General features: G+C 42.0%; 1 protein-coding gene across 10 annotated transcripts; it reads left to right on the top strand.

Annotated features, from left to right (window-relative positions):
• The first annotated feature begins 94,339 nt into the window (after positions 1 to 94,339).
• On the top strand, positions 94,340 to 212,023 carry LOC128930325 (uncharacterized). Of its 10 annotated transcripts, none has more exons than XM_078358211.1 (6): positions 94,340 to 97,570; positions 103,835 to 103,902; positions 112,327 to 112,418; positions 118,790 to 118,905; positions 136,164 to 136,294; positions 144,420 to 144,638. In XM_078358211.1, exons 1-4 carry the CDS (start codon positions 97,378 to 97,380, stop codon positions 118,803 to 118,805), a joined length of 369 nt encoding a protein of 122 aa, XP_078214337.1. In that variant the 5' UTR covers positions 94,340 to 97,377; the 3' UTR covers positions 118,806 to 118,905; positions 136,164 to 136,294; positions 144,420 to 144,638. The 10 variants fall into 10 exon arrangements, 1 of the variants encoding a protein (XP_078214337.1); XR_008478253.2 differs by lacking the exon at positions 144,420 to 144,638 and adding an exon at positions 210,585 to 212,023 and having other exon boundaries at positions 97,541 to 97,570; positions 112,250 to 112,418; XR_013530474.1 differs by lacking the exons at positions 136,164 to 136,294; positions 144,420 to 144,638 and adding exons at positions 184,112 to 190,207; positions 192,278 to 202,526 and having other exon boundaries at positions 97,541 to 97,570; positions 112,250 to 112,418.
• Positions 212,024 to 288,358: the final 76,335 nt, after the last annotated feature.

The following is a 288,358-nucleotide window of genomic DNA, read 5'->3' as shown; positions in this document are numbered from 1 at the left end:
ATATTTTTTATTTTAAGTATTTTAAAATAAATCTTTTATTTATACACATGTACACACACATATATCTGTATGTAGAAAAGTAGATATATATATATGTGTCTGCTTTTAAAAATCTTCCTAATAGTTCTGCAAGGCAGTTTTTATTACCTTGAGGAAACAGGTGCAAATATTTTACTAAATCACATATCTGGCAAAAGTTATCATAAGCCTTCAAATGAACCTTGGCCCTCTGGCCCCCAAATCTTTGCTTTTTAAAATTATCCACAAATTATTTTCCTACATGTGTACATTTGATGTTGATTTCTCTTAAGAACTCATTTCCAATTACACCTTATTTTATATTGCAATGAAGATACATGAATACATCAAAATATTTATTTATACTACATACATTTTATAATTAAAATGTGCTAGATCATTACACTGTTGGCTCCTATCAACTACCTCCCAGTATTCACAGTTTTGTTTAGACCCATTTCACATATGCACTAGATTTGGCTATGTGATGTGATGTGATGTGATGTGATGTGATGTAATGTGTTGTGTTTTGGCCAATGAGTCATTGGCAAGCTTGAAGAAGAACTTCATAAGTACTTGTGAGTTAAGGCTTGTCCAGTTAGAACCTAGTCACCATGATATCAGGACACCCAAGCTAGCTGCATGGAGATGATGCAGGAGTTTTCTTGGTTGCTTTTCCAGTTGGGGACCTCTGACTGGTGATGCCCCCACCTGAGCCTCACTTGAGCATGCTGTTGCAGAAGGTGGCCTGACCACTCAGCTGACCTGGGCCACACCTGGATTGTGAATTAGCTCAGCCTACAGCTTGTCTGGGCATGTCCTAGCTCACCTATGTTATACCTGGTACCTGCATTCAGCAGTTCCTAAGTTCTTGTCCCTCATCCAAGAAGAATGAGAATATGCTGACAGGTGAAGGGTGAGGAGGGCAGAGAAGAAGAATTTCATTGGGTGACAGAACAGCTCTCAGCAGAGAGGGGATGTGGGGGTAGTTCCCACTTGAAGTTGGGTGGTTTCTCTTCTAGTGTAGTGGAATCTGGGGCTTTTATGGGCTCAGAATAGGGGAGTGTGTGCTGATGGGTTTGTGAGTATGCAAAAAAAAAAAATTAAAACAAAGACACCACTCAAATGTGGGTGTGACAGTGTGAAAAACCAATTAGGGAAGGGCAGGTATATGTAAAATAGTTGAAGGGTAGGGATCAATCAGAGGAAATTGCAGCCAACGGGAAGACAGATTCTCAGTCTGGTTTGTGGATTCGACTTGTAGCATGGCTTTTAGGCTTTAAAATGTCTTTGGCTTGGAGATGGGGTTTCACCAGGGACCTGCCCCTAACTACCTAAGCATTTGTCTGCCTTCTGTCACTATTAGAGAGGCCACAAAGAAAAGATCTGAGGCTTTTCAGAAAGAGCCCTGATGATGTCCCAGCTCACAGTATGAAGAGAGCATTTAGGATTATCCATCACCTGTGACATCTCCAGAAAATCACAGCTCTGTAAGTAATCTTTGTTGACTCCATGCAAATAAAAGAATCATCTAATAAGCCCAGTCAACCTATAGAATCATTAGAAATAATAAATCTTTGTAGTTTCAAAGCACTAAGTTTTGGGACGATTTGTCAACCAGCAAGAGATGACCAATAGACCAGAACTGAAAACTTTAAAATATAAGGACAATTTTAAAGTACCAGGAAAATTTTAAATTACTATTTCATTACATAGTAGATGCTTAATAAAAATGTCTATGAAGGGGTCAATTCTGTCGCTTGGCATTCAGATTCTCTTTTTGTTCACTACAGCCTTCTACTTTAACAAGACAACCAACATCTCTGTTGAACTGAATTCATCCGCAAACGAGGCCAGCAAATCCTGGCTCAGGGAGGCCTTCCAGGAGGGCAAACTGTACAATTCTATAGCAAAGGGGGCATTGTCCTTTCTGAAATGCCAGATCCTTTATAAGCTGGAGAGTTACAGTCACTGTTTGGTAATTGCCCTGCCTCCTGCTAGTGCTTCCATTCTTGGCTCTTATAATAAAGTTCAGTCTCATGCTCATTTTTTACCTTCCTAAATGGAGCCTGCCACAGAGCAGCCATTTGTATTGAGATCTTAGGCAACCATGACTGTTCCCAGCCACAGCATCCCCAGTGCCACTGCCTTAGTTCAGACCTATCTCATTTCTCCCCTGGATAATTACAACAGCCCCTAACAAGTCTCCTGGCATCTTGGCGTATGCTCGTCTATTCCATTCTCTGTAGCAGGCAGTAGGCCATTTGGAAAGTACAAACTAAATCATTTCACCATGCTTTTAAAAATCCTCCAATAGGCTCCCCATTGCCTCAGAGCAAAATTTCTCAGATTGGATTAATGAGTGAGTGTTCCATAGGGTGTGGGCTAGGATTGAGAACCATAGTTTAACACATTTGAGAGACCCTGGGTTAAACATAGTTAGCCAGGTATTTTTATGTATTTGTTACAGGACTTATCACAGCCTTTAATATGCTGATGCCAATTGTGAATCTCATCACAAGAGTGATATAAAATCGACATTTACTAAACTTGTTTTCTTGGCAGACTGTCTTTGGTTCCATTGAGTTGAGGTTTAGAATTTTTGGAGTATTTCCAAGCCCTCTAGTCTGGTACACAAGTTTCTTTATAATCTGATCCCTGATTACCTTTTCAGCACAAATCTCTACATTTCTTCCAGGTCCTTGCTTCCTGACAATTTGGTTCCTATATACCTGCTTTCCTTTATCTAAAGTCAGCCATCTGTTCTTTCATAGCCTGGTTAATTCTTATTCATCATTCAAATCTCAGATCAGTCTTCTTTGCTCTGAGAAATCTTATCCTATCCCCACCAGACCTCATCCCATCCCACCCTCCCTTGGGGTGAGTTATACCTTCATCCTATGACATCCCATGTTTTTTCCTATTATATTGACTTTCACACAGCCTTGTAGTTCTCTGCTCATCTCTCCTTGTAGATTGCATGTTACTTTGGGCAGGGCTGGCTGCATGGCACTTTACCTGCATGCAGTAAGTGTTTCTTGAGTAAATTACTAAGAAAGAGAATGCATTTTGTGAAAAAAGCTGTTGACTAAGAATTTTCCTGATAGTAGATACCTTTTTAGGTGCTAATCTAACTGTAGTGTAAACTTGTCTCTTTTACTGACCATACCATACAGGTGTTCTCTGTGATACTATCTCCTGGGACCACTTAAATTCACATGAACAAAAGTGGGCTGACCTGAGTCATTTTCTGAAGATTTGAACTTTGTAGTTGTAGAGGTTTATTCAAACTACAGAAACATGAACTGCAGAGCTCTGGTGGCCATTTTGTGTGAGAGAAAATGGGAGCAATGGAAGCAGTTCTGCAGAAAGAGAGGGAGAGAAGTGAAGGGCATTGAGTTACAGATATTCCTCTATGTCCCAATAAACCCATAATAAAGTTGCATAGAGTTATAAGTATTCTAAGTCAAAAATACAGTTAATACACCTAACCTACTGAACATCATAGCAGAGCTAAGCCTACCTTCAATGTGCTCAGAACACTTCGATTAGCTTACATTTGGGTAAAATCATCGATCTAACACAAAGCCTAAATAAAATGTTGAATAGCTCATATAATACACTGAATACTGTACTAAAAGTGAAAAACTCTATGGGTACTTGAAATATGGTTTCTACCAAATGTATTGCTTTTGCAACCATCTTAAGTCAAACCATCCTAAGTTGGGAACTGTCTGTATTTAGAAAAAAAGCAGAGATGGAGAGATATTCCTAATTTCTTGTGTTCCTAACTTCTCCTAAATTTCTCATTTCAGCACTAGCTGAGGTCTGGCTTAGCCTGTCATAGAGTTAGGAGTATGTCATCCTGGTGATTTTTCTTTCTCCTCCTCCAGCCCATTGGAAGGAGGCTCTGTTATGTGTTACCAATAGGGTCTTTACTAAGCAATGTCTAGTTTTTTTCTTGAAAAACTTGAAATGCGGATGGCCCTCTCAACATGCTTCTCTTTGTCACAGCCACACTGTGAATATTAATGGTAGTACTTAAGCAGGTCGATTGTGCACTGAGAATATGAAATATGCATGTCACTTAAAAACAAATGATTGTCCATACACTGCTTGGGCTGAATTATTCTCCCTCAGGTTGTCACACCTGATGCAGAGGGAAGCTAAGGCAATGCATCTGTGCCAGACTTTATAGATCCCAAGGTCAGGATGAAAATCTGGAGATTCAGGAATATGCCTTCTCACTAATGATTTGTTACTATTAACTTGATGCGCGGGTGGATTTATATAGAGAAAAATGTTAATAAAAGGTTCTTCGAACTACATTTCTGCTTTGCTGAGTTGTCATTCCATTAAGCAAATTTGAGGCATTGTAATTGCTATAAGATTCTACACATTTGCAAATGAATTTTTGAGTTTATTTGGGAAATGAATGGGTTTTTAACTTGGCTTGTTGGACTAATTTTATTTTGCTGTTTTCAGGAGATGTCCTGGAGAGGGGTTTCTAAGAGCTAACAGGTGTGTGGAAGCAATTTACTATTGACAAGGTCACTGACAGATGGGCCTGGCTTTAAATCTTGGCTCTGTCCTTTAGTAATGATGTGGTTATGGTCAAATCACTTTTCTAAGTCTCAATTTCCTCATCTGTTAAATGGGCATAATGATAATGTTGAGTTCATAGGGTTGTATCAAATTTGATCATGTGCATTTAGAAAGCTGGCATTCAGTAATTTGTAGTAATTATTTCATTTTAAACTGTCCTTTGATTGTTGTTATTAAAGAAAAAAAAGAAATTTGTTATTCACACACATATTTACAAATTTAAATGTGTGGCTACAAAAGTGGGGTTGGGGTTAGAATTAGTTGAGAGGGAGGGTGGGTGATGCAGTTGCCCACTCCCATATCTGCTGCAGGCAGCATCCTGGATGGACAGTGGTATGGGCATACACATGGCACTCAAAGCAAAGCCCTCATCTTCATGATTGCAAAGTGCATGTGTGGAATATGCAAGACCCAGGCAATGACTTTGGCCTCCAAATGGATACCACAGTCATTTATTGGGTGGTTGATCTGATGTTTGAACATTTACATTTTTCAGGAGTGCTGTAGGATTCTAATCTCTCCCTGAAAGTATATGACGAGCTGCCATTTTTGAAGGCAGTATGCATGATGGGAACTACATGGAATTCGGAGTAAAACCTTCTGCCACTAGTCATAGCGATTGTTTCATTTATTTTCCTTTGGGCTCATCTTTGCACTGCCTGGATCCTGCTTCTATATGTGTAAGATGGAAATAATAATGGAACCGTGTGGCATCAATGTCTGTCCATTCAACAAATGAAGTGCTGAGGGCCGGGGACCCAGCAGCGAACACAAAGGACCTCATAGAGTTTACATTTTATTGGATGAGGAGGTGACTAGTAAAAATATCGGAAGAGTAAAATACAGAGATTGTTAGTTAGTGATTGTGTTTGTTAATACTGAGTGTCAACTTGATTGGATTGAAGGATACAAAGTATTGATCCTGGGCATGTCTGTGAGGGTGTTGCCAAAAGAGATTAACATTTGAGTCAGTGGGCTGGGGAGGGCAGATCTACCCTTAATCTGGGGGGCACAATCTAATCAGCTGCCAGTGAATATAAAACAGGCAGAAAAATGTGAAAAGGAGAGATCCTGGCCTAGCCTTTCAGCCTCTGTCTTTCTCCCATGCTGGATCCTTCCTGCCCTCAAACATCAGATGCCAAGTTCTTCTGTTTTGGGACTCAGATGGATACTCCTTGCTCCTCAGCTTGCAGACAGACTATTGAGGGACCTCGTGGCTGTGTAAGTTAATACTTACTAAAGATAAGTAATTTTAGTTAATTCAAGTTAAGATTGTATAAGTTAATACTTAATAATACATATATGTATACATAACATATGTATATATATTAAGCATTAACTTATATGCATATACATATATACATATAATATATGTATATATATTAAGGTAATAAAGTTAATAATATATATACACATATGCACACATATATGGGGAGTTTATTAAATATTAACTTATACAATCAACTTGAATTAACTAAAATTAACTTTATTAAATATTAACTTAATACATATATACATTATACATATATACATAAATATATATATGTTTGTGTGTATATACACATATATATGTATACACACATATATACATATATATATATACGTGTGTGTGTGTGTATTATTGGTTCTGTGTCTCTAGAGAACCCTGACTAATAGAGTGTTACCTGATTGCCAAGGAGTAAGATAAAAAAGGAGATTTCAACTTCAGTACAAGGTGGGGATCACCTATTTAAAGTAGAGTGACCAGGAAGGACCGACCAAGAAGGTGGCATTGGAATGAAGATCTGGAGAAAATCATGAAGCGACTTATGGTGATGTTGGGGTGGGTAGAGGGAGCATGCAGGTAGGGGAAGAGCAGGGGAAAGGACTCAAGGTGCCAGTGGGCCTGAGGAGTCTGAGAAACCAGGATGGGGCCACAGGGGCTGGAGAGGAGTCACTGATGGGGAGAGAGGCAGGAAATGAAAAGAGAAGGGTGGGTGGGGCAGATGTGAGAGGTGCTCTGGGCGAGGGGAGGGATTTTGGCTTTTACCTTAAATGTAATGGGGAGTCAGTGGAGAATTAGGAGCACAGCACCCAAACAATCTAACTTAGGCTGAACAGCTCATCTAGACCTACGCTACCCCATGAGAGAGCTATGGCTCCCTGGGAATGTGGCTAGTGAGACTGAGAGGCCAAATTTGCCACTTTGTTTAATTGGAATTAACTTACATGTAAAAATTATTACTTGATTCATGATAATAGTAATAATTACTACTATTACTAGAAAACTTCTGTATTTGGAACAACTTGGATATGTGGATCTGCCTTTTCAACTATAAATTTATGAGGTCTTAATAATGATGAGGTATTTACAATAAGAATTTGTCATCCAAACTGAGATGTTGTAATTCTAAAACATTCTCCAGATTTCAAAAATTTAGGATGAAAACTTAAGGTTAGAAAAAAACTCAATCATATTTTTATATTTATCACATGTTGAAATAATATTTTGAATATATTGAGTTCAATAAAATATAGTAACATTAATTGTACCTGTTTCTTTTTACCCTTTTAAAAGTGTAACTAGTAGAAAATTCAACATAATAGACATGGCCCACATTCTACTCACATTGGAGGGCAGTGATACAGAAAAAGTCTTGGCTGTGTGTGGTGACTCACATCTGTAATCCTAGTACTTTAAGAAGACAAGGTGGGACGATTGCTTTAGCCCAGGAGTTTGAGACCAGCCTGGGCAACACAGACTCCATTTCTAAAAAAAATAAAAACAATTCAAAAGTCAGCCAGGCATGATGGCGTGCATCTGTGGTTCCAGCTACTGAGGAGGCTGAGGCAGGAGGATTGTTTGAGCCTGAAAGGTATAGGTCGCAGTGAGCCACGATCATGCCACTGAACTCCATCCTGAGCAATAGCATGAGATCATGCCTCTAAAAAATAAAAATAAAAAATAAATAGAAAAGGCCTTGCACCGAGCTTGGCACATATTAATGAACTAATTTGTTCATTCATCATAAATATACTGGGTGCTGTCTATGGATGTGAAAGTGTTCACAGAGAAAAAACAGGCATGCCCTGACCACATAAGATTCCAGTGGGAGAAACAGACAACACAAGGACACAGAAAAGATAATGCAAAAGCACGGTACCCATTGTGGGAGAGAAAAGTAAGGGTCTGAGGAAGAACATACCGGAGAGGAGATGTCAGGCAGGTGGGGCTTCCTCGAGAAAGGCTCTCTGGGGAGGTGAGGAGTTGCTATTGCCAGGGAGATTGTTATCAACACTGACACACGGAAGTGCTTTTTAAACCCTCAAGTGCTGTAAAAATGAGTTATGATTGGCCGGGCACGGTGGCTCACGCCTGTAATCCCAGCACTTTGGGAGGCCGAGGCGGGTGGATCACGAGGTCAAGAGATCGAGACCATCCTGGTCAACATGGTGAAACCCTGTCTCTACTAAAAAATACAAAAAATTAGTTGGGCATGGTGGCGTGTGCCTGTAATCCCAGCTACTCAGGAGGCTGAGGCAGGAGAATTGCCTGAACCCAGGAGGCGGAGGTTGCGGTGAGCCGAGATCGCGCCATTGCATTCCAGCCTGGGTAACAAGGGCGAAACTCCGTCTCAAAAAAAAAAAAAAAAAAAAAATGAGTTGTGATTAATATCCGTGTTCTCATGAGCAAGACACTTGGGTAGGATTCAGTCCCCTGGAGATCAGAGACTGAGTCTCAGTCATTTCCCACTGGGTCTCTGCTCTATGTCAGGCATGTCAGAGGCCTTGGTGAGAATCTGAGGTGTTGTAGGCCCCTGGGGAGATGGAAGCACTCAACAGGACCCAGTTTTCAATGCATTTAGTTGGAAAGGGAAAATTCAGTGATGTGGATAAGAGATGAATCGTTGGCAGGGCTGAATAAATGATCCATGCGGGACAGCAGTGGCTGAAGACCGAGTGAGTGAGGAAGATGACTTAGAGGAAGAAACTGTAGTGCTTAGAGGTCAAGGACTTGTGAGCTTTGGGTAGGTGGCAGTGGCAGGAGGGTGCTCCTGGGAGGAGGCACAGGACAAGCAAAGGTTCGGAGGTGGGACCTGGTGGCCAAGACTTAACAATGCTCCCCAGAAGGAGGGAGGACAGTCATTATTCCACTCCGTCCTTTGCATCCTCAACAGTGGGGCTGGGCTCCTGAGTTCTGAGAAGTCACTACATAAATGGGCTCAGAAAGAAATGAAATCTAAAGATAGATCAGATATTACCAATAAAAATGTACTACCTGAATTGAGATATTCTGTAATTGTAAAAGCACTCTGGGTTATGAAAACTTAGAGTGAAAAAAAGGGAAAAAATCTCAATTACATTTTTGATATTAATTTTGTCTTGAAATCATAATATTTTTGATACATTGGGTTAACTAGGATATGTTAACATTAATTGCAATTAATTGCACTCATTCTTTTTTTACTTAAAAAAAACTTAACTACTAAAACATTTCTTTCTTTTATTTTTATTTTTGAGAGAGTCTCACTCTTTCATCCAGGCTGGAGTGCAGTGGCACGATCTCAGCTCTCTGCAAGTTCCACCTCCTGGGTTCAAGCAATTCTACTGCCTTCGTCTCCCGAGTAGCTGTGATTTTAGGCACACACAACTCCATGCCTGGCTAAGTTTTAGTAGAGACAAGTTTTCACCATGTTGGTCAGGCTGGTGTCGAACTCTTGAGCTCAAGTGATCCATCTGCCTTGGACTCCCAAAGTGCTGGGATTCCAGGTGTCAACCAACTACTAGAACATTTAAAATTACAAAGATGGCTTACGTTCTGTTTCTACTGGAGAGTGCTTCTCTAGGCCCTGCTGTGGCCAGCCTGGCCACAGTCCAGCCCAGTTCCCTATGTGAAATTCTGCAGATGAGTCTGGAGGTCAAGACTTCCAGAAACTTCTATAACTTATTACTATTGGACATAGATGTTGGACCCCTGTTAGGTGCACAGCCTAGGTGTATGACGGGAAGAGCTCAATCCCTCTCCTGGGAAGAGAGAAAATGGTTTCATGTTCAGGTGTGCCCACTTTTCTCTCCACCCAGAGCCCTAATTCAGTATCACCATGTCACTCTGGTCATCCTGTCCTAATTTTGTAAGTCACATGTATGGAAAGTCAGGTCTCTGGCCTCAAGTCACATGGGGTATTCAGGATTCAAACCTAGATCATGGGCAAGTACTCATTCCTTATGCAATGTTGAACCCTTGGTAAATGCTAAAAGAGACCTAGTTCACCAGTACAACACTCTCTCCTTATTTCTTGGATGAGACCCGAAGAGAGACAGAGGCTTGCTGAAGGTCCTGTGGTCAACTGTCTTTATTACCAGCAGTTTCCTTGTAAATGGAATTTCATGGAGGGAAAGATAGTCTGAGTCCTCTGGGGCCAGGGGAGAATGGGCTACTCTTCTCTCTGCCATTAGTAAAAACATAAAAACCAAGATTTATTGAGCACTGACCTTGAACCAGGAAAAGGGCCACTGGCAGGATCGTGGTCAAGTTGGGACTGAGTTTCTCATTCTCAAATCCATCACCTGCCCCCATTGCTCTCCCTCCCAATCAGCAGTGAGTTCTCTGAGGCAAGAGCTGCACATTTGGCTTTCCTCCTGCCATGGAGCTTGGCAGCTGCAAGTAAGAGTGAAGGCTGACAGGGACTGTGTTGGCTCTGATCCTGCCCAGCATGCAGGGCTGGAGCCTGGTGGGAGGAGATGAGGTCCACCCTAGTGACAGGGCCCTTATACTGTTTATAACCACACCTCCTGCCGCCTGGCCCTGCTCCACACCTGACCTCCTTACAAGAGAATAAACCGTGCTAAACAAATTCTTCATGTTGATGCTCGGAGCCAGGGTGTTTAGGCAGAAATGTGAGATGGAATAGAGGCTTAGCATGTTGTAGGGCCTGAGAACTCAGAGAGCCCCAGGGAGGGACTTGCATCCTCCACAGCTGCAAAGTTCGCCTAGGGGACTAGTCCTGGGAGTTATAGAAAGCTGTATCTGGGACTTGTTGGGGAGTTCTGGATACCCCAGCTCCATAGCCACATTCCAGGGAATGGAAGATCTTCAGGGTGAGCGCAGCTAGGGAGCAGGATAGGCTGCCCCTGTGCCCCAATAACACCTGTGGTCACAGCTCTCTGTTGACTGACAGCATTTCACAACCCCTCCCCAAAAGTTACTTTCTTTCTTTCTTTCTTTTTTTCTTCTGAGAGCGAGAGAGAGGGTCTGTGCAGTGGTGTGATCGTAGCTCACTGCAGCCTCAAACTCCTAGGCTTAAGCAATCCTCTTGCCTCAGCCTCCTGAATGGCCAGGAGCACAGGCATGTACAACCATGTCCAGCTAATTTTGTTTTTGTTTCTTTGTAGAGATGAGGTCTCACTTTGTTGCCCACCTGGTCTTGAACTCCTGGGCTCAAGCAATCCTGCCTCCTCCACCTCCTAAAGTGCTTGGTTTACAGAAATGAGCCACCATGCCTGGCAAAGTTACATTCTTTATCTGAAAAGAGACACCCTGAAATGTGTGACAGTTAATGTCTTTGGGTGCTGAGTCTGTAGATGATTTTTCTATTTCTAATTTCCTTTTCTTTACACTGAACATTTTCTTCAAGAAGTCTATGTTACTTTATAACAATAATATTTGAACCAAAAGGTTATTTTTCTGCCCAAATGCAATATATGACTTCCCTGGAGGAGATGGCCATTTCTGATTCTGCCTCAGTTCATCCTCCTTTTTTGTTCTATCCTTATTTCTTCTTTCTCAGTAGAAAAAAGAAATGCTATTATCGTGAACCCAGGGTCTTTACATAATTTACTTCATTTAGTTACCAAAAATAAAGCAAGATATAAGAGGGAAATAAAAGGGAGGACGATAGCCTTTGATTCGTGGTCTTTGGACCAGCAGTACCAAGGCCCTTGCCCAGTTTCTGTTCTACAGCCCTGTCTTCTTCTTCCCATGCCACATCCCATCCCCACCACTCCTCCACTTCCACCATGACCTCAGGGCCTCCATCAGACATTTCCATAACTGCTCTCTGTCCTCACAGCTCACAGACTATGCTAGTCAGGGCTCTCATCTATGTGGCTCCTGAGCTGAGAAGTCCAATCCCTGAGGTCAGCCTTTTCTCCCCTCTCTTTGTCCAGTGACATTAGAAGCAACCAGCCAATCTCAAGATGTTCATTAGTTTTCCAAAAATGTTATAGTGTCCTATATGTAGTCACCCAGCTCCTTGACTTTCAAATGGTTCTGGTGATATTTTATGTATCTCTAGTGTCGTGTCATGCTGTGGACTATCAGTCCTCTCTTTACTAGTGGAAATAGAGCCATTAGCATCTTTAAATCTAATCAGATTGAAGAACCAATTCCAGAAACCCAAGAACCAATTCAGAAAACTCACATGCTTAACTTCTGTTCCTTTAGAACCACTCTTGGTACCAATATCTGTATTAGTCAGGGTTCTGCAAGCCTGAGACCTGAGAGCCAGTGGCTTAGCTCCAGTCTGAGTGTGATGGCCTGAGAACTGGGAGAGCCAATGGTGTAAGTTCTAGTCTGAGGGCAGGAGAAGACAAGTGCCCAGTTCAAGCAGTCAGGCAGGCGAAGTTCCCCATTACTCAGCCTTTGGTTGTATTCAGGTCTTCAATGGATTGAATGGGGCCCGCCCACATTAAGAAAGGCAACCTGCTTTACTCAGTGGACCCATGTACATGTTAATCTCATCCAGAAACACTCCCACCACACACAGCTCAGAAGAATGTTTGGCCAAATACCTGTCACTCCATGGCCCAGACAAAGTAAAGCAGCCATCTGTATTAGTCTGTTCTCATGCCACTAATTAAGATATATCTGAGACTGGGTAATTTATGAAGAAAAAAGGTTTAATAGACTTACAGTTCCACAGGGCTGGAGAGGCCTCCCATTCATGGCAGGAGGCAAAGGAAATGCAAAGGCACATCTTACAAGGTGATAGTTAAGGGAGTTTTTCAGGGGAATTCCCATTTATAAAACCATCAGATCTTGTGAGACTTATTCCCCACTACAAGAACAGTATGGGGGAAACTGCCCCATGATTTCATTTTTTCCACCTGCCCTCCCATTGGCATATGGGGATTATTACAATTCAAGGTGAGATTTGGGTGGGGACACAGCCAATATATCACTGCTCTCATACCTAAGACTGGGTAATTTATAAAGTGATAAAGATGGTGATAAACATATTACCATCACACATACCTGACATAACAGAGAAGCATGCTGAGCCCTCCAGAGTTCTTAATTGTAAACAATAGATACCATTACCTGATTATTTAATCAGGGAAGATTGTTTTTGAAAAGATATTGGGCATGTTGAGGGCTTGGGAGGTAAAAGCAAAACTTACATAATCAAAGTTAAAAGACATTCTATAGTGTCTTAAATGCAACAGACAAAATGCTTATATCCAGTATATATTTAAAATTTCTACAGATCAATAAGAAAAAAAGCTACAGAGTGAGCCCCTGTCTGAAAAAATGAACCCCCACATTGAGGTGGATTAACACAACCCGAGTTTTATTTCTTGTCTTGTGAAGTCTACTGTGAAATCTGCTTTTCACGACAATGAGTCTTTCTCAGAAACTTAGAGATAGAGATTGCTTCCATGGGGCAGCAAGGAATGATTAAGCTGGAGGTTCTTACACTGGCAGTTAGATGCTTCACTTCTACCTACAACCTATTAGCCAAAACTAGTCCCAGAATCTTTGATTAACCATGCAATGGACTTGGAGCAGTGTAATCCTCACCTGTACCCTGGAGGAGAGGAGAACTAGGTATGGGAGAGCACAAGGAATCTCCACCATGGTAGGCAAAGGACATATGCAGGCAGTTCATGAAAAGAAAATTCTAGGATGGTTGATATGGTTTGGCTCTGTGTCCCCACACAAATCTCATGCTGAACTGTAATTCCCAATATTGTAGGTGGGACCTGGTAGAAGGTGATTGGGTCATGATATGGTTTCTAATAGTTTAGCACACATTGAGGTGGATTACCAGCATTACCAGCATTACCACCAGCTGCTATCTCGTGATAGAGTTCTTATGAGATCTGGTTGTTTGAAAGTGGGTAGCACCTCCCTCTTCACTTTCTCTCTCTCTCTCTCTCCTGCTACCATGTGAAGATATGCTGGCTTCCCCTTTGCCTTCCACCACAATTGTAAGTTTCCTGAGGCCTCCCCAGCCATGCCTCCTGCACAGGCTGTGGAACTGTGAGTCAGTTAAAACCTCTTTTCTTTATAAATTACCCAGTCTTTGGTATGGGAGCAGTGCAATAAGAGACTAATAAACACACAAAAAGATACTCAACAGATATTGCGCACACATCAAATTGACAAAATAAAGACAATTATTGATGTTAATATCAAACATTGAGAAGGATGAGCACCTGCAGTGGAAAATCTCTTGCACTGTTAAAGCATAAATTGGTACAATCACATCTGAGAGTAATTTGGCCAAATTTAGAGGTTATACCTCAACCTTGCAATTCCACTTCTAGGTATATGCACCATTTGAACAAGAATGGACATCACAGCACTGTTTATAGCAGCAAAAATTGGTGACTACCTGAACAATAGTTATCAAAAGGCAGAAGGATAAGTAGCTTTTGTTCTACACACACAGTGGAAGCCTGGTATATAAGCAACATCATGGATAAGTTGTAACAAATACCATTTCATAACAACCATAAAGCAAGTCACAGCAGCTGTCTACAGTATGATATGATTTATATGATAATTAAAATGTAGAAAATAGTGCTGTAAATTGTTCTTATGTTTATATCCTATTATCTTTATTGTCTTCAGGTGTATAAATACTGCTATTTACTTTCAATCCTTGAGTTTTAAATTTCAGTGATTATATTTTTATTCCTAGAATTCCTATTTAGTTCACTTAAATATCTGGCTGGTCATTTTTTATGGTCTTCGGTTATTTTTCAAGGTATTTTCAACTTCCCCTTTTCTCTTCCTTTAAATGTTAGGTAAGTATGCATGTATGAATATATGTATATATAATATACATTCTATATTTGATCATCTTAATAGCTAAGGACTTTGGGGTAGAGAAGAGTTGTCTATTTCTGCTATTTCTTTCAGTTTCTGCTGACTCTCTTTCATGGTATATTACTTCCTCACATTGCTGTTAGTTTTTATGGCTTTCTCTTGTTTGGCTGATCTTAATTTTAGGACTAAGGGACCTCATTGGAATACATTTCTTTGGAAAGGTTTTGCATTTTCTTCTGCTAGGTACTCAAAGGCAGTGTCACATTAGAAACTCTAATTCCTCAGTCTCAAATTGTATATACCACTTAAGTAGAATACACTCAAACTCTACTCTTGCATTTAGAATAAGGGGGTAGTTACGACTTCTTGGAGAAGATATATTTGAGGGACAGCGTTTGTTTTGGGTGCCCCTCCCCCTGCGCCTGCAAGTCTAAATGGAGGAAAATACGTTATCACTTTTCTTTGCCAGAACAGGGATAAGGCTTTACTATGCAGAGGTCTCAGTTTCCTATCTGCTCAAGGTTCTGGCTCCCTGTCTTGACCTTTTTCTCCTCTCTCCCTCCTCTTCTCTCTTTGTCCTCCGTTTTCTGTTTCTTTTTCTTTGTAGCAGGTGCCTCCCCAAGGCAGCCTGGAGTTTAGTTCCCCTCACCACTTTTGTTTGCTGTTTTCATTTTGCTCTTAATCCTGGTGGATTTCCCTTGTTCATGAGGACACCTATTTAGTGAAAACCTTCTTTGTTCTAAGTGTTTTGTAAAAGTGGGGAGCAGTTTTAGAATATCTGCCTTCCAAATTATCTGGGGCAGAAGTTGCCTGTGTTTTATATGTGTGCGTGTGAATGTATATACATACATATATAAAGCATTAGATTTTATACACTAAAAACATGTCTGTGCAAAATTAATACAATATTCAGGACAGAAGTTACTTCTAGAAAGCAGAAAAGAAAATGGAATTAAGGAGGGATACATAGTGGCTTCAAAATTATCTGTAATATTTTATTTCTTATGACAAATCTTAAGCAAATACAGAAAAACACTAAGATTTTTATCAACAGAGACTGTATGTTATATAAACCAGGTATAGATTTTATTGTCTCAGTACCTTATGGTATCTTGAAAGTATTTTATAAGTGGGAGAAGGAAAGGAGGATGCGGATGGGAGGGAAGGGAGAAAGGGATGGGTTGAAGGGACAGGAACAGGGGAGCCTGGGCAGCTCCTGGAGTCATGCCCAGAGTGATCCTCTGAAGTCAGCCGATGAGCTTGGGAGAACCCCCCTGCCACCACCAGGCCCTGGTCCCTAGATACCCCTTGACCACCACTGACCCCAGAAGCTCGATGCTGGCCCTGATACAACTGCCACCCACTACCAGAGTAGAGCCTCCTCAGTTCCTGAGTTTTTGCATCCTCACATCCCTACTCCATTCAGGTTCACCCATTGGCAGAGCCCCAGTTCCACCCATTGCTCTACACACTAGAGAGGCTGTGGAAGGAGGCACCTTGCATTATTTTATCATCTATATTGACAGGCTGTTTCTGCCCAATAAAGGTAGAGAATTTCTCAAGCAGGAGATCCTCAAGTGGAGGATTTCCAAAAACAGCCAGCCAACAATTAAGAGCCAAATGCCAATCACGCCTGTAAAGACTGAATCCTTTCTGCAAGATCCTGAATGTTGCTTAGACCCGGCAGTGACCCCTTTGCATACAGCATCTGTTTTATTCTGTCTCTTCTTTCCAGCCCAACCCCTTGCCCCTGGAGCTGTCAATGTTCTCACTCTGACTGATTAGTGACAAAGAGCTAGACTTGCTCCCTGCCACAAGATAAGCCAGAAGCCTTGCAAGGATTGGAATTCAGATCTCCTTTGCTCCAAGTTGTTATTTCTGAAAATTTTCCAGACAAAATCAAAGAGGGCCATGTGCCGTAGATGTGTCCATCTCTTCTATTGGTTCATCACTATCAACAGGCATGTCTGTTTCTAGTGCATGCTTCATCTTTGCCACGAGGAAAAGGCAAAGAGAAGGTGATCTTTTCCTTTGTTGTGTTGCAGCAAAATCATCTGATAGAATATTGGTTTTAATAAAGCCAATGAGGTAACAGACAGTCCCGAATATAGTATGGCAGAGGGACCTACATAGGAGTAGGCATTTTCTCAAAGCCAGCTTTCATGTGGGGGGTGGCTTCAGACACTGTGATGGTAAGGAAACATGTCTTATTTGAGGCTTTGGGGGGCTCATCAGATCATTCTGAGTAAACATTTGCTGCAACAGCACACAAGTGAGATAGTCTAAAGATCTGCTGTTCATGAGTATAAATATGGAAAAGGGCAGGGCCAGGGGTGCGGATGCACCTACACAGAGCATGTGTTTTGATGCCGTAGACATGTAGTGCATGCTGAGCACTGAGCCTTCCTCAGACCATCTGGCTGACTGTGTCTGCAAGGCCCAGAAATTGGTCCCATTTTCTCAAAATTAAAATTCAATAACAGGCATCTTTCATTTCAATCTCCTGCCTTTGTGTAGCAGATACAATACTCTGGTGACAAATGCAGGTGAATTGAATTTTGTTTTTCCCATAATAGTTGCGTCGAGCAGCAAACTAATGTATTAGTTATCAGAGATGAAAGCAAGCATAATGCCTGATCCTGAACTTGAAATTGCATAACTGCAGCAAAATGCCTTTCGATTGAATTGCACATTTATTTTCCTTTTCTTTCTTTCCTTCCTTCTTCTTTCTGTTAAACCTTCATTTATCTGTTATGATCATAGCTTATTAAGGGCTGCTTAGAAGCACACAAAAATGAGAGAACTCTCATTTCATGCATCATGACTCTCACCCTTAGGCTCTTAAACACTCATCCTGAAGCCTTTGGTATTTGTCTCCTCCAAACCTAGACTCTAGCACGTCTTCACCCAGGTCATTGTTTAATGCACATATTCAGAGCCTATGTATCTAATCAGGAAAATGGGGGCTTTTGTCTGGTGAGCAGGGCACAATAATGAAAATCGTTACCATTGGAGCATTTACTATGTGCCTGGAATTTTATATGTATTATCTCTCATGCTTACCTCATCTCAGGAATGGAGAGTATCCTGATTTAACTTATTATGAAACAGGGTCTTAAGGAGGATGACAGAGTGGATAGAATGGACAGAGAAAGAGTGATTAACATTAAATCCTGAAATTGGGCCCAAGAACATGGTGGGCGGTATTGTCATTTAGAACTGGGAGACCTGGAATGTAAGTGGGGTTAAGTGGGTTTAATGTGGGATCAAAGGGTTGGGTTGAAAATCACTGGATTTGAGAGGCCAAGTGGAAGAGTTGCTTATAGACTTTGTAAATTTGAGGGTGGAGCAGTTCCGAGAGAGATGCGCACTTGGGCTAGCCTTGGAATCAGCATACTTCAGTAACTCCTTCAATATCAGCTTGCTGGCAGGTAGCTGGGCTGAGATTCTCCATTCTTTATATGCCACCTCTCCAGACGTGGCTACAAAGCCCTGTTCTCTTCTTTATATCCTACTGCTGAGTCCAGAGAGTGCTAGTGATGTTCCATCACCCATGCCTGAACCTTCAGGATGGAAAATACTCTGGATTCTCTAACTAAGTAAGAATTTGCTACATTCATCAATGCAGCACATACACTTCTGCATCTCATTTTGTCCCCACCTAAATGCAATAGAAGATTGAAGTAAGAAGTCCCATATGAGAAAGTCACTTTTCTTTACCTTAAATCAGAATTGCCTTAAAAATCACCATAGCATCATATAACCCAGAGCTCTGATTCTTCTCCCAGTTTCTAAGAGCATTCTTGGAGTCTAAAATTTGGTGCTCAGAAGGCTGTTTAATCTCCTTTCCTTTGATTTCTGTCCAAATCAGCTCAATTTGGAAAACATTTATTGAAAATGTTTATATGTGCAGCCTGATGGGGAGAAACAGGAATGTATGATTATTATCCATAACCAAGATCAAGGCGCACAATCTATCCAAGATCCTAATTTTGGGGTGATTTTAATGACATGACAATGCAAAGAGGGCTACATGAAATCACTTGTACATGAAGTCCTTGCCTACTCCTATGTCCTGGATAGTTTTGCCTAGATTTCCTTCTAGGGTTTTTATGGTGCCAGGTCTTATGTGCTGGATTGGAAAAATGTGGCACATATACACCATGGAATATTATGCAGCAATCAGAAATGATGAGTTCGTGTCGTTTGTAGGGACATGGATGAATCTGGAGAACATCATCCTCAGCAAACTGACACAAGAACAGAAAATGAAACACCGCATATTCTCACTCATAGGTGGGTGATGAAAAATGAGAACACATGGACACAGAAAGGGGAGTACTAAACACTGGGGTCTACTGGGGGGAAAAGGGGAGGGCCAGTGGGAAGGGGAGGTGGGGAGGGATAGCCTGGGGAGAAATGCCAAATGTGGGTGAAGGGGAGAAGAAAAGCAAAGCACACTGCCATGTGTGTACCTACGCAACTGTCTTGCATGCTCTGCTCATGTACCCCAAAACCTATAATCCAATAAAAAATTTAAAAAAAAAAAAAAAAAAAAAGAAATCACTTGTAGATACACATTAAATATACTGCCTTCAGGGAAACTGCATGAGCCTGTAATTATCGGTAACTGTGGATTTTGGTCATATCTGTGGTTTCCAGTTGCCATGGGTGTATTTCATGGCCTGTAACAGTCAAGGCGACTTACTCTTAGGGGAGAAGCAAGATGTCTAACTGTGAGCCATTGTAGGAGAATAGAATTAAGAGTAGAAGTGAAGTCAAAGCCTGAGAATGCAGCATTCAAAGAAGACCGTTTATTAAAAATCTGTTATGCAAAAGGCTGTATTAATGAAGCAGGGATGATAAGGATGGCTTATTGTCCTCTAGCTATTCACAGACTAATAGTGGACTGATAACCTGTTCACCAGCAATTTTAACATAATTCAGTAATTTTAATGCACAATGACATGGTGGGGGTGTCCAATTCCACTGCTGACTGGGGAAACTGGGACAGACTTTGTGATGGGGTGTCATTTGAACAAGGCCTAGGGTGGTGGAATTTGGATATGAGAAAGCGAGTTTAGAGAGCCTTGCAGGTAGAGAGAACAGCGGTAGAACTGGCTTGGAGATGAGAAACCAGGGCCAGGTCACAGGACGAATAAGGAACATAATGTGACCCTACAGGACAAACGATAATCACCACTAAGATTGAAAAGGAAGCATGAAAAACAGCCAAGGGGATTTATAAATGCTAGTGGTGGAGGCTGCAACTTATCCTTTGGCAATAGAGAGCTATTAGAGGTTCCTTGAGCAGAGAGAGAAACCATGTGACAGTTGTGTGTGGCACACACTGCAGGGTGGGGCATTTGGGGCCACCATCTAGTCCAGAGAATACTTTTTCTTACAAAGGTGACAGGGTATCATAAACATTTGGGTCCATATAAACATGTGGGGAAAAAAAAGTTAGACACATAAACTTTGTAAAAAATACTTGTCCCCTCAACACATTCTCTGGAATTCTCTCCCTGTCTCCAGGCCAAATGACTCATCAAATTGTCAAAAAAAAAAAATCCAGTCATGTCATCCTTGGCTCTATTATCCTTCAGTGGCTATTATCTGCCTTTAGAACAAAAGCTAAATTTAGTGTAAAATTTAAGGTCCATACCAATTTGGCCTCATCTTCCCCAACTCAGGGCTCCCACCAGACCATCCCTAGCAGCTCTCGAGTCTGCGTGTCCCCAGCACTCCGGCCTCCGCTTATTCCATTGCAGGCTTTCTTGCTTCTGTGTCTGACTCAGAGCTCCTTCATCCCTCCAATGCACATGGCCTTCTATTGCATTTGCTCAGCAGACCTCTTTCTAGCCCACAACAACTTGGGTTCTTATTTTTGCACTCTCATCAACACCTTGAAGAGATGATGTTCTCACATCCAATGCTGGTTTCCCTAGCAGGTGCATATTGCAGGAGTCACAGCCACCACAAGAGTATCCTAGACCTCTGGCTTCTCAGCACTCCTATTCAACTGGGCAGGAGCTGGGGCTGAACTCTAAGGCTTTTCAGCTGAGTGTCTAATAACAGGAAATCTAAAGGAAACTGACTTTCAGCTGTTGAGATGACAAACAATTCTGGGTTACTTCTGATTGAGATTGGACTCTCTCAGATCTTCCAGGGAAAAGGATTCATCAGCTTACACAATTTGGGTGCTGGTCTCCTGTAACTTCATAGATAGAGGGAGCTTGTCAAGAGATGCCAAGTGCATCCAACAAAATGCGAATCAGCCTCCAACCTGGGTTCCAGATCTGTCACTAAAAAGGCTTTGTAAATGGAGACAGAACAGCCCAGCCCATCTCCTGAAAAATACAGCCTCATGCCAATCTTCCATTTATTTTCATTTTCACCCCATTCGTATCATCTACCTGCTCCGTGCCAGGCACCCCATAGGCGCTGTACCTCTGTTATCTCTTTGAATTCACTGAACATACCAGTGAGTCCTGAATCTTCCCTGGGCATAACGATTCCTGTCTGAAGACTCGAAATCTGACTCCATTCCTTCCCTGTAGAGAAAAGGCATGGAGATCCATCGAGCATTGGCAATGCACAGAAAGGGATAGAGGTTCAAATAACAGATGTGTAAAAATTATGGGTCAAATGCCCACTCTTCTTGTGGAATATTGAGTTTGTTTACAAAATCCTTAGATCGGCCAGGCCAGAACCAAGTTTGCATCCTTTCCCTATAACACTTCCTTCTTTTGTCCCCAGCCATCCCTACCACCTTGCATCCTGCAGTCACTCTGAAAGGTTGATGCCATCATGACCACTTTTAGAGCAAGAGGGATGGAAGGTCACAGAAATTTGCCACAATTCTAAGTGCCAGAGCTGTGCAGTCAGATGCCAAGTCCAGATGTAATAAGAGGGAGATTTTGCAGGCTGGTAAAACATGGGTTTCCTTATCCTGTACCCTACTAAGTACCTTGGACAAGCTTCTTCACCCATCTGAGCCCCAAGTCTCAAATTCCAAATGCAGTGGCCTGCACATAGGTTTGCTGAGGGGCTGAAAGGGACTAACACTTGGCTGGTGCATTGCATACCTCTAGGAGGCTTACCTGCTGATGTTACTGCTTTTATAATTTGATAATTTATTTTGACTTATTTACTTTAGAGCCAAGGCCTCACTCTGTCACTCAGGCTGGAGTGTGCTGGCACCATTGCAGCTCACTGTAGCCTCTAACTCCTAGGCTTAAGCAATCTTCCTGCCTAGCCCTCCAGAGTAGCTGGGACCACAGGTACATGATGCCACGCCTGGCTATTGCTTTTAACAGGACCGTTTAACTCTTCCTTTGGACCATGCTGAGATTCTAGTGTGCAGGAGGCACAGGAACCACTTTTTGCTCCCATCATAAGAAGATGGCTGTGATATTAATTTGCTTTTTCACTTCATCATAAGTGTGGATGCCAAGAATGCAACTTCTTACCCACCATGCGCTGCTGCACAGCCAGCTGCTAGTGAGTCCCAGGCCTCCCAGCTGGCTTCGAGCAGGCTGGCAATCACAAAAGCAGGGTCTATGGAGTCTCCTGGGCTTGTGCTTCCAGAAAGACTCCCAGCCCAGAGGCACCCACTGGGGCTTCTGCCTAACTTCCCATTGGTTGTTGAGTTGGGAGAAAGTTTCCATGTATTGGAAGGCAATGCTAATGTTCCTCTTTGGGCTTACTCTGTCTCCAATTGCTAATGCATGCTGTTCTCTGTGCACAATCGTCTTGCTTCATCAACACTTAATATTTGGGAAAATGAATATCTTCTTTTTTTTGCTAAGTATGAACTGACAAAACTCATATTGGATTTTTATCAATAACCAAGATCCCAATAACTTTTTCCTCAGTCTTCCTTTCTTTGAGGCTGGTAAGTTGACACCGACCCAGAGCCTTCCCTGGGAAGTGGGTCGGGCAGTGACATGATCCACAGATGTCGGCAACATGGACCCTTGTAAGTTTGGAGTCAGAAAGGGAAGGATTCAATCCCAGGCTCAATAGAGGTGTGGCTTTGGCAAATCACATACTCATGTGTCTCAGCTTCCACATCTGGAAATGGAAACAATGCTTCCATCAAGGGCGTCGTTCACCCATGCATAAACGCTAGCTACAGAGTGGCTGGGCTGTAGTTATCCCAGAGACACGCCTCGCTTCATGTCTTCTTTTTTAATGTTATAAAATACACAAACACAAAGCTTACCATTTCAGCCATTTTCAAGTGACCTTTTAAAATTCAGTGGTTTTAAGCACATTCACAATGCTGTGTAGCTATCACCACCTCCATCTCCAGGACGTTTTCATCTTCCCAAACTGAAACTCTAACCCATTAAACATTAACTCTCCACTGTCCCTGGGAACTCATATTGGATTTTGATCAGTAGCACAGGATCCCATCAGTTTTCTCATCAGTTTCCTTTCCTTTGAGGCTGGTAAGTTGACACTGTCCCAGAGACTTCCCTATGCCTAGGGACTGCTGCTATTGAGACACCCCCCCCAAGCTGGTAACCCTTGTTCTCCTTTCTGTAGATATAAATTTTACTCTTCTAGGTACCTTCCATGAGTGGACTCACAACACTTGTTTCACTTAGCTTATTTCATTTAGCATAATGTCTTCAAGGTCCAAGCGTGTGGTTGCATGTATCAGTGTTTCATTACTTTTTAACTTTTACAGTATTCCATTGTACAGATGTTTTGAATATATGAATTGGATAAACATTTCTTTATTCATTCATCCATCAGGGGATATTGGATTGTTTCCACCTTTCGGTTATTTGAATTATGCTGGTATGAACATGGGTGTAAAAATATCTGCTTGAGTCCCTGCTCTCAATTCTTTTTGATATGTATCCAGAATTGGGATTGCTGTATCATATGGCAATTCTATGTTTAACTTTTTGAGGGATTGTCATACTGTTTTCCACATTGGTTGCAAAATTTTACATTCTCACCAGCTGTGTATAAAAGTTCCAATTTCTCCACATCCTTGCAGACATTATTTTTTTTAAATAATAATCATCCTAATGGGTGTGAAATGGTATCTCATTGTGACTTTGATTTGCATTTCTCTGACGATTAGTGATGTTGAACATCTTTTCATGAGCTTATTGACCATTTGTATACAGTCGCACATTGCTTAAGATGGGGATGCTTTCTGGGAAATGTGTTGTCAGGCAATTTTGTTGCTGTGCGAATATCACAGAATGTACTTATCCAAACCTAGATGGTGTTGCCTACTACACAGGCAGGCTGTGTGGTATATAGCCTATTGCTCCTTGTCTAGTAACCTTTAGAGTTTGTTATTGTACCAAATACTGAAGGCAATTACAAAATAATGGTAAATATTTGTGTATCTAAACATATGTAAACAAATATACAATAAAAATGTGGTACAAAACATTAAAAATGGTGCACCCGAATATAGAGCTCTTACCCTGAATGTAGTTTGCAGGACTGGAAGTCGCTCTGGCTAAGTCAGTGTGTGAGCAGTGAGTGAATGTGAATCCCTAGGACGTTACTGTACACTACTGTAGACTTTATAAGTACTTTATACTTAATTAATTAGTTAATTTATTTATTGAGACAGAGTCTCACTCTGTCTCCAGGCTACAGTGCAGTGGTGCAGTCCCAGCTCATTGCAACCTCCACCTCCTGGTTCAAGCAATTCTCTAGCCTCAGCCTCCTGAATAGCTGGGACTACAGGTGCCTGCCACCATGCCCAACTAATTTTTGTATTTTTAGTAGAGTTGGGGTTTCACCATGTTGGCCAAGATGGTCTTGATCTCTTGACCTTATGATCTGCCCACCTCAGCCTCCCAAAGTGCTGGGATTACAGGCATGAGCTACTGTGCCTGCCTAAATTTATTTTTAAAATGAAGTGATTGCACCATGATATTACAAAAGATATGACATCACTAGCTGACAGGGGTTTTCAGTTCCATTATAATCTTATGGGATGAGTGTTGCATACATGACCATGATTATCCAAAACATTATTGTAAAGTGCATGGCTGTATCTTCTTTGGAGAAAGGTCTATTCAACTTGTTTCATTCATCTCCCGAAAGGAGAATAAGTGCACCTCCCACAGCCATCATGGACTTCTAGATATCAGTGTTTTCCTGTTCCCAACATGGCATTGGTCCTTTGATGTATGAAGCAAGCCCCTTCTGAGTGTTTGCTCTGCTGTGTACCCTGAGTATTGTGATGGAGAGAATGTGGTGCTTGCCCTTAGGATGGCAGGGAATGCAGGCAGAGAGAATTTCGATGAGCAAGATGTATGTGATTCTAAGGGGCACAGAAGAAGGATCATCTGATTGTATTGAGTGTTTAGAAAAAGCACCCAGTGAGGAGAAACTAAGAATGAGAAATAGAAAATGAGAAGAAAGGGAGAGCAGCCATCTGGGACAGGGGGACAGCACTGCAGAAGCGTGGGGGCAAGGGAAACACCTTTACTGTGGGAACCCAAGCCCAGAGATGTAGTTACTTCCCACATGGATGAATGGCATTGTTTGACCTTGAAACCATGATTCCTGTACCCTGCAAATCCACAGAGTGAATTTCTATGCCACTAAATACTGATTAAGGGAGTTATGTTTTTTGCCTAGCTATTCCCCGTTCAGCGGGACTGCTGCTATTGAGAGACCCCCAAGCAAAGGACTCCCATCCCTTCTGGGCTGGAGGTTTATTCTGGAGACAAGAGGGCGAGGTGCTATGTGCTCAGGCGCGCCCTACTACTGCAAGTCATGTGATGGGGCCACAGAGGTGCCTGCAGCTGCTACCTCACGCATTTCTTTGCTCTGCACAGCAGCATGGCTGTGACATGGATTCAGCACAGAGGTGTAGCTGCAGATGCTTCTCACTGTGGAAACCTGACTCTGGGGGAAGAAAGCTCAGATCGCATTCAGATTACCTCATCCGTCTATCTCCCCCATCAACTCCTGGGATTCTAATACTTTGGGAAATCAAACAGATAAGTAGAGGTTCTGGAAGCTCCCATGCATCTGATGTAAAATAGGACTCTAGCTCCTTTGGCTAAACTAATCAGGCTTCCGCTCTGAGCACAGGGTCAAGAGAGAATGGACAATGGAGGACTCCATCAAAGGCACCTGGTACAGCACCAGGGGAGCAGGGTAAGCAGCAGATTGGGATTGGCAGCTTCCTGGTGAGCCTAGACACTCCTTGACATAATTAAGGGGCAGGTTCTTGAAAAACCTGCACAACCTAAATTCTGCACATCCGTTGTGGGCCCTGATTCACCACCCAGACCTCTTCCTGCTGCAGGAATTTCCTTGGCTGAAGAGAGCTCCTCCATCAAGTCTCACTCTTTCTAGGGTAGCCACATTGGCTGATCACTGTGGGGGACTAAAGGTCTGTCCCTGTCACTCCAACTCAGACAGCTCTGATGCAACATTCCATCTCACGAATTCCCCGTGGAGTTGGCTGAGGCTTCCATGGAGGCCACACTGCACCTCAGCTTCTCCCTCTGCCTTCTCCTCCCTCCTTCCTTTCCCTTCTATGGGTGTCGATCCCAAGAAAACACCCTCATGAGCTTATTAATCTCTGTCTCACATTCTGATTCCCAGAGGTCCAACCTGTAACAACACCCAAATCAACTTTGCCATAAAAAAGTCTTGGTAGGCCACCATCCTAAGTGAAATAATTCAGAAATAGGAGGTCAAATACTACATGTTTTCACTTATAAGTGGGAGCTAAACAAAGGGTACATGTAGACATACAGAGTTGAATAACAGACACTAGACACAGCAGAAGGTGGGAGGGGCAAAGGGGATAAGGGCTGAAAGATTATCTGTTAGGTATGGTGTTCACTACGTGGGCAGTGGCTGCACTGAAAGCCCAGACTCCACCACTGTGCAGTATATGCATGTGAGAAATCTGCACTTGCACTCCCTAAATCTATTTTTTTTCTTTTTTGAGACAGAGTGTCACTCTGTCACTTGGCTAGAGTGCAGTGGTACAATCTTGGCTCACTGCAACCTCTGCCTCCTGAGTTCAAGTGATTCTCCTGCCTTATCCTCCAGAGTAACTGGGATTATGGTCACCTGCCACCACATCCTGCTAATTTTTATATTTTCAGAGATAGTGTTTTGCCACGTTGCCCAGACTGGTCTCGAATTCCAGACCTCAGGAGATCTGCCCACCTCAGCCTCCCAAAGTGCTGGGATTAAAGGTGTGAGCCACCATGCCCAGCCCCTAAATCGATTTTTTTTTTAAGTTATGGTAAATGAGAGGATCAGGAGAATCATTCTTAAGTGGTCTATGACTGCAACTCTTCTGGTCACATTTAAACACAGTTACCACTGAGGGGAAACAGGAAAGGAGTAACAGAGACGCATCGTAAATTTGTGAATAACTGCGGGTATGAGTTGGTGAAGTGACCTGGTGGTTCCCACCAGCCTGTGTGTTCCCTGGGGGCTGAACTCACCCCAGGTCATGATGGGGGAGTTTATGCCAGGCCTTCCCGGAACCACCAATCACGGGGCAGAGGCTCCTTTATTTGGCAAAGAGGGATTTCATCTGTTTATCTGTTCCTCCTCTGCCGCTGTCTCCATCCAGTTCTGAGGCTCTTCCAAGGTCCCCTCGTCGGAGGAGCTCCTCATTTTGAAGCTGTTGTCCTTCTACCAAGGACAACAGCTTTCCCTCTCCCCCTTTCCCTCGTATTAGCTTGCTGGAGCTGCCATAAGGGAGCCCCATAGACTCAGTGGCTTAAACAATGGAAAGTTATGGTCCCACGGACCTGGAAGCTGGGAATCCAGATCAATTTGTCTACAGACTTCGTCCCTTCTGAGGGCTGTGTGGGAAGGATCTGTTCTAAACTTGGCTTGGAGGTGGCCATTGTCTTAGTCCATTCCAGCTGCTGTAACAAAATGCTATAAACGTGGTGGCTTGTAATGACAGAAGTTTATTCCTCAGGGTTCTGGAATCTGGGAAGTCCAACATCAAGGCACCGTCAGGCTTGGTGTCTGTTGAGAGCCTGTTTCCTTGGTTCATAGATGGTGCCTTCTTGGTTCAAGTTCAAGCCGTGCCATTTGCTGTCTGTGCGACTCTGGGCTAGGCGTTTAGACTGTCTTTCTTTTATTCTTCAGATGTAACATGAGAATAGAAATAATTAGATGTCTGTTTAGGATATGAATGCAATAATGAAATAATGCTTGCAAAATTGCCTAAGAAAACACTGGACCCTACGTAGGTGCTCAGCAAATATTTGCTTTAAAAATATTGTTTTGATTAATGCTCATCCAGTTTACTGTGACCCTAGACCCAGACCAGCAGATGGGCCACCATCTAGTGGCTGTGTTCTCTGTCATGCCTCTGTCATAATTTCTTGATGGAAGATGTTACTACTGGCAGAGAGTCCTGGAAGCACAGCTCTTCCAACATAGATGTCATTCCAATAACTGGAGAAGATCATTGGATTTTTTCTAACTGGAGGGAACCTGAGAGGTGATAAACTCCACTCACTCCATATCCAGGTGTGTTAGTTTTCGACCACTGCTGAAACAACATACCATAAAACCAGTGGCTTAAAACAACACAGGTTTATGATACAGTTCTATAGGAGAGAAGTGTGACGTGGGTCTCATTGGGCTAACATCAAGGTGTCACTAGGGCTGGTTGCTTCCAGAGCTTCTATGGAATAATCGGTTTCCTTGCCTCTTCCAACTTCTAGAAGCCACCCCCATTCCTTGGCTTATGGCCCCTTCCTCCACCCTCAAAGCCAGCAATTTAGGGCTGAGAACTCATGTGTGGCCATCTATGTGGGTTTCTTCTCCCCTCCTTTGTGATCACATGGTGCCCACCCAGATAATCTCCTGATCTCTAAATACTTAATCACATTCCAGAGTCCCTTCTAACATGGAAAGTGACATATTCAATTTTTGAGGTTTAGGATGTGGACATCTTTGGGAAATCTTATGCTGCCTCCAGTGCCAGGTGAGGGTTTTGAGGATCTAAGAGATCAGGGACTTGACCCACACCAAGAAGCAACTGGTAGAGGCATCAGGACTTAATGCTTGGCTCAGGTCAAGAGATACAAGGTGGTGGAGACACAGGGAGGGAGGAATCAGAGATGGTGACAGTGCCGAACAGCTCAGTATCCCATCCCCACTGCCTCTGTCTCAGTCATTTCCAGGATAAAGGTTTCCAGAATTTGGTCCAAAAGTCAGAAACAAAGGAGGGAACAGGAGATAAAATAATGACATCAAGGAAAAATAAACCAAATACTTTCTGGTGTTCTGTCAATGAGTCTGTGAATGATTGAATTTTCTTTGTTTTAAATTTGTGGAAACAATTAATATCTGATCACTCAAATTAAGCCAGGAACCTACTGTAGATCACCTGCAGGCCTCAGATCCAGTGGATCAGTTGCATGCACCAAGGACGCAGCTATAGGATGTAGAGCCCACTGGCTCTGCAGACTCACCCTGCCCCAAGTCTGCCTGATCTGTTTGCATCCTGTCAACAGGTGAGCAGACAGACAGTGGCCCCGTGGGTGACGTTCTGGCTTTTCTGTTACAAAGCCCCACTTTTTGCACCCATGTTTTCTGATCTCCTTAACTGCATGGAAACCATGAGCCTTTATACCTAGATCTCTCTCTGTCATGGGGCTGAAATGCCCTCCGTAAGGTGGGAAGATGTGATTCAGATCCCAGTTCTTCCTTTCACAGCTGCAGGTCCTTTGAGCAGGAGTCTCAGTTTCCCTGTGCTGCCTTAGCTTCCTCTTAGTAAAATGGTACTGACAGTGATTACCTCCTACAACTGACATGGGAATGAGCACTAAATTAAATAAGGAAGCACAGTGCTAGGCATGTGGGAGACTGTGGTGAATACTGGTTCTCCGGAAGCATCCAACCAGCCAAGAACAGACTGATTAGAGAGAGAGACTGGAAGCTCATTCTATCACCTGAGCATGGTTGTGCGTACCTGCTCAGGATGGCTCTTATAATGCAATCACCATCCCATCCTAAAGTGCTCCATGGATTGCCAGTAGCAGCTATTCAGAGGGCCTACTAGGGAAAAAGGCTCTGTGGGGTGTGTGTGTGTGTGTTGGGAAGGCAAGTATTAGGTATGGTGACATGAGCCGGGGTAGCACTTCATACTATTTTCTCCTCTGTGGATTCTTAATGCATGTCAGCATCTCAACCTCTCTCAAGTCCCACAGCCACAAACAAAGTTTAACAGGTAGGGCACAGTGGCTCACACCTGTAATCTCAGCACTTTGGGAGGCCAAGGTGGGCAGATCACCTGAGGTCAGGAGTTCAAGACCAGCCTGGCCAACATGGTGAAACCCCCATCTCTACTAAAAATATGAAAATTAGCTGGGCATGGTGGTGTGAGCCTTTAATCCCAGCTATTGGGAGGCTGAGGCAGGAGAATCACCTGAACCCAGGAGGTGGAGTTTGCAGTGAGCTGAGATCATGCCTCTGCACTCCAGCCTGGGTGACAGAGCAAGACTCTGTCTCAAAAAAACAAAAACAAAACAACAACAACATCCTGAAAGTTTTGCTCAGCCTTTTCAAAGCATTTTGACCTCAGAGACTTGTAACTGGACCATGCGGCAGGACATTGGTGTTCTCAAGATCTTCTGGCCACAGTTTTGAATACTGGGCTAAGGGTATTGCTGGTCACAGCCTCCTTGCTGGGCTGTGAATGGCTGGTGCCATTTCTTGCAAAGGAACAGACAGCATTTTCATGCAAAGACCGAGGCAACTCAGAAAATTTTCCACAACCCCAAACTCTATAAAAACCCATTCTCCACACCCCTAGAGTTTCCCTTTCTAGAAGTAGATAAAAATAGCATGTATTGCATAAAAATAGAGGGCCTTATGCGTCAGACTGATCGGCTGGCTTGGGTTTTCTCTACTTGTTGGGTGTTTTCTGGCCAGGTGTTGGTGAAACTCCCATTTGCCTGGGCTGCGCTCATTGTTCCCTGGCTCTCCGAGGCTTCTCATCCTGGCCCTCTTTGCCTCATAAGAGAAGCCCACAGCTACTTTGGGCTTTGGAGTGCCCCTCCCCACGGCTGGTTGCAGAGAAGGCATAAATAACTTAGTTCTTCAATTCCCAGCTGGCCTTGGAGATAAAGCCCTTTCCTGCTCGGGTAGGATGCTGCTGTTTATCATGGCTGGAAAATAAATGCACCCTGAGTTGCTTGCTCTATCAACAGAGAGTCTCCTCATTTACTGCTGTTCAGGGCTTGTGCAGTTGACCAGTCTGTGCAACTTTGCCACATTCTTCAACTAGGCGTGCCTTGACGCTCTTAAACGTCGCAATCCTACTATATTCACCCTCCAAGACCAAGATTGCATACACCCTTCTTCCTGAACTCTTCCTCTTATCCCTATTTTCTTCTGTTGACCTTCCTATCTACCCCCATTTTACTCCCTTTCATCATAATTTCTGCATGTGAATTTTCCCTCCTCTCGGGCTGCAAACTTCTCAACAGAAAAAATAATCTTGTTCCAAGAAAGTGTTTATTGAGTACCATCCATGTTCCAAGCAACTTACTTAAGTTGGGAATTTTGTTCTCCCATCACTATGGAGTGGGGAAGAGGGAGTATCATTATCCTCACTTGATTAAAGAAGATACTGGGATTAGGGACATTACAGGATTTGCCCAAGGTAGTGATATTTAGAAGATCTCAGGACCTGAATTTTTACCTGGATCAAACTTGTATCATCATTCAAGTTTTATTTTATATTTCCCTCTTTTATTTTTTTGATAGAAATTTGCTGTACATTCTATCACCAAGTTTCCAAACCCTATTTCTTTGCAATAAGGAAAATCCAACTTCATCTCCCATTTAAATATTATTATCAGTTTTATTGCAATTGTGGTTGATATAGGAGGTAAATAATGACAATTTGAACAGACTGAGAATATTCCGTCAAACCTCCTGGAGTGTGAGGTTATCCTTTTAAATGTCAGGCTTTTGTGGTGTTAATGAATACCTGTGCAACCACCCTGCTCAGTTGTGATTTTTGACTGGAGGAAATTTCTAATCACAAGCCTTCATGGCCCTGGGGATATGACATGCATTTGACTTTTGTAAGGAAGATACTGACAACACGGCGCAGACCCTCTAGGTAAACCAGGGTTTGCAAAGCATATCAAGAACTTAGCTGAGACATATGGGACCAGACAGAGCACCAGTCCTCAGGCCCATTGGTCCTTGTGGGACTTTAACAGATCTCGAGTGCCACGTCAGATCTGGTGCATCATACTCTTTGGGGTGGGCTGGGGCATCTGTATTTGCAGACAACTCAGCAAGTTGGGTTTCTTGTTTCTGTTTTTTTGAGACAGGCTCTTACTCTGTTGCCCAGGCTGAGTGCAGTGGTGCAACCAGGGCTCACTGCAGCCTCAAACTCTCAGGCTCAAACAATCCTCCTGCCTCAGCCTCCTGAGTAGCTGAGAGTATAGGCACACACCACCACACCCGGCTAATTAAAAAATAAATTGTTTGTAGAGATGAGGGTGTCACTATGTTGCTCAGGCTGATCTGGAATTCCTATACTCAAGCAATCCTCCTGCCTCAGCCTCCCAATGTGATGGGATTACAGGCATGAGCCACTGTGCCTGGCCTCGTCAAGCTATGAAAGGCAGCCAGAATGGGAAATCCCTGGACCCAAAGAGGGAGGACCTAGAGTGTGGCCACCTTATCCTATGAGGAACCCGGCAAGCAGTCAGGGATGCTTAGCCTGGGGTCCAAGAGAACCAGGCAGGAGGATGGTCCTGGGAGGATGAGGATCCCAGAGAAAGGTTGACTTCTCAGCTCCTAACGCACTTTTGAAATTATGAAGTTCTAGGACTATGACAGATTTTTTTCCCATTTGTTCTCCATTCAATGTGGAAAAGAGACTTAAAAAAAGTGAGGGTGACCTTTGTAAATAAGTTGAAGTATCTGCTGTGCACCGTGCACTGGCATAAGACCTGCAACATTCATGATGTGAGGTAGCAAATTGTTCTGTTTGATGCTGAGTCATATTAATAATCCAGCAGGTGCGAACTCCTCAGCATTCACAGAGATGGGGAAAGGAAGAGGCACGACTCCTTTCCAGATTCAGAGTGATACCTGTGACATTCTTGTCCTTCCCAGGGCCCTGGGGCTTTGGTTAAGTTATCTCAATTGATCATTGGCCCCCAATCTCTTAGCATTCTTGTGGGTCAGGGCTTCTGAGGCCTTAGCAAGTTTATGACAATATGTTGGTCATTTCTGATTCACTTTCAAAATAAGTTGTGGATAGAACCTAGGATTCCCAGACTTGAACTCTGAAGCCCAGGGTTTCGGTCCCCAGCTCTACCACTTATAAACTGTGTCTCCTTGGGACAAGTATTTAATCTTTCTGAATCCCAGTTTATTTGTTTGTTTATCTATTTATTTATTTATTTTGGAGATGGAGTCTTGCTCTGGTGCCCAGGCTGGAGAGTGCAATGGCACAATCTCAGCTCACTGCAACCTCCGCCTCCTGGGTTCAAGCAATTCTCCTGCCTCAGCTTCCCGAGTAGCTGGGATAACAGACGTGCGTCACCATGCACAGCTAATTTTGTATTTTTAGTAGAGATGGGGTTTCACCATGTTGGCCAGGGTGGTCTCCAACTCCTGACTTCAGATAATCTGCCCACCTCAGCCTCCCAAAGTACTGGGATTACAGGCATGGGTCACCGGGCCCGGCCCCCAGTTTATTTTTATGTAAAATGATCACAATGATCCCCAGGTCATTCTTACTCATGCTTGGGTAAAAATAAGATAATTTTAATTTACAGGTTGGCAAAACTTTTTTCAAAAAGGCTGGAGGGGAAATATTTTAGGTTTTGTGGCCTATATGTGCTCAGTCTTAATTATTCAACTCTGCCATTGTAGTACGAAAGCAGCTATAGGCAATACACGAATGAATGTGGCTGTACCAGTAACACTTTATACAGCTGGTGGCCTTCATTTGCCAACCCCTGAATTAATGCATGTAAAGCACTTAGCACAGGGACAGGCACAAGGTAAGCCATGAATAAACAGTGCCACCACTGTCATTAAGTTTTTGTTTTGTTTTGTTTTTGAGACAGAGTCTCGCTCTCTCACACAGGCTGGAGTGCAGTGGTGCCATCTTGGCTCACTGCAACCTCCATCTCCCAGTTGCAAGCAATTCTCCTTTGTCAGCCTCTGAGTAGCGGGGATTACAGGTACCCACCACCATGCTTGGCTAATTTTTGTATTTTTTTGTAGAGACAGGGTTTCACCATGTTGGCCAAGCTGATCTCGAACTCCTGACCTGAAATGATCTGCCTGGCTTGGCCTCCCAAAGTATTGGGATTGCAGGTGTGACCCACTGTGCCTGGCTTGTCATCAGTATTATTAGTAGTTTAGTAGTTTTACTACTAATTATCTTTGGGCATAACCAAGTTCAGCATATAGGTCCCAGCTGTAAAGATGTATGTGAGGGGTGGAATTCTAGGAGACCCTGGTGGGTCACGCAAATGCCATCCCACAGCCATCCAGTGACCTTATAGAGAGCTCTCATCCTCTGGAATTACTGGGAAGATAAAAAGGGTGTCAGCAGAATAATATAAACCATTTGTCACCTAAATTCTCTGCCTGTATCTGGCAGGGAAAACCCATCACCATTAGAAGGGCCTTAATTAGAAGCAATGCCCTAATATAATGACCGTTTCCTTGGTTTGAGCAGGACTGGAATCCTCCCTTTGACCTCTCAAAGTCACACTGTGGCAGTTGGAGGGAAGTGTGGGACTGCCTCTGTCACCGACCCATGCTGTAGCTCTTGCCCTCTGGCTCCCTCTTCTTCAACTTCCAGAACATTGCCTGGGACCTTTTCTCCTTGGCATTCAGAATCCCTGTCTGCCTGTTTATGGCAGAACAGGGACTGGAAGCTTTAATGGAGAGGGGCTTAAAAAAAATCCCACAAGATGCCAGCATTATGGTATTATTAGGGGAGAATTAAGATGCTGCTGCCCCAGGTAAAAGTGAGGGGCCTTCCTTGGGGGCCACAGTCAGGTTCTAAACAGAAGACCTTACAAGAAAAATAGCTAACCTTCTATGATGGCCCCACAGATGCTGATCTATATAGATAAAGCCTTGGGAAAGCATGTTATCATCCAACAAGGACGCTGGAAAACTGCCCAGACAGCAATTCCTGGATGAGTAACCACAGATTCTGCAATAATGATGGACCCATTTTCTCAAAGATTCCAGAGCTCTTGGCTTGTTTACATTTTCCTTGCTTCCTTCCTTCCTTCCTTCCTTCCTCCCTCCCTCCCTCCCTCCCTTCCTCCCTCCCTCCCTCCCTCCCTTCCTCCCTCCCTCCCTCCCTTCCTCCCTCCCTCCCTCCCTCCCTCCCTCCCTTCCTTCCTCCCTCCCTCCCTCCCTCCCTCCCTCCCTTCCTTCCTTCCTTCCTTCCACCTCCCCTCCCGGTCTTTTTCTCTCTCTTTCTCTTTTCCTTTGTTTTCTTTCTCTTTTGACAGAGTGTCACTCTGTCTCCAGGCTGGAGGGCAGTGGTGCAATCACAACTCACTCAGGAGGCTTGACCTCCTGGCCCAAGTGACCCTCCCACCTCAGCCTCCTTAGTAGCTGGGACTAGAGGTGCAGACCAACATGTCTTATTAAATTTTTTATTTTTATAGACAGGGGGTCTCCCTAGGTTGCCCAGGCTGGTCTTGAACTCTTAAGCTCAAGCCATCCTCCTGCCTCAGACTCCTAAAATGCTGGGATTATAGGCATGAGCCACTGTGTCTGGCCCCAGAACCACCCTCTCGCAACCTGAGAAAGACCGGGGCCCAGTCCTACTAGTGTGTCTGAAAAAGTGCCCTTGGGCTCCGGCAAAAAAAAAAAAAAAGAAAAAATCCAAACAATTGCTAATGGTATTCTCCTCCTCTTCCTTTTAATAAGTTAGGTAACTGAGGCTCAAAGCAGTTAAGGGAGTTACTGATAAGTGGCAAAGCTGGGATGGATTTTTGCTGATAAGCAGCAAAGCTGGGCTTCGAGTTCAGTTTTGTCTAATTGCAGAGCCCTGCTCTTTCTGCGACACCTGCTGCATTCCTACCACCGTCTCTGAGCAGAGGATGGGGCAGTCATAGCTGCCTTTGCAGCAGTATACTCTCTGCCTTTTTAAAGCATATTACTAGACTGGTGTATTTCCTTATAATACTCATCCTTCTGCTGCTGTTCAGAGCAGTTAACTTTGCCTCATTATTATTTCATTGGGCTGAGCTTTAGTGAAACACAGCCTTTAATTTGTTTATTTAACATTCCTGGTCTGCACTTGCTGATAGAGTATAACTGATTAATTAATTAATTGTAGCCTGTCACTGTTCATGCTGGATCATGACAATATTTCAGACACTAATGGAAGCTCAGGCAGAGGCGGGCAGTAATGGACATGTGTCACCAAGCCCAGGCCTGAGCATAAGGCAGGGGTGGGGGCAGGCTGACCACCCCCAGAGCTGTCCAACAGAGGGCCTGAGGCCACCGAGGCCTGGTGAAGGAGGTGGGCTAGCAGCCTCAGCTACAAAGAATCCAGAATGAGTGTTACTGCCCAGGCAAGGCAACTGCTGAGCTTGGTAGAGGCTGTCAGTGGGGAAGCCATTTTGCCCTGGCCTCTTCTACCTGTGTTTGTACCATCTGTGTGAGCCATGATGATTGATGAAATCATTGGATATTGGTGATCAACTCAATCTTTAGCTCCTTCTCTCTCCTCCCAGGGGGTTGAACAGGAGGGGTTGGAGCTGAAAGTTCTAACCCTGTAATGACTTGATTGGTTCCCCTGACAACCAGTCCTGAATCCTGAGACCATCCAGGAGCCCCCAGTCACTGTCATCTCATTAGCATATAAAAAGACACCTATCACTTTGGCGAGCCAAGGGACTTAGGAGCTGTGTGCCAGGAAACAGGAGCAAGGACTAAATATATCTATTTCTTACGGCATCATGAGCTATGGGGATGAAACGCAAAGGCTTTGGAACTACCGGGACTTTATTTTGTGGCTTGGTTGTCTGAGCTCTGGGACCAGATAAAATTACAAACACTTGACTTCAGTTTCCACATCTAGAAAAGTGGGAATGATCACACCTGACTCTCAAAAGTTGTTTTGCCAAACAAAGAGCTAAGGTAGGTATTTGTGGCACAGGTGGCAGGTGACAAGGGCTGAAAACACAGCAACAATTCTTATTACCAAAGTCAAGGGCATGCTTAGGAAGCAGGTGGTGAGCACACCGTCCCCAGAGGGACTTGGCTAAGTGGATGCCCCTCCCTGCCCCTGCTTACCCAGGGGTTTTGGAGGCAGTGGAGGAGGGGGATGAGATGACCCGTAAGGTCCCACCTTGTTTGAATGTTCTTGGGGTTGAGGGCCAAAACCGATGCCATCCTGAGTTAGTGGTCCTCCAAAATGGTCATGGTCATGTTGTTATTCTATCTATCTATCATCTATCATTATTTAGAGACAGAATCTCACTCCATCACCCAGGCTGGAGTGCAGTGGCATAATCATAGCTCACTGTAACCTCAAACTTCTGTTCTCAAGGAATTCTTCTGCTTCAGCCTCTTGAATAGCTGAGCATGACTGGCTGTGTTTATTTATTTATTTATTTTGATAATTCTGATCCTTAGGACTATTTTTGGAAAAGAATTGGACCTTGATGAAAAAAACAAGTAAGAATAAGAGCTTAATTTTTGGTCCACTCTGCACCAGAGTGACAAGCGAGAATGCTGAGCTAGAAGTCAGGAGCTCTGAGCTCGCCCCTGGGTTCGCCTCCCATGCCGGAGCATTCTTGTCCAACAGATTCATTTAAACAGAAAGTACCTACTATGTGTCTGTTACTGAGCTGGGCCCTATCACATAGAACTAAGGATTACCATCCATGCCCTAAAAGAACTTGCCTCTTGTGAGTTTGTGAGTGTCCTTATAGACATGAACCTGCAGCTACAGGAGCACAGGGAAGGGAAACGTGGACTTTGCCTGGAGAGACAGAGGAGGCTGCATGGGCAAGCGGCACAACGTGATTTTAAAGGATCAGTAGAAATTTTCTAGAAAATAAAAAAAGGTGAAGGACATTTCTGAATGAAGGAATAACAAAAGCAAAGGCTCAAAGGAGTGAGCAAAGAGGAAGAGGTGGGGCTAAGGGCAGAGACCTCATAGACAATCCTGCTCTCTGCTGCTGTGTAAGTTCTTTGGGCTATTGTTAGCAAGACAGCATTTTTAACTGTGTGTTCCAGGCCTGGTTTCTCCCTATGTCTAAAATCATGTGTGGGTGGTTCTAATGCTTGCTGCATCCCATGGGGACAAAACACAATATGGAGAAAGGAGGAGAATCTTGTTTAGAGTTGGGCAAGCTCAGTCCTCACTGGGGATTCCTCCTCCTTTCTCTCCCAAAGGGTACTGGTCTTCAAACTCCAGGACATCTCAAAGAATGTCCCATGCATCAGTGACCATCATTCTTTCCTAGGCTGATCCATGACTTGCCCACCATCTATCTCTGTGTGACACTTTTAGTTGTATCTGGGGCTTTGGGTATCATTGTCTTTCTTCAATACTGATCCAAAAATTCCAGAAAAAGATTTCTAAATATGAGCATGTTTAAAATGGTCCTAGCCTGAGTGGGCTTGCCTAGGATAGGCAGGAGCTTTCAGGAGCTCCATCCACTCATCCTAGCAAATGATATAAACAAAGTGACCCACAGCTAGAAGCCAGGTGCTTGCCTCCTTGTTGAGGTCAAGGCTCTGCCTTCCTCCAGGAATGAGATCTGAAGGGATAATGGCCTTTCTGTCAGTCTATCCATGTGTTGACCTTTGGTCACAGGATTCAGGTTTTGCCCACCATGTTCTCTACCACTGGCCCCTCTTGAATCAGGACAGCAACCAATATTCATTTATTCCTGAATTCAATAAATGTTTATTAAATTCCTATTATGTTGCAGACTGTCTTCTAGGAATTGGGGACACGGTTGTTGCCCCTGTCTTCCTGAGGCTTATTCATGTTCCAGTCTCTCTTGGTTTCTCTCCCAAGTGCACATATTGCTTTCTTTGGTCTCTCTGCAAACTTCCCACAGGGTCTGGCCAGCCTGGTGGATATTTTTCTCTTTCGTCTTAAAAAGTATCTGCTATGCACTAGATATGTCATTTCCTTTAGTTTTCACCCTAAGCATGCAAGGAAGGAATTACTATTTGACTCTATGGGAAATAAACTGTTTGAGAGGTGACATAACCTCTGTAAAGCCAGAGAGTGTCAGAGTTACTACTTGAACCCTAGAATCGTACTCTAAGTCCAGGGTCTAGGCTACCCAACTTGGTCAACTGACTTCTGGCCATCCCTGTTCTTGTCTGTCCTGCTGCCAAAGAAATGACTGTGAGCTGGTGTGCCCTGCTGGGACATTTCTCCCAGGCTTGGGAGAAATGAAGGGTCTTGTTGCAAAATTGTATTTAGTGATCCTGTAATTACCTTCACTCTTGAAAAGAGAATAATGCCAAAACAAGACAGATTTTTCCAGGACATGGGTTTCTCCTTGGACCCGGCCCCAGCTACACAGTATGTCGTGTCTGGTTAGGACACACCAGGCCAGCTCCAGATCGAAGCCCAGCCCTGTGGGAACTCTGGCTTATCCTAGTAGCCTGCTTTGTTTATGGGCACAGTGCCTGGCACCAGGTCATTCTATAATAAATATCTGTTGAAGAGGGAATCAAAATGAACGAATAAACCATTTAAATTTTGGTTTATTCACCTTTTACATGGAGAGGCCTTGGACAAGTAACTTTATTTTATTGAGTCTGAGATTTGTCAGCTATAAAGTGACACAAACTCTCAGCCGTTGTGAAGATTAAATGAAATGTGGAAGTACCCAGCTTGGTTCCTAGTATAATGTAGGTACCAAGTGTAGCTTCCCAAAGTCCAGTTCTTGTAAGTGTGGACAAAATCCTTTCGATGAGTTCTGTGCTCCTCGGTTCACAGGTATATGATCCTCTTTGTTTAGCTGTGCTGAACATGGAGAAATGCAGATGCAGTCAAGCGTTCCTGCCACCCCAGCAACTCTGGAAACATGTGCCTTGTCTGTTCTCAGTCTTTCCATCCGCAAAAGGGAGACATGGGCCTTTTATTGAAAGAGCTCCGCAGGAAGCATGGTAGCCCATGGCACCACTCAAGACCCAGGAAAGAATGAGCAAAGTTTATTTTCAGTGTGCTGGGCAGGAGGAAGATGGAAGTGAGAAGGGATTAATTGTATCACCTGTTTGTCTCTAAGATTTGACCTATGAATGTTTCTTTTCAAACAATGGTGTTTAGCAATGCTCAGCTAGGCATAAAAGCTCCATCTGCTCCTTGGGTTTTCAGTGGGCAGAGCCTGGTGGGGAGGGGGAATCACCTTTCAGCCTCACAAATGTGCTTGGCTTTTTTGCTACCTTGAGTGGTTCACCTTGAAGAAACACCAGTGTTGGCTCAAGGACCAACTAATTTGTCTTCTGTTTTTTAATGGAAGAGTAGTGAGGCATTTCTTGAAAAGCATTCCTGGATAGAAATTTGAGTCAGGACAGAGTGGGTCCTAAAGAGGATAATAACTTTTAAAAATCATCTCTGTTGGAGGGAAGCTAGCTGATTTGCTTTGGGGCTGCTGCACTAAGGTGAAATAAGAAAAGGAACACATTTTTAAAGTAGGATCAACTCAAAGCATCTAGGTAGCAAAGATTTAGAGTTGGTCTACAGTGGGAAAGATACTCTGGAAGAAGCAGAAGTGGTGATGGGAAAGTAAAGGACAAATGAGATGGAATTGTTCTTCAGGAGCTCAAGGTCAAGTGAGAGAGACCCATCAAGGACAAAATAGGAATACCAGTTGACATAAAATCGCCGAGACTGACCTGCGCAAGAAGGACAAGAGGTCAAATGGGCTCCTCAGGGAGGTGGGAGGGGTTCTTCCTAGGGGCAGCATGGGTTTTGATAGAGAGTAAGGGCATGAAGAGGTGGTTTTGGCATGGAAGGCGCTGATGCAGAGAGGGGTCTGCTCATGGGGACTCGTGGGCTCAGTCACACTTGCTCAGGGGTCGGTGGGGTAGAAAATCCCAGGCTCCAATTTTCTGCTTCATCAGTTAGTAGCTGGGTGACCCGGGGCTAGTTGCTCTCCCTCTCAGGACATCAGCGTCCTACTTAAAACCTGAATCTCGTGTCTAATTAAAGATGTGCAGTGGTAAAGTGAAGGTGAAGACTGGCCCTGGCTCAACAAATGCTCCGTCCCTCTTTCTTCTGAAATGTCTGAAAATCAATTCCACATGGTCAATGGCCAATGGGTATAAGTAAGGAAAGTCCCAGAGCCTGCAGATAACCACTGGGTGTGACTGGTCAGTGTTACCTGTGTCCTTCCCCCCGAGGACTGCCTGGGAGTCTTCAAGAGAGGATGACAGCATGAGATGCTGTGGCCACAGCATCCTGTGCGTGAAGCATCCCACCATATTGGAAAATGAGCTAATGGGTCTTGTCTTCCTGTAATCTTTGAACTGAGATCTGACACCCTGCCATGGAGTGAGGGACATGCTGCAGCTGCTCCTATTGTAAAAATCCTTTTATAAATGACAGAGAAGCTTCTGCAGAAACATACAATGGTAGGCAGAATAATGGCCCAAAAAGATGTCCACGTCTTAATCTCTGGAACTTGCAAGTCCCTCACCTCTTATGACAAAAGGAAGATTGAAATTGTGGATGGAACTGTGGCTGCTAATCAGCTGTTCTTAAGAAAGGGAAGTTATCCTGGATTATTTAGGTGGGCCTAATGTAATCCCAGGGTCTTTCAGAGGAGGAGAGACCACAGACACTCTGTAGTAAAGCAGCATGAGAAAGACTTGGCCCAATCTTGCTTCTGTGAAGACAGAGGAAGGGGCCATGAGCAGAGGAATGCAATGTGGGTGGCCTCTAGAAGCTGGAAAAGACAAGGAAGCAGATTCTTACTTATAGACTCCAGAAAGAAACAAGCTCTTCTGACACCTTGATTTTAGCCCAGTGAGACCCATGTTGAGCTTGTAACCTATTGAACTGTAAAGTGATACATTTGTGATATCTGAAGCTACCACGCTTAGGGTAATTTGGTATAGGACCAATAGAAAACCAATATCCCTACCCTTTACCCTAATTCTTCTTCTTGAATTCCAATAGGCCCTGTGTTTCATGCACTGACTCATTCACTTATGCTTACATATATTTATTCATGTATTTTCTACCATAGTCAAAATTTTTTAAATAGAAACTCATTTTTAAATAGAAATTAACAACAGTAGCTGGGCACGGTGGCTCTCACCTATAATCCCAGCACTTTGGGAGGTTGAGGTGGGTGGATTACAAGGTCAGGAGTTCGAGATCAGCCTGGCCAATGTGGTGAAACCCTATCTCTACTAAAAATACAAAAATTAGCCAGGCATGGTGGCACATGCCTGTAGTCCCAGCTACTCAGGAGGCTGAGGCAGGGGAATCACTTGAACCCAGGAGGTGTAGGTTTCAGTGAGCTGATATCACGCCACTGTACTCCAGCCTGGTCAAAAGAGCAAGATTTCATTTAAAAAAAAAAAAGAAATTAATAACAGTAAAACAAAATTTCATAGGATTGAATTAAATAAAAAAAGGCCTTGGTGTATTGACAAGCAATTTGCAAGCCTGTAAGTGTTCATTGTTTCCATCTTTAGTTTTCGGGTAGTTTAGGCAGCTAAGGGCTTGTGCCAGCTCCATCTGAGGTCAGGCATGGTTCTTGGATAGGAGAAGGGGAGGCAAGAGATGGAAGATGCTTCCTCTCAAACCCCACTCAGTGTCTTCTGCTTGTGTCTCACTGGCCACCCCTCTCTGCAAGGCAGGCTGGTAGACCTAATTGTTTGGCTGGTCTCATGGCAGCCTCCAAATAAAATCACGGTTCTGTTTCTAGAGAGAAAGGAGGCTGGTATTTTAGTGTGGAGTCACCGCAGTTGGACAAGGCTTTGGAACCAAAAGAAGGAAGTTAGAGAGAAAGGGAAAGAATAATGTAGGAAGTACCGTTATGTACTCTATTTGTATATTGTTCATTTACCTTCAGAGCCACCATACAAGGTCAGTCATCTTGCTTCCATTTCACCTTGATAAAACAAGATCACACAATGGATAGGAGGCAAAGTGAAATGGAACCACTGGACACTGGATAATGAGTCCACGCTCCGTCTGTCCACCCCTGCCTCATTTTGAATGTGTGGGGGCTGCAGACCAACTTAGCAGATAGAAAAATCCCACTTGTCCCTGTTTTTCTTCTCTCCAGCTTGACTGCAAGAAGTTGTGTTTAACCCGGCAGGACCTAGACTGTTTTCCTCTCGCCTCTCCACCTCTTCCCTTTCAGTGCTGTGGGAACAGTGTGGCCCTCAGCCTTCATACTATCCTGGTACCTGGGCAAGTACACCCAACAGGAAGCATCTCATGCAGAGCAAGTGAAAACACAGCAGGCTCTGCTGAAACAAGTCTTTCAAAAGAAAAGACCTCTCCATTTTTGGCTCCTACGAAACCACACGTCTTGCTAACCTTGACTTTGCAGCTTCTCTGGGATATGGGGAAGCTGCTCTCCGTGCTGTCTGGCATGACCCTATTTTCTTTTGCCAGAGCTTTCTTGCATCACTGATGCCCATTGAGTTTTTCCATTCACACTTCAAGATAACCTTTTGCTTCCTGAGTGCTCCCTGGACAGCTGACCCCATCTTGCTTGAGCAAATTGTCATGGAAAAACCCTTCAGGTGGCTGAGACACAGGCACGAGGATCGCCACTGGTGAGTCCACCTGTCTGAGCCAAGACCTGTCATCAGTTGACCTAATTGAAATTGAGGCACATTAATAATTAGACAAACAATGGGCCAGCAAGTAAAACGGGGCCTTTAGCTATCACTGAGAAATAATTACCCAAATAAAAACTGGTTCAGTGATTAGGCTCCGTATTCGAGGCAAAATCTCTTACAGACAGTTGATGCCCAAGGGTGACTGATGACAGAAAAAAGCCACCGTTTTTATCTCTGGGACCACATAAGCAGGCACAAGCAACAGCTTCATAATGCCTTTTTCTAACTCACTGCAGGAAAGCAATTTGGGGCTGAACTGCAAGAACTTTAACCAAAGCACTGGCGATGCACCTCTGACTTTGCAACTATAAGGAACTTTCATCCAAACAGCTGTTTTACTAAACATGGGCATAAAAAAAATTTATTCACCAGTTAAGACTGGGATCCTGAACTGTCTTCTCCAATCAGCCTATGTTCACAACCACAGGCTGGCTGTGATGATACAGTGGCTGCATGTAGGATGCACTGCGGGAAGGCAACATTTCTTATGCCCTAATGTCCTTGCCCTGTCAACATCTCCTATATGAGAAGAGTTAGGTGGTCAGCAGTGTTTCCTGGCACTTTCTCTGTGTGCGTATTTTCCATGTAGCTGGAGTAGAACCTAAAAGAAGAGAACAGACAAAACAAAGTTGACTTGATTTAGTACTTATGATGAGCCAGGCATTGTGCAAAGGGTCTTATAATCATGATCTGATTACTTCCTTAAAGCAATGCCATTATATCAAATTCACAAATTAAAAAACTAAGGCTTGTGGGGATGAACAGCCAGCAGCTCATACGTTCAGAAATAGGACTCAACCCAGATCTGCTTAATTTTCAGTATATCAGTGAGAAACCTCTAATAATCCACATGTTTACCTGTATAAGTCTTGGAAAGGAATGTTTCTAGTTATGCCTTGGAGGAAATACAAAATCCTACCATGCCTTACGAACTCTCTGATAAATATTAAGTCATGTTTGATTAAAATTTTGTTTAAAAAAACCTGTTGCCATGTTTCAACATTGAAAACTATGCAATACCGGATGCCTTCCAGTTAAATAGAATATTCAGTTTATCAGGACATCAAGTTCCTGAGCATTCCAGATTAAAAAAGTTTTCTTTACAAATATGTAATAAATACAGTGTAGAGAATAATAACTCACAGACTGTGCTTTGAGAAATGCTTTGGAGGTAGTGGGACTATACCAGATAATGGATGACAATTGACTTCTTCACTCTGATCTGCTCTTTTTTGTCCAATTTCTATCACCTGTCTGGGAGATTGAGAGTGCAATGAAGGAGAAACACTGTCTCTGCTTCATTTTTGCCCTTTATGTGTCTGGTGCCTTGATGTGTGGGTGGGGAGGTGGCCCAGATCCACAAATCATGGTGGTCACAGAATGTGCTCCAGTCCTCTGGTAGCCTTCACTCTTTCACTGGTTGTCCTGCTTGGCAAAGAGAAGACTTAAGTTAATCTGCCCATGACCTTCTCTTGGTTGTATCTCTTATCTACTGCAGATCCCTTCTTTCTCAAGAGGGAACAGTGACGGAACCAAATGCACATGGATTATTTTATTTCTTCAACACGAATCTCAGGGAGGAGGAGTTATTTCTCCCAAGTTATAGATAAAGACACTGAGGCTCTAGGAATTTAAGTGATGCACCAATAGCAATATAGCCAGTGAGCAACAGAGAGGAGCTTTAAATCCAGGCATTTCATGCTCCCACAGAAATTGGAGTTGTATAAGAGCCCACAAGAGGCTATAATAGGTAGCACTGGTGTGGACCTTCCAGAAAAGAATGGCCCTGATGGGCAGGGCAGGGATGTCTCGGCTCTACCTATAATCTATGACCCCTGCGTATCTAATAGAAGGAGGGTGTTACTTCTATCTTTCAGAACGGAACTTTATGCATTTTTTAAAAAAAGTGTTCTTTCCCTCAATTTTTATAAATAAGGCAAAGAGGATTGAATGTTAACAAAATAAACCCCTCAGAAATAAATGAACATTTCATATTGCGCTTCATTTCGGTTTCATGAGCTCCAAAACAGCACTCCAAGTGATTAATGTTTTCTTTATTAACCGTAACTAAGCCTGAGCAAAGCCTCTCTCCTTTCTCTAACATATTTTTGCTGGAGATTGAGGCTAATTCATTTCTAAAAGTAACCCTTTGGAACCTGCTGTAGGGAGCTTAAGGTAGCAGAGGCAGTATAGACTTTGCTGTTGGGCAAATTTTGGCTAGAACCTTGGTCCTGTGACTTTCTGCATGGCCTTGAGAGAACGGGTCTTAGTTCTTCATTAGAATATGGGGATATAAATATTAACCTCGTAGAACTAGGGTAGTCTGTGACATTGGTGGCCCCAGTGAATTGTGCGTCCTGGTATTCATGTGCTTTGAAACCGGGCTGTGTCTATGGCTTGCTTTAGTTAATAGGATGTTGTGGAACTTCTGAGACAGCTAAAGTGCAAGTCTCTCTAAAGCTGTAATTCTCAATGGGGGATGACTTTCCCCCCGCAAGGAAACATTTGGCAGTGTTGAGAAACACATTTAAAAAACACAACTGGGGAAGTGCTACTGGTCTCCAGTGAGTGAAGGCCAGGAATATTGCTGAATATTCTACAATACGCAGCCTGGATATCTACCACTTCCTCCCTCCCAACAAATAAGTATCCAGCCCAAAATATCAATATCTTAGCAGTAAGAAACCCTGTTCTAAGTATTAGGGTGGGTCCTGGTCCTAATTCTCCACATAGGAAAACAGTTAGTTTGCAGGTGAGATGATGTGAAGGGGCTGCCTGTAGGTGATGAGGTCATGTTGAGTGGAAGAGGCCCTGGGACTCCTTGGAAAGAACAGGAGAAGCCCAGCCATCCCCACTGTCCCAGCTAAGTCCAGCCCACAGCTGTCTTACCAGTTGAATGCAGCCAGTAAGTGATCAGCAGCAAGACCTGCAGAAGGACTGTTTAGCTGATCCCAGCCCAGTTTTCAGAAACACGAACAGAATTTAAATGTTTGTTGTTGTTGTTGTTGTCTTAAACCAACTTGGGAGTAGTTTGTTACACTTCAGTAGATAAAGAGCATACATTAAAGAAACTGTGGGGTCTCAATAAACATTAGATCACTTCTGCAGGGAATGCTGTGGTGTATCACTGGGATCTACTCTTCAGGACTGAGGCTCTCATCCCACCAGCAGCCTGTTATATTGGCAGCTGACAGTTGATAGCTTAGTGCCTCACCAAGGTCTGCTTTTAGCTGAAGAGAGTTGCCTCACCTAAACTCACAGTCCTTTCCCTGGGGCAGCTGCCTCCAATGTCTCGTTCATGCAGTTTAGAAGAAAGGCCCTTGACTCAAAACAGGACAACAATAAAGAGCCGTCCCATTTCTAGAGTTTCCCAGAGCCATTGGTGAGATGGCATCTGTTAAACATCTTTCTTCCAGCTCCAGAGTTCTTCACCGCCTTCAGGTCTTGATCTTGAGGAAACTGCCCCAAGAATCTCCTGTATGCAAATCTTATCTCCCAGAGAACTCGACTTGGAATGCTTTCTTCTTCCATCTAGAAGTTTTTGCTTAATCAAGACCCTAAAGATGCCAGGTAGTTTGGCCAAGAGCTCTGTCCTTGGATGCTCAATCAAGCCATGGTCTCCCCTCCATCTCTGGCTTTCAGGCTTTGTCAGGTTCCAGTTGCTTGGACAATAAACAAAGAAGCAGTAAGTCTTGTCCTAAGCTCAAAGAGAGATTCAGAAGTTTAACTGTATCTCTGGGAAACTTACAAATAGAAAAGAAACACAAGGAAACATTAATCTTTACTAGAAATGCAAGAAGTGTGAATTAAATCCACCTTGAGATACCATTTTGCACTGACTAAATTAGCAGAACAAAGTAAAAATATATTCAAATACACATTGCTGGTGACATTATGGTGAATATTGGGCCCTCTTAATCTCCTGATTTGAATATAAATTTCTTAACACTAGGAGAAAGCAATATGGCAACATTGTGGAAGCCACAAATGTGTTCTTGCCCTTTGGCTCATTAATGGTGTTATGAGAATCTATCTGAATAAATTTGTTTAAGAAAAGATTCAGGATTTAAATTATGATCTCTTAAATCCTGCCAGGCTGAAATCCATATATGTAGTGTCCATAAATATGTAGTGGAAAACAAAAAGCTGGAGCATGGAACTGAAAGATTGGGAGCTACGTATTGCATTAGAAAAGCAGCTGGAATTGAACATTCTGCAGTAGCCCCCCCACCCCTTGTCTTCAGTTTCACTTTCTCTAGTTTCAGTTACCTATGGTCAACCTGGGTCTAGAAATATTAGGAAAATTCCAGAAATTAATAATTCATAAGGTTTAAATCGCACACCATTCTGAGTCGTGTGATGAGTTCTCGTGCTGTCCTGCTCTGTCCTGCCTGGAATGTGCATCAGTCCTTCGTGTAGCATCCACACTATGGACGCCACAGTCCAGCACTTCCATGCTATAGATGCCACCCACCCATGAGTCATGTAGGAGCCATCTAGGTAATCAGGCCAACTGCTACCATATCACAGTGCTTGTGTTCAAGTAATCCTATTTTACTTAATATTGGACCCAAGGTGCAAGAATTGTGATGTGGGCGTATTCCTGTACATATTCTATTTTATCACAAGTTAGTGTTCATCTCTTACGGTGCCTAATTTTTAAATTACACTTTTTCCTAGGCCATGTGTATATAGGAAAAAAACATAGTTTATATATGGTTTGGTACTACCCATGGTTTCAAGCATCTACTGGGGGGTCTTAGAATGTATACCTTGCTGATAAGGGGGACCACTCTATCTCGATGTTTCTCAAAGCTTGGTCTTCTGACAACATCCAGACAGCCTGGGGATTAACAGGAGTAATCCTGACCCTGACCTCAAATCTCAAAAAATAGTTTATGTGAGTTGGGCCTGGGAACCTGCATGTTAAATACATTCTCCAGGTGTCCTTGTGCTCCCAAGTATGATTGCCCTGTATTGAAACTGTTGCTTTACAGTTTTTTTGAGGGGCATAGAATTAGGAGGATTATTATCTTTGAAATTTGCTCTAGTTATTTTGTTATTATGTTTTCACAATTGTTAGGAGGGAAAAAAAGTATAATTTTCCTTGTAAACTCCAGAGAAGAGTCATTTTAATTATAGATGTCTTCCTAGTCCCCTATTAAGGTGTATAGCTTAACCTCATCTCCATGGGTAGGTTAAATATCAAAAGAGAAAAGTCTTACACTAAGTAAAGGACACTCATTATTATTAATCTTCCTGGTAATAGGTATTTATGATATATTTAAGGATCTTTTGTTATTAACCATTCCAATGCCCCCTTGGATCTCTTTCAAGCACACTTCTAGTTCCTGCCTGGAGGAGGCTGGGATGCCTAATATGTGGTTGGAGCTTTGTCATTGGTTTTAGGGAGATTTTTTCTGAAGGCTAAAGCAAAGACATTAAACCCCAAAGCTTAAAAATATTGTCCCCTTAATCTGGAGAGAGGAATATGCATGTGAGACAAATGCCCACTTCAGGGTGGAACTGGGAAGACAGATGGAAACGTTAGATTTTGAGAAGCCCCACAGCACCCACTCCTTGCCCAGTGGAGCCATTAGCACAACTAAAATAGCCGTAATAAAAGTAATGCATATCTCTGTCTTAAGAATTTATTCCGATGACTATTTAACCATGTGCTAGCCTAGTAGACTTTCTGGTCTTTTAAGAGAAAAAGTTCTGGCTTTAGCAAAAGCATCTTTAACTCCAAATTCTGTACCACAGGAATATTGTAAAGGGAGGCTTTTCAAAGGTGAGCTCTTGATGCCAATTTGTGTTTGCCTGATACCCAGCCCTATTACTGATTGAAAGAAGCAAGAGAGAAGATTAGAATGCAGGTATGTGTGCATGTTTGTGCATGTATGCATGCATACACACACACACACACACACACACACACGCCTCGAATAGGCAAATAATTCATACAGTGAAGAAATGTTACAGGATTGTAGAGGGCACATATTGATGCTGATGAAGCCAAATGACAGAGGTAGAAATTCCTCTTTTATTCCTTGTCATGTTTGAAGAAGATGAAACAAAAATCTGTTCGTGGTTTCATGTGAGCTGGGACCAGGCCATGGGGAGACTGAATGGCTGAACTGGCTTTGACTTAATATGAAGTTGTACAAACCTCGGAGTCCAGAGACGTCTTAAAGACGTTTCTTTTCCTAATGAGAGAAATATGTAAAGATTATAGGACATTCCAATTAAGACTGATTCTTAAAACTGAGGTTTCGCCAAGTGGTTTGAGGTTCAAAAGGAAGGAAAAAGGTACTTAACTCAATCTCGGGTTTTTTTTCTTTAAATCGCACGCTGTTTTATTAGTGTTTAAGTAGTACCTCTAGTACTGCCAGTTAAGATAATTATGGCTAAATTTCATAACTGAAAATTACACTTTTACTTTTAAATTAAACCACGTATTTGATTTTAAAACTCCTGCTTATTTCTGAATATCTGGTAAATGTGTGTTTTGCAGTTTAGCCTGTGCATTTCATGAGTAACACCTTGCTACTCCTCTGAAAAATCAGACACGGGAACACCAAAATCAAGTGAGGATGCTCAAGCTACAGTAGTGTTGAGCTTTTCAGGTCATTTACATATACGCCTATGCATGCATGCATGTCTGTCTTTTCTTCCTTATTCTAAGAGAAAGCAAGATTCTTTACAAAAATGAATTCCTATGGTATATTGTTTTGCAAACATACAATCTGACTGAATATTAATATCTGTTAAACCTAGAGGATATAAATATCATTCATTGAATTTTGTTTTGCATTTAGCTATATATTCTAAATATTTTCCTACTAAAAGAAAATATACAAGCAAAAAAATTACATGGCCCAGGAAATAGATAAATACATGGTAGGAGTGTGTGTGTGTGTGTGTGTGTGTGTATATCTCAGAGGTAGTAGACAGATAGAGTGTTCTTTTATAGAGATAAGCAAACATTTCTGTAAGGAGCCAGATAGTGGATATGTTCAGCTTGGTGGACCATAAGGTGATCTCTACTGCATCTACTCAGCTCTGCCATTATAGCGTGAAAGCAGCCCTAGACAATACATTGAAGACTGGGTGTGGCTGTGTTCTAATAAAAGTTCATTTACAAACACAGGTAGTGGGCCAGATTTTGTTCTTAGTTTGTCAATCCCTGATTTAGACAGTAGATCAGGCAATGTATCATTAGAATTGTTTTTTCCACTTGCTTATGAAGACATGAGACTCAGAAAGGTAAAGTGATTTGCCCCAAGACACACAGCAAAGTCAGAGTCAGAGTCCAGATTTCCATGATGTCCCTTGATCCCCTTAACACAGAGTAAAAGCCAAAGTTGTGGCTTACTCCACAGGCAGAGGGAAGGGGGCCACAGGAGGGAGTGAAGAAAGCTCCTTCCTGACAGTAATTGGGGCCAGCCTGTGTTTTGCCCATGGTTTCTTGTTTGGCTGGTTTTTCATGCGGGCGGTACCACCAGGTAGGGATCCGCCACTCCACTTAGCTCTGTACCCTTGAAGCAAATCATTTCCCCACCTTGGGCTTCATATTCATTAATCTGTAAAATGAAAACTTTGACTTGATGATCTTGAATTTCATTTTGTTCTCAAGTTTTATGATTCTTCAAGTGTGTTTCTTCCAGTTCAGAGTTTTTCCCATCAATCCACATTGATTCACCAGTGGGCTAAAACTTACACAGGCCTTGAGTTCAGAGAAGCCTGAAGTTTGTGGCCTTGGGTGCAGAAAGGCCTGAAGTTGGTGGCCTTGGGTGCAGAGAGACCTGAAGTTGGTAGTTCCACCTGGGTGCTTCACATCCGGTAACAGATTTCTGTGTTTACCAGGACACCCACTTCCACCACCTTTCTGGAGCATCCCAGGAACTCTGATGACCTCATTGTTTCTTGGAGCCAGAGTTGATTACCATAATAAAGGTACCTACCTGCTCACAAAGCCTTTCTGTTTTTGGCTCTGAACTGCTGAGCTGGGTGTTTTACCAAGTCATTGGTCTTGCTCATAGATTTATCTATCCCCTTAGAATCTCCACCTCTCACTGAACTTCTGCACAGTAAGCATTTTTATAGGAAACCGTGCTCTGGTTTCAACATATGCAAGGCAAGGCAGGATGAGGCCCTCCTGTGGAGTTATTCTGGGGTGAATGTATTACTGCCACCCAATGGCACATTTCTTCCAAGGGGACTTAACATTGTCCTTTCTCTACTCCAGGACCTCCTCTATTATAGTTAAATTTTCTCCCTAGAAAAATTCAGTGTAGGAAACAGAGCACTGGACTGAGCCGAAAGACCTGGATTCAAATCCCAATGGCAGTCCTTTACCCTTTCTCCCACGTCCCCAACTGAACACTACAGAAGACAGCCTCTCCCTCATCTTCCACAGCCCATTGCAACGGATCTGAGCTCCAGTTCTACATGAGAATAACCAGGGATGTAAAAAAAATTCAGACTCCTGAGCTTCTCCCCAGATCCAGTGAATCAGAGCCTCTAGGGGAGGTACCCAGGCACTGACTGTTACTAAATTCTCCCCAGGTAATTTTAGTGAGCCACGAGGCTCAAGAGTCACAAGATGCAATAGACTAAATTATATCATCAATGTGAATACACCTTTAAAAAGGGCCATATCAATGTGTTGTCCTATTATTTTTGTTGGTATTTCTATTTAAAAGAAAAATACTGAAATTCTATACAAATAAATTCCAAGTAATATAAAATAAGTGAACAAAATGAAGCAGCCAATTCTCTAAAACATTTTGGTTTTTTGAGGTTTCCCTTGAGATGTACAACTTTCCTAGATTGAAATTAGGGCCCAGGCTGGACGCAGTGGCTCATTCCTATAATCCCAGTACGTTGGGAGGTTGAGATGAGAGGATTGCTCGAGTCCAGGAGTTCAAAGCCAGCCTGCGCAACATAGTGAGACACTGTCTTTATAAAAAATAAAAAATAAATAAATAAACAAAATTAGCTGACCATGGTGGTGCATACCTGTAGCCCAGCTACTTGTGAGGCTGAGAAGGGAAGATCACTTGAGCCCAGGGAAGTTGAGGCTGCAGTGAGCTAAGATCACAGCACTGCACTCTAGCCTGAGTGACAGACAGTGTCAAAAAAAAGAGAGAGAGAGAGAGAGAAAGAAAGAGAGAGAGGAAGAAAGAGGGAAAGGAAGGAAGGAAGGAAGGAAGAAAGAGAAAGAAAAGAAAAGAAATAAAATAAAATAAAAAAAAAGGATCTGGTAACACCTACCCACCAGCCCAAGGGACTAGATTGAATGTGCTGCCATTATTTAATCCTGTGGAAACCCTGAGAAATTGTGTCAGTGGTCCCATTTTGTAAGGGAAGCATCTAATGCTTGGGGAGGCAAATCACTTTGCAGAAATTCCCATAACTGGGAAATGAGAGTGATGGGAATGAACATCAGGGTCAAGAGCTCCTTGGATTAGATTGTAGCTGCTCCCTGATCCTACCAGACAGAGCTGAAATCACCCTCACTGTTAAGTTGCAGATGACAAAAGAATAACCCTAATGATGACAGTAATATCACATTATCATCTTTCATGTTGTCAACTCTCCAAGATACTTCCTCATGTTTTGTATTTTAGAGGATCATCTTATTGAAATCACAACCTGAGGTAGTGACTAAAAAGCTGTCCTCCATGTAAAATGGGTGGAATTCCAAAATTTTAATAGGAAATATCCTAAGGAACACATAATATAGACCTGTAGCAGGTGAGTTCTTGCCAACCCATTTTAACCCTGTCCAATGCTGAGGAGGAGGCTGGCTCTGTGGCCGGTCAAGATCCTACCTGTGGAAACAAATTTACCAAGTGATCCAGCAATTCCACTCCTAGGTGTCTACCCAAGATAAATAAAAACATTTGTTCATACGCCTTTGAGTTCTTATAGCTTAGTTCTCACTTATGAGTGAGAACATACAATATTTAGTTTTCCATTCCTGACTGACTTCACATAGAATAATAGTCTTCTGTCCATTCAGGTTGCTACAAATGCCATTAATTCATTCATTTTTATGGCTGAGTAGTATTCCATTGTACGTATATATACCACAATTTCTTTATCCACTTGTTGATTGATGGGCATTTGGGCTAATACAATGGACTTTGGGGACTTTGGGGAAAGGGTGGTGGGGGTGAGGGGTAAAAGACTACAAATTGGGTGTCCTGTATACTGCTCAGGTGATGGGAGCACCAAAATCTCACAAATCACCTCTAAAGAACTTACTCATGTAACCAAATACGACCTGTCTCCAAAAAACTATGGAAATAAAAAATTAAAAAAGAAAACAACCAAAATATGTGTTCCAAAGGCTTATACATGAAAGTTCATAGCCAGAAAGTGTAAACAACACAAATATCCTTCAACAAGTGAATGGGCAAACAAAATGTGGTATATGTGTACAATGGAATACTATTTGACCATATAAAGAAATGAAGTACTGATAACTGTCACAACGTGGATGAATATCAAAAACCATCATGCTAACTGGGAAAAGCCAGATGCAGAAGACTACACAATATGTCGTTCCATTTATACAAAATGCTCAGAAAAGGCAAATCTATAGAGACAGATCAGTGATTCTCTAGAACTTCCAGGAGATGGGAACAGAGCTTAATTACAAACAACCACAATATCTTAAACTGAGAAATGTTCTAAGATGGAATTGTGGTTATTTTTATTATTTTGTAAGTTTTGAGGATTTGACTTTAGGTGTATGACAGCAAGGTCACTATGATTCAGAATTCGACTTCTCCTTGGGCAGGCGCAGTGGCTCACGCCTGTAATCCCAGCACTTTGGAAGGCCAAGGCAGGTGGGTCACTTGATGTTGGGAGTTAGAGACCATGCTGACCAACATGGAGAAATCCCATCCCTACTAAAAATACAAAATTAGCCGGGTGTGGTGGTGCATGTCTGTAATCCCATCTACTCTGGAGACTGAGGCAGGAGAATCACTTGAACCCAGGAGGCTGAGGCTGTGGTAAGCCGAGATTACACCGTGGCACTCCAGCCTGGGCAATAAGAGCAAAACACCATCTCAAAAAAAAAAAAAAAAAAAAAGAATTCTGCTTCTCCTTTTCTCATCATATTTTGGCAGAACATCCAGAGAAGATCTATCCTGTGGGGGACTGCACCAGGAAGCAGATTCTAGAGACTGAAATGCAAACCTAATTCCATTTCATAAATTGATATAAAGACACCTGCCTTCCCAGGAATAAGAATGCTCATGCCATCCTACCAGGGCCCCTGCTTTCTGCACTGAGTATTTGGGAGATGGTTGTTCATCTGTGGCTCACTCTCTGAGTAGGCAGAAAGACCACAGAGTAAGGGATGTTTCATACCAGTCACCCAAGAGGCCTGTGAACAAACCAGCCTTTTACTGAAGATGGTCCTTTATGGACCACTTTGCTGCTTCTCAGATTCAGTGAGTCTTGATGAGGACACTGCAGGTGAATGGCCGCCAAGTCGATTCCCTTCCTTTCCCTTCACCATGCTGCATCGAGACAACCTGCCTTCTGTTTGAGCAGTCTTTCTCAGCCAGGATACTATGCAATGTCTTACATTTCTTTATTCTTATGTACGGTGATATTACAGATCTGTCTTGACATTTTGGTGTGGTTATGCTGACCTACCTTCTGAGAGCAAGATGTGACCAGACAGCTGACACCATCATTATTGGTTCAAAGACCCCGTTCTCTTAGATTCTGAGGATGCCCACCACACCTGTGGACTGACTGATGCAGGGTAGAGGCATTAGCTCGACCCTCATAAACTTCCTATTCTCTCTCTCTTTTTTTTTTTTCCTTTGAGACGGAGTTTTACTCTTGTTACCCAGGCTGGAGAGCAATGGTGCGATCTCGGCTCACTGCAACCTTTGCCTCCTGGGTTCAAGCAATTCTCCTGCCTCAGCCTCTTGAGTAGCTGGGATTACAGACACACGCCACCATGCCCGCTAATTTTTGTATTTTTAGTAGAGATAGGGTCTCACCACCTATTCTCTTAAATGCAAAGTGAACAAACAGCTGTCTTTTCTCAAAGTTTGTTTAGTATTAGAATGCATGGCATTCTCCCTTCGCTTAAAACGCAAATCATTCCAGTTTACTTCTGCCTCTGCCTCCTGGAAAGGGATACAAACACGGGATGGACCTTGGTCATCGATGTGCTCCAGATGTCTCAGTCATAACACCTGGGTAATGGGCAATTGTAGAGAGGGCCTTCCTCACCTGTAAATGTCACATCAGTTCTGTCCCCACCTTGAACTGCAGGAACTCGGACTAGATGGTGGCTGAGCTGTTTGCATCTGTCCAAAATAATTACTGGGCTTTGCTGGCTCTTTGGAAAGAATCTACTGACAGGGTTTTCTCACGGCTCTACTCTTAATCCCCACCTTAGCCTGAACCATAGATCTATCATGAATCTTAATCTTGGACTTGAATGAACACCAATCTAAAGTGCTATAAGAATGCACAGCACTCAGCATGACAACTGGCACAATTTCACTTCTAGGATTATTATTTCACCTTTAGCAACATCCTTTATTTTATCCCAATCCTTGTGGTATTAATCCTGTCTTTAAGTTTAATTTTAAAATCACTTCCATTTGTTGAATGCCTAGTGTGTCACATGTAAGAATTGTTTCTCATCTACCTAGCAATCAACTAATGTCCATCATGTATGTATGTATATATATATATATGTGTGTGTGTGTGTGTGTGTGTGTGTGTGTGTGTGTATGTATATATATATGTATATATATATGATAGAGATATATGACATAAATTATCAATTTCTCCATTAGCTGTGTATCTATCTTGTATCATCTACTTACCTATATCTAATCTAGAGCTTTTCAGTATCAGTGTCAGGTATCAGTACTACTGGCATTTTGAACTGAATAATTCTGGGGGGTGGGGGACACTGTCCTGTGTATTTTAGTGTATATAGCAGCATCCTGGGCCTCTACTAGATTTCGGTAGCAACATCCCCCCACTCCAAGTTGTGACAATCACAAATACTTCCAAACAATGCCAAATGTCCCTGTGAGGTGAAGCCCTGATCTAATTTTCATCTGTCCATTTATTTTTCCTGGATAAATGTAAAAATGTTCAGAAAGCACAGAGTAGACATTATTATTCCCATCTTGCAGATGAAGAAACTGAGACTGAGAGTTTTGGTGACTGGTACACAATTATGTAAGTATTAAGAGATGGTACAGAATTGCAAAAGTAGATTTGCCTTATTAAAAAAATCCATGTCCTTTCTGTGATACTAGGCTATTTCAAATTAAACATAATGCTACACATTTTATCCTCAGTGCCATAATTCTCCTTTATCTCAATTTAAAATTATCCTCACACTTAATTCTGACTCTCAAGAAACATATGTCTTCCAGCCAAAACAGATGTAAATGTATTTAAACCCCAAACCTTCTTTTTAAAAGAAATTTATTTTAGATTCAGAAGCACACATGCAGGTTACATGCATATATTGCATAATGGTGGAGTTTGGGCTTTAAGTACACATCGCCCAAATACTGATTATCTGATAAAATCCTATCGTCCACTCAAGACTTAACCCTATTTCTATTCCCAATTCTTAGTGACACAATCGCGTTCTCAATTTTGTTTCCTGTGATACCAGACAATGGGGATGTTAGTTGAGAAGAGGGAGTCCTGCAATGCCAGCCCAGCAGAAGTTTATCATGGTTTCTCGGGCATACAGTTCCATTATAAAGGAGGCAATAGGTTTCTTCTCCTCTGCCGATCCACTGAGTATGCATATAGACGCTGGCCTGCCACAAACCCCCTGAAGTTGGGTTATCTGGAAATTCTAATAATAGAATGTATCTATTTGCGCTTTTCCATGATGGGCTGGAACTTATAAATTTAACTCCTGAGAAACCCAGTGCTATGGTCTGAATGTGTCCCCCAAATTTTATATGTTGAAACTCAAAGGCCAGTGTGATAGTATTAAGAGGGTGGCCTTTAGGAGGTAGTGAAATCATGAGAGAAGAGCCTCTGGAACAGGATAAAGGAGACCAAAGGAGTGGGTGCATCCTCTTCTATTTCTTTTGCCACATGAGGACATGGTACTCAAGGCCCTGTCTTGGAAGCAGAGTCCTGGCCCTCACCAGACACAGAACCTGCCAGCACCTTGATATTCAACTTAGTCTAGAAATAAGTAAGACATTTCGATTGTTCTATTACTTTTATTGTTGTATTAGAAATAAATCCATTTAAATTAGTATAAATTACCCAGGCTTGGGTATTTTGCTTCAGCAGCACAGACAGATTAAGACACTCAACAAATGAAAAAAGGGACTTTGAACTGATCCACTGGCTTCTCAGAGTCTGACATTTTGGTTCAGATTTAACACAGTGATTCTGATTTCTGCTTCAGTACCCTGATGTCCATTAGACGGCTGATGGCTTCAGGTCTTCATGTCCAGAATTCAAACAGGAGGAGACATTGTTTTATAGCAATTAACAGTGATGTTTTGAAGGGACGGCAACAAACTGAAAAAAAATTAATTGAAAATTTAACCTTTAAATAAAAATACTCAGACCTTAGGTTTCCATTTGTAAGCAGCTTATGCTGTCTATGCACATTCTGTCCTATTATTTAAGTATCTTCTACACCATTTCTGATTAATACAGTAGTGCTATTTTCCAGTCCAGCATCCTTAATAAATACATGTGTCAAATATCTGCTTCCTCCCCTCAATGCAAAGACTTTTAATTCCCCTCGTTTGCATGTGCTAACTGGTTGCATAACGAGATTAACAGCTCTGTCTTTTTTTCCTGCTGCAGATTTTATAAGAAAAGCCAGTGGGCTCCCAGACAAAGTTAAAAAGGTACCTTCTTTAATTTTGCATATTGTTAGCTGCAATCCGGTTGCTAATGTTTGTTTTATTTCCATCTGTCAAAAGCAATGCCAAAATACGTTGTGTTTGCCTTGAGTTGGCTCAATTAATCCTCCGCTGGAAACAGTTCTGTCATTTCGTGTTTGGTTAAGGACCTGATTCAGTAGCTCCCAAACTGAGAGCTCATCTCTGCCAACGGCAGCCAGTATATATTTTACTACAAATTTATGGAAAATATCCACTTGACAAAGACAAAAGAGAAAGGTGGAGTGAAGCCCTTAGAAGAATGTCGATTTGGGGTAAACCTCATGTCCACCTTGGGAACAGATAACAACATCCTGGGCTTAGCCCTGTTGACCCGCTCTTGTGGCACTAAAACAACAGCTAGGCCAGGCACGGTGGCTCACTCCTGTAATCCCAGCACTTTGGGAGGCCAACGCGGGTGTATCACCTGAGCTCAGGAGTTTGAGACCAGCCTCATCAACATGGTGAAACCCTGTCTCTACTAAAAACACAAAACTTAGCCAGGCATGGTGGTGCATGCCTGTAATCCCAGCTACTCGGGAGTCTGAGGCAGGAGAATTGCTTGAACCTGGGAGATGGAGGTTGCAGTGAGCTGAGATAGCGCCATTGCACTCCAGCCTGGGCAACAGGAGCAAAACTCTGTCTCAAAAAAAAAAAAGAACAGCTAATGGGTTACCCTGGGTGAGTGGCTTTAAAGGGTCTCAGTGTGGGGCAGACCTCAAGAAATGGTGTATTAGTTTGTTAGGGTTGCCATGAAAAAATACCACAGACCAAGTGGCTTAAATGACAAATTTATTTTCTCAAAGTACTGGAGGCAGAAGTTTGAGACCAAGGTGTCGACAGCGCTGGTTTCTTCTGAGGCCTCTCCCCTTGGTGTGTAGATGGCTTCCTTCTCCCTATGTCCTCACATGGTCTTCCTTCTGCACTGTCTGTGTCCAAATCTCCTCTTCTTATAGAAACATCAGTCATATTGGATTAGGGCCCAGCCATATGGCCTCATTTTACCTTAATTACCTCTTTAAAGGCCTTATCTCTAAATTCAGTTATACTCTGAGGTACTGGGGGTTAGGGCTTCAGCATATGAATTTTGGGAGGACACAACTCTGCCCATAACAGATGGTAGCCAAAATAACATAATATAAAATAAATGCATAATGAGATAAGAAGGGAAAGATCTCAGAACAAAAAATGTAAAAGCAGCCGCTCTGTAGTTTTCTCTCTATATATAACCTCTGATTCTTCTTGCTTCTTCTCTTTCTCTCTTTGAATAAAGCTCTATTGCCATGTCTATGGAGCCATTATATTCTGCAGAATGTAGGCTTTTGAATTAGTATGTTTTGAGTTCAAATCCTGACTTGACCTCTCATTAGCTGTATGGCCAAAGGCAAGTCATTTAAATTCTGTCTCAAGTTCCTCGTTCTTACAGTGGGGTTAGTAACAACTACCCCAGCTGATTTTGTTTTGTAGGGGTTGGGTACTACACGTGGAAGCCAGTGGCATATCAGAGTTGGATAAATGGAAGTGGTCTGTCCTGAATGAAGGCCACAGTGGGTATGTGATCTACAGAGAAGGTAAAAGTAATAACACAACTAACTTTGACAACGATGTCAGTGGTGAAACACTCCACGTCAGAGCAGGTGGGTCTCACTGATGATCCCTCCTCCCTTGTATAGAAGTAGAGAACACGCAATATCGTGTTCTTTCTCTTTCTCTCTTTCTTTCTGTTTCTCTCTCTTTCTGTCATCTCATTCTCTCTCTCTCTCTCTCCTCCTCTCCTCCAATCTCTTTCTCTTCCTCTCTCCCTCTTTGTTTCCCTCCAGCTCTCTGTTGCACACACAGTCACGCATTCTCACACCTGTATCTCTAATTTAGTCATCCTCAAAAAAGCCTAACCAGCGGTATTTCATATGGCTGCACATCTTATTTTTTATTCATTTTTTCCAAGAATTTTCCAAGCTTCACATAAATTATATATGATTTAGGATAATCATCATTTATTGTTGTTTTGGAAAGAGGAGGCCTAGTGGTCTCTGGCTAGAGCCTCCCTCTTCTATCCCAAATGTCATCAATCTTTCCAGTTGGCTCCTAGGTCCAAAAAACATCCTTACCATGAGTTAGGAATCAAAATGTGCAACAACTAGTACCAGGAAAAGTATGCTTGCCTGGGCTCATAGTTTTTATTATTCCCCACTCCTTTCTAAAGTGGTACCCAACCCCTGGCGTCTTTATATAAAGTAGCTGCTTATGTAACTAAGTAGCTATACTTTATAAATAACTGCTTTATATAAACAGAAGAACAGAAAGTTGGTTAGTTGTGCTAAAAACAAAAACAAGATCAGCAACAAGAAACAGAACTCTGAATAATACATTTCCTTTCTCAATGGGAAACATCTGTCTTCACGCATTATCAAAAAGCCTAAACCCTGGGCATGAATCATTAAACTTTTCTAGAGAGACATTTTACCTTGGGATTTTGCGAAGTAACTTTCTCATTCTAGATCCCCAGTGATAGAAGAAATAGATGATGGTGTATGCATTGTGTGAGGTATCATACAGCTATTTAAATGACGGGTGATGACGGCCATGTAATATGGAGATATCTGCAAGTTATATCATGTTAAGTGAGAAAAAGATGCAAAATGTTATATATTATAAACCTCATATTAATATGTTTAAGAAATAAAAAAATGTTAAAAAATAATAAAGAAATCCTAATTATGTCTAATAATGTTTAAAATTAGCACTCTTACCCCAGGATGCATATGGAAAGAGGTGGTTGGTAGGTCTTTTATCTACTCTGTTCTTGTCGCATCTCAGAATCCCATTGGTATAGGCCCGATTAGGGTATCTGTAATTAACAGAACAGGTGGCATGTGAGCTGTGAGTGAAAGGTGGGATCTAATTTAGGATTTAATGAAGGTAATCAAAAGATGGGGTTAGTATGGTTGAACCTAATCTGAAATGACAACTTTACAGAGATTTTTTTAAACATTTGGCTCACCCATAATTTATATAACTTTTGAACATTACAAAGCAGAGTTTTAATGAGAACCTCTGAGTTTTTCTAACTCGGACACAGTAAAATGTTTAGCTTATAGAGGATTGTTTTTACTTAGGTGGCTTTTTTCTTTTTTTTTGCCAGCCAACTTCTTTCTATACGATTCTGGATGCATGTAGATTTGCCCAATGTAACAATTCCATGGGTCAGTCCCCATGATTGTGAGTTGCAGGATTTTTAGGTTTCTGTTTATAGAAATTGTTTAATTTTAAATATGTGAATGATAGAGTTATTATAAAGTCATGTTTAAAGGGCATTCTGCTTTCCCCAACATGTTCCACCACATGTAGCCACCTCTGGTGTGCTATGCGCCGCTTACTCTTATTTCTGTCCCCTTGCATGGTTAGAATGTTTCTATGATTGCCTTTGGGTGTGGTGCTGTGAAGGTTTTTAGGAAGCAGTAATTATTTGTCAAAATGGGAAGTTAACAAATAATAAAAGTAATGTCTTAGCAGCAGGACTATACATTCCACTCCTTTTCCAAAGAAGAGGAAGAAGAGTAAGAGGAGGAGAAGGAATAAGATCAAGAAGAGGAGGAGGAAGAGGAGGAGGAGGAGGCGGCAGCTGTGGCAGTAGCTGGGCGAGGTGGCTTATGCCTGTAATCCTGGCACTTTGGGAGGCCGAGGCAGGAGGAAGAGCACAGGAGTTCTAGACCAGCCTGGACAACATGGTGAGAACCCCATCTCTAGAAAAATAATTTTAAAAAACAGCAGGGTGTGATGGTGTACACCTGTAGTACCAGCCACTTGGGAAGAGGCTTGAACCTAGGAGATTGAGTGTGCAGTGAGCTGTGATTGTGCCACTCCACTCCAGTCTAAGCTAGAGTGAAATCCCATCTCAAAAAAAAAAAAAAAGGAAAAGAAAAAGAAAAAGAAAAAAAAAAAACAATAGATGACAGAACAATATTTTTCACTCATGAGAGAATATAGGATGAAAATGTGTTCCCCGCTTCATCTCATACCCATACATGCACACACATATACTGTCACACTCTCTCCATCTGTCTCAGAGACTCAAGTTTTATACCAATCATAAAACTAGTCATGTATTTAAAGCATCTCTTGCTCTTGAAAGGGGCAGTTGACTCCCTGTATCTCGTTGCATCTCACTGACATTCTCTCATAGGAAATAAAAGTGTGCAGTGGGCAGGACCCCTTATATCTCTAGGGCCATAACCCAAAACAGGGAGAGGGCTGTGTTGGGTCTGGAAGAGGAAGGTCCCTGGAAACAGTGCATGCAACGAAGACTATTTCTGTTACATTGAGTCATTGGTTTAAAGCCTCAGAGAACCAAACAGATAAATTAGGAGATGATTCCCACCTTACTACTCAAGCAGTGCCTGAGCAGAGGCACACTTGTTACAAACTAGCAATTTCATGTGTTATCACTTGGGAGTGTCTGTCAACAAACAGAAGTCAATGGGGGTGACTGGGAAGTACTCCAGAACAAAAATAAAAAGGACATTACACTGAAAATGATTTAGTATAAGCTGGGTGTAGGGAGAGCATATAGAATGCTTGGTAAAATACCAGAAGTTGAGGCCCTGAAACACTATTTTAAAACCATTTTGAAAACAACAACCACAACATAGGCGGATATAGAAAAAATGGAGCTGCCTGGTGCAAGAAAAGGTTGCAAGGAACTTACTATTCGGCCATAGGAGGAAAAATGCCAACTACCCACAGTTAAGACAGAAATTATCAGAAAGTTATATCAAAGCTGAGTAGGATACACTTCAAAACATGTCCCAAGATTCCTGCCTTCCTTCCTTTCTTCTTTCTTTTCTTCAGTCTTTTCTGTGGTCCTAAAAGAAATATTTATTGAGCATCCAACATGAGTTGGAGGAATACAAAGGAAAAGATGATAAAAGGGATAGGGAGACAGAGGACTGATACAATATACATAAATTGTAGATGTGTCTAAAGTTTAAAAGAGAGCAAGTGAAAGAAAACAATCATCAAGGGTATAATTAGACACAATTTTCTGAAGCTGAAAAGCTCTAAATATGGAGATCAAAAATTCCTACTGTATTTTCAGAAAAGATAAAGAAAAAGGATTCACACCTAGAAGAAAGTAGTAAATGCTAGAAAATGGGTAACTTGTACAGTATTTTCAGGGAGAAATGTGTAATCCAAGAATGTTGTCACCAGCCAAATGGCTAATCATGGATAAAGGTGAAAATAAATGAATAAATAAATATCAAAAAATAAAACAAAAACATACATTTAAAAAACTTCCAAAATATGCTATCTATAAGCTCTTATTTGAGGGAAAAAGAATTTGAATGTGATCTACATACTACTAGGACTGACTGGGATGAATGACCCAAGAATGGGGGAAATCATGGTATTAAAAGTGATTTTGAGAAATCAATTGATATGAAGTCAAAAACTGTAAATATCCTTCCAATCTGAATGCAAATGTCAATATCATTCTCAAGAGATAGTTCTCAATTATGCAGTGCTAATAGAATAGAAAATAGGTTTAGAAAGAGGCGTGAAAAACATAAACACACTAAATTGCTCATCTTACAAAGGCGATGAGAATTGACATGAAATCTTCAAGATTTTTTCCGGAGGAAAAAGCAATTCAAAGATATAAAATGAAGACAAAGTAAAATTTTGAAAAGATTTCTTCTAAACTACTGGGAAAAAAATGAGCAAAAGCAAAATGCCAACCAAAATAATAAAAATAATAAATAAACAAATATTTAAGAGAAGAAGCAGCAAATCATTATGTGAAGCAGATGTGAAATAAGATGACCAAATTAGTAATAATGTTAGCTAATCGCTGCCTGTCAGTTACTGCATGCCAAGAAATTGCTCTAAGTACTTTATATGCACTCTATAGCTTCATGTAATCTTATTTTACAGACAAGGAAACTGAGGTACGGAGAGTTTAAATGCACGCAAAGAGCTTAGAGCAGATTTCTTCACATACAGCATTGATGCCTGACATCTCTCATGGCACTGTAGACAAGGTCCCTGAGTAAGCCTGCCTTGGCAGAGAGGATGCCACCTAAAAATCTATGAGTTTCTCCAGGTTTTTTGTAATTTTATTCCCCCTACAACACAACTCTGATATCACCCTACTGTTATGTTGAGAGTACAGGAGAAATGTGGCAGTGGATATCTATCAGGTACACATGGAAAAGTACCTGATGATATCATTACTGTAAACATCTAGACTTTACCTAGTAGTTACATCTTATTTACCTGTCTTGTTTTACTTGTATTCTGAGTACCAAAACTGACTTTCTAGCCTAGAGACATGCTGGTTTAGCCAAGGCACGTAGCCAAGAGTGAGATGGGGCCAGGGGCTGACAATTCGCAGCTCTGCCTCCCCGAGGAAACCACACAGAGAGAGTGCAGTGTCTGCCAACAAAGGTTTCCACTGGGCACTTTTCAGACAATTTTTAAAGATTCTGTATAATTAATGATATTTCCCAACAATTGAAAAGGCCAAGCTTTTCTTACTGTGTTCAACACTACATCTCTACCTGGTGCTACATACAAGGAAAGGATAAAGAAAGTTGAAAAACATGGTTAAAAAATATTAACGGGGAAACAGAGAAATAAAAAGCAGGACTGGTGACATTAGATCAGACAAATTTTATTCCAGACCAAATACTATTAAAGGAGACAAAGAGTGTCACTTTACAATCCACAGTGAAGATAAAATGTCTTGAAAATTAATTTGCTGAATAACATAACATCAAAATATATAAAACTAAAAATGTTAGAAAGAAAGTGGGAAATTTACAGAAACACATTTGCTTTGGGAGAGAGTAATACCCCTCTCTTACCCTTGGCAGCTAAAATAGACTAAAATACAAAAATATGTAGTACATAGATACATTTAAATAAAATAATTAACAAGAATATGGATATATTAAAATATGTTCTTTAAGCTTTTATGGAAGATATAAACATTTTTACCTTATTATAGACTACAAAAATAAGCCAAATAAAGTTTTTTTCTTCTTTTAAGTATGTACTTTATTTTTAATTTTTTTTAATTTCAAAAAGCTTTTGTGGGACAGGTAATTTTTGGTTACATGGATAAGTTCTTTAGTGGTGATTCCTGAGATTTTGGCCCACAGGTCACCTGAGCAATGTACACTGTACACAGTGTGTAGTCTTCTATCCCTCACCCCCTCCCACCCTTGCCCCTGAGTCCCCAGAGTCCATTACTTAATTTTTAAGTGTATGCATTCTCATAGCTTAGCTTCTATTTATAATTGAGAACACACAATAATTGGTATTCCATTCCTGAGTTGCTTCACTTAGAATAATGGTCTCCATTTAAAAAATAATAATAATAATGGTCTCCAACTCCAGCTAAGTTGCTGAAAATGCCATTATTTCATTCCTGTTTATGGCTGAGAAGTATTCCGTGATGTAGATATACCACATTTTCTTTATCCATTCATCAATGGATGGGCATTTAGGTTGGTTTCATATTTTTGCAATTGTGAATTAGCACAATAAAGTTTTAAATCTTTTAAAATAAAGATTATAAGATCTCTTCAAATTTAATGTCAAATTAAAAATATAAGTAAAAACAAATAATGAAAATTAAAATTTCTTAATAATTAGAATAATAGGCTTCAAAATACTGATTATTTAGAAATAAACCTAAGAAAATTTTATCATAAACATATGTTATACTGACAAAGCTGTACTCCTAGGCAAGCTCACATCAGTAAGTCAATTATTTATTAAACAAGAAATAATAATAACATTAAATTATTCAGTCCATTTAAGATATTAGACTGAGACTCCAAAACCAACCTAGGGGAACTAGGTAGATGCAAATTATGAAGATAAAAACAGAAATAAATTGAAATATAAAATAATTAGAAAATGGAATAGATAATTTATTCCAGGAAGTTATCTCCAAACTAACACCCTCCCCATGTCTCAAAAGTAGATAAAGTAGATCTCCTAGATCAACTGCTAGTAATCCAATGAAAGAAAAAAAATATAGAGACTCACCATTTACCCTTAAAGGGAAAATTAGAAATAAGAGAGACCAAATAATTCCAGATATACAGATAATTTATAAAGAAGACAGTATAGGTGTAATGACCAATTCTATGTTAATACATTGAAAAAAATCATCGATAAAGTTAATTATTTAAGGGAGAAATAGAAATAATTGAAATTGACTCAAAACAAGACAAAGCAAAACAACTAATTAATTCAATAGACCAGTAACCACACAAGAAAATTAAAATGTACTGTCTTATATGGCAGGCAATTTCATTGAAAGATTCTCTTAAACTTTTGAAAATCAGATAATTTCTATAATTAATATATTCTTCCAGGTAGGTGAAATATGAGTAAGTTAGTAATTCCACAGACTGTTTATGTCTGGTATGCCTTTGAAGATGCAAAAAGACAAACTAGGAAAACAGCATCAAGTTAAAAGAAGAGTATAGGATCTTATGCTGCCAGGTTTATGAAATGGATTGAGAAACACATTCTCAAAACCAGACAGGCCATGTAGCTTAGCAAACCTAGAGGAAAAACAGTTCTGAATGCAACAAGCACCCTCTTTGTCCCTCTCTCTCTGTCTTCCCCACATAGGGCTTCATATGCTCATGCATATGTATGTCTGCATGCAAATGTATATTTGCATATTCTCTTTCTCTCTCCCTCTTTCTCTCATGTGCATATGCACACACAGATACACATGCACACACAGATTTGATACTGACTTTCACTGTCTAACCTTAACTTGAAGTCCCTGTAGTTTCAGCTGATGAGAATAATAGGTAACCATCTGCAAGTACTGTGAGAAATTCATTAGAAACCCAACAGTTCCAGAGCCCTACTCATTGCTTGGGCTTCAATTAACTTCCTTATTACTACCTACTTCCAAAGGCAAGCAAATAATAACCCAAAGAGATACAGAAATAAAAGTAACGGCAAAAGGTGTTTTATTCCAGATTATTTTCTTGCAGGAAAAGAAATGTCGGAGAATCCAATCATTAGAGCAGGAAAAACTTAAAGCCAAGCCTATCAGGTGAAGAACTGTGACCAGTATTCCTGGGAAACTGGATGATGACTAGAGACACTGTTTATCCTGGACCCTTGAAATCACAGGGTCTAGTTTTATTCCTTGTAATTTTGAATGAGTTAAATACATAAATCAATAGCACCAAAATGGGAATCTGTGCCTAATAGAAAAACAAAACAAAACAAAACATTGCTCTTGAGATTTAAAAAAAAAAAGCTCTGGAAATTATATTTTCCAAATATAAGACTTTCCACTTGCATGTCAGAAACAGCCATTTTGAAACAAAATCAGAGTGGTACAGGAGTGGCAAGACATTAAGGTGAATACAGAGATACAAAGAGAGCCTGTTGGGATAAGAACAGATGATAAGAGATTTCAAACATTTATGGCGAAATTTTAGATTTGCTTTAGAGGTAACAAAGAATAGAACAAATATAACAAACTGGAATTGATATGGGAGGAAATATGACAAAAACACATTGTAATCTTCTATACTTTCTTACTAGAGGATCTAGCACATGCTGATTTTATTCTTTTGTTTTGGTAATTTGTGATTCTCTTTTTAATTTCCAATTTTTCACTCTTCTCCAATGTATAGGAAAGGGATATATTTCTTTAGAAATTTGTGACATATTTATTTTCTTTTTTTGATATTTTAGGATTCTTGTTTTAAATTTCCAGTTTTTTACCCTGCTCCAATATATAGGAAAGGAATATATTTCTTTAGAAACTTCCGAATATACGTAGCCTTTTGCTTCTTTGCATAAGTGCTCCAGACTGCTGCACAGTTTTTGAGTCATTCTTAAAACTTCTCTTTTTCAACATCCAGTCAGCTACTCTCCTAACCTCCATAATTTCTTTCTGAGCTAGGTCTGCCCCTCTTTTTTCCCTTCAAGCTTTACCCACTAAATATACATCCTCTTGTCTGCTATGCACTGGAAAAGCAACCAACTAATTTTATTTGATGTATGTGAAAAATAATTGCCAACGGATGCTAAAGCTTTAAAATGAGGCTGCATAAGGCCATGAAGAATTTTTCTTTGAGAGTCAGTTAAGAGACATTATGATCCTTATTTTAATTCCTCCCCTGATTTTTCTTTTTTTGGTTTCTCTATCATGATGCCCTCTCTTTCTACATAGTAGATTGATTTAGTTATTTAGGTATTCCTGTGTGGATAATCATCTTAATGAGTATTGATTGAGGCACATGTTTGCATGAGAGCTTTGCAGGTGTTCTGTAGAATACCAATATGGGAAGTCCATTGGGTTTCTTTTGGAATGCTTCACAAAGATGGAGGTGACCATTATTGTTGCAGCCCGAGTAATTAATGTCTCAGTTTGTAGGAATAGTTGAAAGTACTAGATATTAAAGTAGTGATGTGGGAGGAATTTTCCCTTATCCCCCTCACAGAGCATGTGACAGGGGTGTGGCTCGCTTCTTCGGTGCCCTGCTGCTCAAACTCCTAGGAGGAGCATGCAGATGGGCAGGTCATGGGGAATGTGGGCTCCAACCCCACAGCAGTGTCTAGGGTTAAGTGCTTACAACTCCCAAAGCCCCTCTGAGCATGTGCTACAGTGTGCTCTTTCAGTTTTGCCATCTGCAGGTGGCTTGTGCTAATCAGCTGAATTAGACCCGCTGCCTTATCACAAGGACAGAGGGTTTTCTGTATTCCAGGTGCTTGTCCTAGTGTACTGGAAAAACCAGATCACATGTGGGCTTGGAGAATGAGTGCAAGGTTTTATTGAGTGGTGGTGGAAGTAGCTCTCAGCAGATGGATGGGGAGCCAGAAAGGGGATGGAATGGGAAGGTGGTCACCCCCTGGAGTCAGGCTGCTCAGCAGCCAGACTCTCCTCTGACTGCATCCACGTTGTTCCACCATCGATGGCCTGCTGGCATCTGTTGGTGTGTTCCTCTCCTGGTGTGTTCCTCTCGATGCCCAGCTGCTTATGTGTCCGCTTAAGGTCTCAGGGTTATATGGACATGGGATGGCGGTGTGGTGGGTCAAAAGGTAACTTTTGAGTGTGAAAACAGAAATACTTGTCCTCACTTAGGTCTGTGGACACAAGCCTGAGGGTGAAGTCCTTGCCAGGGACCCTTCCTTTCTCTACCCAGCATTTCCCTGTTCCACCTACTCCCGTATCAGTAGGACATTTTAGAAAACATTCCTGGAAGCTGAGATGACCCCTCCAACCCAAGTCCTAATTGTTCTTGAACCTGGGGGAAAACCGGGGCTTATACCATCTTCCAAGTTTCGTTTCCTTCAGCTAAAAGTAGTTTCAGGGATGCTGGTGGCATGTCACTCTTCAGTTGTTACCATGCCTTGGAATGTAGTTTATATAGAATAGCCACAGTGGGAGGAGGAGTAGGAGGACTTCTGCAGAGGACATGTTGGTTACTGCAGTGGAACAGCCTCCTGAAGCCAGACCGCTTGATTCTCTTTATATGGGGGACTTCCCAACTGTGTTTCAATCAGCTTGTTCTCTAAAACTGCACAGTGTGGGCTGAAGATCTGCTTGTGGGATGATCACTTGCTCTCTGACAACCCAAGAATTAGCAGGTCCCTTTATAGACAGTTTTTTGTAGCTCAAATTGAGATGCATGAAAGTTATACATTTTAAATAAAATAGCCTGATCTGTTGAATAGCAGGAGAGATTGAAGTTGCTCTTGGACTCATGCATTTTATTGCTTTGGTTTAGTGGCTTATTGGGTGGGAGGGTATCACTGGGGTCATATCATTGACTTTCTTTGCACAATGAAGAAAAAGAAAGAGGAGAAAGAGGAGGAAAGAGAGGGGAAAAGGAAGATGAGAAAGAGGGGAAAGAGTGCAAGAGGAGGAGCAAAGGGAAGGGGTGGAGGAGTGGGAGGAGGAATAGGAGAGGGAGGAGGAGGAGGAGGAGAAGGAGGAGGAAGAGAGGGAGGGAGATGGATTTAAAAAAGAATAAAAATGCATGCATTATGTCTTTCTTGAGAGAAATTTGGATATAAGGATCCACCATGATTCAGCATCTGCTCCTAAGTAAAAGAGAAAAAGCTTTTGTTTTCATGCCTCAGCCAAAGACTGAAGAGAAAATAAAACAAAACAGACAGACACATAAACATAACTAGTTAGTTTATCTCTCTGGGGACTGAGAGACGGAGTCAACTTCACTCTGAGCCATGAATCCTGGCTCAAGGGATATGGCACTCAGAGTTAGGATTTTAAATTAGGGGGTAGTTTTGAAGAATTTGGCATTCAACTCCCAACTCTGTGAGAAAACACACTGAAGAAACCCTTTGACAAATAACTCACTCTTTGTGCAAATTTGTCTCAATCTGACCCAGAGCGGGAGTCAAAATTCACTGCCTCACTTAGGTCTACTTTGTTTTTCTCCACTCTCTCACCTGCCAAATGAACAACATGGGTTATGTTCTAGCTTCTCTTTCCCCTGGTTTCTAGTTCTCTTTCCCACTGCAGAGAGAAGGCTGGGACATGACTTTAGATAATGCATCAGTCCGGAGTGCAATCTGGAAGTGGAAAGGCTTATGAAGCCAAATTGCTTGCAAGGTGCTCCAACACTAAGGCCAAGCGAACCTGCTTGATAACATCAAGTTGAGAGACACATGGGAAAACCAGTCTGGCCCAGCAGGAAGTGGATGGCACACTCCAGTTGCACACCTGGAGGAAAGTTTATAGAAGAGTGAGTACGGTATAGGGCACTCACAAGGGCCAGTGCCATGCCCAAGGCTAGGAACAGTGGAGGAGGCATTATTATGCCTAGGCCAATAACAGCAAAGAGAAGCAGGTCACCAGTACCTGGAAGGAGAGAATGGCAAGGTGAGTGACGCCATGGCAGGAGTCCGGTCAGGAGATAGCCAGTTCACAGAAACCTTCAGGGAAGAAGTTGAGGGCTGAGTATCCTTATCTCATTCTTCTTCCTGTCTAGAGTCTCCAGCTGAGGCTCCACATTGGCCACATGCAAAGAGGTATGATAAGCCAAGGCAGTCCTTTGACGCAGTCCATGCAGGTCAAACTTCCAGAATAGAGGCAGGAGAGAGGAGAGCGAGGTGTGAATTTGGGCGGGGTGATGAGGGGATGCACAGCTCTAAGGAAGAGGACTGTGGAAGTCTGGAGAAGCCCTGACTTTGACCCAGCTGCTATCTCTTTTGCATCACTGTGCCTACAAGTTACAGGTATGGTAAGGGGAAAGAGGAGGGAACAGAGAATCCCTTTCCTACTTTACCCATTAGCCAAAGAGGTAAAACAAAGTTTGGCTCCAGTACCATACAGCCTCCCCTGGGACAAGGCACCAATCCCCAAGAGGAAGTACTCTCCGGGTACACATCAATCCATTGACTAACAGATGTGTCAGACTCAGTAAAGTACTGATGCACTTTTTTCAGGACCATTGATAGCATGTTCCCCTCACTGGGCCAAAGAGACAACTCCTGAAACCCCATCTGGTTATGGGGTACATACCAGACAGCACGGTGATCTTGTCCATCATTTGGTTTTAGTGGAGACTGTTTTCAAATGGAAGCAATCTGTCTTTCTCACATCTGGAAACAGTGGCTATTAACTATGGGGAAAGCATCTCCAACAGTAGGTCAATTAATTACTACATTTTAAAGCAGCTTATTGAAAAACAATTTCCCTGCATTCCGGGGTATTTCTTCTCCATACCTTACCTATTTAAAATCACTGTTATTCTTGGCAGATAGGGAGACTTTATTATTTCTGAGAGCTTTACAGGAGATCATATTCTGTTTTTTTTATGTATGCAGGGATATAGTTGGGTTTTAATTATCGCTGGTACCTTTTCACTATTAGACATAGACTTGAAAAGACAGAAAATGGGAACAATTTATGCTGAGAGTTGATAAATTCTCAGAACGATGACTTAGCCAAACACATCTTCAAGTCAAATGTGATCTGATCAGAAAAAAACAGATAGGATCCAAATGTGAAAATGGCTATTTCCATTTACTTATTACTATTCTTCATACTTTCCTGGTGTAATGGCCTGGGACTTCCATAATCTTTTCCCTGGATGAGAAAAATCAAAGAGGCTGTTTTCACCTTTTCCTTAACATTCACTTGGCATCAGCTGCATTATCTTTGGACTTGGTTGGACTCTGCTAATTGGGCTCTCCTATATGGTTTCCCAAGAAGCTACAGAAAAAGCTTGAGTGACTTTTGTCCAAAGGGCAGTGAGCAATAATTTTTCATTGCCATGTGTTATCTGGTTGTGGGAGCTAGTCAAATCTGGGTTCAGAGACAAAACAGAAGTTGAGCATTTCACACTGACCTTGTCAGCCCATCTTGAAAGTGTCTAATTTTAAGCAATTCTGATAGGTATTGACCAGGGCTCCTCAACCTTGGCACTTTTAACATTTGAGGCTGAATAATTCTTTGTTGTGAGGAACTGTGTGGTGCATTGTAGAATGTTTAACAGCATCCCTGGACTCTACCCACTAGATGCCAGTAGTACCCCTCTCTCTTCAGTTGTGATGATTAAAAATGTCTCCAGATTTTGCTAAATGTCCCTTGGGGGCAAAATCACCATTAATCAGGAACCAGTGGTATAAACACAACTATTTTGTGATTATAAAATTAGATAGATGGATAGATGATAAATACGTAGGTAGGTCGGTAGGGTAAGTAGGTAGATAAGTTATAGATGAATATACATGGGCACCTATGCATAGATCAACAATATGAGGGTTGTGATTTTGGAAAGACTGAATGATGTGTCTTCAAGCACGTCTGGATTTCAGACTGAGCTCTGTTTAAAACAGCTCTGGGATACTTCCTCATCTACATAGCCGAGCAATGTTGATCTCATAAGGTTTTGGTGAAGACTAGATGAGCACATGCTTGCAAAGTGCTCTCTGCTAACCTTGGTGCATAGCAGGTACTCTAGGAAAGCCATTTTCTTCCCACATGCAGAAGCTGTTAGTGCCAAATAGCTAGATTGATAGTGGCACTAGAAACAAAAGTCACTCCATTCAGCTGCATGAGGTGGCTCGTGGCTCACGCCTGTAATCCCAGCACTTTGGGAGGCCAAGGTGGGCGGATCACTTGAGGTCAGGAGTTTGAGACCAGCCTGGCCAACATGGTGAAACCCATCTCTACCAAAAATATAAAAAATTAGCTGGGCGTGGTGGTGGGTACCAGTAATCCCAGCTACTCAAGAGGCCGAGGCAGAAGAATTGCTTGAATCCAGAAGGTGGAGGTTGCAGTGAGCCGAGATCATGCCGCTGCATTCCAGTCTGGGTGACAGAGCAAGATTCCATCTCAAAAATAAAAAGTTATTATTTTATTCATTGACAGATATTTCTACCCTCTTAGTTCTGTGTCAGCTGAAAGAGATGTCTGTCTTTGTTTCATATCATGTACTAGTATATTGTTTCAAATAAAATTGCTTTTATTTAAAAATTTAGTATTTAAGAAACATGTAAATACAGTGACATTGTAAAACTTCAAACACTACAGATAAATCTTGGACTTGCCTTGACTGACATGATTTGGCTCTGTGTCCCTACCCAAATCTCATCTCAAATTGTCATCCCCATAATCCCCATGTGTCAAGGTAGGGACCTGGTGGGAGGTGATTGGATCATGGGGACAGTTTCCCCCATGCTGTTCTCATGATAGTGAGCAAGACCTGATGATTTTATAAGTGGCGGTTCCCCCTGCTTGCTCTGTCTTTCCTGTCGTTTGTGGCTTGTGAAGAAGGTACTTGCTTCTCCTTTACCTTCTGCCATGATTGTAAGTTTCCTGAGTCCTCCCCAGTCAGGCAGAACTGTGAGTCAATTAAACCTCCTGCCTTCATAAATTGCCCAGTCTCGGTATTTCTTTATAGCAGTGTGAAAATGGACTAATACATTGACCTCCTATGCCAAGGCTGTCCCTATCCCTAGAGGCACCTGCTGACATCAGTTTGAGATATTTCCTCTCAGATCTTTCCTCTGGTTTTTATGAAATTATCATATTCTGTGTATAAACATATGTTTTGATTTTATGCATGATGACGTGTTACTTTTTTATGGCATATATTGTTAGTTCATACAGACCTAGATCAATGTTTTTAATGGCTACTGCATTCCACAGTATGAGGACTTTGGTTATTTCAAAGTTAGGGTTATTGCAAACAATATTGCAGTGAACAGCCTTACACCTCACTGTGTATTTCTCTGCAGTATACATTAAGAAATGAAATTGTTGGAAAAGAGGGCACGCATATTCTAAATTTTCATGGAAAATATCAGGTTGCTCTCCAATGTGGCCACACCATTTTATATTACTACAAAATTCAGTAACATCAAATTTAAAATTTCTTGCAATTTGATGAAAAGCAAAAAGAAAAAAAAAGTTATCTTGCTTTAATTTGCCTTCTACTGACACTGCCAAGATGAGTGTATTTTCTCATATTTATTGACATTCTTTCTTTTTCTTTTGAGATTTGATAGTTCCTTTCTTAAGCCTGCTCCTGTATTAGGCTGTTTGTCTTTTCCTTATTGATCTGTATGATTTTTAAATATGTTCTGCATATTAATTCTGTTTCAGTTTTACACATTGCGTAAGAAAAGACTTGAAGATGCCACACAGTAAGCATTTCAAAGGGCATCAGGTTAAAAAGCTGCTGTCTGAGATAATTAGTGAGTTTCCCTGGCTGTGCTGTGCTCCCGTCTCCTCATCTCTGCTTTCCCCATTAGGGAACTGGGCATCTACTCCCAATTATACTTTTGACACTGTCCCTTTTTAGCTGAAGTTGTCTCCCTGTGAATTCCTGGGTGTCCAGCGTTTCAGACAGGCCTCCTCCTCCTCCCTCCTCGAGGCTCAGAGGCCATGGCCTATTCCTGCTCAAGAGAAGTATAACAGTGCCCTATTCCTTCCTCACCCCATAAAAGCCCCTCACACCTCACAGTAGCATCCCTAAGTGCTCAGTACAAAACACTGTGTCCATGGAATATTAATAAATTTTGAGTGCAAACCAGACTCATGACATCAGTTAGCCCGACACTTGGTTGAGTCAAATCTTTCTCATGACAGGCCATTTCTTTTTATTTCAGAGATTTTGCTATGCCACCGTGCATGGTGACCTTCCAAGAGAGGATTGAGTTAGCAGCATTTTTCCAAACACATTTGATGAGACAAGACCTTTCCCCTTGAGCATCCACACCATGGAAGATGGTACATGCAACAGAGATGCAGTTAGACAGCTCTCCCAGGCTCTCCCTGGAATGGGTTTTTTTGGGGGCAACTCTGTGTCTTATTTTCCTTATGCTCTGTCATATCCTCCACATACAGGGCATTAGGACACTGCAAGTGGTAGAAGCTCCATGATAACTGCTAAATGGCAAATACTATCAAAAGAAATGTGGGAAAGAGGTGCAGCCTCCCAGGAGAGAGCCGTTTGTAAGTTTTCATGCCTGGGTCTAATGGGTTTGGATGTAACTCTGGATAACTAACCTACTCATCCTCCCTAGGTGGTGGACTGCCCACTCTATAGTGGAAATAATAATACTTGATTTTCAGGAACTGAGGAAAACTGGATGAGATAATGGATGCACTAGCACAGATAAGATGCCCACATGTGTTAAAACAATATTTACGGTTTGAGTCTTGGCACAGTGTAAAGTATCTGAGAAAAGCAAAACTTCCAGTGTTCTCTGATGCTCAAGTTCATTTGTTAAAGAGATAGGTAAGACTTGATATGGGAATAGTTTTTGGAGGAGGAAATACAGTGACTCCATTCCATTTAGCTAGCATGGTGGCTCATAGCTGTAGTCCCAGCTACTCTAGAGGCTGAGGTAGGAGGATCACATGAGCCCTGGAGTTTGAGGCTGTATTGAATAATGATTGCACCTGCAAACAGCCACTGTGCTTCAACCCCAGTGATAGTGAAACTCTGTTTTTCCTAGAAAAAAACAAAACAAATGACTGACTGAATGAATGAATAAATACATGCACACATAGTGGCAGCCTTCTTCCTTCATGATTGGTTTCTCCAGGCTTCCTGTCAGTTCCCAGTGCTGTGGGTAGCACCCTGGCTTTGCTTCTTCCCCCTCGCAGGAGCAGCTCCTCATGCACAACTGATCGCACTTTGCAGTTTCGGCAACACCTGCGGAACCAGCCTCATCGCACCCCCTCCAGATGCCTGCTTGGGCTGGTGGGCATTACCTCCTCAGAGGACTGAATCTTAGTTCCATCGAGCCACTCCCTGGGAGTGTCATAATTCCAACCTCTTCTCTTTGTTTTCCTAACCCTAGGAGTGGTAGTTGTTTCCCAGTTGGTTGAACCACGATACCTCAGAATTCTCTTTTTACCCTTTTCCAACTATCTAGTTATCAACTTTATTCCTAGTGAATAATTCTTTATATTAAGTTCTCTCTGTTCATGTAACTGGGTTGGTTTCTGTCTTCTGAGTGAACCCTGACTAAGGTATGAAAGAAGAATATATGTAAGAGAGGAAGGAGTGAATTAGGAGGAAGGACTGACATGGTTTGCCTTCTAAATCCACGTCTGATGTTCATTTCTGAAACTCTCAGCTTCCTGCCAGTTAAGGGATCGGCTGACTTGCACCAGGCCTTTTGATAGAAATCTGAACATTCAGTGTGCGAGGTCTTCCCTCAAGCACAATAACCCATTTACCACGTTTACCATAGATTAGTTTGTTAATCATTATGTGTCTATTTGTTTTCTCATGGGATTAGCTGCTCAAATGTGCTTTTCTTTAAGGTGATGGAAAGTCATCAGTAATTCATTAAAGTGTTCTGGTGATGTTGATTGCTGTTATAATGATTATTACATTGTTGTATTAGGTTATAGGTATTAACATTGTCTCTATATGGGAAACTGTTAATGAGCTACACATACTTCTGGAAGACACTAAGACCAAGAGCTTGGTATTTGGGGCCTGCTTGTTTTGTGAGCTTAGATGGAGGCAAAGGACTTTCCTAGTCTAGGTGCTCTGAAATCAGACAGCTACACTCCTGACCTTTTGGCTATTGTTCTACATGATCCTTATCCAAGTGCCTGCCAGTAGGTTTATCAAAGTCTTCATCCCAAACTTGAAGCATCATGAATGCAGGAATATTTGGACATTGCATTCACTAGAGTATCTATAACACCTGTGACATAGCAGACATGCAGCCATGTCTTCTCTCATTGGAAGAGAATGAATTCTGCTGGAAACGAAGGCACTGATAATACTTGCAACCTGCCAAAGCTCGCATAGCCTGAGAATGGCAGAGCAGGAGCCCAGCTCCAGCTTACCTTGTTCTGCAGCCCTGATTTGTACACACTTACACATGTGGGTGGTCAAGCTCTCCCATCAGGGGCAGGTGTGTCACTGGATGACCTGAATGCACAGGGACCTGGGTGCTGAGGGACCACCCCTCTCTTCCTTTGCTCTTCTGCTCTCCTTCCTCTCCTCTCTCTCTCAGACTTTACGATTGCCTCATTAAAATGCAATTGCATGATTCATCAACACTATTGGAGAAAGCTGTTAGATAAAATAAAGGGGGAGAAATTAGTATTTGCAAAGACAAGTAGTATTGAGCTTTCTACCTCATCAAAGGGCTAAACGCATACGTGTTAGCTGTATCACTCTGACTGCCAGAAATCTCCTGAGCGTGGGTTTGGTTTTTCTTTTTCTTTAATGTTTCCCTCTTTCTCTCCTCAGTCTCTTACATGATCCGTGATCTTTACATTTTGCCCACAGTCGTGAAAGCTAATGGCATCATTTTCATGCATGGACATGGGCCTACCAGCTGACAGTGGTTAGCAATTCTTATTACAAATATATCTTCTACTCTCGAGCTGGAATTGTAAAGCTTTTCTATAGTGACACTGAACCAAAATATCGAGACTGCTGAAGCCTTTAAAGAAAGCAGCGGCAAAAGGTTGCGGAATGCCTTTTAAGTAATGCTGCAGTGAGGCCCTCTGGAATACAGATGGGATGCCTGCCTGAGTCTTCCTGTCACCTCAGATCACCCAGGAACACAGACTCCAAACTCCCAATGGCTTTAGCAGAAATTGAGCAGAGGTAAAGAGAGAGGGGGGAGTAAAACGGAGGGAGAGAGAGGTCTCTTTTAAGAAGTAACTTCTGCATGGTTTTGATGACTACCACTATCTGAACATGGAGAAGCCTCTTTGCTTTGGAAATGGAAATGATAAACCAGAATGTGTATGTCAGACACAGCCTGTAGGGCTCTCTCGAAAGCATTCTCCCTCTGTTCCCTAGCCCCATTCATTTTGCTCATTCTTGAAGATACAGTTGAAGAAGAGCTCACTGTCTATATTCCTAATGAGGGCAAACTTTCCCCTCTTCCCTCCAGCTCTGGGCCAGTGAAAGTTACCTTCTTTGGGTTCCCACTGCCACCCACCCCGTACTTCCCTCTATGACAGAAAAGTAGGCCACATCTTGGCTTTGAAGTTGATCTGGGTATTCATCGCGAGTACATGACTTATGATTTAGGACAAGACATTTCATTTCTCAAAGGCTTCATTATTTCACCTGTCAGTGGACTTAACCATATTCACATTATAGAATTGTTTTGTGGGCTACATGAAATAATGTCAGCATCAGAGTGAAAGAGAGGTGCTGTTTTTCTTTTGGTGGCTTTACCACATGCAACTTTTGATAGTTTTTTTTTCCTAGGAGATGGAGCTCCTTGAGGAGCCAGCTGGATCTGCAGCTCCAATGTTGCTGCCAGGACTCTGCCTTGCTTCTGGACTCCTGGCTCTGCTGGCCCCTGTGTGCCGGCTTTCTGCCGCAGGAAGGCTCTCTCTCAGTGATTAGAAAGATGGAAGGTGGCAATTCCAAAAGCAAAATCATATCCTCACAGCTTAGCATTCCACTGGGGGCAGCTGGAATGAAACTGAGGATTCTTGCCTGCTAAGGCTTCCTTGAGTTAAGTCTCCAGGAAGGCTGACTGGCATTCCTGGGTCACATTACTACCCATGGAGAATGTAAGAAAGATGGTATAGTATTAATACAAGCCAGAGCATCAACTTCCCTTGCCTCTCATCCTAGCTTTCTGGAGTGAAGGTGGACAGTAGAGGTGCTTATTCTCCTAGGACATGAGATGCGGCAGGGACTGTTGGCACCAGGAGTAAGGGGAGGATCCATGAGAAGTCAAAATCAAGAGATGTGTATTGCAGGGCCAGACACTCATTAACAAATGAATTAATCAGAAAACAAATGAAAGATACTGATTTTATGCAAAGAGTCCTGGCTTGGGAATTAGGAGAACTAAGGTCAAGTCTCAATGTCACTATTCAGTTGGGTGACTTTGTACCTTGTCACTTTGCCTCTCTGGGCCTGGTGTCCTAGGCTATAGAATTTTCTGGTTGGATTAGAAGATCTCCAAGGTCTCATTCCAACTTTACATGTCTATTATCTCATGCTGCTGCTCATTAAGAAAGAATTTTAAGTTAATTGAAAAAGGGCTCTTTCGGCAGGCTCTGGAGAAACCATATAGGTATCTATAGGTTAAACAGAAGGGAAGGTGGCAGGAGGCTTTCCCTGGCCGAGGGAGAATGGGAAATAAGTAAGACTGGCTGCGCTACTTGGGTCAGTGCTGTGCTTTCTTCAGGGAAGACTACAGACAGGAATGAGCATTCTGCAAGCTACACACCAAAGGGCAAGAAGGACAAGCTGGGGCCGTGTGGATGGAGATAGGCAGAGAAACCATCCCCACAGGGTTGACAAGAATCACATGCTGGGTTCTGGACAGATATATGGTTATAATTAAGCATTCATCAGGCTGCACTCTGGCCTGCTTCCTTGCTACTAAAAGTCAGGAAGCACCAGATACCATCCTCGTTCCTAGAGATAGGATTTCTGATATTGAAATCGTAAGAGGTTTCTGTTTAAGAATCACTTGAGATGTTTACAGACCCTGAATTCCAGCAACCAGTTTGAAGACCCCGCACAGAGGAACAGGATGAGTATAAGAATACAGCTTCTTCCTCCCCATCTTAGACTTCACACTTCACCCTGCACTCTTCAACCAATCGACAATCTCTGCACTTTGGCCCACTCCAAAACCCTTAAAATCCCTCCCCAAACACCTTGGGGAGATATATTTGAGGTTCCCTTGCATTTCCTTGTTCAGTGACTCTATGTTTAAACCTCTGACTCTGGTACATCCCTCTGTCTTGGGATATTGACTCGTTGTGCACACTGGGCAGCAGACTTACTACATTTACACGTTCATGACCACTTTTACCGTTAAACCCCATTTGTTGGGTGATTACTTAGTATTGCATTGTGTAGTTGAGGAAGCAGAGGTTCAGAATAATGAAGGAGCTTGGCCCTGACACCCAGCCAGGGCTGGGGTTAGAGAGCCCTTAGGATCCCTTCCTCAGGCCCCGTGGAAAGGTCTCAGTGGTACCTGCCACCTGCTCACCTTGGGCCAATCATGAGACATTCCAGCTGCTGGATATTCAGCTGTCAGAGGGGAGCAAGCTGAGGAGCTGGCAGCCCATCCTCATGGCACCTGAGATTGAGCTGCTGTCTGGAGCACACAGCCCTGCAGTCTCACCCCTCCTTCCTACATCTCACCTTCTTTCCATTGTCCTATCTTCCAGCATGCCCCACATAGAACCTGGGATGTCACAGGGGAGCTAGATGTCTCAGGATTCGAATAGAATTGAGTTCAATACTAGACAGGCAGCTATTGATAGCTTGGATGAGAGCAGAAGGGCTGAGGAGCCCCAAGACCCCAGGGGAGGGCTGGGCCATATACCCATAGGGCCTGGAGGCACTGCCTGGCTTTCCCAGCCTGCCCTTCATGACCACAGGTCATTTTCTCCTGTCTTTGTCTCTGTTTCTCTCCTAGTCTATGCTGGCCCCTCTGAGATTTTTTCCTTCGGTTCATTTGTCCCTTGTGATTTCATTTGCTTTTGAGTTTCTTGTTCTCTCCCTTCCTCTCTACACATTGCCCATCCCACCTGCCTCCCCTCCCTCATTCCCCTCTCTGGCCATGCCTTCCTCCATCCTCACTGTCTCTCCCTGATTCTCCCAGTTGCCCTCATTGGCCCCTGTCCACTCTGCTACGGCCTTTACAGGCTTGGCTGGCTGTCAGAAGCCACCACCCTCCCTAACTCAGGTCTGTCTTGCCCTGGGTGTCTAAATGCCTGGGTGCTGCTGCCTGATGGCTCAGGCCCTGGCCCCAGTGAGGGCCTCCACCTCCCTCTCTGAGCCTGGCCATTTGCCCTCAACCCCTCTAGGAGGGCCTCTCAGCTTGGACATGTTGATGAAGTCCCCTTACCCCATAAGATGGGGACCTGGCGCTCTGAGATTGGAGAGTCAAGGAGCAAGAAGCCAAGCTGTGTGAGCTTGACCCTGCCTCTGCCCTCAGCTGTCTGCAGGTTTTGCTTCCAGAGGACTCCATCTGAATGTGCCTACCTCCTTTATAGTGTGTGTGAGGAGCCCTGGAGAACCTGCCATCCACACAATGGGCCCTCTACAAATGTCATTCTACTGTGTTCTCATCTTCTGTCCTGGGGGAAGCCCTTTATGGTCTCATCTGTTCACTCACTCTGCATTCAGTGAGCATCCATGGAGCACCCATGAAGTGCCTGGCATCATGCCAGGTGCTATCCAACTCCTATACAGTGGGGAACAAGCTAGGCATGGCTCTTCTTATCACAAGGCTCCTGTCCTATGGGCAAAATCAGATGATAGCGATGATTTCAGGGTGCAGTCTCTGTGGTCATGGCATCTCCCTGCCAGGAAAGCGTAAAGGGTACAGGCTCTGGAGAGACTGCATGAGACCTCTGAGGGCCTGGGTCAGTGGGAGGTACAGGCCTGTCAGCACAGCTTGGGAAAGCCTGCCCTGGGCATGTGCTCTCTCAAGCTGCAATGCTTAATGTTAGATTTTTCTACTAAAGGGATAGTATATGTGTCGTGGAGGCTAGGAGAGAGGGAGGAGATTTGGAAATTGTCCAAGGAAAAGGAACAGTTGCTGTGAAAGCTGAGTGGTCAAGGAGAACGTTTCTCTTCATTCCCTAGGAGAATATACCTTCATCCTTCCAGACTCAGCCCAGCCTTGAACCTCAGTCCTTCAAGTCCCTATAGCTCCTTCTCTTAGTCCTCCAGAAAGAGCCTCCATCACTATATCTCAGTGGGTCTAATTCCTTCAATGGACAGGAGCCATCTCACCTCTGACATCCCAGAACCTGACACCAAACCGGGAACATAATCAGCTCTCAGTCAGTAAGTTCTGATAGAGAGATGCATGGGCAGATGGATAAGCAGATGAATAAAAATCAATAGATACATAACTAAAATAAAGGAGCACCAGGCATAATGTGAACTCTGAGGGCACCAAAGCTTATTCCATCTTTCCCAGGTTCCTTCAAGACACACCAGTTATTTCCAGTGTCCTGGGATTCTGGAAAATGCTGATCCATCATTAGGCTGCAAAGAACTCCTTTTTCTCCAAGAAATCAAATGCACCCTCACAGGTTGGGTGCGTTCGTGTGTTTTTCCTGCAAGCTGAGACATGGATTTCGAGAAGTAATCAATTCCAATTGATTGGCAAAATCTGATTTACGTTGTCTCAGCCAACTTTGGATGGGAAAGTTCATTAAAAGCAGGCCTCTGGCAAGCCCGACACCCCTCAGTGCTGCGGTAATCAGGGCTTCGTTATGCCAAGCAGCAGGAGCTGCCCTAAAGAGTCCCTGGCACAGTTTTGTGGGGACTTGCCCATCTGCGGCAGCATTTTTTGTAAATGAGTAATTTGACCATGATAAAAATCCACAAGGAGCTTTTCTCAGCTTGGCCAGTGAAGCGCTTGGAGAGAGCTCAAGGGAAAGGAGAGTGAGCTCTTTGCTGGTGGCGCAGAACCCCATCCCCTTCCTTCTCCCTGCTCCACCACACACTGCCCTGGACAGAGAGAGATTTCTCTTGGCATCACCATCGGGAAGTGTATGTGCTCCTGGCAGGGAAGGGGCCTCCTGTGGAGCCCTGTGGCCCTTCTGAGGGGCAGGACTGGCCTCTTCCCAGTTGTTTGCTTTTAGAGGCTCCAGAGGCTATAGCCAGAAAGGTGTAAATTTCTTTCTGAATTTGAACAGGGAAGCAAATTCTGGAAGTCATCAACTCTGGAAGCAACTGGCACAGGCCTCCCTGAATGAGTGCTCCAATCCCAGAGCAGGAGTCTGCTTCTAACTCAAATTTATAGGTGCCTGTCGTGTGCCAAGCTCTGCACTGGGCTTGTCAATAAACATAGCGTCTCCTTCTTTACAGCCACCACCAGAGCCAGAGGTCATTGAAACTATGATTTTAAAACAAAACTTAGTTATTCCAAAAATACTGAAAGTGCTTATGTGGAAGTACTAAACATTTATGCAAATCAAATGTTACAGTTTTCTTAAGACATGGAACTTGGGACTTGGGAGGAGGCTTTAAAGTTTTACTCTGCACCCTAAACAGATCATTCATAAATTTAAGGAGTGGTTATTAAAAATGCTTATTATAGAAATTTTGGAAAATAAAGACCAAAAAAAAAAAAAAAGACACCACTAGTTAGAGATGATAAGCATTTTCATTTTCATCCAGCAAACCAAGCCTGAAATGTGCCCATGTTAACATAGATAGATGGTGACCTAGGATTTGGTTCAGATTTTATAGTGATTTCTCCCCTCCCAGGATTTCTATGTAATCATTGGTCCTAGGAAAATTTCTGTTAGAGGGAATTAAAAAATGCATGCTCAGATAAGACTGGAATATGGTGAGATCCATGTCTTATAATTGACAATTCACAGTTTGCTTGTGGTATTTATTTGCTTATTAAAGGCTATGAGAAGTCCTGCAAAGTTACATGAACAAAGAACCCTCACTACCTCCAATTCCTATTAACCTATCTATATACCACCAAACTCATTTTGGAAAATGCATGGTAGTTCTTGCCCACGACCATCCAATCTCATCCTTCCACTTGAGTCTCAGAAGCCTTTGTGGGGAGGTGGGGATTCCATGGTTGGGGACAAGGAAGAAATGCCCTCCAGAAAGTCACTGCTAGGAGGAACTGTGGGAATCTCATTGGCTGTTTCTTTTCTTTTCTTTTTCTTTTCATAGATAAGGAAACTAAGGAAGAGAAATGAGAGTGACCCACCCAGTGTAACAGAAGAAGGAAAAGACAAGACTGGAATTTGAACCCAAGCCTCATGAGCAGGACCTAGGGTTCCTACCAGAGGTGGCTTCCTGGGAAGGACAAAGACTCAGGTAACATTGTGTTAGGAGGCAGGTCTGGCTGGCCTGGCTAGGATCTCTCACTGGCTCTGGCATGTGTGGGTCTTCAGCAGAACCAGATAATGGACTCTGATGTTCAGCACCAGACATACACCAAGCTGGACGGCTGGTTTTGCTTTTTGCCACATGGGAGAAGTTATATCCAGACCTGGAGGATGGACGGGGCTGCTTCTGTTCAATTTCCATTAGCCCCCACTTTTCCTCATGGTACATCAAGTTGGGCCACAGCAGAGACTGGCTTGTCCTGGGGCATCCTCTGTGCTGTGCTCAGGGTGAGGGGCTCCTGCACTCATTCTGCTTGATGATTCCAGGGGTGGGTAATCCTATCTTTTTAACACTCTGGAGAGGGGCTGCATTTTTGAGAGGCCCAGGCCCCGAATTCATCCCCATTTTCTATGAAATACCATCTACAAACCATCACTGACAAATGTCTTTGAATTCCCAACTCTTTTAGCTGCTTGCAGGGATTAGAGATCCCAAACCATCTATTCACTAATTTATTTTCCCCTCTTCTGCTGAGCATGATCTAGAAGCCAGGAAGCTCTAGACACAGGGATCCAAAAACAATATAATATCTAGTTGGGGACAGGTGTATAAACAGCTCACTAAGGTAGAGACACTTATAGTGCAAAATTGGAGGTACTGTGAGACCTTCCAGAAAAGTAACAATGGGATTGATTTTGAAGGGTGAAGCAGGCAAATCTGAGGAAGACAAGAGGCTGGGGTTTCAGTGGGAATAGTTTAGCTAAAGGGTTGGAAGAGTCAAACAGCACACCTGGAGCCCAGCAGTAGCTTGGATCTGGGGCAATGGGCTGGCTTTGGAGCAGAGGCAGTAGATGCATCCTGAGTGGGGGGCAGGGGTTAAATACTGAAAGAATGATGTGAATAAAGGGACTGGAAGAAAATCCTCTGCCTTTGCAGTGTGGGAGGAAGGATTAGAGGGCCCCCTTAGGGAATGAGGGAGAACCAGACAGGAGATCCCTGCCCCAGTCCAGGGCATGCCTGGGACAGTGACAGAGCAGAATTGAGACTGTGGAAAGGGCCATGCACCTGAGGGGTAGAAGTGAGAGATGGTGTGGTCAGATATGGGGAGGAGAGTAGAGAAGACAGAGGTCAGCTTTAGTGTCTCCAGCCTGTGTGGCTGCAGAATGCAACCACGGTCTGAATTTCACATATTTTTCTTCTTTCCACCAAGAATGAGCTACCAAATGTATAACAGGAAATGATTTGATAGCTTCATCTTTGAAAGTCTTTTTCCATACATTAAATAAGCAGTCAGGGCAGGCACAGTGGCTCACACCTATAATCCCAGCACTTTGGGAGGCTGAGCGGGACGAATCACCTGAGGTCGGAAGATCGAGACCATCCTGGCCAACATGGTGAAACCCCATCTCTACTAAATATATAAAAATTAGCAGGGCATGATGGTGGGCACCTGTAATCCCAGCTACTTGGGAGGTTGAGGCAGGAGAATCGCTTGAACCCTGGAGGTGGAGTTTGCAGTGAGCTGAGATGACGCCACTGTACTCCAGCCTGGGCAACAAGAGCAAAACTCCGTTTCAAAAATAAAATGAAATAATATAGGCAGTCATCTTTTTTAATACCAGCTCTCAAACAGCAGCATACTACAGGCAGGCTGGTGAGGACAGTGTATGCTGCGTGTAGTCTGCAGAGCATTTAAACCCAATAACACAACGGAACACTCTCTCTGCCAACATGTCCTTGTTTTTGAGGTTTGAACATCCAGCTGCCAACTTTACTGACTAATTTAAGTTAATGCCATTTAGAAGGTCTTATGCTTTACTAGTTGAAGCCCTGGAAATGGCCCTGTTTAGCAGGCTACAAAGTCTGGATTTGAGATCTTCTATGCTATTTCCTCAAGAATATTTTTCAGGTCCTCACTCCTCATTTGTACAGCCCTTTCCCACCACACACCTGCCCCAGATCTTTAGATTCCAGAACAAACTGCCTTGCCAAGCACATTTTCAGGCATATTACTGACCTGGCCTCTGGCCAGGAGGAGGCCCAGCCTCTCTCCATCTCAAGGAAGGCATTCCTAGGCCCTAAATAAACCTCATAAGTCATGCAAATGCTCCCAGAAGGAGCCTGAAATGCTTGGCCTTTCTCTAGGGCAGCCACAGTGTTTCATGAGGAACACAGTAAATATGACCCCTGATGGATGCTGGGCCAGGGCCTCTCAGTATTAAGGCTCTAAATAAAACTTCATAGAGAAGGGAGGGAATCTAGGGGAGCAACTGAGGATGGTTTTTTTAGAAAGCAGTTTTGGGGTATTTCTTGAGAGGGCAGAACCGGACAGCAAGCCCTGCGAAAGGTAGGGATAAAGCTTTTCTCTGACGGGGCTCTAAGACGTGGTTGTAAATTGCAGAAGTGGTGGTGAGTGTGAGGGAGCAGCTAGCAGCATCCTCAGCCATCTTTGCTGCTGAGGGTCTCCTGCCTTTCTTCGTAAACCCTCATAAGATTTTAGCGGTTTGATTTTGGAGTAGAGATAGTAGTGGGGTGAGGATGGGCCAGGGGCACCTGGATGCAGTGACTCAGCACCCACCAGGAGCATTTTCTATGTTTCTCCTTAATTAAAGGCTAAGTTCCTACCTGGACTCTAGGTCCTGGTACTCTGGTTTGAGTCTGCAGAGACATCTGGGCCATGCTCATCTCTTAGGTACCATTTAGGCCCAGGTTAGAGGCTGAAAATGCAGCAGTTGTTATCTGCATATGTGGGATTTGTCTTTGATGGTTCAGGACAAATCACCCTCAGGTCAGCTTGCTCCTCGTGGCAGTTCTTCCAACAGCTCAACTCATTCCAGTCATCCAAGTCTGGAGAACTCTCCCCCTCCCCCTCCCCCAAACTCCACATTTACACACATTTATTTAACCAGTGGCAAGCCTGTGGGTGAAAATGACATCTTGTCGTTGCTTCAATTTTTGTTTCCTGATTACTGTGAGGGCAAATATTCTTTAATATGCATGGGCTGTGTGTACTTCTGTTTCTGTGAATAAAAATCCTTAGGTCATTATTCTGTTGGTTTATTTAGTCTTTTACTTATTGATTTGTAGACATTTTTATGTGTTCTCATCATTAATCTTTTGTCTGCTGTATATTTTGAAAATATTTGTCACCCAATTTTGTAATCCAATGTTTTGCTCTTTCTTTTCACAGCATTTGTGTTTTAAAAGCCTTGATTTACCACAATATTGTAAATATATTTATCTGGGTTTTCTTTTAATAAGTTGGTACTTGTACTTGTTCAATATTTGACACTTTAATAATTCTGAGACTTATTTTTAGAAATATTAGGTCTGGAGTAGACAGGTGTCATTATTTACTTATGTCAAATGAATAGCCAGTTGTTCTCACACCATTTATTGACTTGCCCAACATTTCCCAATTGATTTGAAGTGGTAACTTAGTCATGGAGAATGTGCCTATATGTGTTTTTAAAATGCACGTGTGTAGGTATGCATTACACACACAGTTATGTGTATTATCTGTGTACACAGATTATTTGTACATAATTTTAATGGAAATATGGGGAGATGAAAAAGGCTGTGGCTTCGGTGCCATTTTTGAGGTCTTTGTGTTGATCAACAGCAACATAACAAACCTTTGCTAAGTCTATATTGCTTGTGCACATTTAGTAAATGCATGTCTTGTGGTCATTACCTGGAGTTTTTGCCTTTTGGGAACTCTCATTGCCTAGTGAATAGGCACACACAGGTTGGTTTTAAAGTTAAGAAACTTAGAAATAATCAAATTAGCAGCTAAAATCCTGGATTGGATCCTGGAAGAGAAAAAAATATTAGTAACAAAACTGTCCCAGTACTTTGGGAGGCCAAGGTGGGTGGATCACCTGAGGTCAGGAGTTTGAGACCAGCCTGACTGACACAGTGAAACCCCATCTCTACTAAAAGTACCAAAATATTAGTCAAGTGTGGTGGCATGCGCCTATAATCCCAGTACTTGGGAGGCTGAGATGGAGAATTGCTTAAACACAGGAGGCAGAAGTTGCAGTGAGCCAAGATCATGCCACTGCACTCCAGCCTGGGTGACAGAGCAGGATTCTGTCTCAAATAACAACAACAACAACAACAACAACAGCAACAACAAAACCAGATGATATTCAATACTGTCTCAGTTTTGACAAATCTACCATGGCTATTATAGAACCAATAAGTTTTTATGCCCACTGTGTAGTAACATACCAATTATACTGAGACAGCAGAGTTTGCAGCAGAGAAAGATTTTAATGATTCCAAGGTGCTCAGTGGGGAGACAGGAGGAGATCCTCAAATATGTCTCCCTGAGGAGTTCTGGGATGGAATTTTTAAGGGTATAGTGGAGGATGAGGGACTGGAAAACTGGGGTTGTTGATTTTTTGGGGTAAGGGGGATGAAAACATCAGAATGCAGAAATGGAGTTATTTGGTGAGTGACTGCCTGTGGATTCTTCAGACGAGCTGACATCAGTAGCTTCACTGGTACACGGGACCTGAAAGAGTATCTAAAAGGGAAAACAATGTTTTATAATGTTTAAGTTGTTATCCATAGAGCAGTTAAGGAGGACAATAACCTTGTAACAGGGTCTATATCATTCTAGGACAATAGGCACCAAACAACTATTAGGAAGCAGGTCAGGGAGCAGGCTTAGGATTAATGCTGAGTGAGCTGCCAGCTTGGCTTATTTTCATTTTTTTCTCTCCCTTCCTCCTGATTAATTTGTTAATTTTATAGTTTATAGAGACAGTTTCATGACAATGGATGATATTAACATTAGGGGAAGCTGAATGAAGAGCCTATGGGAACTCATCATACTATTTTTGGAAATTTCAGTAATGTAACATTATTTAGGGATAAAAAGTTTATTTAACTTAAAAAAGTAGCATGCGGAGTTAATGTGACAATGAATATGCAATTATAAGTTCCTCTAGACAGCAATAAATATGTCCCAGAGGAGAGGGACCATTTGAAGGATGTGGTTTCACCGTCTCCTCACCAATTTGGTTCTTGCACCACCAAGCAGAGGAATGAGTACAGGATGATCTCTGAAGCTCCTTCCACATTTTGGAGATAGGGTTATTTGCTGTATTATAAAGTCCCCTGACTCAAAATTCCTCATGCATCTGTGAATTTCACACTCAATAGATGTTTAATGAGTTTTGGCTCCAAGCAAGCATAAATCATCAAGTTATAATGCTCAAAGAACCAGGAGTTTGGATCAGAAGAAAATAGTTTAATTGCAGGTCAGCAGACTGACCAGCTGCTGCCCTTTGACAGGACACTTAGCCTCAGTTTGCTCATCTGTAAAATGGGGATTGAAAACTTTTTGCCTCCAGGGCTGCTGTGACACTTGAACGTGGTAATGTGTATGAAAAACCTTCCTCTCAGTACCTGGCATGTTGTCGGTGCTCAAGAGACACAGTTCCTTTCTTTTATTCCCTCACCCTTGCTGCATTTTAACTTCAATTCTGATTAATACAACTGTGCAGTAACCCTGGTTAACAGCCAAAATCTCATTTAGAGTTTCTCATCATCCTCTTCCAAACTGTCATATCACTCAGCGCTTACGTTTCTTTCTGGTTGCTGGGGACAATAAAGCAGGCAAGACATTTTCACAGTAATTCAAAATGTGATTTTTCCAGAGTGATATTGCATGGGGAGGCCATCTGAGTTGAAAGAATTTTGAGTTGGTTCACTGTCACAAATAACATAACAGGAAATAAAACAAGTGAGACTCAGGCAGTACACCAGCAGTGTCAGATTTCTTAAAAAGCATCTAGGCTGTCCTGGCAGAGGTTTAAATATCAGCCCCACCCTGGATGCAAAGTGAAGAGATAAAAGCAGGAGTTTTGGCAGGACCCCAACATCACATAGCCCCCAAAGGAAGGCACCAGTCCCATATACTGCCTGCAAAAAGGGCCTCCTGGAGTTATGCAATGTACTGCATCTAGGGGGCATTAGTTCCAGGGACACATCTTGGCTCCATGGGGCACCAGTTGAGGGACTCAGTTACTCAATCCCTCTACATTTGACATAGCTATTTGTAAAATGGGGACAGGATTAAATGAACCGATAGGATCTATAGCACCCACTGCAAGATAATTTTTGTCATGAGCTCTTGTTAAAATTAGTTGCATAGAATATATTGCTAGGGGCCAGATTCTGAGAGATAAGCCTTGGAGGGCCTTAGCACTGCAGTGACATTCTACTGCTCAGGCCAAGGGTTCTGCACACGGGTCTGAGTTTTATGATTTTGCTTTATAACTTGTATATACCTAATGTATACTTCATTTTATATAAAATATTACATAATTTAAAGAAACCCAAGGAAACCACTCTGAAAGGAAGTTTATGTTAAGAGGTTTATTGAATGGTTAAAAAAAAAATCCAAGATATTGATGGTCAGATGTAGAGACAGTAAAAAGACACCGCAACTCCATACAATAGCCATTCCATTCACACTCAGCAGGTATGGCTTTCTTCCCTTCCTCCCCTGGTGTGGCAGGCCGTGGGACAGGACTTCTTTTTCCACCTCTCCCACCCGTGCACAGCCCGTAGCACTCAGCTTGTTGCTCCCAGTAGTGCTGGCCCTGGGGCAGGACAGGTACGGGAATGGGGAGTGTTTTACTTCGGCAGGAAGGTAATCATCTGTTTTTCCTTCCTCTTGCTGTTTTCATCTAATGAGGAGGGACAGCAAATCTCTAAGGGTCTTTTAGCTCATGGAATCCCCAGACCACCCCTCTCTCTGCTACCTGTTTCTATCTCATGTGGTCTTTATATCTGTGTAACACCCCCAGGACAAGGCACTCAACAAGGACTCATTTTCTTTTTCCCTTTTTTGACAGGCTCACTCTCAGTTTCTCCAGCCCTGAAATGGGAGCCCCACCACCCACTTCAGAAGAACACTGCGACAATCCCAGAAAGCTAATGTGGTCACCCCCAGTATGGGAACTGCTACAGAGGAGATAGTGCAGAGACAGATTCTTTTCCCAGGCTACACTAGCTCTCCTGCATGAGCAGGCCATTTTGTTCTTTACAGGCTCATCTGTCATGTGGGCATATCCATTTCTGCCTATTTATAGGCCTCAGAGGCAGAGACGTTAGGCGAAGTGCTGGGACAGGTGGAAAGCATCCTTCTGAAGTTCCAGTGGTGAGGTGTCACTGTCCCCCGAGTTTTGAGGCATCTGTCCATGCAGTGTTCTGGTAGCCCATGTGTCCCTCCTAGGTCATAGAGTCATTGGTCATGACAGCAGCAGCTTCACAAGCCTCCCTCTCCATCATCGAAGTCATCCTTTTTTGTTTGTTTTTTGAGATGGAGTCTCACTCTGTCACCCAGGCTGGAGTGCAGTGTTGTGATCTCGACTTACTGCAACCTCTGCCTCCTGGGTTCAAGCGATTCTCCTGCCTCTGTCTCCTGAATAGCTGGGATCACAGGCACCTGCCACCACACCTGGCTAATTTTTTTGTGTTTTAATAGTGACAGGGTTTCACCTTCTTGGGGATCTGCCTGCCTTGGCATCCCAAAGAGCTAGGATTACTGGAATGAGCCACCACGCCTGGCCCTAGTCATTCTTTTACCTTCCCTTTTGCTCAGCTGCTTGGCTTCCAGGTGAAGGCTGAGCTCACAGGCGTAGAATCTGACAAGATGAAAGCACTCTGGGGGAATCTGTCATTCGTGGGCCAAGGGTCACAAGGAGGTCGTGGCCTCGTTCTCCTGCTTCGTCTCTGAGCCAAAGGCAGCTCCTCCGACTCCCATCGCCTGTCCCTGGTCCCACAGCCGGGAGTTCTTGCATCTTGGCTGTGACACTTGACATGATTTGCAACATATGGAAATCAGCCTCTGTCTGGCTGCAGAGTGCTTTTCAGTTTTCAGTCCCCAGAAGGTGTTGGAATGCAGACGGGTCTCTCTACTGCCCTAGAGAGCAGGCGGTGTTCACAACACAGGTCTCAAATAACTTGTCAAAATTGAGAAATGGGTATAGCAAGGACCCACCTGGGATTTGTGGCCTTGGGAAAGGGAAGATCCACAAGGTGCCTTCAGGGTGAGACAGAGGCAGGCACCTTTTCAACCCTCCTTTTACTGCCTGCGGGACACCTGGCTAATTAAGCTGCCTTCCCTGTGGCTGGTAGTATTCCTTTGATCTGTTGATCCCACCTGGGCCAAGTTTTAGCTGGATGACCTTGGCCAAGTGACCTAACTGCCCTGAACCATAATGTCATCGTCTGTATAAAAGAAAACAGTGCCCTGCTGAGTTATTTTGAAGATGAGAGTTAACGCATGCGGTAGGAGAGGAAAAGTAATTTTCTTCTCTGCCCTTCATGAGTTCTTAGCTGGGACTCCTTGTAACAAAAGACATATTAGCAAGAGAAAACAAAACATAAGTTTAATAATAACATGTATACATCCTGTATACATGGGAGTTAACAAAGTGAAATGAATGCAACTCTACAGTAGATCTCCAAGAGTTGTCTTAGACTTCAGGCTTAAATACTTTCTGAAACAAAGAAAGAAACGTATGGGAAGGGTAGAGGGAAGGCCTGATTAAGACAAGATGGCTAGGAATTCACCAAATCACCGTAAAACAAAGGTAAGCTTTGTTATGCAGATTTAAGTAAGTGAGTGCTTTCTCCATTTCACATTCTTAATGTGTTTATTGATTCAGCTTTCCTTCTCTCCCTGGTAAGGAGGAGACACTCTTACAAATGGAGATTTCCTTTCTAAATGTAAATTTCTCTGATTTAAAAGAGTTAACTTTCTCATGACTTCTCTTGTGTCTGCAGTTTGTTAAAGTAACAGGTCAAAATTATCCTTATGCCAAAGAGGCATATTTTGAGGTGGCATGTGCTGGTCTCCTACAGTCACATTTTGGGGTGGTGTGTCCTGAGCTCCATCAGTGTGAAATTCCTGGCAGCCTGCCAAAGACACAAAATGTTGGAGTTACTGCCATTGGTGCTTTGGAGCGCTGCTGTATCTCCAGCACATAAAGCTTGCATTTTTGGGGATAATGTGGGTATTTGATGACTGATTATTGCCTGTATAAATTCTGAAATCTGAAAATGGGAAGCTGGAAAAAATTTCGAGCTGAACTCTCTTTGCTCTTTTTCAATTTGAGATACATCTTCTGATTTTTAAGTTTCATGGTATTAAAGAAATTAATTCCCTACTCCTCTTATCATTGAAGTAATAACACATTTGTTTGCAGAGCAGCCTCTTGAAGGCTGCTGCTCCTTTCTTTGCTCATTTCCTCGTTGGTGATTCACTGCAAACTCACCCACCTGCTCCGTAGACCTGGTTCTTTGGACAGTTGCGATGCAGATAGCCTAATAACCACACATCATCAAAGGTGTGATCTTGCCTCTCATAGATGAGGTCAGGCCATACTTTGCATATTTAAAGCATGTTTTTCCTAACTTGCTACCTCATAACAAAGGAAGAGCCAAATCACACTCTCATTAGCTTCAAAGAGAAATACTAATTTTTTTTCTTTTTCTTGCATTGGCAAGAGATTTTGTTTTGCTTAAAGGAAACACAGATGACACTAATGAGACCACAGTGTCTTAATTTGCATATTAGATGAGATAAATATTGAGCTAATTAACACCTCAGATGAATTTCATTGCTTGGTACAATTGTTCTATGGTGATAGTAGTTCTCTGCTTCTTACCCAGGAGCAGAACAATTTGAAGGGAGAATCACTTCCCTACAAATAATTCAGGCCAACCGAAAATTCTCCCAGGAAATGCTCTCCAAGATTCTTATTTTAATTTATAGTCAATCTTGGATCTTCTTTCAAATTAACCCTGATCCTATGGGCAAGCTGTTACAGTCTCGTCAGTGCACCACAATATAGCAGTCTCTCGTTGCTGGACGTAGTACCGAGTCCTTTGTCTGATGGACCAAGAAAGTAGAGGCATGTGGACACCAAGGGTAAAGTTTAAGCCAAAGTTTAATCAGCACAAGGAGATTAACTTTTTGCTGATTAAAATTTTCCATTTAATCAGTGGGGACCCAGCTGTGCAGTGGGGACCCAGAGGAGGGTTGCCATTTTTACAGTTGAATGAAACTGATGAGGGCTGGGTGTCTCATTTGCAAAAGACAAAATTTCTAGTAGCTCCTCCTTGTCCTCCTACTGCATATGTGGGCTTAGCTTGAGTTACTCCATATTCCTTTGTTCTCCTTACTGCACATATGTCAGGGGACATAATTTTCCATTGCCAGCATGTCTGAGCAACTCACTTTTGCCACCTTTCTTATCTGTGCAGCCATGGGCCTGTCTTAGCAAGTTCCCTTATCTGTGCCTTCAGGCTATTCTTCTGTTTGAAATAATTCAACTGAGGACCTACCATAACTGCCTGCCTGACTGGTTTCTTCCTTCCTCCTCTCTCAAAGTGATACCAACAGATCTGCTGAACAGACCAGAGGACAGAACAGACAATGCAGGGCTGAGAGGGAGCTGTGGGGAAGGAAAGTTGCCCTCTCCAGGGTTCTGGAATAGGGTTTGGAAGGGATTAAACCTGGGTTGGACAATAATTTATTCTAAAAGCAGGAGTGGCTACATAAGGTTAAAAAAAAACAGCAAAGGTACTTGTTAACTTGGTAAGGCAGACTTTACTCAGGATCATGCCAATAGGCATATGGACCACTGTAATGGGGTTTTGCAGTCAGGGAGAGAGATTGGACTCAAGTTAAAACATGTATGGACAAGTCAAATCTAATAGCCAAGGTGCAGGGTTGGGGCCAGTGGCTGGAAAATTACTAAGAGGAAACATCAGAGATAAGGGGAGGAATTTCTGGCTAAACTGACCTAACAAGATTCTTGCTGAAGACAGGCCAGGCGATCAGACACCAGATGGGGAATGGCAGACGGTGAGGAACCTGATTAGAAACAGAGGGTGATCAGATATCAAGAGTGGGGATTCTGGCTAACCTCATTTTTCTGGGCCCCTTGCAAAATCTGCCAAGGGCACAGATGAGCCTAGGAGAAGGTCCAGGAGCCTGACCAAAGTTTGGCCAAACAAAGAAACTTTGCCAACAATTTGTTGGGCCCAGCACAAGATGGAAATGTAGAGTTCCTTGTTCAAAAATTAATTTCAAGTGTAAACTCAAGAATGACGAGGTTCCTAAATTTGGAAAGGAGAGCTTTATTTCTTGTAAAGTATTGCACCTGCAGGGTGGCTGTTCTCACCGTCTGGGAAGCCTAGTTATCAGTCAGAAGCCAGAAACAGGCCCTACGAGGGTGAAAAGAATTAGACTGGAATTCATGCTGAATGGGGTGGTCAAACACACATATTCAACAGGTTATAGGAAGATCTATGAATATTAATGAAAGGACAGATATGCATCTGGGAAATTGAGCTTTATTCTTCACGGGTTCCATGTTCAAAAAAATAGTGGCACTAATATGATAGAAGAATGGAGTTTTTGACCTTCTGGTGTCAAAAAGAGAATCAGAGGAAATGAAAACACTCACTGCTCAGTCTCCATTGATTGGCCAGAACCACTCTGTTGGTCTCTTATCAGGAAGGAATACCAGGTGGTTGCTGTGTTGAAACTGAGAGGGGAGGAGGGAAGAAACCTGTCAGGCTGGCAGGGTGGGTCCTCAGTTGAGTTCTTTCAGACAAAAGAATAGTGTGCAGGCACAGCTAAGGAAACTTGCACAGAAGGGCTTACCAAGGACATGCCTACAGCTGCATAGATAAGAAAGGCTACACAGGAGACTTGCCCAGACATGCTGTGATGGAAAATTCTGTCCCCTGACACACAGTAAGGGGAACAAAGCAGTATGAACTAACTCAAGCTTAGGCCCCACATGCGCACTAGGAGGATAGGGGTGGAGCTACCAGAAATCCACACCTTATGCAAATGAGATGCCCAGCCCTCATCTATTTCTTATAAAAGCCTCTGTATTCAACTGTGAAACGCAGCTCTTCTTCTGGACCCCTCTCTGCAGCAGAGAGTGTTCTCTCTTTCGCTTATTAAACTTTTGCTCCAACCTCACCCTTGGTGTCTACACTCCTTACGTTCATCCATCGTGAGACAAAGGACTTCCGGTGATACTTTAGCCTATGACAGACTGCTATATTGTGGGGCATTGGTGAGACTGTAACAAAACCACAAAAGGGAGGGGCAGTCACAAGACTGGTTGAAATCAAAACTGGAACAAGTCTTTCCATACGGGCGGTTTCTGGTTAACCCTTAGGAAACAAAGCCTAATGGTGGTTAGCCAGGGAGAGGGCCTAATGAGGCCTGTCCGACCTCCTAGCCCATATGGCCAGGAATTCAGTTTTTAAGGTTTTTCTGGGGTCGCATTGGCTGAAAGGGAGTCCATGAAGTTGGTTGGGGAAGCTTAGGATTTTATTTGTATTTCTCACAAGACAGCAATAGAACATTAAACCCCACGTGGGGCCCTTCTAAGTGTGGCCTCTGTTTGCCTGCACACATACGCACGAAGCTGGCTCTGTCAAGTGGAATGTTAGCTTTATAAAGAAAAAAGAACGGAGGAAAATTTAGAAAAAAATACAGCTTTCTGTCTAGCTCATTTCAATGAGCACAATGAATATAATTGGAATTAAAATTAAATGGAAACACTGAATGCTTAGCACCAGGCCTGCTATGGCCGTGCTGCCCACTCTCCTTCTCCTCCAGGGCCAGGAAGGCTGTGCCTATTGCACTTGCGGTTTTACTGACTTCACTGACTACAGAGCTCAATCCTCTCTCCTCCCAGCTGCTCCAGAGCTCCTCCCCCGCCTTCCACAACGCTTGCTCAACTTTCAACTTCGGAGTGGTAAGCTTTGCTCTGCCTTTCGTATTTTAATTGCTTTCTCTCCTGCTTTTAATGAGCAATCAGGGCTATTTCTTTATTGGGGACCTGCTGGCAAATTTCAAGCAGTGTGTGTGCATGTGAAAGGAATAGGTGAAATTCCATCCTCTGGCATTATCAGCTACAGGGAGGGGTTAAATAGACATCCATCTAAGGGAAAATGTCCACTTAACGTCCAGCCTTAATTCAAAGGAAATGTCAAGTACTCAACTAGATGCTTTGTGGCAATTGAAGAAAAGGAGGGGTGGTGGAGATACCTGAGACTGCAGCCACTGTGGGGAAATTAGCTTAGGTAGGTGTGTGCCTGTGTGTGCTGGTGCACTTGTGTGTTTCGCGTCCCACATGCTCCGTCAGAATTAACTACTTAGCAACAAAGAGGCAGGAAATAAAGGCCAGAGTATTGTGGGCTAAGTTAGGAGAAAACATGAACCCATCATTACAGAGTAAGCTGCTGTGTTAGTGCAGGGAATATTACATTTTAGGATTGCCTGGAAGGAATGGTCACTTTTGCCCCACCCAGATCTTGTTATTTTGGGGAAGTGATTTGTAATAATGTTGCCAGTGGGGTATTTGTTTCTTCAAGTTTCCGTATTTTCTGCAACCACCCTGGTGCCCCACACTCAGTTGGCTGACAGTACATGCAAGTTGAAGAAAGCCATGAAATGAGTTTCCTCCCTGAAGGAATGGAAACCTTGGGCCTTCAATTAGTCCCTTTCCTCCCGGCTGGAACTCTTCAGTATGACAAAGGAATCAGGTTACAGAGGGATGTGGGGAATTGTCCTAGCAGGACCACAGATGTCACACATGTCCTGAACTCTCAGACAGCTGAGCTCAGTGATAGCAAACGTGGCTCTGTGTCTGTGCTGTTTCTATGGGACTCCCCTGTGCCCTGAAGGACAAAGTTCCTGGTTGACAGCTACAACAGCCGTTGCCTCAAATGGGCAATTTGACCACTTAGCTCAAAGTGAGCAAATATTTTCTATGTTTAAAAAAAAATTTTTTTTAACTAACTCATCAGAATGGCAAATGACATTTTAAAAAGGAAAGTTCTGCGATCCCACCATCCAAAGCTATTGAAAAAGGATTTCCTTTTTTCAAAACAGAGGACTGGACATTTGGAAGTCTCAAATAGTCCATTATGTCAACCACCAGTGGGGTGAGTGAACATGTCATGTGTGTTTGTGTGTGTACGTGTGCGGGCTTGCTCCTTTCCAGGTTGGCACACTGCTTGTCAGTCTGAGTGTGCCATGTTTCAAGCTGTTTATGTCAGATGTAACTGTAGACTGTCTTACTCAGCTCAGGCTGCCATCTCAAAGGACTGTAGAGTGAGTGGCTTAAACAACAGACGTATTTTCTCATAGTCCTGTTACTGGAAAGGGGTTGTTGGATCGCATAGAAGAAATAATTTGGGGCACGTCCATAAAGTGAAATTAAATTAAGAAATAAGCTGGGCGCGGTAGATCACGCCTATAATCCCAGCACTTTGGGAGGCTAAGGGAGGTGGATCACCTGAGGTCAGAAATTTGAGACCACCCTGACAAATATAATGAAACCCCATCTCTACTAAAAATACAAAAATTAGCCAGGTGTGGTGGCAGGTGCTTGTAGTCCCAGCTACTTGGGAGGCTGAGGGATGAGAATCGCTTGAACCCATGAGACGGAGGTATCAGTGAGCTGAGATAGCACCACTGCACACTCCAGCCTTGGCAACAGAGTGAGACTCTTGTCTCAAAGAAAAAAAGCAAAGGAATAAAAGAATGGCTATCTCTTAGGCAGAGAAGCAGCGAGGGTTGTTGGTTGGCTATTTTTATGGTTATTTCTTGACGGTATGCTAAACGAGGGGTGGGTTATTCATGAGTTTTCCAGGAAAAGGGTGGGCAATTCCCAGACCTGAGGGTTCCTCTCCCTTTTTAGACCATAGAGGGTAACTTCCTGACATTACCAAGGCATTTGTAAACTGTCATGACTCGGGTGGGAGTGTCTTTTAGCATGCTAATGCATTATAATTAGCATATAATGAGCAATGAGGACGACAGAAGTCACTTTCATTGCCATCTTGGTTTTGGTGAGATTTTGCCGGCTTCTTCACCACGTGCTATTTTATCAGCAAGGTTTTCCTGACCTGTATCTTAAGCTGACTTCCTAGCTCATCCAGTGACTAAGAATGCCTAACCTCCTAGGAATGCAGCCCAGTAGGTTTCAGCCTCATTTTACCCAGGTCCTATTCAAATGCCTCTGACAGTCTTGGAGGCTGGAAGTGTGAGATCAAGGTGTCAGCAGGGTGGGTTTCTTTTGAGGCCTCTCTTCTTGGTGGCAGGTGGCTGGTTTCTCCCTGTGTCCTTACATGGTAGACCCTTGATCTGTGAGTATCTATGTCCTAGTCTCCTTATAAGGACACCAGTCAGATTGGATTTGGTCCTACACAAATAACTTTTGTTTGACTTAATCACCTCTTTGAAGCCCCCATCTCCAAGGGCCTTCAAGATCCACCTTCTGACGTCCTGGGGATTACAGCTTCAATCTATTAATTTTGAGGACACAATTCAGCCCATAACAATGATCAAGTGATTTCCCTTCATGTGACCAAGTGCGGGTTGCCCAAAGTTGGAGAGTAATTGAAGGCATTTGAAGAATTGGCGCAAAGATGCTCCAGGAGGAGAGGGATGGACATCTGGTTTTTCCTTTTCTGCAGGTCTCAGGTCCTTTTAACCCACTCCGTGTACCCCTTTGGTGAATGTCATTCCCATAGGGCCAGACATTAGAGGACATTCCCCGTACCAGCCCAGCCTCCTTCCGTTTCTCCTGCCAGCACAGAGGCTCACAAGACTGTCAGCTGCTGAATTTCACTCTATTGTTGATAATGTGTGCATCAAGATTTTATTAGTGACACCTGACAGAAACAATGAGGACAGAGGTGAAAAATATAAGGACTCTGGAGGAGGTTAGGGCTATTCAATGTTCTGTCTTGCAATTTTGATCCTCGATCTATCGCTCCTTCTGCCTGGCTCTTGTGAATGGAAAGGACTTTGTCCAGTAGAGACAGACAGAAAACAGCTGAACTTGATTGAGCCTAGGCCCAGGGTGCTCACTTGCTTAGCTCAGCGCCAACTGTTGGTGGTGATCAGGCAGCTTGTAATTCATAGACTCAGACAAGGAGAGCCAGGAACCACCAACACCTCTGCCTCCCACCAGCTCTAGGGCCACACAGGGCCTCCCACAGCTTCTCTTTGTTGGGGAAGTTTGGGGTCTGCCCTCTTGTGTAACCCCCTCCCCCAGTGACCACAGACCAGGTTGTCGGGCGTCTGTTTTCTGTCCAGTGTGAAGTGATATCCTGCTCTGAAGGCCGCTGAGATGCCCTTTGAAGTCAAAAGTAATTGTTCTCAGTGGTGATTTTTCTCTTTGGCTCTATTCTTCCATAGAGGGTGATAGTTCATGTTTGAAGAAGTCATGCCTAAGAGAAAAATGCCAGAAGAGGAAATGCAGGAAATGTGGCCCGCATTTGAGGGCGTGTCTCCTCTTACTTTGCTTCAATGCTGCTCTCTCTTTAGGATTCACGTGCTCCTCTTCCAAGGGGCCCTCCCTGACTACTTCAGGGTACACCAATCTCTGAGCACCACAGAGCCCCTCACCAGCTCCTCTGGAAAAGATCTGCTCCAGGGCAGAGCCTTAAATTTGACCTTTGGAAGCCAGCATGGGATTGGACACACACAGCCATTCAATAAGTGTGTATCAGATGAGTAGGGTATAGCTGAATGTCTAATAATGACACTTCCCTGCCCTACTACCCCAGACTGCTTAGATGTGACCTCTTCAGGGAGGCCACTTCTAACCTGAACATTCACTCTTTCTCTGTATAGCCTTGTACATTGGTCTACGTTTCATGTGCCTATTCCATGGTTTTTATATTTATTTGTTTACATCTCACTTTCCTCCCATTCCAGCAGAATCTGACCTATTCCTTGCGGTATTCCCCAAACCAGTAGGTTTGACTCTGTGAAGACACATGCCATGACAATTGAACTGAATTACACCTCATTAGGAGGAGAAAATAATCATGTTGCTTAAAGTATGCTGCATCTGGCTTTGGCTAATTTAGAAGCAATTACTTAATTTATTTTCTCATTATTTATGGAGCAAGTATTATGTGAAAACATAGTTCTGGGCATTACAAATGAAATAAGTGTTTATTTGTTGAGACTACCAACTTTCAGAGAGGCTACCTCTCTGCACCTCACCAGAATAGGATCAGGAATAGTGTCTGTTCTGCTCATGGCAGAACTCCCAGTGCCTAGATCAGTGTCTGGAAAATAAGGTGCTCCATAAATATCTGTAGAATGAATGAATAGCTTATGAGATACATTTTATTATCCCATTTTATGGAGAAGTTAAATCACTTGCTGAAGGCCAGACAGCTCTTACCTGGCAGAGTCATGGTTCCAGTCTGGTTTGTTTGACTCCAGTGGACGTGGTATCTCCATGTACTCCCATCCTCTCCCAGCACTGGAAGGTGGCAGTGTCTCCATCATCAACAGCTGAGGATACAGATGCTGTCAGATGGAATGGGTGTGATCCAGAAAAAGCTCTAGGTGGGACTGGAGGTAATATAGGTTATTATTGTTATCATTATAATTATTAGCAATGATATAGGAGTTAAAAAGAAAATCCTTAGGCCGATAGTGAAGGTACGGAAGTCCTTGGTAAGGTTTTCCTTTTATTGAAAAGCAGCCCCTAGATCATTTTCTTTTCTAACAAAGAGCAGCCTGTAAAATTGGGCTGCAGACCTAAACAAGTGAGCTGGATGCTTGCACAGGTGAATGTCAACAGTTGTGCCCATAGGAATAGACTACCTGGGACTAGGCATGTTCAAAATGGTGGCTCCATCTTCTCTTTTTGCCAGCCACATGTACAGTAAGGAGTCAATAAGAAGGTGCTGACCAAGCGGAAAACTCAGTTTCGTAGTAAGATTAGTGTGGGGTGACCAATCTTCCTCACGTGCTATGTAAATGTCACCCTTGGTCAAACCAATCCGTGAGCCCTAGATAAATCAGACACTGCCTTTCCAAGCTTTCCTATAAAATCTGCAGCCATCTACCGCCTTTCCCTTTTTTAGACACCTCTCTCTAGCCAGGAGCTGCTATTCTTTCTCCTTTCTTCTACCTACTAAACTTACGGCTCCTTAGCCCATCCACATATGTCTGTGTTCTCAATTTTCATGGCTTGAGATGATGAACCCCAGGTATTTACCCCAGAGAGAGATGCTGCTTCAGCAAGTTATTCTGTCGGATATTAGGGGAGGCCTCAAAGAGAAAGTGGTAATTAGCAGGGCCTGGTAGACTTAGAGATTTGTAACCTTCACATGATGGTCAGCAAAGGAACATTAATGGTGGATCCCAGGCCTGCAGGAGAGGCAGACATTGGTTTACTCACCACTTTTTTGTCCTAGAAAATTCATTAAGCAAACTTTTACCTGATACCTAGGCTGGGGCTGGATCCTGGAAGACACAAGTCCTATAATTTCAAATAATGATCTCGTCAGAGAAACCAGAGTCAGTCACACAACACAGCAATGTGGTGGGATGATGGTCACCGTACAATTCTGTTGTGTGTGGGTCATTTGGTCATGTTATGGTGCTGTTCATTATCTGGATATGTCTCTAGGAGTGTCTCAGGTTTTAACGTATTTGTTGGCCAAGGTCTGATGAATGGATCGTTTGTTTTTCAGCAAAGTAATCATCTCTAAAAGAATGGGAACTTGGTGCCTGCTGTCAACCCAAAGCTAAGGAGAAATTAAAGCTCTTGATCTGCAATTGATCAACTATTAAAGTCACAGCATGGGGTGTTTCTGTGCTTTGTCTGTTTTTGTTTTGTTTAATATTTACTTTATTGGTTGGAATGGCGTTCCTTCATTTAAGACACCTGGGAAGTGCATCTTGATGATTTATGCCACAGAGCATCCAATTTGTGGCATAGATAACAGGTGCTCTTTTGGGAGCATTAAAATGACATTGTGGTGGAATATTTATAATGAATAGCTCAAGTGATCACTCCTGTGCTGACGGCTCAGGAGTCGCTGTCTCTGCTTGAGGAGCAGACTGTGATGTCGCCTCCTCTGTGTTGATAGTCCCTGACCCTTTTGGAAAAGAAAACAGAGATGACAGACTCTTACTTATTTATTTCCAGGAGTGAATCTTGTTTTTGATGTTTTAACACATTTATTTAATCCCACAGCCTGCTCTGCATGGAGCCATGACTATCCCCATTCTAAAGATGAGAAAACAGGAGCTCAGAAAGCTCAGGTGAGTTGCCTGAGGTCACACAGCTTGTCAGAGTCGGAGCTCAGTTTGCCAATGCCTCAAAAATCAGTGTCTTTTTTCTTTATAATACATTTTTCCTTCTAGGCTTTCAAATTCCACTCACTGGTTTTTAAGATGTCTTGTGTTTGTGTGTTTCTGTGACAGTTGGAGAGATAAAAGGTTGGGTCTAATCTCACATATGAGGTGATGTGTGCTCCCAGAATCCTCTCATCTCTGCTCTAGGCTGGCCTGATTTGTAGACTCCTCAGGAACCCCAAAGTAATTGATACAGGTCCCAGTCAATGTAGAAAGTTTATTTTGGTAACATTAAGGACACACCCCTAACACAGCCTCAGGAGGTCTGACAGCATGTGCCCAAGGTGGTTGGGGTACAGCTCACTTTTGTACACTTTAGGGAGACATAATACATCAATCATTACATGTAAGATTTACATTGGTTGGATGGAGGGGGGACTTTCAGGACATAGGTGAATTAAAAAATTTTCTGATTGACAATTGATTGAAAGAGTTCTTATTAGTAAAAAGGACTGTCTAGGTTTCTGTAAAGGGTTGTGGAGACCAAGGTTTTATCATGCAGATGAAGCCTCCAGATAGGAGGCTTCAGAGAAAACAGATCAGAAAGGTTTCTTGTAGGACTTAAGGTCTGTTTCTTATAGGACTTAACATCTGTGGTGTTGTTAATACTGGAGGGGTGTAAGGAGTCATGTTCGATCCCCTCTTCCGTCATGGTCTAACTATATTTTCGGGTTAACTCCAGAATGCTCTTGGCTAACAGGAGGGATCCAGTCCATTCAGATATCTGGGCGGGGGGCTTAGAATTTTATTTTTGGTTTGTGATGGCATGGCGAATAGAGTGGGAAAAGTTACCGGGTATTAACCATTGTCCTGTGTATCTTTGTTTTGTTTTGCTTTATGCAAATACTCTGGAATGGACATCCTACCTGCTTTGTTTTTGAGACAAATTTCCTCTCTGTGTCCTAGGCTGGAGTGCAGAGGAGTCACGATCTTTGTTCATTGCAACCTCTGCCTTCCAGCTTCAAGTAATTCTTGTGCCTTAGCCTTCTGAGTAGCTGGGACTACAGGCACCCGCTACCATGACTGGCTAACTTTTACATTTTTAGCAGAGTCAAGGTTACGCTCTGTTGGCCAGGCTGGTCCCCAACTCTTGACCTCAGGTGATCTGCCCGCCTCGGCCTCCCAAAGTGCTGGGATGACAGGTGTGAGCCACTGTACCCAGCCTGTCCTGTGTATCTTACATGAGCTAACGTTTTAAACCTGAAGAACAACTCAATGTGGTATATCCTATTATTTCCATTCTGCACAAGATGAACTGGAGTTATAACAATTTTCAATGAGTTACTGAAAGTCGTTAGACAATCAGGAGTCAGAGCTGGGATTTTAAATCACTGCTATCTTACACCAAAGTCCACACTTTTTCTATTGGGTTATCATGCCTCCTAGTTGGGGACAAATGGGAAAGTAGAGACACCTTTAGATGGAATGTGACATGAGGGTGATGGTGAATGAGTGCTTATCCCTGGGAGGGGACAGTATGTGAAGGTGACTAGCCTGTGTGAGGGGTGTCAGGGATACAGGAAGTGGGCCTTCAGGGGGTCAGGCTGGCCAGTACAGGGGGTGGCTGAACTCCAGACTGGACAGAAGATTAGGTAAAGGGGCCTCTCATCCAGTAGGTAGGGCAGTAGAGAAGGCTGAGCTGAAGGTAATGACTGTCCTGTTTTCGAGATTCCCACGCACCCTGCGCATTAAATAAAGAAGGTGAAACCACCGTTAAAGTTGCCCTGAATGTTTGTCACTTTTCCCATTCCCAGCCTCCCTTTCGATATTGTTTTTGTTTTGTTTTATGATTGGCTGCAGTAAAGCTAAGTCGGGCTAAAAAGAGACATATCCACTCTACTTTGAAAAGTGTAACTGAGGAAGCAAGAAAGTCTATTTTATATTCTGTTTTCACTGATATTTGAGACAAAGCAGTCACTGTCAAGATTGGAGTTAGCTGGCTGGAGGAAGTTCAATAGTGTTACACAGGCTGGGTCACGGCTCTGTCCGGGGGAAATTTGAAAAATGCTAAACAGATTGTGTCCTGGCTCTGCATTTTGAGCTTCTGATAGCAAACCGGAAGTGATTCTTGCTAGTAATGGCGGTTTTACAATGCACAGGGCAAAGGCAAAAGCAGAGGTTTGCCCCCAATTTCATATCCAGGCTATAAAATGCTGCTAATCTTGAGGTTAGCCTAAAAACATTAGCACTTAGAGGCTAGACTTAGAAGAAGCTGGCAACTAGTAAGCAAAGTTTAAGAAACAGAAACATAGTTCTCGAAGCCAGAAGTGGGCAGTCCAGGGCATACAGACCATGGAGGACAAGAGTCTCAGGAATACCCGTTTATTCACTCCAGACATATCTATTGAGGGCTTACTAGGGTGGAGATAAAGATAAAATCATTGCCTCATAGAGCCATATTCTAGGGGCTGAAATGTGTGCCAGAAGTGACCTGTAGCCTCCCCTACCTGGGTTACAGATGATCAGCAAGGCTTTCTGAATGAAGGTCTTGATAAAAATGCAGATTCTGATTCAGTAAGTTTGGGGTCGATCCCAAGAGTGCAGTGCTGCAGAATCCCAGGTGAAGCTGAAGTTGAGGTTGCCGGCTTCACTGTTAGGAGCGAGGCTTAGACTCAGAGCCCACTGCTATTCTCTATTTTACTTACTTATTTCAGTTTGTGGCGTAACATGAATCAAATTCGCCTTCCAGAGCATGAACTTCAGCATACTCCATAAATGTACTCACCATCTTGAGGAAGGAGCTGGAGATAAAGTATAGATAGAGACCTCGATGAGGCATAGTCAACTGAGTGTTAGAGTCAAACTCTTTTTCCTAGAGAGGTCACAGGAATAGGCCTTCTCATAAGTTGATATTCTTCTTTGCCCGGATTTTGGGGACTGTTTCTAGTCACATGGAACCTTGACATGGGTCCAAGTTTATGATACTTTTACCACCTTGTATTTTCAGGAGCAGCCCCCAGTCTGTGATTTGTTCCTTTTGTCTCAACAAAAACTCATTTATTTTCAGGCCTCGAGTGCCTGTGTTATCACATACATGTAAACATATATATCCATCCTCGTTTCTGGGTCATCTCAGTGATATGTGGACCACTTGTGGACTCCAAACCTGCAAACTCCCAATTAGATACTAGAATTTAATTGATTTCGAACCCTCCAGCATATAGAGGCAGCAGACCTGGACTTGGCTTCACAGGAGTGCTCTGTTACTTTATTATAATAGACACGCAAAGTTGTGAGGATGTGTGCACGTGGAACTGAATAATGGCTTCTGAAAATTGGAAATCCACTTTAAGTGGGAGGCCATCTCATCTGCACCCTGGAGTATGAGAAGGAGTTAAAACCTCTGAATGAGTGTGGGGAGAGACACGATGGGGTACAACAGGCTATCAGGAAAAGAATGTTGTGTTTGGAAATCAGGGCTGGGTGCAGGATGAGGAGCAGAGAGTCCAAGCCTTGTTCATTTGGCCAGAGACCAGAAGCTTCTGCTCACCAAAGAGTTCCAGGAGAGATGAAATTTCATCACGGAGAAAGGGGATTGACACACGGCCAGCAGAGGCAGATGAGTTTCTGAGACAAAATATGCAGTCTAGGGTAAATGCTATTTAATCTAAAATATAAACTACAAAGAGAGTAATTGTTTAGTCATTGGGGGACCTTTGAACAATTCCTTTTCTGCTACTCTTTTCATTTTAGCACCATTATCTCTGTGCTGCCGACCTGTTTCCCTGCCAAATGGGTGTGTAACCAAGTTAATGATGCTATTAGCTAAAGCTCACTGTAAAAAGGGAAAATTTAACCTAGGCCAAGGAGAAAAAAAAGCCCTAATTTTATAAACTACTGTTTTGTGAACTTTTTTATTCTCACAAAGTTTGGAGAAAATGGAGTTGGCCATAAGTAGTAGCAGAGTGCAGAGCACCACCATTTACTGATTTTCCTCCAACAAATATAATCACTGTAGACCACATACTTACTAGAAACCACTGGACTCTTGATTAAAGGGCGTAGATCTTTAGATTTCCACATAATTAAGGATTAATAATTGCCACACACCGTGCCACCAACGCAAAGTGGGGTTTAACCTTCTTCAGTCACATTTATTCTAAAATTCACCCAACAGTTCCAGTTTCAGACTTTGTGGATACACATGTGGTTGCTGAAAGCCATACAGGCAAAACCAATTTTGCTCATTTTCTCTTTAAGAGAAAACCTAATAAAACCTCTAAAATGCTTCAGGATGTCTGAACGATATTTTTAAGTCATTTGCAGATAAGAAAAGATTCCATAGCCCCAAGAAGTGGAATAAATACTGGCCACCTTCATTAACCTGCTAAATTTCAGGAAGAGATAATGGTCTCTAAGAGAGGCGCACGTTTGATTTTCAAGCCTGAGGACACTTTCATGATGACACCCGCAGTGATTGGCGGGGGAGGTTTGCTGCAGTTTATTTCAAACAACGTGGTGTTTGGGCTGATTCATTTGTTCACACATTTGACAAACACAAAGGGATGAGCTGGGAGGCTTAGGTGAGAAAATAAAACAGTGATAACTATAGCAAAGAATACAGCACCTGCCTGCACAGTGTTTACAGTCTAATGTCTGAGACAAACACAGAAGGACCACGGGAATAATTCTAAGATGATAACCATGGTAAGTGTTTCAAAGAGGGACGCCTTGGTGCTGTGATGTGTGAAACAGTGGGAATTGATGAGGTCAGGAAGGATAGCAGTGGTGTCCAGAGGTAAAAATGTCTCTTCAGAGGTTAAGGGTTTATCCCCGCTCCCTTTTTTTTTTTTTTGAGACAGTCTTGTTCTCTTGCCCAGGCTGGAGTGCAGTGACACAGTCTCAGCTCACTGCAACCTCTGTCTCCTAGGTTCAAGCAATTCTCCTGCCTCAGTTCTCTCCTGAGTAGCTGGGATTACAGGCTCCCCCCACCATGCCTGGCTAATTTTTTGTATTTTTAGTAGAGATGGAGGTTTCACTATGTTGGCCAGGCTGGTCTCGAATTCCTGACCTCGTGATCTGCCTGCCTCAGCCTCTCAAAGCACTGGGATTATAGGCGTGAGCCACTGCACCTGGTCCACCTCACTTTTTGGAATTCTTCTGTTCTCTGAATGTGAGCAGTGAGCCAAGTGAAGCCTGGTCTCTGGTGCTCCCGGCCTCTTGTGATGTCCCTGGTATCAATCAGCTTTGGGATAATGTTCTGTTATTGTTTGCATGTTTCTGGATTATGTTTTACGTATTAAGTCTGATCAGGCTTTGCTGTGACTAGCCTCTCAGAAGTAGTTAAACTCTGAATCACTGAAATAAAATATTTTTCAGCTCCTATCAGCTGGCTCCTTAAGTCGCTGTTCCTGTGTCTGGAGATAAATCTTGGCTACAGCCGTCTGCTTTTTCTACTAAATTGCTAGCTCACCTCTACTTGAATGCTTCCAGAGATGGAAACCTGGCTGCCTCCCGAGGCAGTCCTCCATCTTTGGACAGCTCCACATATTAGCAAGACTTTCTTTAGAGTAAGTTCTGGCAGCATCTTCTGTTTGGTCATATGTGTTCTGGAGTAAGGCTTAATGGAGATGAGATGGAAGGAAACTTATGTTCTGAGGGTCTCCTCTCCTGAGTTTCTTGGGGGACAGGGGGACTTGAGACCTTCTGAAACCTAATGATGTAACAGAATAGGACATATGTAATCAGTTTGAAAACATGTGCTGGTAGTTGAGTTTCTTCAGCGATGGATTATCATATTCCCTGTCTTAATCAGTTTGGGCTGCCATAAGAAAAGCACCATAGACTTGGGTGGCTCAATAAATAACAAACATTTCTTCATCACAGTTCTAAAGGCAGGGAAGTCCAAGATCAAGGTGCCAGCTGGCTCAGTTCCTAGCAAATGCCTGCTTCCTTGTTTGTAGAAGGACCCTTCTTGATGAGTCCTCACATGGCAGAGAGAGAAGAGAGAGAAACAACTCTCTTTTTATAGACACTAATCCCATCACGAAGGCTCCACTCTTATGACACAGTACTACCTGAAGGTCCCACCTCCTAGTACCATCATATTGGGAATTAGGTTTTACCATGAATTTGGCCCCTCTCCACTGATATGGTTTGGCTCTGAGTCGCCACCTAAATCTTACCTTGAATTGTAATAATTCCCATCTGTCAAGGGTGGGACCAGGTGGAGATAATTAAATCATGGGGGCAGTTTCCCCCATACTGCTCTTGTGATAATGAGTGAGTTCTCACGAGATCTGGTGGTTTGATAAGAATCTGGCGTTCCACTGCCGGTGCTCACTCTCTTGTCTGCTGCCATGTGAGATGCGTCTTTGCTTCTCATGATTGTGAGGCCTCCCCAGCCACGCTGAACTGTGAGTTCATTAAACCTCTCTCCTTCATTCATTATCCAGCCTTGGGTATATCTTTATCAACCACGAGAAAACAGACTAATACATCCACTCTCCATCATCAAACTTAACACTATACATAAAGAAATCCGTGAGAGGCCACAAGTGGCTTGAATCTGTGCTCCTATCTCCGCAGGACTAGTCACAATAGCCTGGAGGTAAACCCTTTCTTGCCAACTCCTTTAAGTCACCGAGACCCTTTTTCACTCTGCTTCTAGATTCACTGGGTACTCACAATATTACAACTGGGAGTATGAAGAGCTAGCCTGCTTATTTTCTTGAGTTGGTTGTTATTATAGATTCTCCCTACCCTCATATGCACACTGTTCTCATGCAGCTATAGATAGAGTGCAGACCCAGGCAATGCCTGGCAATGCGGGTTTCCACAGGTAGCCTGGCATGCATCACAGTGGTAGGTGGTAGATCCACACTTAAGAGGTATAATCAGATCAGAAGGGCTGAGGAATTCACACTGTAAAACTACTACTACTGAAAGAAGAACTCATTTAATTTTGCATAAGAAGAGTGATGAAACAAAAAATCCCTGGAATATCATGTTCTCTTCTAAATATACACCTCGAAGGCTGATGTCTTTCTGTCCCACCTGGCAGTGTGGTTGGCTCTCAAGGAATTAACCCTACTCTGCCAAAGAGGAGTTTGAGTTTGCATTCAACTTATGAGGAGCTCTACGTGTAGATGTAGCATTTTATTGCCTACCGCATGCAACACATAACGTACAGTGCCTTACATGTTCTAGCAGATCCCGTCACATGGATTCCATTGTGCCCATTTTTCAGATGAGAAAAATCAGACAATTAGGAAGAAACTGCATAAGTAGGACTCTGGATTTGTCTGCCTGGGAAGCTCTGCTTTTCCATCAAGTTGTCTCTTTAGGAGGCAATGCTTTGTGACAAGGCATTGGGATGGCTTGAGGAAGGGGCAATGTTGAAGGAGGAAGCCTCAGCTGCAGGCAGGCTGGCATTTGTGCTGCTGTAGATGCATAGGGCAACAGGAGGAAGACCACTAATGGTGGAGAGAATGGGTGGAGGTGTCTCGGCAGATGTTGATGTGCAAAAGAACCTTAATGACTGGAAGTCAGTCAGGCTGGATGGGGCACACAGGTGGGCTGAGTCCTAGCAGAGGATAATTCAATAAGTATTCAGAAGAGGATGTCAGACTTCTCACAGTTGCTTGCAGGTGGAGCTGGTTATGGAGAAGGGAGAGCTAGAGATGCTTCCTCTACAACTGCAATTCTCTAGCTTGGTATTTCTGGACCTCACAACTGTTGACATTTTGGGCTGAGTATTATTCATTGTGGGGGGGGGGCAGTCTTGTTTATCATAGTGGGATTAACAGCATCCCTAGTCTCTTTCCAATCCTGACAACTAAAACTGGCTTCAGACATTGCCCAAAGTCCTCTGAGGAGCAAACCCGCCCCCCAGTTGAAACTCTGCTCTAACTCAATATGCATGGCAATATTAATGGCAGGTGGCTTCACTCTCCTTTATACAGATAGAGCAACTGAGGTTAATGGTTGCAAAATTTGTACCTCGGAATGTGGAGTTTGAAACAACATTTGTTCTAATTTTATACAAGACTCTGCCTTCCTGCCAAGGGGTACAAAGGACAGGGACCTCTTGGACTCGCTTGCTGGGAGCTTTGTTCTGTTTCCAATGCTTTGTTCCTTGCCTCTGGCTTGGTTTGCTTATCCAAACAGGCAGGAACGCCCTATGCAGGGTGAGAACAAATTGCATTGTTGGATTTTAATCCCTTTAGGTACGCCTTATTAATGCTCTTGCATATCACACTGTGAACGCGTTCCTTCATTCTCAAACATTTACTGAGTCCCGTCTGTGTCCTAGGCATGAAGCTTAAGGCTGGGGATGGAAGGATGAACCAGTCACACCTGACTCCTGCTATCCTGTACTTTATATCACAGCTCGAGACAGACGGCAGCAGCAAATCCAAACCTTGCAGTCTGATGGGAAATACAGGATGGGAGACCCAGCCAGAAAAATTGAGATCTGAAGGGTGAGACACTACCAGCTCTATGACCATGGAGGGAGGTGGAGCAGAAGACAGGCACAGGGAACAGCCAATGCAAAGGGCCTCAGGCGAGAAAGAGCTTGGTCTGCTTTAGAAACTAGCAGAGAAGTTTGTGGGGGCCTGATTTGTAGTGAGATTCACCACCCTGACTCTAGTGCCTGACCACTGGGAGTCCCAGCTAATCCCTCTATGCACAGATTTTCTTTCTTTCTTTCTTTTTAAGATAGAATCTCACTATCGCCTAGGCTGAAGTGCACTGGTACACTCTCGGGTCACTGCAACCTCTACCTCCCAGGTTCAAGCAATTCTCCTGCCTCAGCCTCCCAAGTAGCTAGGATTACAGGCATGAACTACCATGCCCAGCTAACGTTTTGTATTTTTAGTAGATATGGGGGTTTTACCATATTGGCCAGGTTGGTCTCAAACTCCTGACTTCAGGTGATCTACCTTCCTTGATCTCCCAAAGTACTGGGATTACAGGCGTGAGCCCACACCCAGCCCACGAAGTCTTTGGCATGGAAAAGCAGACAGAGTGACTTGAATGCATTTGGAAGATGATGAACTCCCAGCCTGACGAATTCTCTGGAGACAAAACACTGCCTCCATGTATGCCTGCTGCTTTTTCGGCCTTTCAAACCCACCTGTGCTGTTCCCATCTTAAATTAAGCAGGATCCGTGGGTCCTCAGTAGCTGCCTTGGAGACTTCATCTTCCTGAACTCCTTCAAGCCAAAGCCTGGTCTCTTCTTCCCACTGCTAGGGCTTCGAGGCTCTGCCTTGGCCGCACCTGTGTTAGGCGACCCACCTGTGCGTCTGTCTCACCTTCTGTCCTGGTTCTTCTTCTCTGCTTTGCCCTCTCTCTAGAATTCTATGCGGTGAACATGTACTGGCTTTAGAAGTCTCCTGTCTTTTTTTTTGAGATGGAGTCTTGCTCTGTCACCCAGGCTGGAGTGTAGAGGCATGATCTCTGCTCACTGCAACCTCCGCCTCCTGGGTTTAAGCGATTCTCCTGCTCAGCCTCCTGAGTAGCTGGGACTACAGGCGTGCACCGCCATGTCCAGCTAATTTTTGTATTTTTAGTAGAGATGGGGTTTCACCATGTTGGCCGGGATGGTCTCGATCTCTTGACCTTGTGATATGCCCGCCTCGGCATCCCAAAGTGCTGGGATTACAGGTGTGAGCCACTGTGCCATGTGACTCTCCTGTTTTATTCTCACCCATCCCTTTCCCCAGGGGCAAGGCCATGGGTATCATCTCCCTTTCTTTGCTCAGCTTCCCTAACTGTTCCCCCGAACAGATTACTCTCCTGCCCTGTTGTCTTGGGGTTTGCATGGAGCCTGGCCCTCTCTGTTAGGAGAAATATGCCTGCCTACTGTCTCTGTGTGGAGCCTGCACTGTGAGCTTGCCTGAAGCTATGTGAGCCTTGGGCATCCAGGGAAAATTAAGCCACAATTCCTGCCTTCCAGGATGCATAGCCTCCTGGCTGAGGAGGGGCCAGAATCTCAGGGACAAGGAGGCAGCCCCATGGCACCATGAGACAAGGCTGGAATTTGCCTTGTCTCCAGAAGCCTGAGTTAGAATGCAGTGCAGAAAGGCAGGAGCTGTGGAAGCTCAGGCAAGTCCCTTCATATACACAACAGACCGGGCAGGGGAAGCTATGGGAGTGTTCCTGGCTTGGGCATCTGTTCAGTGACACTGGCTCCCAGTTTGTCTCTGGCTGTGGGCTCCTCAGCATCTTTCTTATTTTCTGAGACCCAGTGGCAGCTTCTGTCTCTCTCCCCCTTATGTCTCACAACCATTTCTCAGATGGATTGCAAATAGTGTTTCTCCTCAGCCTCCATTCTCCTGGAAGCCTAGGGTCATAGAAGAATGTAAAGTTGGTCATATAGATGAGGATCAAAAGGAGACTTCACAATTCACTGGCTGTGTGATTTCTGACAAACGGCTCAACCTTGCTGGGTCTGTTTCCTCATATGTAAAATGGAGATAATGGCACCTTTGCAGCGGTGCTTGAGAAACAAGGATGGAAGCCCTAGACAAGGCTGGGGACTTAGGAGTTTTCACCAAGCCCCTTAGTTTCCGCCTCCCTTCTTCTCTCCCTCTCTTCTCTCCTTTGCCTCCCTCCTTTCTTTCTTCCTCTTCTCTCCCTTCCTCTCTCTCTTCCTTCCCTTCTCTCTTATTCCTCTCTCCTGAATGAATTCTGGCAAGATCACTTGAGGACGTATATCCTTTGTCTCCCTGTGAGAGCCCCCTCCCCACCTTCATGTAATTGTCAGCAACAAAGTTGGAAAATACAGACGTCTGAAGCAGCTCTCAGCACTGCAACATCTGCACCAGACAAAACTCAAAAAGCCCTCAATCCCCAGTCATGAATGCACTATAAAAACAATGTGGCAGAAATGAAAATTGTTCCATCATAATATTTCACAGTTCTTTTTGACAAAAGCCAAGCCGCCCTCATGAATACACATTTCCCAGCATCTTATGCATTATGCATCAGCCTATAGCAGGGGACCAGGGAATTGCCGGTCCCTAGTAAAGGGCCTTTGAAAGTGCCTATTTTGTAAACAAATGGAGCCCAGGCCCAGCACTCAGAATCTTTAGGTAATTTAAGACTGACTCCAGCTGCCCTGAGTGGGGACTGGCTCTTCTCAGGGCTGTAAAAGGCAAAAGAGTCTCTAATGTTCACATGGTGGAGAGGGGGTGAGTCAATGTTCTGTATTCTAATCTCCAATTTTATAACATCCGAGACAGCCATTCAGAGGATCTGGGACAATTCCTGTAAGAGCCAAATGTCACTGGAATGCCAGATGAGCCTGCTAAGGCTGGTTTTCTGGCCACGCAGTCAGTAGTCAGGACTTGACTCCTAAGTGCCACAAACTGCATAGAAGCTTGCAGTGAGGATGCTGATGAGTGTCTGTCTGTCTCAGGTGGCTTGTAGGAGACACTTTTGTTTGCCCCGTGCCAGCAAATTGGAAGTGGGAATGAAATGTGCCTTACTGTCCATAGGAGGAGAGTTGAAGTTCATTAACTAGCCCCTGTGTTTCCAAGACAGGTGTACTGAGGCCAGATTTTTTAAGTAACATGTTCAAGGTCACATTGAGAGTGAGCAGCAGGTCAGGGACTGCTGGGAGCCCGGCATCTTTCACAGTGCTTCCCACCGCCTCAATCATGGGTTGGCAGGGCCTGAAAAGACCACGGGCAAAATGGTTTCTGATTGCTACGATTTGAGTAAAGGGCAGACTGGGATCCTTAAAACAGCCCTGGAAAAGAACATCATGCAAGGCCATTTTGTATAATTTGCAATCTGTCCTCTATGGTACAGATTTAAATGGTGACCGATAGATGATAGATACTGACATCATCTCTGTTGCAATAACAAGATGGTGATTGATTCTTTGCTATGTGTATTTATTTCATAAAAGCATTCAGGTCACATTAGGATGTCAGGCAAAGGGAACTGAATTGAGAAGTGGAAATTTGGAGTTCCAGGGTTGGACATGCCCTATTCTTGCCTTCTTTGGACCTCAAATTCTCACCTGTTAAATGAGGGGTTCAGCAGGGATGATCATTGGGTTGCATCCCATCTAAAACATCCCTCCTGTCTGTGGCTGAGCACCGGCATTGTGCAGGGGGCACACCTCATGCTGAACAGCGCACCTGCACGGCTGGGCTCCCTGAGGAGGGGTGAGGGGAGGTGGGAGAGACCCTGCTTAGGGAAAGTCGAGGGAAGTTCCTTAGTACTGCTCCTCGTGCCTGGAGCTCTCCAGCTGCAGGACTCGCTTGCTGATTGATGCAGTTTGACTAATGAAAACAACTACTGAAGGCTGATTAAGATGAGGCAACTTGTTACTCCTCACAGACACCTGCAGGAATGTACTTAGGCACTTAGGCAATGGCTGCTTCCCCAGCCTCTGCTGACCTGCAGAACAGGCTGACGGTGGGTGTCAGTTGGAAGGGAGAAAAATTGGAATCATTAAGCCACCTGTAGCATGGAGAGCCTGCCCAGGACTTTTTTTTTGAGACAGTCTCACACTGTCACCCAGACTAGAGTGGTGCAGTAGCACAATCTCAGCTCACTGCAACCTCCTCCTCCTGGGTACAAGCAATTCTCCAACTTCAGCCTCCTGAGTAGCTGAGATTACAGGCATGCACCACTATGCCCAGCTAATTTGGGGCAGGTTTTCTTCTTTTTTTTTTTTTTGTAGAGACAGGGTTTTCCCATGTTGGCCAGGCTGGTCTCAAACTCCTGACCTAAAGCAGTCTGCCCACCCAGCCTCCCACAGTGCTGTGATGATAGGTGTGAGCCACTGCGTCTTGACCTGCTCAGGACTCTTGAAGCCTAGAATACATGGTTCTTAAACTCTGTGTGTGTGTGTGTGTGTGTGTGTGTGTGTGTGTGTGTGTATGTAGAGGGGAGATGTTTGTAAGTTCTAGGTGATATTGCTGGCCCAGGACCTGTACCTTAAGAAACACTGGTATAGAGGCCAGGTGCAGTGGTTCATGCCTGTAATCCCAGCACTTTGGGAGGCAGAGGTGGGTGGATCACCTGAGGTCAGGAGTTTGAGACAAGCCTGACCAACGTAGTGAAACCACATCTCTACTAAAAATACAAAAAATTAAAAATAAAACAAAAAACACTGGTTTAGGGAAAAAAAAAGACTACCTAAAGATCCTCCATTTTCATGTCTCAGCATCTTCAAACTATTCAAAAATATCCCCAAAAATCTGTGAAAAAATAACTTCAGCTTCTACAACTGGCACAGTGGCAAGTACAAAGCCTCCCTGAATACCGCAAATGGCTATTTATTTGATTTCAAACTAAGAAATAATTCTTCTGAATTAGGAAAGTAAAATATTCAGTTTGGAAGCTTTAGAAATACAGAAGAGTATTAAAATGAAAATAAAGTAACATAAAAACACATCACATAAAGGTAACAGCTATTGGCCAGGTCTGGTGGCTCATGCCTGTAATCCCAGTACTTTGGGAGGCCGAGGCGGGCAGATCACGAGGTCAGGAGATTGAGACCATCCTGGCTAACACGGTGAAACCCCATATCTACTAAAAACACAAAACAATTAGGCAGGCATGGTGGCACGCAGCTGTAATCCCAGCTACTTGGGAGGCTGAGAAACGAGAATCACTTGAACTCGGGAGGCAGAAGTTGCAGTGAGCTCAGATCGTACTATGGTACTCTAGCCTGGGTGGCAGTGCAAGACTCTGTATCAAAAAAAAAAAACAAACACAAAGGACAGCTGTTTACAAACCAACCTTCTTTTATTTTTGCCTGGTGAATGTGTAAATATGTGTATGTGAGTCTTGGCCCTGGTCTTATGCAGTTTGCCTGAACTGGGATTCTTGAGATGATTGGTAGTATTATGAACAAAATAGTAAAAACAACAAAACCAGAAAAATCCACAACAATGCCAAAGGTATGTAGTGGAGGCTGATTGGAGGCAAAAATCCTTGAAAAATGTGGAGGTAACCAAAAGGTAAAAAGCTGAAGAGTCTTTCACCAGAGCAATTAAACTCCATGAGCCCTCAATACGGTACAGGCACTTGGAGAGGTGGTGTTCTCCTAAATGAGCATCCTTATGGAATTCCTCCTCTTCCCCCATCACCCCTCATCCTCACGCCAAGCTTTGTAAGGGCTGAGGTGTATTAACAGTCCTAAAACAAATGCCAGGGGAGTTGTAAGAAATGCACTCGGGGTGTAAAATGCTGTCTAGTTTAAGCTTCATATCACATCATTCTCTTTCGTTGGTCATCTTGGGTTTTCTAAAAGAAGCTGACTTATTTTGTTGAAAATGTAGTAAATAAACAAGAAAGAGTCATTTCACCTCCATTATCTATTATCACTCCAGAAAATCAAGAGCCAGCATTTAAACAGCACATTTACACAAATCAAATGGGTTTTGTTGTTGTTTGTTTGTTTTTTGAGACCGAGTTTCACTCTGACACCCAGGCTGCTCTGCCTCCCAGGTTCAAGGGATTCTCCTGCCTCAGCCTCCTGAGTAGCTGGGACTACAGGTGCACACCACCACATCCAGCTAATTTTGTATATTTAATAGAGTTGGGGTTTCACCATGTTAGCCAGGCTTATCTCGAACTCCCAACCTCTGGTGATCCACCTGCCATGGCCTCCAAAAGTGCTGGGATTACAGGCATGAGCCACCACACCTGGCCAAGTATTCTAGGTGTGTGTCTGACTTGGTTTCAGATGGAAGCCTCTTTGAGGCTAGGGGGATTTCTCACAGATCCTCGTGGCCCAAAGCCTAGCATAGTCCCCTGCAGCAAGTGTGTACCAACACACGCCCAGAGGACATGACAATAGGCTTTCTTATTGTTCTCTTTCAGCAGAGGCAAAGAGTAAATGCTAATTACATCTGAACTTGAGAAACAACAATAAGCCAACTGCCATGGGCCCGTAGGAGTAGGAGAAGATAATTCAAGCTCTTGGGAATGACTTAGAGGTAAGTGCTAATCCACCCCAGGGATGTCTCAAGATGTTCTTTTTCACCTGCTGATGGTTTTCCTTAGGAGAGAAGCCTTGGGTATTTGCAAAGTCTCATATATTGATTGTATTATGTTTACTTTGTTTATAAATGTTACAACTTCTACCCAGAGTCTACCGGATTTACATGTTTAAAGCACTGTTTTTGTTCAAATCCGAGATGGTCTGTGGGTCCTGGGTACTCAGCACAGCATTCCTGGTTTTCTGCAATTGGCATGGCTCTATCTGTCTTGGGTTATAACCTGAATTTATCTCTGCAAAGACCACAGGCCTGCGTTTGCCGGGAGCACAGGGATATGCGGTCCAACAGCACCTCAGTTTCCAGGATCTAGTTTCAAGAGCCAGTTTCATTGATCAACTTTGGGATGTATGTGCTCTCTTTGACATTACCCTCTCTTTACATTCCAAACAGCATGTGCCTGACATTGCTTTCACTTCCCAGTGAGTCAGAACTGGAACTAGCTAATGATGGGGATCCCTTCATCATGGAAACTTGAGAACATTCACCTATTCCATTCCACTCTTTTTCAGCATACAGGATTATTAAACCACCAAAGCAAGCAGCCTTTCCAATGCTACTCTAATTCTATTAATGCAGCCTAAATTCATGTTGGCAAACATAACATGCTATTGGTTTACATTGAGCTTGTGGTCCCCTAAGAGCTTCAGCCATTTATTTTTTTAAAATTTTTAAATTTTTTGACACGGAGTCTCACTCTTGTTACCCAGGCTGGAGTGCAGTGGCCCGATCTTGATTCAATGCAACCTCTGCCTCACGGGTTCAAGTGATTCTTTTGCCTCAGCCTCCTGAGTAGCAGGGACCACAGATGTGTGTCACCATGCCCAGCTAATTTTTGTATTTTTTTTTTTTCGAGACGGAGTTTTGCTCTTGTTACCCAGGCTGGAGTGCAATGGCGCGATCTCGGCTCACTGCAACCTCCGCCTCCTGGGTTCAGGCAATTCTCCTGCCTCAGCCTCCTGAGTAGCTGGGATTACAGGCACGTGCCACCATGCCCAGCTACTTTTTGTATTTTTAGTAGAGATGGGGTTTTACCATGTTAGCCAGGATGGTCTCAATCTCTTGATCTTATGATCCACCAGCCTCAGCCTCCCAAAGTGTTGGGATTACAGGCATGAGCCATCACATGTGGCCGACCTTCAACCATTTGTAAGTCTCCATTCTATCAGCTGCTGTCATGTTGCATGTCTCACCTTCATATATTTTATTTAAAAAAATAACTAAATGTAGAATCTTAGAAACATCTCCCTGATTATTCTAAGCCTACTGTTCTGGTTTGGTCAGGCTTTTTTGAAGATTGGGCCTGAGATTCTCTGCGTTAACTTTTTCTCCATGTTTTTTGTCACTTGAAGAAAGCAAGTTCTTGTCTCCATAAACTTTTCCTTCAAGGTTTCAGCCCTGGGTTTAACACTGTGGGACTTTGCAGGTTCAGCACCCTCCCTGAGCTATTCTGTCCAAATGTAAAATGAGAGCAGTGACAGGTAGCTGGCTAGGCTATTGCCGTACTTAGACATATTGTTTATGAAGTGCCCAGTATAGCCTCTGACACATAAAAGGTACTTGGTGAATATTTTTGTCAGGTTATATATTTGTATCTAACAGTAGTTTTCAAAAAGCAAACAAAACAAACTGATGGCCACCTTTCTAGAGTCTCAGTTAGCCAAAGGGGTGGCATTTTGATTGGCCAGCAAAGAGTTACAGCACATAAAATCATCAGGGAACAGGGACTGCAGAGGCCACCAATAAATTACTGTGCAGAGTTGGGCAAGATTCTTAATCTCTGGAGCCTCAGTGTCCTCATCTCTAAGATAAGAAAACACAGGGAGAGTATCTGGCATGTAGCCATCTGGTAGCAAACAGAAGGCCCTTTCCTCCTCTTCCTCCCCATACCTCCTGCCTTGGAAGCCTCCAAATGGCTCGGCTCCAGATATCACTGGATCCAGGTCACTGAGATCTTTGTCCTTTGAGTTTGCAGGCATCGTTCTCAAAGCTTCCTGAGATAGCAACTGTCTTAGTCAGTTTGGGCTGCTGTAATAGAACGCCACAGTCCAGGTGGCTTAAGCAACAAACATTTATTACTTACAGTTCCAGAGGCTGAAAAGTCCAAGATCAAGGTGCCAGCAGATTAAGTTCTCGGTGAGGGCTGCCTCTTGGCCTGCAGACAGCCTCCTCCTTGCTATGTACTCACAGAGCCTTTCCTCGGTGCATGCTCATAATCGGTCTTCCTCTTTTTTTTTTTTTTTTTTTAATTTTTGAGATGAAGTTTTGCTCTGTTGCCCAGACTGGAGTGCAGTGGCATGACCTTGGCTCACTGCAACCTCCACCTCTTAAGTTCAGGTGATTCTCCTGCTTCAGCCTCCTGAGTACCTGGGATTATAAGTGTGTGCCACCATGTCCAGCTAATTTTTGTATTTTTAGTAGAGACCAGGTTTTGCCATGTTGGCCAAGCTGGTCTCAAACTCTGGATCTCAAGTGATCTGCCTGTCTTGGCCACCCAAAGGGCTGGGATTATAGGTGTGAGTCACCACCTTTGATCTGTCTTCCTCTTCTAATAAAGGCACTGATCTCATCATGAGGGTCCCACCCTCATGACCTTATCTCAATACCATTACATTGGGAGTTAGGGCTTCAGCATATGGATTTGGGATGTTGGGAACATAAATATTTAGCTTATAACAGCAGCTTTACGTCTGAGCAAACCAACTAACCCCGTTGAAACTGTTTGCATTTCTAAAAGAGAAATAGTGATGTCTGCATGTTCCACAGACAATCTCTTTCAGTCACTGTAATGGGCTTGGCCCACAACATGCCCTACTGTTGCCTGCTCTCTGACCCAGTGCATACTCTTTCCTCTGCTTGGAATCTGCCTGTTCTCCAAGCACTTCCCATTCACCCATTCATCTCTTCAAGATGCAATGTCTTCTCCTGCAGGCAACCCAGCCCCACCTATGCTCTTACCTTACTGTGCTGATCCCTGTCCCTCTTCCAAGGGGCTGTGAGGAGCTCATGAGCACCTAGATCATATGTCCCATCTCAGTCTTATTCTTCAGTGCCTAGCCATCTGCCTGGCATGTAGTAGGTGCCTACTAGGTGTTTGGATCCATGAATGTAATACTGTTCACTCTGCAGAAAGACAGAGATAACAGTGGATGCATTGCTTTAACCACTGGTGAAAAAGACATCAGCAGAGAATGTAAGAAAGTGATTGAAGTAGGGATAGGATTGCTCACAATATTTAAACAAAAACTCCAGGCCACATGTGGTAATTCACCCGCGTAATCCCACCGCTTTGGGAAGCTGAGGTGGGAGGATTGCTTGAGGCCAGGAGTTTGAGACCAGCCTGGTCAGCATAGCCACAACCTGTGTCTAAAAAGATAAAATAAAATAACTAAAAATGACTAGCCAGGCATGGTGGTGGCATGTACCTGTAGGCACAGCTACAAGGGAGAGTGAGATAGGAGGACCGCTTGAGCCCAGAAGTTCAAGGCTGCAGCGAACTATGATCACAGCACTGCACTCCAGCCTGGGCAACAAAGCAACACCTTGTCTCTAAAATAAAATAAATTTCCTACTTCAATGGCATAGCAGGGCCAGACAGAGAAAAAAGCACCCTATCTGGATGGTAAGTGCCACGAAGGTACTCAGAAACCGGCCAGCTTTCCGGCGAGGGGCTTTTGTCTGTTTGAACATTCCACACAGGTTGATCTCAGCAGAGCAACTGTGTCTGATAGAAGCAAAGTCTCTACTTACAAATCACGAAGCTGAGAGTGAGCATGAACAGCTAATGATCATCTTAATTAACCCACAAAACTTTATGTACGACCAGTGTTCAGCCAACCTTTTGATCCTAGGCAGAAATCTATTAAAGCCAGTTAAGAGAATGAAAAGACAAAATCTGACAAATGCTTTTACCTTGGTGGATATAAAAGTTGGCGGGCTTGATAAATCTGAGAGTGATCTATTTGCCAATAGCAATATTACATTAAGTTGGGGAAACATCATTCCCTTAAATGCAAGCTAAGTGAGTGGCCTGAATAATGGCTTACAATTACATGTGTCCAGGGCCTGTTGAGGCTGGAGAGGATAGAATTCACACCACTGCTTTGGAATGAACTCATTTTCTCCAAAGGAGTAGTTTCTAAGCTTGCCTTGAGTAGGAACTGGTTTCAGAATCTAATGGAAATTGTGGGCTGGCTCCTGGAATAATGCACATGGTATGTGCACAGAATACCGGATGATTCTCAGGGGGTTCATTCTCTGAGATGTTCATCTGTGGGCTTCAGTTCCGAATCCCTGCTCCTAGGAGGCTTGAGGGTCTGGTGTGTAGATTTTCAACTGCAAATGTGAGGTGTCTTATTAGAATCATCTTTGAAACCTTTTTTTTTTGGAGACAGAGTTTCACTCTTTTGCCCAGGCTGGAGTGAAGTGTTATGATCTTGGTTCACTGCAACCTCCCCTCCAGGTTCTAGCAATTCTCCTGCCTCAGCCTCCTGTGTAGCTGGGATTATACGCACCTGCCACCACACCCAGCTATTTTTTGGAATTTTAGTAGAGATGGGGTTTTGCTATGTTAGCCAGGCTGGTCTTGAACCCCTGACCTCAGGTGATCCACCCACCTTGGACTCTGAAATTTTTCAAAATACACATTTCCCCCAAGTCATATAAAAGCATATTATTGGAGCCTTCTAGGAGGAAAAAATTGCAATGATGTTGAAACTTAAGCATTTTGGAAAACACCCGAATATTTCCCTCCCTCCCTCCCTCCCTTTCTTTCTTTCTTTTCTTTGGAGATGAAGTCTCGCTTTGTCACCCAGGCTGGAGTGCAGTGGTGTGATCTCGTTCACTGTAACCTCTGCCTCCTGAGTTCAAGCGATTCTCCTGCCTCAGCCTCCTGAGTAGCTGGGATTACAGGAGTGCCCTACCATGCCCAACTAATTTTTGTATTTTTTATAGAGATGGGGTTTCACCATGTTGGCCAGGTTGGTCTCAAATTCCTGACCTCAAGTGATCCACCTGCCTTGGCCTCCCAAAGTTCTGGGATTCCAGGCATGAGCCCCAAATATTTTCTTGTTTCTAAGACTGAGATCTCTAATAATTGTTGGTCTGTATCCTTATGTGAACAAGAAAATATGTGGGTAACTTCACTTCTGTATCCCCTCTATGAGCAGGAGTCAATAGTTCAAGAGGAGAGACAGAGCAATGAGTTTGATCCAGAGACCTGGACCAAAATCCCAGGTTCTTTACTACTTAGCTTTATGGCCTTGCTCAAGGAACCTATCCTTTCTCCACCTCCATTTCCTCATCTGTGATGGACTGTTGGAAAGACTGAGGGACATAGAATTTCTGATGTCCAGCCTCAACTCTGCCCCATGCCTCCCAGCTTCTTTTTAAAGGAAAAATACAAGTATAAATGAAGAGGTTTATTATAGGGTCTTCTTAAGAAGGAAATCCCTGCACTGGATGTGTTGTGTCACATTTAATGCCTGGTAAAAGGGGTAGTTGATAATAGGAATTCTCCACTTGGTTCCTCAAGGTCTGAAGTGTCAGAAAAGTGTTGCATTTCTAGAAACCTGCTGTAAGGGTTTTTAATCACTTATAAAGGCCTCAAGGATGTTTTTCATATTGAAGGTTATAAACAAGTAAATATTGCTAGTCTAGAAGAGAATCTTTCACCATATGGTGGCTTTGCCTGGCTTGGCTTCCAGGGGCATCCTGAGTCATTGGAAAAGTGTACATGTGGATGGTGCTATGAAAATCCCCTTTTTCTTGCTTGGAGTTGGAGGACGACCTGGGGGGACAGGACTACAGGACCCCAAGGCCTGATGATAACAGAGGTTATTCTACTTGCAAATAGGTCTGTCTAGAAGTGAGTCTTTCAGGTAGTCAATTTCTAATCTCTACCATAGGAATCCATTTTGTATAGAACAGTTATAAGGGTTAGATTAGCTAAGCTGTGCAAAGCTCCCGCCCTTCATGTATTAGATGCTCAATGAATGGTAGTTACGTCGGTGTCAGTGGTAGTAGTGGAATGAGTAGATTAGCAGTAGTGGTCAAATGAGACTCAAGGGTTTTAATTGGACAAATCAAATTAACAGCATATTGTGAAAGCTCAAGGCCTAAAATAGGGGAACAGAGTCATGGAAAGAAACATGGGGAAACTAGGAACAAGCAGGAAGGAGATCAGACGTAGAGTGAAGCAAAAAGTCCAGGCTGGCCTCAGGCTTTTGAATTCTGCCTATTTCAGTCCTTCCCAGCTACAAAAGATGGTGTCTCTTGCCTACCGCAAACAATTCATCCCAGTTTAGGATTTTCCTGGACAAGCAAAAAGTTCCTGTGCCGGGAGACCAGTTTCTGGAAAACCAGAATGGTTGGTTATCCTACTCCCACCAGCATCCTTCAGCCCGGAGCATCGGGCAAGCTTGGCCAGATGGCCGTGGAGTGATTCTTACTGTCCCCTATTTGGTATCCTCAATATCAGCCATTTTTGTGCCCACCACAATCTGTGGAGGATTCCAAAAGGACTTCAGCTTTAGATTGAGCTTAGTACTTCAGCTTTAGATTGAGCTTAGTACTTCAGCTTTAGATTGAGCTTAGTACTTCAGCTTTAGATGGAGCTTAGTACTTCAGCTTTAGATGGAGCTTAGTACTTCAGCTTTAGATTGAGCTTAGTACTTCAGCTTTAGATGGAGCTTAGTACTTCAGCTTTAGATGGAGCTTAGTACTTCAGCTTTAGATTTAGCTTAGTACTTCAGCTTTAGATTTAGCTTAGTACTTCAGCTTTAGATTTAGCTTAGTACTTCAGTTGCTGCTGGAAATGTAGGGAGGATTGTTCAGTGCACTGCAGCATGTAGAAAAATCCTGGCATCCTGGCTCACAGTAGATACACAGTGGGATTTGCTGAATTGATGAATGGAGATCTTTCCTGGAGTTCCAATTTGCTTGGTTAGGGCCCTAAAGGATTGCTAATTCTAACTTGTTTTCCTCCACAAAATCAAGCCACACAGCCAGGGTCCTACTCCAATCTGAGTGGGTCATTCGGGACCGTGTAATCCTCACACTAATCTTGGCTACTTCCTTGAAACTCTTTCAGGTTGTTCAGCCTAGCACACAACATGAAACATTTTCTCTTTCTCTGCCTCTTCCCTTTGGCAAGTTCAGCAAGCCTTGAGTCAGGACCCATTTGCTGTTATGAGAGGAGCAATGGTGAATGTGCCCAGGTCACATTTTAAGTATTTTCTATAGGTGATGTAGGAAAACAGACTTGGAAGGAGAACATTCATTCTGTGTTGCACCATGCCAGTAAACCATGATTTTTTCTTTGAAATACAAGTTCATGATGGCTCTCTGAGCTTTGGAACCATTGGGAGAGGACATGATGACACCATCCACTGTGCTTTGATTTCCTATTTTCAGAAAGGGCTCTTACAGTTCATCCATGAAGGTAAGTTATGCTGAAAGTTGCAGGAAGAGGATCAAGGAAGTTGGGCATGGCTGTGGTCTACTCAGAAATGAAGGGCAGCCATGTCTCCCATGAACATTTACAGAGCCTGTCACTATGGTGTAATAGAATATTTTGACTTAGATGGACCCAGTTTAGCTCTCAGTCATAGAACTAGTAGATCTGTGAGCTTATTACTATAGTTTTGTTAGCGTCATCATTGTTATCACAGCAGGTGCAACTCAAACGGGCGATATTGCCAGTTTAGTCAGGACACCTCTTCCTTGAGCAATGAAGGGCATTTTGCATCCTTACCCTCCACTCATAGAGGCCATTTGCACTGCTTAAGCATAATTATGATTCCAAATAATCCACAGACATTTATAAATGCCCTAGGGATCAGTACCATCCTGAGTTGAAAACTCCTTGAGGTAAGTCAGAGAGGAAAAATAGTGGAAGGAAAGAACATGACAGAAACTCGAGAATTCTGAGCTCTGGAGACAGAAATAGAAGCATCCAGTCAAGAGGTGATCTTGTTCATCCTCTTTCATGTAAAAATACACTTACACTGATGTTTGGAAGAACCTCGCAGCTCGTTGGTTGGTGTCTAATCTCCTAAAGACTCCATCTGTCTTACCCAATTTCCCACTGGGCCAGACATACATTTCCCTTATTGTAAATTTTCTGCATTGGCTCAAAATATTCTGTGCCTGGAATGTCTCATCTTCCTCTCTGCTCTTCCAAATTCAACTCCTCATTTAAAGTTCAGCACGTTAAAGTCTCCTCTCCAGGGATCTCTTACTGTGTCCACTCTGTACCCATCAGGTGGTTTATCTTCTGTATATGTGTCATCTCTTTCTTGAGACTGTAAGATATTTGAGGACAGAGATGATATTATCCCCTTCTGGTCCCTCTTTAGCACCGAGCCTAGAGTGATGTTTGCTTCGGACTTCTGCTGGTTCAGTAGCCAGAAATATTCACTCCCTGGTGCGGGTGTACCTTGCCCTTGCCTTTCTACATAGTTTTGTTGAAATTTCTAATACATTTCAGATCCTAAGAAAAGGTACTTGTTTTATCACAGCTGCTGCATAGAGGTCATTGCTTTAGAGGAGGTTTCTTTTCTTTCTTTTTTAATGAACTTAATCATTTTTAATATCTTTTCCAAAGCAGAATACATTAAATGACCCTGACTTGGCAGAAAGCCCTCTCTTGAGTGCTTTGGGAGGATTAGCGGAAGTTCTTTTACAGCCTCTTAGCCTGACTGGCTGCCTTTTCCTTTCTTTGGGTTATCAGGGATTGAGATTTGATCCTAATTAACAGAGGAGGAGCCCTGAGCTGTGCAGTTTCTGCTCACTGGTAGACAGGCAAGGGCTGGATTCTTCAGAGAAGTGAAGCTGGTCTTGTCAGTTATCTTAGCTCTTGTGCCTGAACATGGAGGCTGGCACAGATATTGATAAGACAGTTCTGAGAAAGCACAGCAGGCCCCAGAGAGAGGGGGAGAGCCTAAGGGGTAGAGGAGAGCAGTATCATTGAAAGAGAGTTGACCAGCCGTGGAGACCATCTTCAGAACTGACGGAGCAGGATGTGTGCTGAAGTGTACAAATTAAAAGTCAGTGATGACATTGTTTTTTTATTGTGCAAAAATCATTAAAAAAACAAAAAATGGGATACATTAATCAGCAGTTTAATGAGAATGGAAAATAACAATGCAACATAAAATTGTTGTCTATATTGCATTTGAATTCCTGGCTTGTTACTTTCCGGCGGCTGATGTGTTTGAAGCAGGAGGAACTGGTTCACACTGGAGGGGGTCATGCAGAGAGAAGGTGCCATTTCAGGTGGCCTACACTGGGTTGTATGGAGATTTCTTTTGTCTTATATTTGCTTCCTGGTTGTTTCTGCTTTAGGCCTGTGATATGATCTCTTCCGTAAGAACAAAGCATAAGAGGGAGCATACTCTTGCTTGTCTTCTTTCTCTGCGTGGCACCTAATAAAGTGCTAGCCATTTGTTGCTGTCTTAGAACTTTAGAGGAGGAAGCCCCAGCAGAGTCACCCCGCTTAATGTCCGTATTAATTGATTGAGTGGCTGAGGGTGATGGAGATTGGCCTGGAGTTGGCAATTGATGAATTATTTTATCTATGATATATAGACTCAAAAGTTAGAAGCACAACCCCTGTTATTCTGTCTTTGGTCTCAAACTGGGAGAAGATGCCACTGAGAAGCCTCAAAGAAGAAAGCAGAAAGGGGAATTTGTCTAAATATCACAGGCAAGTCTATTCTTATGGTTTGCCAATTGCATCGCTGGTTAAAACCTGCATCTTTCTCAGAACATGGCATTAAAATATTCTGCTCAGCTTCTGTGAGCTCCAGAAATACAATAAATAGCAGCACTATTTTTAAAGGATCATTGGGCTTCATTAAGTAAAGAGAGGCTTCTCTTTAACATGGTTTTGAGGATTCGCTGTCTAAACAGCAGGCTTGGGTGTTAACATCCTGGTGGAAGTTTTCCTAGTGTATATAAATAGGCCTCGCTGTTTCTGGCACTGACATTCTCTTCTGGGTATCCTTAGGCCAGTCATTTCAACCTCTCTGTGTTCTCACTTTTGTATCTGTATAAGGGGGATTGAAAAAAAACAGTTTCCCTGTTTATTGTGAGGATGAAATGCAATCTGACAGCTACATAACCATGGCAAAGTTGGCCATCGGTTTTTTCATTCATTAATTCACTAAGTATCTACCAAAGGCCAAGCCTTTAGAAACACTGTTGTAGGGATGCTTTGAATGGGTATTGCCATTGAATCTCTCTCTTAGTTTCTTGACATCATTAGGATCTAACAAGAGGTTGAATCAGTAAACGCCAATCAGCCTGAGATTAAAGTGCTTTGGTTCAGTTTTACCCACACAGGATCAAATTTAACCAACTTTTGTCCCAGATTAGGAAGTAGACAAGATTATCTTTCTATGGGGAGCAGTAACAGGGTCTTGGTCAAAGAATAATTCTTACAACTAAACAGTAGGATTCAAATTTCAGATCTGTTGCTTACTGGCTACATTTGGCCAAGTAACTTACTCACTCAATGGCTTGATTCTAGCCTTTGTAAGCAGGGATAATAAAATCTATCTTAGAAAGTTGTGAAGATGAAATACAGTGATGCCTCAGCTATGCCTTGCAGTGATCAGCATGTTGAGTGTGTGTGTGTGTGTGTGTGTGTATAACAGGCATGCCCTCAGCAGAAGTAAATATGATTGGGGTGGTGGCTTCTGGTCTTCAATGTGTCTTTTGTTTCTTTTCTTCTTCTAGGGCTCTTCCCATCTGCACTCTCACCTCCGAGACCCAGGTCCCTGCCTTTCAGCATGTTATCATCAAAACTCTCTCCCAGGAGGGGCATGTGTAGGCGTTTTGTTCTTTCTAGGGAGTTGCACTGGGTGGGTGATACCATTTGGATATGTCTCCACCCAAATCTCATCTTGAATTATAGCTCCCACAATTCCATGTCCTGGGAGAGACCCGGTGGGAGGTAATTGGATCATATGGGTGGGTCTTTCCTGTGATGCTCTCATGATAGTGAATAAGTCTTATAAGATCTGATGGTTTTATAAAGGGGAGTTTCCCTGCACATTCTCTCTCTTGCCTGCCACCATGCAAGATGTGTCTTTGCTCCTCCTCTGTGTGAGGCCTCCTTAACCATGTGGAACTGTGAGTAAATGAGACCTCTTTTCCTTTATAAAATTATCGAGTCTCAGTTATGTCTTTATTAGCAGCACGAGAACAGATTAGTACAGTGGGCTTCCTCTTGTTAGGTGGGATATGCCTTGTACCTTCTTTGTGGGATCAGAGACTTTGTTCTTTGTAAGAGGCGTTTTAAACCCTTGGAATCCATAAGCTTTTAAAAATTGGAGTATATAGAAAGGTGAATATGTTGTCAGACTTCAGCTTGTTGTAGTCTTGCGAAATTAACAAGTGAACATTGCCCAAACTTTCTAGAACTTAGTTTTCTCATGTGTGCAATGGGCATTATAAGAGTACCCTATAGTCCATTAACTCCCACATTAACAAACAAAACACTGTCAGAGTTTTGGCAAACAGTGCGCCCTCTCCATTGTCCCTTCTTGTCCTGCCCCCTGTCAGGGGAACTTTGTGGGCTAGTTTTTCTTCACTTTGTATTTTATAGAAACAGAATCATACAACATGTCCTTTCTTTCTGGCTTCTTTCAATTGCTGCAATGTTTGAAGACCCATCAATGTGGGTAGTTGTAGATCATTTATTTGCATCGCTGTATGCTATTCCATTGGATAATTACACCACAAACCACATGTTCATTTAATGTGGATGGACATTGGGGTTGTTTCCTTGACAATCTAGTGGTATCAATTTTCTGAGTTGGTGGTGCAACTTTTGCCCTCAAAGCTTTTGTTCTAAAAGCTCACTTCCCCAGAAGCTCAGTGTAGCTGTTGGATGGAACCTGAGGGCAAGTACAGAAGTCAGATTCTTTCACATGAACTTTAATTTAGGACCTAAGTCCTCCCAGTGACAACCCTGTAAGCTATGTAAGTGTCTCCCTATGATACCTTTGATCAAACTGTGCAGAGGAAGTTTAGGCATTTGCTCTAGTCAACAGACCTAACAAACACCAAAACTGGCATTCTAGTGCAGCTTTTAGCTTCTCTAAAGACTCTTCCTCTTTCAGAAATCCACACTGTCTCTTTACAATACGTGATAAAAGTCTCACTTTAACTTGAGGTTAAAGGCAATTTTTTTTTTTTTTTTTTGAGATGGAGTTTTGTTCTGTTGCTCAGGCTGGCATGCAGTGGTGCAGTCTTGGCTCACTACAACCTCTGCCTCCTAGGTTCAAGCGATTCTCCTGCCTCAGCCTCCCAAGTAGCTGGGACTATAGGTGTGTGCTACCACACCCAGCTCAGTTTTGTATTTTTAGTAGAGATGGGGTTTCACCATATTGGCCAGGCTGGTCTCCAACACCTGACCTCTTGATCCACCCACTTCGGCCTCCCAAAGTGCTGGGGTTACAGGCGTGAGCCACCACACCCGGCCCAAATAGTTTTATTCTTAAGTGTCTGCAGGAAACTTGGCCAGGTCACTTATTCCTGAATGAGACTCTGTTTCCTCACCTTTGAGACTAGAGTGGTAGAATTCATTGCCCACAGGGAGTAGAGGACAGTGGGTTAGAGTCAAGCTAGATTGTTAGGTTGGAATCTCAATCCCTTCACTCATTAGCTGTGTGACCTTGGGCAAATTGCTTGCCCTCTGTGTGCCTCAGTTTGCTCATCCATAAAGGAGAGTAATAAAAGCTACCACTCAAAGCTACTGTGAGGATTAAATGGAGAATGTACATAAAGCACTTTGCATAGTACCTATCTATCGAGCACAGCACTGATAATTCTTGGGCACTTACTATTCTAATACAATTCTAACTGTTTGGCAGGTCTGACATCCCAAGAGCCGGGTTCTGTCATTTCAGCCAGCACTTTGAATCAAAGATCTTCACCAGCTCCTAAATAAACGTTACATGGCTGCTACCACTGCTTCTCTTTTTGGAGATGTCTGTTAAAATTATGATTCAATTGTCAGTAACAAAATATTCTTAAGATGTCTTCAGCCATACCCTCAAATTATATGACAGTGTCTGGCTTTAATACCCATCTAAATAGTTATACTGTTGACAGGTTTCGAGAGTGGTGTTTGCTCTTCCATTCCTCTCATTAACTTATGTAGCAACATCATAACTCTCTGGAAGGATTAAGAAAAAAAAGGATGCTGGCATATTCCATCTGAATTCATTTCATATAGCATCTGTGTCAGAGCGTTTGCATATGAATGAGATGCCTTGACGTTCTCTCATTAACATGGGAGCACTGCAGTGACATGTTTCAGAGCTCAGGTTCAAGAGTTTGAAGCAAGAGAGGGAAGAAGGGTTGAAGGCTCAGTCCATGTAAAATTTCACTGCAGTAAACCTGGTTTATAATCTTAATCCCAATCAGGCTGTAGTATGGATGGGCAGTTCCATCTCTTGTCTCTAGGATTATAAACCCAACTTTCCACTCAGTCTCCTCCCATATCCCCAACATTCTAGCCTCACTGATGTGTTTTTCATTAACACATTCCAGTTTGTGTATGTGTAAGGTTCTCCCTGTCTTCGATAGTGCAGTCTTCCCTCCATGTTTGGCAAGACTTAACAATTCCAGTAAACATCAATGTCTTTATGAATCTTTCCTCAATTCTTCTGGGTCAATTTAACCACTTTCTCCCTGGGCCCTAATGCCGGATCTTCATGACTGGAATGGCCTGTGCACCACGTTGCTGTTTCTTTTTTTTTTTTTTTTTCTTGAGATGGAGTCTCACTCTGTTGCCAGGCTGGAGTGCAGTGGTGTGATCTCAGCTCATTGCAACCTCCACCTCCTGGGTTCAAGCAGTTGTCCTGCCTCAGCCTCCCGAGTAGCTGGGATTACAGGAGTGCGCCACCACACTCAGCTAATTTTTGTATTTTTAGTAGAGATGGGGTTTCACCATGTTGGCCAGGATGGTCTCAATCTCTTGACCTTGTGATCTTCCCATCTCGGCCTCCCAAAATGTTGGGATTACAGGCAAGAACCACTGTGCCTGGCCACGTGTTTCTTTTATGCATAGAGTGGAGCTTCGTTGTTCCAGCCCTGGTGTTCAGAAGAGTGGTAGATGCTTAATGAATATTTATGAAACACATCAGTGCAGAGCTTCTCACTCAAAGGGACTAAATGTATTTAAACTGCTCCTGAATGTGGGTAATAGGCTGCCTCACACTTCAACCAAAAATTTCAGTGCCAGTTGACAAGGTTCAGGCTCAGCCCTGGAGTTCCATCTGAGCCTCATCTCCCTCAAATCACAAGCTTTGGAAATGGAATAAGGACTTTTTCACAGCCAGTGGGCAGCCCATGGCTTGTTAGGTGGTCTCATTATGGAACATACAGACTCGGAGGAAATTAGCATCAGCGCTGGGCTCCTGTTCAAGTCTCCTGAACTGGGAAGACACGGGTCTCAGCCGCTAAAGCCTGGTGGATGACAGGACGAGGTAAAGGCACACCAGGCAGGGGCAATGGTCAGTGCTACCTCAGGAACCACGGAACCTATAATGACTCCAGAGCTTGACTGCCTGTGTGACCTCAGTCAGCAGTGTAACCTTGCACACATTCCCTAAACTTTCTGGAACTCAGTTTTCTCATCTACACAATGGGCATAATAAGAGTACCCCATGGCATAGGGCTATTGTGTGCTCAGTCATAGAGTCACCCTTGCATGTGTCACACTCTTACATATGACATAGAAAACTGGACTCCATAGTCAACCATTGCTAGTTTTTTATAGAAAGAATTCACCTCAAATTACAAATGATGAGAACACATGGACACATAGATGGGAACAACATACACTGGGGCCGACTGGAAGGTGGAGGGTGGAAGGAGGGAGAGGATCAGGTAAAGTTATTAGACTTAATATCTGGGTGATGAAATAATCAGGTACTAGACTTAATATCTGAGTGATAAAATAATTTGTACAACAAACCCCCAAGACACAGGCTTACCTATGTAACAAACCTGAGCAAATAAACCTGAACTTAAAGTAAGTTAAGAAAAAGACAAGCATTTGTGAGTATGTGGAAAAAAAAATATATTTGATGCTCACCAAAATCTTGTAAAGTTATTGTCATCTTTTTTAGAACAAGTGAAAAATCCCTGCATTTCAAAATAGGAATGTAGAGTCAGAAAGCTCATTGAGATCTCACAGTCTGTGCCCTGAGTGATTAAACATCACAGTCAAGGGGATGTAGAGCACATATCTTTGGACACATCTTGGGTGCCTGGCATGTCTTGCACACACAGACAACCCAACACACCTCCACCGACTCTCAACTCCTGTCGAAGTGGCCTGCTGGTGATCACCTATGGGCATGATTAATGGGCGTGGAAGACCAGTGAGTTGCGGGTGACTCTCTGAGAAAGATGGTGTTAAAAGGAGGATATGGGATAAGCTTGTGGGGAACAGGGAAGAGGGCAGTTCAGTGAAGCAGAATTTTGGTAGTGCTCAGTTATGTTAGTTTCCTGTGGCTGCTGTAACAAATTCCTCCAAACGTGGTGATTGAAAACAACACATGTTTTCTCACACTTCTGGAAGTCAGAAGTCCAAAATCGGTTTCACTGGGTCAAAATCAAGGTCCAAGACTGCACACCCTCTGAATGCTCCAAGGGAGAACGTAATCTTCTGCCTTTTCTAGCTTCTAGAGCTGCGTTTCTTGCCATCTTGGGCTCCCAGCCCCTCCCATCTTCAAGGCTAGCCCTTCAGCATCTTGCTGCAGTCATCTCATTGCTGACCTGTCTCCACAGTCCAGTCTCTTTTTGCCTTTCTCTTATAAGAACACTTACGATTACATTAAGGGCCCCCCTCAATAATTCAAAATAATCTGTTTCTTAAGATCCTTCACCACTGCACGACATCCTGTGCCATGTAAGGCATTTACAGCTTCTCGGGATAAGAACGTGGATGTCTTTGGGATTGTTGCTCGGTCTTCCACGCTAGTGCAGCACCTACACCTGGGGGCTCAGGAGCTCTGATCCACAAGTGTATTGGGCCTCTTTGTTGACCTTCATCTACTGCAGATCCTCAGCTTGGCCCATGCTCTGATCTGAGACTCCTCAGGAGGCCTTTTCCCTAGTGCGTATGAAACGGGTACAGAACAGACAGACCGTGAACAGGAAAGCACTGGCTTATGTAACAATTGAATTTCTGGAAGAGGAATGAATAGATTGGTACTTTGCTTGTCTGTCTCCTAGAGTCTGAAATGTGGGAATCTGGTCCACAGAGATAAGGCTTCCCTTTCCAGGTGCAGGCAATGCTGTCTTGTCCCAACCCCCAAAGTTAAGTATCCAAAACAGTACTTTGTTGGATTCACCAAGGAAGAGCCACCTTGGTTGGTTGTAGACAGCTTGACTTGGCTGCATACATTCTCAAAAATACCATTTATTTTATTGGCACTTGAGAAAGTGATTTGAGAACTATTCGAACTATTTGCATGAATGGGCATGTTCCACGACCCTGTGTACTATTTTTTTTTTTTGGTCCAGTTTTTGCTCACAAGGTCTAGTGCATCTATTACACTTTCCAGTTTCTGTCTTGACATGGACACCTCTTGTTCGATTCCCTGAGCTGCTGGGGACCACAGTCTGCCTTTTGTACCATGTGCTTGATTATGTAGTGACTGTGAGCCCAGCTGGCAGCCTGTGGGAACTGTCTTGCCCCTCACTGTTGCTTCAGCTGTGTGACATCGAAAGTATCTGGTCATTGATTTGATTATTTTGAGACTACACAGAAAATCTTAACTTGCTTACGGAGAACTTCAGAAAATTAGCCCATGGACAGAAAGTGCTTGTAGCTAAACTCAAGCTGATGTTCTTCCCTTTCAACACTTTCCTTAGCAGAGTCCTGGGGGAGTCAGTCCTGATGCATCGACTTTCAAGGTTAACAAGATAAAGAAAAAAAATCACCATAATGTTTTTTGCTCTTATTTTTTTCTGTTTCAAATAGAAAATGTGCTATGGTTCAAAAGCGTTTCTGAAATTTCATGTGTTGAAAACTTAATCCCCAATGCAGCAGTGTTAAAAGGTAGCACATTTTAGAGGTGACCAGAGCCCTCGTGAATGGATTAGTACCGTAAGGTCAGGAGTGGGTTCCTGAAAAAAGAGTGAGTTCAGCCCCCTTTCTTCCCAAACTATAGGTTAGCAAGAGTGTGCCTGCGTGCTTCCTTGCCCTTCCACCTTCTGCCAAGGGATACTGTAACAAGAAGACCCTCACTGAATGCTGAGTAGATGTTGGTGCATGCCTTTGGACTTTTCAGCCTCCAGAACTGTGAGCCAACTATCTTTCCTTTACCCATTACCCAATCTTAGGCTAATAAGATTTGTAATAGCAACACAAAATGGACTAAGACAAAATGTTTGGGGATTTGTTCTGACAACTTGAGCTAACATCCTCTTCCTGAAGGTTGTCTTTAAAGAACTCTGGAATTCCTAAGCTTCAGCTCATATCTGCAAATGTAATGAAACCCTCTCTCCAGCTAAGGTCATTTTCCATGAAACAGGCATTGCCCTGGCAGTGTGGGCTGTAATGTAAATGTAAATATCAGAAACCTGGGCACAGCCAACTGAAACAGGAATGCCATGTGTTCTTGTTGCCAGGGGTGAGGGTGGGTAATGATGTGCATATGTGAAATCTCGGTGCCCATGTCTCTGCTCAATGAGGTATCTATCAGCTGTTGGGACTTCAGGTGAGAAGGCATTTATTTTGCTCACTGATGTTGAAATCATCCTACCTACTGCCACGGGTTGCAGGCAGAAACTGAGCCCACAAAAAGGCAGAGGCTGTAGTTTAAGTTGGTTTTTAAAATTATCGCTGTCCATAGAGCCTGATATGAGGTCATATTTGGGTTTATTGTTTAATCTTTCTAACAATCCTGTGATGGGAAGTTCATTTAGCTCACAGTTTTCAAGGAAGGAGACAGAGGCTAACAGTTTAAGCCTCTTGTCCATGGTCACCCAGTTAGTAAGTGGGCTTGCAGGATCCAGGGCATCTCTGCCTTAGAGATCTCCTCTCTCACCCACTCTGCGATGGCACAGGTTACTCTGCTTTTCACAGTATTATGCAGTGCATCTCTGTGGTTTGTATTAAGAGTTTTAGAGTGGGACATGCATGTTTCCACCTTGACCAAACCATGCCGGGATGCATGTGAAAGGACCAAAATCTGACTTGGGCAATGACTACTTACTCTGCTCATTGCTCATGGGATCTCCAGATCCTTGGGAGAGGCAGCTGGAAGCTGAGATTGGAGACTATGTAGACTCTGAATGGTTTATTGTGTATGAATCTGGAATAGAGGTTGTCAAAGAATTGCCCCTGAACCAGCAGCATCTGGTTTGTTTGAAATGCAAATTCTGGACTGGGCGCGGTGGCTCACGCCTGTAATCCCAGCACTTTGGGAGGCAGAGGCGGGTGGATCGCGAGGTCAAGAGATTGAGACCATCCTGGTCAACATGGTGAAACCCCATCTCTACTAAAAATACAAAAAATTAGCTGGGCATGGTGGCGTGTGCCTGTAATCCCAGCTACTCGGGAGGCTGAGGCAGGAGAATTGCCTGAACCTAGGAGGCAGAGGTTGCGGTGAACCGAGAATGCGCTGTTGCACTCCAGCCTGGGTAACAAGAGCGAAACTCCGTCTCAAAAAAAAGAAAAAGAAAAAAAGAAATGCAAATTCTGGAGTTCTACCTAGACCTACTGAATCAAAAACTCAGAACCTGGGGCTTAGCAATCTATATTTTAACAAACCCTCGCGGTGATGCTGATTCATGCTAAACAGGTCTTCCAGAGTTTGTGCTCTGCCTTTATTAGCAAACCCTTTTGTCATTCTCAGCACAGGCTGAGACTAAACAGCTACTTTCAAGTGCTGGACAGGGGAGGAACGAGGCCCAGTGGAGCCTGCCTGATTCTCAGAGGGCAGGGGGCCTTCAGAGGGAGGATTTTCATCCTGGGTGAGATCTACTTATGCCTGTGAGTGCTTTCTCCTCCCTTAAGCCCTCCCTCCCTGCTGGAAGCCTTCTGACTTAGGAATGCTTGTCCAGACCTCAGATGCATGTGATTCTGATCATTAGCACCTTGTAGTTGGGATCCTAGCCTTGTAAATCTCTTTGTTCTCTCAAAGTTCAGGGGAAGGGAGGGGCAGGAAGCCTGAAGGAGTTCTTTCAGCCTGTTCATCTGCTTCGAGTAGAACAAAGCTACAGAGTGGGGAAGGTGCTTTGATCCCAGACAATGAGAGCGGCTGGATTAAGTGTTTGGAGGGACCAGACAGCTCTGGCACAAAACAGATCTGTTACTTTTCTTTTTTCTTTTTTCTTTTTTGAGACCTAATTCATGTACTGGAAACAAAAAAGGCATAATGTTTTGAAAGGTGGTGTTTCCATAGCTGTAAGTCTCAGGCATAAACTGAAACGTGTGTACTGGGTGCCCTGCCCAGGCTTGGAGGTTCTACCCTTGGGACGAACACTGATGCATTGGAATGCCACAGCATTTCCAGGTGACCCCAAGGCCACTGAGTGGCAGCTGGGACTGGGAAATACTGGAGCTGGGAGAGACTTGGGAAATTTGCTTATGTGCTTAAAACCCATTTATGCCTAGTGTTCCATTATTGGAATGCTAAGCATGAGGGAGTTATTTATATCTTACTGCTCAAGGTCATAACCAAGGTCTCATTGAAAAAATTAAAAAAGTTGCAGCCTCAGGCATAAATGGGTTAACACAGTTGCTAAGCATAGAGAACTCTGAGTTTAAAAATAAACATCACAAAATAAACATTTCTGTATATGGTGCCTACGAGGTACATTACATACCACCCTCCACTAAACCCACGGGGGCCTCTGCTTTCTCTTATGATTCATGGCCATTTCAAGAATACTCATGATTTCAGTGTTACTGCTATCCCCATATTTCAGAGGAGAAATACAAAAGCACAAAGAGGTTGGTAAGTTCCCCAAGTTCACACAGCTAAAGAAGTGGCAAGGTCAGGATGCCAACCCAGGCAGTCTGGTTCCAGGTCAGCGCCCTTCACTCTAGGATAAGGTCCCTGTCCATAATGAGTTCCAGTCCTTCTGAGGAACTGATGGTGCAGGGAAAACCCAGCACATCTTGAGTGCTCAGGACATGGTGCCTGTCCTTACCATTTCTGTTGTTACGTACACAGATAAATTTAGCACATTGTGACAAGGGCTGACGAGATGGGTAGAGTGTTATGAGGAAGCAGAAGAGGGAACCCGGAGCTCAGAACTGCCAGTGGGCCAGGATGCAGGCAGCCGTCATTCACAGAAGAGGTGATATTTGAGTTGAGTCTCTAGAACCGCAGAGAAAGGTAGAGAAAGGTGTGTCAAGCAGGGGAATCATAATATACAAAGACTTCCGAATCAGACCAGAGTGACAAAAATTAGAGGGCTATAAGGATGCTTTTGCTTTCCAGAGTTTTAACTTATGCCTCTCCATACCTGTCACCTTTATCAAAACCCCAAGCTTTCTCCTGTATCAAAATGATGACGTTAGAAGTAGAAATTAACTATGGTGGAAAGGACCTCAGTATGTGCATCAGATTCAAGTTATGTACAGAAAACAGAAGCAGCTGTTTAACTCCAGGCAGCCTGAATGTCTAAGCATTCCCTTTGTTTGCACACAGCCCTGGTCTTCTATCTTCTTATGCTAATAACCCCTTGAAGCATGCTTGGAGAACGCTCCATCCCATCCTTGACACCCAGTTCTCACCTACAATCAATACTTGGTTCAGATGCCTCCTTCAGGAAGTATTCCATGCTCCTCCTAGCTGGGAATAATTCTTTCCTCCTTTTCATTGGTTCATAGCAGTGATGACGTCCTATCTTTCATTGTGCACATTTTACCTCCCTTGTTGGATGGTAAGCTTCTTGTAGGTGAGATTCCTGTTCAATATGGAGTTCTCAGCACTCACAGAGGACCCATGGTGATATGCAATAACTTTGAAAATGTACTAATGAACATATTAGGAACCATTTGTCTGGGCCCCTATTCTGGCTTTTTTGTTAATTGGGCAATTGTCTTCAGGAGAATGAAACCCTGGGAAGAAATCTCTCACAGTGCTCACAGAGGCTTTGGCTCACAGTCAGGAGAGCACCTGAGTTCTAGGGCATCAGCAATCATCCACGTCAGGTTTCTCTCCCTCTGGCATGATGGATAGAGGAAAGATTTCTGAAACTTCTCTCAATTTGACAATTCAGTATGGTTTCATGTAGTACCAATTGGGTTTAGGACATGCCACCCCAAACTTAGCATAGAAATACAATGTTTGCATTGTATTAGCATAGAAATGTTTCTTTGGGTCTTCATTTCCAAAGGTTCTCGTGTCACATAAAACTTGCGTTAAATAAATTTGTATGCTTTTCTCTTGTTAATCTGTCTTTTGTAATAGGGGTTTTAGCCATGAACCCGAGATGGAAGGAAAAGCTATTTATTCTCCCCCATAGTGTACGCCTCAGTATCTGATAGGGCAAAACTTAGAATATGGTCCTAAGACAACTAAAAAGGGCCTTGATTCAGCTGTACTCTTGAATTCCAAAGGCATGATATGCCTGTGATTTTTTTTCCTTGGTGCCAAATCAGCTCTGCTTATCGACTGCTATTTTAATGAAACCTCCTGGTACCAGCTCAGGAAGGATATTTTTATTAGATACGACTGGGCGGATTCTCATGTTGAAAGCATTTGGTGTAAAACATGAACGCATTCAGTCCTCAGATATCCTTCCAAATATTTCCTTTGAAATTGGAAAATTACCAAGGAACTTGTGATAAGAAGATGAAAAAAGGAATTAAAAAGCAAGGATGACATGCTTCTCTTCTCCCCACGATCCTGCATGGGTGGGGCTTTTGGGATTTGGAAATCAACAACATTAGAAGGTTACTTGGGGAGAGACCTGGAGTTGGGCAACCCTGGCCCTAGCTGTGCTCGGAGGGGTGGGTCAGATGGTCAGTGTTCTTGTCTTCTGCTTCTTTGTCTTCTCTAACTTCCTCTTGGGGCCTGGAGTCACACAGAGAAGATAAGAACAGGTCTGATTCACATAAAGTCAACCCTATTAATTCATCAAGCCCCTGGCATTATGGCTTGGATTCTGGATTCTGGATTATGGTGTCTAAATCTCAGTATCAAGGGGAATGTTGCCACCAATATTTATAGAAATCAACCCTTCCTCTCCCATTTAAAAATCTTGTCTGAGATCATCTACTTCCCCCAACTCAGAATGCAGTAGAGGCAGAAGCTTATAACTTGGGTTCTGGATCACCAGCCTGAGTTGAAATATTAGCTTTACCACTTTATGTTTGGGTAATCTTGGACAAGTTATTTCATCCTGTTGTGCCTCAGTTGCCTAATTGTTAAAATGAAGATAAATGGTATTACTCATCCATCTCATAAGGTAGTTATAAAGAGACAAGACATATAACATACTTAACTATCCCTGATATAAATACTTAATAAATGGTAGCTATTGTTGCCACTACCGTAAAGACCCACCTGTCTTGATAAGTAAAGGATGGAGATGATGGAGACTTACATAACTTCCCGAGCTTTTCCCGCATAATCCTACTTCCACATGCTTCCATGCAGGGGATTGTATGAGCAATCACCTGAATCCCTGGACAGTTTTTACATGCATCTGGACTTTGCTGAACTCCTGACATTGCTGATATCATCAGAGTCTTTTCCAAGTGAGGCGGTGTGCTACTGATACCCAACAAGAGTGCGTGAAGTTGGACTCCTCTCCTAGTTTGAGATGGAGGTAAAAGGTTCAAAGCAAGAGGGCATTCAGGGCATCTGGGTGGCTTTGTTTCCTAGATATAGCTCTTTTAGAATTGAATTTCAGAGGACATAAACAAGGGCCATGATACTGAGACATTTAACTCCAGGATTCTCACTGCTTAACCAGAGAGCCTAGGATGGCTTTCCTGATTCCTACTGAAATTCCCTCTTAAGCCTTGTCACCATTTCACTATTATCCTCGCCATTGATAGATGAGAAGCCTGAGGTTCAGAGAAGTCAACGGCCAGTGGGAGAACCTCAGGAGCATTTAAGAAAAGAGATGTTGGTAGTATATTTTACAGAGAAGAAAAGGAAGCATCTCTACTCATGTTGAATTCATTCAACAGGACTTAGAGGAATTTGTGATTCATTCACACAAGGAGGAGGATCAAAGTGGTCTCAATCGCCTTGACTAGCAAGAAACATTTTCTTATCCTTGGAATTTTCCTGGGTGAAGTATAGGGTCTAGGGTATTCCTCGTAGATAAAAATTATTTTGACAACGATAGCTCAGTTTTTCAGACTCCTCACCTTCCCCTGATATCCCTGCTCTGAGTCTCTTCCTCCTAACTGCCCTTCCTGGTCCAAGTCCTTTAAGATATGGGAAATGTTGGAAATTCCAAAGTTCCAGCCTGATCTGATGCCCCTGCCAGGCATTCTCTGAGCTCAGTGTCCCATTTTCCAGCTCTCCATTCAAACTCCACTGTTTCTTCTTGACTGGACCCATTACTTGGTGCTGCTGTCTCTTTGCCTTGCTTTCATCTCTTTTCTGGGTTATTGGCTCAGGTCATCCTCACCTCCCAGAATCCAGGCTAAAGCTCTGACTTCTTGGGTCTGGACAAGTCTATCTGGGGCAACCCAGGAGGTTTCTTCCAGCTCAGGGACCCCCAGCATTTTTCTTTTCTCACTGGTAGGGACATTCAGAGTCATGACCTTGAGTCAAGATACCAGAAAGTCTCCTTTTCACTGGTACATATGAATAATAGAAATTTATTTGATCTTTCATGCAACTCTGTGACAGAGCAGCAGTGTCTTTCCTGGCCACAGGGCAAGGTGTGGTGGACTGTATGTCTATATTTTATGTCCCTTTTGTATACTTTTCTTTTCCTTCAGGCTTCCAGATGCTTGTCCCAAGCCCTACCACCAGAGACAGAGTAAAAATTCTGTCTCCTTGCTGCTGGGCTGGAGGGATTTGGTGCTTCATGTATGGAGCTAGAGATCATTTTCCTAAGTGAACTAATACAGGAATAGAAAACCAAATACTGCATGTTGTCACTTAAAAGTGGGAGCTAAAGGTTGAGTGCACATGGACACCAGAAAGGAAGTAACAGACACCAGGACCTACTTGAGGGTGGAGGGAGAGTGGCAGGTGAACATCAAAAAACTACCTACCAGGTACTATGTTTAACACCTGGGTGATGAAATAATCTGTACACCAAACCCCTGTGACATGCAGTTTATCTATATGGCAAACTTGCACGTGAATCCCTGAACCTAAAATAAAAGTTTTTTAAAAAAGGAAATAGGAACCTTGGTGGTACTTCTCAAAAACAAAGACATTCTGGCACAGAAACAATGCTTCCAGACAAGATAGAGTTTCTTGAGCATCTGCTATATTCCAGACTCTGAGAGAGTTTATTTGCGGTGCAATCTAGAGCAGTGGTCCCCAAGCTTTTTGGCATCAGGGAAAGGTTTCATGGCAAGACAACTTTTCGATGGATGGGTGGGTGGGGTGGCAGGGATGTTTTGGGATGACACTATTCCACCTTACATCATCAGGCATGAGTTATATTCTCATAAGGAGTGTACAACCTAGATCCCATGCATGCGCAGTTCACAGTAGGGTTCCGGCTCCTGTGAGAATCTAATGCTGCTGCTGATCTGAGAGGAGGAGGCAGAGCTCAGGCGGTAATGCTGGCTTGCCCAATGCCCACGCCGTGCTGTTCAGCCCCGTTCCTAACAGGTCATGGACCAGTCTGCAGCCTAGGGGTTGGGGAACCCTTGATCTAGAATCTTTCTAGATTCTAGAATTCTGGATGAAACAAGCTTAATCACCTCCTCTACTGATGCCTTCTTAAAGTCCAAAGATGTCCTCAAGATTTTTGTGTTGTTCAAAAGATCTTGGTTTCATGACAAAACAAAAGGATTCTTTTTTTTTTTTTTTTTAATTAGAAGCAAACACCCATGAAAGGCATCTGGGGGTTATAATGATACATGTTTTTTTCTTAAACACAAATACATTTTGGTTCTAATTCTTATAACAAACAACAGTGACAAAACCCTGAGGTGGATATTTTTAATTCCACCTTACAGATAAAAAAATATTGAGTATGTATTAGGGATTTTTAATGATGTTTTGTTCTCTCACATAGCAAATAGCTGGCCGATTAATTATCCAGATCCAGATATGTATGACTTCAAACCCATGTCCTTTCCACGAATTTAAAAATTCAAAGACTGGTTTAATTGTATAACTGATGTAGGTTTTATAATGTCATCTTTATATTCTAATGATAGGTGCATTCCATTCTCCTGGGTGGTATTTTAATTTGTGCAAGGTAACGAGAGTTTCCACAAATTCAGTCTAGATTTTGACCCTGAAATTTTTACACTGCAGGAGTAATGGGACAAATATCTCATCCGTATATTAAGGCTTTTTGCAAACCTTGGACTGGAGTGACCAACCTAAGCAGCCACAAGAAGCTTTATCTACTGGAAATAGATGTTCTGGTACCTAGGCTGAAATTGCTAAATTCCACATCTTATTAGGAATCTGCTTGAAATTCTGTACTGTCCCAATTTTATCTTCAGAATTGAATTAATTAGCTAAAAAACATTTGCATGTGTAATTTGTTTTTTTCTTCAGATGCACCGTGATAACAAGCTATTCTTTTACATCATTAAGATGGAAACATATTATATTTTCATGCAAAGAGGAATCTGTTATTTTTGAAGTGTTTAATCCCCTTGTCTTTAAAATATTCAAAAAGTAAGTGCTTGTCAGGCAGTGGATGCCCTGGGCCTTTGGAAGTCAAACTTTCAGCTGATATGGCTGTGGATGGTTTCATCTGTAACACATGGAAGATGTTCCAGATGGAAGAATTCGCAGGAGTTACAACTTCATTAAGGTGCTCACAGAAGGCCAGTTTCCTAATTAGAAATGGTGTTGGGCATAAGAATTGAAGGAGAAAAGGCTGGAAATTATAACTGGCATTGGCCTTTATGGTGCCATTTGAAACCAAAATTTTATAGTTGATTTCTGTCTTTTGACCTTGGAGGCTCAAGAACTCATAACCATTTTTGAAAATGTATCCACCTTGATTAACCTCATTGTCTATAAAGTTATAGTCCATGAAACTGCCTCTTCTGACACTTTTTATTAGAGATTATTATGAAAATATGTTTTAAAGATGCTATTGATTTTAAAATGACAAAGAGAGGAAGTTTACCTAATTATCAAATATATATTCCCATTGTTTGGTAAATATAAGGAAATATGATTTTTATCGACTATTCCTGGGAAACTGAGTGACTTTCTCCCCTGGATTTACAGAGACACATACCACTGATTTTTATTTTAAACATCAAAAACAACCTAAGAAGGTATTTTATAGGAAGTCGTTTTTCAACTAGTCAATTGTTTTTCTTATACAGCTCTGACTCAACTCTATTTATAATTTGCTTTTTCTCCTTCATGTCAATATAATGAAAAAACAAGTAAAACAGCTCACTACTCTGTTCTGCTTTTTTTTAAGTCTAAAGTTACCATAATGGTGAGGGAGCTCAAAATCTTGGTGTCAGAAACCACAGGAGACTTAAAGAATGATCTATGTTGGGAATCTATCTCTTTTACAAGTGAACCACAGGGAACTTACTTACGTTCTCTGAGCCACAGTTTTCTCTCTTATAAAGTGCAGGTAGTAATGAAAACCTCTTTTGGATATGAGATAACATATAATGCTCCTAGTGGGCTGATCATGCACAGAAGGCATCTGTTAGTGGTGATTTTTGTGTTTAACTTGGAAAGGATGGTCCTGAGGATATAAGCTAGCTCTCTGCATATTTTAATAAATTGTATGTAGAAAAGCAGTAGTTAGGTTTGTCCTATCTACTATCCTGGGGGCAGAATTGGGATTGATTGATATAAGTCACAGGAAAATCACCTGTCTGAGTTGGAAATGCCCAGTGCTGTAGGAACTAGATTCCTTGAGTCTAAAGGTGATCAAGTGGGGTCTGTTCATCCTCAGTGTTGGCCATCATGGAGTATCAGTGAGGTAGAGGAGGCAGGATTCAACTCTGGAGATGGGGCTCAGACACTGGACCAAATTGAGGACTAGCTAAAATGGGGATGGGGCAAAAGCCCCATCATGCTCACCAGTGTACCATGGCAATGGTTGACACCCAGGAATTACTGCCCCTTCCCATGGCAATGACTCAACAACCCAAAAGTTACTACCCCTTCCCTAGAAACTTTTGCATAAACCACCAGTACCGTGTAACCTACATATAGTCAAGTATAGGCTTAAATATGACTGCAAATGTGCCCTGAACACTGCCTATGGGGTATCCCTGCTCTACAGGAACAGTCATGGAGCTGTAACACTGCTGAAGTTCTAACATTGCCCCTTCAATAAGGGTGTTTTCTTTTACCCTACTACCAGCTCACCCTTGGAGTCCTTCCTGGGTGAAGCCAGAACCCTCGCAGGCTGAGAGCCCCACTTTGGGACTTGCCTGTCCTGCACCATCAGGATTAGATGAAGATCAGACCAAATGTCCCATAAATCCCCTCTGCAACTGATGTTCTGCAGTTCTCTGATTAAACAGACCCTCTAACTGCGTAAAGATCTCATCTTGGATCAGATTCCCAAGGTCAGATATCACACTTCTGATGCCTTGTAGACTTGGCCTCCATGGATGGGCATCTCTTCCACCTTCTTATTGGCCTTTAACATCTCTTTTGCTCTTTTGTTCTCTTATGGGTCTCTTCCCAGCTCTGATGGATACCCACAGGTCTCTCAGTCTAGGGAGCCTCCACTGAAAGTTTTACTTCTTTATTTTAGTTCCCCTTCAGCTCTCCCCTCAACACCCTCATAGACCATGCCCCCTTCTCTCCCATCTTCAGACTTCCAATTCCAATAAGGACCACAAATATCTGCCTTTGGTTGGCTTCCGTTAACTCATATTTACTTTACATCTAAGAAAAGCTAACCCTGAGAAAGCTTGAATCTTGGGGCCAGTTCTTCATTCGGTTGGCTTCATTTAAGAAGTGGCATACAGAGAAAGAGTGGGCTTTGCATGCATACTGGGATTCGAGTCCTATCTGGGCTATTTACTAACTGTGGAATCTCAGGCAAGTCTCTTTACATTTCTGGGTCGGTCTCTCCTCCTCTCACAAAATTACCTACCTCTTCAAGGGCTGTGCATATTGGAGACACTTTACGTAAACTTGAACTTCATGCAAATCCCACGATGTGTTCAGCAAATGGCTGCTTCCGGCATTATCACTGTCACTTGCCTTCCTCAGCATCACCATTTGGAATGGTTTACAGTCTTCAAAAGCATTCTTTGCCCCTTCTCATTTCCTTCCGAAGCTTTTGGTGAAATTTATATGACCTGTGACATGAAGAGCTTACATCGAATTCTACCTCTTCCATGAAACCTTCCCCAATGAAGGAAGAAGCATTCCACTTAAACTAATCTCCATTTCAGATTCCTTTTTGCAAAACAGAAAATAGAACCCACTGTGACGTGAAGGGAAGGGAAGACTTATTCCTCAAATGCCTCACAGGCACACATACCCTTGCTGCTGCCTATAATTGCCTGTAAGAAGCCTTGCAGGTTTTCAAGAAGGTGACCTTTTGAGATGAAAATGCACCGAGGGCCCACCTGAGTGAATTCTTTCTGTATGTGGTGGACACAGTGAATGGGTGTAGCAGCAGCGTGGTAGGAAAGAACAGAGGTTTGGAATGAGACAGAACAGGGTCTTACAACACACAGGTTATACGCTATCTGTGACCATGACAATTTTCCTAAACCAGGAGTCAGTAAACTTTTATAAAGGACCAAATAGTAAACATTTTTGGCTTTGTGGGCCACGTGGCTTTGCCTGTGGCCACTCAGCTTTGCCATTGTGACTTGAAAGCAGCCATAGACAATATATAAATGAGTGAGTTTGCTTGTGTTCCAAGAAAACTTTATTTACAAAATCAGAAGCTGAGCTTGATTTGCACTATATAGAGTGGTTTGTCAGCCTGCATCTGCCTTTCTCTGAGCCTCGATTTATTCATCTTCAACGTGGGGATAATAGAGTTTCATAAAGATTGAACAGGTTAATACAAGTAAAACATCTGAGCACATAGCCTGACCTCCAAAAGATTTTTAAAAAGTGACTTCTTTCCTTCCCATCCTTTTTTCCCCAAGTGCTTTTGTACAGTGAGGAGTTGGGAAAAAATGTGGGCAAAGGTCCCTCTGGCCCTGTGATTTTATGAACTTGCCCTTTGAAAAAAGAGCAAGCAAGCAAGAGCATGCCAGAGAGAGACATTGTATGGGTATCCTTTTCTCTGCAAAGTCTGACCACAAGAAGCGTTAAATCAATCAGATGACAAAGCAGAATATAAAAAATTGAGTTGGTTTGGTCTCAAGTATACAGGAGGTCTGTGCTGTTGGGATCAGAAGCAGGAAAAAAAATAAGGGAAATATTTTCAACACGTTATGTGCATTGGCTATTCTACAACTCCGACATAATTCATCACAGGAAAACTTTGAGTACAATAAACACTTCCCCTAGTTTCCTGGCTGCTCTGATCAAGAACAAAGCTATTAACATAAATGCAGATAAATACAAGGCAAATAACGATATTCCCAATTGCTTCTGTGTCAACCAGCTTAGTCCATCAATCTTGCCTGACTGGTTAAGAAGGAACCGAGACAATTTATAACCGTAGAATATTTCTTTCTAATGCATTTCCACCTCACAGAGGAGAAGAAGGATGAAAAGAAGGATGAATCATTCACAAAGTCCTAGGAAACGAAATGAATGTTCTTTATCTCTAGAGCTTCCCATCTCGACTACAATTTCAGTCATTGCCCCAACACCCTACCTTTCTGTGGCCGGGGCTGTTTCAATGTGATGTTTCTTTGGGCAAAGCTTGTGGCTGTCTGTGTTATTCTCAGAGCCCTCCCTCTGCACTCCTTGCAGAAAGATGTGTCCCAGGGACCTATTGGCAAGCCCATCCTGCCAGCTGCTGTGTGGGGGAGGACTTGGCAGGATTGCTGTGTCTTTAGCCCCCATCGCAATGGGTGACCAGTTCAGCTGTAGATTCTCAGTCTCCAGCTCTGTGTTCCTCTTCATATTCACTTCATTGACTTCATATCCTTGGCCACTTGTAAACAGCACGATCCCTGGTCGTCTTACTCAACTCCCTTCTCACACTCTACTAACCGCCCCCACCCCAGTCATTTCATTTGCCCTCCTGGTAACAAATACCACCCATGTGCCAGTGACTCCCACATCTTGACCTCCCGCTCATGCTGCTTCTACAAAGTCCAGGGTCGTCTTTAACCTCTAGTTGTCATTGCCTCCTGAATACCCATCCGGCATGTCACTCTTAACATATCTGCAGTTCATAACTCTGCCTCGTTCTTGCTGAGTCTTTAGTGCTATTCCCCACTCAGTAGCTCAAATCCGAAACTGGGCAATGCTACATGCTGCCCTTTCTCTCAGCCCTAACATCAGTAGGCATGACCTATAGATAAAGACTTCCTAAAAATCTTTCCAAAACATTTCCTCCTGGTCTATGAGATTATACTCTGGTGAAGAGGCTCATTGCCTTGTACCAGAAAAATGCCTCATTTTGGTCTCTCTGCCTCTTCTTCCTTCCTCTCTCTCTTTTCACCATTAATAATGTGATTTCCTCTGTTCTATGACTGTAGACAACATAAGTTGCATTTGCAAACGATGCATATGGCCTGTGTGTGGAAGCTGCATGGGAATAGGCTTAGGACTGGGAGCTGGAATACATGATTTACTATCTGATACAGAACTCAGGCTTGCGGAGAGAGGGATCAGAACTAAAGAAAAGATATTTGTATTTTCAGTGTTTATGCATCAGCCTAAATAACTTAGCATATGTAAATGAACTCCTCTAACATCATTCAAGGAAAATATTATTTTCCCCAATATTTTAAGAAACACACTTGCAACTTGTTATTTTTGAGAATGTCTTGGTTAGGTTGTGACAAATCAAGGATTTAAATCTAAGGCTTCATATGTGTAAAAACCCTACCCTGTGTCCTCACTGTTCACTTCTTTGTTGAGGAAGGCAACAGGACTATTCTAATACAAACCTGGAGAGGAAACATGGTAATACTGGATACAAACAGGATACATGGCCCTGGAATAGGAACTGAAGGAGATCAGAGATTTTATTATCTGTTTTGTTCACTGATCTATTCCTAGAACCTACAGTAGTTCATTCTAAGGAGCTAGTCCTTTAGATGTTTATTGAATAAATGAATTAAATCACAGAATCCTATCAACATGGTCTTGAGAGTCACATCTCCCTAAAGAGAACTTCATCTTGTGACCTTGCCAATGTATTTCTTCCTTCCATGGGCGGAAGGAATCCATAGGGATGAGAGCAGTGGTCATTACTCAGTGACTGAGTCCCTTTCAAGACTGGCACAGGTATTGGAGTTTCCTGTACCCCTGTATATAACCTATTTTTACCTTCCTGGTAATCTTTGGAGTCTGCCCTGGGACCCTAGTTTTGCCAGAAACAATGATTCAAGCCTCAACCTCCATCTCATATCCAGCTTCATCCTCTCTATCATGGAATTCTGGATGAAGTACAAGCTCCACACCAGAAATGACACTGCTTCCGTCTCTTCTGGCCACCCCTGCATGCCATCTTGTTTTCCATCTGCCCCATAATAGCAACAACAGTAGTCAAGGAAACACTCAAAATTCCTCCCCCTCTGCCTCCTTGTCTTGCAAAATATCCTACCTTGCATATATCTCTGTATGTCTCAATGTCAATGTCAGGGTGGAAGGAAGAACAAGACTTCCATGGGTCAGGAAATGAAGATTTGATCCTGATTCTGTCTCATGACCTGTGTGAATGTTTAAAGACCATTTAATTCATCAGGGCCTGAGGTTTTTCATCTATAAGGCTAACAAGCCCCACTTAGTATTTTGCTGACTACTCAACAGGATAGCATTATGCTGTTATCAGGGAGCCTGGGGCAAAATAGGTGGTCTTTACACGCTAGTTTGCTTTCTCTGGGTTTCCACACCTTTTAAATCCACAGGAACACAGATGCACTTCCTAGTTAAGTGAACTGGCCACTCACAGTAGAATTCAAACCACTGCTCAGGGTGATTCCATGGAACTGGCTGTCACCCCACCTGTCTGAGTGGCCCCAGTCAGGCTACAAGGTGCTCTGGCCTTTGACCAGTGGCATTTGGACCTGTCTTCCTGAATGTCAGCCTCCTCACAGGTGCTGGCTCAGAGATGCCAATCACTGCTCCTTCAGCTGATCGGCATGCTGTAATGTGTGCCTGCAGAGTTGCTCCAGACAGAAGGGGAAGGATTGAGTTGACCCAACATCATCTGTCTGGCTGGATGCTCATTTTTCTTCTCCTGCCTGTCTTGTTCCTGCTCAATGTTTAAGACATGTCTCAGGGCGCTTTGCCTTGGCGTGCTCTTTCCACCCTCTCTGCCTCCTCCAGGCGGCTCTAAATGTCAGTCCTAGCTTAACGTCAGTCTCAGTGACGCACACACTCATTCACTCCATCGGTGCATCCATCCATTCCTTGTTTTCTGTTTTCTCCTTCCATAAAAAATTGCTGTGCGCCTACCATGTGCTTGGCTCTTGGGGATTTTTAGGCATGACTCTCTGTAATCAGGGTTGCCTTTCCACCCCAGAAAGAGAATCCTAGAGACCCAGTGTGTTCACAGGTTTTTACTCTGATCATCACTTGTGCAGCCGCTCCAGCTGTGGGAGTGGTGGAGAACCCAGGGCTGGTTGGGGTCAGAGGTTGGTTGTTGCTATGGCATCTGCCCTGAACTGTTGCCCAGTTCTGTTTTCAGGTTTAAAAATGTCCCTGCGGGCTGGGCACGGTGGCTCAAGCCTGTAATCCCAGCACTTTGGGAGGCCGAGGCGGGTGGATCACGAGGTCAAGAGATCGAGACCATTCTGGTTAACATGGTGAAACCCCGTCTCTACTAAAAATACAAAAAAATTAGCTGGGCATGGTGGCGCATGCCTGTAATCCCAGCTACTCAGGAGGCTGAGGCAGGAGAATTGCCTGAACCCAGGAGGCAGAGGTTGCAGTGAGCCAAGATCGCGCCATTGCACTCTGGCCTGGGTAACAAGAGCGAAACTCCGTCTCAAAAAAAAAAAAAAAAGGCCCTGCATCCTTTCCTCCTATGTAACAACTCAGATGCCTTTTCGCTTCTGCGGTTCTTGTGACTTCTGTAGTCACGCATCATCACCAGTGCTCTACCAGCCGTTGATCCAGACGTCTGTTCCTGTGATATTCCTAGCACAGTTGCCTGTTGGCCAAGCCTGGAGCGGCCATCCATTAAGAGTGGCTCCAGAAATTCTCCTTGGCTTTCTCTGCAGCTAGACCTTCTCCAGTCAGTTCTTTGTCACTGTGCATGGGCAGTGCCTTACCAGATAGCTTTCAACATTACATTCCAACTACAGTTTACATGTGCCTTTATGCCTTTCATGTACCTCAGAAGGACTTCCCTTACTTCCTGGATGTGCCATAAAGAAGTAGCCAGCAGTTGTCTCCTCTCTTTGCCTAGTAGTTGTGATTCCCTGTGCAGAATGTTCCAGGGAGCCTTTTCAGGATTTCTCCCTGGAAACCCTAAGGATCCTTTTGCAGAAGAGCCTCCAGGGATTTTCCTGGGTATCGCAGGATTCCAGAGATGCTTTTGCAAATGAGACTCCCTCTGTAGCCTGTTTTCTATACTACTGGGGAGCTTTCCTTCACAGTAATCAACATCTCATCTTAATTGCTTTTGTTTATGGTTCAATAAGTGCGTCCTTTTTGGCAACACCAGCTCACAGCAATATCTTCAATTACCCAAGGATGCCCACTTTCATTTATGAACTCTGCTTTGTGTCTGATGAGCACTTAGATTTTTAACCATTTATTTCCTCTGCATGACAGGGAATGAGGAACATAAAGCTGATGGGAACAGTAAAGTAGGGGGAACGTGGAGACTAGGGAACCATAAACATAGTGTGCAGTGTTCCAGGCCAATATAAAAGCAATGAGTTTTTAATATATGGTGGGTGTAATACATTCATATTCCTAATAAAGTCAATTATTGTTGAATCCACTATTTCTCAATTTTCCACCTCAGCTCAGACAAAAACAAATCTGCAGCTATTCAGAAGAAAAAAAATTATATTACAGTAATTGCAAATGCAGCAGCTGTCAAAAAAAATTGTCTAATAAGTGCCTGTTTAACACATCTACCCTCCCAGAAACTGGGGGGAACGCTGGGAACAGTGCTTGCCATCAATATAATCTGAGACAAAACTGAATCTTCGCCTTTGATTTGAGCAATTATCCTGCTTTTGGCTACTTTTCTTTTCTCTCTTTTTTTTCTAAAAAATTTCCAGTTGTCATCTGCAGGGAGCAATGAGATGGAAAATGGTAGGTCGGTGGGGATGTGTGCGCCTCAGTGAAGTTTCAGTTTTTCATCACCTGTGTGCACCTGCCCACTTGCCTAACTTCTCCATGTCTTGGTTTCCTTATTTGTTTAATGAGGACTTGCTCCCAAACTGACTGCTCATCAGAATAATTTGTCATCTTAAATTTACTTTTAATCCTGGAAAACCATTGCTAATTGAAAAAAATTCAAAGGATATTTACTACTGCTTTTTTAAATTATAGGAGAATATTAGTTAGCTATTGATACATGACAACATTAGCACAAATTTAGTGGCTTACAACAGCCTGACTTTGTTATATCAACTTCTGTGGGTCAAGGATTTGAGTCCTCTGCTTTTTGAGCATCAGACAATATGAGAATACTAAGAGGTGGGGGTCCTGGGCCCACCCTGGAGTCTGGCCCCACAAAAAGGAACACAGGAAAGTTAAGGTATAAGAGAACATTCTCTTTTTTACCCCACTAATTTGAACCGTTTCAATTTAAAGTTTTTGGTTGGTTGTTGTTTCAGTCTCTAGAGCTGGGGTAACTGATTACCCAAACTAGGTAACATGTAATAGTAGAAAATGATTTCCTCAGTTTTGGAGGCGAGGTGTCTGCAGAGCCACATGGCCTTTACAGCTCCGGAGAAGAATTCCCCCTCCCCTCTTCTGGGAGTCTGGTGGTTCCTGGCAATCCCTGACCCTTGGCCTGTAGCTGCATAGCTTTAGGCTCTGCCACGGTTGACCCCTGGGTCTTCCCCATTTGTTTCTTTGTGTCTCCTTTTCTTATAAGGACACCTGTATTAGTTCATTTTCATACTGCTACGTAGAAATATGTGAGACTGGGCAATTTTTAAAGAAAAAGAGGTTTAACAGATTCACAGTTCCGCATGGCTGGGGAGGCCTCACAATCATGGTGGAAGGCAAAGGAAGAACAATGGTACATCTGACATGTCAGCAGGCAAAGTAGCATGTGCAGGGAAACTCCCCTTTATAAAACCATCAGAACTTGTGAGACTTATTCACTATCATGACAACAGCACAGGAAAAACCCACCCCATGACTTTATTACCTCTCACTGGGTCCCTCCCACAGCACATAGGGATTATGGGAACTACAATTCAGGATGAGATTTGGGGTGGGGACACTGCCAAACCATATCAACTCGCATCATTGAGTTTTCCATAATCCAGTATGACATCATCTTAACAAATGATATCCGCTAAGATGCTATTTCCATGTAAGGTCACATTCCAAGGTATTGAGTAGACGTGAACATTTTGCAGGACACTGTTTATCCCACTACAGTTGGTTTTCCCTCTGGTACTGGCCACCCTGAGGCTAAATCCTATATGTAAACCATTCTTTGAAACTCCCCTTTCTGAGAGAGGAACTCCCTTAGAGATAGGACCTGGGGAGGGACTTAGTTTCTCTGCCTCAGATACTTTACCAATAAAATGGTTGCAATAATAATAATCATGCTTAACTTTTAGAGTTGTTAGAAGATTAAATGAAATAATATAGATAGAGCTCTTGGAACAGTGCCTGACACATAATGAGCACTCCACAGAGGTCAATACTTGTTCTTAATTTGCCTTCTTTGTCCACCACCTGCTTTCTGTTACTGATAAATACCATGTTAAGTGTTGGTTTTACATTAAAAAATTACAGTTAAATATATAGATTATTTATAAGTATTAATATACAAACTATAGAAATATTTATGAAATGTACATCAAATATATACCTTTATAACAAATAATAAAATAATTATAATTATTAATGAAATGATTTGAGATTATATAGACAAGCACAAAATCCTTTCTTGCTTAATCTCTTCACTTTTCACAGCACCCAGTTACTTCCACTTTAGATGAAGGGATAAGCAATCTGCTTCCTCACCGCAACCTCTCTGCTTCGTTAGCTATACCATTATTTATCCTTTTTTGATTTTTATATTTCTTTTGTGTTATTTAATTCTGATTGAATCTTCCATTTTTTTGGTAAGAGGGTAATTTTAATAGCCTTGCTATGGGAAATCAACTATTATTTCTATATTGTGATTTTGTAATAATAATAGTAATAACACAGAATATTTGTGTGCTTATATTCTACATGCATTCTATACATTACCTCATTTAATCACTGTGACAGTCCCGTGACTAGAGATGAGACAATAGAGGCACAGAGAAGTGAACTAATTTGCCCAAGGTCACAGAGCTAGCAAGTGGCAGAGGCAGTGTGCGTGCAGTCTGTGACCTTGGAACTCTTCTCAAAGCCCAGCAGCTCTGTGGCCTCAAGGTCCATGTTACCTATGGCAGAGTCACGTGTCTGCCTGGACTCACACAGAGGGACTGAAAAGCTGTTTCTCTCAACTCATGCCACTCAAAGGAATGTGGGTAAAACATGAAAAAAAAAACAAAACAAAACAGCAGCAACAATGACAAAAACAATCTGAAAAACAAAACCCAAACTCTTTCCTTCCTTATATCTAATTAACTCCTCAAAAATATGCTGCATTTTAATTTTTCATATTCAGCTCATGCCTTTCATGTGGATGTTTTTGTTTTCCATGGGGTTCCTTTATTTTTTCTTACTGATAGAAAAAAATCTAAGCCTTCATCTTCCCATTAAGAAGTTGCAGCTTCTTCATCATACAGATTAAATGACAAAGTCTGCTTTCTCTTGAAGATGTTATTTCTGGCACAGGTCGACTTCCTGCCCCGTTTGGACTGATTGCTTTCTGCTGCACACTCCTCATCTTGAGATTTCACTTGATTCCCCTCCTAGATTTAGTTTCCATTTTTCCTTGGATTTCCTGGACTCTTTTTCTATTTTTCTTGGATTTCTTTTTCATTTGACTGTAGTTTCAATTTTATTGTTGTTTTGCAGAAAATAGTCTTTGCAGGTGCATTAGTGTACTTATATGTATGCTGGCTAGGTGTATATAATTGAAATACATTTTTTCTCAAAGGGTGAAAACTGACACGAATCTGATTACTATCCCATTGAAGATAACACCTTTCTTCTCTCTAAGCTTTCAGGATTTGTCTCTTCATCTTTGCTATTTTGGACTCTCCCCAGGATGTTAGTGAGAGTGTTTTTGGGTTATTCATCCTCCGCAACACTCCAAGTCTATCAAGATGGGAGTTTTTCTTTTATATCCTGTGATTATGTTTTCAGGAAGTGTTATTTTTAGAATATAAACTCCTGGATCCCACCCAGGTCTAGGGTCAATGACATCTGTAGGTCACTGGACAAGATAGGCGCTGGTATCGTTTTCCTGCTGTAGCACTTTCACATGGTAGAGCGGCCAGGGCGTCTTTCTGCAATGTGGTCACACAGTGTTGCCATCATGCAGATTGTGACACTTTTGTCAGCATGATGGGCGGTAGTAAAAAGCCACCATGTTTCACTCACTGCATTCTTGTGAAGGTCATGTGTGATATAATCTTATTTGTAAAACTACTTTGAAAACTCCCCTAGAATATCTTTGTGTTGGAAATTAACCCGTCAGGGTACTACAGACTGTGCTTGGCTGGGGTTAGTGAGTTTCAGCAGAATGCATCTCCTGCAGTGACACAGAGGAGAAATGTTTGTCCTTGGGTTTTGTTTTTGCTGAATCTTTCGTTCATATTACCTGCTTCTTGGTCCCTGAAGGTAGATGTCTGCCCAAGATAGAGCCATCTGTTTTAATTTCTTGCCTTGCCTTTTCCTCTTCCTATTACATTTGCTGACTTAAGTATCAAATCAGGCCTGTGTTTCTAGTCTCTAAATAGAAGTGCCTCCTCAAACTACCCTATAAATCATTATTATTAATAACAAGGATAATAATGATAATACTAAATAGCACTCAGGTAAAATCTTCCATTATAAAATGCTTTCAGAAATAGTACCTCTGGGCTGCTGGTTTATATAGAAAATACAAAAACTGATTAAAAAAGATGACTGTTCTAGCCAAAATGTGTTTGCTTTTCTGGGTTAAATTCATTTGTTTGATTGAAAATTTTATAAAGAAGGTATGTGTTGAAGAGGTCTGGGATTGTGGAAAGAAGCAGAGTGCCAAGCCCATCGACAACTCAAATGTTTGACAGTACCTGAGTGACAGATTAAGCTTATTCTGGAAAAGTAGGGCCATTTAGACATAGCCAATGCAGTGTTTAAAGTAGAATCATCATGGCCATATTTATTGGAACACTCCCATGGAATCTTGAGTCACAATAATGTAGGAGTTCCTGGGTTTTAGTCCCATTCTGTTCCTGAAGAGTGATGGTGGCTACAGAGTATATTATTTAACATCTCAGTGCCCCCTGTCCTTATCTATAAAATGAAGGTTTAAAATCTGTCTCGCACTAGGTGTAGTGGCCCATGCCTGTAATGCCAGCACTTTGGGAGGCTGAGGCAGGAGGATTGCTGGAGCCCAGGAGTTTTAGATCAGTTTGGGCAACAAAGCAAAACCTCCATCACTAAAATAAATAACAACAGTAACAACAACAAAAAATAGCAGGGTATGGTGGCACATGCCTGTAGTCCCCAGCTATTCAGAGAACTGAAGTAGGAGGATCACTTGGGCCAGGGAGGTTGAGGCTGCAGTGAGCTATGATTGTGCTACTGCACTTCAGCTTGGGCAACAAAGTAAGATCCTGTCTTAAAAATAAATACATAAATAAAAATAAAAATATATTGCACAAGGTTGCTGTCAGCACCTACTAGTTTTTAGCACATTCCAAAATGGGAGGCATTCTTTTTATTATTATTAAAATTGCTTTAATGTTGCATAAGGGGCACTATAAATAAGGATAATTTTCTTTTAAAAACCTCAAGTATATTTTGATAGAAGTGCCCTTAAGTAATACATATATGGCTGGATGGATTTCATATAGTGGACGCACTTGAACAAGTAGACTTTGGAACTGGGTCATTAGAACTCATCCTAGAGGTGCTCCCTGCGTTCCCTGGATCATGCAACATAACTACAATGACACCATTTATATAGATATTTTGGTGGGTGCATAGAACATTCTCATTTCTTCCACTCAGCACTGTGCAATTCACCCAAGCTGATGCATTCTGCTGGATATCGTTCTTCACATAGCCATGTGGTATTCTGTTGTGTCATGGACACTGGATAATTTTCAGGTGACCATTATGAAGAGTACTGCGTGAGTGTTCCAGTACATTCCTTAGGTCAACATAAAGGGATAACATTCTTAATTCTAACAATTTAGGAGGCCAGGATGTTTCTCCAAACCCTCTTGCTCCTCATCCAGCTGATCTCCAACACCCATCCATCCACCTCCTCCGTGTTTGATGCCTGACTCCACCATTCATTGCCTGAACTTTTGCAATTGTCGTTTTTCCTCTCCTTTTCTCATTCTCCCAGTTGAGCCTCAGCACAACCTGAATTGTCTCCCAGAAACACACATCAGAAATCACTTTCCTGCTCAGAACTTCAGGATCCTCAATGTCAGTGAGAAAAAAGAAAACACACTTCTGAGTTTCTTATACAGTCGGCAGCCACCTTGAACGGTCCCTGCCAATTGCTCCCACTTCATCACTGACTTTCTCTCTATGTCCGGGTGTTATATTGGATTAGCTCCCTTGTTGCTCAGGTGCTCTCCCAGCCTGGCATGACCTGTGTTCCTTTCTGCGAATATTGAATTTCTTCTCTTGGTTGAAGACCAGTTGAGGGCCATTGTGTTCCAACACCATCTGCTCCAGTCTCCAAGAAGCTTAGCTCAATAACCTGGGACGTGTGATGCGTCCATGCCATTCGGTCCACTGTTGAATTGATGAGTGCTAGGTCTGAGAACTGGGCTTGAGCTTTCTTCTTTGCTCAGTCCCTCTGGTGTCCTTTTCTGATCATGAGGCTGCTTTCAGGGCCCTCTGATAAACTGTCCTCATCCTCATCCAGGAAGACTGCACCCTGGAGCGGTCTCTTGTCAAATGATTTTCCTCTGCTATTGGGGTAAGTGAACCTAATTTCTTGTTAATGCTAATTGTTTGAGAATTGCTGTTGTGTGATAAAAGCAACTTTTATTTATGTGATGATTCCCCCCACCCCAGGCAGTGGAATGACTAAAATTTGCTTTGCTTTTCATGAGAAGCCCTGTCATTTTTAGCATGTCCCTAGAGTATCACTTAAAGCCTGACAGGTCCCCTGGCCTGGGACTTAGTGCAGGTTGCAGGGAATTTTCTGAAAGGGCTGATGCAGTGCAAAACTGGAGGTTCCCCATCCTAGTCATTCAGATGGGACAGATACTCTCTCCTCTGTGAACTCATCTCTGCTTCTTACCTTGGGGCTCCCCTGCTCCTTATGCATTGTCTCTTCCTACCTGACTTGGAGCAGTTATCTGCACATACGGGAGTCTCCCTCATTGGTCTGCCCTATCTTACAGTCTGTCCTACTTGGTTTCCTACTACAAGAACCTAGCAATGCCTGTCCTTTAGGGGAACCTCAATACATGTTTACTGATTGAATTAATGTTTTGATTTCTAAATGGGCAACTAAAAGTCTTTTGTGCTTGGGAGATGACTTCAATGTTTATTTTTCTGCTTTGTTGTAAATTGAAAGGGACAAAATTTAGTTGACTCTTTAAAGATATAATTATTGATGTTTAAAGTCTATCTACAGTCCTAAGATATTCCAAGTAGCAGTGCATTTGATGCTGATGGGGGCTATACCCTACCCTTGCTTTGCATTAATTTCAAGGGTGATTTCTGACCACTTCCCTGGTGTCAGGAGTTATGGTGGATTCTCCACATTTCTTGCCTGCTTCCATCCTCACTCCTTTGTCTATGGCTCAAGGAAGATTCTAATCCTCAACAAACACATACTCACTCAAACAAACCAACCCTTCTCCCAAGACTGGTGGGAAAGTCAATTGCATGGACTGAAAAGAACATGAGGGGAAGTTTTATTATATGAACCAATGGCAATATTAATGAGGTTTTGATCAATAGCCTTTTATATTAAGATGACATTCAAACAAACATTCACTTATCAAACATACATTCACTTGACACCCGTGTCTGGCACTGAGCACACAATGGTGAACAAATACCTACTTCCTTACTCTCGTGGAACCTATGTGTCTCCCAAGGCAGCCAGATGAAACAGAAAAAAGGCAAGTGAGTGAGCAAATGACTTAAAACGATTCCAAAATGTGATGGCAATAAGACCATATGTCATTGATTTTTAAGACACATTTCTTTTCAACTTTTAATATTGTTGAAATTGTGATGTCTTAAAATGGGAATTTGTATTTAATATATTGTTTTCCCCCCTGAGAAGTTATTAAATTGATGCTTTGACTTCTGATCAATATTGTCTCAGAATGGAGGAAATATGGTAATAATAAAAGCTCACGTTTATTGAACGCTAACTATGAGTGAGGCTCTGAGCGCTTGGTGTTGTAGCATTGTCTCTTATTCTGGAGAACAACAGGCATCATGTGGAAGAATCCCTAGAGGTCAGGGAACTGCATCCCAGGGAGGTGAGGTCCAAGGTTTAATGTTCAGCACCTGGGGTAACCAGTATCTGAACTCTGGCAGATCTGACCCTGCCTCCCTGGGCCTTGATGCCCTCTGATGTTTAATGTTTAATTTCTATCTACAGTCCTAAGGACATTCCAAGTAGCAGTACATTTGTAATGCAAAGTAACCAATGCTATTAAGATTTTTCAGGTGCTCCTAAGGCAGCTACATGGTTTTCCAAGAACTAGGAGGTATATACCAAGAACTAATAGATTATGCATAAGCTGCACAGAAACACACAGTAAAAGCACCACCCACAGAGCCTGTACATCTTAATTTTTTAAAATTTTATTATACATGTATTTTTGAGATGGTATCTCACTCTGTTGCCCGGGCTGGAGTGCAGTGGTGCCATCTCAGCTCAATGCAACTTCTGCCTCCCAGGTTCAAGCAAGTCTCCTGTCTCAGCCTCCTGAGTACCTAGGATTACAGGTGTATGCCATCACTTCCAGCTAAGAAAGAGAGGGTTTCACCATGTTGGCCAGGCTGGTCTTGAACTCAAGTGGTCCACCCACCTCAGCCTCCCAAAGTGCTAGAATTACAGGCATAAGCCCCCATGCCTGGCATCATTTTTTATTTTTGTGCATATGTAGTGGTTGTATATATTTATGAGATACATGAGATATTTTGATACAGGCATGCAATGAGTAATAATCATATCAGGGTAAAAGGGGTATCCATCATCTCAAGCATTTATCTTTTCTTTGTGAAGAACAGTCCAATTATACTCTTTTAGGTATTTAAAAATGTATAAATGCATAATAGATTATTGTCGATGCAGTCACCCTGTGCTCCAGTGAATCTTGAAGTGAAAACTGGGAAATCCACCTTGGTCAGTATATTAGTCAGTACTCATGCTGCTAATAAAGACATACCAGAGACTAGGTAATTTATAAAGAAAAAGAGATTGAATGGACTCACAGTTCCACATGGCTGGGGAGGCCTCACAATCATGGCAGAAGGCAGAGGAGGAGAAAGGCATGTAATACATGGTGGCAGGCAAGGGGGTGTTTGTGTAGGGGAACCCCCCTTTATTAAACCATCAGATCTCGTGAGACTTACGAGAATAGCAAGAGAAAGACCTGCCTCCATGATTCAATTACCTCCCACAGGGTCCCTCCCATGATATGTGGGAATTATGGGAGCTACAATTCAAGATGAGATTTAGGTGGGGACACAGCCAAACATATCAGTCAATAATCCTGGGGCTCTGTGACCTGCTTTAGTGCGTACTTGGAAGACAGGACAAAGCGACCCTAACTTTCCCTGTGCTCCTTGGGGATCCTTTCAGAAGCAAGTTCTGGTAAACAAGGAAAGAGAACTTTGGAAAACAGAGTTTGTGAGGGACATGCCAGAGATACCCTCTAAACTAAACCAACCCCAGAGAGACTAAGTGACTTGCTCAGCTCCCCTGGGGCCAGCTAGGAAAAAAGAAGTAAATCCCTAATATTGCAGTTCCCACGAGGGTTCATCCCTCTTGACTGTGTTTTCTTCCTTTTCCTGTCTTCTCCTTCCTGCTTCCTTTCTTTCTCTTTACCTCCTCCCTCCATTTCTTCTTCCCCCTTTTCTCTCCCTTCATACCTCCCTCCAGGATTCCCTTTCTGTTGTTCTCTTTGTCTAAAGAAGAGCCTAGCAGATTGAAAGTCATTAAATAATGTTGCTCGCAAAAAACAGTGAAGAGTGGTAGCTGAAATGAAAGTTCTGGAACTTGTGAAAGTATGATGAACCACTAAGATTAGTTTAGGATTGATTTATGTGGCTAAATAGTTAATATGCTCAAAAAGGCTTTAAAATATGAGGCTTGTAATTAATATTTATAGATCCAAGTGATGAGAAATGACCAGAAAAGAAGGCTGTTGGGATGACATAAAGAGTTGAAAATCCCCTGAGATAACACAGACGAGAAGGGGGCAGGGGAGGTGTGCTTCAGCTGCTAATGCAGAAGGCATTCTAAACAGGAGCTCTCGGGAGGTCTGCCTACTGAATCAGAGGCATGAAGGACTTGGAGGCAATTTCCACGTTCATTGAATTCATCTCACACAGGCTGGGCTGATTTGGGTTACACTGAGCTGGTGAATTGATGAGAGCACCAAAATCCAGCACATGAACTAGTAACCTATTTAGAAAGTTTGTGAATGACTCAGAGATGGAAGGCCCTTGAGTCTGGCAAGCTAGGCAGCTGAAAGGAACACACAGGCAGAGACAGACTTCTGGAAAAATGGGTGCTGATCTGCTGTGCCTGGGACTCTGCCAGAGGCCACTCACTTGCTGTCACGAGATAAGAAATGTGTGTGGCTGCAAACCTGTGCTTGGTAGGTTAGTATTCTTGGAGACCTCATCTTCCTTTGGTGTGAGCAATTTATATGTATTCAGTTAAACTGATTTTTTTCTAACCAGAATACAGCACACTGTCTTGGAATTTTCTCATTGCTAAATGGATATTTAAGAGCCTGTCATTAGTCTATAAACATAGATGCAGAAGGAGAAACTCATTTTAAGAAACTCTGGCATTTTGGCCTTAAGAAAATAAATGACAGCATGACTATTCACTTGACAAAAGGATTCTTTTCATTTAAAACAAAGGTTTCGGCACGAGCATCATTATAAAAACAAACCAATGAACTAAAAATAACAAAAACTAAGGCAGAAATTTTAAACTTTACATTTAAAAAATATAGATAAGCCTGGTCAATATGGTGAAACCCTGTCTCTATTGAAAGTACAAAAATTAGCCAGGCATGGTGGCCTGTAGTTCCAGCTATTTGGGAGGCTGAGGCAACAGAATTGCTTGAACCTAATTGCAGTGAGCCAAGATTGTGCCACTGCACTCTAGCCTGGGTGACAGAGTGAGACTCCATCTCAAAAAAAAAAAAAAAAAAATATATATATATATATATATACACATATACATATATATACACACACACACACATATACACATATACATATATATACACACACACACATATACACATATACATATATATACACACACACACATATACACATATACACATATATACACACATATACATATATATACACATACATGTGTATTACATATATACACACACATATACATGTATATATACACATATATGTGTGTGTGTGTATATATATATGTATGTGTATACATATGGATAAGATGTAAACCCAGGCTGCCCTCCTTAAACCTGCACCATAAACCCCTCTGTACTCTTAGTTTGTTCATTCATTCAACAGCACAAGAGACGTTTGGGCAGATGCTATGAGAAAGAGAAAGACAAAAGAGCGCTTCAGTTTTCAAGTAGGAGAAATTCTTCCATCCTGTGTTTTGTAATCTTTATGACATTTTATGAAAATAAAGGGTTTGCTGTAGATGATTTAGAAAATACAGGAAGGAGTCACAAGGAAGGAAGCGAGTATGTCTGTAATCTCCCTAACCAGAAATACTCACTGTGGAAATATTTATCCATCCTGCCATTTTTGGAAGGGTGCACAACTGTGCCTGTGCCTTTGTCTGTAGGGCTAAGAACAGGATTTGAGAGGAAGAGGGCTGAGAGATAATGCTCTGAACATAAGCAGGGATGAGAGTTTTTTCAGACATGATCAATTTTGGATGTTTCTCTGGTGATAGCATACATGGATGAACTAATGGCAAGGATGTGGTGCACGTGAGTCCTTGGAACCCGTCTTCTTCTGTCTTATATATGAAAGAGGAGCTCTACTTAGTTGGCAAGGTACAAACAATAGTAATTGAAGACCTACTGATCATTTGGTGTTGTTAGGCACTGTGCTAAGTACTTGACATAGACTTTATTTAGTCTTCTAACAACTCTTTGAGTCAGGAATCCCATTATTCTCCTCTTGCAGATTATCTAGTTATTGATGCTTAACGAAAATAAATCAACACGCAGAAGGTCACCCAGCTAGTTAATGAAGGATGGAATTAAGATTTAAACCCAAATCATCTGGCTCTGGAGTCCTGTATGGGCATAGTGGAGAATAAAAAGCCAAAAGTGATATTCCTAGTCTCTCACTCAACAACACTTCTGTGACCTCTGGTCACCAAAACATGTGGGAACTTCTCCCACCAAGCAGTCCTCCAGCAGATTCTGTGGTGGATATCAGCGAGATGCCTTCTAGAGCAATTCAATGCTGCCACCATCTATTTACCCAGACATAGCTTCACATCCCACAGGTTGAGGGCTCAGTCCCATGAGACTGTCCCTCACTTCAGATACCTGTTGCAATGGGCTATAAATTGGGGTTTCCAAAACCCCCTTTGGGTTCCATTAATTTGCTAGAGCAGCTCACAGAAGTAAGGGAAATACTGACTTTTACTGATTACTATAAATAATATTACAAAGGATATAGATGAAGAGATGCACAGCGTGAGGTTATGTGGGAAAAGGCATGGAGTTTCCAGGCCTTCCCTGGCTGCACCACCCTCCAGGAACCTCCACGTGTTCAGCTATTCAGAAGCTCTCTGAACCCAGTCCTTTTATGATTTTATAGAAGCTTCATTACATAGCCTTGATTGACTAAGCCATTGCGCATTGGTGATGGACAGAACCCTTGGCTCTTCTTCCCTGGCAGTTGGGAGGTAGGCTGAATGTCAACCCTCTAAGCATGCCTTGGTCTTTCAGGTGATTAGGGCCCACAGCCACCGAGTCTCTCATAGCATATAAAAAAATGTTCTTATCACTCAAGAGATTCCAAGGATTTTTAGGAGCTGTACATCAGGGAATGGAAACACAAATCAAATACGGATTTCACAATATCACAGTCCCATTGCAGTTACCTGCTGTTGTGTAACAAATCACCCTGAAATTTAGCAGCTTAAAGCAACCCCCATTTGATTACTTGGCAGGATGTTGTGAACTGGGAATTCAGGTAGAGCCCAGTTGGGAATTTCTTCTGCTCCTTAGTGCATTGGCTGAGGTCAGTTGGTATTCAGCTAGTGGTTGGGATTGTCTCACAGGAGAGTGAAGGTCCAAGATGTTTTCATTAACTTCCTTAGGCCTGGGTGGGGGATGGCTGGGAGGGTGGGCTGAGCCAAACTAGTGACTGGAGTGTCTTGGTGGGGCCTCTTCAGGGTGGTGGTCATCTCAGGGTAGTCAGACTATTTCCATGGAAGCTCAGGGCTCCAGAGACACTTCCAAGAGGCCTGAGTAGAAGCTGCCAGTCTGTTAAAGTCAATGCTTGAAAGGTGGCACAGGCCACTTCTGGCATTTTTCTGTTTACCAAATGGCCACAGAATCCACCCAGAATCAAGGAGAGGGACATATACTACCCCACTCCAGCAATCTGTGGCTATCTTGAATCTATCCCATGTCTCAACACTCAGTCACTAAGGAGACAGTAGGAGACTACTTTGAACCCATTGATTGTTTCAATGATTGATTGATTGATTGATTGGTTTACCAAATAGATATTGAACAACTGCATGTGGTGAACAGAAGGGTATAATGGTTAGCAAGACAGGACCTGGGGGTTCCAGCCCCTGGCACTCACACTCTAATGGGATGGGACAATAGTGAGTGAGCAACACAGGGAGAGGGCAATCAGAGCCTGGGTGCCAGTGAGAACATGAGTGAGCCGGCAAGATATAGGGTGTCAGGGAGGCCACAACGGACAGGCTCATGAAAAAGGTGGTGATGAGGAAGTGGCCTTTCAGCCCCTTGTAGCGAGAAGAACAGAGGGGAAGACACACCTACCAGAAGGGAGAGATAACAAGTCCCTAAACTCAGAAGTGGGATAGGACTTCACAAACCCATGGAACAAAGAAAACAATGTACCAGGAACATGTTGGGGTTGGGGGGTGGGACCTCAGAAAACGGAGCTGTAGGTGGGGCCACATCACCCACGCCTTGATAGGCCAGAGAACTGTCATTTCATCGTAATGATGAGCACAAACCTTTGGGTTTTGGCCGGAAGTGTGGCATAATCTAAATTTGTTTACCCCTTCTGTGGGTTAGCCACTAAACACTGTGTGATTCTGAGCCAGGCATTAACCTCTCTGAGCCTATTTTCCACCGTGGTAATGAAAGGGTTTGAAAGATTTGCAATGTTTTTTTTTTTCAACTTTAGTATTCCCTGATTCTACATGCCTCTTTTTTACATGTAAAGAAGTGGTTGGTTTCTTTTTTATATTTAAAGAAATGGTTGACTGCTTTATTTTACCAGCAAATACAATACCCTTCCTACCCTCCTCTCCAACTCTGGCTTTCTGAATGTATTTTCATGGACCCATGTGTCAACACAAGCCCTGACCAAGACATTTTATCCCACAAAGAGCATTGTGTAGATTAAAGGGAGAAACAGAGATTAAAACAGCAGAGCTTGCACATTCCGATGGTTCTTAACTTGATTTAAACTTTTGACCTCTAATGCTTCCCAGCTGTTTTGAAGTCACACATCCCATGTTGATTAGACTCACCCCAAAAGTGATCCAAACAGAGGGGGTTGCTTCAGTGAAGCCTCACCCTGCCTGACTCTGGGGTTTGCAGTTCCTGGCTGAAAGTGGTCACTGCTCCCCCAAGCCCTTTGCTCTGTGACAGCCCAGCAGGAAGAGCTCCTGCACTCTCTCCCTCTCTCTCTGCAGACAGAGGCCACCTTTTTAACAATTTGTTTTTACAATGTGAAAAAAGAGTGGAAGCAGGGGAAGAGCCAGTGTTCCTGTCCCCCTCAAAATAACATAACCCAGGTGGTGGGAGTTAACTGGGAATGTGCTGGGTTTGGATTCCAAAGTACATATTAAAATAAATGAAAACCAACTGAAGTTGAGATGGGCAGAGGCAAAAGAAGAAAATTCAGCCCTAGGTTTTTGTGGTTTTCTTTTTTGCATAAAATCCTAATCATGGGGTTGAACTCAGAAGGCATGTTGTTTCTTTTTTGTTGTTGTTGTTTGAGACAGAGTTTTGCTCTTGTTGCCCAGGCTGGAGTGCAATGGCACAGTCTCAGCTCACCGCAACGTCTACCTCCTGGGTTCAAGCCACTCTCCTGCCTCAGCCTCCTGAGTAGCTGGGATTACAGGCACACACCACCATGCCCAGCTAATTTTGTATTTTTAGTAGAGACAGGGTTTCTCCATGTTGGTCAGGCTAGTCTGGAACTCCTGATCTCAGGTGGTCTGCCCAACTTGGCCTCCCAAAGTGCTGAGATTATAGGCATTAGCCACCTGCTTCCAGCCACATGTGGTTTCTTAAGATAAATTCTCTAACATGGAGGACAATGAACATAATCTAGGAAGCAGCCGTCCCTATTGGCTTGGGAATGGATTCTGCCATGCCGGCTATGCCTGATGACCTTTCAGTTCATCACTAGGCCTGGGGTCCAGGTGCTTGTTGTCTGCATGAGTCAAGGGGAGAACTGGGAGCCCCTGAATTCCCCACAATTGATCATGGTGGTGATGTCAGCAGGTGTAACTATTTTTTTCTGCCATCATTTGTTTCTGTCATCATGCCTTCTGGAGCTTCCTGACACGTCCGATGCTGTCTTAGTTGTTCCTTTGTAAGCCAGAGTCTATCTGAAGAGGGAAATCCAGGGGACGCAGTGGTGTTGGCATCAGGCCCTGGTCCTCCAAGGAAAATCTCCAGCAAGGAGACCTGGCAGTTGCTTGAGGCTGTGAGTCTGAGGAAAGCCAAGGATTCAGCCAACATGTGCAGGGCATTTTGGACATTCAGCATTCACTCCATGGAAGGCACCTACTGTGTTCCTAGGGTGAGTGGGGGGCTTCCCCCCTAGCGCCCACCAAGTGTGGCCCATCTTGTCAGCCAATTCTTAATGCCAGTGGATACAAATTAATTCTGTAGGTAATTTTGATAGAAAATTTGATGAGTTGGCCAGAGAAACTTTAGTAGAGAAATTAAAAGTAGTAATTCCTGGAGAGGAAAAAATAAAACGACAGCTTTGATTATTTCAGCCATTTCAAGCCCAGGGCATTGGCTAGAGATGACATTTTAGTTTTCTAACTCATTTCCTCATTTTGATTATTTTTCAAAAATTGTCATTATATCTGGATAGAGAATTCTTGGTTCATCTTGGAATGTGTGTGAGCTGGAGAAAGCTTCAGTGCCTGATCTGTTCACTAGATGGCATGGCTCAGACCCACTGAATTGCATAGATTCAGCTGGGCTAAGAAAGTCCTGAGCAACTTCAGTCAAAAGCCCAATGCTTTTGTTAATTCATTTACGACACACTGTGGGCCTCTAAGAGTAGAGAGAATCAGGGGATACGCTGATTTGAAGCAGGAGTTATTGCTGGAGGAGAAGTATCTGCAGCTGGATTAGGAAAAATTCATGGAACCAGAGGGAACCTTGTAGTTCATCTTGTGGTTTGCAAACTTGTTTGAAGCAACAGAACACCTTTGTCAGCAAAAGCCAGTTATGCAGAGCTGAATAAGTAATGCAAGTAATGGCAGAACTATTGAAGTTGCTTTCTGAAATCCTTAGGAATTGGGAAACATTGACCTACCTTCCCTTCCCTCCCTCCCTCCTTTCCTTCCTTCCTTTTCCCCTCCCCTCCCCTTCTTTGTTCCTTCCCTACTTCCTTCCCTTTTCTTCCTCTCTTCTATGTCTTTCCTTCCTTCCTTTTCTTTCTTCCTTTCTCTCTCTCTCCTTTTTTTTCTCCTTCCTCCCTTCCTTCCTTCTCTTTCTTCTTTTTTTCCTTTTATTTTCCAGCATTGGAAACTGAGGACTAGAGAGGGCAAGATGTCCATGGAAGATCTTGGCCCACAAGCAGTCCACGGAATGATCTTTCTGTGAAACCACTGCTTTATTTATTTAAAACCCACAAGTTCCCATAAAAGGGGTCTCCAGAACAAATTGTTTTAAATTCCCTGGAGTGACATTGTGGAAGGGTACATACATGTGCTAAATTCACAGAATGTTTGTTTCTTGAACTTCTGACCTTAGGAGTTTGAGAAAATGCCCAGCACACATGTAGTGTGTTGACACTGATCATAAACTCAAGCAGGGCAAGCATGATGATGAGTGTGTGAACTCTGGGGCCAGACACTGGACACACGCTTTTATGCATCATTTCATTTTTCTTCACAAGAATCCTGTGAGATTGATATTTCTATCTGTACTTTATAGATGAGGGAAAGTGAATTTAGAGTTTAAGCTTTTTGTATCAATGAATATATTAAGCTATGGGTGAAGGTCTTATAACAAAGAGTTTCTAAGATACAATGGCTTGAATACAGTAAAGGTTTGCTCCTTTGACTTCCATAGGAAGGTGATACAGGACTGTCAAGGTAGCTGGGTCTGTCACAACATATGGCTTCCATCCATCCACCTAGTGTGGCATTTCCTGGTCATGCCATCTCCCAACTAGCTGAGAAGTCAAAGAGCCAGTAGATGATGGGAACAATATTTGAACCAAGGCTTATGTAATTCTGAAGTCTGATGTTAACTACTGCCACCATTACTCATACCCCCAATCACTAAAGAGAAAATATAATAATGCCACCATTTTGGGTGTTATCATTAGTCGTGGTAACTAGCCTTCAAGATGTCTCCCAATGATTCTTACCTCCTGATACTCTACCCTTGTTCCCTCCCACATGGAATAGGGCTGACTTGTTTAGTAATTTGCATACTGTGGATATTAGGGATATGATAGAGAATGACTTTTGATGAGGCTAAGTCCCCAAAATCATTGCAGTTTCTACTTAGGTCTTTCTTGAATCCCTAGCTCCAGGGAAGCCAGCTGCCATGTTGTAAGGATACTCAAGTAGTGCTATGGACAGTTCCACATGGGGTGATACCGAGACCTCCAACCAGCAACCAGCACCAACTTGCCAGCCATACAAGTGAGCTACCTTGGAAACAGATTCTCTAATCCAGTCAAGTCCCTAGAGAATTGTAGCCATGACCCCAATCTTGATTATAACTTTGCAAGAATCCATGAACCAGAACCAATTAGAAAAGTTGTACCCAAATAAACAGTATGTGATAAAAAATGTTTATTTCTATTTTATGCCACTAAATTTCATGATACTTTATTATATAGCAATAGATAAAATATTAGCATGATTGTTGTATCAAGAGGATGCACTTTTTTTGGACTAAATGCTAGTGACTTCCTCAGGAAAGCCCTAGTGGAGTCTATCAGGGAGGGAGTTGTTCCTTTTTCTTCTATGTCCAGGCTCGTTTCTTCTACCCTATGTCACTTAAAATTGAAGTTTGTATTTTTACAAGTCAGTTTCCTTCTTCAGACTATACATTTCCCTGTAACAGGAAACAAGTCTTGTGTTTTGATTCATCTCCCCCATACCTAATAGTGCTGAATTAAAGTTATGTTTAAATGAACAACTAAAAACTACTTATCTTTCAACTCATTTGCTTTATATTATGTACATACATATTTTCTTTAGATTTAGGCTCTAAAAACATTGCGTTGCCTTTTACATGAAGTCTCTCAGTCACTTCTTTATCTCAGTAACAGGCATTCAAAAATACTCGGTATAAATAAATCTCCTAAGGGCCAGAGATCATGCTGTTTTAGGAGCTTCTACAAACAGTTGGCACCTCCTTATTCTTGAAAATCAGGCTCAGAATCTCATCAAAACAAACATCCCCTGGAGACTCCCAGAGCTGAAGAGAATGTGTTTTTTGTTGTTGTTGTTGTTGTTGTTACGTTTTCTATCCCGTTTGGAAGAGGAGAGAGGAAGGCCTGCCATGAACCCTCCAAGCCCAGTGCTGTACTCCTCTTGGCTCAGATGAGTTCACTTTCTGATGAGCACCTTCATGGTTCTCAATCTTCAGACTCCAGGAGATTTGTGGAATTTGTGCAAGTTACACAGAATCGAGTGTTGGTTCAACAAAGAAAAAGTTGAAATGTTTTCAGGCATGATTGTGGCTTTGCAAATGAGAAAATAGAGTTATTTTGTGGTTGTCTGTGTTGTTGCATTGCTGAGAGAAACATTAATACAGTTCTCATTTGTATCCATGTTCCTATCTTGACTGAGCTAGTGGTCAGAGATTCCAGTCTGAGCTCATCCGTAGCCTCTCTCCTTCAAAGAGTATAAAGGAGTATAAAGGATTTGTTGCATGTTTAGATTAAGTAACAATAAGGAGAAGGTTTCCTTTTTTGCATGGTTTTTGATGGGGACATTAATGGACTCACATAGGACAGTCAGTATATAGCAGGGATCATAGTTATGAAACAGTCATGCAGCAATGCATCATCTGAGAGGGGGGGATATGAGTTTTACCCCCATTGCCTCCTCCCTAAACACTATATAGTGCCTTCTAAATGGGAGGTATTAATATCTTGATTATAAACAATTTCCATGCTTACTCAGATTTAAGACTATATTGATCCACACCATTGATTGAACAACACCATGAGTTTTTGTTTTGTTTTGTTTTTTAGGAAAAATAATTAACTATATTTCTGCATCAATTACAAGATGCATTCAGACTTCTAAAACATCATAAAACTGGAAAACAAATGTTGTCATATGTTTAAGAACATTTGGTAAATTCTGTGGGAGGCCAGGGCTCCTTGTTCCTGGAGTGATCAGACAGACTGTGGATGGAGGTCAATGCACTAGAAAAGGACTTTGTGAGCTTGTGAATGTGTCTGCTTCCAACACAGACTGAAAGGTTCTTGAGGAAAGGGATGATGTCATGTCCATGTTCGCTTCCCAGCCACTGGCTCAATGTCGAGTATCCAGAGTCACTCAGTGATTGTTTAATTAATCAAGAATTAGAGATCAGAGGGACCTCCCTGATCCTTTCCAATTTCTACCCAGGCCTTCATTATCTCTCTATGTCAGAAGGCTGCTGAAGCACTGAATGAGATTATAGACCTGAGAGTCCTGGTGCCAGGTACATTCTCAGTAAACAAATATCAGTTCCTTCAATATATTTTATTCTCATACTCCCCTCTCCTTGTGCATTCTTTGCCTACTCAGGATCCTTAAATAGAAATTAAACTTTACAGACAAATTCCCCAGGGCATTCTAGATGACATATTTTTTCCATGAAAAAAATGAATGTATTGACTTTTCTGCTTCTGAAGAGCACCAAGTACAGTTCTGTGTGTGGGGAGTATGGACACAACTTGAGTTGGAGCTGGAAGAGAATGTGCTCTGTTGGGCTGGGTGGAGGCTATAGCCAATCCCACAGAAGACTCCTCCTTCCAACTTCCTTCCCTCCAGGTCTTGCTTCCCAGTGGGGCTGAGAAGGGGTTTCACTATCTTAAATGGTCTTGCATCACCCATCCACATGAAATCCAGGCCTTGGTTGCATATTTAGCTTTGTCCTTATACTGTCTCTGTCACATGCCTGGAGTGTACAAGTTGCTTGATACATCCACATGGGAGGTGTGAAGAGTTTCCTCTTCCTGAGACCATGTACATCCATTTTCTCATAGGGAGATTTTAGAACCAGGGTGCCTATGGTCTGGAGACCAGCTCTTGCTTTCCCTGAGCTCTCACATTGTGCACCCTCACCTCACTGCCATGATCATCTTCTTCCAGCTCTAATGGTCTCTATTCTCATCCTTCATCATCATGTGTCAAACTGGTGCAGCTCACAACACACCGTCTCCTTCCTGAAGCTGATAGATGGGTCATTTTAGAGTAAAAACATTGCTAGTAGCTTTGGTCTGTTACTGTGCTGATCTGATCACACTGTATGTGTTGAGACATTACTATGAACTCCACGAATATGCACAATTATTATATGTCAATTAAAAAGAAATAATTAAATGAATTTACCCACAGTGAAGTTAGTCTTATATGTTGTGCTGGGGTAAGGGTCATTTTCTCATAGTGGAGTAGGAGCCACAGAAGAGTTTAAAGCAGTGGATGACAGTATTGGACTTGTGTGTTAGATTACTCAAGCAGTGTTCTAGATGGTGTAAGGGGGAAACAGAGGTGATGAAACAATTTAGGAGTGAGTTGGGTTTGGATCTGTTGGTTCTCAGACCCATCCTTTGCCTTTTCTCTGCTCTTTGCTCTGTAGCTTCAGGGAGAAGCCAGGAGTATATATTTTATTTCTCTATTTTTTTCACTTCTTCTTTCCCTCCTCCTGTTCCATTCCTCTCTAAACAGATCTACCGTGGCTTCAGCTTCCACTAGATGATTCCAGATCCTAGACTCTAGTAATGCCAACTCATCCCATTCCCTTTGAAATTTAAGGAGCAGCAGCTTTCTGGTGCTATAAATCTCCATATTACCTTACTTATTTGGATTCTCAGCTCTTCCTTCACTAGTGCAACCTAAATTCCTGCATTCAATTCCTCCTGTGTAAATACTTAGAATAATTTCTATTAATTCTGCTTGGACCTTGGCTGAGAGAGAGAGCAGTCCATGGAAGTTGTACAGTTAAAGATGTGAAAGCCACAGGGTTAAAGAAGAGGAGAAGGATTGGAGATATTTTTAATAAAAATCCTCCTCAGAATGGCAATGCCTTGTCCTCTTACCCCAGAATGTATTTTTTGTCATTATAACATTGCCACCATTTGGAATAATGTCCACGACATCTCGAATATCATTAGTCTTTTAAAGCCCCATCTAGCATGTCATTCAGCCTACAGAGAATGATCCCGAGTCAGACATGAAGGCTTTCATTTATCACTGACATTCATGTTTCAATGAAATGAAACACAGGAGATAAAAGAGCAAAACAGAATTGAGAAGAGAGAAAGAATGTTAACCGGCAAGTCAATTAACCATGTATTTTCATTTATTTGTTTTGGCTCGGTTTCTAACAAGCTGCGTGATCTTGGGTGTGTTACTTTCCTTTGTGAGGCTTACTTTCTCCCACTTAAAGAGTATGATCCTAATGTACCTTTGAGCTCGGCCAAAATTCACCACTATTTTTATTGTTCCAAGAGCCTATCAGCCAGATCCATCCCACTGACTCGATGAGTTCTTTCACTCCCCGTGCCTGCATAAATGTTAGTAACCTTGTTTCCCTTTGAAAAGCTTTGAGAGTACAGATGGATTTACCAGGCTTCATCTGAGCTTTGCACCCAGCAAATCAAATATCATACATTAAATGTCCTTGGCACTCAGTGTAGAAAGAATCCTTAGCCAGACATCACAGGGAAGGTTGGTTTGTTCACCATCAAGCAGTTCAAAGTCAGCCCCTCTGTTTTTGAAATGAACGAACTTGCCTCTCACCGTCTGTTTTCTAGGACCTGAAATGATACACACTTTTATTTCCATTTGCAGCCTAATCTGTTCCCAGAAGTGTGCATTGGAAACAAATGTCATCCTTTGGCTGGTTACCCTAAGATACCACTAACAACCTTTTTTATATTTTTAAGTTTTTTTCTTTATTATAAATTACATATTCTCTTCTAAGACATAATTTCATTTAACTATATTCCTTTCTATGGGAGAATGAAAAAGTACACTTCTTTCTAGGTTGATACTAGGATCCACGTTACATATGGTTCCACTACTTTATTCAGCAAAATTTCACTGAGGCTTTCATGCAGTCCTCGTTATGTAGATTTTATTGTGGCTTTTGTTTAGATATTGATGACTTTTTAACTCCAAAAATAAATGAGCATTCTATGCAAGACAATTTGATTATTTTTAGGATTTCTGAGATAAAGGGTATGTGACCCCTTTTCTTGAGGATTCCAAATCTGACTGGAGAAACAGAATTATGAACAAGCATTTATCACAGTGATGTAATAAGTACATTCAATAACTGTTATGGAATACCTCTGTGACTGTTTTCAGTCTTACCTTCATCCTCCAAAGCCAGAGTGGCTACTGGTGGTCACTTACTGAATTGCAGCTATAAAAGCAATGAGAAGTTAGCTATAAGGATTTGGGACTAGAATTCGATCTTTCTTCCCAAATTCTTGGCGAAAGGAGTTATTCCACTTAGTTTTCCAGTGTGAGTGCTCATACGCCTGCATTCTGAAACAGAGGCTCTCGATATTTACAAAAATGGACCTTTCAACTTGAAGGCATGTCTCAAAAGTCATAAAATTGGAACATTCACTTCTGTCCCAGAAATTTCTCTTGAAAAAATTTACCTTAGTAAACTATAGATGCAAAGACATAGTGCACCAATAGTATAATACTTACTGCATCATTGTGATAAATGCTTGTTCACAATTCCGTTTCTCCTATCAGATTTGAGATCCTCAAGAAGGATGCTCATTACACTATTTAGAGTATTAATAGGAAAAAGTCATCTAATTGTATAATTGTAAGATAGGAATTATTGTAAATTGACTGCCATGGAGCAATGATATATAAAATAATGACGGGAAAAGAAACTTTGGATGCATAGTTTAATAACAGATGATGAAATTCTATTGGCAATGAGACTAAATTTAAAATATTTGTATTTGTGTATGCTATCTAGTGGTGGATATAGATGAATGAACACATACATTGAAAAATATGAAGGAATATATGCTACTGTTTAACACTGGTACTTTCTTGGGAGGATTATTTTTGTGTATATATTCTGCATTGTAAGGAAATTGCTTTTAAAATCAGAATATATATTGATTTAAAGAATGATGCCAGGCATGGTGGCTCATGCCTGTGATCTTAACACTTTGGGAGTCCGAGGTGGGTGGATCATGAGGTCAGGAGTTCGAGAACAGCTTGGCTAACATGGCGAAACGCCATCTCTACTAAAAATGCAAAAATTAGCCGGATGTGGTGGTGGGCATCTATAATCCCAGCTACACAGGAGGTTGAGGCAGGAGAACCACTTGAAACTAGGAGGTGGAGGCTGCAGTGAGTCAAGATCATGCCACTGCACTCCAGCCTGCATGGCAAGAGCAAGACTCTCTCTCAAAAACAAACAAAAAGAATGAGACTGACTTCTGTATATGCTGTGGAAATGACAATGGTTAAGACTTGTTGGCAGAACCATGTAAGAGATGTTGAGGCTACAGGCTTCAGAAAGTCTCTGCAGAAATGAGCACTGACCTTGACATCCTTTGGCGCCATTTAGAGATGGACATTTCAGGTGCATCTGTGTATGTAAAGCTGAGGCAGGTTATGATAAAAAAAAAATCCCCTTGGATGACATGAGATACTTGGTTGGATTTGATGGACTAAGGACAGTCTTAACCAAATGGAGATTATGAGACAAGAGGCCCATGTCAGTGCTTCCATTTGCTTCCTCTATTTTGCAAGATACTGCTGTCCTGACAGGTGAGTTGTTAGAATAACTTTGAGGCAAGACCATAAGGAAGTGGCTCTGACCCAGCCTTCAGTCTTCGGTACTGCTTTTCTGAATTGGAATGAATGTGAGCCAGATCTCCACTGTTCATGAGGGAGACTGTAAATTAGAGGTAGAATGATAGTGTACCTACTTCCTGAGACCAGCAAATGATGTGCCATGCACATTTAAAAAACAGTGTTCCAGGAGACACTATTGAGAGGAACAAATTAGGCAGTTCCTCTGCAAATCTTTCCAAAAATTTACACGTTGTTTGAGCTTCTTTGTGGCCGACAGTAAGCATAGGTGGAAAGTTGTCCCATCAGCCTCCTCCCTCCATGCTTACTGCTTATCCCCTCTTCCCTCCTTCCCACTCCTTTTTTTTTTTTTTCCAAAACGATTTTCCTCCATCATCCAGGCTGCAGTGCAGTGGCACGATTGTGGCTCACTGCAAACTCTGCCTCCCAAGATCCCTCCTGGGTCCAAGTGATTCTTATGCCTCAGCCTCCTGAGTAGCTGGGATTACAGGTGCCTGCCACCATGCCCAGCTAATTTTTGTATTTTTAGTAGATATGGGGTTTCACCATATTGGCTAGGCTTGCCTCAAACTCCTGACCACAAGTGATCCACCTGAGTCGGTTTCCCAAAGTCCTGGGATTGCAGACATGAGCTACTACACCAGATCCACTCCTCTCTTTATTACAAATGAGGAAGGAGCTGTAAACTGAATGAGCCTAGGAGCATCACTGAAACATGTTTTGCTAGTGGGTGTAGTGACTGATTTAAAGCTCATCACTCCCACATTCCATTCAGTCTCTTCAGTTTCTTGCTATAGACTTGAGCTGAGCCTATACTTGGGGCGAGTTTTCTTTTTTCTTTTCTGCCTTCCCTGAGCATACAGCTGGGTGGATGGAACCAGAGAACCTGATTTAGTTTACTGTGCTAACTGACGCAAGCCTCTATCCTTCTCCGGACTGAAGCTTCCTAATCTATAAATTAGGGGCATGTACTTGGTCATCCAAACTTATCTGACCATCAGAATTTCTCTATTGACATTTTGTTGGATAATTCTTTGTCGTTGGTGGCGGAAGGGTGGGCTTCCTGTATGTTGTAGGATGTTTATCAGCATCTCTTGCCACTCTGCAGACTAGATGCCAGTAGCATCCCCCTCTCTACTTGTGACAACCAAAACCGCATCCTGACATTGCCAAATGCCCCCAGAGGAGCTAAATTACCCCCTAGTTGAGACGCACTGCCTTTCACTTATGACTTTTCTAGGTGCATTTCCATCTTCTGTTTTGCATATCAGGCAGTAACATACATTTTTGACACAGGTGGGTGGATATCTCCAGAAACGCCACATCACTGAGATCTGGTTCAGTTCAGAATTCTCTTCTTAGCACACAGCCATGTTTAGAGTCCTGGATCACCTCTGGCAGACTTCAGACACCCTTCAAGGGCAAAGTTACCTCTTAAGTACCTTTAGACAGCCTTAGATAATCAAAGCTGGCAGCTAGCCACCACCAGGGGAGTCATGGCTCCAAGCTTTGTCCTGTTTCCTGGCCCCTGAGAGCCAATAGGGATTTTAGACTTGGCTCAGAGCCCACAGAGGGGAGAGGCCAATGTGGAGGGGAGAGCAGGGCAGCAACAAGAGCATGCAGGAGTGGGTCAGGAATTTCCTTAGTTTCATTGGAAACAGATGCCTGGCAGAGGAGGCGGGCTGGGGCCCTGCTTCAGGCCAGTGCGCTTGGCAGCTTCTCCTCCCCATATCTCTTAACCTCTCCCCTTCTCCTTTCTATCCCACAAACACTAAAATATTATTTAAGAGGAGTGCTCTGGATTAAGAGAAGCTAGGATTGTTGTGATATAAGAACAAAATCTTCCCTCCTGGGAACATGGAGGGATATGGCATATATACACCTGATTACAGACCAGTGAGATCAGAGAACCTCAGGGCAGGAAGGGCCTTCTGTGGTCCACGTTCAACATGTTTATCTTAAAGATGAAGAAAGTGAAGTCTGAAATGGAGAATGGAGTCCACAAGCTCTGGTTGGTTGACTCTCAGGACTTTCCTTATCAATGCTCTGCCTCCAAGTCCTCTTTTAAAATGTTTATTCATTAAGACATAATTAAACACATCTGAGATCCCCAGCCTGCAACTATGGCAGACATTAGGCCGGGCGCGGGGGCTCACGCCTGTAATCCAAGCACTTTGGAAGCCAAGGCGGGCGGATCACCTGAGGTCCGGAGTTCAAGCAGACATCACTAACTGATCACAGAACTCTTTCCTGCTGGGCCTTGATGCTGCCTTTATCCAAACAGCACTCTGGGTAGGCAAAGCCAATCAATCCAAGAGGACATGAATTTGCCACACCTGCTGGAAACTTAGTTTGTCAGTCTTTCTAGAAAGGGATGGAAGTAAGGGCCTGGGGGAATGTAGTTTCTCTTTTTTTTTTTTTTTTTTTTTTTTGAGACGGGGTCTCTGTTTCCCAGGCTGGAGTGCAGTGGTATAATCTCTACTCACAGCAGCCTCTACCTCCTAGGCTCAAGGGATCCTCCTCCCCACTCAGCCCCCCCAAGTATCTGGTACTATAGGCCTGCAGCACTATGACTGGATTTTTTTTTTTTTAATTTTAGTAGAGACTGGGTCTCACTATGTTGCCCAGGCTGGTCTCAAACTGCTGAGCTCAATTGATCTTCCCTCTTTGGCCTCCCAAAATGCTGGGATTATAGGCATGAGCCACTGCACCTGGCTAGAATATGGTTTCTTGGGTGACAGTTAAGATGAGAAGAATGTTGGTGAGTATTTTGGAGCAGAATGTGAGGCTACCAGTGGACTGTTAATTTGAAACTGTCTTTAGAGCAAGGAACAAAGAATGGATGTCAGGTATATATGCTATTTCTGGGCTTCTCAAACTTCAGTGCGTACATGATTGCCTTGGTGGGGGTAATCTTTCTAAAATGTAGGTCTGGGAGGGACCTGAGATTCTGTGGGTCTAACAAGCTTCCAGGTGATGCCGATATGGTTGGTCTATAAACCATCCACTTTGCATCAAGAAGCTCATTGACTGGCTGTTTTACCGTTTAGGAAACTGTGGTTCCAAGAGGTCAAAGGAAAGAGAGTCAGGGCTGTTTTGCCATCAGCTGTGCAAGTTGCTTAGACTGAAGATTCTATTAACCTAGCTCATCCTTCTGCATGTCTTTCTATAAACTTCTGATTTCTTTTCTTCTGTGTCAGTCTTCTATCTACCAGACTGATTAATCTTATGCATCTCAGAACTGATGTCTACTCCGAATCTGGTATGTTCAGGCTATGACCACAAGAAAGAACTATTATTTGCTTTCACATGTTCTGAGCCTTCTGTAACATCCTTAAACATCCTGCTGGAGGTCACACCCCTCTGGAAACTGAACCTTAGCCAAGGACAATAGAGTGAGTGGGTAAACACTTAAAAGGTCCATTTTTTTTGAGCCAACTTCATTTGTTCACCAAAATCCTGCCATTGTGGGTGAGGGGAGGAATCTAACAGACATTAGATGGCCCTTCATGGCTTAAGAGAGAGAGACAGAGCTGTGGCCTCATTTTTTTGTAAATGACCTCTGAGTTGAGAGAACATTTTAAAATGAGGCCAAGATAACAGAAAGGGGAAGAGTGGTGAGGAGGGGGCTTCTCCTTTATTTTTCCTGAGTAATTGAGACATTTCGCCTTACTCTGACATAATTATGTTGTCACATGGAAGATGCTTCAAGTGATTAGTAAGATAATTAGTCAAGCTTTTCTGCTCTCTGTGTCCTCAGCTAAAACACAGTCTTTATATACAATGCCCTTTGCAGTTCAGGACAAGCTATGACAAGGAACACTTTATTTTTTGTAATGGACAAAGAGACAAAAGAGAAACATGTGCAGGATCTTTCAGGGCTGCCTCAGAAAGGCTGCTGCTTTGGTATCAGTAATGAAGAGCAGATTTGAGAAAATCTTAGGAAGATGCAACGTGGTTTTGGTCAAAGCTGGGCTTGCTGCTCTCGTTGTTGTTATCAGTATCAGTAGTTACAGTAAGATTTGTTTAGACTTGGTTGTTCTTTCCACAAACTGAACTCTGTGGAAAGAACAAGTCTGAAGAAATTCACAATCTTTACAGTCTTCCTCAGACATGGGCGAGCCTTGGAAATTTCAGCTGCGTTTGCAGGGCACTTAAAAAAGTCTCTTAATGCACCAAGTTCTGCTAAGAGTAGTAGAAATGTAAATGTGGTCAAATAGACTCTGATCTCCTCCAGAGGAGGCTTCTGCCTTTTTGATTTTTTTCAGAAAACACCCCTGGCCATGATGAGCTCCCAATGCATGGTGACTCAATGAGTGGGAATGGGTCTTTCCCCAGATGCATTATTTCAGCTTGGGGATAGAATGCATCTAACAAGGTACCATTGACTGAACAGTTGGCCAGAAGTTGTACTAAGGTCTATAAAGGACACATTAGTTCTTTGAATGCTCAGAGCCTTCTGACAAATCTGGCATTATCAGAATTTATTGAGAAGAAATCCAGGCTCAATGATGGTAGGTGGCTAGTACATTTTTAATTTCAGATCTAAACTTAAATCTTGTTGGCTCCAAAGGTCAATGTCTAATAATTATGGTAGTCTAGTAGAGTGATGAACATCATTTCCCAGGGTCAGCTGTCACTTTTAGTGGTAAGGGAACTGCTATCTCCCCTCCGCTTGCCAGATTTCTCTCTACTACTCCAGGACTCAGACGATCTTGGATATCATTGTCTTGATGTGGCTGACTTCCTGACTCTTTTGGCTATGGGGTCTAGTGGTAGTGGTGGGGAAGTGGAGGGCTGTGATACAATGAAGAGACAGGAGACTTTGGAATCCAATCTATCTGGGTTGGATCTAAGTTCTACTTAACCTGAGACAAAATACCTTCTGCTCTGGATTCTCAGATTTTCAGCCTGTTAAATGGCATTAAATGTATGGATGAACAGATTGATGCATGGAAAGAGAGATGGATGAATTAATTCAAAGCAAATCATTAAAGGTGAGAGGCTAAGGTACATAGGCATTAATGTGCATCAATGGGTAAGAGCAATAGTTGCCTTCAAGAGTAAGGTGCTGTATCTTATTTAAGAGGAAAGGGCTCTGGAGTGCCAGCCAGCAGAGAAACAAGATTGAGACCCAGCTGCCCTAGCTTTATAGTAAATTTTGTCTCACATCAACATTTACCAGGTTTGTGGCAAGGATCATGAGCTAGATGCTTCATGAAAAGGGTTCCATGGTCCAAAGGTGGTTGGGAAATGTAACCAGTTCTTGGAGATTCATATTACTAGAGGATATTAAAATCTTTGAGAAGTCTTACAGACATATTAATAATATATGATAATTTTATGATCTAAAATTCAGTGATTCTGAAAAATTTTGTCCACAGAGCCTATCTGCTCCATATTGCTTAGTAACTTCAAGAACTACATTCTTGAAGTAGTGTTTGTATTCTCTGGACCATAGTTGAGATGACATAACAGTCTCGATGCTGGGTCTATTTGTATGAGGTAGTGGTTCTCAGGATTCACACACATGCTGTGGATGTATCCTTGCAAATGATCATGTGATAGGATCATCATTCTCTCTGTGACAGATGAATGCATGGGAGTCAGGCGGGTATAGTGAGGTGTCTGAGTGTGCAGCATGGGCATGTTAGACTCTGGCATAGGTCATCCAGTGTCAAGTTGGTTCTCTCAGAACCACATATGTGGCCACGGAGGTCTTTGGTTTTTGACTGGCTCTCTCATTGCCAGATCTGTTCAAATAGGTCTGGGAAGCCACATACACTTCGCTTTGTGTATTTAAAAATACTGAGTACACTTCATAGCCTGATGAGCAGCTCTCCAGCCAAGGATAATAGAGTAAGAGAGAATGATCACACTAACGAGGGCAATAATTATACCATCCAGGACTTGTAGAGCACTTTGCAGTTTTATGAACACTTTCATGCATGGTATCCCTTCTGATCATCACAGCAACCCAATTCACACACCCGGCTGGCAGTTTTTATCCTTATCCAACAAGGAAGAAAACCGAGGCTCAGGGAGGTAAGGGATAGAGCAGAAACACAGTATGCCAGTGAGCGAGCCACTCATCCAATTCTGCCTCCGTTTTTGTGACTGTTTCTAATATTTGAGTTGGTATTCTCCAGAAAAGCATGGTGGAAACAAAACTTTACTTTGCCAGGGTCTCCTCTTCTTCCTTTCTCCTTCCACCTTCTATTCTTCCCTCCTTTCATCCTTGAAAATGAAGATTTCAAAATATGGAAATATTCAAATAAAAGCGAACAATGACCCATAATCCAATCATCCAGAGATAACTATTGTGTATTTGCTTCTAGTAATTGTTTTATGCACATTTGCCTGTTACTACATTTTCTTCAAAGCATAATATTAAATGTCTGCAAAGAATTATATTTTATCTTTCTTTACATCATCCATCTCTTGTTGTTGAGCATTTAGAATGCTTCAACATTTTCTGAAATTTAAATAACATGATAAATATCATTATACAGAAATCTTTGTGCAGTTTAATATATATCTTCCTTGAGATAAGTTTGTGTGAAATTTCAGTCAGAATGTTTCTATATATTTAAGATAGGTATTCTAAACTGCCAAATAGAAAACTTTTACTAATTTCAAAGTCTCCTTATCCTCATCAGCAACTATGTTTTCACCTTTTAAAATTTCACATGAATTGTTTTAATTTCCATTTCTTTAATTATCTATATAGGTTTTCATCTTTTTTTAAAATGTTCATTTTTTGTTGGTCATTTTTGTTTCTACCTTTGTCCATTTCATGATCATGACATTTGGTTCATAATATAATTATTTTAATTAGGCTATGTTTTTGATATTAATTTCTTAGAAGTATTTATATATTAGGAAACTAATATTTGTTTCAAATAATGTTTTTCACTAGGCTGAAATTAAGAGTTGAAAACACCGTGAGTCATATATTCAGTTGATGGTGAAGCTTATAGGAAGGAAGACTTCAGCCTATTGTTAAAAAAAAATTTATAGGATGGATCCAACATGTCCAATTAGGAGCAGCTCGGGATTGCAGCTTCCAGCAAAAGTGTGGAAGGTGACTGGACACCGCATTTCTAGACAGATTTTTATTGCCCACAGACCTGGAAATTCCCAGGCAGAGGAGCCCCCATGGGTCACCGGCGTGGCAGGTCTCTACACTGTTTTAGCTAGCGAGTGGAGCTCCTGGGAGACAGAGTCACCCATTCAACTGATAAAAAAGGGGACTGAAGCAGGGAGTCAGGCCTGGAGATTCCTAGGCAAAAAAGCACCATGAATCTCAGCATGGCTGTTTGAGCTGGCACAGTGGGTCACCGCATGGGAAATACACAGATCCTGGTGCCCTTTCAACAGGTGACTAGAACACCTGGGAGACAGAGTCAGCCCGTTCAATGGAAAAAAGTCTGAAGCAGGGAGCCAGGTGATCAGACTCTGCTGGTCCCACCCCCACAAAAAAACAGCAATCTGAAACACTGTGGATTCAGAGTTTCACAGCAAGCACAGCTAAACCCAGGACAGTCCAGCTCTGTGCGGGAGGGGCGTCTGCCATTACCAATGCAGTCCACCACTATGGAGGTAGTCCACCATTACAGAGGCAGTTCTAACTATACCCGTATAAACAGGACTGCAGGGAAGGTTCACATGGCAGCTGGGCAGAGCCTGCAGCAGCATGACAGAAACTTAGAAATAAAGCCCTAACTCCCCAAGACAGAGCACCTGGCGGGGGGGGGGGGGGCAGGGGAGGCATTTCTGAGTTCTGCTGCAGCAGACTTAAATGTACCTGCCCAGCAGCTCTGAATGAACAATAGAGCTCACAGCTCAGCATTTGAGCTCCTATAAGGACAGACTGTTTCCTCAAGCAGCTCCCTGACCCTGAATATCCAAGAGTCACCCATAAAGGAGCACTCAGACTGGCAGCAAACCTTATTGTTCTGCAGCCACTGCAGATGATCCCCAGACAATTAGGGCCTAGGGTGGACCTCAGCAGTCCTATAGCAGAGGGGCCTGACTGTTAGAAAGAAATAACTTCATTATCAACAAACTGGATGTCCACTCAGGAGACACAATCTGAAAGTTAAGAACTACAAAGATGAAAGGTAGATAAAACCACAAAGATGGGAAGAAACCAGTGCAAAAAGGATGAAAATGCCTGAAACCAGAATGCCTCTCCTACAAGGGATCACAACTCCTCACCAGCAAGGGAACAAGGCTGGATGGAGAATGAGTGTGATGAATTGACAGAAACAGCCTTCAGAAGGTGGGTAAGAAAAAACTCTGAGCTAAAAGAACATGTTCTAACCCAATGCAAAGAAACTAAGAACCTTGAAAAAAGATTTGATGAAATGCTAATGGAATAAACAGCTTAGAGAGGAATATAAGTGAATTGGAGCTGAAAAACACAACAGAAGAACTCCACGAAGCATACACAAGTTTCAACAGACAAATTGACCAAGCAGAAGAAAGTATATCAGGGGTCGAAGACCAACTCAGGGAAATAAAATGAGAAGACAAGATTAGAGAAAAAAGGGTAAAAAGGAATGAACAAAGTCTCCAAGAAATATGGGACTATGTGAAAAGACCTAATCTACATTTGACAGGTGTACCCAAATGTGATGCAGAGAATGAATCCAAGCTGAAAATACTCTTCAGGATATCATCCAGGAAAACTTCCCGAACCTAGCAAGGCAAGGGAATATTCAAGTCCAGGAAATACAGAGAACATTACAAAGATATTCCTCAAGAAGGGCAACCCCAAGGCACATAATTGTCAGATTCATCAGGGTTGAAATGAAGGAGAAAATGCTAAGGGCAGCCAGAGAGAAAGGTCGGGTTACACACAAAGGGAAGCCCATCAGATTCACAGCAGATCTCTCAGCAGAAACCCTACAAGCCACAAAAGACTGGGGGACAATATTCAACATCCTTAAAGCAAAGAACTTTCAACTCAGAATTTAATATGCAGCCAAAGTAAGATTCATAAGTGAAGGAGAAATAAAATCCTTTATGAACAAGCAATTACTCAGAGATTTCATCATCACCAGGACTGCTTTATAGGAGTTCCTGAAAGAAGCACTAAACATAGAAAGGAACAACTAGTACCAGCCACTCCAAAAACATACCAAATGATAAAGAGCATTGACACAATGAGGAAACTGCATCAACTAACTGGCAAAACAGCTGGCTAGCATCAAAATGGCAGGATCAAATTCACACATAACAATATTAACCCTAAATGTAAATTGGCTAAATGCCCCAATCAAAAGACACAGACTGGCAAATTGAATAAAAAGCCAAAATCCATCAGTGTGCTGTATCCAGGAAACCCATCTCTTGTGCAAGGATACACAAAGGCTCAAAATAAAGGGATGGAGGAAGATTTAACAAGCATATGGAGAGCAAAAAAGAGCAGGAATTGCAATTCTTGTCTCTGACTGTAAACCAACAAAGATCAAAAGAGACAAAGAAGGACATTACATAATGGTGAAAGGATCAATGCAACAAGAAGAGCTAATGATCCTAAATATATACACACCCAATACAGGAGCACCCAGATACATAAAGCAAGTTCTTAATGACTTACAAAGTGACTGAGACTCCCACAAAGTGACTGAGACTCCCACACAATAACAGTGGAAGACTTTAACACCCCATGGTCAATATTAGATCAGCGAGACAGTAAATTGACATGGATATCCATAACTTGAACTCAGACCTGGACCAGGCAAACCTAATAACCATTTACAGAACTCTCCACCCCAAATCCATAGAATATACATTCTTCTCAGCACCACATCACACTTACTCTAAAATTGAACACGTAATTGGACGTAAATCATTCCTCAGCAAATGTGAAAGAATGGAAATCACACAGTCTCTCAGACCACAGTGCAATCAAGTTAGAACTCAGAATTGAGAAAGTAACTCAAAACCACACAGCATCAGGAAAACTGAACAACTGTCTCTTGAATGTTGACTGGATAAACAGTGAAATGAAGGCAGAATCAAAGATGTTCTTTGAAACCAATGAGAATGATGACACAACATACCAGAATCTCTGGGACACATTTAAAGCAGTGTCCACAGGAAAATATGTAGCAATAAATGCTCACATGAGAGGCAAGGAAAGATCTAAAATCAACAACCTGTCATCAAAATTGAAAAAGCTAGAGGAGCAAGATCAAAAAAACTCAAAAGCAAGCAGACGACAAGAAATAACTAAGATCAGAGCAGAACTGAAGGAGATAGAGACACAAAAAAGCCCTTCAAAAATCAATAAATCCAGGAGGTGGTTTTTCAAAAAGAACAAAGTAGAAAAATAGACTGCTAGCCAGATTAAAACAGAAAAGAGAATAATCAAATAGATGCAATAGAAAACGATAAAGGGGATATCACCACAGATTCTGCAGAAATACAAGCCATCATCAGAAATTGTTTCAAACAACTCTATGCACATAAGCTAATAAACCTGGTAGAAATGGATAAATCTTGGACACTTGCATCCTCCCAAGCCTAAACCAGGAAGAAGTCAAAACCCTGAATAGACCAATAACAAGGGCAGAAGTTGAGGCAGCAATTAAAGCCTACAACCAAAAAAAGCCCAGGTCCAGATGGGTTCACAGCCGAATTCTAGCAGACACAGAAAGAGAAGCTGGTACCATTCCTTCTGAAACTATTCCAAACAATCCAAAAAGAGGGAATCCTTCCCAAATCATTTTATGAGACCAACATCACCCTGATACCACAACCCGACAGAGACTCAGCAAGAAAAGAAAACTTTAGGCCAATATTCATGATGAACATAGATGCAAAAATCTTCAATAAAATGCTGGCAAACCAATCGCAACTGCACATCAAAAAGCTTATCCACCATGATCAAGTAGGCTTCATCCCGGGTATGCAAGGCTAGTTCAACATACACAGTCTATAAACGTAATTCACCACATAAACAGAACCAAAGACAAAAACCACATGATTATCTCAATTGATTCAGAGAAGGCCTTTGACAAAATTCAACAGCCCTTTATGCTAAAAACCCTCAACAAACTAGGTATTGATGGAACATATCTCAAAATAATAAAAGCGATTTCTGACAAACTCACAGCCAATATCATACTGAATGGGCAAAAACTGGAAGCATTCCCTTTGAAATCTGGCACTAGACAAGGATGCTCTCTCTCACCACTCCTATTAAATATAGTATTGGAAGTTCTAGCCAGAGCAATCAGGCAAGAAAAAGAAAGTGTATTCAAATAGGAAAAGAGGAAGTCAAATTGTCTCTATTTGCAGATGACATGATTGTATATTTACCAGACCCCATCATCTCAGCCCAAAGTCTCCTGAAACTGATTAAGCAATTTCAGCAAAGTCTCAGGATACAAAATCAATGTGCAAAAATCACAAGCATTCCTATACACCAGTAACAGACTTAAAGAGAGCCAAATCAAGAATGAACTGCCATTCACAATTGCTACAAAGAGAATAAAATACCTAGGAATACAACTAACAAGGAACATAAAGGAACTTTTCAAGGAGAACTACATACCACTGTTTAACGAAATAAGAGAGAACACAAGCAGATGGCAAACATTCCATGCTCATGGTTAGAAAGAATCAATATTGTGAAAACGCCATACTACCCAAAGCAGTTTACAGATTCAATGCTATCTCCATCAAGCTACCGAGGACCTTCTTCACAGAACTGGAGAAAGCCACCGTAAACTTCATGTGGAATCAAAAGAGAGCCCACATAGCCAAGTCAATTCTAAGCAAAAAGAACAAAGTTGGAGGCATCACACTACCAGACTTTAAACTATACTTCAAGGCTACAGTAACCAAAACAGGATGATACTGGTACCAAAACAGAGATATAGACCAATGGAACAGAACAGAGGCCTTGGAGGCAATGCCACACATTTACAACCACCTGATCTTTGACAAATCCAGCAAAAAGAAGCAATGGGGAAAGGACTCCATGTTTAATAAATGGTGTTGGGAAAACTGGCTAGCCATGTGCAGAAAGCAGAAACGGGACTCGTTCCTGACACCTTACACTAAAGTTAACTCCAAATTGATTAAAGACTTAAACATAAGACCTAACACCAAAAAAACCCTAGAAGAAAATCTAGGCAAAACCATTTAGGACATAGGCATAGGCAAGGACTTCATGACCAAAACACCAAAAGCATTGGCAACAAAAGTCAAAATAGACAAATGGGACCTAATCAAACTCCAGAGCTTCTGCACAGCAAAATAAACAGTCATTAGAGTGAACTGGCAACCAACGGAATGGGAAAAAGTTTTGCAATCTACCCATCTGACAAAGGGCTGATATTCAGAATCTACAAAGAACTAAAACAGATTTACAAGAAAAAAACGAACAAGCCCATTCAAAAGTGGGCGAAGGATATGAACACTTTACAAAAGAAGACCTACATGAGGCCAACAAACATGAAAAAATGCTCACCATCACTGGTCATTAGAGAAATACAAATTAAAACTACATTGAGATACCATCTCATGCCAGTTAGAATGGCGATGATTAAAAAATCTGGAGACAACAGATGCTGGAGAGGATGTGGAGAAATAGGAACACTTTTACACTGTTGGTGGGAGTGTAAATTACTTCAAACATTGTGGAAGCCAGTGTGGCAATTCCTCAAGGGCCTAGAAATAGAAATTCCATTTGACCCAGCAATCTCATTACTGGGTATATATCCAAAGGATTATAAATCATTCTAATGCAAGGACACATGCACACCAATGTTTATTGCAGCACTGCTTATAATAGCAAAGACCTGGAACCAACCCAAATGCCCATCAATGATAGACTGGACTGGGAAAATGTGGCACATATACACCATGGAATACTATGCAGCCATAAAAAATGAGTTCATATCCTTTGTACGGTCATGGATGAACCCGGAGACCATCATTCTCAGCAAACTGACAGAAGAACAGACAATCAAACACTGCATGTTCTCATTCATAGGTGGGTGTTGAACAATGAGAACACACGGACACAGGGAGGGGAGCATCACACACTGGGGTCTGTTGAGGGGAAATAGGGGAAGGACAGTGCGGGGTGGAGAGTTGGGGAGAGATAGCATGGGGAAATGCCAGATATAGGTGATGGGGAGGAAGGCAGCAAATCACGCTGCCATGTGTGTAGCTATGCAACAATCTTGCATGTTCTTCACATGTACCCCAAAACCTAAAATGCAATTTAAAAAAAGAATAAAAAGGAAATTTATAATACTGAGTCAAAGTTATATGAGGATGGCATTGGTGACCTTGTAAACAATCCAATTTCTTGGAAGGCTAAACCAGGACTCAGACAGGTTCAATAACTTGCCATAGGTCATACAGCAAAATGTGTCAGTGAGACTTGAACTCAGGTCCATCTAGCTCCAACTTCTGTGTTCTTTCTACTGTGTGGCATCTTTGTGTCTCAGAGAAAGGCAATGATAAGACCAGTGCTGCTGTTATAAATCAGTTGTGGGTCACAGAAGACATCAGACAAGGAAAGAGACAGGAGAATGAAGAAAACAATTAGGAGACTGGGATTTGGAGTCCTAAAATTGAAAGAAATGAATGAAGAAGTGAAAGCAAAGGCCTTCATTCCTAAATGTGCGATGGTGTTACAAGGTTGCACTTGTGGAAATATTTTGTGTACCTCTATCACTAGATTTTACCATGCACTATTTTTGTTCTCTTTACTACTGGAAAGAGAGCTATTAGCATCTTGAAATCTAATTAGATTAGGGAACCAATTCCAGAAAACCCAGAACCAATTCAGAAAACTCACATGCTTAAAATTCGCTTCCTCTAGCACCACTCCCAGTACTAAAATATGTATTAGGTTCTCTAGAGATACAGAGCCAATAGCAGATCTCTCTCTCTCTTTCTCAAAAAGATATCTCAAAAAGACAAAGAGAGAGAGAGAGAGAGAGAGAGAGAGAGAGAGAGAGAGAGAGAGAGGTGGGTGGAGAGAGAGAGAGATTTCCTAAATATAAATTTATTATAAGAAATTTGGCTCATGTGACTATGTAGACTGAGAAACCTTAGATCTACTGTCAGCAATCTAGAAACACAAGAGAGCTGATGGAAGAGTTCCAGTCTGAGTTCAAGTCCAAAGGCAGAAGGAGACAAATGTCCCAGCTTGAAGACACTTAGGCAGAGACAGCAACTTCTCCCTTACTCAGCCTTTTCTATTCAGGCCGGCCCCCATTACAGAGGATGACCTGCTCTACTCAGTCTACCAGTTCAAATGTTAATGTCATCCAGAAACACTCAGAACAATGTTTAACCAAAAAGCTGTTTTTTTTTTTTTTTTTTTCCTGAGATGGAGTTTTGCTATTATTGCCCAGGCTGTAGTGCAACGGCACTATCTTGGCTCACTGCAACCTCCACCTCCTGGGTTCAAGCGATTCTCCTGCCCCAGCCTCCCAAGATTACAGGCATGCACCAACATGCTTGGCTAATTTTCATATTTTTGGTAGAGACGGGGTTCACCATTTTGGCCAGGCTGGTTTTGAACTCCTGATCTTAGGTGATCTGCCTGCCATGGCTTCCCTAAGTGCTGGGATTACAGGCATGAGTCACCGGGCCTGGCCAAGCTGCTTCTTTATCCTTGCCTTTCCTCTCCCAGTCAGGGTCCAACTTCAGATGCTTTTAAAGCCACTTTAAAAGTGGCTTTCTCTGGGGTAAGGAAAACAGACTTGGAATAACATTTTGGGTGGTATCATTTCCAGTATTTCAGATTCCAGCTTTCACTCCCCACCCCCTTGCATTCCTATTTCTTTTTATTTATTTTTCTTAAACTGCTTAGCCTGATAAATTAGGGCTATTAAGAAACTGTTTGTTATTCTGTCCTGGGTTACTATTTTGAGGGCTAAAACACTCATAAATATATGGATGCTCCAACTGTAAATGGATACGTTTTAGCCAGTGAAAAATTCATTTTCTCTAATATATGTTTTTAAAGTGTTCTACTGAAATCCTGCACAATATCTCACCATGATCTTTCACTGTTCCTCCCATTTTTATCCGATAAAAGCAGATCCATCATCAATGTGGTTTCTTTTCTCTGCACCATAAATAACAGCCGAGGAAGCGGAGCATCTCCCACAATGCAGTGGCATCAAACTTTAACCAATTTTGGAATACAGTGTTAAGTCTTCTTGGGATGGGAGCCAAGAGTACCTGCATGCCCATCAGTTACCTCATGGCCTTCCTGGTTTTGGACAAAGACACTCCAAGCCTAAGCATAGAGAAATTTGCATCTGATTTCAACTGTACTTGTTAGATGGAAGATGGACTTCTGTAGGTTGTTATATACCCTGGTTCTTCTGGGTTGGCCCCAGTTTATGTCCCTGGTGCCAGTTAAATTATAAAAGTGACCTCTTTTACTCTCAAATGTGTCCTGGTTTGGATGATGACATGTGGTCACTTTAGATGTATACTGAGAAACACAGGGCTTCATATGTCCTCTAGTGTTTTACCCATTCCCTGTTGGATGCTCATTCTGTGTATTGGAACCCCCCTTCCCATCCATCAGCCACTCATTATCCTCAGAAGACCTACTATTAAAGGCAACATTTATAGGCTGGGAGAAAAGAAAAAGAGGAGAAAAAAACCCCACAATTCGTTTTTACCATGTGCAAGGTACTATGCTAGAGGCTTTTCAAGAAAGTCATGCTTTCATTCTAAGAAAAATTCCATAAAGTACTATTATCATTACTATCAATTTCAAGATTCACAACTTTTCACCAGTGGATAAGATCAGTGATTCTCAAATGAATCACCTCAATCTCGTTAAAATAAAGGTGGTGATTTAATAGGTTCAAGACAGAGCATGGAATTCTGCATTGCTAACAAGCTCCTAGGTTTTATCAATGCTGCTGATCCATGGATTATTCTCCCAATAGCAAAGCACTAAGGTATCCCTGGATCCCAGTCTAATCCTGAGATTCTAACAGAGGGAATATTTACTTCACAAATATGTATTATTTATACCAAACCTTGTGTTACATGCTGCGGCAGAGAAAACCAATAAGTTTCTGCCACAGAGGGGTTAACAGGTAGCCCTCATGGCTTGAGAGAAGCCCAAGGAAATATTCTATGGATACCACTTTTTTCTGAGTTGTGTTTAGAAGTCTATTTATTAGGAATTTTTATTTGTATTGTTTTTGTTTTTTTAAAAAAACATTTTTATTGAAAAGGCAACTGGCTTTCCTATGAGAATGAAAGCCTGCTCAAGTCTGAGACTCAGGCAGTTTGGCATGGAGAGAAGGGAATTGATAACACCTAGAAATTTAGGGTAATGTGAGCAAAACATGAAGTCTGTGATGAAGAGAATTTGGTCCTGGGCACAAAGGACAACACAGAACCTATAGCTGGGGAAAAAGAAAATGATATTTATAATGACAGAGAAAGAGAGAGATTATGAATGGATGATTGATTAATGAAGAGATAGATGATAGAAGCATGATATATACATGCATACATAGACAGACAATCTCCTTGTTTCCCAATGGATTCAATTATGAATGAGCAAGTTCATTCTACAAAGTCATGAACATGTTTCATGACATAGCTAAAATCTCTGCTAATAACAAATCCAAAGTTGTTCCAGTGCTTATGGTGTAAGTCTGCTTACATTTATTAGTCTATTCTATATAAGAAAACCAGGAATCCACATATATGCCTTGTTCCAAATCACAGAGTATGCATCACTTAGTAGGGGGGAGGGGAAGGCCATAATATATTGCCATACTTGCATTCATCTGAGTACCTACTACGTGCCAGGAACTGAATTTAATCAAAGTTTCCACACTGCCACTTTAGATATTATATACATTATCTTTTGAAGCCAAGTTCAAGATGTTTTTCTCTACATGGTTACATTTAATACTCACCAAAACCTGTTATATAGAAGTCAAGGTGGAAAGCCGTTTATGTTGATGTTGGTGATGGTAAGTTTAGTGGTGATGGTGGTGGTGGTACTGATGATGGTGGTATATATCTTGAGATATATCTTCTACTTAAGAAAATTTTTAAGCAGACTCCAAAACATGGAGAGACCATAGAAAGTTGCATCTTTGGTAAGTTCTTACCAAACTGGGACAAGAACTCAGATGGCCAGACGATAACTTCAGCTTCCTGTCCATTCCACCAAGGAATAACTAGAATATTAGGTAGCTTGTATAGTTTTTAGTAGGCCGTGGTAAACGCATGTGAGAAGATGAGTAAAAACCTCAGATTCTACAACATAATATGGTTTCCTGACTAAGAAGAGAAAGATGCTTTAAAATGGCAACTTCTAAAGTTTTACTGATTTTTCAATTCTAGCTTGCATTCTTTTCTCCTGGCAAGGCTGGCTGGAACAAGGATCAGTCATAAAGGAAATGTTTCACTCTGCCTCACACATGCACTTCTGTGCCAAAATTAGTTTCTACCTTTACAGTTAATACACATAAAAAGAGACCATTTAGATAAAGCACTTCACAAAACTGTGGTTAGCTTAGGAAGTTAGAGGGTTATAGCTGCCCCCAAGAAAGTATCATGCTTTTCAAACAGCTTCAATCTCATTGGCCTTGCAGCATTCCACCTGGTCATGCGCCAATCCCACTCCACACTGCAGCCAGAGTGAGTCTTTCCAAAATGTAAATATAATTGCATCTCTCTATGACCCGGTATTCTCAATGGCTCCCCATCATCCACAGAAGAATGCTCATTCTGCCTAGCCATGCAGACAATACCTTTTAGGGTCTGGTCATGGTTCACCATTCTAGCTTTAGTTTTCTTCCCACCTTTTGGTCTTCTATGATGTGCTGGGGCAAAAGAAAGTCACATGCAGCTGAAGTCCCCATTAAAGACCACTCTCCCAGCCTAGGCAACATAGTGAGACCCCCATCTCTACAAAAAAATAGAAATTTCTTTAAAAAAATAGCCAGGTGAGGGATGGATCCAAGAAGGCCAATTAAGAGCAGCTCAGGATTGCAACTCTAAGTGAAAGCACAGAGGGACAAAGATAGCAGAAGAAACTGGTAGCTACCCTTACTGTTCTGCACCTGCTGCAGGTGATCCCTAGGCAAGCAGGGCCTGGAGTGGACCTCAGCAGTCCTACAGCAGAGGGGCCTGTTAGAAGGAAAACTAAGAAACAAAGAAATAACTTCATCATCAACAAACTGGATGTCTACTCAGAGACCCAATCTGAAAGTCAACAACTACAAAGATGAAAGGTGGATGAATCCACAAAGATGGGAAGAAACCAGTGCAAAAAGGGTGAAAACACCTTTAACCAGAATGCCTCTCATCCTACAAGGGATCACAACTCCTCACCAGCAAGGGAACAAGACTGGATGGAGAATGAGTGTGATAAATTGACAGAAACAGCCTTTAAAAGGTGGGTAATAAGAAACATCTCTGAGCTAAAAGAACATGTTCTAACCCAATGCAAAGAAACTAAGAACATTGAAAAAAGATTTGATGAAATGCTAATGAGAATAAAGAACTCAGAGAGGAATATAAGTTAATTGATGGAACTGAAAAACACAACATGAGAACTTTGGAAGCATACACAAGTTTCAACAGTGGAATTGACCAAGCAGAAGAAAGTATATCAAAGGTCAAAGATCAACTCAATGAAATGAGAAGGCAAGATTAGAGAAAAAAGGGTAAAAAGGAATGAACAAAGTCTCCAAGAAATATGGGATTATGTGAAAAGACATAATCTATGTTTGATAGGTGTACTTGAATGTGATGGAGAGAATGAATCCAAGCTGGAAAATACTTTTCAGAATATTATCCAGGAAAACTTCCCTAACCTAGCAAGGCAGGCCAATATTCAAGTCCATAAATACAGAGAACACCACAAAGATATTCCTTAAGAAGGGCAACCCCAAGGCACATAATCATCAGATTCACCAGGGTAGAAATGAAGGAGAAAATGCTAAGGGCAGCCAGAGAGAAAGGTCGGGTTACACACAAAGGGAAGCCCATCAGATTCACAGCAGATCTATCAGCAGAAACCCTACAAGCCAGAAGAGAGTGGGGGCCAACAGTCAACATTCTTAAAGAACTTTTAACCCAGAATTTCATATCCAGCCAAACTAAGCTTCATAAGTGAAGGAGAAATAAAATCCTTTATGAACAAGCAATTACTCAGAGATTTCATCACCACCAGGCCTGCTTTATGAGAGCTCCTGAAAGAAACACTAAACATAGAAAGGAATAACCAGTACCAGCCATTCCAAAAACATACCAAATGGCAAAGAGCATCAACACAATGAAGAAACTGCATCAACTAATGGGCAAAACAGCCAGCTAGCATCAAAATGGCAGGATCAAATTCACACATAACAATATTAACCCTAAATGTGAAATGGCTAAACACCCCAATCAAAAGACACAGACTGGCAAATTGGATGAAAAGCCAAAATTCATCGGTATGCTGCATCCAGGAAACTCATCTCACGTGCAAAGATACACAGAGGCTCAAAATAAAGGGATGGAGGAAGATTTACCAAGCAAATGGAGAGCAAAAAAGAGCAGTAGCTGCAATTCTTGTCTCTGATAAAATACACATTAAACTAACAAAGATCAAAAGAGACAAATAAGGACATTACATAATGGTAAAAGGATCAATGCAACAAGAAGAGCTAATGATTCTAAATATATATGCACTCAATACAGGAGCACCCACATACGTAAAGCAAGTTCTTAATGACTTACAAAGAGATTTAGACTCATACACGATAATAGTAGAAGACTTTAACACCCCATTGTCAATATTAGACAGATCAATGAGACAGAAAATTAACAAGGATATCTGTAACTTGAAGTCAGACCTGGGCCAAGCAAACCTAATAGCCATTTACAGAACTCTCCACCCAAAATCCACAGAATATACATTGTTCTCATCACCACATCACACCGACTCTAAAATTGACCACATACTTGGAAGGAAATCATTCCTCAGCAAATGCAAAAGAATGGAAATCATAACAAACAATCTTTCAGACCATAGTGCAATCAAGTTAGAACTCATAATTGAGAAAGTAACTTAGAACTGCACAGCTTCATGGAAACTGAACAACTGGTTCTTGAATGTTGACTGGATAAACAATGAAATGAAGGCAGAAATAAAGATGTTCTTTGAAACCAATGAGAACGAAGACACAACATACCAGAATCTCTGGGACACATTTAAAGCAGTGTCTAGTGGAAAATATACAGCAATAAATGCCCGCATGAGGAGCAAGGAAAGATCTAAAATCGACACTCTGTCATCAAAATTGAAAGAGCTAGAGGAGCGAGACCAAAAAAACTCAAAAGCTAGCAGAAGACAAGAAATAACTAAGATCAGAGCAGAACTGAAGGAGATAGAGACACAAAAAACCCTTTAAAAAAATCAATAAATCCAGGAGCTGGTTTTTTGAAAAGATCAACAAAATAAACAGACTACTAGCCAGATTAATAAAAAAGAAAAGAGAATAATCAAATAGATGCAATAAGACTGATAAAGGGGATATCACCACAGATTCCACAGAAATACAAGCCATCATTAGAGATTATTTCAAACAACTCTATGCACATAAGCCACTAAACCTGGAAGAAATGGATAAATTCCTGGACACTTGCATCCTTCCAAGACTAAACCAGGAAGAAATTGAAACCCTGAATAGACCGACAACAAGGTCTGAAGTTGAGGCAGCAATTAAGAGCTTACCACCCAAAAAAAGCTCACGTCCAGATGGGTTCACAGCCGAGTTCTACCAGACATACAAAGAGGAGCTGATACTATTCCTTCTGAAACAAACAATCCAAAAAGAGGGAATCCTTCCCAAATCATTTTATGAGACCAACATCATCCTGATGCCAGAACCTGGCAGACACTCAGAACGAAAAGAAACCTTCAGGCCAATGTCCATGATGAACATAAATGCAAAAATCTTCAATAAAATACTGGCAAACCACTGCAACTGCACATCAAAAAGCTTATCCACTATGATCAAGTAGGATTCATCCCGGGAATGCAAGTCTGGTTCAACATACACAAGTCTATAAACGTGAATTCACTACATAAGCAGAACCAAAGACAAAAACCACATGATTATCTCAATTGATTCAGAGAAGGCCTTTGACAAAATTCAACAGCGCTTTATGCTAAAAAAAACTTCAACAAACTATGTATTGATGGAACATAGCTCAAAATAATAAAAGCTATTTATGACAAACCCATAGCCAATATCATACTGAATGGGCAAAAACTGGAAGCATTCCCTTTGAAATCTGGCACTAGACAAGGATGCTCTCTCTCACCACTCCTATTCAATATAGTATTGGAAGTTCTAGCCAGAGCAATCAGGCAAGAAAAAGAAAGAAAGTGTATTCAAATAGGAAAGGAGGAAGTCAAATTGTCTCTATTTGCAGACAACATGATTGTATATTTACAAGACCCCATCATCTCAGCCCAAAATCTCCTGAAACTGATAAGCAACTTCAGCAAAGTCTCAGGATACAAAATCAATGTGCAAAAATCACAAGCCTTCCTCTACACCAATAACAGACTTAAAGAAAGCCAAATCAAGAATGAACTGCCATTCACAATTGCTACAAAGAGAATAAAATACCTAGGAATACAACTAACAACAAACGTAAAGGAACTCTTCAAGGAGAACTACAAACCGCTGCTCAACAAAATAAGAGAGGATATAGGGGTCCAAAGTGGCTCCCACCGGAGGTCGTGGTACTTGCGAAGGCGAGGTCATAAGTTCAAGGCTAACCTGAGCAGCCTTATAAGCTCAAACTGATTGTATCCTTTTTTTTTTTTTTTTTTGCCAAACAGATGGAGAAACATTCCATGCTCATGGTTAGGAAGAATCAATATCGTGAAAATGCCATACTGCCCAAAGTAGTTTACAGATTCAATGCTATCCACATCAAGCTACCAGGGACTTTCTTCACAGAACTGGAGAAAACCACCTTAAATTTCATATGGAACCAAAAGAGAGCCCGCATAGCCAAGCAAATTCTAAGCAAAAAGAACAAAGCTGAATAAGAATACTACAAGGCTACAGTAATCAAAATAGCATGGTACTGGTACCAAAACAGAGATATAGACCAATGGAACAGTACAGAGGCCATGGAGGCAACACAACGCATCTACAACCATCTGATCTTTGACAAACCTGACAAAAACAAGCAATGGGGAAAGGATTCCTTGTTTAATAAATGGTGTTGGGAAAACTGGCTAGCTATGTGCAGAAAGCAGAAACTGGACCCCTTCCTGACACCTTACACTAAAATTAACTCCAGATGGATTAAAGATTTAAATGTTAGATCAAACATCATAAAAACCCTAGAAGAAAATCTAGGCAAAACCACTCAGGACATAGGCATATGCAAGGACTTTATGACCAAAACACCAAAAGCATTGGCAATAAAAGCCAAAATAGATAAATGGGACCAATCAAACTCCACAGCTTTTGTACGGTAAAAAAAACAGTCGTTAGAGTGAATCGGCAACCAACAGAATGGGAAAAAATATTTGCAATCTACCTGTCTGCCAACGTGCTAATATCCAGAATTTACAAAGAACTAAAACAGATTTGCAAGAAAAAAATCAAATAAGCCCATTCAAAAGTGGGCAAAGGATATGAACAGACACTTTACAAAGAAGACGTAGATGAGGCCAACAAACACATGAGCAAATGCTCATCATCTCTGGTCATTAGAGAAATGGAAATCAAAACTACATTGAGATACCATCTCACACCAGTTAGAATGGCGATTATCTAAAAAATCTGGAGACAACAGATGCTGGAGAGGATGTGGAGAAATAGGAACACTTTTACACTGTTGGTGGGAGTGTAAATTACTTCAAACATTGTGGAAGACAGTGTGGCGATTTCTCAAGGACCTACAAATAGAAATTCCATTTGACCCAGCAATCCCTTTACTGGATATATATCCAAAGGATTATAAATCATTCTACTATAAGGACACAAGCACACGAATATTCATTGCAGCACTGTTTACAATAGCAAATACCTGGAGCCATCCCAATTGCCCATCAATGATAGACTAGACAGGGAAAATGTGGCACATATACACCATGGAATACTATGTGGCCATAAAAAATGATGAGTTCATGTCTTTTGTAGGGACATGGATGAACCTGGAAACCATCATTCTCAGCAAACTGACACAAGAACAGAAAATCAGACACTCCATGTTCTCACTCATAGGAGGGTGTTGAACAATGAACACATGGACACAGGGAGGGGAGCATCACACACTAGGGTCTGTTGGGGGGAAATAGGGGAGGGACAGCGGGGGTCGGGTATTGGGGGAGATGCATGGGGAGAAATGCCAGATATAGGTGATGGGGAGGAAGGCAGTAAATCACACTGCCATGTGTGTACCTATGCAACCATCTTGCATGTTCTTCACATGTACCCCAAAACTTAAAATGCCAAAAAAAAAAAAAAAAAAAAAAGATAGCCAGGTGTAGTGGCACTTGCCTGTAATCCCGAATACTTGGCTGACTTTCTTTGGTACAGGAGTTTGAGGTTGCCGTGATCTATGATCATACCATTGTATTCCAGCCTAGCTGATGGATCGAGACCCTGTCTTATAAAAAAACAAGAAATTAAAAAAAGAAAAGACCTCTCTTGGGAATACTTCTAGGCCTCCTAGGTCCCTTTGCAAGAATGCTGCATCTCCCTTCACTCTGCCTTCACCCCACAAACTGTTAGTCACCCTTTAGGACTCACCCTATCCAAAAACACTTGCTAGACCAGCCTCAGATGAAACGGGGAGTCACCTTTATGCCAAATTCCATCAGAGTGTGCTATAAATTATGATTTTTTATAAAAGCAAAATCCAGTCATCATAATCAATCACCACCACCACTTCAAAGAAACATTGAGGGCCTACTAAGTTCCAGCCACTGCTTAATCACTGTATTTGTATTATCACATTTCATATCCATGATAGCTCTATGAGCTCTGACATTAAAGGAATTAACACACAAATAAAGGCACAAGGTATCCAAGTATAGCAGCACCTGGCACTTAGTAAGCATGCAATAATTTGTTGCACAATAATTTGTAAGGCTAAATTAGTAACTGTTTAGTCATTTTAAAAATGGTGGGGAGGGGCTTTATTTTTAGAGTAGTTTCAAATTCACAAAAAAGTTTAGAATACAGGAAGTCCCCAAGTACCCTGCACCCATTGTCCCCCATTACTATCCTGCATTAGTATCACATCTTTGTAATGATTAATGAATCATGATTTATATATTATTAGTAACTAAAGTCCCTAATTAAGTTTTTGTTTGATACCCTTTTTCTGCTGCAGGATCTAATATAGGATATCAATTTACATTTATTGTGATGTCTTCTTAGGCTCTTTTGGGAAGTGGAAATCTGTCAGACTTTCCTTTCTTTTGACGATCTTGACAGTTGTGGGGAGGAACAGTCAGGCATTTTGCATGATCCACTATAGTGATTTGATGTGTTTCTCATTGTTAGATTAGGGTTATGGGTCTTGAGGGGAAGACCTGAATGGTAAAGTACCATTTTCATCAAGTTATAACCATTGATGTTGGCCTTGGACACCTGGCTGAGGTAGTTTCGTCAGGATTTTCCACTGAAACATACATTTTTCCCTTTTCTCATACCATAGACCTTGGAAGACAGTGATTTTCTCCCTCCTTGAGGGTAGAAAATTTATGTAGATAAATTATGTGAAATTCTTCCACACGAGAGATTTGTATCCTCTCCTCCATTTATTAACGCATTCAATCATGTATTTAGATAAGTATGAACTCACAGATTTTTATTTTACGTATTGTGTTTTCATTCAACACTAGTTAATTTTATTCCTCAAACTGTTCCAGCGTTGGTTCCTGGGAGCTCTTTCAATTGGCTCCTGTACTCCTTTGACATCACCCCATCTATGTGAGATTTTCTTTTTTTTTTTAATATGAGCGACTCCTTACTTTCTGCTCCAGGCTCATCTTGCATATTTCCTGTCCTGGTCCTAGAGTTAACCACGTCAACAAGTCCTCGTTCTTTTTATTGGAGGATGGTATTAGAAACCAAGATCTAGGATCTAGTGCTAGTTTTACCCATTTTTAGAGGGCTGTATTTTTTAAGACATGCTTGACTGAGCAAAACAAAAAAAAATATATGTGTGTGTATATGTGTGTGTGTAGTAATTACTGCATGTATACATACTTATAAATATTTCAACCTGCAATTATCTGTATATGTATTAAAGTAAACATGAGTTGCTGATGTTTCCAATTCTAATCTATTACCACATGGATCATTCTAGCCTTCTATCCTTGCTTATCTGCAAATTTCTACTCCAACAGGAAGAAACCTAGCTCCTTCCATCTGCCATCCATTTATTTAATTGTTCAACTCCAGTATGCATGCATAGCAATATTAGAATTCTTAACCTATTTCCCTATGGAAAACAAATTTATCAATCTTAGTACAGTGCTTATATGTAGTTTGTTTTGTCCTTGATCTTATGGACTCTACTGATCTCCAAAGTCACTTAGGTCAGCAACTTTTTCTTCCACCCTCTTCAGTGAGATTGCTTTATACATTTGTAATACAGTTACATTTGCTTGTCACCATCTGCTTTCCTTCCTGGGATTCCCCTTATTTCCTAAATGATTTTTTTTTGTGCATACATTAAGGTTCATTCTTTGTGTGGTACAGTTCTATTATTCATTCATTTTTCATCATCTATTTATTCCCCACTCATTTATTGTTTATAACACTCCCATTTCTCACACACACACACAGAAGTTAAATTAACTGACACTTAGAAAATGACTCTAACGTAGCATTTAAAGTCAAACAAAGATCAGAGTCGATAGAAAGAAAAGGAAAGGTAACCTTATCAGAGCTTAGCATGAGATAATTACTGCAATAAAGAATAGAGGTTGGGGGATGGATTCAAGATGGCCAATTAGGAGCAGCTCAGGATTGCAGCTGACAGCGAAACTGGGGAGGGTGAGTGGATGCTGCATTTCCAAATGGATTTTTATTGTCCACAGACCCGGAGATTCCCAGGTGGAGGAGCCCCATAGGTTGCCAGTGTGGCTGTTTTGGCCAGTGCAGTGAGTCTCTGCACAAAATACATGGGTCTGGGAGCCGTTTTAGCTGGTGATTGGAGCTTCTGAAAGACAGAGTCACCCATTCAACTGATATAAAAGAGGACTGAAAAAGGGAGCCAGGCCAGGAGATTCCTGGGCAAAAAAGTGCCATGAATCACAGCACAACTGTTTCAGCTGGCGCAGTGGGTTGCAGCATGGAAAATCACACAGATCCCAGTGACATTTCAACAGGTGACTGGACACCTGGAAGACAGAGTTGCTCATTCAACTGAAAAAAAAAAAAATGGGGTCTGAGGCAGGGAGCCAGGTGATTAGGCTTGGCTGGTCCCACCCCCATAAAAATACAGCAATCTGAAATGCTCTGGACTGAGAGTTTCAGAGAAACCACAATGGAACCCAGGATGGGCCAGCTCTGTGGGGGAGGGGCGTCTGCCATTATCGAGGCAGTCCACCACTATGGAGGTAGTCTGCCATTGCTGAGGCAGCCTGCCATTGCTGAGGCAGCCTGCCATTGCTGAGGCAGCCCACCATTACATAGAGAGACCACCATTACAGAGGTGGGCCACCAGTGCTGATACGGTTCTAACTATACCTGTATAAACAGGACTATAGCGAAGTTCACATGGCAGCTGGGCATAGCACACAGCAACTCAGCAAAACCTCTGCAGGCAGACAGTGACTATGCAGCCTCCTCACTGGACAGGGCAGCCATGAAAAAGGCAGAAGCATGACAGAAACTTAGAAATAAAGCCCTAATTCCCCAAGACAGAGCACCTGGGGAAAACAAAAAGGTGTTTATGAGTTCTGCTGCAGCAGACTTAAACATACCTGCCCAGTAGCTATGAATGAAGAACAGAGCTCACAGCTCAGCACTTGAGCTCCTATAAAGGACAGACTGTCTCATCAAGCAGCTCCCTGACCCCCTTATATCCAAAGAGTCACCTCATAAAGGAGAACTCTGACATCTGGTGGGTATCCTTCTGGGATAGAGATAGCAGAAGAAGAAACTGGCAGCTACCCTTACTGTTCTGCAGCTGCTGCAGGTGATCCCAGGCAAGCAGGGCCTGGAGTGGACCTCAGCAGTCCTATAGCAGAGGGGCCTGTTAGAAGAAAAACTAAGAAACAGAAAGAAATAACTTCATCATCAACAAACTGGACGTCCACTCAGAGACCCAATCTGAAAGTCAACAACTTCAGACGAAAGGTGGATAAATCTACAAAGATGGAAGAAACCAGTGCAAAAAGGGTGAAAATATCTGAAACCAGAATGCCTCTCCTCCTACAAAGGATCATTACTCCTCATCAGCAAGGGAACAAGGCTGGATGGAGAATGAGTGTGATGAATTGACAGAAACAGGCTTCAGAAGGTGTGCAATAAGAAACTTCTCTGAGCTAAAAGAACATGTTCTAACCCAATGCAAAGAAACTAAGAATGTTGAAAAAAGATTTGATGAAATGCTAATGGAATAAACAGCTTAGAGAGGAATATAAGTGAATTGATGGAGCTGAAAAACACAACACAAAACTCTGCGAAGCATATACAAGTTTCAGTAGCTGAATTGACCAAGCAGAAGAAAGGATATCAGAGGTCAAAGATCAACTCAGTGAAATAAAATGAGAAGGCAAGATTAGAGAAAAGAAGGTAAAAAGGAATCAACAAAGTATCCAAGATATATGGGACTATGTGAAAACACTCAATCTACATTTGAAAGGTGTACCTGAATGTGACGAAGAGAATGAATCCAAGCTGGAAAATACTCTTCAGGGCATTATCCAGGAAAACTTCCCCAACCTAGCAAGGCAGGCAAATATTCAAATACAGGAAATGCAGAGAACACCACAAAGACAGTCCTCAAGAAGAGAAACTCCAAGGCACACAATCGTCATATTCAACAGGATAGAAATGAAGGAGAAAAATGCTAAAGGCAGCCAGAGAGAAAGGTTGGGTTACCTACAAAGGGAAGCCTATCAGACTCACAGCAGATCTCTCAGCAGAAACCCTGCAAGCCAGAAGAGAGTGGGGGATAATATTCAACATCCTTAAAGCAAAGAACTTTCAACCCAGAATTTCATATCCAGCCAAACTAAGCTTCATGAGTGAAGAAGAAATAAAATCTTTTATGAACAAGCAATTACTCAGAGATTTCATCATCACCAGGACTGCTTTGCAAGAGCTCCTGAAAGAAGCACTAAATGTAGAAAGGAACAACCAGTACCAACCACTCCAAAAACATACCAAATGATAAAGCGTATTGACACAATGAGGAAACTGCATCAACTAACTGGCAAAACAGCTGGCTAGCATCAAAATGGCAGGATCAAATTCACACATAACAATATTAACCCTAAATGAAAATTGGCTGAACGCCCCAATCAAAAGACACAGACTGGCAAATTGGATAAAAAGCCAAAATCCATCAGTGTGCTGTATCCAGGAAACCCATCTCACATGCAAGGATACAGAAAGGCTCAAAATAAAGGGATGGAGGAATATTTACCAAGCAAATGGAGAGCAAAAAAGAGCAGTAGCTGCAATTCTCGTCTCTGATAAAATAGACTTTAAGCCAACAAAGATCAAAAGAGACAAATAAGGACATTACATAATGGTAAAAGGATCAATGCAACAAGAAGAGCTAATGATCCTAAATATATATGCACCCAATACGGGAGCACCCACATACATAAAGCAAGTTCTTAATAACTTACAAAGAGACTGAGACTCCCACACAATTAACAGTGGGAGACTTTAACACCCCATTGTCAATATTAGATCAGTGAGACAGAAAATTAACAAAGATATCCAGGAGTTGAAGTCAGACCTGCACCAAGCAAACCTAATAGCCATTTACAGAACTCTCCACCCAAAATCCATAGAATATACATTGTTCTCAGCACCAGATCACACCTACTCTAAAATTGAACACGTAATTGGAAATAAATCACTCCTCAGCAAATGCAAAAGAATGTAAATCATACAAACAGTCTCTCAGACCACAGTGCAATCAAGTTAGAACTCAGAATTGAGAAAGTAACTCAGAATTGGACAGCTTCATGGAAACTGAACAACTGGCTCTTCAATGTTGACTGGATAAAAAATGAGATGAAGACAGAAATAAAGATGTTCTTCGAAACCAACGAGAATGATGACACAACACCCCAGAATCTCTGGGACACATTTAAAGCTGTGTCTAGAGGAAAATATATAGCAATAAATGCTTACATGAGAAGCAAGGAAGGATCTAAAATCGACACCCTGTCATCAAAATTGAAAGAGCTAGAGGAGCAAGATCAAAAAAACTCAAAAGCTAGCAGAAGACAAGAAATAATTAAGATCAGAGCAGAACTGAAGGAGATAGAGACACAAAAAACCCTTCCAAAAAATCAATAAATCCAGGAGCCATTTTTTTGGGAAAGATCAACAAAATAGACCACTAGCCAGATTAATAAAAAAGTAAAGAGAGAATAATCAAATAGATGCAATAAAAAATGATAAAGGGGATATCACCACAGATTCCACAGAAATAGAAACCATCATCAGAGATTATTGCAAACAACTCTATGCACATAAACTAGTAAAGCTGGAAGAAATGGATAAATTCCTGGACACTTGCATCCTTCCAAGCCTAAACCAGAAAGAAGTTGAAACCCTGAATAGACAAATAACAAGGTCTGAAGTTGAGGCAGCAATTAAGAGCCTACCAAACAAAGCCCAGGTCCAGATGGGTTCACAGCCTAATTTTACCAGACATACAAAGAGGAGCTGGTACCATTCTTTCTGAAACTATTCCAAACAATCCAAAGAGAGGGAATCCTTCCCAAATCATTTTATGAGACCAACATCATCCTGATACCAGAACCTGGCAGAGACTCAGCAAGAAAAGGAAACTTCAGGCTAATATTCATGATGAACATAGATGCAAATATCTTCAATAAAATACTGGCAAACCGATTGCAACTGCACATCAAAAAGCTTATCCACTATGATCAAGTATGCTTCATCCCGGGGAAGCAAGTCTGGTTCAACATGCACAATTCTGTAAACGTAATTCACCACATAAGCAGAACCAAAGACAAAAACCACATGATTATCTCAATTGATGCGGAGAGGGCCCTTGACAAAATTCAACAGCCCTTTATGCTAAAACCCCTCAACAAACTAGGTATTGATGGAATGTATCTCAAAATAATGAAAGCTATTTATGACAAACCCATAGCCAATATCATACTGAATGGGCAAAAACTGGAAGCATTCTCTTTGAAATCTGGCACTAGACAAGGATGCTCTCTCTTACCACTCCTATTCAATATAGTATTGGAAGTTCTAGCCAGAGCAATCAGGCAAGAAAAAGAAAGAAAGTGTATTCAAATAGGAAAGGAGGAAGTCAAATGTCTCTATTTGCAGATGACATGATTGTATATTTACAAGACCCCATCATCTCAGCCCAAAATCTCCTGAAACTGATAAGCAACTTCAGCAAAGTCTCAGGATACAAAATCAATGTGCAAAAATCACAAGCATTCCTATACACCAGTAACAGACTTAAAGAAAGCCAAATCAAGAACGAACTGCCATTCACAATTGCTACAAAGAGAATAAAATACCTAGGAATACAACTAACAACGAACATAAAGGAACTCTTCAAGGAGAACTACAAACCGCTGCTCAACAAAGTAAGAGAGGACACAAACAGATGGAGAAACATTTCATGCTCATGGTTAGGAAGAATCAGTATCGTGAAAATGGCCATACTGCCCAAAGTAGTTTACAGATTCAATGCTATCCATATCAAGCTACCAGGGACTTTCTTCACAGAACTGGAGAAAACCACCTTAACCTTCATATGGAACCAAAAGAGAGCCCGCATAGCCAAGTCAATTCTAAGCAATAAGAACAAAGCTGGAGGCATCACACTACCAGACTTCAAAGAATACTACAAGGCTACAGTAATCAAAACAGCATAGTACTGGCACCACAACAGAGATATAGACCAATGGAACAGTACAGAGGCCACGGAGGCAACACATCTATAACCATCTAATCTTTGACAAACCTGACAAAAACAAGCAATGGGAAAAGGATTCCCTGTTTAATAAATGGTGTTGGGAAAACTGGCTAGCCATGTGCAGAAAGCAGAAACTGGACCCCTTCCTGACACCTTACACTAAAGTTAACTCCAGATGAATTAAAGACTTAAACACAATGGCTAATACCATAAAAACCCTAGATGAAAATCTAGGCAAAACCATTCAGGACATAGGCATATGCAAGGACTTCATGACCAAAACACCAAAAGCCAAAATAGACAAATGGGACCTAATCAAACTCCACAGCTTTTGCACAGTAAAAGAAACAGTCATTAGAGTGAATCAGCAACCAAGAGAATGGGAAAAAGTTTTGCAATCTACCCATCTGACAAAGGGCTGATATCCAGAATCTGCAAAGAACTAAAATAGATTTACAAGAAAAAAACAATCAAACCCATTCAAAAGTGGGCAAAGGATATGAACAGACACTTTGCTAAAGAAGACATACATGAGGCCAACAAATATGAAAAAATGCTCATCATCACTAGTCAATAGAGAAATGCAAAAAAAAAAAAAAACTACATTGAGATACCATCTCACACCAGTTAGAATGGCAATCATTAAAAAATCTGGAGACAACAGATGCTGGAGAGGATGTGGAGAAATAGGAACACTTTTACACTGTTGGTGAGAGTGTAAATTAGTTCAACCAGAATCTGGTGATTTCTCAAGGACCTACAAATAGAAATTCCATTTGACCCAGCAATCCCATTACTGGGTATATATCCAAAGGATTATAATCATTCTACTATAAGGACACATGCACACGAATGTTCACTGCAGCACTGTTTACAATAGCAAATACCTGGAGCCATTCCAAATGCCCATCGATGATAGACTGGACAGGGAAAATGTGGCACATATACACCATGGAATACTATATGGCCATACAAAATGATGAGTTTGTGTTTTTGTAGGGACATGGATAAACCTGGAAACCATTATTCTTAGCAAACTGACACAAGGACAGAAAATCAAACACTGCATGCTCTCACTCATTGGCTGGTGTTTAACAATGAGAACACATGGACACAGGGAAGGGAGCATCGCATACTGGGGTCTGTTCGGGGGAAATAGGGGAGGGACAGCGGGGGGTCCAGAATTGGGGAGAGATACATGGGGAGAAACGCCAGATATAGGTGATGGGGAGGAAGGCAGCAAATCACACTGCCATGTGTGTACCTATGCAACAATCTTGCATGTTCTTCGGATGTACCCCAAAACCTAAAATGCAATAAAAAAAAATAGAGCTTAGCTCAGCATCTCTTGGCTGCCAAACTGATGGGAGGAAGCACAGCAGCATCCTAGAACAAATAATTCCTATTCTGGACCTAATCACCGAGTGCGGCAGTTATAGGGGAGGAAAGTTAGATGGACTAAGTAAAATTGACTTTGGCTGAATATGCAGACTTCCAGAGAGAAGGTATTCAGGCTTGATTCTTAAGTTCATAGGAAGTTGCACTTCAAATTCCCTGTGGTTGTTCTAAAAATTCTCTCCCAGAAGACCAGGACAGCACATGAGATTCACTGCCAGTATTGGGAATAAGCCTTCATCCTTACCATCATCATGAGGAACACCTGAACATTTATGTTACATTTACATTTATGAACTGCTCTTGTATTTTCTTCTTCTTTTCATTCACATGTCCACCTGGAATGTTTGTTGTCAAGTATATGGTAATTTTCATTTTACAGATGAGTAAGCTGAGGGTCAGAGAGGGCTTGATTTTCTGGGACACACAGTAAAGACAAGGGACTCAATTCTAGAATCTGCTTTCCTATCCCCTCTTCTCCCAGAGCAATTCTTGACATGGTCACTCCTTGACTACTTCGAGGACAGCTTCCCAAATACAGGTAATCGCAGGTGGCAATCAGAGGCTATGCATTTGAAATTATTTCTATCTCTACTAAGAATCCATATTAAAGGACCTGAGATTTCAACATGGACTTTAAAATTCCCCAAAAGTGTCATTTCCAATGTCATTTCAAAGAGCTGCAAAGTGATCTGTGGCCTTCTTGGAAAAAATAATGCAGATGTTTTGTTTTGCTTTCCAAAGTCATTCTTAGGTATCAATATTTTCACATATCTTTATTATTATTATTATTATTTGACATGGGATCTTGTTCTGTTGCCCAGGCTGGATTGCACTAGCATGAACGTAGCTCACTGCAACTTCCGTTTCCCAGGCTCAAGTGATCCTTCTGCCTCAGCCTCCTGAGTAACTAGGACCACAGGTACCTGCCACCACACCCAACTAATTTTTCTATTGTTTTGTAGAGATGGGGTTTCACCATGTTGCCCAGGCTGGTTTCAAACTTCTGAGCTCAAGCAATCCACCTGCCTCGGCCTCTCAAAGTGCTGGCATTACAGGTGGGAGATCCTGGCCATTACATATTTAATGTCATTCTTAAATTATCTAGAAACTAAGAAACAAAGTATAAAAGCTTCTGCACAGTTGGAGGAGGCAAAGTTCATTCCATTTCCACTTTATTTGCACATACTTATTCAGGGTTTTCACTGCTATTTTACACAGAATTCAACTGTCTATCTGATATTCAAACCAACACCATGTTAGAAATGGTAACTGGAAAGAGAGAAAATGGGTACACAAGCAATTAAGGATATAAGGGTTTAAAATAGGAAGCCGGCCGGGCGCGGTGGCTCAAGCCTGTAATCCCAGCACTTTGGGAGGCCGAGGCGGGTGGATCACAAGGTCAGCAGATCGAGACCATCTTGGTCAACATGGTGAAACCCCGTCTCTACTAAAATTACAAAAAATTAGCTGGGCACAGTGGTGCGTGCCTGTAATCCCAGCTGCTCGGGAGGCTGAGGCAGGAGAATTGCCTGAATCCAGGAGGTGGAGATGGCGGTGAGCCGAGATCGCGCCATTGCACTCCAGCCTGTGTAACAAGAGCGAAACTCCATCTCAAAAAAAAAAAAAAATAAATAAAATAAAATAAAATAAAATAAAATAGGAAGCCATCAGAACATTTAGTTCAGGGGCAAAGTGTCTTGGTGCATCTCAGTTTCCCTAACAGCTTTAGTTTATTTAAAGCAGAGTGCATAATCTGTGCTCATAAAGGTATTTCCAAATTATTTTTAAAATCAAATATGTTTTGTATACTGTACTTGAAATAGCAGCAATAGTTTTGTCTGTTTGTATGCTTGTTTGTTTGCTTTTAAATATTTTTCATTCAAAACAGTTAAAAGTAAATGCTTCAGTGTTTTAAGTGCAGAAGCCTTAGATCTATAGTAAGATTACCCAGTATCACTCATTAACTCAATAAACATTTACTGTGTATAAATTGTACATCAGGAACCGGAGAAAGAGAAATAAATAATAGCGATTCCTGTCTTCAGGAAGCTCAACATCTAATTTCAGAATCTGTCCCCAGGGATCTGGATTGCTGAGATTTTTATGGTATAAAAGGCTGATGGTTAAATCCTTCCTGTTCCAAGAGTCTGTTAGGACTCCTAGAGGTGAGCACCACTGAATCAAAGCCTTGAAGTTCAGGAAAAAGCAACATGATTCACATATTAAGGAAAGAAGGAAGAAAGAAGGGAACAAAGAAAAAAGGGAGGCAGGGAAGGAAGGAAGGGAGGGAGGGAGGGAGGGAGGGAGGGAAAGTGGAGAATTGAAAAAGGCATTCTCATCCCTACCCTTAGGATTCCCCTTCAAGAGAAGGCAGTGGGTGACTCCTCAATCACCTGTGACTGGGATTCTAGTACATCCCCATGTTGCACAGCCATTCTGTAAGTCAGGGTTATGGCACACACTAATTGGAGAGTTTAATAAAGAGAGCATTTGCTAAAGGTACAGCACCATGTACGAAAACCACAAGCCATGGTGCAGCATGCAGTATCCCAGGGCTACTAAGGGAGAAAGGGGAGAGGAGCCATAATTAGGATCTGGAGAGAGAGAAAGCTAAGAGTAGAGAGTCTCCTGATAGAAGCTACAGCTTTCCTTAGATGAGGCAAAGTCAGCCCCTTGCTACACATAGGGAAAAAAACCAGGACAATCAATAACACATTCTCAATCTCTTCTCACCTCCCTTCAATCCCCTGGTGGGTTTCCCACTGGCCAAACCCAACTGGTAGCTGGAGGGTAAGGTAATCCCCTGGTGTAGATGGCAGAAGTCGGGCACAGAGCAGTGAAAACAGAAGAGTACATCTGGACAGTCAAATAGAACGTGTTCATTCCTGCCATATTGATCCGTTCTAACATGGAGCCCACTTCACTCAGTATCAAAGGACACTTTTCCATTAGCATCAGAAGCAATCTCATGATCTTTCTTAGCAAGCCCTCCAGGCAGAGTAGAGTCATTGGTTGGAGCTGGACCGGAAGTTGAGCCACATTTGCCATCCTTGCCCAATACAGTCTGGAACCTTCTTTCATATTCTTCTTTGGTTACTTCAATTGTCTTGATTTTAGTAATGTCTTATCATTTTTTGAAAGGTGATCTTGTTGTGTTTGCTGAAACCACCATATAGATAATATTTTGTGAATTTAAAACATCCAGAGAGACAGAAACGTCTTGAAAAAAGCACAGCACTTTGTTTTAGAAATCTCCATATCTTACTAACGAGATTGGCTGGCCTTGGACAGGTCAAGTGCTATATAGTCAGATCTAACCCGTGTGTAGTGGGAATGATGAAGTTATCTCTCAGAACTCCCAGGATGTTAATCTTGACTGTCTAAGGGTACAAGGAAAAATTAAAAATAAAATTTAAAAAAAGATGCTGCATGATTCACAAGAAAATAGTAATTTTTTGGTTTAGTTATTTTTAATAAGACATCATAAAGAGGTGAAGAGATCAAGCTGCAGTTAGAAAACAAGGCTTTGAAACTTGGCTCTGGAACATCTCATACCTGGGTGACAATTAGCAAATGTCATCATCTTTCCAAACCTCAATTTCATTATCTACAAATGGGAATGGCTGCAGCAACACCCAACTCACAGTCTACTTGTTTCATGATAGTCAATGAGAATAACCAGAAGCATTAATTATTTTGCCTTGTTATGGAAGCAGAGGATGCCTTCAGAGCAGGGGGCAAGTCTATATGCAAATCACTAATTTGACAGTATTTATTGTGCCTTGTCAGGATCTAAGATTTATTATTTAGCAAGAGACAGACATCAACAGGACTTTCTACTTCTCCTGAGACCATAGACATAAAAAAAATTAAACTTCTGAGTGCTGTTCCCTCCAAACATTTCTCCTCAATTTTGTTTGCCCAAGTTTCAGAGACCATTTCTTCAGTCTTACGATTTTCCATGTGAGCTGACTGAAATCACTGGTCTCAGAGGTTGATACATCCCCCATCTCTGCTGCTAACTTTCTGATTGACTCTATAAACCAGTAAATTTCACTGGATCTCATCAAATTTTTCTGAGGTAAGGAAGGGAGGAAGGGAGGGAGGGAGGGAGGAAGGGAGGAGGGAAGGGAGGAAGGAAGGGAGGAAAGGAGGAGGGGAGGGAGGAAGGGAGGTGGGGAGGGAGGGAGGGAGATTTATTTACATCAGACAACCCACTAAAAGTTTTCATTTTAAAAATTGTAACACCATCGACCATTCTTTGAAAGCAGATCTGTTTGATTCCAGAGTTTCTTCACTTATACTTGGAAGCTGTTTAACAAGCTCAAAAAGACACACAAATATCAAGCACCTACTCTGTGCCTGACACCAGATCTATGTTTAATACACTTTGGGTATTTTCTGAAACAAAGACTATTTTCCATACTCAATTCCCAAACCAAGCACATGCATGCCTCAGACACCAGCAGAATGAAAGTAATGAACATGAATGCCACCTTTGTTAAATTCTGAAATGGACCTGAAGGCACCCATATCCTATATGAAGTCACATTGCTAAACTTTCATACCTAATTTCCTAAAACAGGAAGGGTGGAGGATCAGCTGAATGAAGGGCTGCTTTAGAAAGAGCAACACATATGTCTTCTTGGCAAATGAATGCCTTTTTTCCAGTTATTAGAGTTAATGCTGGCACAGGAAGGGAGCAGCAGGGGCCAGAGTTGTTTTTCCCCTTCAGAGCAACAGGGAGAAGGTACCACAGATAGGAGTCACCCGGGTGTTTGGCTTTTGGAAATGGAGTTAGAATTGCTGTGTACATGTCTGCTTGATCTGGGAAGCCCGACATCTTCTGCCTGCCCCCATCTCTTAATTCCGATTACTGCCAGACTGAGATCTATCTATCAGTTCTGAACGTTCTGTGCAAGAAAGGTTTTATTGTGAGGGGAGGGTTGGTGGGATTGGCCTTATTTTACCAAAAGAGGGCTATTATCTTGCAACAGCTGTTTATAGTTAAATGCAGCCCATACTTAGAGCCTGACCGCTGGAGCCTTATTTAGTGCCTGTGGATTTGTGGTGAAGAGTCAGGCTTAACTCTTTCTTCCCCATGTTGTTAGTGACGTCAGTGGGGTAGAGAGGGGTGGTCTGCAAACAAAGAGGATGACAGGAAGGAGGGCTGGAGCATGCAAGCAGCACAAGCAGTTATTTCAAATGAGGGTGACTGCTGAGGTTTTAGTGTATGTTAGGGATGTGTTGAGCACATTGCATGAGTTTCGTTAGTTTCAACCATCAGCCCTGCTATTGATGTGATTCTGCCCATTTCACAGGAGAGAAAAGGGAGGCTTAAGCAATGAATGCCAGGATTCAAGTCCAGAAGGATTCAACTGCACAACCAAAGCTCATAAACTCTAGGTATGCCTCCTGTTAATTCAGAAGCTTTAACTGAGGACATTCAACATGTCTTGCACTATGCTGGCCTCACTGTCATGGATAGAGGGTCTCCACCCCACAGGGCTCTTAGGCTGCCCCGAAAAGTGAGCGAATACAGGTGGTACACTGAGGATGGAGAAAGGCACTGAAAACCATATAAACTTCTCACTCTATGGGAAAGAGAGTAGACCAAGAACCCAGAGGAATTAGGGAAGGGGGCAGAATTTACACCCAGGAAGCTCATTTCAAGAGAACACAGCTGCTGAAATACATACATGGATACACACACATATATACATATGCATATACATGCATGCATTCTGCAGAATAACACTCAGGGAATTGATTCAGAGAGGGCCATGAGAGGTAAGCAGGGCCCGAGCCCCAGGAGCACTCTGGCCCCTGCACAAGCTTAGACTTGATTATACAGGTGATGGGCAACAAGGTAGTAAGAGCTCCATTTTGGAAAGGTCACTCTGGCTGCAGAGGGAACAAGGTTGTGGAGGTGGCAAAAGATGTTGAGAAAAGTCAGTATATTCTGTCACAATCCAGGGAGAGGAAAAAAGGCCAGAACTATGAAAGTGGGCAGTTGGGAATGGATTCAAGAGACGTGTTGCAGGTAGAACAAGTAGAAATGGTGTTCAGTTTCTTTGCCTCTCTAAAGACTAAAGAGGTTAAATTTTCCAGCAGGAAGTTGGAAGGAGCATTGCTCAAACCACTAACCCAACCCTAAATAATATACATTCCTGAGGGTTACAATGCTAACTAGTGGTTTTGGGGGTGGCAGTGAGACTGCACCAACACACACACACACACACACACACACACACACACACACACACACACGCACACACACACTCTCTTTCATTTTCTCAGCACGTCTGGAATTTTTTGCTCTCCTCTTTGTTTGACTCCAACATCTTTTCCGATGACAAAGAAAACCAAAGATTTTGAAATCCATTGTTGAGCACAAAGAGAGGCGGAGTAAGAGGGCTGTGGGGGAAAAGTTGGCCGACTCTGAACTTTATACCCTGCCTTGGTACCCAACAATTCGCAGTGGGAGAGAGAGTGGCTTGCCAAAGAGCTCTGTGTGACTGGGCTAAGCTAGAAGAATATGTAAAGTTCAAGATGAAAAGACAGCCCTCACAGCTGAAAACAGAGCAGGGAGCTAACCGAGCTTGGGAAAGGAGACTTCACAAAGAAAAGTGCTTATTTGCAAACTTGTTTCTCTGCAGCAAATGCTCGGATTCCTGGACACAGGCCTTTCCACTGAGCTTTTAGGGATCTGTGGTTAATTACCTCTCACCAGGCTCTCTCCTACAGCCACTCCATGGGGCAGCCTGCGGAGGCCTGGGGTAGACGTTTTGCCATTTTAATTCCAACATTCAACACAGTTAAAGTTTTACAACTGCAGAACTGGAAAGAACCTTACTTTTCCTTCTACTTGGAATTCCTAATTTTTGCTGGAATGGTGGGTCAGACAATGCAGGGACAAAGGCCAGGCTGCCTGGGAGCCAGCTGTATCTGCTGTCTGCAGGGGCCTGGGGGTACCAGCAAGGTGTGTCCCTCATGCTGTAGGGAAGTCCAGGAGAACCTGTCACTCAGCAAAAAGGGCTGTTGGGCTGCCTTAGGGCATTCTTGCAATTGAGCCACAGACTTGCTTCCATTGGCCAAATGGACTAAAGTCACTTCCAGCACTGCACCCTGGGCTTCCATGATTTTACATCAAAACAAAACAAGTTTCCTGAAAAGAAGGTGTTTTAGAAAGGGTTCTCCAGAGAAACAGAAAAGCGTATCTATACATTCTATCTATCTATCTATCTATCTATCTATCTATCTATCTATCTATCTATCTATCTATCTCTCTATCCATCCATCCATCATCTACATATCAATATATCTATCAAGAGATTTTCTTAAAATTTGGCTTTTGAGGCTGCAGGGTATAGTAAGTCTGAAATTTATAAGGCAACCCAGCACATTCAGGTCAGATGTTGCAGTCTTGAGTCCAAATTTCACAGGGCAGCAAGCTGGAAACTTAGACAGCATTTTTTTTTGAGACGGAGTTTCGCTCTTGTTACCCAGGCTGGAGTGCAGTGGTGCGATCTTGGCTCACCGCAACCTCCGCCTCCTGGGTTCAGGCAATTCTCCTGCCTCAGCCTCCCGAGTAGCTGGGATTACAGGACAGCGTTTTTAATCTTGTAGTCTTGAGAATTCATTCTTCATCAGGAAACCTCTGACTTTGCTCTTAAGGTCTTCACTGTTTGGATGAGGCCCATATTTCCTAAAGTCTACTGATTTAAATGTCAGTCACACCTTTAAAATAGCTTGGCTCAGTGGCTCACGCCTATAATTCTAGCACTATAGGAGGCTGAGAGGGGTGGATCACAAGGTCGGGAGTTAGAGACGAGCCTGGCCAAGATGGTGAAACCTTGTCTCTACTAAAAAATACAAAAAAAAAAAAAAAAAAAAAAATTAGCCAGGCATGACGGCATACGCCTGTAATCCCAGCTACTCAGGAGGCCGAGGCAGAAGAATTGCTTGAACCTAGGGGGCTGAGGTTACAGTGAGCCAAGATTGTGCCACTGCACTCCAGCCTGGGTGACAGAGCAAGACTCCATCTCAAAAAAAAAAAAAAAAACCTTCCCAGAAAAATGTAGACTAGTATTTGACCAAAGAAGCAGGCACCATAGCCTAACCAAGTTGACACATAAACTTGACCATCATAGAAGATATTGCAGCAATGTCTAAAACAAGCCCAAAGTCTCTATATTGTGGAATATATAATTGGCAAAAGATTGAGATTAATAAAGAACCATGCATTTTATTGTGCTCAAAACCATTTCAGGTAAGTGAATATCCTACATGCTAGAGAGAAGAATGTCCCGACACCTAACTCAACGGTTCCCAGTCCCTCTGCCCCACTTGCAGTCCCCACCAACACACCCACTAGAGGCCTGTTCCTCCAGGAGTACTGAGTCCCTATCTTCCTCCCTTGGGCATCAGACAGTGGGCAGCACTGTGACCAATGACATATACCCAGTGAGAATGTCCTTCAGCCTGGGAGACCCTGTGTGCTAAGGATAAAGTCACTGTCTTCAAATTTTTGTCTTTTCTTCCCTAACTAGGGTTTAACTCAGGCCATTTTAGATCTACTTGCATCCCCACTCCTGTTTTCGGGCTTCCCAGATCAAGCTGACATGTACACAGCAATTCTAATTCCATTTCCAAAAGCCAAACACCCGGGTGACTCTTATCTGTGGTACATTCTCCCTGTTGCTCTGAAGGGGAAAAATAACTCTGGCCCCTGCTGCTCCCTTCCTGTGCTGGCGTTAACTCTAATAACTGGAAAAAAGGCATTCATTTGCCAAGAAGACATATGTGTTGCTCTTTCTACAGCAGCCCTTCATTCAGCTGATCCTCCACCCTTCCCGTTTTAGGAAATTAGGTATGAAAGTTTAGCAATGTGACTTCATATAGGATATGGGTGCCTTTAGGTCCATTTCAGAATTTAACAAAGGTGGCATTCATGTTCATTACTTTCATTCTGCTGGTGTCTGAGGCATGCATGTGCTTGGTTTGGGAATTGAGTATGGAAAATAGTCTTTGTTTCAGAAAATACCCAAAGTGTATTAAACATAGATCTGGTGTCAGGCACAGAGTAGGTGCTTGATATTCGTGTGTCTTTTTGAGCTTGTTAAACAGCTTCCAAGTATAAGTGAAGAAACTCTGGAATCAAACAGATCTGCTTTCAAAGAATGGTCGATGGTGTTACAATTTTTAAAATGAAAACTTTTAGTGGGTTGTCTGATGTAAATGAATATCCTTCCCTCCTTCCTTTCATCCTATTAGCTATTTTTCCTGATATGGTCATGTATTTGACCACAAGGGTAATTCTAATACATTTCAAAAAGCATAAGTTATACAAACCTTCTTGATTTGCCACTATACAATACAATTAGAAATTAAGAAGCAGCAGCCAAGCACAGTGGCTCATGCCTGAAATCCTAGCACTTTGGGAGGCTGAGGCAGGTGGATAGCTGAAAGCCAGGACTAGCCTGGGCAACATGACATAACCTTATCTCTACCAAAAATATAAAATTAGCCATGATCTGGTCTCAAAAAAATACAAATTAAAAAGCAAAACATATAAGATTATATATATATGTAGCTATTTTTGCTGATGTACTCCCTTTCCCCACTCCCCTCTACCCACTATTGTGGCTTTTTATGTTCCCTCTTATTTTAAACCAAGATATGACAAAAGGGAAATAAGCTTTTAGGGAGACACAAATTCAAAAAGAAAAATTCAAGGAGTTATGACTATGATATATTATTTTGTCTTATTCTAAAAAATAATGTGCCACTAACTCATATTCTTTTACAACCATTTTGGCCTGAATTTCAGCTCACCTAAGAGGAAGACTATCCCTTGGGTTAGGAGTAAAGGTCCATACTGGGCTTCTCCAGCCCTCTAGTTTGTTTATTCAGGCCCTGTTTTGTTTATTTGCCTGAGAAGCAGATCTATTTGTAAAGACACAGGTGGAAGTTTATTGTGTAAGGCCTTTACTCAGGTAAAAGGCATTTCCTTTGAAAATTCATCTTCTTTTCCATGAATGCCCCAAGAGAATGTCACCTACCCCAGAAAATTTAGTAAAATGTAGCTAAAAAAATTGAAGCGAGTGATCCCGCTAGACCTTTAATAAGAATCACTCATGACAGGATGAGAATAGGAACCGAAACCACTTGTGTTGTTGGGTGCTGGTAGGCAGGTTAGGAACACTTCAGGTTGAGAGGGTCATGCAGCGATGCCAGCACCACAGTAAATATTTATGCACAGGCATCAGCAACATGTCATACTTCAGTGCCTTAAGACCTAGGTAGGGCCAGAATCTAACTTAGCTCTGAGAATACCAGTGTAAGAGATTCCTCATATGTCTTCTGATGGGCATGACCTCTGATCAAGGCTCCCCTCAAACCTATGCCTTTCCTTTTAGTATTCTTTGCCATTGTGGCAAGTAAAGTGCTGGTTTAATGATTTACTGGATGTCTTTCTCCTCTGTTGGACAGTGACTTCTGTCAGGTCAAGGACAGTGTCCTGTGTAATGCTTGGCATGACACTGAGTAAATAAGGGCTCTATGAATAGCCATTCCGTGAATGAATGTACCAACCAACCCATCACAGCCAAGGTTCTACATCCCTCAGGTGTGAATGAACAGCTATTTTCATCCATACAACTATGTCCACTTCCAGGTACCATAGATATAAATAAAACTCGAATGTTTAAAACACTCTTCGTTTCTGAGATTTGGGGTATTCACATTGATAAACTGCCCCATGCTTTCAGGAGTATTGAGAAGCTGCCACTTATATGAGACCACTTTCTACTACCACTACTTCTTATGAGATTATTTTTTAAAAAAGAAATAACTAGCTGGGTGCAGTGGCTCACACCTGTAATCCCAGCACTTTGGGAGGCCGAGGCAGGTGGATCACGGGGTCAAGAGATCAAGACCATCCTGGTCAACATGGTGAAACTCCATCTCTACAAAAACTACAAAAATTAGCTGGGCGTGGCGGCAGATGTCTGTAATCCCAGCTACTCAGGAGGCTGAGGCAAGAGAATTGCTTGAATCAGGGAGGTGGAGATTGCAGTGAGCCGAGATCCCACCACTGCACTCCAGCCTGGCACCTGGCAATGGAGCGAGACTCTGTCTCAAAAAATAAAAATAAAAAAATAAATAAAAAATAACTGTCAGTGTATGCATGATTTTCAACTACAGATCTTTTGTTGTTCAAAGATTGAAGAAACTATACAGCCATAAGAAACAATGAGTTCGTGTCCTGTGTAGGGACATGGATGAACCTGGAAACCATCATTCTCAGCAAACTGACACAAGAACAGAAAGTCAAACACCACATGTTCTTACACATAGGTGGGTATTGAACAATGAGAACACATGGACACAGGGGGAGCATCACACACTGGGGTCTGTTGGGGGGAGAGAGGGGAGGGACAGCGGGGGGTGGGGAGTTGGGGAGAGATAACATGGGGAGAAATGCCAGATATAGGTGATGGGGAGGGAGGCACTGCCATGTATGTACCTATGAAACAATCTTGCATGTTCTTCACTTGTACCCTAGAACCTAAAATGCAATTAAAAAAAAAACTTGAAGAAAAGCTGTTGTGTTTGTGTTTCTTTTCCATTTAATTTGGTCTTTCATGGTAAAGGTACCTGGGAGCCTATTTATAAGTGAGACATTGTTCAAAGCCCTCTGTAGTTCTATCCCCCTCTTTTTTTCCCTCCTCTTTTCTTATCACTTTTCCTTCCTCTTTTCTCATCACTTCCTACCATGCACTAAATGCTCCAGCCCACGATTGCATGAAGCTGTACACAGAGGTGTGGCCACCAGGCATCAGGTCTTGAGGAAGATCCTGAGAACACACAGATAATAACACAAATATAGCCTCAGTGCTCATGAGTTTATACTTGATTGAGGAAGGCAAGAATGAGAAAGTACTTCAAGTTTGATGAAAGTTAACAAGAGGACTTTAAGAGTGTTTTAGGAGCATACATAAAATAACTGGAGTCTAGCATGCCAGGACAGGCCAGCTTGAGAATGTGACATTTGAGCTGAGAATTAAAGGAATCAGTAGCAGTCAGCCAAATGAGCAGAGTTGGGTTGAGGACACTTTGTAGGCAGTGGGAAGAGTGGTTAAGAAGATCCAAAATTCAGAAAGAACATTCTGGATTAGAGAAAATAAAAGCAGCCAGAATACCAGCAGAAGGGCAAGAGTTATCCTAACCCAACACATGTACAATTTTATTCATCTTCAGTTTTTCACTCTGGTGGTTCCTTTGGTCTTAAATCCTGTTCTCCTTGTGTATCTGGAACTACGGGCATGTGCCACCACACCCAGCTATTTTTTTTTTTTTTTTTTTGGTAGAGATGGGGTTTCACCATGTTGCCCAGCCTGGTCTCAAGCTCCTGAGCTCAAGTGATCCACCAGCCTCAACCTCCCACAGTGCTGGGATTACAGGCATAAGCCTCCATACCCACTCCCCACAAAAATTCTTTATGCAGACTTTTACCATGGTGCTCATCTGTTTGTAGTTTTACTCTGTTACTGTGTCCTCTGCATTGTAGTAACTCCATACGCCTCATTCCCTGGGCTCACATTGTGGCCAATGCAAAGAGAAACTCAATGCTTTTCCCAAAGTGAATTGAATTGTTTTATACAGCAACATTCAATATTCTAGACAATATTCTAGAAGGTTTTCAATCCACAATCCCACCTAATACTGGAACACTTTCTTTTGTATTTCCGACAAGGCTTTCCAGTTAATTATTGTCTCCATAAAAGCCCACAGAGGGCAAAGAATGTAAGCTTCAGAGTTTGGAAATATCTATAAAAGAACACATTGAGGGAAAGGTTTAACTCGAGTAAGAAGATTAATATTCTGAGCTTAAAAGTCATTAAAAAGATGTAAAGGAGGAATAAAGTCTGGCTAAACAAAGCCATATCTAATGAAACTTTTTATATCAAAGGCAAGTTGTGAGCAGTGGGACTGACATTGGGTTTATAAACATCATAAAGCGTCATGGATATTGTGAGTGGGAAAATCTGTCACAGAAGGATGCAAGCCACAAAAATTAGGTCAGCACTGAAGATCTTAGGACATTCTAGAGTTCTCTCAATGTGGGTTCCTAGGCTTAGTAACTGAGCTCCACGCTTATTTCTCTAATCCAGCTTGCACCTCTTTAGCAGGTCCTGGCCTCTGGGTCCTTATATCAGGCACTCAAGGTATATGTAAGGCAGCTCACGCCTGTAATCCCAGCATATTGGGAGGCTAAGGTGGGCAGATCACTTGCGGTAAGGAATTCAAGACCAGCCTAACAGGGTGAAATCCCATCTGCACTAAAAATATAAAAATTAGCTGGGTGTGGTGTTGTATGCCTGTAATCCTAGCTACTGGGGAAGCTGAGGCAGGAGAATCACTTAAACCCAGGAGGCAGAGGTTGCAGTGAGCTGAGATCACACCACTGCACTCCAGCCTGGCTGACAGAGTGAGTCTCTGCCCCCCCCCCCAAAAAAAAGGTGTGAGATAATAATAATGATTATAACAAGAAACAAAACTGCAGCAACCACAAACATAGTGCATTATTTTAAAAAATCTCTTTACCTATGTGAACTGCCCTTTTCCCTTTGTAAAATGCAGAGCATAATGTTCACCCCACAAAGGTCACAGAATCATCCTATAGACAGTATATGCACATAAAGTGTCACTGGAAATAGTGGCATGTCATAGCAGACAAACATTAGTGTTTACTCAGGTGAATATGAAACAAACCTGACTTTATTATACTCTTTCGTTTATTCAATCATGCATGCATTCCTTAATCAGCAAATGCTCACTTCATGACTTAGTTTCGAAAACCCAGTAACTACCATGAATAATACATCATACTTTCTACTTCCCACCAAGCATGCTTTATGAAGTTGCCAAGATGAGTAACTTTGACGGCAGGTCAAGGTATACAGTCTTTTGATTTAGAGCTTGTATTTGGAATCACAGTTTGTTTGCTGTTTTCATACCATGTAGTATGAAGAGCTTTTTCTCCTCCATTTGGCTGCCCCAGATTACTTGTTGGATCTCAGTGTTTTCAACTCTAGAATGTAGTTGTCTATTTTTTATGGTGCCCCCTGGAGCCACCCAGTAGGAATTTTGGCTCTGACAAATAGTTTATATTTTGTCTTAGATCATGCCTTCCAAATTGCCAGTATTTTGTCCAAGAGTGTTTGTGAAATATGGTAACAATCAGAATTTAGCTTTATTTATGTGGACACCATAACAGACCTTGAGAATATAATGTTAAGCAAGGAAGGCCCAGCCAGCACCAGCATCTGCCTCCCTGTAGCTTAATATCTATAAGGGAAGACAACATGTCATGTGAGTAATCACAGGAAAGTGTGAAGGGTGTTAAATAGGGGAAAAAGAGGAAAATGTGCAAACATACAGTGGAAAGAAACCTAACTCAGCTCAAGGGTCACTGACATTTAAGGAGATCTTGATGAAAGTACAATCTTAAGTTATTCAAAGGCAGAGGTGAGGCTAGGTGAGGAAGTAGTGAGGACAGGGGCAAGTCCCACTCTCACAACAAGTTGGCATTTTAAGGCTGGCACCTCAAGCAGAATGGTTCAAATCACACTTCCATACCTTACTAACTCTGTGACTCTGGACACGTCACATAAGCTTACTGTGCCTTAACGTCTTTATTTGTACAATGTGAAAATATAATACCCCATCTTGTTGCATTAATGCAACTCAAACAAACTCATACATTAAAAGCTCCTAGAAACATGCACGGATCATAGCGAGAGGTACATAAATGTTGGTGGTTATGATCATGATTTTTACTACTGCTACTCTTGCTAGCTATGTAATTCCAAGAAATGCAGCAAAACTTCCAGAGCTTCAAGGTCATCATCCATAAAATGGGAATAAGAATTCCTACACCATAAGGAGATTATTAACTGGAATGGTAAGTGCAAAATATGTGCATCTGATAGGTGTCCTATAGATGCTCAATAAATGCTACCTGGTATTCCTAGCAATAGTCAAAACCTCATGGAATGCCTTGACTTTGACCGTGGCCCTGACCTACTATTTACAAGTGATCTATGTGTATAAATACTGACCAGCCTTTCTCATCTAGGTTGGGGTAAGGCAATAAAACTCAGGTAGAGGACAGGTCAAGTGTGCTACTGGCAGCCTAATACAATGATGGGCCACCATTCAAAAGTTTTAAGCAAAGCCCAAAACTAATGACAATACATTCCCTTTGTAAGTTATTTAATGGTGGTGCTTTCAATGTCCCTGGCCCTGAAGTTTTCCATGTCTCTTGCTTTGAATGTCACATTCAATGGGGAAAAGGTCAGCAACAAAGAGGAGGTGAGAACAACTAGGAAACTCTTGTGCCAACACCTATCAATGAGAGACTCAATGACCTTTCAGTGACTCCCCTTGGGCTCCCCTAGATGTAAGTCCGAGAGGCAGAAGACTGAGCTGCTCTCAGGAAAAAGGATCCATCACCCAGCCATTTCCCCAGGTCCCATTAAAAGGCTGACACCATTAATCTGCACTACTTTACTTCTCATTATGCAGAAATATGCTCTTGATCAAAAGTCCCCTTCTGTAGCAGCCTCATTCATTACCAATAGCTGTGGGCCACACACCAGAAATTCATAATCGGCTGACATTATCTGCTCAGATCATCCCCAGGATTTGAAAAGCTCCCCGTGTCTGTCATTACAAAGAGGCAGCCACATGGGATGCAATCTGCAAACAGCCCTGAGAGTTAACACAACAGAAGGCCCGTTGAACAAGGTTCCAGATAAGGAAGGAACTCCTGTCTCCCTGGTACATGTTTGGGTCACCTACTTTCTGAGAACTCACCTGCATTAACCCCACAAGGGAAGTATGTATCCGACAATTTGGAGACAAAGAGGACCTAGGACAGATAGACCCAAGCTCAAGACACCAAGATGCTATCACTGGGACACAAAGCCCATGGAAAAAGACGAGATACTTGTAGTTCAAGCTTACATGTTTCTAAGTTTAGGGCCTTTTCTCCAATATCCAAATTTTCCTTTACCATTCACTTGATGTGTGAACTTAGTCTGATCACTTACATTCCATTCTCTGTTTTATATTATTTTATTTTATTTTTTGAGACAGAGTTTTGCTCTGGTCACCCAGGCTGGAGGGCAATCGTGCGATCTCGGCTCACTGCTACCTCTGCCTCCCGTATTCAAGTGATTCTCCTGCCTCAGCCTCCCAAGTAGCTGGGATTACAGGCACCTGCCACCACACCAGACTAATTTTTTTTAGTAGAGACGGGGTTTCACCATGTCGTCATGAACTCCTGACTTCATGATCCACCTGCCTCAACCTCCCAAAGTGCTGGGATTACAGGCATGAGCCACCACACCCAGCCTCTCAGTTTTATTTTTTTCCCCTTTTTATTTGTACAAATTTATAGATCGCATGTGAAATTTTGTTTCATGAGTCAAATGTGTAGTAATGAAGTCAGGTTATTCATGGTGTTCTTCACCCAAGTAGAATCCATTTTTATTAAGTGTAGTCATTCTACTCTGCTATCAAACATGGAATTTATTCCTTCTGTCTTACTGTATATTTGTACCCTTTAACTCACTTCTCTTCATCCTCTCTCTCACCCTCATCACCCTTTCCAGTCTATGTTATCTATCTTTCTACTCCCTCCATGTGATCAGAGTTTGTAGCTCCCACATATAAATGAGAACATGCAATATTTTTACATGGGTGTGCCTGGCTTATTTCACTTAAGATAACAACCTCCAGTTCCATTCATGCTGCTAGAAATGACTTGATTTCATTACTTTTTTTATTTTACTTTAAGTTCTGGGATACATGTGCTGAACGTGCAGGTTTGTTGCATACGTATATATGTGCCATGGCAGATTGCTGTGCCTATCAACCTGTCATCTAGGTTTTAAGCCCTGCATGCATTAGGTATTTGTCCTAATGATGTCCCACTTCTTGCCCCCATCTGTGGACAGGTCCCAGTGTGTTATGTTCCTCTCCCTGTGTCCATGTGTTCTCAATGCTCAACTTCCACTTATGAGTGAGAACATGTGGTGTTTGTTTTTTTTGTTCCTGTGTTAGTTTGTTGAGAATGATGGCTTCCAGCTCCATCCATGACCCTGCAAAGGACAACATGAACTCATTCTGTTTTATGGCTGCATAGTATTCCGTGGTATGTATGTGCCACATTTTCTTTATCCAGTCTATCATTGATGAGCATTTGGGTTATTTCCAAGTCTTTGCTATTGTAAATAGTACTGCAATAAACATACATGTGCATATGTCTTTACGAAGGATTTCATTCTTCTTTATAGCCATATAGGATCCCATTTTGTATATATATATCACATTTTTTTATCCATTCATGTATTGATGGGCATTCAGGTTGATTCTTTCTCTTTGCTATTGTGAATGGTGTTTTATTCACATGGGAGTGCTTTATTCTACTTTTGTCTCTTGCAGGATTTATCTGGATTAAACAAAAGACTGAGTGCAAATGTTATAACTCTGTGTCTGTTCTAGGGGCATTAACCTTTCAGTTGACTTGCAACATTTTTTGCAAGAAGTGGGAACCTAACAAAGCAGTTAATAAAATGATTAGCTACCTAATTCCCTGAGAGCTAATCAGGTCCCAGATACTGTGGGAGGTGCTTTGCAAGCATCACAACATTTTCAGACAGTGACAACCATATAATGTTATCACGGAAACTGAATAAATTAATAAATATAAAGTGTTTAAACATATAATAAGCCTTTATTAAACGATACCCATTAACATCCATTGCTAACCATGCCATAAAAATAGTACTTTTGTCTCTGTTTGAACATCTGACAAGTAGATCATTTTTTCCTGGAGCCCTCTATTGCAATTCTAGACCACTGAGGCTGTTGGGTTGATATCCCATGACTTGGGCTAGAATCTGCCTCTTCCCAGTTCCAAGCCACTATTTCTACATTTGCCCCCTAGTCACATAGAAGAAGTATACCTCCTTCCATAAAGAAAAATACCAGGAATTACTTAGAGAGTATCCTTGTCTTATCAAGTATTTTATTTTCTAGGCTGAAATTCAGCTGGATCTGGTATGACTTGACTTCCACTTTGTTTCTGAACTTACCATTTAATTCAGTATTATCCACGTCTCTGGGATTCACATGGAGGAAACGGTGGAGAACAAGCCAAATAACTTTTCTGGCTAATAAAGCAAGAGAGGGAGCCAGCAATAAGCAGATACCTTGGTACATTCCTCCCAGATTAAACAGATGTTATTGTTTTGCCACATTTGCTTCAATTTTCTTTTAAGAAATAAACAACACAGTATGGCTAAAACCCTACCACAATATTCCTTTGCCTCTCTATCCCTCCCCAGAGGTGACCAATACCTGGAAGTGGATATGTAACTTTTTGTGAGAGTTTTTCCATTTGCATACGTATGGATGTCTCACAAATAATATGTAGTACTGTTGTGAACATTTAAGATGTAAATAAATGCTTCCATGCTGTGCATATCATTTTACGCCTTACTGTTTGTATTTCATGTTACAGAGATTTGATATACATAGTAATTCATTTTAATTGTTGCATAGCAATCCACTGTGTGAGTTGCCCACAGTTTATTTACTCAATCCCATTATAAGAAAGACCACTTACTTGTAGGTTAATGAAGTTGATTCTAATTTTTTGAAATTGCAATTTACAAATATATATGTATGTAGGTACACACATAAATGTACACACATTTACATATACTCTTTCTATGTTTATGCACACTTGTAACACTCTTGAGCATGTATATATATATTTTTATATGTGTATATATACATATATGGATGACTTCCACATAAATTTGTAAGTGGAATAGCTGTGTCATAAAATATGTACATATACAGCATTATTAGATATCGATGAATTGTTCTCCCATCACTATGCCAATTTATTACCACCAACAATGTATGAAATTTTGTGCTTGACCTCAAAAAATTTAATAAAATGTAAACCAAAGAAATTATATCGGTTATATTTCCTAGTCATAATGCCATACATTAGAATCATTACAAAGAGAAAGCAAAATCAAAATTACTTGAAAATCAGGAAACATATTCTTAAATAACTGAATTATAAACTTAGGAAGGAATGAAGAAGTAAACACTCACATAGCAAAACTTATGGAAGTTAACTAACAGCTGAATTCAGGGGAAAATCCAGAGATTAAAAAAGGTATTGATTTCAGAGCTATGGGACAAGGAAAAATGAAGAAAAATACTATTCACCTTAATAAATGAGAAAATAGGCCAGGTGCAGTGGCTCACGCCTGTAATCTCAGCACTTTGGGAGGCTGAGGCAGACGGATCACTGAGATCAAGAGTTCAAGACCAGCCTGGCCAACATGGTAAAACCCTGTCTCTTCAAAAATACAAAAGTTAGCCAGATAAGATGACGGGTGCCTGTAATCCCAGCCACTCTGGAGGCTGAGGCAGGCAAATCACTTGAACACAGGAGGCAGAGTTACAGTGAGCTGAGACCACACCATTGCACTCCAGCTGGGTGACAAAGCGAGATTCAATCTCGCAATAAAATAAAATAAAATAATAAGAATATAATGAAGCAAAAATAAACAAAAGAAAGAATTTAATAAAGTCTATAGTTAATAAAATTTTGAAGATAGCAATGACAATGAAATCCAAGAAATGTTTCCTTGAAAAGACCAATAAAATAGACAAATTAGGAGCTTTAGAGGGAAGAGGAAGAGAGAGAGAAGAGAGAGAGAGATGCAAGATTATGAGAAAGAAGAAACACTATAGACAGAATGAAGACTAAAAGAATTAAGGGAATCATGCATACAACTTTATGAAATTGATTTGAAAACTTAAAGGAGATGTATGACTTCCCAGAGAAATATACATTACCAGTATTTACACAGGAAGAGAAAAAATAGAATAGTCATTGCTATATCAGCTTAGGTAATTTGGAAATGTAACATAAAATTTATCTTTGAAAAGGGCAACAAAACAGACTAGGTCAAAGTTGACTTTCATTCACATGACATTTACAAAATGGATGATCCAAATGTTATATATGCTATTTCAGGCCATAGAAAAAATGGAAAACTAACTAGTTTGATATGCAGCCAGCAAAATACCAGTATCTGATGAAGATAGTTTAAAAAATGCAGAGCACTTTCACTTATGAGAATATAAGCACAAATATCAAACCGAATGTTAACTAATCGAACCAGTGATATACCAAAGACAAACGTATGTGAGAAACTGCAAAAGTGGCAAAGGCTTATTTCAATTCATCGGGGAAAAAAAATAGATTAATTCAAAATAGTTTTGGCACAACTGGCTATCCATCTGGAAGAAAAGAAATGAATGTTTAAGAGTATATATGAAATACGTATAAATACATTCACATCTTCAATGTAAAAACAAATATATGCATACAAAATACAGTGTCCTGCAGGGAACATGTCTTGATCAAATCTGAGAATCGAGAAATGTTGAAATAAAATGTGAACACATTTGTTCAGGTAAAATATTTTACAGCACGATATAGTATACAGAAAGTTAATATAAGAATAATATTTCCCAAATGACTTTGCAGTGCAGATGACACTGGGCTTATATTACAATATTTAAAGCAAATTGACATAATGAGAAAAAAGAGGCCCCAAAGGAAAAATGAGCAAAATTATGAATAAATAACACACAGGAGAACAAATCAAAAGGGCTCACAAACATTTAAATATGTCCAAATTCAGAGCCAGAGGCATGCAAAATAAACTAATAGTAAAATAATAATTTACACATATGATAATTTTTTAAAATTTAAAACCAGCCATTGTTGGCCAGGCATGGTGGCTGGCACCTGTAATTCCAGCACTTTGGGAGGTCAAGGCAGGAGAATAGCTTGAAGCCAGGAGTTTGAAACTAGCATGGGCAACATAGCAAGATCTTCTCTCTCCAAAATATTTAAAAAATAAGCTGGACATGGTAGTTCACACCTGTAATCCCATCACTCTGGGAAGTTAAGGTGGTCAGATCACTTAAAGTCAGGTCAAGACCAGCCTGGTCAACATGGTGAAACCCCAGCTCTACTAAAAATACAAAAATTAGCCAGGTGTGATGGCAGTGCCTGTAATCCCAGCTATTCAGGAGGCTGAAGCACGAGAATTGCTTGAATCTGGGAGGTGAGATTGCATCACTGCACTCCAGCCTGGGCAACAGAGTGAGACTCTGTCTCAAAAAATAAAAATTAAAAAATAAACCTGTGTGATGACATGCACCTGCAGTCCTAGCTACTCGGGAGACAGTGGCTAAATGATCCCTTGAGCCTAAGAATTAAAGGTTACGGTGAGCTATGATCATGCCACTGCACTTTAGCCTAGGTGACACAGTGAAATTCTTTCTAAAAAAAAAATAAATAATTTAAATTTAAGCTTTTTTTAAAAGTCCTTTTTGGCAGTGATACAAGAAAACTGGTATTCTTACATATTACTAGAAGAAGTCAGAATTGTTAATTTCTATTGTGAAAAACCTAGGAAAATTTATTAAGCCTAGAAATACACATACTCTTCAATCCAGCAATAATGATCCTGAATCTATTCCACAGAAATGATAAGTGTTTGAGGAAGAAAATTGATATCCTAATTATCTTGATTTTCTCAGTATATATTGAACCTGTGTATCAAAATCTCACATGTAACTTGTAATATGTATAATTATTATGTACCAAAAAAATACAATTAAACAATTTACCATATAGAGATGTGACATTTTTAATTACCTTATAGTAATATATTTGAAATAAAAGCAAATATATGATAACACACAGACTTATATAAAGGCATATACACATTTTAATGTTATATAATTGTCTCCAGAAAGGCAATCATATAGTACAGTTTTCTGCATTTTGCTTTGCTGGTTTAACAGTACCTGATGGGTATCCCAGAAAGTCAAAGGCCATACCTCTAACTAATTCTAGTTAATTCTTCAGGTTATTATTTTTTATGTAGAAGCCTAATAATTTGACCCAACATTTCCCAGACTCAGATGGCTTCATTAATAAATTTTACCAAACATTCAAAGAATTCTTATCAACCTTTACTAACTCTTCAAAAAATTGGAGGGAAGGGAATGTTTTATAACTCATCCTATGAGGCCAGTATTACCTTGATACTATAACCACATAAACTAAGAAAATTACAGAATAATATCTTTTTTTCTTTTTTAATTTTTTATTGGATTTTAGGTTTTGGGGTACATGAGCAGAGCGTGCAAGACCGTTGCGTAGGTATGCACATGGCAGTGTGCTTTGCTTTGCTTCTCCCCTTCACCCACATTTGGCATTTCTCCCCAGGCTATCCCTCCCCACCTCCCCCTCCCACTGGCCCTCCCCAATATCTCTTATTAATATAAATGCAAAATCTTAAGTACTAGCACACTAAAACTAGTAATAACACACACACACACACACACGCACAATTGTACAGCATGGCCAAGTAGGATTTCTCAGGAAAATGCAAGTTTGGTTTAACATCTGAAAAAATCAGTTAATGCAATACAGCTTATTAATGGAATGCAGGACAAAAAACCATATGTTCACCTCAGTAGATGAATAAAAAGCTGTCAGAATCTAACACTCATGACCAACAACAACCACAAAAACCACATTGTACACACTAGGAATAGTAGATCACTTCCTCAACCTGATGTAGAATATTTGCAAAAAGCTCACAGCTAACATCACACTTAGTGCTGAAAGACCGAGTGATTTCCCCTAAGATCTAAAAGAAGAAAATGATGTCTCTTCTAATTACTTCTATTCATTATCATATTGTAGGTGCTAGCCAGGGCAATTAGATAAGAAAAGAAAAGAAAGGCAGCTGAATTAGAAAGAAAAAAGTAAAATGATCTCTATTTGAAGATAAGATGGTCTTATACATAGGAAATCCTGAGAATTCACAAATTAAATTCTATTTCAAAACTAACTATAAATATACAGGAACTGAGACAGAGTACATCTGCTATAAGGATAGCCATATAAGGAACAGAATTGAGAGTCCAGAAATAAACCCTGATATCAATGATTGATTTTCTGCAAACATGTCAGGACAATAAAATGTGTCAAGAAGAGTTGTTTCAATAAAGATTTCATCAAAATGAAAAACTTTAGTGCATTAAAGGGCATTATCAAAAAAAGAAAAGACACAGAGAAAACATTTGCAGATCATATTTGATAATATTAATATAACTATATCCAAAATATATAAAGAACTCTTACAATTAATAAATGATAATAACCAAATTAAATAGGCAAAATATTGAATATACATTTCTCCAAAGAAGATAAATAAATTCAATAAGCACTTGAAAGATGCTCAACATCATTAGTCACTGAAAAATGCAAATAAAACCAGAATTAGACCACTTCATACCCAGTAGACTGGTAATCATAAAAAAGAAACACAATAACAAGTGCTGGCAAAGATTTAGAGAAATTGGAATCTTCATGCAATGCTGGTGGGAATGTAAAATTATGGCAGGTAAAAAGAAGACCTTCCTCGAACTGTTAAATGGAGTTACCACAAGATCCCACAGTTCCACTTCTAGGAATGAAAACATGTCAACATAAAAACTTGTACACAATGTAAACATTGTGTAAACTAGCAGCACTATTCATACTAGCCGAAAAATGGAAACAAGCCAAATTTCAGCAACAAATCAACAGATAAAGTGTGGTATACTCCTGATAAAATTTATATAACAGAATAAAGTTTTGATACATGCTACAATGTAATTGAACATTGAAAACATTGTGCTAAGTATGTCAGAAAACACCAAACATTATGTGACTCAATTTATATGCAATATCCAGAATAGGTAACTCTACAGACAAAAAGTGTATTAATAGTTGCCCAAAAATATAAAGAGAAAATGGATTTCTTTTTTGAATGGCAAATATGTCCTAAAATTAAATCATGGTGATTTTAATACAGTTCTAGAAGTATTCTAAAAACTATTCATTTGTGCAATTTATATGGGAAAGAGGCATAGCATGTAAATTATAATTAAATAAAGCAGTTCAAAAAACATGAAAGAATGGGTCAAAATTCTGAAGATGAATCAGATTGACCCATGTTTGTGGTCTGACAATATGGAAATGTTTCTTTTCACCTGTGAAACTCCAGATTCATGCTCTGCTTCCAGTGTTCATGAAAAATGGGACAGAGAGTTGAGCTTTTGCAGAATAGAAAATTGCCATTCTATTCTGAAATATAATGAAATATCTCACTGTAAATGGTAAGTTTATCTAAAAAATCATAGCTAGAAACAGCTGGAAATTATGTTTTGAAATGTTAGAAATTTAAAATTTGATATTTTAGAAATTAAGAAATTGGAAATTTTTGAAATAGAAGTTAATGTAAAAATGTAGCTATGCCATTTGCAAACTTAATACCTAAATAAGTAAATTCCAGAATGTTCTAGTTACAAAAATAAATGTAAGTCAGTGTTGAATGTGATATTTTATCATTATTTTTAATCTAGGAACAAATTATTGAATCAAACTTAATGCATAAAGATGCCTTTTCTATAAATGTTCTCGGAAATTAACTAATAATTAAGTATGACTAACAACTGAAAAATAAAAGAGCATACACTAGGGCTGATTCACAAGTGAAGTTTTTGATAGTCGATGTGGAGTTTCCTGGAATCTTTGCAGTCACTATATAACATAGTGGCTATCGTCTTCTGATCAATTTAAGTGATCCTAACAGGCTTGCCCGAGATGCACTGGGAACTCATAAGAAGCCACCACAGTGTCCGTCTTCTGCACTTTCTCTACACCATCTCCTATCAGTATGTCCCAACCCTCTTTCTCAGTATTTCTAAGTTAGAAGTCCTATTCCAGTTTCCTGCCTTCGCCGCTTGAGTGAGTGTTTTGATCAGGGACTCCAGATCCCATAGGTTTCTGCAGTGATATATTAAGCCTGGAAACTATCGTTGAGAAATATCTTTATCTCAGAACCCTCTGGGCCAGCCCCAATCTTCTTACTGGGGTGCAGGTAATAAGAGTAATTATTATTAAGCACAAAGTATACATGAAGACTGATGTAGGCGCTTTATATAGATTAACTTCCAGTCTTCATGGCCGTCCTCTCCCATAAGATTTCAGGCTTAAATAGTTTAGAACCGTACATAAAATGACTCAGCTAATATGGACAGAATTTAAACACTTTGCTCTTGCAACAGTATTTTGCTCAGACCACCTATAACATCACCTAGAGAGTTTGGCAAACACACAGATTTTCTGGCCTCAGCTAGGAACAACTGAATCATTTGTTCTCAGAATCTTAATAGTTTCACAATTTTCTGACGTCATCTGTGATTCTGACATGAAGAAATTGGAGAAACACCGCTTTCTTCTTCCTTGATCATCAGCACAGTGTTTCACCAATTTTATAAAAAGTTGAAACCTCCAAATGGCCTTTCATTTTCACAGTGCATGGGGGATGGTTTTTGTATACTTCTCTTTCCAAACTCCATTTGTTATATTGTTAACACTGCATAATATTTTAGAAAATCCAAACGGGGGGTGGGGGAATAGCCAAAAAAACCACGATTAACAAATGACTCTGTGTCTGTGGCACCGCTTAACTAAAAAGATGAGATCAGGAATCTGGCTATTACTAGTCCTTATTCAAACATACATAGATGACTCCTACACCCACTTTCCAACATCTCACATGGTGAAGCTGCAGCCTTGGTATTCAGTTACTAAACCCTCTCATTCATGCCTAGAATTTGGGTTTCCAATCACAAGCCTATTTAGATATAAGATTGACAGCCATGAAGAGATGTTGCTACTCTTCATACTCTTGAAAATAAGTCCCTTCAAAAATGGGAAGGGTTTTATCAGGTATTTGATATTAGGATTTAGCTAACTAGTTGTATGTATCAGTCCCAAATTTAATCTACTCCTATACCCAGCACAATGCCTTTCATAAGTATTTACTAGATGAATGAGTCAAGATACTGATCATTTGATGTGTGAATATCAGAACTGCAGAAGACCACTGGGAGATCCAAACTTCTCCATCTCCTTTTACAATTGAGAAAACATCACTGGGATCATTGGCCAGAACTCAAGTCCCTTCCCAATAGGGCAAGGTCACTCCAGTTGTCTTCACATTTCAGAGCACTTAGTTGAAGTTATCTCACCCTCTCCAAGATAAAAACTCTGAGTTCCTGATTCTTTATAAATTTATCAGTGGTACTGTCCTTTCTCCAAATCACTCTGGCTCTAGGTAGTAGTATTTTGCCTCTTATTTTTATTTACTATTAATACCTGCAATATGCCTGAGAAAGCAATCTAAAGGGACATTTATTGAGACAACAAAGGCACGTGCAAGATCATGAAAGAGAGAGAGAGGCGGAAAAGATGATGTTCTAAAGATGACACCCATTGAAAGATGAGCAGAGAAAAGAAGGCAGGAGATAATTTCAAGGCAAAAAATTTTCACCGAGCTAAAAGTGTCCAAGCCTAAGAATACCCCCTCTCAGGGTAAAGTTTCATTCTCACCGATATGACAAACATTTTCCCAACAGAAGAAATTTAACACATTATATAAATATCCCAATACGCAAATGGTGGTAGTAATAATTAGTTTTCTCCCCTTTCATCTCCGTTGTTTCTGCCCACATGCATTTCCTATTTCGAGCTTTGGTGTAACAAATGCATCTTTCAAACTGGAAGCCCACGCCTTGTTTTTGCACAAACACAAGTCTCTTTATCGCCACGTGCAGTCTCTCCAGCTCAGGGAACCGAACAATGAGGCATTTTCTTCCCTCCCTGGCTCCAGAGCTCTGACAGAATTCATTTAATTTCCATGTAAAATGTAATCTGTGGATAATAATAGGTCACTCACAGCAATATCATTCTGCTGGCCCTAATCACCCTTCATTGTGTTAATTGTGGGATAATGTGATATACAACTAAGGCACACACATAGGATTAGACTGAGCATTTGTTTTTATGATGCTATGAGGAAGGATATAAGAGAGAGTGTCATGTCAGCAAGTATCATAGACATAGCCCCATTCTCCTATGACTCAGGAAACAAAAGCGAGGCTTCTCGTATACAAAGCATTTTTGGTATTCTTGACATTACCTGTGAAATTCACAGGACTCAGGTGATTTTTCTGGGCACAGCTAGACCATGTAAATGCTCTATCACCCTGATGTAGCAGCTTCTTGACTCCTTGGGACAGAAGCTTAGAGCAACCAAATGACTGCTTGGGCAGATGATAATCACCCTCTAATTGGCTGTGCTTACTTGAAAATATTTCTGAAATATTGATCACAAACCTTAGATTCTTCTAAGCTCAAAGACCCCCAAAGCAGCAGAGGCCTTTTCTGTATAGAATTGCTTCGCTTCATGTAGAAACCTGAGTTTGCCCACGCATGCTGTGTCTATTTTGTTTGATTTTGCTTTGGCAAACAGGTACTGTCATAGCGTGCGCGTGCCAAAAAAGGTGAATCCTAAAGATGGCCTAGCCCAACATGTTCATTTAATTTATTTCATAATTTTTTATTCTTGTTACAAAGAGAATTCATGTTTATTTTAAGTTACCTGGAAAGAGGGAGGAAATCCGAATAAGCCCAACCTCTAGAGAGCCCCACAGTGCAGAAAATGAAGGTGCAGCCACAGAGAAAGAGAATTTTCTTTCCCAGAGAGGGACACTAGGAGGGTTGGAAGGATGTGTTTCCAAGAGGTTTGAAAACGAACAGCTGAGAAGAGTGTCTGTCTGTCTTAGTGGTCAGCATCACTCATGGATGTTGTCTCATCCTCATGTGCTAGGTGGGGCCTTCCAGCAACCCTCCTGCCAAAAGGCAAGGGTCTACTGGTCATCACAAAGCTTGGCCAGCTCCAGGGCTTGAAGCCAGATTTTCAGGCTTTGGAAGAGGAGAAGAGCCAGTCCATTCCCTGCTCTCCTTCTCAAGTTTTGTTCGGCTATGTGTGAAGATGGAAATTATGCTTATGACCTGAGAGAGACAGAAAGATAGAGAACTTCAGGGACTCTAGGAGATGGAATCAGATGAGAAAGAGGCTGTATTAATCTGTTTCACACTGCTGTAAAGTTACTCCTTGAGACTGGGTAATTTATAAAGAAAGGAGGTTTAACTGACTCGCAGCTCCACATAGGTGGGAAGGCCTCAGGAAGCTCATAGTCATGGTGGAAGGGGAAGGGGAAACGAGACACTTCTTACAAGGCAGTGGCTGAGAACAAGGGAGTAAAGGGGAAATGCCACACTTTTAAAGCATCACAAGAACTCACTATCAAGAGAACAGCATGGCAGAAACCACTTACAAATTACAGTCGCCTCCCACCAGGTCCTTCCCTTGACACGTGGGGATTACAATCCAAGATGAGATTTGGGTGGGGACACAGAGCCAAATCATATCAGGGCCCAAGAGAGAAAGAACCAGAGAAAGCGGGTGGAGTTCAGAGACAAGCACTGGGGAGAAACCAATAGAGCACTGGGAATGAGAGAGTGAGGAGGGGATAAAGGAACAAGATAGAGGCTAGAAAAGTAGGGAATAGAGAAACAGAGGGAGGGAGTCAAAGAGGGAGAGGATAAGGGAGGGGAAAGAGAGAGATGGGCAATGAGGGATGGAAAGAGACAGAAACCCAGAGTAAGACAGAAACTAAATGAAACTGAAATGAGTGGTGTTTATACAGCAGACTGAGCCCGACAGTGTGGTGGGGGCTGGAGGAGGGGAGTGTGAATGTGCGCATGTGTGTGTGCATGGGGAGGGCGCTCTTGGTGCTGGAAGGAGACTTGGATAATGCGCAGGATGTAAGAGCTTCCTCTGGATGGGCGCGGTGGCTCACGCCTGTAATCTCAGCACTTTGGGAGGCTGAGGCAGATGGATCATCTGAGGTCAGGAAGCTGGCCAACATGGTGAAACCTTGTCTCTACTAAAAATACAAAAATTAGTTGGGTGTGGTGGCGGGTGCCTGTAATCCCAACTACTCGAGATGCTGAGGCAGGAGAATCACTTGAACCTAGGAGGTGGAGGTTGCAGTGAGCTGAGATCGCACCACTGCACTCCACCTTGGGCGACAGAGCGAGACTCCGTCTGACAAAAAGCTTCCTCTGACTCTTGATTCATGCACTAGTGGCTACCCCTAGACACTAGAGCTCCTCGATAACACTGAAGAGAAGAATGTCTTCTTTATTCTTTCTCTCTTACCTGAAAAGCATTACTTCTTCCCATATTGCAACCATTTTGTCAACAATTTGGTGATTCCCTGGTTCATAACTCTGCACACTGAAAAGCATGAGGTCATTTTGGAAGGGGCTCCTACCAGCCCGAATGTTACGTGAGCTGAGCAGAGGCAGTGGGGTTTGCAGGGTGGGAATGTGGTGAACACCCTCTGTTGGTTCTGTTCAGGGATCAGACCCAGCTTCCCGAGGGCATTGAGAGCTAACTCAGATTTCCAGCATGTAGGTCACAGGTCCAGGAATGGAGAAAGAGTGCTGAGCCTGAAGGGTCAGGTGGGTGGACAATGACGCTCTGTCCAGGGCATCAGCCTATAGGTCCATGAGGAGAAAGTTACAGACATCAGACTGAAGGGACACTGGACTCTAGGCTCAAAGCTCAGAACCAAATTCTAGAAGCCAACATAGCAGTGGGTGGAGGTGAAGAGAAACCTCTGTTTATGAGCCAGACAGCCCTGGGGACACTGGATTCTGAGAATAAATGGCAGTCCTGAGGGTACCCAAGAGAGAACAATAGAGTTACTCAGTAGACGTAGCTGGGCTTCCCCATCCCAGATCACAGTGGGTGAATTGATTCAAAGCATCAGAAGGTGTACAGAGGAGACAAAGTTATCTTGAGCTCTGGTCAATGGAAGACTCATTTGTGAAGAATGGAGAGAGCAAAAGCGAGGCAGAGAGAGAGAGAGAGACATGGTCCCTGTCCTATAGGTGTGCCCAGTTACAGGGAGACATGAGAAAACACACACACAAACACATCTCCAAACATACTTATGAGTACCATCAGGATGATATATACAAATAATAACAAATTCTACATCCCGGCTACTCAAAGCATGGTCCATGGACCTGAAGCATCAGTATCACCCAGATGCTTATTCGACATGCAGTAGCCCAGGGCCTGCCACAGCTATAGAAGCAGGATCTGTGTTTTATCAAGAGTAGTATGTGAAGCCTGAAAAGCTGTCCTCCACATGACAGGGGACCAGGGAAGCCTTCTTGGAAGTATAACACTTTCATGAGTTGGGTGTTACTTTGTCTTGTAAGGAAAATGATATTTGAGAGACTCTGGATGGGTAGCCCAAAGCACCATATCTCTTATATGACCAAAGCTAGTCTCAAATTCAGGTTTATGACTCAAAATTAAACTTACTAAATCAAAGATCACCACTGATGTCATGGTGGCTATGTGCCAAGCCCAGAGCTGAGCACTTCATTAACTAGTCCATTGTCTGCTTGGATTCTCACAACCACCATGTGATTTATATTTTCCGGCCGGGCGCGGTGGTTCACACCTGTAATCCCAGCACTTTTGGAGGCCAAGGCAGGTGGATCACGAGGTCAGGAGTTTGAGACCAGCCTGGGCAATATGGTGAAACCCTGTATCTACTAAAAATATAATAAATCAGTCTGTTGTGGTGGCATGTCGCTGTTGTCCCAGCTACCTGGGAGGCTGAGGCAGGAGAATCACCTGAACCCGGAAAGTAGAGGTTGCAGTGAGCTGAGGTCACACCACTGCACTCCAGCCTGAGTGACAGAGACTCAGTCGCTCTCTTTCTCTATATATGTACATATGTATGTACATACATTTATATATTTCCACCACCCCCTAGTCCACAGAAGAAGAAACAACAGGCTCAAAAAAAGGCAGATGGTGTTTCCCAAAGCCTCACAGGTAACAAGAGGCAAAGCTGGGATTCAAATACGCAGCTGTCTATTCCTGAGTTTGGGCTTGATCTTCGATCTGCTTTATGTTGCCCAGGCCTGGTCTCTGTGACACCGGCCCCCCTCCCCCACCTCCACCTCAATTTCTGAAGATGGAAAACCTGCTTTTCTAGTGTCAGCTGTCTTCTGTTCTCCTCTCTGGTCATAGCCAGCCCACTGTAGCCAAGCCTGTGGCCAGCAGGCAAAGACAACAGAAGCTGCAGGCTGGGGGCATGCAGCAGAGAGATCTGTGGCACATGCTGGTCCTTAGCATGGGGCTCCAGATCAGCACAGCATCTGGAAACTACTTTGCGGTCAGAACTGGACATTTGTGTGCTTTCTGCCTGAACCATGCACTCAATGTCCTCCCGTCTCTTCAGGCCGGACCCCCTGGAGCTGCCAGCCTGGGAAACATTAAAGGATGCCAGGTTCCCAGAATGATTTGAGTTTTCCCAGTAGCAGGATGTTGGGGGTGGGCAGACACTTCTGTCTGCTGGACTGTTTCTCTCATTATAGCAAGATATCTTTCAACTCCCCTGCTCAGTGTTCTCGTGCAAACTCCACATGGCCGTTCCTTTCCTCACAGCTCTTGCCTCAGATACAGGCCACCATGGAACCCCTGCCCTTCTACATTCATCTGCAAAGAGCTGACAAAAGGAATGCAGGTGGACATTCTTTCCACTTTATTTTCAGATTGACAAACTCCCCCAGCCCATGAATGCATCTGCCTGTAGGAGGGAGCTCTCTGAAATGCAAACCACGTGTACCTAAAGAAAGCAAGCTTGTTGTATTCCATTGTATGAAGGCCAGCAAAACTTAAAAATAAAATCAAATAGAGTGACTCTGAAAATACCTGAGGATCACCGTCATGTATCCCTTGGGGACATAACCATTCAGAAGTCTCTGAATCTCAGTTCTGATTTTCTGAACTGCCTCTGTAAGTCATTCCCCCACTGGGCTCAGCTTGCCTAGGGCAGGCTGGAGGCCTCGGTCTCTGCTCAGGTGCTGCTACTGAGTGGAGCTCCTAATAAGGCAGGTGTCAGTCCAGAGAGAAAACATCATTAGCGATTGTTTGTGGAGGAGAAAACACTCCCAGCGTGGTTGGGAAGGGCGGTGCCTCTCTGCCAGGGGACAGCGATCAGGATATAAAATCCTCATCCCCGTCAGCAGCTGATGGGCATTCAGGAAGCAAGAGCATACAGCTTCTATCCCTTAGAGAGCAAGGAACTCAGGTTATCTTGTGAGCTAGGGTTCAGGACCTCCTAACAGTTACACCAAAGTGTTGCCAGTTTGACTGCACACACTAGGGAGGCTTGGTGATTCTGGGAACATCACCTTGGGAATAAAAATGCAGTGTTCAGCTCTACAAATGCTTTTGAGATTAGAGGAGCCCCTCAATGGCTTTGAATTTAAGTGGAGATTGTTCCCCTGGGAGAAATCAGCCACAAATTTGCACAAGCACATGGGTATAAGGAAGGCAGTTCTTCCAGCAGGGAGGCTTTTATCAAAGAACATGATGTGGAGGCGGAAGTAGAGAAAGCCCCACCATAGGCATCAGTGGGGTGGGCTTCTGGAGCTCCGTGGTCAGACAGGGGGCTGAGAAGACACCAGTTCAAAGCTGACGGCTGCCCCTTCTCAAAGTGAGGACTTTGCTCAGGAGGTGGCAAAGAAGAAAGAAAGAGTGTGGGGTTTAGAACCAGGTCCTGGCTTCAAGAACCCAATCCAGCTTGTTTTTACCACCCTGTCCCCAGCGAGATAAATGTTTTTGGTTTTTAGTTTTTATAACTGAATTATTACTTACAGACAACAAAATTTTCTAATTTTAAGTATGAGGCTCATGGAGGCTTGACAAATGTATTTTCCATGTAACCACCATCCCAATAAAGTAGACTATTTTCATCACCTTAGAAAGTTTCCTCCACTCTTATCACTCAATACCCACCTGACCCTACTTATCTTCTAGAGGCAATCACTCTTCTGGATTTTGTAACCACTAGGTTAGTTTTCCTTATTCTAGAACTTTAAATACATTAAATCATACAGTGTATACTATTTTATGTCTAGGTTCTTTTACCCAACAGAATGCTTTAAAGATTTGTCCCTTCTGTTGTGTGTAGTAAAAGTTAGTTTCACTTTTCATTATATAAATATATCAGGCCAGGTGTAGTGGCTCATGCCTGTAATCCCAGCACTTTGGGAGGCTGAGGCAGAATTACTTGAGGTCAAGAGTTTGAGACCAGCCTGGGCAACATGACACTATGTCTCTACAAAAAAATAAAAAAATAAAAAAATTAGCTGGGTGTGGTGTCATGCTTCTACAACCCTAGTTGAGGTGGGAAGATTGCTTGAGCCCAGGAGTTCAAGGCTGAAGTGAGCTATGTTCTTGCCATTGCACGTCAGCCTGGGTGACAGAATGAGACTTTGCCTCGAAAAACAACAGCAAAAAGAAAAATATATTATACTTTGTTTATCCATTTACCTGTAGACAGACATTGAGGTTGGTAAGAGTTTTTGGCTGTTATAAATAAAGCTATTAAGAATATTCTTTTACAAACACTAGTGACCTCTGAGAGCCGAGAAGAGCTGATCTCACGCCAGGGATGCCAGGAATGGCTGGATGGTGAATGGGGTGGGGTTCAGCTTGTGCTGGGCACACCTGAAGCCAGCCAGGCTTTCCCTCCCAACCGTGACCAGGCCCTGCCTGTCCCTTCATTGAACAAGTATTTCCTGAAGTCTGTGCTATGTTTTAAGAAGCATTTTTTTTTTAACATCCCCAAACAAGCCAAAAATGACAGAGGAGAATTAATAAAAGCCAAACAACTAAATTTAAAAAATAAATAAAAAGTAAATAAAACACAAAAAGAATATTCTTTTATAAATCTTATTGTGGAAATAAGCATTCATTTTACTTGGGTAAATATCTAAAAGTAGCATTTCTGAATCATAGGGTAGGTATGTTTTTGGCTTTATAAGAAACTAACAAACTGTTTCTCACCATAGCTGAACCATTTTACATTCCCATCAGCAATGTAAGCAAGTTCCAGAATATTCTACATCCTCACCAACCCTTGGTATTGCCAGTCTCTTTAATTTTAGCCATTCTGATGTCTGTAATGTAGTATCTCTTGGGATTTTGATTTGCACTTCCCAGAAGACTAATTATAAAATGCACCTTTTTATGTATTTGTTGGTTAATTATATACCTCATTTTGCAAGTAATCTGTCCATTTCCCTATTATTTGTTTTTTAATTGTTGAAATTTAGGAGTTCTTTGAATACCCTGAATATTAACCCTTTGCAAATATTTTTCTGTCTGTGACTTTCTCGATGGTGTTTTTTTCCCCCCCAAGAGCAGATTTTAATTTTGCTAAAGTCCAATTTAAGGTTTTTCTCTTTATGATTAGTGCCTCTTTAGTTCTATCTAAGAAATTTCATCTCCCTTAGGGTCTAAAGATATTATTGTGTATTTCTTCTAGGAGTTTTATAGTTTTCATTTGTATGCCTGGGTCTATGATCGAGCTCAAATTAATTTTTTCGAATGATATGAGGATTGAGGCACCCTTTTGTTTCCATATAGACATTTAGTTTATCCAACACTTTTCTTGAAGACTTTTTTCATTCAATTAGTTACCTTGGCACCTTTGTTGAAAATGGTTGAACATATAAATGTGTGTTTATTTATAGACTCTGCCTTCTGTGATAGGGCTTCTAAGGGTATCTTTTATTCTTACATTTGGTCTTTGGCCTCGGTTTCTGACACAGAGCTCCTAAATCCCTTGAAATTCCTTGTGATAGGAACATCTTTTGTTCTAATGAGATGACTCTTGATGGGCTCCCAGATGGGGACCAGCCACCAAAAAACCAAGTCATGCATCACAAAACTTTCATCCTCAGCCCCCATCCCTCCGGGGAGGGAGGGAGAAGCTAAAGTCTGAGTTAATAACCAATCATGCCTACATAATGGAGCCTTTATAAAAATCCCTAAAGTAAGGGACTTAGAGAGCTTCCAGGTTGGTAAATACATCCACGTGCCAGGAGGGGCGATGTACCTCAACTCCATGAGACAGAACCACCTGCAGTGTGGACCTTATGGACCTCATCCTGTGTATCTACCTGGCTGGTCATCTACAGCCTTCATCATATCCTCCATTTTATAATAAACCAGTAAACATAAGGAAGCATTTTCCTGAATTCTGTGGCTGTTCTAGCAAATGACTGAACATGAAAAGAAGCTCCTGGGAACCACCAATTTTGTAGCATGTCAGACAGAAATTGTGGGTCACATAAAGACTCACCACTTGCAACTGGTGTCTGAAGTGGGGGGACAATCTCATGGAACTGAGCCCTTAACTTATGGGATCTCTGCTAATTCCAGGTAGTGTGGAAATTGAATTGTAAGACACCTCTTTGGTATCCCAAGAAAATGCGAAAATTGACTGCTGTAGAAAAAAACCTTCACATTTCTGGTGTCATAAGGGAAGTATTGAAAGCACCATGAGAGTAAAGAAAAACAGGTTTCTTCCCTATATATAATGCGGTTAATTAGATTGATTGATTCAGGCACGCTGACCCCACCTTGCCCACCTGGGATACATTCCTTCTATATATTTCTGAATTAATTCTTCAACATATTTTTAAGAACTTTTGCATTGATAATCATGAAGGATTTTGGAATGTAATTTTTTGTCTCATTCTTGGCAGGTTTTGGTATCAGAGTAAAATTAACCTCATAAAACAGGTCATAAGTGTTCCCTAATCCTCTATTTTCTGAAGCAGTTTGTGAAATTAGTGTTATTTTTTCTTTAAGGGTTTTATAGAATTTTTCAGAGTGCTCACGAGTCTGGAGTTTTCTTATCAATAGATTTTTTTCCTGATTCAATTTATTTAAAAGATAAATTTGCCATTTTGTTTTAGTTGACAAATATATGGACACCAAGTCATGTGTCCTCTATCATTCTGATATTGGCATAAAGCTGTTAGTTTTGCAATATTTGCAGGGCATATAGTTGTGCAGAAGAGTTAACATCAAAGTTCCGATGGTTATCATTTGCTATCATTTCAAATGTGGCCATTCATTGGCTGGCATCTGAAAACTCTGATTTTGGAAGGATCTTTGCCACCCTATCTGATAAGAGTAGTGCACTAACTGAACTGCACAAGCAATATGGTTTATGCTGAATACATGCTTTCTTTCTGAGAGTCTGCAATTTTGGTGTATGCTGGATAGAGGCCGCCAATATGAATGGTTTCCAGTAAAAATCCTAGACACTGAGATCTCTGATGAGATCATTAGATACTTCATACATGTTGTCACAAGTCACTGTGGGGGAACTAGGCATATCCTTTGTGGTTCCATGGAGAGAGCATGTTTGAAACCTCGCGTCTGGTTTCCTCTGCACTCTGCTCCATGTACCTCTGCCTTCAGATTTTGCTTTGTTTCTTCTGGTTGTATGTGAGACTGTTTTGTGCTGCTACAACAGAATACCCAGGATACCACAGACTAGGTAATTTATAAGAAACAGATATTTGTTACTCACAGTTCTGGAGGCTGAGAAGCTCCAAACCAAGGCACCAGCAGGTTCAGTTGTCTGGTGAGTGCTGCTGTATGCTTCCGAGAAGAAACCTTGTTGCTGCATCTTCTGGAGGCAAGAAACGCTGCGTCCTCCCCTAGCAGAAGGTAGAAAGGTAAGAAAGACAAACTCCCTCCCTCAAGCCTTTTTATAAGAGCACCTGATTCCGCTCATAAGAGTAGGACCCTTAATGACCTAATCACCTCTTAAAGATCTTCCCTCAGTATAATCACATTGGCCATTAAGTTTCAACACCTGAATTTTAGAGGAAACTTCTTCAATCCTAAGCATGCTGTAAAAAATCTTAGCCAGGGGTAGCGTGCTGAGGTCTGGGAGTACTCCTAGCAAATTTTCAACCCTAAGAAGAGTCTGGGGATTACCAACCCAGAAGTTATTTCTCTATCATACTGTTATTAGTAATTGGTGTTTTCTCTCTTCTTTCCTTAGTTGGTCTAAAAATGCTTTTAAAGAAAATATTTTGACCTTATTGACTTTCTCTGTTGGTCAACATTTCTCATTATTAGTCTATTTTCTATAGCATAATTTCTAATCTTTATTGTTTCCCATTTTTACTTATTTTGAGATTAATTTGTTCTTTTACTTGGTAGAGTACCTCTCATATGGTAGAGCTGTAGATCACTGATTTGAAATCGACCATTTTCTAATATAAGCATTTAAAGCCATACATTTATTTGTAAGCATTTCTTTATTTACCTCTCACCAATTTTAGTATGTTGTGTTTTCAATATCACCCATTTCAAAATATTTTAACCTCCTGCGTAATTTCTTCAATTTCCAAACAGTTTGGGCTTTTCTGAATATCTTGTAATTAATTTCAAATATTGTTCTACTTCTGTCAGAGAAATACTCTGTATGATTCTAACCAGCTGACGTTTACTGAGACTTGTTTTAAGAACCAGCAAAAGGCCTATCTTTATAAAAGTCCCATATGTACTTAAAGAGGACATGTATTCTACAAATTACTGGGTATGTGTTCTACAAATGTTGTATGATCAAGCTGGTTAACACTATTTTCAATTCTTCTACATTCTTTCTGCATTATCTACTTGTTTGTTTCTTTTGGAAACAGGTTCTCACTCTGTCACCCAGGCTGGAGTGCAGTGGCGGGATCTCGACTCACTGAAATCTCTGCCTCCCAGGCTCAAAGCAATCCTCTCATCTCAGCCTCCCAAGAAGCTGAGACCACAGGCACGTGCCGCCATACCCGGCTACTTTTTATATTTTTGGTAGAAACAGGGTCTCGCCATATTACCCAGGCTTGTCTCAAACTCCTGAGCTCAAGCAATCCAACTGCCTCAGCCTCACAAAGTGCTGGGATTAAAGGTGTGAGCCACCACACCTGGTCATGTTATCTGCTTGTTATATCAACTCTAACTGAATGGTATTAAAATTATTGACTATGTGCATTTTCTATTTATTCCTTTACTTTTGTTAACTTGTCCTTTATGTATTTTGGAGTATTGTTGTTTATTGCATACATTTAGAATTTCTAGGTATTCTTGAGTAACTAACCATTTAATCATTGTGAACTAATGCCCTTTATGAATGGTAATACTCCTTGCCTTGAAATCTACTTTGCCTAATATGCAACATGAACTCTTTCATATTTATTTCCACACAGATCATGAGGTTCTGCTCAGCACTTTTTTTTTTTCTTCAGGCGGAGTTTCGCTCTTGTTACCCAGGCTGGAGTGCAATGGTGCGATCTCGGCTCACTGCAACCTCCACCTCCTGGGTTCAAGCAATTCTTCTGCCTCAGCCTCCCGAGTAGCTGGGACTACAGGTGCACGCCACCATGCCCAGCTAATTTTTTGTATTTTTAGTAGAGACGGGGTTTCACCATGTTGACCAGGATGGTCTTGATCTCTTGACCTTGTGATCCACCCACCTCGGCCTCCCAAAGTGCGGGGATTATAGGCATGAGCCACCGCGCCTGGCCTGCTCAGCACTTTTTTTTTTTTTTAATCTTTTTGCATTTAATTCACTTTTGTCTTTATAAATAATATGTATCTCTTAAAAAAAAAAAGGTGCTTAATTCTTTATATCCAGTGTGACAACCCCTGCTTTTTGATTGGAATGTTTAGTTCATTAACATTTGATGTAAATATTAATATAATTTGGATTAAATATAACAGCTTGCTATTTGTTGTTTATCTGTGCTCTTAGTTCTGAGTATTTTTATTCCATGTTTCCTGTCTTCTCTTGGGTTACTCATGCTGCTGGTTTTTTTTGTTTAGTTATTCAACTTACCTCTTCTATTGGCTTTTTTGCTTTTCTTTTTTTCAATGGTTGCCCTAATAATAACAATAAGCATCCTTACTTAACTTGTCTACATGGATACTGAATTGACATTATATCACTTCATATACAATGTAAGAGCTGTAAATAGTATCTTCTCCTCCTCTATTTCTGCAATCATCATGTTTTATTTTTCCTTTGCAAATGATGGGAAACCATCATTTTGTTATTATTTTTGCTCCAAACAGTTCATTACATTTTATAACATTTGAGAAAGGAAAATATAGCTTCTCATATATACTATTCATAGTACTCTTCCTTCCTTTCTTTTGGATTCGGATGTTCATTTTATATCATTTATATTCATCCCGAAGAGCTTTATTGAGCATTTCTGGTAGTGTGAGTTGGGATACATTTTCTTAGCTTCTGTTTACAGCTCATCTGAGAAGTATCTTTGTGTTTTCTTCATTTTTAAATAACATACTTTCACTTGATGAAACAATCTATGTGATAGTGTCTCCCCACACCCCATCCCATGCCCTGACACTTTAAGATGTCATTCCTTTATCTTCTAATTTTTATTATTTTCTTTTTTTTAATAATGAATATGCTGTTAGTCTTCTCCAGATTCTCCTGTATATGTCTTTATCCCCTGTTCTATTAAAACTTTTTCTTTTGCTTCGGCTGATTGCAGTGTGACTATAATGTGCTCAGGTGTAATTTGCTCTGTATCTGTTTTTCCTGGAGTTTTCTGGGCTTCTTGAGTCTGTAAGTTGATGTTTTTGTTTGATCAAACTTTGTGATAGGTTGGTCAATATTTCTTCAGTATTTTTCCTTTTTTCTGTGCAATTCTCACTCTCCTCTCCCTCTGGGACTAAATTACAGGTTTTTGTTTTGTTTTCTTTTGTATTTCAGTTTTTCCTTCTTTCTCTCTCTCTCTTCTTATTAAGGATAAGTTTTAATGTATCTTTAAATTTATGAATAATTTCTTTTGTTGGACCCAGTCTTCTGTCAATCTCATCCAATTTTTTTTATTTAGCTATATTTAAGATATATATTTGATTCCTTTTTAAGTTTCTATATTTCTTCTAAAATCCTCTATTGTTTTATTTATTATGTCTATTTCTTTAACACTTTTTATGTCAGTTATTTTAAAATAATTACTTGTAATGTACAATCTCTGGTCATCTGTGGGCCTGTTTTTTATTGATTTGTTTCTTCATGAAGATGGATCACATTGTCGTTTCTTTGCACATAATTTTTTTGTTGTTGATTTTTGAGATGCAATTTCACTCTTGTTGCCCAGGCTGGAGTGCAATGGTGTGATCTTGGCTCACCACAACCTCCGCCTCCTGGGTTCAAGTAAATCTCCTGCCTCAGCCTCCTGAGTAACTGGGATTACAGGCATGTGCCACCACGTCTGGCTAATTTTGTATTTTTAGTAGAGACAGAGCTTCTCCATGTTCGTCAGGCTGGTCTCAAACTCCCAACCTCAGGTGACTCGCCCGCCTTGGCCTCCCACAAATGATTTTTTAAATTGTGATTTGGGTATTGTTTTTAATACACTGTAGGGACTCTTTCGTTAACATATTTGGAACAGTGTTGCTTATCTGTCCTAGAAGTTAAGTATATTATTCACAGAGTACCTTGATCCACAAGCACTTAGTTTTAGCCTTTACTGGGGTCGTATTATGCTGCTTTTGCAAATGTCTTAGTTCTCTGAAGTAGTCTTTACTTTTAAAGCATGTCCTTTCTAGAAGTTCAGTAAAAAAAACCAAAGGTATTTAACAAACCCCTCTCACACAGAGATATTCTAACTCCAAACTCTTATTCTGCTGTGGCAAGCAGCAGATTATAACTCTGCTTAGTTTATTCATCCTTCAAGCTCCTCATATTGCCTCTCACATCCAGAGTTTTACCCAAACATGCACATGCATAGTTTGGAAGTCAGATGAAGATGAGAGAATAATTCACACAGTGGGTTCTACGTATCATGGTTGCCCATTCATTGATTCAACCATCTGCAAATCAGAAATATTCAAAAAATTATGGGGCATGGTGGCTCACACCTGTAATCCCAGTGCTTTGGGAGGCAGAGGCAAGTGGACCACTTGAAACCAGGAGTTCTAGACCAGTCTGGGCAATGTAACAAAACCCCATCTCTACCAAAAAAAAAAAAAAAAATAGCTGAGCATGGTGGCATGGCCTTGTAATTCCAGCTATTTGGGAGGCTGAGTGGGGAGGATCAATTGAGCCCAGGAGGCAGAGGTTGCAGTGAGCCATGATCGCAGCACTGCACTCTAGCCTGGGCAAGAGAGTGAGACCCCATCTCAAAAAAAAAATAAAAATCAAAAAATGATTAAATGCTCCCCCCCCCAAAAAAATTAAAAAAACAATACAGTATAACAATTATTTACATTGTATTAGGTATTGTAAGTATATGTAAAGATGATGTGAAGTTTACTGGAGAATGTGCATAGGGTATAAGCAAATTCTGCATCACTGTGTACAAGCAACTTGAGTATCCACAGATTTTGATATTGGTAGGGGGAGGTCCTAGAACCAATCTCCTACAGACACTGAGGAATGACTGTATACGGACTTCTGGCTGTGTTCTTTCTGATTCTACTCTTTCTTAGAATTTTCCTTATCAATTTACCAGGATCTCTGGAAATTCTGACTCCTCAGACCCAAAAGAAGGTGGCCTGAGTTCTAGCTGGCACACTCTGCAACTATTAGAGTATCTTCAAGAGAAAAATAAATGTGCATCTCACCCAGTATGGCTCCCTTTTCTCAAAGATTAATTCCTTACTGGTTTGTGTCCTCTCTTTGTTGCTCTTTGGTTGCTCCAGTTGTTTTTCTTACATTGTGCCCATAATTTTTATTGCTTGCTCTGGGATGATTAGTCCAATGCAAGCTGTCCTATTACTTAAATTAGAACTCCTTGAGTAAGCTTTATCTATATTCATTCAGGAAGAGTTTACTGAGCCCCCACCACACGCCTTGGGCTACGTTAGACATTGGAGATGTAATGGTGAATAAAAATACGAAGGAGAGAGGGAACGAATAAAGAAAGAAGGTGATAATTCCCATCTTTGTGGAACTTATAGTATAACAAGAGAGACACATACACAAAGAAATCACATAAATACATTTATAATGAGAGTATGTAGTTATGAGAGCCCGTAATAGGGCAATTTGAACTGATCAAAATGATCTTGGAAAATATCCCTGAGGAAGTCATGGTAGAGCCACAATCTGAAGCTGCTGTTACCACCTTGGAAATTTTCATGTGGTTCTAGAATCTCTGAAAACCCTTTCCTGAGACCATGGCTGTCACCTTGAAATCAGATGACCAGTAGACCTTGGATGGTTTATGTCTGTCCTAGCAGAAATCCAGTGATATGCTAGATACTGTGATGCAAGGATTCATCCTGGATACGTCAGCTGTCTGGTAAAACATTTTCTATAGTAGAGCCCATGAATGAGGAGCGCTGTCATGGGAGTCAGAAGGGAGAAAGGAGGAACAACCAGATACACCAGCCCAGTGCAGGAACAGCTGCAAGAGCATTTGGCCACCCCGGCATATTTTAATTGTGAATGGACTTAAATGACATAGAAGACACTGATTCTAAGAACTGCCTTTCTACTGAATGGTTTTTTAAAAAACAGAAAAGGTTTTTAAAAACTTTTATGGATTAAAAATTCTGTTGAAAGCAACAGAGCTGTGTGTGAGAGAGAAATCCCAGGATTGTGTTTCCTATCTCGGAGCCTGCGGAATTCACCACCAGGGAGGGATTTATGTTGAGATCTCCTGGGGGTGAAAGGGAGGGGGGCTACAGGGTGAATCTTGGGGTGAGGAGGAGCACTTCCACTTTAAACCATGAAAAAGGAGAGGGCACCCCTCCTTTACTCTTGTCATAGTAACAGTCTTTTATGAAGATTTATGCTGAGTCCTGACGGCCTGATGGTAATGTTTTCTCCACTTATTCTGTAATTATGAAGTAATTATAAGTGGATGACACAGATCCTTAGTCCCTCTTTTTCTTTCTATGCAGTGGTAGGCATTCTGCATGAAATTTGTAGTCTAATTAGTCATCCCTTGAAATACTTTGTCTATGGTAGATCCTCCTAGTCTAGTGGGAAAATAAAAAATATCAACCTGAATGCATTTATTATTCTAGTGTTAATTATATTTTACTTAAGAGAGGTTCCTATTCCTTAAAGAATATTTTTAAAAATGAAACGGGAAAATAGGAGGAAAGACACAGAAATTTGCGTAACTTAATACCTAACACTCACTACTGACAACATTCAGGGTTACAGCTTAGTGCCTGTGAGCAGGGACATCCGGATAGAAAGCAGGACTGAGTGTGGACCTATAGTGGCTGGGGTATATGGGCAAAAAATCATGAGGCTGGAGAGGTCTGCTGTGGCCAAAATCATGGCTAGCCTTTAGGCATGTTGAATATTTTAGAACCTAAAGAAATGAAAAGCCATTGAAGGGTTTAAACAGGAAAAATTCTATAATCAAATTTGTATTTAAAAATCGCTCCCACTGTAGTGTAGAGAATGCATCTGAATGACGCAGGGGTTCCTGGGGAGAGGCTATTAGGAAGCTGCTGCTGTCTTCCAGATGAGAGGTAGCAAAGGGAACTGATGGGAGTAATGGAGAAGGGGAGGAGTCTACAGATGCAGGAGACATTTAGGAAGAGCAAATGGCAATTGATTGGACACGGGGTGCTTTCCAGGCTTTGATTTTTTTTCTTATGCATAAGCTTTTCTTTATCTTAATAATGTTACCTTCTATACAACAAATATTTTACCCTGCTTTTTTAAACACAACATGAGTTTGTTATTATTTACTCTTATTAAATGCTGTGTAATAATTCCTTAAACTTATGCACATAATTTAATTCCCAGCCCCTCATTGTAGGATGCTAAAGTTGTTCTCCAGGTTTTACTAATAAGGTGTCATTCCTTTGGGCATAAAGAACTGTCTTTATATTCCATCGTTTTTTGAGAATTCCCAGCACATAATTTAATGGGTTAAGGTACATAATCTTAAGATTTTTATGAACATAAGTGGACATGTCTATTTTTACATCATAGTTACATCATTTATTTGGGGAAATGGCCTTATATCAGGCTAGTGATGTTGAGTTATTTTCATCATAGAAGGGACAGTGATTTGTCTTCACCACAACAGATGCATATTCTGGATGTAGATTTGTCTTTCCTGCCCCCACAATGTATTGTCAGAACGACCATCTATAGACTGACAGAATGTTTTATTCACCACCATGGAATAACATGTGACATTACTTCGGAACATAGGAAACTCATTTTATGGCAAAAGAAATTTTGCAGCTGGCTTTTACTCTGGAATTCAATGACCTTACAATGTAGCCCATCCCTAAAAGCATCTAGCATCCTAGACTGATGGAATGACTTACTGAGGACTCAGTGATAGGGCCTATTAGGAAAAAACATTCTGAAAAGTTTGAGGTTATATCTTAAAATGTGTAGAATATGCTTTAAATAAGCAACTAATATATCTTGCTATTTCTCCCACAGCCAGGATATATGGGTTTGGGGACGAATCCTTGCTATTGTACCCATTCACAGTTTCAGCAGTTGCAGAGGCCATTTCAGGCTTATTACATCACAAAACCCATGGGAGGAAAAAAGTGACCATTCTACCTAGATAATTGATCTTGATCATCAATAGGAAATCTGAGTTGTCTTCAATAGGAAATAGGTCAGGAAGGAGTAGATTTGGAACCTGGAGGATTCTCTTGGGGAAATTTTAGCATTTCCACTTGCAATAGTAACAATGAACGGAAAATTGCAGCAACCAAGATAGAAAACAAAACCACCAAAGATTTACACCATGTAGAAATGAAGATTGGTGCTGCTACCTAGTAAAGAACGTTGATTAATGGAGATAATGGATAAGGAGAACATGAACATGGATTCAATCGCAGAGGAAAGAAGTTATAAACAGCAACCATAGCCTAACGAGCAGCTACAAAAATAAAAACTGAAATACATGCATACATGCACGTGTGCACATGCGCACACACACAGAGCTTTTTATTTCACTTCTCTTCATCCTTTTTCTTTATTATTTTATAAGGCATAGTAGCAGTGGTTCAGAGCACATGTGGTATCCAGTTCACTTGTTATATTTAAGAAAAATGTCCTTAAATAGTTTCGCCATGTATACCAAGGCAGAATAAATGAAATGGAAAAGTTCAGAGAACATGCACAGAATTAAGGGGACATACTGCTTTCTGGAAGAATTGGTGAAGTGCAGAAAGAGTATCCCTGTCTTGAGCGGCCAATGGAGAGCAGTTTCCAGCTTAACATAAGAAATAACTTTCTAACAGCACTACGCAGGAATAAAGTGAATCTCGCCATCAATGTAATAGGCTCCCTATCACTGAGAACCCAAACAATGCTCAAGGGGATTGACGCATTAAGCACAAGACTGCAAAGTCAAACAGGATATTATTGTTTTACATTTAAGGAAAATAATTCTCAGAGAGGTGATGTGATTTGCCCACTATCACACAGCTAACCTGAATAACTCCTTCTGATACCAAGATGTTGTTTTACTTTTTATTTGCTAATAACCGAAGAGGAGGACCATGAGGAAAATTAGGGTTTATTTTTTTCTTTTTCCTTTTCCTCCATAAGAATTTTAGCTCTTCTGGGAAGCTGATGAGTTTCTTTTGGGGATTAGGAAGCTTATGTTGGGCTTACATTTATGCATATCCAAAATGCATTATTAATTATTTACTTCATTAACCTCTAGAAATTTATAGAAAACTGTCATATTATTAACAAAACCCAAAGTCAATAACTGTTGTCAATACATTTCTTATCCTCTCCTCACCTATCCAGTCACACACTGTTCACAGGTACACAGCACATTCTCCCTCCCCCGACATAGACATGTACTCACACATCAAATACTATTTTCATTAACATGTTTGTTGAATTAAAACATTGTTCTCTTACTATTGTGCATACTGATGAATTTTTGAAAATGGAAGGTGGCTAAACTAGATACTCAGATATTTTTGTGTAAAGCAATGAGTCTAGTTCTCCAATCAATCCAAAGACACAGAAAGATTGTACCTCCCTGCACCTTTGAAGTACATGACCAAGCAACTTATTTTATCTAATGAAATGTAACTAAATGTCCAGGTCACCTTGAAGCCAGATATTGAGACGTTGATGTCATAAGTTAGTGAAGCCTCCATCAGATTGGATCTTTGCAGGGCTACAGAGTACAGAGGATCCTCACAAATTTGGCCATGTAGAATGCACAAGAAATAATTGTTGTTTTAAGTCCCTGAGAAGCTCAATTTTGTTGTTACTGTCTCAGAACCTAACGTATCCTGACTGATACGCATGCCTACCAAACTCTATCTAGAGATTGAATGTACAAAACATCTCTGTAAGACAGACCTTATTATTTTCTTTTTACAAGTGAGGAGTTTGAGCTTTAGTCATCACTAACATGCCCAAAATCACACAGTAAGTTAGAGCAGAAAGAGGTGAATGAGACAGTAATCCATGTTTCTAAGGAAAGACAAGTCTGTGTTTGTTGCTAGAAGGAATCAATTGTTTTCTCCAAAGGGCAACTTTGGACTTTCCATGGGCTTGGAGAGTCTCCTTCCCTTATTAATTTATCTTGGGGCTTGCTTTGTACATAACATTCCTAAGATTGGGCTCCTGGTTGAGGTCAAATAAGAGTGACTATGGTGGAGACAGAGGGTTGGGGAGGAATCATCTTCAAATAGATAAGAAATACATTCAAAATAAAGATAATTTCTGGAAAACAAGACCCAGAGGAAGCTGCAAATATATCCCAGTGCACTGCAGCTGCTTCTAACCTGTCTGAATTGTAGGTGATAAAACAGCATTGCAGGAGTGGATGAGCTCACATAGGTGAATATACAACATTAGGAAATAAAAAGATAAGGACAAAACTTAAGGTATCAATTCTGGTGAATCTGGAAGAGCCTCATCATAATATTGTAAGTTAAACCAAGGTGTTACTGCCCATTATGTAAATTTTCCAATAAGGAATGACAGACATTCTTATCACATAAAGCTTTATCACTCAAATTCTCAAGCAGACTGGCCCATTAAAGCCTGTTCCTTACTTGACCTACAAAGATTTACACAAGATAATGGAGGTGCTTGCTTCTAAACATAGAAAACTAGAAATAAAAGATGTCCAACTTTTTTGTCTTCTTAACAATGTTGTCTCATCTGTAAAAACAAATCAATGAACAAACTAATTATCCCTTTACCTGAAATGTTCTTCAACAGATGATGGAGACAAATGGTTCCTAAAGACACACTGATTTCTAAAAGTGAACTATATAAACTTGTACTTTTATACATTAGAAAAATCTTTAAAAAGGCAAAATAGTTTGGCTGGCCAATAGCTTGAGGTAGGGCAGAACAAGGAGGCCCTCGGCTCTCCTTTGACCCTGCCTCTAGCCATCCACCTGGTCCCCTCTGAGGTGTCACCATACCTGTCCTCAGTGCCCTCTTTTCTTTCTCCACTTCCTTGCCTGATCCTGGCCATTTCTTTCACTTAGGACACTACGACAGCCCCATACTGGTCTTGCTGCCTCTGGTCTTCCCTTACCTCCCATGGTGTTTCCAATAAATGACAAAATGATATTTTAAAATACCTTTTGGGTCACATCATCATCCTGATTTTAATCTCTTCCATGGTTCACTATAACCCTCAAATGAAATCAAACATCTCTTGGCTGAATACCCCCTCCCTGATCACATGTTTCTCTACCTTTTTTGTCTTGTTTCCTGGAACATGTTCATAAATGCCTTTCCCTTTAATTCTATGGAACTACATGAAGTTTCCTCAGCCCACCCTTTTTTCCCTCCAAACTGCTTCTCACTTCAAAATCTATACCAGACATTTTCTTTTCCAAGAAGCTTCCCTGGACATCTTATCCCATCCATCCTGGTTAGGACATATTTGATACTTTGTTTTGATTCATTGTTGACTTTACCTTCACCGTTAGTAAATTTTGAAGTCATTGAGATCAGGATATTAGTGTTCTTAATTTCACATCACAGAATACAATATTAATATATCACATAAATGGCTGTCACATAAATTCAGGGAGTGGGGAGGGAAGAATGAAGAAAAGAAGGAGAGAAAGAAAAATAAGAAGTAAAAATATATTGACTCTCATGTTCTCTATCACTTGATCCAGAGTCCTTCCTCCCACTTCAGGATCATTTCTGCAAATATCAATAAGTAAGATAAAAAACAAGTGGCCATGTGGATTTTTAAATAGTTAATGAAAATAATATTCTCACATTATTTTCTTCAAATTTAGAAAGAACATTTAATATGGAATTTATATGGTTTGGCTGTGTCCCCACCCAAATCTCATTTTGAATTCCCATGTGTTGTGGGAGGAACCCAGTGGGAGGTGACTGAATCATGGGAGCAGGTCTTTCCTGTGCTGTTCCTGTAATAGTGAATAAGCCTCACAAGATCTGATGGTTTTAAAAATGGGAGTTTCCCTACACAAGCTCTCTTCTCTTGTCTGCTGCCATGTGAGATGTGCCTTTCACCTTCTGCCATGATTGCAGGACCTCCCCAGTCATGTGAAACTGTCAGTCCAATAAACTCCTTTCTTTTGTAAATTGCACAGACTTGGATATGTCTTTATCAGCAGCATGAAACAGACTAATACAGAAGTAATAGAATTTATATAGTTGGAAGCTACTGCAGAATGGCAAGCTCAGAAACTGGTGTTTGCAGTTGGATGTTCATATGCTTTGGCTGTGAGTGGCCACCCAAATCTCCTCTTGAATTGTAGCTTCCATAATTTCCATGTGTCACCGGAGGTACCCTGCGGCAGGTAACCGAATCTTGGGTGTGGGTCTTTCCTATGCTGTTCTCATAATAGTGAATAAGTCTCATGAGATCTGATGGTTTTATAAAGAGGAATTCCCCTACACAAGCTCTCTTTCCTGCTGCCATGTAAGACATGGCTTTGCACTTCCTTTGCCTCCCCAGCCATATGGAACTGAGTCAATTAAACCTCCTTTTTTTTGTTTTTTTTTCTAAATTACCCAGTTTCTGGTATGTCTTTATTAACAGTGTGAGAATAGACTAATACAGATGTTAAAATAATATGACCATAAAAATGACAATAAAATAGTTTGTTATAAAGTTACACAATTTTTAAATGGCATTCATGTGCAATAGCTCATCTGGTATCCAGAACACTATACTGAGTGGATATGACTTTTATCATTCTATCGAAGAAGAATTGGAGGTTCACATTTAGAGAAGAAGTGATTCCTCAAGGGCACCTTGCAAATCATTGGCAGAACAGGTGCCCATATGCAAACCCCTGAACCTCTCATCATTAAACTTCACTTTTCACACACCCTCCTGAGCTATTTTGCTTTAAATAAAAAGTCAAGGAAATTTCCTTGGAATTATGTTTCCCTGGGCTTGACTGCCCTTTGTTTAGGATTTTATATTCTGCTTTCTATACAAGTTGTTACAACTCAGCACTTACCCCGTAACCTTCTCCAAGGGAAAAAATAGCAATAATTTATTTGGCTTATACTTTTTCTAAGATCTCAAAATTACTGTTTTGCAAATATCTTCCCTGAAGTTTAGAGTGTATAAAACAAGAGCATATAAAATAGAAAGAAAGCCATTGGTCCTATGAAGTCAAGGACTTTTTCCATAATAATAAAAAATTTAAATAAAAATTTGATCGTAACTTGAATTCATGGAAGAATATTTGCATTAGAATGGGTGATTTATGCTAAAATATTTCAATATCCCCTGGGCCTAAAGACAACAAAATTATTCTTTTGTTTGTCCATTCAATTAATCATTTGGTAAGCATTAAATTCCTACACTGCACCAGGCAAGCATTTTTTATATATAGGACTTGCTTATTTGTAAGCTCAAAATCACAGATGTGGGGAGCATCGTATATCCTGCTGAATCTCTATTCCCTCTTCTTTCACAGTTTTATTCTTGAATTCTCTATTTCCATGCAAGCAGACTCTTCTACTTAGGTTTGAATTGTTCTATTGATAAGAACTTCATTACGTCTAGAGATTCCTGAAGTTCGATAGGTTGCTCTATCCACCCTTCAGTTGTCCAGGGCAAAAGGACAATTCTCTCCCCAACAAAGCATGAACAGAAACATGGAAGGACAACTCATTAGACAACTTAGTAAAGCTCCCTGCTGGTACTGCACTGGACTGGCAGCCCCTAGTCTGGTTTCAGACAAAAGAGACTCAACCACAATTAAATAGTCACAGAAAACTCCTCATGGGCTTCTGCCTGTGCATATTCAGATGGACACTAATTAGGTGGGGACCTCTTCCATGCCAAGCTCTCCAGACATAGGGTTGGGGTGGAGGAGGGCTACATTGGAGGATTCTCTGACTAGTAGCAGTGTTTGACCTCCTCATTGAGTCCCTAAATTGTGTTTGCCCCACTAATAAAGCCCTAGTGGTGGGAGCCAACAGACTGCCTGCCTTTTTCCATCCAGGGGACTCCACTTTCCCCAGGGTGGGTTGCAGGGCATGAATGACCCCTTTGTCTTCATCTGAAATGTTTTGGCAGGGCTTCTAAAAACAGTGGTGAATGAAAAACCACATGGTTCTAATTGTTTTCTCTGGGATCAGACTGATTTCCTTAGGGCATCCACCTCGTACATGTGGTGCCTCGAGAGATCAACACTGCCCTTAGACTTCCCAGCTAAAACCCCAAACTGCGATTTTTTAAGAAGCACCAAAATATATGCAATTGTTCTAAGAAAGAACATTTTCTCTACCTAACTCTAGTAATCGTCCAGGTGAAAACATCAGGGTGTGATTTCCTTTCCAATTAAAAGATACACTGAGCCAAGACAAGCCACCTGTTTATATCAAGGAAGGTACTAAAACCTTCAGGGGAGGGCTGCAATTTCTTCGATGAAGGAACAAATGAATAAACAGTACATGGAGAAGAAAGGAATGAAAAGTGGTGCAGCAAAGTGTTCAACTCTAAACTGTGCAAATATTGGTTTGATGTTCACCTTGTCCCAGGCACTAGGTCAGGATTTTTCAGCTATTGACAATTTGGATCGGATAATTATTTGTGTAGGGAGGATCTTTTCTATGCATTGTGGGGTGTTTAATAGCATCTCTGCCTTTACCACTAGATGCCAGTACCAACACCCTCAGCTGTGACAATCAAATATGCATCAGATCTTGCCAAATGTCCACTGTCCACTGGGGTAGGATCGGGAGTGGGAGAAGGGGGACAATTCATCCCTCTTTGAGACTTACTGAACTATATAATTCAAAAAGACAAGAACTGCAGAAACACTAAGTGGGAGTTGGCTTATGAGTTGGCAACTGGGTAAGAATCTCATCGTTGCCTTTTACTAACTCTGTGACTTTGGGTTTAATACTCATCCTCCCTAAGCCTTCAAACCTACTTCATAAAGTCTTGAGGATTAAATGAGAGACCCCTTGTAAAGTGCTTAGTACAAAGCCAAGTACTCAGTGAGCTGAGCACACAATCAATGTTAACTAGCATCAACATCATCCTCATGGTATTTCTGCAACTTGACACAATAGCAGTCCTCTTCTCTGACCATAACATGCTCTTCTCATGTGTTTTCTGAGCCCATTGGATGCTGTTTATGTCTGCCATCAATTCTAGAGTTTCCAGCCTCCATATTTAAGGCCCTAAAACAGTCGGAAATGAGGACTCTGGCATCGCCTATGACCCCATGACTCCCTCCTGGGGTACACATGCCAGAGGCTGAGAAAGAAAGATGTTTCCCACGGAAGAAAAGGCTGCTGACATTTTAACAAGCACATTTGACAGGCCTTTGACCAGCCAGGGTCATAGGTCAGATTCCTGGCTTTCACATTTGCCTTCCTCCAAAAGGAAAAGCCCCATGGTGCTAACGTTTATCTTCAGCCTCTAGTTACAGCCTGTCCCAGCAACCTGGTTATTGCAAAGGTTCCCACACATCGCATGGTCAGTTGCTTCCGCCAAAAGCCCCTCAGTCAGTGCGGCTCAAGTCCTGCTTCTATCCAGCCTGCAGCCACTCCATTCATGTTTCATCAGCTGCTCTCCATCCTCACCTTTGTGTTTTGTTTAAGTCTCTCTGTGCTCCATGGATTGGAGATTTGAAGCATCCTCTTCTCTACCTCCTATCTCCAGGGAATCCTCCAAACCACCAAGTCATATTATTTTTCAAGACTGCAACTGTGACTGTCACTCCTTTGTTTTAAAACTTTTCAGTGGCTCCCCATTTCTTTTGAACCAAAGTCTTCAGTTTGCTATACAAGCACCTGAATGCCCATGCCTACCTCCCTTTATCTCTCAAGAAGTATTTCTCCATTCTCACTCCCACTCCCTGCCTGAATCACAGGAAAATCAAGCCCCATGCCGTTCCCTGAAAATGTCCTACTCCTTTTCCAAGTTGATTCATCCTCTCAGGTCTACAGATAGAGTACAGGGCCAATAACATCATCAAGAACCAGCTAAAGTATTTAAGGCCGGAAAACACAGATGTATTGATTAATATATTTGAAAAGAATACTGTGAAATCAAAATGAATAAACATTTCATTAAAGAGTCACAAAACAATACAATCTAATTAGTCAACTGTAGTTCAACTCATGTAATTCTATATAACTATAATAAAGATTAAATTAGATAAATAAAATAATTTGTTTTGACACAATTGAAACTTAAAATTTAATGTGAGATGTTTTGTATATGTATTTATATTTGGTATAAAGTGAGATGGGGCTTCATGATGAAGAGGTTTTAGGTGTTTCTTACGATCCTGGTTCTTTGAGCACATTCTTTCTCTGTAGCATGTGTTTTTTAGTCTCTCCATCTGGAAAACTGTTTCTAATTCTTCAAAATTAACTTAGGTGTTGCCTCCTGTAGGCAGCTTCTGAGGTCTGTTTCACATGGTGGGCCTTCTCTCTGTGGTCTCTGTGCTCCATCTCAGCGCCTCTCATACTGTGTCGGTCTGTGTCTCTCACCAGACTTTGGGGGTTAATGAGGGAGAAAACTGTGTCTTATTCATCTTAAAACAGTTCCCTACTGCCTGGAACTTAGCATGAAATGAATAAATATTGACTATATTTAATAAATAAATAATAACCACTACGACAATTACAATGTTGTAATTTGGGTACCTTCCAATGGCAGACCCATCAAGAACCGCAAGAAAGAAGTTCACTTTCTTACTTTGCTGTGGCCACATTAGGGTACCCTCTGCTCTGAGTGTGGGTCAGATCATGGCATGATAGGTTAGCCATTAGCTGAACAGGTGGGTCATCGATCATTAGAATGATGAGCTTTCCCTATCCAGACCACCACGTGGAAATAAATGAGACAGACCTGCTCTCAATTACTGGTACCTCCAGGACCTGACATAGCTAACAAAGTAAGATCTCAAGGGGTTCCTCGGGCTTAGAACAAGGAACCAATTATACTAGGGTCTCAGTGCAAATGAATGGCTTTTGTGGCTGAAGAAATGTGGAAAGTGAAACACTGAGCACTTTAGGCATTCTGTGTCCAGCGAGGCAAGCATTATTGGCTACAGTCCCTAAGGGGACCACTTAAATTTCACAAGATGTTGTTTATTTCCCCTCTTTCAGGGATTTTTGGGGGTGGGGTAGGAGGCAGAAGAAGCATGTTTTTGGTTCAGGAACCAGAAGCTTTGTTTCTTTATCATTGCTCAGAAAAACTGAGGGAAGCAAGCAAAAGTAGGGTAGTACGGGAGAAAAAGACGTTTGGTGTGAGCCAGGCTTGGTTGGAATCCTAGCTCTGCTACTTGTAAGTGATATGATTTGAGGAAAGATTATGTAATTTCACTGAGCCTAAATTTCCTCCTTCATTAACTGGGTGTAACACATACCTTGAGGATTTGATATGCTTTCTGCAGTTCATACATTTAATGCCAAGCATGAGAACATCTTCATGATTCATGTTCAATAGTCAGTGCTGTTGCAGATCCTATGTCGTAGATTATATGGGTGATCATATGTTCATGTCATATGTTGATCATGTGTTATAGATCATATGTGTGAGAGTGATCCTGGCTCCATCACCACCACCACTACCCCTATATCCCTCATTCCTTCCCCTAGAATTGATTTTCCATCTTTGGAAACAAAATCATAAGAGAAAATAATACATTCCGGAGGATGCTAGCTCTTAGGGTCCCTGATTGAAGCACACAATGGCAATGGGCCACACTGCAAACTTGGGGAATAAATTTCCTTTTGTGTCTCCCACCAGTTGATGGAAGCCAACAACTACTCATACAAGAAAGGTTTCCAAAGAGAGTGGGCCATCAGGGAGAGCCTGAAGTAGGAGTTTAGTTACAATATCAAATGTACCATCTACACACTGGAATATTGCTATTATTGGGAAATCATGGCAATAGTGTGTCAGTACAGTTTTAGAGAGTTACACTATCTACAAAGTGCTTTAACAAACAGCACAGAAAGTGACTTTAACAGGTGTGGCACCTGGGAGGTGTACCAGGTGTACTGGGCTAGGAAATTCCACTTTGACTTTTTAGCAGCTTGAAGAGGAGTGGTGGCATCTGTCATTATCCTTGTTTTATGCATGGGGAATTTTCATCACAGAGAAGTTAAGTGATGATGTCACACCGTCAATAAAGTCACCAAATGAGGGTTTGGACCCCAACATCTCTTTGATTTCAAAATTGATATTCTACCCCAAAAGGACTCACTTGGCCTTAGAAGTATGGTTATCAGAGATAGTAAATGAAAATGCATAATGCCCAGTAAAATTTGTATTTCAGATAAGCAACAAATAATTTTTACTCTAAGTTCTCTCCAAATATTTTTAGCATAAGTATAGCCCAAATATCACTTATACTTTTAAAATGTGTATCTTTCTTAAATGTAAATTTAACTAGGCATCTTGCATTTTACCTGACAACCCTTCTTAGGAAGTTTGTGTCACATGAGCATGTAAGTGTTGTTATGTCAGGGCTTTTCCAGAGACACCTGAGGTGGTGCTCCTGGAAATGTGCCATTCATAAATATGAACATTCTTTTCACTATTGAAAGACTTTTAGAGAAACATAGGCAAAGGAAAGCTCCAGGGGTGATTTAGGATGTATTTTCTGAATGAATGTGATATGGATCTAGGTGTGCAGAGTGAGAAATCCAAATCAAAATTGACAGTGGGCAGACAACCTTGACTGGATAAACTCAGGGTCACTAAGCCAATTTCACCTTGAAGTCTCACAGGTCTCACTTGGAAGCCAGAGCAAGTTGCTGACCTAGAAGCTGATGTGCACTGAAACCCACCTGTAGGGCAGCACCGAGCTAGCACTTTACGGCATCTCATTCAGTCTCCGGGCATTGCTGTGAAATGGGTGTGGTCACCTCATTTATGGAGTGAGAGATTGGGATGAGAAGTCAAGGCCACGGCTTATTACTAGTAGAGCTGACTTTGACACAGCTCTGTTTGAACCTATCTATACACAGCATCATATATATGGTTCATGGAAAGTCAGGGAGCCTCAGTCTGATGACTGAGATTTTATAGGTATATGTTGAGTAGTCCCAAGTAACATAATTTAAATTACAGATATTCTACAGATATTCTGCCTGAATAGTCTCCTGTTGGCTCATCTGCACCGGTTTTGACTCATCCCTCAAGGCCCATGTCATCCCTCTCTGCCATTTATGAAAATTTTTGGAGCATTGATGCTTTCCATAATACAGGAACCCCTCCTCTGCATCTCAAATCACTCTCTGGCTTGGCTTCCAGTGGCCTTCAGATTTGACCTCTTACTGCAGGAACTGGGCACGTCCTCCCATTCTGTGCATAATGCCTTCCACCACTCCTACAGATGCCACATAGCAAAGTGGGCAAGAACACAGTCTATGGCTCCACCACTAACTGTGAAGACTTGGATAAATTACATAGTACCACATGTCTTGGTTTCCTTGTCTTTAATACAGGTAATAATAATAATAATACCTGCCTTTAGGGGTTGCTGTAAGGATTGAATGAATTAATGGTCATAAGTCACTTAGAACAGTGCTTGGCACACAGCAAGTGTATCATTCACTTTATGTTATTACTATCACTAATGATGAGATCGATGATTTGAACTTTTCATAGGTGTTGAGCACAGAGCTGAACAGCTCACATGCATCACGTCATTCTATTCTTATAACAACCCTGAAGGCAGGTAAAACTACCATTCACACAGTTAGTAAATCACATGAAGAGGCAAAACTCATCTGACCATGGAGCCTATACTTCCAATCCCAGCTCTTCTATTCTCTCATATTTCTCTCTCAATCTCTTACAGATTCTTGAAGGTGCTTCAAAATCGTGCCTGACTTAAACTATGTTATTTTCTCTGTCAACACATGAAGAGACATAAACATTTTTGCCTCCCCAGAATTGAATGCTCCCAAATCAAAGCCTTCTTTGTGTATAAGTGCAAGGAGAAGAAATTGAACAGCTGGGAGTTCATAAGAACAGTCAAATACGGGCTTACAGGTTAGCCCAGCCTAACTTACAACCTGAGAGCTACCTTTTATGCAAAATGACATTACAGCTCCAGGACTCAGATTCCTTCTTGAACCATAAGAATATCAATCTTTTCTTTCTTTTATTCTTTAAAATAATATATCTTAAAAAGTTAGAATATTATTTAACCCCAGGCTTGGGCAGGTGTGGGGGACAAAAATCAAAGCACATCTTCATGAATGTGGACCATCTGATGTAACACCCATCAATGCCCACATCCCAGGTGGCCCTCACAGCACATTGCACCCAGCAAACCATTGATCTTGAGCAAACCACCCTTCTGATGACTGTGTAGTCACTAAAGATGTCTGCCTCCACCTCCAGTCTATCAAAGACCTCAGAGAGATAACTTTGTTAATGAATAGGAAGGAATCCTTTCTAAAACCCCTGAGCAAAATGTGTCTTGTCTATAGATGAACCAATGAAATGAAACACTCCGGTCTGGGACCCACAGTGGCAGCTTCAAAAAGATACTAAATCTTCACAGACCAACAAAGAGAAAATCAAAGTTTATGGAAAATTTCACATGGCATTGGTAGATAAGACATGTGATGTAGAATCCATCTCAGGATACATCCAGGGATACCATGTGAAAACTCTTGGACTGTGGGCAAGCTTCTCAACTCCCCTGAACTTTAGTGTCCACGTCTATGAGTTCGTGAAAGTTGCCCCTCAAATTGGTATGGGCTCTAAATGAAGTTACAAATGTCAAAGCACCTGCTTTGTCTGATTTCTACTAATCACATTATTTTGTAAGTGAACCAATTTCCCAAGTATCAATTTTATCTTTATCCATAGCACATATATTTCTGATTTGGGAAAATAATAATGTTTTTACCAAATAGTTAACTACTGTGGCCACTGAAATTCAAAGAGTCTCATCCCTTGCTATTTAACAGCCCTGATTTGCTGGGCTTTCCCTTCTCATCCACCCAGAGTTCAGTTATATGAGTGAAAAGACCAAACTAGAGCTATAAAAATATGATTGCATTGCTGCTGCACATTCTCAAACTCAGATGGTTATTACCTGATGCGGGGCATTCCAGTTTCAACTATCTACTGCTGGTTTTATCTCATAAAGACACTAAAAACATCCTGCGCTGCTTTTATATACATCACAACTTTTATGGCTTTTGTGTCATAATAAAATGCAGTTCATTGGAAGCTAAGGATTTCTTTTTTCCAGCAGAAAAATAGCCAACTTGGAATAAGACATTTCTGTGTAGTCTTTTCTGCCTTCTAATTCTGGCCCGTTCAATCAGTCCGCATTCCTCCAGGTTGCCAAACTGTTCTTCCCAAAAGGCGATTTAAAAGACATTGCCCTGCTTAACCTTCAAAGGTCCCCAATTACCTTGATTGGAAGGCCTTACATCCTTAGCCTGGCATTTAAACATGCCTGGTATCTGGCCTCACAACTTAGCTACCTAAAACAAAACACTGAGTTTGTGTTTTACCTTCTTGGGTACTCTTGGTTTTATATACAATATGCTGCCTCTACTATTTCTGGTAAGCCCTTTTGCCTTGCTTCTTTCCATCTGTTTAATTTCTACTTATTAATAAAAATTCAGATTTCTACATACTTTTTCGAGAGATTTTTTGCTGGGATTTCTCCCTTTCCTCATCATTAGCAGAACATTGCTGCCTCTCTTATTTCAACACAATATTCTGCCCAGTCACATGACTTTCACTGTTGCCTTATCACCTCTCCACAACTAAATCCAAATTTCCCTTTGATTGGGAAATAGACCGTATACCTTTCTTTATCCTGCATGGTGAGTATGGGGAATGCTTGATAATGATGCATAAGAAAAGGAACAATTCTAGGAGGAACCTAAGCAGACTCCTCAATTTACCAAGGGTAGGTGACCTAACCACAATCTCATGAAGTTCATGGCAGATTATCTGGAACCCACTACAGAGCACTTGAGGGAGGGAGGGCAAGAGGAAGAGATGGAAGGATGGACGTATACACACATGCATGCATTCTAGGGGAATAGATTCAAGGAACAGTGGATGCCTCCCTCTGGAGAGAGAGAATAAATAAAATACCCTGATGAACAGGAAGATGACAACCATGTCTAGTTGGTAGGGATGGAAGTTCCTCTCTAGTCCCAATCAGATTCAGCAAAAGATAACCCATCAAGATCTTGGCAGAGCAGCCAAGCAGGTGCTATGGGAAAGACAGTAGGTCTTTGGGCAACACTAGAACTAACTGGTATAAAGTGATGGTTTTAATCAAGGACCTGGACTCTCCCACATAACTTCTTCCCTAGCTAATGTTTTCCCTCCCACTTCAAGGTCTTGACTCTTCAGACCCCCCCAAACCCCTTCATTAATACAACCAGCTCCAAGCACAGAGATATGATTAGTGATTTGTACTATGATGTGGCCATTAGCTGTGTACTAATGTACACAGCTCTAGAGCATCTCAGAAAAGGACCCATCTAGGCATCTCTCACATGGACAGATCACCTGGTAGGTGACTAGACAGACTCTGATAGTAAATAACCAGGAAGCCTTTGTAATTACAATTATGATTCCTATAAAGTTCCTTGTCTATCAAGTTCAGTTGCTTCACCCAGTCCATGTCACCAAACAGTTGTTGATATTGGACAGTGGAGTTGACGTAATGTCATGTACCAAGATTATGGCAAAGGCATGGCCCCTTGTCCACAAGGCACTTTCAGTGTAGGTAAAAATCTCACTCTACAAAATCTCCCTCATTAAGTCCTGAATCTAAATAAACATTTTGACTATCATTGAATAATCATCCCTACAGGAATTTGGAAAACAATCCTTTCCTGATCACCATCACAGAGCTCCAAAGCTTGTGGATACACCGTTGTCTGAGTTCTTCCACACCCCTGCTCACCTCCAGTCTTTAGTTGCCTCTTTCTCTTTGCAGTATCTGACCTATAAATAAAATAATCAGTGAGCTCAGCCTTGAGTTCTATTAATATCAGCCCATGATATCAATAGAAACTCCAATCCAGTGATCCCTTGCTATAGATCACACAGTAGGGCAGGTGAATTAGAACCAAAGCCAGATCAGTAATTACTGAGAATTTGGGAGAAAGCCAGAAGATAGAAATTCTCAGTAATGCTCTGTAGTATCAATAAAGTCACCATTAACTTGGAAACCCTGAAATACCTAGCCTGTTACTGAGTGGAGCATCCTGAAGTGCCCTTGACCTAAGCATTGCAGTCTCCAATATTCCTCCTCAAAATTTCACATATGCTCTCCTGGCTCGGCTTATTCTAAAAATTCTTAGAATTTTCAAAGCATTCCCATAGGGTCTTTGTTACAGCTGAGTCATCTGGAGAGGTCCAAATAGAGAGCTCTTCCAACATCATATCCCTGTGTTCCTGTAATAGGTGACTATAGCCTTTAACAAGAAAATGTAATACTTTTCAGCCTCATGCTTGTCTGCTTGAAATTCTGCACATGGAACCTATAAACGGTGTTTTACGGGAGGTTAAAATAAGACAAAAGCTGGAGAGGGGTCTATGTGTGCTTACCTATTAACCAATTAGGAGTCAAAATGATTCATGCCTCCAACAGAGTCTACTGTCTGGCTCTGAGCTTAGTTATGTAGTACCAAGATTAATAAGGTGCATTTTAAGAGATATAATCTAAGAAGCCTGTGAATGCAGTTATGCAGGTCCCTGTTTAAGAAAAGCTATTGTACTTCTATGTTAACATCAGAGAGGAAATATCTAGAAGACACTGGTATTTTTGAGGTGCACTTTGCCTTGGGGTTTCTCCTGCCAATGTTCCCACCATCATCAAATTGTCCCCAGCAAGTCCTGTGATGTCTGCAGCACAGACACTGGCTTCTTTTCTTCCTGTGATGCCAGTAAAAAAAAAAAAGATCAATTGTTGAGGCAAAATTTTATTAAATATCTATAACGAACAAGAAGGAAACAAGAAAACCGTATCATCATAGTTAGGGTATGAATTTTGGTTTGGCCAACTTCTATTTCTGTGATCTTGGGCAAGTCAACTTTTCTGTGACAAACTTCATATGAAAACTATGAATTGTAGTACTGTTACATGGGGCTGTTGTAAGCATTCAGTGGGAACAATAGAATAAGCTATGTGTTAGTAGAATTAGCTGCTATTAAACACTGTACAGAACAAGAGTGATATGGCTTACCTGTGAGATCAGCCCTTCAAGCTTCCCAGTATCCACAGCTGGAGAGTCTTCATAGCTGAGACTCTTTTCAGGCTGCAGGTATCATCCGAGAGCCAAGTGCTCAGGATCACACCTAGAAATCCAGACCCAAAAAAGAGTGACACTCTTGCCCTTCTCATCTTTTAAAATGCAAACTTGATTTGCTTCACATTTTTCCTCCAAAATATTAAACATATGGTATTTCATCTGTCTCCATACAATTTTAAAGCAGATACAGATGTTCTTCTCTACTAAATGTTGGATTTAGAGTCAGAAGACCCAGTTGTGAATTCTGCCTGCCCCACTTGTTAGACATGCAATCTGAATCAACTGGCTTTATCTCTCTGAGCCCTGGTGTCCCCATCTGCAATGGAATAACAATCATATGCTGGTGGTGGGGGGAAGGCGCAATGATGGCAGTAGCAACAATGGTGAGAACAGGACGTCTACCTCACATGCTTGTTAGGAGACTTGTATGAGCTGTTATGTGATAACAGTTGCAATCTTTAAACTGTACAATTTCCTGTTCATCTCATTATTTATGATTTGGGAACTAAAGCTCACGGAGTGCAGAAGTGAGTAAAGGTCACACGACCCGCCGGAGCTCATGAAGTCATGGGACACTTCTAATGGAATGACCACTTTAACATTTCTGGGTTTATTCGCCTTTGGCCCAATTCTAGTCCAGCTTCAGGACAAAATACCCATATGCCTTCTAGACCAGGTCCAAGAAAGGCATGTTCAGCTGCTCGGGAGGCTGAGGCAGGAGAATTGCTTGAACCTGACAGGTGGGGGTTACAGTGAGCCAAGATCATGTCATTACACTCCAGACTGGGCAACAAGAGTGAAACTCCATCTCAAAAAAAAAAAAAAAAGAGGAAAGAAAAAGAAAAGAAAAGCTTGTTCACTTGATCCTCTATACTTTCTTTGTAGTAACAGTGTACACTATGTTGGCAGTATAAAGATACAACAGCAAACAAGTAGTCGCAAGGCTGCCACACTTACAGTTTATTATAATCTAGTCGAAGGAACTTAGCAATACTCTAGCTTTAAAGCTTTATTAAAATTGCGAGGCTATTGAGGCTCAGAGTGGCCTGGGAGAATGAGGAAATATGAATGGGAGCTAAAGTTGTCCAGAATCCCCTGGTTAGTGCTCTTCGTTCCAAGTGACTCTCTGGCATAAATAAATCATCTTCCTCACGCCACTCATTCTTTCCTATTTCATATAGGATTTCCCTGTGACTTACTAAGATAGTTTTCTCAGTGTATTAGACCTTCCTGGGTTATTTGACCTTACTCAATTCCTACGTTGGTGGAACACCCAAGAGCAAGAAGAGGCCCAGCATCTTCACAATGATACGGTCTTAACGTGCTGGGAAAACATTGCTCCACGAAAGAACAGTATCTAAGCTCCTAATTGATATGCTGTCTTAATTAAGGCTCATTTGGCAAGCTGAAATAAATTGGGGTATTTATTCAAAAGCTCCTGTGTAGTCCATGAAGTTGATGCAATGGTTAGGCTGAAACTTGGCAAGGAAGAGACCCAAGGAAGCTCTGGAGACTCCCTTAGTAGGAGTAGAAGGCCATAAAACTTGACTCCGGAGTTGTGCTGTCTATACAGTACCCACTGGCTGTTAGGTTGAAATGCAAAATTAAAATTAAAGGTAAGATGGCTCACACCTATAATCCTTGCACTTTGGGAGGCTGAGGCTGGCATATCGCCCAAGCTCAGGAGTTCAAGACCACCCTGGGCAACACGGTGAAACCCCGTCTCTACTAAAATACAAAAAATTAGCTGGGTATGGTGGCACATGCCTGTAGTCCCAGCTACTCAGGAACTGGGGCACAAGAATCACTTGCGCTCAGGAGGCAGAGGTTGCAGTGAGCCAAGATTGGGCTACTGCACTCCAGCTTGGGCAATAGAGTGAGACTCCATCTCAAAAAAAAAATTTAAATGCAATGTAATGGAAGTAAAATTTAAAATACAGTTTCTCCAGCATGCCAAGCAGCTTTCAAGTGCACAATAGTCACCATGTTGGGTAGTGTGGGTTAGAAACCATTTTCCATTTTCCATCATTGCAGAAAGTTCTATTGTATAGCACTTCTCACCACTGATACCATTCAAGTGGCTCCCAGGCTATGTCACATTATTCCAACTTTCTAATTTTCAGCAGGGAGAATACGAGAAAGCCAGGTTGAGCTCTTTGTCTACATTCTGGAACAATCCAGTCTGATCAAGGAGGATGAAATAATTTAATACAGGCCTAGCTGGGCCTCCTTCACTGGGGCAGGTGACATAAGGGATTATTCTGTGAAAAGAGTATGGGAATATAGTCGTGTTACCGCCTAGACTCATCAAAGCCAGTGTCTCAGCAATTCTATCTTGTGTCTGTGTAATGCCTCCCAGGCCTTCCCCATTCAACCCTCATGCCTCTCACAATAGCCTGAGATGATAAAGTGGATGACAGAAGTAAAGAAAAGCTCTGCCCAGGATTGTGCACAACAGAGCGGTAGACTTAGGGCTTCAATCCACTTCCAGTGTCTCATCTAGTACGTCTTCTTCCACATTCCTCTTTTTACATTTTAATTTATCAGGAAGGATGTTTTTATTTATTTTCTCATTGTTCATCTTGGGCAGCCTTTTTGAAACATCCTAATAAATCTCGCTCCTCTTTAAGGAGCTGCCCTGGGCCTATTAACAGGAACAAAAACCAAAAACCACTCTTATTTATCTTCATCTCTAGGTGTGACCCAATGAATCCAGGCCCAAGAAGATGAACGGATCATTTTTTTAATCTAGAGAACCTCTGAATGCATGATGTGTTTTTTAGGACAAAAATTCAAAGGGGTCACAGAGAAATCAGCAGAAACTTCATTTAGGAGCTTTTGTCTGTTCTATGAAAGGAGTCTGCACTAACAACAGAAACTAACAACAAAACTAATTATTGGAGTCGTTTTCAATTAACCTGGCCAGCTAATGTAATCCCTGGAACATTTGTTGATCTGGAGAAGTGTTATCTTCAGGAGAAAATCATCACTGGAGTTTTTGTACTCGTTGGGTCTGTACTGACGGGGCATCATCAAACCCCTGTATGCAGTGGAGGTGTTTGCACATCTACGTTGGTAAGAAGGCTAGGGGAATGAGCTTCCCCCTTTGCCCTTAGTTTCTACATCATTCTTTAGGTTTCTCACAGAACACTCAGATCTCTTCTAGGTATACCCACCTGTACAGCAATGTGAACATGGTGTCTATACTCCCTGCACAACCTGGTCCAAAGACACCCTTCGCCCATGAGCTATAATGCACCCATCTGTCCACACAGTAGTGCCATTCTAAGGAAACATCCATCTGAAAACCCTCAAGGCAGCACGTTCTCAGTCTTGACTGCACATTAGAATTGCCTGTGGAGTTTTTAAAAAGATCCAGTTGAGCTGTACTCCAGACCAATTAAATCAGAATGTTTGAGGGTGGGATCAGCATCAGTGATTTTTTTTTTTTTTAGACCTGGGAATGCCACTATGGGGGCAGAGAACAAGCTATCGATGCTGCAGTGACCCTCCAATGAGCCCAAGAATTTCCTGAGTTGGAGAAGAGGGTCAGGGCAGGGGGATTCTAGAGGGGTGCATGGGAGAGTAAACTTCACGCTCAGCAGAGATGGTTCGGGGCTCCTCACAGGGAGGGATGGAGGGTGAGGGCTGCAGAGGTTGCCTGGGGCCTGCTGGGACTTGACCCAGCTGAAAGTGGACACCATGGAAAAATGTGTAGTGGGGAAGTGGCGGGACCAGGTCTGCATTCTAGAAAGATGTCCTGGCAGCCTAGGAGGGTGGTCTGCAGGGGCCAGGGTGGAGGTCGGAAAGCTAGTGAGGGGACTGTCAAATGTGGCGTCCAAAGCAACGCCTCCAACTGCCAGTGAAGAGAATTCTCATTAGCGAAAAGAAAGGAATGGCTCCTGCCGCTTAGACTGCAAAAAAACAACTTCAACACAAAAGAAATATTTTTTAACTTCTGTTTTTGATTTTTCTAATTTCTGTGCTATTTTTTTTTTTTTTTTTTTGCTGTTCTGTGCCATCTTCTTTCCTCTCTGGCTTCCTGGGTGTTCTTTGCATACTTGGTTTTCAATTTTAAAATGAGTATCTTTCAGTATAAGGTTAATGGCCTTACACTGGCCATTAACCTTCCAAGACAGCAAAGCTGTGGGTGGATGGCTGAATGGGGAGGTTGAGATGATGGCGCTGATGGGACCCCTGGGTCACCAGTGCCCAAAGGCTGCTGCTGTGTGCAGACTGGACGAGGGTTACTGTGGACTGAATAGGAATTTGCAACACTCATCTTTTCTCACTGACCCTTGGCCATCCCCTGGTTTCCCCAAGCACAGCCTCATCCTTGGAGAGGTGCACCCATCAGGAATGTGGAACTTAGAGAATTTGGGAGGACTGAAATGTGGGTGCCAGGAGCCAGTCTCAGGGAAAATGGTTAGCAGGAGGCTCACGTTGCACTCTAGGAAAAGAAGCATCTATTCACACTCTGTCACCACAGCAGCAGAAGGAAGGCCATACCTGAAGAAGCTTTGTTATAATCTGGGGCTTCATTCCGACTTTGTATCGGTTATCACACACTTCGGGAAAACCATACAAATTCTAATTCCTAATCTATTAATTACTATGTAAATATATCTAAAGATTATCCTCAGAAATGCCAGACAATACAACCAGGGGTTCAACACATTGTAATAAATATTTACTATGGAAAACCACACAATCATTACGAAGGCAGGCTTATCCTAATGCACCACTGAGAAAAATGACAACCTTCTATCATTAAATGAAAAAGCCAGCTCACAGGCATTTGCTCACCCAGCCAACAGTATTTCCTCAGCGTCCACCACGTTGCAGGCAATGTTTTAGGTGCTGAAGGTGGGGTGGTGCACAGTGCATCTGCCAGGGAGGGAAGGTAAGAGGAATCAGTTCTCAAGTAAACAGAAAAATGAGCACCACCAGCCTGGCGCAGTGGCTCACGCCTGTAATCTCAGCACTTTGGGAGGCTGAGGTGGGTGAATCATGAGGTCAGGAGTTCCAGACCAGCCTGGCCAATATGGTGAAACCCCATCTCTACTAAAAATACAAAACAGAAAACCCCGTCTCTATTAAGATTACAAAATAGGCCTGTAATTTCAGCTGCTTGGGAGACTGAGGCAGGAGAATTGCTTGAACCAGGACCCAAGAAGCGGAGGTTGCAGTGAGCCGAGATCACACCACCGCACTCCAGCCTGGGCTACAGAGCAAGACTTCGTCTCAAAAAGAAAAGGAAAGACAATGAGCACTACCACTCAGGCAGTGAATAAAACAGGATGAGGCAAGGAGTGACCAGGGTCCCCACAGCAGATGGCTGTGGTCTTGCTGCAAAGGTGAGACTATAGCTGAGAAGTGAAGGAGGAATAAGAATCAGCCTGCGAAGATGTGGCAGGAGGGGTCGGACTTACCGCTCCGAAGCAGGCCGAGCAAAGCTGCCGAGTAGGAACTCCAAGTCTTCCAGAACTGGAAAGAAACAGCCCTCAGTGTCTCCACCTGACAAGATCCAGCCAGGTGTGTGGTGTTTCCACTAAGCCCCCCTGTTCTCTCAGGAGCTCAGGGAGGAAGATTTCATCATTCTTCTGTAGAGAAATAGAAGGGACAGCACCATTTGGAAAAGGTATTTTCTCACGGGAACCACGGTCACCTATTGGGTGAGGGCGTCCTCACCCCTGACGTGTCTCTGGAATTAATGTCTCTCTGTTCTCTTGATAGAACTCAGCACCATATCTTTGCCTGGATTGCTTAAAAAGATAAATCGGCCTTTTAAAGAGGCATATTAAAAACAATTGTCTTGGTTCCTATGTCTTAGTCATCCTCGTAAATGCCTGCTGGGCGTGACCACACGCCCCTTTCTCCCCTTTCCAAGAGGGACTGAAACCTCCCCTTTCACAAAGAAGGAACAACAGGCAGCAAACAGCAGAGCTGGGATTTGAACTCAGGTTTACCAGCTTCAGGGAAGCATCAGTGATTTTTAAACCTCCCCAGCTGACTGCAAAGACTACTTGAGTGGCAGGTTAGTGGCCAGCAGTATATGCATAACCTGGAGCTTGTTAGAATTACAGAACTGCTGACCCCACTGTAGACCTACTGAAAGGGAAACTATATTTTAATAGGTTGCCCCAGGTGACTCATCTGTGTATTAAAGATTAAGAAGCACAGCCCAACCAGGGTTCTCAGGCTTATGCATGCATCAGAATAGTATCTACAGAGCCTGCTAAAATGCAGATTACTGGGCCCCACCCCCAGGGTTATTAAACCACAAGAACTAGAGTAAGCCTTGAGCATTTGCTCTTTAATTATAATTATAATTTCAACTTTTATTTTAGATACAGGGGGTACATGTGCAGGCTTGCTACATGGGTGTATTGCATCTAGGTGGTGGATATAGTACCCAATAGGTAGTCTTTCAATCCATGCCTCCAACTGTTCCTTCCCTCTCTAGTAGTCCACAGTGTTTACTGTTCCCATGTTTATGTCCGTATGTGCTCAGTGTTTAGCTCCCAAAGTGAGAACATACAGTGTTTGATTTTATATTCCTGCATTCACTTGCTTAGTATTTTGACCTCCATCTCCATCTGTGTTGCAGCAAAGGACATGATTTCATTCTTGTTATGACTGTGTAGTGTTCCATGTTTCCATGGCATATTTGTACCACATTTTCTTTATCCAATCCACCATTGATGGGCACCTGGGTTGATTCAATGTCTTTGATATTGTGAATAACATGGCAATGAACAGACAAGTGCATGTGTCTTTTTGGTATGAGAATCTGTTTTGGCCAGGTTGAATGGTAGTTCTGAGTTCTTTAAGAAATCTCCAAACTGCTTTCCACAGCCGTTGAACTAATTTACATTCCCACAAACAGATTCTCCATTTTCTATGCAGAATCACCAGCTTCTGTTGTTTTTGACATTTTAATAGTAGCCATTCTAACAGGTGTGAGATGGTATCTCATTGTGGTTTGGATTTGCATTTCTCTCATGATTAGTGATGATAAGCATTTTTCCATATGTTTTCGTCCATTTGTGTATCTTCTTTTGAGAAGCGTCTGTTCATGTCATTTGCACATTTTATAATGAGGTTATTTGTTTTTGCTTGTGATTTGTTTAAGTTCCTTATACATTTTGTATATTAGGCCTTTGTTGAGTGAATAGTTTGCCAATATTTTCTTCCATTCTATAGGATGCCCGTTTACTCTTGAGAGTTTCTCTTTTTATGCCAAAACTCTTTAACTAGGTCCCACTTGTCAATTGTTTTGTTGTAATTGCTTTTGGGGACTTTGCCAAAAATTATTTGCCAAAGCCAATATCAAGAAGGGTATTTCCTAGGTTTTCTTTTAGAATTTGTGTAATTTGAGGTCTTATGTTTAAATCATTACTCAATTGTGAGTTAATTTTTTTGTATATGGTGAAATGTAATGGTCTAGTTTCATTCTTCTGCGTAAGGCTAATCAGCTATCCCAGCACCATTCATTAAAGAGGGAGTCATTTATCCATTGCTTGTTTTTGTTGGTCTTGTCTAAAATCAGATGGTAATAGGTATGTGGCTTTATTTTCTGTTCTGTTCCATGGGTCTATGTGGCTGTTTTTCTACCATTACCATGCTGTTTGAGTTACTATAGCCTTATAGTGTAGTCTGACATCAGGGCATGTGATGTCTCTGGCTTTGTTCTTTCTGCTTAGTATTGTTTTGGCTGTTTGGTCTCTTTTTTGATTTCACACAAATTTTTAGAGTAGTTTTTTCTAAATCTGTGAAGAGTAATATTGGTAGTTTGATAGAAATAGTGTTTGACCTGCAAATTGATTTAGGTGGCCATTTTAATAATATTGAGTCCTCCAATCCATAAGCATGAAATATTTTTTCCATTTATCTGTGTCATCTCCAATTTGTTTCAGCACTGTTTTCTAATTCTCTTTGTAAAGATCTTTCATCTCATTGGTTAGCTGTATTCTTGGTATTTCATTTTATTCGTGCTGTTGTAAATGGTGGTGGTGGTCTTGACTTGACTCTCAGCCTGGATGTCACTGGTATATAGAAATGGTACTGATTTTTGTACATTAATTTTGTATCATTAAGCCTTGGTAAAATTATTTATGAGTTCTAGTAGCCTTTTGGCAGAGTCTTTAGTGTTTTCTAAGTATAGAATCATATCAACAGCAAAGAAAAGTAGTTGATTTCTTCTTTTCCTACTTGGATGCCTTTTATTTCTTTCTCTTGCCTGATTGCTCTGGCTAGGATTTCCAGTACTGTGTTGAATAGGGGTGGTGAGAGTGAGCATCTTTGTCTTGTTCCAGCTCTCAAGGGGAACGGTTCCAACTTTTGCCCATTCAGTATGATGTTGGCTTGAGTTTGTCATAGATGGTTCTTGTCATTTTGAGGCATTTTAATGCCTAGTCTGCTGAGGGTTTTTATCATGAAGGGATGTTGGATTTTACTAAATGCATTTTTTGCATCTATTGAGATGAGAATTTGCTTTTCTAATAGTGACTTATGCTGGTGATCCCAGGTGATAATGATATAAAGAGATCACGTTTTCAGATACACTGCTCTCTAAAGTACATTTAACATTATCCCCAAATCTTTTTTTCTCCCAGTATTGTTTTATGAGGACATAATAATGTATTAAAACATAAGGTATATTGCAGTGAATAAGGAAATACAATCCTTGACTTCGTGGAACTTAAATCCTAGAGAAGGTCCAGATAATAAACAGGAAAACAACTAAATAACTGAAATAAAAATTATAGATCACTTAAAGTTTTTATAAAAAATATATTAATATATACTAAGTGGTGAGACAGTGGGTGGCTAGGAAATACCATTACAGATCAGGTGGTCAGGGATGAGCCCTAAGAAGGAATTGCATTGAGCAAAGACCTCACAAGTGAGTTGGTGAGTACAGCAAAGGACAGGAGGAATAGATTCAAGGCAGAAGGAAAAGCAAACATAAGTACCCAGACTCAGGGTGGGCTTGCCACACTCCAAGTAGAGTGAAGAGACCAGGGCATAGATTTCCCTCTTTTTTTTTTTGAGACAGAGTTTTGCCCTTGTTGCCCAGGCTGGAGTGCAATGGCATGATCTTGGCTCATCGCAACCTCTGCCTCCTAGATTCAAGCAATTCTCCAGTCTCAGCCTCCCAAGTAGCTGGGATCACAGGCATGTGTCACCATGCCTGGCTAATTTTGTATTTTTAGTAGAGATAGGGTTTCTCCGTGTTGGTCAGGCTGGTCTTGACCTCCTAACCTCAGGTCATTCGCCTACCTTGGCCTCCCAAAGTGTTGGAATTACAGGCGTGAGCCACCATGCCTGGCCAGATTTCCCTCTTTATCTCCTATATCCACATGCTATTGGCTGTGTGATTTGGAGAATGGAATTTTTCCTTTCTTGGCCTGTTTATTCATCAAGCTTTCCTTGTAGGATTCTTTGGAAGATTAAAATTCCATCAAGAACTTAGTTCACACTTTATTCACACAAAAGTTACACTTGCTTGCTGACACCAATTTCTCCAAGGGGGAAAGAAAGCAGAACTTGCCAACAGTGAGTGAGCCATCCCTCTTCACTGAACCCTGTAATGGAGACATAAGAAGGATGTTTTCTCTGCCATCAGAAAATCCCCAGCCACATAGGAAGGAAAACAGCAGGAGGAAAAAGAGAAGACTCGGGACAAAGAGAGCAATGATAGCTGCTTGGGTATGGACTGGGGAGTAGACAACAGGGGACATTCCAAGGACTGGAGCGGTTCAGGAAGGATCTTGAAAGAAGCAGAACTGCAGCCAGGCTTTCAATGAAGAGTTTAAGCCCTTAAACAACGGGCTATAATAAGAGGATACCAGCAAGGGGACCCTATCATTTTGCCTACATGTTTTATTGAAGAGATAGATGCATAAATCTGAAGATGACAGTACCAGACAAATGTCAAACATCTTCCAGAGTTTATGAGCCTCATCAGTTAGGCAAACTATTTTCACTTCTCATCTCTCTCCTTGAGTTCTGCTATGAACTGAATTGTTTTCCCTCAAAATTCTTATGCTCAAGCCCCAATTCCCGATGTGACTGTATTTCAAGACAGGACTTTTAGGAGGTGATTAAGATTAAGTGAGGTCATAAGAACAGGGCCTCATGTCCTTATAACAAGAGGAAGAGACACCAGAGCTTTCTCCTTCTCTGTAATTATGCCTTGCACTATATTAGCACATACAGTGTGAAGGCAGGATCTCCAAGCCAGGAAGAGAGCCCGTTGCCAGAAACCAAACACTGTCATGCCTTGATCTTGGACTTTGCAGTTCTCACAACTGTGAGAAAATAAATTTCTATTGTTTAAGCCCCCTAGTCTATAGTATCTGTTGTGCAGCCCCAATCTAAGACACTTCCCAGGAAGCATAGAGCCAAAATTAATTCATATTTAGAGTACATATCATGGCACAAGTTTTATAAATAAGGACTTTCATCTTTCATCCACAGACTTAATGGTATAATATTAACTATTTTTAAAAATTGTCTGAAGTAGGACGTTCTTGGTCTTGCTTCCCACCAGATCTAGACTTGAATGTTCCATGCTTTTGGCTTTGAAAGAATAATTCTTCAAGTCAATAAGCGTTCATTTTCTTATATAAAATGGAGATTCTAAACGTGGCTGTTTTTGAGCTTGTTGTATCACATTAGAAGAAACAATGAGTGGAAGTGAAGGAATTAGCTCTAGGCACGTGGTAAGTGTTCCTTCCATAAGTGCTGGTTTCCTCTCCTCCTGCACGAGGTGGGTTACCCCAGATTGGACAATGCAGCTACCCTATATGTGACTGGAAATGATATTCACACATGAAAGGCCTCACTGAGTTTCAACCTCTGGCTCCCTCCCATCCCTGACCCCTGTTAAATGTTGCATAAATGATCCCTAGCCCATACACATTTTTTACCTTAGCAGGCCTCTAGGTAAATAACAGCTGCCATTGTCTTCTATTAGGTTCATTAGAGATGTTTTATCATCCAAGCCCCTATAGTTGCACAACTATAAATGAAATAGCCTTACCAGGGGAATCTGTGGCTCTGTCTTCATGGGTCCTGAAACTGTTGGGTGAATTGTCAGTGCTTGTGAGCCCTGCAGCCTTGTGTTGGGGGAATCCTCCTCTTCCTGATTTGGATGTTCTCTAATATTTGTTAAGTTTGGAATGTCAAAGAATATTCCATAACCCCACTTCCTTCTTTTGTTGTTATCTCTCTGCGATCACAAAAGGGACACTTTCAGCCAACAGCTGTTCATAGGTGAATAATGAAAAAAAATGTATTTACAGTGCTCTTTTAAAAGCCCAAGAGAACAGAAAGGCAGCCATGAAGCTGGTTCATTCTTGAAAGCCTGGCCAATAAGCTCGGTGTAGAGAAGTGAGGGTTTTCGCAGCCCAATTCCATGAGGATGTGTGAGTATATGGAGCCCACCCCACTCATGCCCAAACTCCATCTGAGGCCCCAGGCTAATCTGGTTGACCTCACATGTAGAAGCTAGTGCACATCTGAGAAGCTCAGTGACAGCAAGGGTGCAGCCACCAAATCAATATCCAGGCGCTGATCTGAGAAAGATTTTGAAACGTCTGTACCTAGCTCTCATGGTGCCTACTTCTGAACATCTGTTCCTGGGTCTAACTTCAGGTGCTGGTTCTGTTTCAGGGCCAACTCTGAAACGGAGCTGTGGGTTTCTGGTATATCCAGCAGTTAACATCTGCGTCTGGCCACTGTAGGTGCCAGATATAATCTTCTTATGCTCCTCCGTGCTCTAGTGCAGCAGATACCTTTGGTACTTGTGTCACATTCTCCTGACCTGCCTCTGATTTCAGCCGCAGCTGTGGTGGACAGATCTATTTACTCTGAGAACCTCCACCTTAATTAAAGCACAGGGCAGAGGGTCCATGCGGATACTGAGACTATCTTATCCTAGCCCGAGCTGCACAGATATAGATACCGAGACAGAGATAAAGATCTTGAAGTGGAGTATATGGACTGGCATCATAGGTTATTCCTGAGAGATCTTGGATCCAATACTAGACCTACTAGATTATACTCTGCATTGTACAAAGAGCCCCAGGTTCTTTACATGTGTGCAGACATTTGAGAAATACTGGTCTGGATTATTTTATGTCTCTGGAAATAATCTGCCTCATCAAGCCTCTCCCCACTCACCTTTCATTCTGGATAATGTCGGTGGCCCTAATGTGAAATGGAGTAGACAAGACTCTTTTTTTCTTATGAAAGGGAGAAACTGCCTCTTACTGTTCTCATGTTATATTTCATTGTCAAACATCAAGAATCATTCAATTAATTAACTTGGAAAACAAAGTTACTTTAAATTATTGAATGCATGTTCATTCTGGTGCTTAAACACCAGCAGTGCCAGAAAGAATAATTTCCTGAAAGCTTCCTATTGCCACAGAAAGGAAGTCATTCTTGAGGAAAAAATAACAGCTCTAATATAATCGCTTTTCATTTGCACTCATGCAGGAAGTTGCCAAATGTTTGCACTCACCCATTCAATCAAAAGTTGCTTTCTTGCTACAATTAAAATGTATGATGGCTGCCCCATTAGCCACATCATGACACTGGTCCAGACACTGAGAATTTTCCGGCTAAACACCTCTGTCATGAGTAGACCCTAGGCTGTTGAAGCTGGGATAGGCATTACGCATGAATGTGGACCAAATCCTTTATGTTACAAGAAATGCACACAGTGTGTAGACAGACACACACACATATCCAGAGGCTTCCAGGTGCTTCAAGGAATTGCCCCACTGGAATTTTATTATAAACCTTTCAATTCTGAATACAAGGCCCTTCCTATGTTTTTTGAAAAATATATGAACATTTCTTTAATCAAAAGAAAAATCAACAGCTAAGGAAAAACAGTTCATTAGATCCTTATCTATCTACCTATATATCAGTGACTTTGAAACCAAAGACTATTCATTTGAGCAAATTCAGATATCCCCACTCTATGACTTTTATCTACTGTGATAATTTTCCATGCAAGTTCTATAAACAATGGCTAATATCTGTCTCCCTGTCATGGCATCAAGGATTATTCACTTCCTTGACGCTGGGCTAGTTTTGTTCTTTTGGATTACCTGTAATTACATTCCGAAGACAGTTTGCTGGGCATAATTTAGTATCCTTTCTCTGTAAATAAGCAGTACATCTGAGTCCTGAGTGACTTCTAGTTCCGGCCTGCATTTCCACATTTTGGGTGCAGCAAAAGGAGATGTTCTAGTTTGGTTCTCAGAAGCCCCAGCAATCAATCATCTTGCAGGCTTCTGGCTCTGATTTACTCCTGCTCTTAAAAATCATCCTTTTACAAGGTAGGTTTACAGGAAACTACCTATTGCCAAGTTCACCCAGGGAGGAAATGCATAGGATCATACAGAGGCAAACCCCGCAAATTTAAAGAGGGGAGAAGTCACATCTCCTATTACAAATTGATGTCTCTTATATTGGTCTGTTCTCACACTGCTATAAAGAACTACCTGAGACTGGGTAACTTTTGAAGAAAAGAGGTTTCATTGACTCACAGTTCTGCAGGCTTAACAGGAAGCATGACTGGGGTGCCTCAGGAAACTTATAATCATGGGGAAACTTAAGGGATAGCAAGCACCCTTTCTCACATAGTGGCAGGAGAGAAAGAGTGAAGTGGGACCCGCTACTTGCTTTTAAACAATCAGATCCCGTGAGAATTCTATCATGAACCAGCACTAGGGGGTTGGTGCTAAACCATGTTACAAACCACCCCCATGATCCAGTCACCAGGTCTCTCCCCCAACACATGGGGATTACAATTTCACATGAGATTTGGGTGGGGACACAGAGCCAAACCGCATCAGCTCTTTACCTCATCCAAAGTACTTTTTTGCAGTGTTGCACTGCCAGTTCTGGCCACTGTCACAACTCCATAATGTGGGCAAGTCTGATACACTGAACTCCATTTTATGGAGAAGCAAGTAAAAACAATAAAAGCTTGAGGCTCAGAGACGGAGAGAGTGAGGAAGAGAGGACTTGTCTGGCCATGGGGTCACCCTTTCACTGTCTGCTGAGAGCTCTGGTCTGAATAATTCCATGGCTGAGAAAAATGTCTGATCCCAAGAAGCACATCAAGCTCCTGTCTGCTCACCCCCCATTCCAGATCTTTCCAGACTCATAGTGCTGAAGAACCAAAATGGTGTGTATATGCAAATGGCCCTGAAAGACAGTGGTTCTTCAGTGAATGACATTTCTCATGATACAGTCGCCATGTGTGGAACGTGATTATTTTATAGCACTATACTCTGTCTTCTCAGCTGCAGGTTTCTCATTCTCCTTTTAAAATCACATAGATGCAGTTTATTGGACCACTAATACATTGTGATAGCTCAGAGCAAGTCCTTACAAATGGAACTTGCTCTTTAATTATTCAGAAATATAACAAAAACCCATCATCAATCTCCAGGTCTGAGGCACCCTGGGACCCCAGCAGCAGCCCTGGCACAGACTCTGAAGCCGCAGTCACTTGGATGAGAATCGTGGCAGATGCTCAGGTCCCCATGGCAGCTGACCCTGGGCTAAACCCACCCCTCTGGGATCTGTCTCTATCTGTTGCATGCTGGAAAGACAGGGGTTTTCTGACAGTGCTATGAGGCCAGGGAACACCCCAACACATACACACACATTCACATACTCACATCCACAAGATAAATCAATCCATCTGCTTAAGAATCAGAGTAAGAAGAAAGAGCCCTTAAGCTGCTATTCAGAACACCGCCACATAATCACAAAAGATAAACCTGTTTGTCTCACTACTTCCAAGGAACCATGAGCTCTAATTTGTAGTGATGGCTGGAGATGCTTTATCTCTCCTTACCCTGTCCTTTATTCTCTTTGTTATAGTCTTTGCCAAGCCCTGAACTAGGCAGTAGGGTGATTGAGATGAGCATCACTAGCCCCTTCTCAGAAAGAAAGACAAACTACACACAAACTCCCTTGAATAGAAACGAAAAATACCAGGTAGAGATAGCTCCGCTCACTGGGAGTTGGGCAGCATGCCAAGCTCATCCATCATTCGTGCGCCTCACCCAGCCAAGGCCTCACCCAATCTATGAGGCAGGCTCTACAGTTATCTCCATTTCTCAAATGAAGAAACTGAGGCTTGGAGATGTTTATGGACTTTGCTTAAGTGTAGCCAGAGTCATCCACACTCTGAACATCCTACCACATAGAGTATTATGGGACATGGATGAGGGCCTCAAGCCGAGATGGATAGAGGTGAAGTAGAGTCTGATTGGCTCCCTGCAAAAGGTAATAAATACCTGAGATCAGTGGCTGAAAAATGAGCAGGAATTGGGCAAGGAAAGGAGGGTGGGGACAGCATTGCAGCTGAGAGAGAACAGCATGAGGAAAGGCATCGTAGGGAGAGCAGAAGGAGATCCCAGATCAGTTCCCAGGCTGTACACCAGTCAGCCCAGAGCGGGGGAGAGTGGATATGGAGGAAAAGGGGGAGGGGCGGGATAGAGGGTAGAGCAGTCTCAGGAAGGGGTTCACCTGCCATGGAAGGCAGTGATGTAGTCATGGTGGGTGAGGGGAACTAAATCCCACAGAAGAGAAATACGGGGCCATTTCCAGTATTATGATGTAATAGGACCCTTCTATACATACACCCTAAGCAAGTAGTCACAGAGAGCTGGAGACCCAGGCAGAGCCATGCGGGCTCAGGAAAGACAGCCAGACAGATGGGGGTGGTGGGTTGCAGCACATGGTTTTGAAGGGCACTTCCTGGGTGGAAGAATATTTTTGTTCCAGTTTTCAAGGAGCTGAAGGGCTCATAAGAAACAGCCGGCAGAGGCACATGGAGCAAGAGATGGAGGCTATTTATGCAGACCTAGGCTATTCTGGGGCCTGGTGGTCACAGGGACATTAGGTGAGTAGAAGTCCTGAATAGGAGAGAGGGTCTGTGACCAGCTCTGGCAGTCCTGGGCAGAGCCTGAAGCTGCTTCTGGGGCTCAGCCCAGTGCACACTCAGAGTTCAAGGCTAGGGAGATCTATAGCCCTTTTCTCTGGGGCAGTAAAAGGCAGGAGCGCCCAGACCACAAACTGCTCAGATGCTTTCCCTAAATGGAAGCTCTCTGCACAAGATGCCTGTAATGGCCTCTAAGTGAGCATGAAAGAAGGAGCTGACAGTTCTGGGTCGCTGGCACCATCTCCAGAGGTAGACATAGGCAGCATGTGACATGGGAGGACTGGAGGAGGAGGTGGGGTCCTGGGGCAGGCTGGGGAAAGGGTTATTCCTTCCAGGATGCAGTAAAGGTGGTGGTAGTAGCAAGAGGCTGTGGAGAGGGAGACAGGGTGCGGCTTCCTTTTCACCTGGGAAGGCTCTGGAAAGAGAGCCAGGGAATCCAGTGTGCACCTGAGGTGAGCCTCTTCTTGAGGGAATAGGAGAAAATTACAAAACAAGAAAAAGGAAAGGGCTGAGGAGGCAGGACAGGGCTCAGAGGCACAGCAGCAGCCCAGTCACCCCGAGCTGTTGGAGCGAAATACAGATGATCACAGAAATCAGAGTGTAGAGCGGACAGAGTTCAACTTCCATGAACCACTGAGTGAGTTATGTATTTAAGGCCAGAGCTCATGGTGCCTGGAGTGAGCCTCCAAGCCCTTGCCCTCTCCCTCCTCCTGCAACAGGGGCCCCAATCTCATGCTTTCTTTGTTGATCTCTCCAGCTTGGATGGAGCCTGTCATGAGCTCTGACAACACTAAGCCTCATGAATCCCACCTCCATGCTGGAAAGCTAGATGTTTTCTGCACCCCAAAGCCCTGGAATGTGTTCTGGTCTAGAAACAGTGATGAGGCAGCAATGCCAAGGTGCACCTGAAGCTGTGAGGACACTGTCTGAAGTCCCCTGGCACTTACCCCCCTCTGTGTGTGGATGCTGGTCTGGATCCAGCCATTCTCTCCCATGGACAGCAGATTTTGTGCCCTGGGATCCAAACCTGGTACCCAATCCTACCCAGGCCCTTGTCCCAACTAAGCCAGATATGAGCCCTGTGTGGATTTAATGCCCTTTGATCCTTGTATCATGTCTGGGAACAAGGAAGTATTCCCTTCTCACAGATGGGGAAGTCAGGCTCAGAGAATGGAGCCCTGAGCACAATCATGCAGCGACTCGACTCTGGAGCCAGCATTTGACCTTGGTCTGGATGGCTCCAAAGCCCACCCTCTTTCTCCTCTTTCTCCAGCCCACAGTGCCCTCCCTCCCTGTCTGCTTCTCTCACCCATGTTCGGAGGAAATGGCAAGTATAATTCCTGAATCTTGAGCTGGGAAAGTCAGGCCAAGAAGTGCAGCAAATATAGTACACATGACATATCTGGTGGGAAGCTAAAAAATGTCAAGTTTTGAAACCATGAATTATTTTCCTTCTGTTTCCTCAAATCAGCACAAGCCCATCTGCGTGTGGTTTTCCTAAGGCAGTATGCCGAGAACAAGTTCCACGCAGGTCTGCCCCGCTCCCTTAAGCCTTCCATAACGCTGTCTGAAGAAGCATAGAGATCACAGGAGTTAGAGCAATGGTGACTGCTTTTGGGGTAAATTTTGTAAGCCCTGGGAAGACCTTGAATCCCTCTTCTAAATACCCCATGCTGATTGCAGATATCTCTGCTTCATTTAATAAGGAAATATGCCTTCATTTCTCGACAGAAACACATGGAGACTTAAGATAGTAGGACAGTATGCTCTAAACTTCTTACTACGGTGTACTGACTGATGCTAGAAAGAAGAGGCTGTGCGTGGTGGCTCATGCCTGTAATCCCAGCACTTTGGGAGTGTGAGGTG

Source organism: Callithrix jacchus, chromosome 20 (assembly GCF_049354715.1).
Source record: "Callithrix jacchus isolate 240 chromosome 20, calJac240_pri, whole genome shotgun sequence".
Taxonomy (NCBI): Eukaryota; Metazoa; Chordata; class Mammalia; order Primates; family Cebidae; genus Callithrix; species Callithrix jacchus.
Note: the sequence above shows the minus strand (reverse complement) of the source record. Positions and strands in the feature narration are given on the sequence as shown.

What these genes read in the sequence shown, in the direction of transcription:
- LOC128930325 (XM_078358211.1), top strand. Translation starts at nt 97,378, where the DNA reads ATGCTTAGCACCAGGCCTGCTATGGCCGTGCTGCCCACTCTCCTTCTC. An exon ending in CAACTTTCAACTTCGGAGTG is followed by an intron (nt 97,571 to 103,834) that starts GTAAGCTTTGCT and finishes TTAATCCCACAG; the next exon opens with CCTGCTCTGCATGGAGCCAT. An exon ending in CAGGAGCTCAGAAAGCTCAG is followed by an intron (nt 103,903 to 112,326) that starts GTGAGTTGCCTG and finishes TTTATATCACAG; the next exon opens with CTCGAGACAGACGGCAGCAG.